This window comes from Quercus robur, chromosome 10 (assembly GCF_932294415.1).
Source record: "Quercus robur chromosome 10, dhQueRobu3.1, whole genome shotgun sequence".
Taxonomy (NCBI): Eukaryota; Viridiplantae; Streptophyta; class Magnoliopsida; order Fagales; family Fagaceae; genus Quercus; species Quercus robur.
The window spans coordinates 4,565,975-4,853,195 of NC_065543.1; the positions used below are offsets into that span (position 1 = coordinate 4,565,975).

General features: G+C 35.6%; 21 protein-coding genes, 7 long non-coding RNA genes and 1 pseudogene across 151 annotated transcripts in view; 17 read left to right on the forward strand and 12 right to left on the reverse strand.

The window, feature by feature from the left end:
- Nucleotides 1–18,576: 18,576 nt before the first annotated feature.
- LOC126703747 (uncharacterized) lies at nt 18,577–19,425 on the reverse strand. The gene has a single exon (XM_050402826.1). It carries the CDS (start codon nt 19,423–19,425, stop codon nt 18,577–18,579), a length of 849 nt encoding a protein of 282 aa, XP_050258783.1.
- Nucleotides 19,426–23,206: 3,781 nt separating this feature from the next.
- Nucleotides 23,207–27,008, forward strand: LOC126702574 (putative disease resistance protein RGA3). The gene has a single exon (XM_050401319.1). It carries the CDS (start codon nt 23,360–23,362, stop codon nt 25,937–25,939), a length of 2,580 nt encoding a protein of 859 aa, XP_050257276.1. The 5' UTR covers nt 23,207–23,359; the 3' UTR covers nt 25,940–27,008.
- Nucleotides 27,009–27,592: 584 nt separating this feature from the next.
- LOC126701439 (uncharacterized) lies at nt 27,593–37,931 on the forward strand. Of its 33 annotated transcripts, none has more exons than XR_007647326.1 (20): nt 27,593–27,935; nt 28,065–28,289; nt 28,456–28,597; nt 28,771–28,822; nt 29,380–29,441; nt 29,752–29,805; nt 29,908–30,157; nt 30,289–30,535; nt 30,704–30,778; nt 31,207–31,387; nt 32,033–32,432; nt 32,537–32,648; nt 32,737–32,831; nt 32,971–33,038; nt 34,163–34,415; nt 35,250–35,326; nt 35,429–35,525; nt 35,894–36,019; nt 36,601–36,895; nt 37,239–37,931. It is a non-coding gene; the product is annotated as an uncharacterized LOC126701439 (long non-coding RNA). The 33 variants fall into 33 exon arrangements; XR_007647323.1 differs by having other exon boundaries at nt 28,771–28,816; XR_007647338.1 differs by lacking the exons at nt 29,380–29,441; nt 29,752–29,805 and adding an exon at nt 34,984–35,113 and having other exon boundaries at nt 28,771–28,816; nt 29,847–30,157; nt 34,180–34,249; nt 34,347–34,415.
- A 4,538-nt stretch (nt 37,932–42,469) lies between these two features.
- LOC126703748 (uncharacterized) lies at nt 42,470–43,847 on the reverse strand. Its single transcript, XM_050402827.1, has 2 exons — nt 43,549–43,847; nt 42,470–43,334 (listed from the first exon to the last, which is right to left on the reverse strand). The coding sequence occupies exons 1-2, from the start codon at nt 43,845–43,847 to the stop codon at nt 42,470–42,472; spliced, it is 1,164 nt and encodes a 387-aa protein (XP_050258784.1).
- A 161-nt stretch (nt 43,848–44,008) lies between these two features.
- Nucleotides 44,009–45,304, reverse strand: LOC126703749 (uncharacterized). Its single transcript, XM_050402828.1, has one exon. The coding sequence runs from the start codon at nt 45,302–45,304 to the stop codon at nt 44,009–44,011; it is 1,296 nt and encodes a 431-aa protein (XP_050258785.1).
- Nucleotides 45,305–70,906: 25,602 nt separating this feature from the next.
- On the forward strand, nt 70,907–72,837 carry LOC126701440 (uncharacterized). The gene is made up of 3 exons (XR_007647352.1): nt 70,907–71,101; nt 71,776–71,837; nt 72,397–72,837. It is a non-coding gene; the product is annotated as an uncharacterized LOC126701440 (long non-coding RNA).
- A 6,991-nt stretch (nt 72,838–79,828) lies between these two features.
- LOC126701436 (uncharacterized) lies at nt 79,829–82,645 on the forward strand. Its single transcript, XM_050399526.1, has 2 exons — nt 79,829–80,067; nt 81,474–82,645. Exons 1-2 carry the CDS (start codon nt 80,061–80,063, stop codon nt 82,643–82,645), a joined length of 1,179 nt encoding a protein of 392 aa, XP_050255483.1. The 5' UTR covers nt 79,829–80,060.
- Nucleotides 82,646–82,649: 4 nt separating this feature from the next.
- On the forward strand, nt 82,650–84,442 carry LOC126701435 (uncharacterized). Its single transcript, XM_050399524.1, has 2 exons — nt 82,650–84,241; nt 84,340–84,442. The coding sequence occupies exon 1, from the start codon at nt 82,994–82,996 to the stop codon at nt 84,239–84,241; it is 1,248 nt and encodes a 415-aa protein (XP_050255481.1). The 5' UTR covers nt 82,650–82,993; the 3' UTR covers nt 84,340–84,442.
- A 1,971-nt stretch (nt 84,443–86,413) lies between these two features.
- LOC126703750 (endo-1,3;1,4-beta-D-glucanase-like) lies at nt 86,414–91,212 on the reverse strand. The gene is made up of 8 exons (XM_050402829.1): nt 91,150–91,212; nt 90,807–91,011; nt 90,652–90,673; nt 90,092–90,218; nt 89,640–89,730; nt 89,303–89,392; nt 88,754–88,854; nt 86,414–86,554 (listed from the first exon to the last, which is right to left on the reverse strand). The coding sequence occupies exons 1-8, from the start codon at nt 91,210–91,212 to the stop codon at nt 86,414–86,416; spliced, it is 840 nt and encodes a 279-aa protein (XP_050258786.1).
- Nucleotides 91,213–93,056: 1,844 nt separating this feature from the next.
- Nucleotides 93,057–94,505, reverse strand: LOC126703751 (26S proteasome non-ATPase regulatory subunit 4 homolog). The gene is made up of 5 exons (XM_050402830.1): nt 94,498–94,505; nt 94,345–94,409; nt 93,804–93,917; nt 93,508–93,718; nt 93,057–93,408 (listed from the first exon to the last, which is right to left on the reverse strand). Exons 1-5 carry the CDS (start codon nt 94,503–94,505, stop codon nt 93,072–93,074), a joined length of 735 nt encoding a protein of 244 aa, XP_050258787.1. The 3' UTR covers nt 93,057–93,071.
- A 260-nt stretch (nt 94,506–94,765) lies between these two features.
- LOC126703752 (serine/threonine-protein phosphatase 7 long form homolog) lies at nt 94,766–102,819 on the reverse strand. The gene is made up of 6 exons (XM_050402831.1): nt 102,709–102,819; nt 101,840–102,603; nt 96,453–96,543; nt 95,948–96,340; nt 94,945–95,735; nt 94,766–94,827 (listed from the first exon to the last, which is right to left on the reverse strand). Exons 1-6 carry the CDS (start codon nt 102,817–102,819, stop codon nt 94,824–94,826), a joined length of 2,154 nt encoding a protein of 717 aa, XP_050258788.1. The 3' UTR covers nt 94,766–94,823.
- Nucleotides 102,820–103,499: 680 nt separating this feature from the next.
- LOC126701445 (uncharacterized) lies at nt 103,500–104,860 on the forward strand. Its single transcript, XR_007647366.1, has 3 exons — nt 103,500–103,587; nt 103,686–103,736; nt 104,193–104,860. It is a non-coding gene; the product is annotated as an uncharacterized LOC126701445 (long non-coding RNA).
- A 12-nt stretch (nt 104,861–104,872) lies between these two features.
- Nucleotides 104,873–146,366, forward strand: LOC126703753 (putative disease resistance protein RGA3). Its single transcript, XM_050402832.1, has 2 exons — nt 104,873–104,960; nt 144,549–146,366. The coding sequence occupies exons 1-2, from the start codon at nt 104,904–104,906 to the stop codon at nt 146,364–146,366; spliced, it is 1,875 nt and encodes a 624-aa protein (XP_050258789.1). The 5' UTR covers nt 104,873–104,903.
- LOC126701443 (uncharacterized) lies at nt 111,291–113,476 on the forward strand. 2 transcript variants are annotated; one of them, XR_007647362.1, is made up of 3 exons: nt 111,291–112,247; nt 112,406–112,543; nt 113,444–113,476. It is a non-coding gene; the product is annotated as an uncharacterized LOC126701443 (long non-coding RNA). The 2 variants fall into 2 exon arrangements; XR_007647361.1 differs by lacking the exon at nt 113,444–113,476 and having other exon boundaries at nt 112,406–112,653.
- Nucleotides 115,179–120,399, forward strand: LOC126701442 (uncharacterized). Of its 3 annotated transcripts, XR_007647360.1 has the most exons (4): nt 115,181–117,574; nt 118,037–118,149; nt 118,252–118,462; nt 118,587–118,761. It is a non-coding gene; the product is annotated as an uncharacterized LOC126701442 (long non-coding RNA). The 3 variants fall into 3 exon arrangements; XR_007647359.1 differs by lacking the exon at nt 118,587–118,761 and adding an exon at nt 120,030–120,399 and having other exon boundaries at nt 115,179–117,574; nt 118,037–118,462; XR_007647358.1 differs by having other exon boundaries at nt 115,179–117,574; nt 118,037–118,462.
- Nucleotides 131,987–133,699, forward strand: LOC126701444 (uncharacterized). Of its 3 annotated transcripts, XR_007647363.1 has the most exons (4): nt 131,987–132,084; nt 132,228–132,435; nt 132,596–132,673; nt 133,616–133,698. It is a non-coding gene; the product is annotated as an uncharacterized LOC126701444 (long non-coding RNA). The 3 variants fall into 3 exon arrangements; XR_007647365.1 differs by lacking the exon at nt 132,596–132,673 and having other exon boundaries at nt 133,616–133,699; XR_007647364.1 differs by having other exon boundaries at nt 132,228–132,673.
- On the forward strand, nt 137,027–138,548 carry LOC126701441 (uncharacterized). Of its 5 annotated transcripts, none has more exons than XR_007647355.1 (5): nt 137,027–137,116; nt 137,337–137,400; nt 137,519–137,676; nt 138,018–138,103; nt 138,216–138,548. It is a non-coding gene; the product is annotated as an uncharacterized LOC126701441 (long non-coding RNA). The 5 variants fall into 5 exon arrangements; XR_007647356.1 differs by having other exon boundaries at nt 138,072–138,103; nt 138,216–138,547; XR_007647357.1 differs by having other exon boundaries at nt 137,519–137,671; nt 138,072–138,103; nt 138,216–138,547.
- A 421-nt stretch (nt 146,367–146,787) lies between the features above and the next one.
- Nucleotides 146,788–155,922, forward strand: LOC126701437 (probable disease resistance protein At1g58602). Of its 27 annotated transcripts, none has more exons than XM_050399541.1 (18): nt 146,788–148,043; nt 148,758–149,051; nt 149,195–149,399; nt 149,553–149,638; nt 150,620–150,870; nt 151,019–151,067; nt 151,539–151,844; nt 151,947–152,055; nt 152,195–152,256; nt 152,663–152,734; nt 152,844–152,974; nt 153,745–153,822; nt 153,926–154,020; nt 154,129–154,220; nt 154,725–154,828; nt 154,907–155,005; nt 155,118–155,226; nt 155,435–155,922. In XM_050399541.1, exon 1 carries the CDS (start codon nt 146,899–146,901, stop codon nt 148,030–148,032), a length of 1,134 nt encoding a protein of 377 aa, XP_050255498.1. In that variant the 5' UTR covers nt 146,788–146,898; the 3' UTR covers nt 148,033–148,043; nt 148,758–149,051; nt 149,195–149,399; nt 149,553–149,638; nt 150,620–150,870; nt 151,019–151,067; nt 151,539–151,844; nt 151,947–152,055; nt 152,195–152,256; nt 152,663–152,734; nt 152,844–152,974; nt 153,745–153,822; nt 153,926–154,020; nt 154,129–154,220; nt 154,725–154,828; nt 154,907–155,005; nt 155,118–155,226; nt 155,435–155,922. The 27 variants fall into 27 exon arrangements, with proteins under 27 accessions (XP_050255498.1, XP_050255500.1, XP_050255486.1 ...); XM_050399543.1 differs by lacking the exon at nt 151,947–152,055 and having other exon boundaries at nt 151,539–151,655; nt 151,757–151,844; XM_050399529.1 differs by adding an exon at nt 148,282–148,367 and having other exon boundaries at nt 151,539–152,256.
- A 4,655-nt stretch (nt 155,923–160,577) lies between these two features.
- Nucleotides 160,578–169,689, reverse strand: LOC126703161 (mitogen-activated protein kinase homolog D5-like). 5 transcript variants are annotated; one of them, XM_050402090.1, is made up of 3 exons: nt 169,243–169,689; nt 169,031–169,160; nt 160,578–160,702 (listed from the first exon to the last, which is right to left on the reverse strand). In XM_050402090.1, the coding sequence occupies exons 1-3, from the start codon at nt 169,512–169,514 to the stop codon at nt 160,664–160,666; spliced, it is 441 nt and encodes a 146-aa protein (XP_050258047.1). In that variant the 5' UTR covers nt 169,515–169,689; the 3' UTR covers nt 160,578–160,663. The 5 variants fall into 5 exon arrangements, with proteins under 5 accessions (XP_050258047.1, XP_050258050.1, XP_050258048.1 ...); XM_050402093.1 differs by having other exon boundaries at nt 160,582–160,773; nt 169,243–169,687; XM_050402091.1 differs by lacking the exon at nt 160,578–160,702 and adding an exon at nt 166,048–166,068 and having other exon boundaries at nt 169,243–169,687.
- Nucleotides 169,690–181,413: 11,724 nt separating this feature from the next.
- Nucleotides 181,414–195,776, forward strand: LOC126701976 (putative disease resistance protein RGA1). Of its 50 annotated transcripts, none has more exons than XM_050400497.1 (21): nt 181,414–185,145; nt 185,242–185,364; nt 185,749–186,081; nt 186,211–186,435; nt 186,602–186,743; nt 186,926–186,971; nt 187,902–188,308; nt 188,440–188,686; nt 188,855–188,929; nt 189,858–190,038; nt 190,210–190,805; nt 190,905–191,088; nt 191,193–191,304; nt 191,393–191,487; nt 191,628–191,897; nt 192,023–192,109; nt 192,207–192,275; nt 193,091–193,366; nt 193,729–193,854; nt 194,446–194,740; nt 195,111–195,776. In XM_050400497.1, the coding sequence occupies exon 1, from the start codon at nt 181,463–181,465 to the stop codon at nt 185,111–185,113; it is 3,651 nt and encodes a 1,216-aa protein (XP_050256454.1). In that variant the 5' UTR covers nt 181,414–181,462; the 3' UTR covers nt 185,114–185,145; nt 185,242–185,364; nt 185,749–186,081; nt 186,211–186,435; nt 186,602–186,743; nt 186,926–186,971; nt 187,902–188,308; nt 188,440–188,686; nt 188,855–188,929; nt 189,858–190,038; nt 190,210–190,805; nt 190,905–191,088; nt 191,193–191,304; nt 191,393–191,487; nt 191,628–191,897; nt 192,023–192,109; nt 192,207–192,275; nt 193,091–193,366; nt 193,729–193,854; nt 194,446–194,740; nt 195,111–195,776. The 50 variants fall into 50 exon arrangements, with proteins under 50 accessions (XP_050256454.1, XP_050256456.1, XP_050256445.1 ...); XM_050400499.1 differs by having other exon boundaries at nt 192,040–192,109; XM_050400488.1 differs by having other exon boundaries at nt 191,628–191,695; nt 191,795–191,897; nt 192,023–192,275.
- A 12,815-nt stretch (nt 195,777–208,591) lies between these two features.
- On the reverse strand, nt 208,592–212,266 carry LOC126702982 (disease resistance RPP13-like protein 4). Its single transcript, XM_050401864.1, has 2 exons — nt 212,025–212,266; nt 208,592–210,842 (listed from the first exon to the last, which is right to left on the reverse strand). The coding sequence occupies exon 2, from the start codon at nt 210,838–210,840 to the stop codon at nt 209,119–209,121; it is 1,722 nt and encodes a 573-aa protein (XP_050257821.1). The 5' UTR covers nt 210,841–210,842; nt 212,025–212,266; the 3' UTR covers nt 208,592–209,118.
- Nucleotides 212,267–214,170: 1,904 nt separating this feature from the next.
- Nucleotides 214,171–225,907, reverse strand: LOC126701636 (uncharacterized). 4 transcript variants are annotated; one of them, XM_050399920.1, is made up of 8 exons: nt 225,736–225,907; nt 223,377–223,446; nt 222,995–223,154; nt 221,921–222,002; nt 221,088–221,304; nt 219,186–219,250; nt 216,548–216,814; nt 214,171–214,732 (listed from the first exon to the last, which is right to left on the reverse strand). In XM_050399920.1, exons 1-7 carry the CDS (start codon nt 225,829–225,831, stop codon nt 216,560–216,562), a joined length of 945 nt encoding a protein of 314 aa, XP_050255877.1. In that variant the 5' UTR covers nt 225,832–225,907; the 3' UTR covers nt 214,171–214,732; nt 216,548–216,559. The 4 variants fall into 4 exon arrangements, with proteins under 4 accessions (XP_050255877.1, XP_050255876.1, XP_050255879.1 ...); XM_050399919.1 differs by lacking the exon at nt 214,171–214,732 and adding an exon at nt 214,943–215,214; XM_050399922.1 differs by lacking the exon at nt 214,171–214,732 and adding an exon at nt 214,943–215,214 and having other exon boundaries at nt 222,995–223,151; nt 225,736–225,851.
- Nucleotides 225,908–227,744: 1,837 nt separating this feature from the next.
- LOC126703003 (uncharacterized) lies at nt 227,745–228,795 on the reverse strand. The gene is made up of 2 exons (XM_050401889.1): nt 228,560–228,795; nt 227,745–228,121 (listed from the first exon to the last, which is right to left on the reverse strand). Exons 1-2 carry the CDS (start codon nt 228,712–228,714, stop codon nt 227,890–227,892), a joined length of 387 nt encoding a protein of 128 aa, XP_050257846.1. The 5' UTR covers nt 228,715–228,795; the 3' UTR covers nt 227,745–227,889.
- A 1,679-nt stretch (nt 228,796–230,474) lies between these two features.
- Nucleotides 230,475–233,505, reverse strand: LOC126701657 (60S ribosomal protein L5). Its single transcript, XM_050399952.1, has 9 exons — nt 233,344–233,505; nt 232,868–232,937; nt 232,666–232,757; nt 231,989–232,115; nt 231,813–231,892; nt 231,577–231,693; nt 231,331–231,468; nt 231,044–231,213; nt 230,475–230,791 (listed from the first exon to the last, which is right to left on the reverse strand). The coding sequence occupies exons 1-9, from the start codon at nt 233,344–233,346 to the stop codon at nt 230,686–230,688; spliced, it is 903 nt and encodes a 300-aa protein (XP_050255909.1). The 5' UTR covers nt 233,347–233,505; the 3' UTR covers nt 230,475–230,685.
- A 3,689-nt stretch (nt 233,506–237,194) lies between these two features.
- LOC126703755 (uncharacterized) lies at nt 237,195–248,007 on the forward strand. Its single transcript, XM_050402833.1, has 4 exons — nt 237,195–238,123; nt 244,614–245,377; nt 245,582–246,204; nt 247,993–248,007. Exons 1-4 carry the CDS (start codon nt 237,195–237,197, stop codon nt 248,005–248,007), a joined length of 2,331 nt encoding a protein of 776 aa, XP_050258790.1.
- A 168-nt stretch (nt 248,008–248,175) lies between these two features.
- LOC126703756 (uncharacterized) lies at nt 248,176–249,025 on the reverse strand. Its single transcript, XM_050402834.1, has 2 exons — nt 248,999–249,025; nt 248,176–248,907 (listed from the first exon to the last, which is right to left on the reverse strand). Exons 1-2 carry the CDS (start codon nt 249,023–249,025, stop codon nt 248,176–248,178), a joined length of 759 nt encoding a protein of 252 aa, XP_050258791.1.
- Nucleotides 249,026–266,380: 17,355 nt separating this feature from the next.
- On the forward strand, nt 266,381–272,440 carry LOC126703757 (2-oxoglutarate-dependent dioxygenase AOP3-like). The gene is made up of 3 exons (XM_050402836.1): nt 266,381–266,748; nt 267,384–267,705; nt 272,204–272,440. The coding sequence occupies exons 1-3, from the start codon at nt 266,381–266,383 to the stop codon at nt 272,438–272,440; spliced, it is 927 nt and encodes a 308-aa protein (XP_050258793.1).
- Nucleotides 272,441–280,840: 8,400 nt separating this feature from the next.
- Nucleotides 280,841–284,298, forward strand: LOC126703005 (probable 2-oxoglutarate-dependent dioxygenase AOP1; annotated as a pseudogene).
- Nucleotides 284,299–286,845: 2,547 nt separating this feature from the next.
- LOC126703758 (uncharacterized) overlaps nt 286,846–287,221 on the forward strand; it is a 2,200-nt gene continuing 1,824 nt past the window's right edge. The window contains exon 1 of the mRNA XM_050402837.1: nt 286,846–287,129. Within this exon, the coding sequence (XP_050258794.1) occupies nt 286,846–287,129 (284 nt within the window). The remainder of the gene's footprint in view (nt 287,130–287,221) is intronic.

Genomic DNA, 287,221 nt, shown 5'->3' on the forward strand with positions numbered 1-287,221 from the left:
TCCAAATGTCCTGCGCCACTACACAGTTCCATAGTGCATGGATTTCAATTTCCGGTTCTGTCTTGCAAACTTCACAACGGTTGTCTTCAATAATCCGCTTCCTCGATAGATTTACCCGTGTTGGCAGAATGTTGCGGCAAGCTCGCCAACCAAAACCTTTAATCTTGTTTGGCACCTTTAGTTTCCACAAAGTCTTCCATACCCCTCCTCCCACAACACCCCTGGAGCTTTCAGTCCAATCCAACCCCTACATACCTTTCGCGCCTCGCGATACCCCGACCTCACAGAGTACTCACCTGAATTTTCGCCAAGCCAGACCACACTATCAGAAATAAACCTGTAGCTCAGTGGTACACGCAATATGGCTTCAGCATCATCACCGATGAAAATTTTGCCAAATGAAATCTCAATCCCACCCCCTTGATTCCTAGACTATCAGTTCAGAAACCAACATTTCTTCATCAATGTTTGGTGCCGGATGGAGTACTCTGTTCGTAGGATGGTTGGGGATCCAAGCATCCTTAAGAACCCGTACGTGACCTCCATTACCCACCCTCCAGCATGACCCCCTTTGCAGAATGGGTTTGGCTGCCATGATGCTCTTTCACGTGTAGAAGCTATTAGGCGAATCAGTGGCCTCCAAAAAATGGCACCTTGGAAAATACCGAGCTTTCAAGCATTGAAAAAGCAGTGACTCCTGGCCTTGCATCAACCTTCAACCTTGTTTTGCAAGCATTGTTAAATTGAAATGATGTAAGTCCTTAAATCCCATCCCTCCTTCAAGTTTTGGTCTAGTCAGTTTGTCCCAGCTTAGCCAATGGATCTTCCTCTCATTCCCAACCTGTCCCTACCAAAACTGAGCACACATGGACTGAAGTTCCTCACATAACTTAATAGGCAACTGAAAAACACTCATTGTGTATGTTGGGATCGATTGTGCCACTACTTTGATTAGAATCTCCTTTCCTGCTCGTGATAAAATTTTCCCTTTCCACCCTTGTAGCTTTTTCCACACTCTATCTTTGAGGAAAGAAAAGGTATAGTATTTACTCCACCCCACCAAAGTTGGTAACCCCAAATAGGATTCAAACCTCTCTACCTCACTAACTCCAAGCATTCCTTTGATCAACTCCCTTTTTCTGTGGTGGAGTGTTGCTACTGAAATGGACTGAAGATTTCTCCATATTTATACATTGGCCTGAGGCTTCCGCATATAGTTTCAAAATCTCCAAGGCTTCTTGTGTTTCCTTTTTGGATGCTTGGCAGAATAATAATGAGTCATCTGCAAACAAGAGGTGTGAGATTTTCAGGGCTCTCCTGCAAATAGAGACACCATGGATATAAGCCTCCAACTCTGCTTTCTGCAAAAGAGATGTGAAACCTTCTGCACATAACAGAAATAGATAAGGAGACAAAGGATCTCCCTGCCAGAGTCCTCTAGTAGGAGTAATCATATCATATGGTTTGCCATTAATCAGAACAGAAAAAGAAGTTGAGGACACACAACTCATCACTCTGTCAACCCAACCTTTTGGGAAACCCAATTTTAGCATGATCTGCCTTAAAAAGCTCCATTTCACCCCGTCATAGGCTTTGCTGACATCCAACTTCAAAGCTAGTATCCCTGTTTTACCTTTTTTCTACCATGCATCATATGTAAGGCTTCATAGGCCATCAGCACATTATCTGTGATCAATCTCCCTGGAACAAAGGCACTTTGTGTTGGGGCAATAATATGAGGTAATATCTGTTTCAACCTGTTTGCCAAAACCTTTGCAATAATTTTGTAGATAACATTACAGAGACTAATAGGTCTAAAATCAGACATCTTCACAGGATTATTAATTTTTGGGATGAGTACAATATGGGTATAATTTAATGCAAGCAACATATGACCATTATTAAGAGACTCAAGGACAGCAGACACAACAGTATCACCAACAATATGCCAAAATTTTTGATAAAAAATGGCATTCACACCATCTGGTCCAGGCGCCCTTGTGTGTCCCATTTGGAATAAAGCTGATTTTATTTCTTCCGCATTAAACTCATTGGTCAAAGTTTGTTGCATATCAAGCGTCACCTTCTGTGGTACTGCTTCAAGGCATTCCTCAATTCTTGTACATGGGCTTGAGGAGAATATATTGTTAAAATACTGTACTGCAACACCTGCCACATCTTCCATATCCTCTACCCAACAACCCTGTGAGTCCATGATTCCTGGGATAAAATTTTTCTGCCTACGTTGGGATGCCTTTAGGTGGAAATTTTTTGAGTTTTTATCACCGTGATTGATCCAATTTACCCTTGATCTTTGGGCCTAATAAATTTCCTGTTTTCTAAACTAGTCATCCAATTCCTTGCTAGCTTGAAGAAAATCACTCATATTCTGTTGTGTTGGTGGAGCCCGGTTCAGAACCTCAATTCTTTTCTGCAAGTTTTTAATTTCTTCAGTACCTAGATGTGTTTTTGAGGCACCCCACACTAGCAACTTCGAAGCACAACCACTAATCTTCTTACTAGCTGTTTCTAAGGCTGAATTACATCCTTCACTATTAACCCAAGCTTCCTAAATCACCTTCTCACAATCATCCCAAAGCAGCCAAGCTTCTTCAAACTTAAAACCACGTCTTCCCTTATGGCTAAGTTTTAGAGGTACCTGGTCCTGAAGAATTAGAGGGAGGTGATCCGAAGTATGCGAGACAATATGGGTTACTGTAGTTTTAGGAAATTTAGTTCGCCACACCTGGTTCGTAACTGCTCTGTCTAATCGTTCCTTGGTGTTGGCAACCTCTGGTCGTCTATTGTTCCAAGTAAACGGATAGCCAATGAAGCCTAAATCCACCAAATTACACCACTCCAAAGCTGCATGGAACGCATCAAGTTGTCATGGTGGAGCTGGTCTACAACTGAGTTTTTCTGATGAGTTTAGCATCGCATTGAAGTCACCAATACACATCCAAGCACCATCAATGAGAGAAAAAATATGAGAGAGAAGAGCCTAGGATTTATATCGATCTTGCGTCTTTGGCCATCCGTAAAAACCGGTTAGTACCCACTGAAATCCATCACTCTCGGTCACCGTCACTGAAATTTGATTGTCTGAAAACTTAAACACATCTACTCCAATATCTTCCTTCCACAACAAAGCAAGTCCACCACCATGACCCGGTTTTTTAACAACAAAACAGTTCTTAAAGGGAAGTTCCTTGCACCAGTGATTTATACCTTCTCTGTCTAGTCTAGTTTCCATGAGGAAACAGATAGAGGGAGCTTGTTCCTTCACAATTTTGTGGAGGTTTTGAACTGTTCAAGGGTTCCTAAGCCCTTGGCAGTTCCAGCTGAGTATTTTCATTGCTCTCGGCAAGGGTGGTCTTCCACCCCCGCCGATGTAACCTCTGAAACACCATTGCTAAAAACTACTCTGGAATGTTTCTCAGATAACGCTGCATCTTCATCTATCCAATTCATGTCCAGGATGTCTTCCAACAATCTTTTTCCCAACATAGGCTTATTAGTGGATTTATTTAAGTCAGTTGGCCCATCCTCCATTCTATTGAGCCTTGTCCACTTGGCTAATTGTTTACTGGGCTTTATAGCAGCCAGGCCCACCTCCTTATTGACTTCCTTAAGCCCATTACTTTTATCTTCATTTAAATTTAAACCAACATCTCCACCTAGCACGAAGCTCGGCACGTTATTGTCCATGCAAGAAATCCCATGCGTAAAGCTCTCTGAGATATCCGCCTGAACTGTTGGGCCAATCCTGTCTATTACGTTCGTACCATAATGAGCTTGTTGCTTCTCACTTAGATCCAAAACCCTATCCGCCCTCTGCGCCGCTACGCCTGCCCCACTGCTACCCATATCATGGCTGTTCTCCTTATCCACTGAAGCATCCCAAGACGGACTAGTATTACTTCGGCAAGGTGGGGATCTATTTCTTCAACTTGCTACTTTCAGCCAGTCTCCGTACTGGTAGTCAATGGCAATAGACTTTTTTGTCACTTCAAAATGTGCTTGATAGTGTTTGATATCATGTCCTAGAACCCCACAAAAATTGCAGAACACTGGCAGCCTTTTATACTTATAGTCAACCCAATGGCGCTGCCCGTCCGAGCCCATTAGAAAACCACCTCTACGGAGGGGTTTAGATATAGGCAAAGCGACCCTAACTTGTAAGGATAGGTTCTGATCATCAGTTCGTTGCCGTCGTTCAACATCCTCAACTACTCCCATTTTGTTTCCAATCTCCATCGCCACCTTCGGAGCTATCATATCGAACAGCACACCTCATATCTGAATCCATAGTGATGCATGTTCCAATACTACATTTTCAGCACTCATACCTTTTTTCAACCGTGTAAGCAGCAAAAGTTGGTTATCAAAGCTCCACGGCCCTCCTCAAAAAATACGTTCAAGATCATATTCGGATTGAAACTTGAATTGGAAAAGGTTGGAGCCCACCTCCGATATCTGCAGCTTTTGATTTAGACCCCACGCTTTCCGTAGTGTGTTTTTTGCTCCTTTGCGATTATAAGGTTTACATATTAGGAATTTCCCTATCAGGCTTAAGACGCAGCCATCAATCTCCTCCGATCTGCCCTCATCTGAAACCTGGATTTCTTCTACTTCCTCGGACGTCAACTTTAGGTTCCCCATACTGTTAATAACATCTTCAGCCATAGTAACTATCTCCAAAAAAAAATTTCCAGCCTACAAAGAGTGATATCGCAACGGTTGTTGAGAAGAGAGTTAAGGAAAGAGGGAGAGGGTGGAAAAGGTAGGAAGGGTTAAGAAAAAAAAAAGAGAAAGCCCTAGGAGAACCCTAGGGAGATAGTACTCGTTTTCACGAGAGGGAGAGCTCCTACGAGGGAGAAAACAAATTCAATTTAAAAGTTAAGCGCTACCCCTTCTATCTTTTCATCTCTCCACTACTAACTATCTTAATATCACTTTTCCTCAATCCCTTTATCTTCCTTTATTTATGGCTTTTCTTATTCCCCCTCTTACTATAAATTTACAATTCTCAATTTCATTCTATACATAGTTTTCCCACACACATAAGGTTATTTTTCTCTCTCTCTCTCTCTCAAAAATTATTTTTTTCATTTTTTGGTGGATTTTTATTTTTATTTTTCTTACATCTCTACTTTAAGTTGATAAGTTTTTGTATTATTTGAAACTGTTTTTAAGTTGTTATCTTTTTTCTTCTCTTTGATTTCATAGATATTATCCTATTGCATTATATATAAAGATAGTATATAAGAATATAATGTTATTTTATTACATAACATAAAATGATTTGGATAATTTGGTATTTATAACAATTTTTTTATTTTTACTTTTTTTCTTCTAATATTAGTTTATATATATTTCTTATTATTCTCTCACATTCTCTCTTGAAACATGGTTATTTTCTCTCTCTCTCTCTCTCTCTCTCTCTCTCTCTCTCTCCATTTTTTTATTCTTTCTTACAATTCTTCTTTATATTGATGAATCATTGTAATTTTTAAAACTCTATTATGGGTTCATACGTTTTGGTGTTGTATTTTTTAGTTTCCCATTACAAGTAGCATATTTTTCTCTCTTATGGTTTTAGTTTGAGTTAATACTTGATTATTTTGAAAAGTATGGATTTGAATTTATATCAAAACACAATCTTGGCTATGCTAATAACAGATCGAAATTTAGTCCACTTCATCAACTTGATCTGAATCAGTCTATTTCAGTCCACTTTGGTCAATTGTGGTCCAATTTGGTCTACTTCAGATCACCTCAGTTCAATTAGGTCTATTCGGTTTACTTCGGTCAATTCAAGACCGTAGTGGATCGAGAATGACCAAATTGGACCGAAATGACAGAATAAGCCCAAAGTGGATTGAATATGATCGAATAAGACCAAAGTGGATAGAATGAACCGAATAAGACCGAAGAGGACCGAATTGAACATAATGGACCAAATAAGACTAAAGTGGATTGAATAGAACCCAATAAGACCAAATGGACTGATGTGGACTGAATAAGATGAAACGGACCAAAGTGGACCGAAATGTACTCATTGGACCAAATAGGACCAAAGTGGACTGAATAGAACCGAATTAGGCCAAATGGACCGAATGAGACCAAATAGACCGAGGAGGACCGAATTGAACACAATGGACCGAGAATAACGAAATTGAACCGAATGGACAGAAGTGGCCTGAATAAGAGAAAATGGACCGAAGAGGACTGAATTTAACATAATAGACCAAACAGGACTAAAGTGGAGGGAATAGGACCGAATAAGACTAAATGGACCGACGTGGACCGAATATGACCAAATGAACCGAATAGGACCATAGTGAACCGAAAACCCAAATTGGACCGAATGGAGCGAATAAGGCCGAATAAGACTGAAGTGGACCGAATTGAACATGATTGACCAAATAGGACCAAAGTGTATTGAATAAGACTGAATTAGACCAAATGTAAATAAATTTTTTTGATAACTTTTTATATTTTCCATAAAAGTATTATAAACTTTTTTTTATTATAAAATAGTCAATTAACAAATATCCTAAGAGCTTCAATTAAGTGGAACCATATAGATATTAAGTAACAAAAGGTCGTGGAACGACTTTTTTTTTGAATGGGTCGTGGAACGACTTGAGTATTCCTCAAACCCTTTGTACATAAGGTATGTTCCAATATAACACTATCCCCATCTACGTATAGGCTATTGGGCCATTAATTATTAAACAAATTAATTTATTAGATGATGACAATTAAGTTTTTGTAGGGTCTGATTAATGAGTGTCCTTAATGCATTTTTTAATATACCATTTAGAAATATTTTAATATAACTTTTAAGAGAAATATAAAAAATTTTAAAATAAATTAATTATTTTTTTCTTAATGCATCCATTAACTTTTTCCATAAATGTATTACTAAAAGATAGGTTGATATTGTAGAACTGTTCCTAACGACTCTCTACACTAGCTTAATGCTGAAATGCATGTGTAACTAATAAACTAATACATATATTAGGTCTCTTGAGCGAATATTAAGCATCGTTTTTTCGCAATTTGAAACATTTTTTTTCTTTCGGAAGACTGTGATTCAGTGAAACTATTATATTTGCATGCAAAATTCACATGCATATGGTGGCCAGTTTTTTCTGCAATAATATTGTTTTCTAATTAGCGTTGTCGGCTTATCTACCATGAGTATTGAATCTATCAAAACTCAAAATGTGAATGCACATTGAACCTAGCTAGGACGTCGGACCAATATTTAATGATGATTAACTAGCATAATCACATGGTTATGTCCCCGTTAATTAATTTCAATATCGATAAAAGAGACGGAGAGACCCCCAAGGCATGCATGTGTGCAAGTTGATGTGATTCTCTCTTCTATCAATGTATATATAATACGACATCACAATTTCTTCTATGATTTTGAAATACTTCCAATTTATTTCTGAAATATTAGATCACCAGTAATTTCAGTACGACTTTCTAATCTAGCTTCAACACTTCATTATACACATTATCATAATGATATAAAGTGTATTATAGTTATTTTTTGACTAACGTCTAAGAAAGCATGCCATATATCTATCAACTGTAATCTATTCTCTGTTCAAACTTTTAGCCACTGGACAATATTTGCAGTTAATGGTGATTATTACGCCTCTCTTTTATTTTAGGATAAAAAATTGTTATTGAATGCCAATCCCAAGTGTCAATTGCGCATTTGTGCTTGATGATTACAGATTTAGAGAGCGAGGATCCCCTTACACAATCATTCGCTCCCTTTTTATTCACTTCTTTCTGACTTAAATTTTTTTTTTTTTTATTGCGTTTCGGCATTCAGTCTACTTTGTCCTATTTAGTCCAATTCAGTCTACTTCAATCCAATTCGGTTTATTTTTGGTTTATTTGATCAAGGAGAAAATGGGCATTTGCCCATTTCGTCAAAACTTTTCAGCAATATGCCCCATATTTGAAACTAATTAGGGAAATGCCTCTGTTTTGAAACTCGATTTTTGGACAATCGAGTTATAGCAAACTAAAAAATTAAAAAAAAAAAAAGAAATTCTAGAACTCGAGTTCACTATAAAGTACTTGAGTTCCATGAACTCGAGTTCCAAAATTTTTTTTTCCCCTAAGTCCATGTTCGTTATAACTCGATATTCCAAAAATCGAGTTTCAAAACAGGGGCATTTCCCTAATTAGTTTCAGACATGGAACATTTTGCTGGAAAATTTGTGAGAAGGGGTAAAAACCCATTTTGGCCCTATTTCAATGTACTTGCTTAAGAATGGAAGAAAAAAAAAAAAAGTTTGGGTTGAGAGTATTATCAATTATTTGAGTAATACCAATCGTAATTATATAATAATTTTTATTATCATAATAATCTCCTTAAGAGAATGAGAATTTGAATAATAAATTTGAAACTTAAAAATTTTAGTTGTACCAAAAAAAAAAAATATGGGTTTAGCTTTCCTTCAGTACTTTTTTAATTGAAATCTAATTTTCTTTTAATGAGGAATTGCCACATCACGCACTAACTAAATAAAAGGTGGAGATTAAAACCTACTACCACTTGTTATTGTGTATTTAAAATAAAAGGAGATCTCCAGTTAAAAAAGTACTGGAGGTAAGTTAAACCCGAAATATATAACCTCCTCCTTAAGAGAATGAGAATTTGAATAATAAATTTGAAACATAAACTTTTAGTTGTACCAAAAGAAGTTAGGAAAATATAATATATAATAACAATCATAGTTAGAGATTTAGAGGAATATGGACCACTTCAAAAAAGAATAATATCAATAAAAAATACTAAAAAAATGATAAAATTATATATTTGTAAAGAATAAATTATATATTATATCATATCTCAAAATAATTATATATTCTCACACTTTCCTTGGATCTACGACTAGTTTATAATAATAGACAACATACTAAATGCAAACTAAGCAGGGATTACTGCAGCTTAAGCTGCTATGAACTTGAGGGACATGTACATCATTAATCAATAGAAGGATATAAGTAGTCACCATCTTAAAGTTTTCTTGCATTGGCAACTAAACGGAGATTCATAGTACCCAAATTTTGAAAATGAAAATAATGTGTTGGTTTTATGTAAACCATATAATTCAAATGGTCAAGTGGGTATTTGGTAATTATAGCGGTTGTTGAGCTCTAAGCGTGGGTTAACCATGGAAAATTCATAGATAGCTCTGGAGTATAATGAAATGGTGTTTCATCTTCTTACATTCATGGTGAATTTCATCATAAATTTAACAAGTCCCACTATGAATATGAGAGGAGGGAGCATCATTCATTGTGCTTCAAAAATATCTAAGAATTATTCATTATTATGTCTAACTTGTACATGAAATCCTCCTTATTTCTTTCTGGTACATTCAATTTTCCTTTTTAAGTCTTGCTTTAGCAATTGACATCATGGTGAGGAAAGGGGCTTGGGGGTAGAGTAAAGGCAAGCAGCTGAGGACAGAGTCGGAAATTTTGGTTTGGTGAGACGAATTACATATTGATACATGAATAAGGAGAAATTGTAAACACATACACATACATACTGTAAGGACTCAATTTGTGTCGATCCCAAACTCATATTGGGTTTGAACGCTAAAGGCCTAAACAATAAATTTGTAGAGCGTGGATATAAAAGAACTAGATTAACTTCAGAAGAAAAACGATTAAACTTAACGTTTCTAGATGGATTAATACAGATATTACGACCAATTTATTCTTGAAACAAGCTAAGTTCTTTATTTTGTAAGATTTTCTTCTAAGCATCAATTGTTTAGAAGTTCTGATCCTTTCTCTTAATGCATTCTTCCATGTTATATACTGCCCTCTTGGTGTCATCTTCACCACACACGTGTAGGTTGGATTCGGGGGATCCCTTCCTGTCCCATCCAACACCTCCTAGAACCTCCAACCAGCAGCTGTAAGGTTGCTTCATCACTGTTCAGGCATCACCTCCACATTAATGCGGCCAGAGAGTTGGTTGAGAGGTAATTAATGCGGAGGCAGCAGTTGTTAAAAATATTTGTTTATCTTTTCTTTCTTACCCTTGGCCCCATGTCCCACCTTTAGTGGAAATGTAGATTCGAAGTGTGTTTGTGACAATACGGCATTCAAGTCGTCCTTGGACACATATTGCCAAGAAGGATTTTGTCCTCGGATGTATATTGGGCCCATCTCATGTGATATCTACTCCTCTTTTCATTTGGTTCCTCTTATAACCTTATGTGGGCCTCCTCGGATGGTTTAACGTTCTCGGATGGGCCACAGGCCCAATTAACACAGTTTTAATAATTACTGATTAACTGGCCCCCACAATAGCCCCTCAAAATCTTACTTTTCGACTCCTCGGGAGAAAATATTGATTTTGATGTCACAAGCCCATACCCTTTTACGTTTTGGGCATGCTCTTGACGCTTCAGCGTCTCGAGCGCGGCAGCATTAAATTTTGGTGATGCCCCTATCCCCCACGTTCAACGGTAAGATGTAAATCGAATGGTGGAGGGTCTATCTCGTTTTGCGAGCGGGAAATTTCTCGCTCATGACTTCTGCACGACTATAAAGGAATTTTCAAATCAATTCTCTTTCTTACTTTCAGCGATCACACAATTCTAGAGCTTATACACTGAACCTGTCTTTCTCATTTTTCGTTGTTTTCCTGGGCATCTATAAATACTAAAATCTTGTCCGAGGACCCTCTTTTAAACCTGTAAGTCTTCTTAAAACCTTTTCAGCTTTCATCTTAAACTCGTTAATTTCTCTACGAAACCCTTTAGGAAAATGGGGAAAGAGGGTAAGTTTCGATGTCTAGTTGAGTCCGAGGAAGGTATGAGAAGTTTCCGCGCTAAGTATAGGATCCCCTCAACAGTGGGTATGAGGTACGTAGCCCAGAGGGAATGGGCCGGTGCTAGAAGAACAGGGGAAGTGGTTATTCCCATGATTGCCTTCATAAAAGGCAGGATGACCATCCCCATGGGTACTATTCCTAGGAACTACCTTAGGTTCTTTAGGTTATCCCCAACTCAGTGTGCCCCAAACATGTTTAGGGTCCTAGGAAGTATAGAAGCCTTGAATGAGAGAATGGACCTAAACCTGACCCATCATGACGTGAATTGGGTGTACAACCTCCACCATTTGAAGGGGCAGGGATATTATCTCAAGTCGAGGTAACCCGCGGTGAGGCTAATTTAGTGCCTTCCCACTTCAAACAAGAACTTAAAGGAGGATTTCCTTATCTTTTCTAGGGAATGGCATGATGGTCTGCCATGCCCTATGGAGGAAGGAGAACCAGGTGGGAATGTAAACATGGATTCATAACGTTCGGTTTATACATACATATTTTCCCTTTATTTTTTATTTTTTTTTGTCTTTAGTCTTAGTATTCTTATCCCTAATGACGCTTCATTTCAATTCAATGATTTTGCAGATAGAAGTTCTACCAAGCCCAAACTTAGTTTAGTCAACAAAGCAAGTTTGGACAGGGTATTGAAAGCCGAGATATACGTGAACGAAGCAGACGGCCAACTCCGGGTAGCCCATTTGATCCTCGGCTACACCCCCCTCTCATTTGCTTTCCAAGCACCGAAGTGTGTGATCAAAGTCTGCGATCCCCGGCTTCACCGTATTAGCGTTGTCTACCAGGGGTTCATCGTTCCAGAAGGTGTTCCACTTCCTAAGGACACCTCTCGCACTAAGCCCCTTTTTGTTGTTGCTATCTCAACAGGAGCCTCTTCATCCCAACTTTCCCTCAGGGAAGAGGAAGTAGAAGAGAAAGAGGAAGAAGAAGAAAAAGAGGAAGAAGAAAAAGAGGAAGAAGAAGAAGAAAGTCCAGAGGAAGTTGTAGAACTATCAGACTCCTCGGACGATTTTGAGATTTTCAATCAAACTATACACTCCGAGGAAGATCTTGACGAGATGGGAATACAAAGGAAGCCCCAAAAAAGTCTAATGGAGCTGATAAAGAATCAACCTAGGAAGAGTGCATCGGGAAAATCAACGCAATCCCAGATTCCTCCTTTTTCCACTAGGTCTCCTCCTCCTGCTTCTCATCAACCTCTCCAGACGGTTAGAGCTGATGCTGCCGAAACTGAAAAGGCGTAGGGAGCAGAAAGGGAAAGATGTGGTCGATACAGGAAATTCCCGTTTGACCCGCGAAAAAGATGCCCAACGAGCTGCCAAGTAGCAGAAGATTAGCCATACTCTTCAGCGAGGCTAGGAGAGGTCTGACACTCAACCTCCTGAGCCACAAGCCTGGTTGCCAGCACCCATGCACGGTGGGGAGCCTCTACGAGATGATGCATCTATTAGGGACTTCAATGGTGGCATTGGGTGCCATGTAGCCTCGGCTGTAGAGGAGACTTTGTTACTCCCAAAGGACATGACCGAAATAAAAAATGCAAGGAAGAATGAACTCATCCTTAACAATAAAAGATATTTGGGAATGGTATAGTGCTAACTCTTTTCTTTTTCCTTTTGCGATCATTACTAACTGATGTGTACTCTTTACTGACTATAGTGTTAATTTCTTCCTTTTAGGTTATCCAAAATACTTTTAGACTGGATGAGATGCTCAATAACTACTACAATCAATTAGAAGATGAAAGGAAAAGATGGGCGTTGGCTGTACAAACTTTAACAATATTTGAGCAAAACTTGGTGGACATTTTAAGAAAAAATTAATTGCTGAAGAGCAAGCTCGAAAAGCTCTGACTCGGCCTTGGAAGGCTTCTAAAAGCAAGCCGAGGACCAGAGAAAGCGCTTGCACGAGACAAATGAAGAATTGAAGGCTGCCCGGGAGCAAGTGGCAATCCTTAAAAAGCACTTAGAGGAAACCCAAAAATTAAGGGAGCAAGCTGAAAAATCCAGGGAGGAAGCCGAGAAGGCAAAGGTTGAGGCCGAACAGGCAACGAATGAGGCCGAACAGAAAGGTTACGACCTCGGGGTGGCTGAGATAGAGGAGATGCTAAGGGCAGAGGTGCCAATGGTGTGTCGTATTTACTACACCCAAACCTGGAATGAAGCCCTTAACCGAGCTGGGGTTGAGGCTTCATCCGAGTTAAGGAAAGTAGAGAATGTGTTCTATCCTACAGCAATCCGTGCCTTGGATCCTCCGTCCACTCAAGCCGAAGACACTCCCTCAACCACCAATCCTAATCAGGAGGTTTTGCCTCAAAATCTTCCTCCCCCTGGCCAACCAGAACCAGCTAAAGAGACTAATGCCCCTCAAGAAGTCTCCTTGGACAAGACTACAGCAACTTCTGAGGCAGAGGTAGCCTCTCAAGGCTTTCAACGGGATTTGGCTTCTACAGTCATGCCAGCTGGGGGAGTTACTAAGGACAAGGAGGGAGTCATTACCTCAAAGGCAGATAAATTAGCCAACCAAACTCCCAAGCTCCAAATTAAGTTGAAAAAATAGGCCTTATTTTACAATTTGATTAGGACTTTTGTAAGGATTTTCTGTCTATTTGCTTGTCGTTGTTGCCGTTTTATCTTATTTTTGTACTTGTTCGCTTTGTTTTCTTAGCTTGAATGGATTCATCTTGACTGTCTTTCGTTTGCAAGAGAAAAAATAACTTATACACATTAATAGTTGGCGGTTAAAATGGGTGATAAACATTAATACTATGAGATCTTAGGGAGACATTTTGGATATATATGCATTCCTTCTAATAAATTGAAACTTAAGGGAATGTTCAAAAGTTGGATAAAGTTGGGTCTAAAGTACTTCAGTTATACATTAGATGATGTTCATAGGCTTATTGGGGTTTATATCTTCAATAGATAATTAAAAACCCTGTGATCTTAGGACGATATTTGAGAATTTGTTATTTTGGAATGCATAAGCCCAAGTGGTATTAGCATTTTAATAGCGAGAGGCTGTATTAGTTTCTATGGAACCCACTTAGTGACCCAATAGATTTCACAGGGTTTTAATTTCCACTAAGCTTGTGGTCCGAGGACCTGACATAACTTAGTTTCTGTTTAATACTTCATAAGATGCCATAGGGTAATAATTTCCACTAAGCTTGTGGTCCGAGGACCTGACATAACTTAGTTTCTGTTTAATACTTCATAAGATGCCATAGGGTATTAATTTCCACTAAGCTCGTGGTCCGAGGACCTGACATAACTTAGTTTCTGTTTAATACTTCATAAGATGTCATAGGGTATTAATTTCCACTAAGCTTGTTATCCGAGGATCTGACATAACTTAGTTTCTGTTTAATACTTCATAAGATGTCATTAGATGTGGAAACACAAGATGCATGATCAGCATAAATTAAAAAAAACCCAAACTAAATTACTTTTATTAATAATAATACATCTTGAGATTGTTTACATTCTAAGGATAGAGTACAACTTTTTCATCTAGGTCTTCCAGATAATATGCTCCTATTCCGGCTACTGAAGTAATCTGATAAGGCCCTTCCTAATTTGGCCCCAATTTTCTCCAAGTTGGATTCTTGGTGGTTCCCAGAACTTTCCTCAGCACCAAATCTCCTACCGCTAACGGTCTTAGCTTTACATTAGTATCATTGCCTTGCTTGAGTTTATGCTGGTAGTAAGCCAATTGGACCATTGCATTCTCCCTTCGCTCTTCGATCAAGTCTAAACTTTTTCCCAACAGCCCATCGTTACTATCCGAAGAAAATGTACTAATCCTTAACGTTGGGAATCCAGTTTCCAGAGGGATGATGTCTTCGGCTCCATAGGTCATGGAAAAAGGAGTCTCTCCTGTTGATCGTCGATGCGTTGTTCGATAGGTCCAAAGAACATGTGGCAATTCCTCCACCCATTTTCATTTTGCATCATCCAATCTCTTCTTAAATCCATTGACTATTACTTTGTTAACAGCCTTAGCTTGCCCATTCCCTTGAGGATAGGCCGGAGTGGAATATCTATTATTTATACCTAAGTCTGAACAATATTGCCTGAAGGCCTTACTATCAAATTGAAGGCCGTGATCCAAGACAAGAGTGCGCGGAGTTCCAAATTGCGTAACAATATTCTTCCAGATAAACCTCTTAACATCTACGTCTTCAATGTTAGCCAAAGTTCAGCTTCGACCCATTTAGTAAAATAATATGTACTGACCAGCAGATACTTTTTGTTTCCTAAAACTTTAGGAAAAGGGCCGACAATATCTAGCCCCCATTGAGTAAAAGGCCAAGGGCTGGACAGAGGGTTAAGAATTCCTCCAGGCTGGTGGATGTTTGTAGCGAATCTCTAACACTGGTCACATTTTCTAACATACTCCTGCGTTTCCTTCTGCATATTTGGCCACCAATATCCTTGAGTAATGGCCCGGTGTGATAGGGACCTTCCCCCCGCATGACTTCTACAAATGCCTTCATGCAGCTCCTCTAGGAGTGACTTTGACATCTTGGGATGTATACAAAGTAAGTATGGCCTAGAAAAAGACCGTTTGTATAACTTTTTGTCCTCGGATAAACAAAACCGAGGAGCTTTCCTCCATATTTTCTCAGCTTCTATTTTCTTTTCGGGCAAGGTGTCACTTTCGAGGAATTTCAATATGGGATCCATCCAGTTCGGCGCTAGATTGACTCGATGAAACTGACGTACGTCCTTTCCTGATGGGGTGGGGGTATACAAATCTTTGACGATTATCACCCGAGGAAAACTCCGTGTTGAAGAGATGGCAAGGGTTGCCAGGGAATCGGCGTGGGTATTTTCACCTCGGGGGATATGTGACAAGTCAAAAGATTCAAATTTCGTTTGCATATGCCTAACTTGACTCAAATATCCTTGCATTCTTGGATCTCGGGCTTCCAGTTCTCCTTTCACTTGGCCGACTACCAATTTTGAATCCGAGAATAATTCTGCTACCTTTCCACCCATTTTCTGGACCATACTCATTCCCATCAACAAAGCTTCGTATTCTGCTTCATTGTTAGTAGTCAAGAATCCCAACCTCAAGGATTTCTCAATGATGATCTCTTCAGGGGATATCAAAACTAGCCCCAATCTTGCCCCCCGTTGGTTTGATGCTCCGTCCACATATACTCTCCAGGAGGAACCGCCTTGTGTGGAGATCAGACCAACCGGCTTTTCATCCATGTCACTTTGCTTCATGTTAGCTTCTTCTGGACACTCGACGAACTCAGCTACCAGATCGGCAAGGACTTGAACTTTCACAGCAGTGCGAGGCATATACTTAATGTCGAAAACACCTAGGATTGTGCCTCACTTAGCAATTCTCCTAGTATAATCTGCACTTCTAAGTATGGACTTGAGAGGTAGCTGAGTTAAAATAACCACAATATGGGCCTGAAAGTAATGTGGAAGTTTGCGTGTTGCATGGATCACCGCCAAGATGGCCTTTTCCAATGATAAGTATCTTACCTCAGCTTCATGAAAGGACTTACTTACGTAATAAACTGGTCTTTGGACGCTGCTGTCCTCTCGTATTAAGACAAAACTAACTGCATGAGGGGTAACTGCTAGATAAGCAAACATGACCTCATCCACCTCAGGACTAGACATGATAGGCGGCTTGGACAGGTATTCTTTCAACTGCTGAAATGCCACAGCACACTCCTCGGTCCATTCAAATCCTTTCCATTTATGCAGTAGAAGGAAAAAGGGATGGCACCTCTCGATCGACCTAGAGATAAATCGATTCAAAGCAGCAATCATTCCAGTCAGTTTCTGCACTTCTTTTGGGTTCCGAGGTGCTTGTAAATCGTTGATGGCCTTAATCTGATTTGGGTTTACCTCAATTCCTCTATGAGTCACCATGTACCCCAAGAACCTCCCGGAGCCTACACCAAAAGAACACTTTGAAGCATTCAGACATAGCTTATGCTTTCTCAGTATTCCAAAGATGTTCATAAGATCTTCCACATGCTCGGACACCACTTTCCTCTTCACTACCATATCATCGATATAGACTTCAATGTTTCTTCCTGGTTGTGGTTCGAACATTTTACTCATCATTCGTTGATAGGTAGATCCTGCATTTTTCAAACCAAAGGGCATCACTTTATAATGATAGTTTCCAATAGGGGTGACGAAAGTTGTCTTCTCTTGATCGTCCAATGTTAGCGGTATTTGGTGTTATCCTTGAAAGGCATCCAAAAAACTCATCCGAGGATGACCAACGGTTGCATCCACCAACTGGTCTATCTTTGGCATAGGAAAAGGATCCTTGGGACAAGCCTTATTAAGATCCGTGAAATCCACGCACACTCGCCACTTTCCTGTCTTCTTATTTACCACCACCGTATTGGCTAACCATTGAGGGTAAAAAACTTCTTTGATAGCCCTAGCCTGCTTGAGCTTGGCCACCTCACTTCTGACAGCTTTGGCATGCTCTTTTGATAGTCGCTGAGGTGGCTGTCTTTTCGGAATAATGGAAGGATTCACGTTGAGTCGATGACAAATGAAATTCGGATCTACACCTAGGGCTTCATATGGGCTCCATGCGAACACATCTACATTTTCTCTGAGGAATTCCAGCAATTGCTCCTTTTCTTGCAAAGGCAGCTTAGCCCCAACCTGGAAAAATCTTTCCGGATCATCAGCAACAATTACCCTCTCCAAATCTTCACACTTTACCTCGTCGGCTGGTCCATCTAAGGGTAATGCTGGGGGTTTTAATTGCTATAATCCATTATCGGCAGTAGCCAAGGTCTCTGCCTCTAGCCGATATTGTATAGTTGCTACAAGGCACTGCCGAGCTGCAACTTGGCTTCCTAATATTTCCAATACTTGGCCTCCAGATGGGTACTTCACCTTCTGATGTAGAGTAGATGAGACTGCTCCCAAGGTATGAAGCCAAGGTTTGCCCATAATGGCTGTGTATGGAGAGAAAATGTCTACAACAATGAAGTCCACCTCCATTACATCCATATCGATTTGCACAGGTAGTCTGATCTATCCCCTTGGAACGACCATCCTTCTCTCAAAACTTACCAGAGGGGAACTGTAGGCTGCCCAGTCCTCAGGCTTCAAACCTAACCCTTTATACAAATCTGGGTACATTATATCAACAACACTACCTTGATCAATCATCACCCTTTTTACATCGTACCCACCAATTCTCAAGGTGACCACCAGAGCATCATCATAGGGCTGTATGGTTCCAACCTTGTCCTCATCTGAAAAGCCCAAAATCAGGGGGATGTCCACCCTGGCTCTTTTTGACGCTTGGCAATGCTCCTCGGCCGGAGGTCGGAACATCGACAATACCCTGGAAGGACAAGATCCAGTCCTCCCCGGGGCGGCAAAAATAACGTTTATTGTGCCAAGGGGGAGTCTTAAAGAAGCGTCCCCACGCATCTCTGAGCCTGCCTGGCCTACCCTACCACTGAAATGATGCAAGAGTTGCTTCAATTTCCCCTCTCGGACCAGCTGCTCCAAATGGTCCCATAAATTCCTGCAATCTTCTGTCATATGCCCATGATCCTGATGATAGTGGCAATATAGGTTCGGGTTGTGTCTCTTAGGCTCTTCTGTCATCTTGTTTGGCCATTTAAAAAATGGCTCGTTCTTTATCTTCTCCAATACCTACTGCACTGACTCCCGAAACACTGCATTAACCAACTGGGTGTCAGCAGAACCCGATTGCCCAACGAAGTCTTTCCGAGGTCGATTACTATTGTAACAGCCCGACCTGAAATCTCTTCTCTCCTGAGGGATTACCTTAGTCTTTCCTTTTCCCTGAAGTTGGTCTTCTTCTACTCTTCTGTACTTGTCGATCCTGTCCATTAATTGGTGTACACTGGTAATAGGTTTACCAGTTAGAGATTTCCTTAAATCATGCTCGGCTGGAAGACCAGCCTTGAAAATACTTATAGCCATATCATCATGCTCTCCCTCTATTTCATTAAACATTTCCCAGTATCTATTTGAATAAGCTTTAAGAGTCTCGCCTTCTCGTATGGACATAGACAGCAAGGATCCCAAAGGCCGAGGAACCCTACTGCAGGTGATAAAGCAAGTGCCAAAAGCCCGGGTAAGCTTTTTGAAGGACTCAATAAAGTTGGCCCTTAAACCGTTAAACCATCTCATCGCCACCGGACCCAAACTTGATGAAAAGACCTTGCACATCAAGGCCTCATCCCTGGAGTAGATAGCCATCCTTTGGCTAAAATGGCTAACGTGTTCTATTGGGTTTGTCCGACCATCATATAGGGTGAATATAGGTTGGTGGAATCGCCGAGGAAGAATCGCATCTTCTATATTCCTTGTGAAGGGTGATTTGGAGACTTGGCTTAACGCTTTGTTCATGGCATTGTTCCCTAAGCCCCTGCTAGGCGGGCTTTTGCACCTATGTCGACAGCTGTCCTCCTCTTCATAGGAAAAAGTCTCACTAGGTGGAGTTCTGGATCTCCGCCTATAACTAGCTCCATCCATCTCCTCGGATGACGGTTCGGAGCTAGGCCGGGAACGTCCTGGCCTGGCGTGGCGCAACTCTCTTTTCAACTCGTCAATTTCACGTTGTAAGTCCCTGTCATTCTTTGCATGGGAAAGATGACTCTTCCCACGGGAGTGACTTTTGGTGGTATGAGTTGTGCGCACACTCCCCTCACGGCCTTCTCTCCGTTTGAGACTTCGGTGCGGATTACCATTCTAGGAGCCTCTTGACTCTACTTGGTGTAAGTTGGCATCTACTTGATGTGGTCCTACTGTGTAGTGATGTGGACCTGCTTCCTCTATCATGAACGTTGAACCAGATTTCTTTTAATCTAAATCAAGCTCTTCCCACAGACGGCGCCAATTGTAAGGACTCAATTTGTGTCGATCCCAAACTTGTATTGGGTTCGAACGCTAAAGGCCCAAACAATAAATTTGTAAAGCGTGGATATAAAAGAACTGGATTAACTTCAGAAGAAAAACAATTAAACTTAACGTTTCTAGATGGATTAATACAGATATTACGACTAATTTATTCTTGAAACAAGATAAGTTCTTTATTTCATAAGATTTTCTTCTAAGCATCAATTGTTTAGAAGTTTCGATCCTTTCTCTTAATGCATTCTTCCATGTTATATACTGCCCTCTTGGTGTCATCTTCACCACATACGTGTAGGTTGGATTCGGGGGATCCCTTCCTGTCCATCCAATACCTCCTGGAACCTCCAACCAACAGCTGTAAGGCTGCTTCATCATTATTCAGGTATCACCTCCACATTAATGCGGCTAGAGAGTTGGTTGAGAGGCAATTAATGCGGAGGCAGCAGTTGTTAAAGATATTTATTTATTTTTTCTTTCTTACCCTTGGCCCCATGTCCCACCTTTAGTGGTAATGTAGCTTCGAAGTGTGTTTGTGACAATACGGCGTTCGGGTCATCCTCGGACACATATTGCCAAGAAAGATTTTGTCATCGGACGAATATTGGACCCATTTCATGTGATATCTACTCCTCTTTTCATTTGGTTCCCCTTATAACCTTATGTGGGCATCCTCGGATGGTTTAACTTCCTCAGATAGGCCACAAGCCCAGTTAACACGGTTTTAATAATTATTGATTAATTGGTCCCCACACGTACATTTACTCAAATGTGTGTGTATATATATTGAAAAGAACTTGTCATCTTTATAAACTTTATTAAGTATACACAAATTCCCTACTTTGCCATTGATATAACAAAAAGAAAAGAAAAGAATCACCATCATTTTATTGTAAATTTGCAATCACTCCTAGAATTAAATCTCTTCTATTTAATGTTTTTTTATTGATATTTTTTATTTTAAAAAAAACATCTCTCTCTCTCTCTCTCTCTCTCTCTCTCTCTCTCTCTCTCTCTCTCTCTCTCTCTCTCTCTCTCTCTCTCTCTCTCTCTCTTTGAGTAGTGTACTATCATTCCCTATCATTAAATCTCCCCTATTTAGGGTTTCTTTTTTCATTTAATATTTTCAGTTTAAATCAAGCATTAACACAAACAATTGGAAACTTACCAACAACAACAACAACAAAAAGTTTAGTTCCAAATAATAATAAAATATTCAAGTGAAAATTTCTTTATGAGTAAAAGCACTATTTTTGGAGAAAGTTTAGTATTTTTAAATTTTAAAAATGGACTATTATTACCTGTTATTAACAACTATTTTTGGAGACCACTGATAATGTGCTCAACTCTTTTTTGGGTGGGTTAGCTTCTTTTTTTTTTTTTTTTTTTTATCTATTTTTTTTTGGGAGGGGGCTACTCTCAATTTTGGGGTCTAATATTAACACAAAAAAAACTATAAAAATATATACATTCGGAAACTTTTTAAAAATTTTGTTAGCTAAGGCAAAGTGTCCCTTTGCCCCGAGGAAGGGAACGACTCTTCATAAGGATATTGGGTCAAGAAATATTTTTAGAAATTTTTTATAGAAAAATAAAAATGTAAATAATTGTTTTGACAATTTTTTATATTTTTCATAAAAATGATACAAATTTTTTTCCTAAAATGATCAATTAACAAATACCCTAAGGGTATCCATTAACCGGACCCATATAGATATTACTAAGTAACAAAAGGTGGTGGAATGACTTGAGTATCCCTCAAACCCTTTGTACATAAGGTATGTTTCAATATAACACTATCTCCATCCATGTATAGGTTATTGGGCCATTAATTATTAAACAAATTAATCTATTAGATGATGACAATTAAGTTTTCGTAGGGTACAATTAATGATTGTCCTTAATGCATTTGTGAATATACCATTTTAGAAAATTTTAATATCACTTTTATGAGAAATATAAAAAATTATTAAAAAAATTAATTACTTTTTTCTTAGAGCATCCATTAACTTTTTTTTTTTTTTTTTCCCATAAATGTATTACTAAAATGTTGATATTGTAGAGCTGTTCCTAATGGCTCTCTACACTAGCTTAAGATTTTTTTTTTTTTGAGTGAGGAAACACTAGCTTAAGACTTCATTAGACACACTATCAAATTACATAAGGGAGATTGATGTTGATGCTGAAATGCATGTGTAATAAAATAATACATATATGAGGTCTCTTGAGCGAATATTAAGCATCGTTTTTTCGCAATTTGAAACCTTTTTTTTTCTTTCTAAATACTGTGATTCAGTGAAACTATTATATTTGCATGCACAATTCACATGCAAATGGTGGCCAACTTTTTCTGCAGTAACATTGTTTTTTAATTAACTTTGTATCTACCATGAGTGTTGGAGTCTATCAAAACTCAAAATGTGAACGCATGTTGGACCAATATTATAGTTAATCATCATTAAATATTGGTCCAACATGTATAGTTAATCATCATTAAATATTGGTCCAACATGTGATTGTGCTAGCTAGCACAATCACATGGTTAGTTAATCATCATTAAATGTTGGTCCAACATGTGATTGTGCTAGCTAGCACAATCACATGGTTATGTCCCCATTAATTTCAATTTGGATAAAAGAGACAGAGAAACCCCCAAGGCACGTGTGCAAGTTGATGTGATTCTCTCTTCTATCAATGTAATAATACGACATCACAATTTCTTTTACGATTTTGAAATACTTCCAATTTATTTCTGAAATATTCAATCACCAAACAAAACATTGCTGAGAGCCTGAGGTATCTCGCGTATCTTAAATTTCTTTTGCAAATTCATTGATAACTGATGAGAATGAGTCATGTATTATGATAGACTTTGCTTTACTGCATGGTATACATTGAGTAATTGAAGAAGATCTCAAAGAGTAATTTCATTATGACTCTCTAACTAACTTCAACACTTCATTACACACATTATCATAATGATATAAAGAAAGATTGAAGTAGATGGTGGCCAGCTATTTTAATTTTGTAGTATTATACTTTTTTTTTTTTGATAAGTATTGTAGTATTATACTTCAGTTCTCCTGACTGAGTGTTTTGTATCGATTCTCTCATAATGTGTATCTATATATAAAGAAGATAGGTGTTGACCGAAATTCACATGCAAGACTGCAAATGGGGGCGAGCTATTTCGATGTTATCAACTTCAACTGCTCTATTGTTTTAGTACATCGATGAACTATGCAAGACTGCAAATGGGGGCGAGCTATTTCGATGTTATCAACTTCAACTGCTCTATTGTTTTAGTACATCGATGAACTTTGTTGACTGACTACGTGTTTTGAATCTGACTAATATATATATGCATTGGCCCACGGACAAATATTTAAGTAATGATGGTTCGCTAGCTCTCTCACGTAATAGACGGTGCAAGTGGATGTTCCTCACTTCTATATAAATATTTTTGCTGTTAGTCTTTACTATCCTGTTTCCTCTATAGTTTCCAAATACTTCTTGCTTATTTCTGATTTTTACCTGAGTACGTACCAGAGAAAACATGGCTGAGGCTATTGTTACTGAAGTTGCTAAGGAAATACTAAGCAAGCTGATTCCACTTGTTACCGAGCAGATCGGCCTTGCTTGGGGTTTCAAGGAGGAGCTGACACGGCTTCGTCAGTCAGTGGAGATGATCCAAGATGTGCTGGCTGATGCAGAGAGAAAGCAAGTGACTGACCTGTCGGTGAGGCGCTGGCTGCAGAGACTTCAAGATGTTGCTTATGATGCTGATGATGTGATGGATGAGCTTGCGTATGAGATTCTCCGGCGAAAGGTAGAGATCCGAAATCAAATGAAAAGAAAGGTATGCTTCTTCTTTTCATTTTCAAACCCCTTTGCATTTCGTATCAAGATGGCCAACAAGGTTAAGAATATTAGCGAGTCGCTAAAAAAGATTAATGAAGACGCAAATGGATTTGGACTTACTAGAGCAAAATTAGTAAATGCAAGTCCTGAAATAATCCCAAACCGAGAGACAGACTCCTCTGTTGATCATTCAGAAATTGTAGGAAGGGAAGATCATGTCTTAGAAATAGTAGACTTGCTGCTTAGTGCAACCAATCAACAACTCTCAGTCATTCCTATTGTAGGAATGGCAGGTTTGGGAAAAACAACTTTAGCAAAATTAGTGTACAATCATGAGCTAGTAAAGAGACATTTTGATAAGAGAATATGGGTATGTATCTCTGATGATTTCAATGATAAAAGGATTTTGAGAGAGGCTTTAGAATCCCTTACCCATAACTCAAGTACATTAGAAAATAAGAATACAATATTAGAATGCCTTCAAAAGGAGTTGCAAGGCAAAAGATATCTTCTAATACTTGATGATGTATGGAATGAAGAACCTGTGAAATGGGATTCTTTAAGGAGTGGTTTATTAGGAATTAATCCGAATGCGGGAAATAGCATTATTTTAACAACCCGTAGTGATAAAGTGGCCAAAATCACGATGACACTTCCACAAAATAACTTGAAAAAACTATCAGAAGATGAATGCTGGTCCATAATTAAAAAAAAAGTAGCTCTTAATGAAAGAGTTCCACTAACTCGTGATTTAGAGGCTATTGGAAGGGATATTGCCAAAAAATGTGGAGGGGTCCCATTAGCTGCAAAAGTCCTAGGAGGGACAATGTCTCTTAAAAAGGAGAAAAGTGAATGGTTAGCAATTCAAAACAATGAAATTTGGAATTCGCTAAATGGTAGTAATGAAATGTTACCAATATTAAAATTAAGCTTTGATCATCTTTCACCACCATCTCTAAAACAATGTTTTGCATATTGTTCAATTTTCCCCAAAGATGATAGGATTAATAAGGAAGAATTAATTCAGCTTTGGATGGCTGAAGGGTTCCTTCAACCATCTCTAGGAGGTTGTCAAGTGATGGAGGATATTGGTAACAGGTGTTTTGATATCTTATTGGCAAATTCCTTATTCCAAGATGAGGAAAAGGATGAATATGATAATATTTTCATATGCAAGATGCATGATTTGGTACATGATCTTGCTCTCTCAGTATCAAAATCAGAGACCCTAATTTTAAATGAGGATTTGAGAGATGATATCAGCCTTGTACGACGTTTGGTGATCCAACCTAAAGACAAAACTATGCCAAGAATTCCATTTTTAAAAGATGGTGTTTGGAAATTGCGCGCATTTATTTCAGAAAATGCTGCAATTGGCAAAGCAATATTCAATTTTGAATGCTTGCGTGTTTTAAAATTATATGGAAACAGTATAAAAGAATTGCCAAGTTCAATTGGCCTATTAATACATTTGAGACTTCTCAGCATCTCAAGTACCTACATCAAAGTGTTACCAAAGGCCATCACCAAGCTCTACAATTTGCAAACTTTAAGAGTTGAAGGTTGTAATAATCTCAAAGAGCTTCCAGAAGATCTAAAAAATTTGATTAATTTGAGACATATTTATTTTAATGGTTATGAAATTGAGCGAACACCTAAAGGCTTAGGGCAGTTGACTTGTCTGCAAACTTTGCAATGTTTCGTTGTGGGTCAAGGCACAGGTTTTCAGATCGAAGAATTGGGAAGCTTGAATCAACTAAAAGGAGAATTAGACATTCGTAGGCTAGAGCATGTGAAAGATAAAGAAGCCTCCAAAAACGCCAAATTAGTAGAAAAGGCCAAAGTATACGAGTTGGGATTTTACTGGAGTGAGAATAGAGAAGGCAACCACAATAATGATGAAGAGGTGTTGGAAGGACTCCAACCTCACCGATATTTGAAGAGCTTAAAAATTGTTGGTTTTGGAGGGGAGAAATTCCCATCATGGATGTTGACAAGTCGTGATGCAAGGGATGGCTTTTTGCTATATGACAATTTGATTAATATCAAATTAATTGGTTGCAAGAAATGTGAGGTTCTTCCCACTCTCGGGCTTCTACCTTGTCTTAGGGATCTTTATATAAATGGTATGGATAATGTAAGATCTATAGGAACCGAGTTTTACGGCAACTATAATGATGGTGGTTACGACAAAATATTGTTCCCGTGTTTGAAAAGTCTTCAATTGCGGTGGATGCGAAATCTAGTTGAATGGACGGATGCCTTAAGAATTTGACCATTCAGTACTGTAAGCAACTGAAAAGTGCTCCATGTCATTTTCCTTCTCTTGAGAAATTAGAAATTTCCGAAACCAATAGCACGACATTTAAAAAAATTAGCAGCAAGCTTACCACACTAACGTCCCTCCAAATTAGGGCAATTTCAAAACTTGCTTCTTTGCCAGAGCAGTTATTGAAAAATAATTCGAGTCTTATGTCTTTGAGTATATTGAGATGTAATGATTTGGTATCCCTATCACCACATGGGGATGTATGGGGCTTCTACACTTCTCTTCGGTCACTGGAAATATTATTCTGTAAGAAATTGAGTTATTTGCCGGATGGACTGCACACCCTTCGTTCCCTTGAGAATTTCAACGTAAGATATTGTCATAATCTGAGGTCCTTTCCAAGTATAAAAGGTGTGGCGTTACTTCTTCGAACCCTAGCGATATCGTGCAGTGATGAAGTTCTACCAATTGGTCTTCAATCATGTATATCTCTATCGTCATTGGAGATAGATGAGTGTCCTAATCTGATATCAATTCCAAATCTACATGATTTGCATTCACTTTCCTCTTTAACAATTACATCTTGTAAAAGATTGATGGGTTAGACTGCCTCACCCGCTTGAAGTCTTTGAGTATTGGTGGGTTTTGTGAGGAGTTGGATGCTTTCCCTAGTCTCAGTTCCATCCAACACGCATCCCTTGAAACACTAACATTGTTTGGATGGGCTAAACTCAACTCTCTCCCAGAAGATATTCAACGATTTACTGCCCTAACAGAACTCTGGATACTTAATTTTGACCAGATGGAAGCTTTGCCTGAGTGGTTGGGCAACCTTTCTTCTGTTCGAAACTTGTTTCTTTGGGAATGCAAGAACCTGATGTATCTGCCAACAGCGGGAGCCATGCAACACCTCACCAAATTAAATATTTATAAATGCCCCAAATTAAAGGAAATATGTGTGAAGGGAAGCGGCGCAGAGTGGCTCAAAATTGCCCATATTCCAAATATCTATATCGACAGGGAACGGATTAAAGGGTAGTTGTGCATATTGGTCCAAGACAGATCAGAGTGGTAAGTTTTCTCATATTGAATTAATCAAACAGACAATTATCAAAGATTACGCATAGATTTTTTCTTTAATTTGATTTATTCCTTATTCTCTCACAGGGAAAAAAAGAAAGAAAAAGGAAAGTTCTCTTCAAGAGCTGCAAATGATCAAAATTCAAGGGCTGCTCACCAAATTAGAGAAGTTGAAGATGTATTTGGTCAAAGTAATACAAAAACAATGCGGTAAGTCCATCTCCTATTCTTCCACTTCTCTTTTATATACTCTATTTCACAAATTTAGGTTATTTGATGGTTGTTATCCAATTGGGGGCCAAGTTCAGGTGTTATTTCTTTTCCAACATAACAAAATGCTAGCGTAATTCTTTGTTTATAATTCGTAAATTCAAAAATTATTTGTTTCTAATACTTAAAATAAAAAAAATAAAAAATGAGTTTGTAAATTTTGGTAGCGTTGCATCTATTTTGTGTTCGTTTTCTGATATATGTAGTGTATATTGTTCATGGCAATGCATCCTTAGACTATATTTCAAAATATATAAGCCACTAGTGCTACGTAGCATTTCTTTGATGTAAGTGTTAATGGTAGCTTATGATTTGGCGGAGGATTCTTCGCCATTCTAGCCCCAGTTTTCAATCAGCCAAACTTTAACACCTAAGCACATTCTTAGTTGGAGGAGTCAAATTTTGAGGATCTTTATGCTGCAGATATGAGGCGTCAATGGTAGCTTTTGATTTGGCACAGGGTTAACTTTTTCTCTCTTCAAGATCTGAATTTTGGGTACAAGAATTCTGCTTTCAGGGAACAGAGGAAGTGGACCAATCCCTTACTAAAGAGATGCTCACTTTACGGTAAAAGCTGAATATTTCTTGTTGGTTGCTGTCAGAATGGTTGACGGTTGTTGAATTACTATCTGAGTGAAGTTCATCAAAATTAGTGAGTTCCCCCAAAATCTCATCTTCTTTTCCTCTGATATCACCTTTTTAATAAAATCTACCCCTCTTGTTTCTTTAATTCATCTACTGTTTACTGAATTTGTTTATATATTGACTGTAAAATTGGCAGAGTGGTTGGGAAACCTTTTCTCTCTTCAACATTTGGTACTTATTTGGATGCAAGTGGATGCCATGTATTGGCTCACCAATTTGCAACACCTATTCATTCATAACTGCCTCAAGTTAAATGATAGAAGTGCTGAGAGTATCAGCCAATTCTGGTCCAATGACAGGGAATGGATTAAAGAGGAAGCTGTTTGAAGTTAACACATATATAATTACAACAATGTGTGTGGTCAGTTATCTTAAACTTAATCCTCTTTTCTTCTCTGATACTCTGCTTTAAATCAACTAATTACATTCACAATTTCCCTAATGTCTTCCTTTCTTTATTTGCTTTCCTCTGATCTTTTTTAATCTATTTCTTATTTATTAATTAAATATATTGCCTTGATGTGCAGGCCAAATTCTATTATATTCAGTTGGAAGAACAATTAATTACTTTATGATTGAACAAAGCTGATGAATGTGCTCCCATACAATGCCTCACTGCATTATTACATCATCAAGAGGAAGTTTATGTGATATCAGGAAATGTTGGGGGTAAGTCCATCCAAAGCTGACTTTCTACTCTCTCCTCTCTAATACTAGAAATGTTTTTTTTCATATTAGAATAAAATAGAAAAATTTTATTCATAATTTTTTTTTCTTTTGCTTCCATAAAATATTTACTTTCTTCAAGTTTTTCACATAATTTGGGCATTATTTGTCTGTAGGAAGTCGTGGTAGTATTTCAACCTAGGTCCTCTAATGCGTGAACAGGTTTGGGTACTTCAACTGCCTGATTCTCTTTCTTGTGAAGGTTTTGTTGTTTTCTTTTTTCTTGCCCTTCCCCCAACATAATATAATGAATGAAAATGGATTATGTATTATGATAGTGCTTGCGTAAGTGTCAATGAGAAAGTTTTAATTCCCCCAAAATTATTGTTATTTTTCCAATATTATATTTTTTTTTGAGCTTTAGCCAATCATTAGATTTTTTTTATATACTTTTAACAACTTGATCAATAATTGCTCTCTTTTCTGAAAAAAGTTAGAATGCACCGAGCATAATAAACATAATTGAAGAATTTTGAAATACAATTAAGGATCGCTAATTACCAAGCTCCTATGTCATATTCAAAAATGAAAAATAGACACTTTACAGCAATACTAGTCATAATGTGCTCTTCTTGATGAAAGTGAAGGCAGCGAAAAGATGGAATATAATATTTCCTGCTGAACTAAGTCAGGGCAGTAAGGATAGGAACAATTCATGTTCTTCCTTTTCTCTTTTAGATTTCTCATTTTTCTGTCCCAGCATGTACTCACTTTCACATATTTAGGTTATTTGATGGTTGTTATCCAATTGGGGGCTGAAATGTATTTATCTGACACACAAGTTCAGGTATTTAAATTTCTACTTTTGTCCAAGGCATTATTTCTTTTCTAACATGTCAAAATGCAAGTGTGATTCTTTGTTTATAATACTTAAATTCAAAAATTATTTGTTTCTAATACTTCAAATTCAAAAATTTTAAAAAGTGAGTTTGTAAATCTTGGTAGCGTTGTATCTATATTGTGTGCATCTAGTTTGTAAATCTTGTTCATGGCAATGCATCCTTCCTTAGACAATATTTCAAAATATTTAAGCCACTAGAGTAGTACATAGTATTTCTTTGATATAAGAGCCAACCGTAGCTTCTGATTTGGCACAGGATTCTTCACCATTCTAAAGCCCTGATTTCAATCAGCCAAACTTTGACACCTAGGTGCATTCCTAGTTTGAGGCGTATATTTTTGAGCTGTGCAGATGAGCTCTCAATGGAAGCTTCTGATTTGGTGCATGATTAAATTTTTTCTCTCTCTTCAAGAGCTGAATTTTGGGTACAAGAATGCTACTTTTGGGCAGCAAAGGAAGAGATCTAATCCCTTACTAAAGAGATGCTCTCCGGTGTTATTCAGAGTGGTCGATAATTTTCCAGAAGTTATTACCATGTTATGCTCACTTTACAGTAAAAGCTGGATATTTTTTATTGGTTGCTGCCAGAATGGTTAATGATTGCTCCCGGTCTAATGGAGTGTTGATTTGAGTGTTATCTGGTTGAAGTTCATCAAAAATTGGTGAGTTCCCCCAAATCTCATTTTTGTTTCCTCTGATTTCACCCTTCTAACAACATCTATCCTTTGGTGGTTCTTTATTTCAACTATTATTTAGTAAATTTGTTGATATTATGGAATGTAAAATTTGCCAGAGTGGTTGGGCAACCTTTTCTCTCTTCAACACTTTGTACTTATTTGGACGCAAGAACCTTTTTTATCTGGCCTAAAGTGGATGCCATGTAACAGCACACCAAATTGCAACACCTATTCATTCATAACTGCCTCAAGATAAATGATAGAAGTGCTGAGAGTTATTGACCAATTCTGGTCCAATGACGAGGAATGAATTAAAGAGGAAGCTGTTTGAAGTTCACACATATATTATCACAACAATGTGTGGTCAGTTATCTCAAACTTAATCCTCTTCTCTTCTCTGATACTCTACTTCAAATCAACTAATTACATTCATAATTTCCCTAATGTCTTCCTTTCTTTGTTTGCTTTCCTCTGATCTTATTTTTAATCTATTTCTTATTATATGAATTAAATCATTGCCTTGATATGCAGTCGAAACTATATTATATTCAGTTGGAAGAACATTTAATTAATTTTATGGAGTTTAATAGAAGTTCGTCAAAGTTGGTAAGTTTTTCACATATCTTCTTGTTTATGAAGTATTAATTCATTCCAAATAATATACCATTCATTCCAAAGATCCCTTCTTCGCTATCATTTTTTCTACAACATTCTCTAACTTTTTTCGACCTCTTAGCATTTGAGATTTCAATATCATATAAAATTTCCTTATTCATGATGGGTTCAGATTTTAAGGAGCTTGAAGCTTTATACTCTTCCATATGTTAATTACAATAAACTAGACTAGTGATTTAGCTCAATAAAATAAACGCCAAATTATTGGATATTAATCTCAAGCCACATACATTTATAACAATAAACTAAGGAATCTTTTGTGCTTGGTTCATGTCCTATTGCAATGTTTTCATATGAGAAGGTTATTCAGAAAAATCATCATATATTATAATTGTTTTTTCTATTGCTGATGGCCCTAGGGGAAGATTCTATTAAGGAGCAGCATATAAGAATTATGTGATTGCACAAAGCTGATGCATGTGCACCCATGCAACGCCTCACCACATTATTACATCATCAAGAGGAAGGATGCGGTAAATGTAATGCCTTAGGTTTTCTAGTAGCATCTTGAAATTTATGTGATATCAGGAAAGGCTAGTGGTAAGTCCATCCAAAACTGACTTTCTACTCTCTCTCTTCTCTAATACTAGTATTTTTTTTTCATATTAGAATAAAATAGAGGATTTTTATTCATAAATTATTTGCTATTTCTTACATAACATTTTACTTTCTTCAAGTTTTTCACATAATTTGGGCATAATGTTTCTGTAGGAAGATGTGGTACTTTCAACTTAGGTCCTCTATTGTGCAAACAAGTTTGGGTACTTCAGCTGTCTAATTTTCTTTATTGCGAAGGTTTTGTTATTTTCTTTTTTCTTGCCCTTCCCCCAACATAATAGAAAGCATAAAAATGGGTTTTTATTTTATTTTTAAATTATTATAATAATGCTTGCATAAGTGTCATCAAGAAAGTTTTAATTCCCACAAAATTATTTTTATTTTCCCAATATTATATGTTCTTGAGCTTTAGCCAATCATTAGGTTTTCTAATATACTTTTTAATAACTTGATCAATAATTGCCCTCTTTTCTGAAAAAGTTAGAATGCATGGAGCATAATAAACATAATGCTAGAATTTTGAAATACAATTAAGGATCAGTAATTACCAAGCACCTATGTCATATTCAAAGATGAAAAATGACTCTTTACATCAATACTTTCCATAATGTGCTCTTCTTGATGAAGGCAAAGGCAGGAAAAAGATGGAATATGAGATTTCTTGCTGAACTTGGTCAGGGTAGTAAGGATAGGAACCATTCATTTTCTTCCCCTACTTATTATAAATTCCTTCAAAAGTTTATGGTGAGTAAATGTCATTTCATCCTTTTTATATTGATAATGATACCTATTTATATCATCAATTGGAGTCACTAAATGTTAATGATGTTGGAACCTTTCTAGAGTGGTGGGTGATGTAGAACAGAGCTCATTAGAATTCAGTGTGCGGAAAATTCAAGAAGTTGAAAAGTACTATTAGAAGTTGTTGGAGATCACGGTAAAATTGCGTGAAATTTGGTGACATGAAGGGAAATGGTGTTGGGAGTAAAACTCATAGCCTTTGGCCACGATCGAACATGCTTTTTGGGTAAATTCTTTCATAAAGCCCTTTGAATTTATGAATTCAAGGAACCCTATGTGGATTTGAGGTTCTCACGCAGGAGCTAACGTGTTTAATTTCTTTTTATTTAGAAAGTAACGTGTTTGTTTTCTTGTAACTTCTGCAACAATAGTGGGGCAGCTTCAAATCTTTTCAAGAAATGAAACCCAAGAACAAGAATGCACTACCTTCCAGTAAAGAAAGGTGCGATCCCTCTCAATTGAAACCTAAGTGGAAGATTTGGCACAGTGGTTGAGGATTTATTTTAACTTATAATCTTGCGAAGTTTTAGATTACAGACAAAAGATTGGTCATAATCCAGAAATCACAAAAGGCGGACTTACAAATTGATTCCAGTACTTTTTATTCCTAAACTCACTAGGAATTGTGAGTTCTCTTCTTCTCTTCTATTGTCTCTCTTCCAAAAAATTTTATTATTAATATATATTTTTTCCTATTCTCAACTTTGTATACTACTCACTGAAATTGTTAATCTTTTCAAATTCATTGTTTGTTTATATTTCAGTGGAAAATTGACTGCAATAGGGAGTGTTGATGACCTTGTTCGTGTTATATGGAATTTTTCATAATCATGTACACATTTCTTAATTTGCTCTTTTCCATGTTTTTCATTTTGAAACTTTTTTCTTTTCCATTTCTAATGACATACATGGATTTATTCTTGGATTACAGATTGTGAAATCTAAGTTTTCCCTATTACTTGAGATTCTCATATCCGGTCATTTTTTTTTTTTTTTTTTGATAGGTAAGAAAAAATATATTTAAAAAAACAGCTAGATGCAAAAAACACTAGCATGATTACAACAAAAAACAAAAACAAAAAAACAATAATTACAAAGAAAGAGAGCTAAGGAAAAGAGGAAGAGAGTCACTAGATATGAGTCCCCAAGCTCTAGCCCAGTCAAACAGGGAACTAGAAAAGAGAGCAAGCATTTGGTCCTCAAATCTATCCAAATCCTCAAACGTCCGCCGATTGCGTTCCTTCCAAATACACCACATCAAACACAACGGAACTAAGTTCCAAATGTAAGATGAATGCTTCCCCAACCAATTCCAACAACTAAAAGAAAGCCTGACACCGTACATGAGGGGACCCATGAAATGCCAAAAATCCGATAGACAAAACACCACAGTCGATAAGCTCTTCCACAATGTAACAACAAATGATCCACTGTCTCACCACAGCAACGACACATAATGCACCAGTCAAGAAAATCAAAGCCTCTAAGCCGTAAGTTATCACCCGTGAGGATCCTATCCCATGCTGCTGTCCAAACAAAGAAAGAGACACGCCGGGGAGCCTTAACCTTCCAAATACCTTTCCATGGAAAAACAATGGAAGAAGAGCCATGTAACTTATGATAAAATGAGCGGATAGTAAAATCCCCGTTTTTTGTCAACCTCCATCTCAACCGATCACCATCAGTCCCTGTAGGTAAATAGGCTGCCAAGAGTCAAAAGAAATCAACCCCACAATGGAAAGGTAATATTACCCTTCCACAATGGTAATATCCGGTCAATGGAAAACAAACCTTCCCAATTCCATGTTAGATTCTCTTCGGAGTTTCAAAAGTAAATGCCCTTAATACTAACCCAGCATTGGGGTGTTATCTGAGTTTGGTTGAATAATCTAGATCTATATAAGACAGAAAAATTAGTTGATGTATTCTTAGTGGAGCCTTTTAATTTTTGTAAAGGATGTCCAACATTTCAGGCTACACACAAATCAAACATTATGTGTGCCTAAGCTCAAGTTGCTGCCTCATCTACTTCAACAATCGCAAGTAAGATATTTTGAAATCAAAAAGAGTAAACAAGAGTGGGTGACTTTCCACTATAGTTGCAGAACCTTTATTTAGTTGATGAGATGTCTATAAACAGTTGCAAGAAGTTGAGATATCTACCAGCATGGGTGTGGTGCCTCACTAAATAACAGATGATGCCATGTTGGTAATCCTTCATTTCCCAAATAGAGGTTATGTACTTCAGCATAGATTGATCAAGATTGCCCATGTTCCAATTATCTAGACAAACTTTTGACTCCTATGCTAAGCTTAAAGAATCTAAAATCGGTATTTTTGCTCAAATGTCCTTAGGTTTAATATATTACTTTGAATGGACTAGCTTATGCACTTAATTTTTAATTTCCATAATTTTTGTTCAAAATTGTGTGCTCATATAGAGTAGCACATTTTTCTGCGTAGCATTCTTAGATCTTCAAATTTTCCATCCAACAACAAAAATCAAGTATTTTTGTTTGAACAATCAATTCTAAACTTCTTGAGATTATTTGTGTGTGTATTCTGGTCTACCAACAATGCATTGATTAGGGCTCTTTAGTTACTATTACATTGTCTTCACTGTTAAGCTTTCACTAACCAATTTTGGATTAAATAGGTCTCTATCATTATTCATATTTCAAGCTTCTCTAAAGTTAATTAGTGTTATGAATTCTTCTGAAGTTAGTTTTAAACATGTGAAATACTCAGAGACAAATTATTTATTCTATTTTAAATAGATTTGTAGATAAACTTAAAGTCCGGTTTGCTGTATAGTGTGCACTATAAGGAAGTATAACTTGAGATTCAAATCAAATTAAACAAGAAGGTTAACATCTTTTTTCTTTTGAGATCAAATTATAATGTTGGGTAAGCTGTTTTACTCATCATTGGATTACTTCATAATTGCAGTTACATTTATTCTCAAGCTAAGCTAATTTTATTTTCTTCAGTTTTTTTTTTTTTTTTTTTTTTTTTTTTTTCCCTAAAAGACTTTTGGTTTTAGGTTGGCTGGAACCATGACTTGAATGTACATGCAAGTGTCAATTGGGTATATTAGGTATCACTTCGACAATGAATCAAGTAAGGCCTATGCTTTTCCAGCATTTACACTTTTCACCAAGTTTGCTTCTATCTCCTATATATATAATAAAAAATAACTCCTTTTTCTCCTTGAATATACAGGATTCCTGACAATTTGTCCGCTGTTCAAATCCTATGTTTTGATTTCCTAACTTAAAGTCTCTGTTGTAGTGACTTCAGCAGTTTTCTAGATTATGAGGTACACATCAAGGATTACCCTTACATACTGATTATGATCATATATATATATATATATATATATCTTGTTTTTAATGTTCAAATTTTAGTACTAATCAATGGCATAAACTATGACATCCGGTCCTCAGACGTCTACAAGAAATTGAAGAACCCAATTAAGAAGAGAAACTTGAAACTCAAATTTGATGCATTTTTTTTTTTTTTTGGTATGAGATCAAGTTATGCACTAAGATATACGTCTAGTGCCTTGCCATCTTGCAAACTTGATTGATAGTTAAAATCATTTCACAGATAATCCTTGCTACAAATCTCTGTAGAGAGCATATAATAGTAAACTTCAATTAATGTATTTCCAAATTTCTGTTTCAGTCTTATCTTATTGTCAGTCTTGTTGTCTTAACTATGAGGCCAACCTGTTTGGGTGCTCCACTTCATATACCTGTATGGAGGGTAACAGCCTACAAATTGCAAACAAGGCAATGGACAGAAGTCTCTGTAAGCCAATTTTGTTTGTAATTATTCATTTAATACAATATGGCTTAAAATTTAATTTTACTCAAAAATAAGACTGAAAAGTTCTATCAATGTTCTACCAAAAAAAAAAACTTCTATCAATGAAATCTTCTATAACTAAAAATCTAAAATATCGTAGCTGTGCTTTTTATCCAATTTGAATTGTATTTCCTACACTAAAAGCCCCATTGTCAATGATAAGTTGAAACAAGATACAACACATTTTTCTTGCCATAGAATTATGATTATTTTGTGAGAATTTGCAAACTGATTTGAAAAAATTTAGGGAGGCATCACAAATTTAGAGAAAAAGTTAGAACATATAGGTATGAATGCTTAATCAATGGTTACATAAGTTAATTTTGCAGTCTACCCAAAAAAGAACCAGGGATAGTAGCTAATTGCTAATCAAGGTTGAACAAATTTGTGCCAAGTCAATACTTCCAGCTTTAAGCTTTATTATTACTCACTGTAATGCATTTTCTTGTGACGCATATAACCCACTGGAAAATGTAATTCTATTCTTTTTTTGATTGAATCACGTTGAATGTTTGTTTATGCAGGTCTGAAAAGTTGACAGTTCTTTACTTAAATGGGTAAATATGAAGTCTACTTCCAGAAGGGAATGGTTAAAAGCGCTGGATACTCACTCTTTAGTGCCATTCTAGTTTTCGATTCCCTGGGCTGGTATCTTGGAAAACATCAAAAGGTAATGCCAATTGCATCAGAATGTGAAGTGTGCTGTTCAGCGGAGACATCATTGCTGCCTGTATTTAAGACTCCAATCTTGATAATAGGTGACCTCATCTGCCGCAACAATAGAATGTCTTCTCTAAAAACTGACTTTATATACTGAAGGTATACCTTTTGTCATTTTTACTTACAGTCTTGTCATAGTTACTAATAAAAGAACTCCTAGTGAGTGTTATTTTAATGTCTTTTCTTTTGTCATTCAATTTAACATTGTCATTGTAGGATACAAAGAAATCTCTTTTGTGTGTTTTTGTGTACCTTGTGCTGCTATCTGTAAAATAATTTACTATATCTATAGAATAATTTAGCATGATTCCTCACCATTTTCACAATTAGGTGTTTTTATAAGGTCTAAACGGGTTGTTCAGCATTCCCTTTATATTCTTGAGTTTCCTTACAAACTATAGTTTTTCAATCTTTTGTTTAATACTTATGCTGCCATATGTAGGCATTGAAATTTATTTTCGACCTACAGCCAAAGCAAGGGAGATATGGCAAGCTACTATGATCCATATTGCCCAAGAAGGTGGCTGCTTTGTTCTATCTTCAAACCAATTCTGCAAAAAGAGGAGACTATCCGTTGTCAACAGAAACGTATGTCAATACAATAAGAAGTATTGCACGTAGTGTTATTTTATTGTCATCCAGTTGTGACCATTCTGGCTGAACCTAATTTCCAAGGGAGTCTCTCATCTGAAACAATCTTTTCCTCTCTTAATGTTCCAGAACTTGGAGGGTGTTTGAGCAAAGCTAGATTTTAGTGGAAAGAGGCATCAAGTGGGACCAAACTCAGTCAATCTGACTCTGAATATACCCAATCCAATTTCTTTTACAACTTCTGTGAAAGTGGAAGTTCTTGGTGAGCTACAATTATGACTTAGCTGTGTAAAAAGTTATTAAACAAATTTCTTCTAGCTTTCCTCTTGCCAAACAGCTAATCTAAGCTTTGTATATATCTTTTGTAATGTTTAGAGGTGTATAGAGGTTAGATAGTGTCCATGATTCGTCCAACACATTTTGAAGATTTCAAATATTTGCATAGATTTTCCTGTACAGTTCATGAATATGTTAGTCCTAGCATATTTGCAATTGCCGTGATGAACTTTCATATGTATACTAAATTATGTATCTTTTCCCCTTAGGTTTCTTTCAAAAATATTAGGTATCTGAAAGGGTAATTATGAATTCCAGGCTACAAATTTGCGAAAAAAATGTCTCTATTGTTGTAGTTAAGTCAGAGATATTGGTTCTTCCAGGTCCCTAGGTATTGTGGAGCTCTTACTTTCTTCCAGTATAATAACAATGCTCATTATTAAAACCTAGGCCTTTTCATCCAAAAGTGATAAAAGAATAATTCAAAGAAGTGAAATGTAGATGCGCATCAAGGTGGCCAAAAGAAAAATAAAAATTACTGCAAGAACATAATTCACCTAAGCATACTTGTCTATATTACTGTCATACAAGAAGTTTTTGTATGAGAGAAACTTCGCTTAATTAATAGTAAAACTTCAAAGAATTATAAACACAACTTATTCCTAATAACAGACATCATTCTAATGCAAACTGAGCAGTGACTTACGCAACTTGAGCTGCCATGAGGGATGTGGCAAGCATTCATCAATTTTCATGTTACTAATTAGTTGATTAAATTATTATTAATATTTTCCCCAAGAAAATTTATTTATTTTAATATCTAGGTAGAGAGAGAGAGAGAGAGAGAGAGAGAGAGAGAGGGCTCATGGGTTAACCAAAACTCATATTGATATATATATATATATATATATATAATAGAATTTCATCTTATGAATTCTACTCTATATTGATTTATTTGTATTATTAAATTAGGATACCAATTAGTTCATGATATAGTTGGGGTTTGAGTCTCAGATTTCTTATTCGATAAGAAAATATTTACTAGTTGAGTTAATTGGAACATACAACTATGTTGATTTTTCATAGAACTAAAAAATAGTGACTTGTTTAAATTTATATACTTTTAATTTGAATCAATATTTTAAATTACATTTTTTTCTGGCTGTTCTAGTTGGAATATTGTGTTCTAATATATAAACTGATACACTAAACTCTTATTTCATCTCGGTCCAAATTCTAGCCTATATTGGCAATTTCAACGAAATTCTGGCATTTTGGGCGGAATATGCATTTAAGCATTGTAATTGCTTTTGTGGCTTTTTTACTTAAAAAAAAAAAAAAAAAAAAAAACCCACTTTTCTGATTTTTGTAATCTTTTTTGGTAAGTTTAGTCATGTATGAGATTATTTTTTAATTTTAAAAACAATAATATGTATGAGATTTCATTAACTTTTAATATGTTTAATTATGTAAAAGAGTTTATGTACCTTAATTTGTTTTTTTTTTTAATATATCTTTTATGAAGTTGGCTAATTAGGATGACATTAATTATGAAATAATGAACTTTTTATGTATAATTATATTATAAAACAATATTTCACATTACTAGATTTTCTCTCAAAAAATGGAAAAAAAAGAAAAAGAAGAAAGAAGTCGCGTTTCACAGAGGATCTTTCATTTGCTGGGACAAATATATTGTTGTTATTATGTCATTATTGGAATTCCCAAATTTTCCATAATTCAATTTTTCTCTTTTCGTAGTCAAAGAAACAATTATCACATTGTATAGAACTTGGCACAAGATAAAAAGCAAAAGATAGGAATGAAATTGGGTTGGGTTGTAACTTGTACAACTCATTGCCTAGGCCAATTCTTTCTTCTCTTGTCGAAATTCTTAGTATGCCTCTTTTAGCTAGTTTGGTCCATGGTACAAGCTTATGCCTTAGGTCCATGAAGCAAGGCGATTGCAGACTCATTTTCATAAAGCTGGGCTCAATTGGTCCAAGTCTGGGCCGAATCACCTCTTGTTCATTTAGAATCAGGTTCCTCATACGGCTCACACTGTACACACCATATACCTGCAAATCCTTTTCTCTTCTATTATACCCTTTTTTTTTTTTGGCTGAGACTCTTTTATTATACTCTTAACATTCTTTTTTCTCCTCTCTTTTTCTCTCTCTCTTTTTTTTTTTTTTTCCCCTAGCATATTTTCACTTTCCTAGTTCACTTCAAAAAATTTAGGTTATTCGATGGTTGTTATCCAATTGGGGCCCTGGTGGGCAGAAATGTATTTATCTGCAAACAAGTTCAGGCATATAAATCTCTCTTTTTGCCCGGGACATTATTTTCTTTTCCAACATAACACAATCCAAGGGCAATTCCTTGCTTATAATATTTAAATTCAACAGTTATAATAAGAGTATGTATGCTTATTTCTTATGTATGGCGAAAACATAATAATACTCTTCTACGTGATTGTGATTCATATTAGAGTTGTGTTTCAACCAACAGTCAAGCTTGTTTCCTTTAAGAAAAAAACACAAAACAAAACAAAAAAACCAAAAACTATGGTTGACTTGATAGTTGCATTCGTGTTTGTTTAGAAATAGTTTATTTAACTGATTTTTTTTTTTTACTGAAAGTATAGTAGATAAAGCTAAAAGGTAGCAAAAATAGTATAGTAGGACTTATGAATAATACCAAAAAATGCAACGATACCTATGAATAGTAGCAAAAATAAATTGAATAGTAGCAAAAACTGATTTTTTAAGCCAATGCCAAACGCACACGAAAAGTGCAACGAGACCTATGAATAATACCAAAAAGTGTAATAGAACCCATGAATAGTAACAAAAAAAGTTAAATAGTAGCAAAAGTTGGTTTTTTAAGCCAATACCAAATGCACAGGAAGTATCAATTTCTAACGGTACTAGCTGTAGATCCATGAGATGCAACAAAAATTTTGACATAATAATAATAATAATAATAATTATTATTATTATTATTATTATTATTATTATTATTATTATTATTATGTTAAGTGAAAAATGGGATATGTAAATGAGACTTATAAGTGTCAATCTCAAACCCAACTCAAAATAATGTGAATATTATCCAATGGAGAATAATTGATATAGTGTAATATATATATTCTATAAGCTAGGCGGTCCATATTTTTTTATTTAAAAGTATTTTAAATTTTTTTAAAATTGATTTCAAGGAAACATAATGTATTATACAACTTATAATACAATAAGATGAGTATGCAAATAAAAAGCTGGAGAATGTATAATTTACCATTTTGGAGAGTTATTGAGCATTTTATAAAAGCTTTGTTTTCATTTTATAACATAAGAACTATTAAATGAAGTTTTCACAAATTTTTATTTTATTTTATAATCACTAAACTAAAATATAAGAATCAATTAATTATTAAAAAAATGTTTCTCCCCAAAATATGTTGTAGATCTTTTTTTTTTTTTTTTTTTTTTGGTAAACAGAGGAATAACATTAAAACTAAGAAACAGAGTTCACAGTACAAGGCCTGGAACAATACATCCCACTAGCATCTTCCTCAAGGAAGTTTACAATGTCCACAGGCGGACTTTGGAAAACAGTGAAATCTAATGATTGATTTGCTCCAAGCCCAGCCAGCTTGTCAGCACAAACATTCGCCTCACGATAGCAGTGCTTGAAGCAGATTCAGCGAAAACGATTGGCCAACGTCCTGTAATCATCCAGCAAGGGCGACACAATGTGATTTACATAGTCCGGATTAAGGAGAGCATCAAGAATAGCTTTAGCATCAACCTCTACTTCTAAAGAATCCAGATTTCTACAGCAGCAAAGAAGTAAACCATCCCGCAACCCCCACGGCTCAGTAATGAAACTATTTGCTGCACCAATCCTCCTAGAGAATCCCATGATCCACTGCCCATGCTCATCTCTAATGATGCCTCCACAGCCCGCCCTATCCACATCTGACCCTGCAGCACCATCAGTATTTAATTTAAACCGCCCAACCTGAGGCTTCTCCCATCTAACCTGCTTCATAACAATTCTGCTGGGATTAACACAAATAGAGGCACAAAAGGTGTACTCCAATGCTCTATTTGAAATCTCTGTTGCTATCCTTGGATTTTGGGCTTTTCCATTAAAAACCACCTGATTCCTGCTCTTCCATATAAGCCAGATTGCGAATAAAAAAGTTGTTCTCCAAGGGGAAAGACAAGACACACGACAGCTCCCCTTATTTCCATTAAGCTCAAGCCACTCATGCAACTCCTCTGTCCAAAACCTTCGATCAGCCCATCTCACTCCCAACTGGATCCACACGGGTTTAACACTCTTGCAGTCCCTTAACGCATGGATAATTGTTTTAGGAGACCTACCACATAGGGGGCAAAGACTATCTCCAAGCATGCCTCTTCTCACTAAACACTCCTTGAACCCTATGCTATTATGGTAACACTGCCAGACAAACGTTTTAATTCTTGGAAGAATATCCGTTTTCCAAATCCATTTCCCAGGAAACTCCTCATCATGCAGCTCACCCATGGCAATTTTATAGGCACTTCTAAGATCAAAATTACCTTGAGCCGAGGCTGCCCAAGCTAGTCTATCCCCACCCGTAGATGTGAGAGCACACGGGGTAGCTTGGATAATATATTTGATATGCTGCAGGACCTCATAGGAAAGACAGCCCCAATCCTAGATTCCATCCTTCACAATGTCCCTAATTTTAAGCTGCTAATCTTCCAGAGACAGAGGGCCTTGAATCATTTGGCGAATCGGACCTTCAGAAGTCTAATGGTCAAACCAAAACCTGAGATTACTATTGCGACCAACCACCCATTTGATACCCTTATTAAAGGTATCGGCCCCTTTCTTAACAGCTGACCAAACCCGTGAGCAAGGGAGGTTTCTCACATTTCTAGACTGGAGTCTTTGAGCATTACAATATTTAGCTCTCAACACCTGAGCCCAAGAAGACTCCCCCTCTGTGTGCAGCTGCCAATTCAGCTTTGCAAGTAAAGAAACATTCCTTCCCTTAGCAGTTTGCAACCCCAAACCTCCTTCGGATTTTGGTTTAGTGACTTTATGCCAACCTACCCAATGCATCTTTTTCACTGTATCAGTTGAACCCCAAAGAAAATTTCTATTCACTCGATCCACTCCTTGCAAGATTCGGTCCGGAAGATAAGAGCATTGCATAGCATAAGAAGGAATGGTTGAAGTTGAAGATTGGACTAAAACTGCTCTTCCAGCCAAGGACAACAGATTGGCCTTCCAGCCAACTAATTTCCCCTTTACCCTATCCAAAATAAAATTGAACTCTTGAGAAGAAGAATTAGGATGCTTAATAGGGATACCAAGATACTTCCCCAAATTCGAGGTAGACACAAAACCAAGAATGTCGCTTAACGATTCTCTAGAATCTTGATCTACGTTTGGAGAAAAATAAACCTTGGACTTAGAATCACTGATAGTTTGCCCCGACACCGCACAAAACTCATCCAATACATCTCTAATAATGGAGCAATTTGAGGAGTCCACTTTTACGAAAAGCACTAAATCATCCGCAAACATTAAGTGCGAAAAAGCCGGGCCACTTCTAGACACTTTCACCGGGCTCCATAACTTGTTATGACACTTCTCTTCAATGAGCTGGCTGAGAAAATCCACACAAAGAATAAAAATATACGGAGACAGAGGGTCGCCTTGTCTTATTCCCCGGGAAGGCAGAATCGGATCAAGGGGGCTGCCATTGAAAAGGATCGAAGTCGTGACTGACGACACAGCTCATAATAAGATCCACCAGGTTGGAAGGCAAGTTAATTCTGATCAGCATCCTTCTTATAAAGCTCCATTCCAGTTTATCGTACGCCTTTTCCAAATCTATCTTGATAGCCATATAGCCCACTTTCCCATTCTTCTTGCTGATGGTATGAATAAGTTCCTGGACTATTATGGCGTTGTCAATCCCTTTTCGACCGAGCACAAAGGCAGATTGCAGGGGAGAAATTAGATTTCCCAGATATGGCCTAAGTCTAGCCACTAAGATTTTAGTTACTATCTTGTAAGTCGTATTACATAAGCTAATCGGCCGATAATTCCCAAGAGTCTCCGGACCCTGGATTTTAGGAATAAGGACAATGTGGGTCTGATTAAGCTTTTCCGACATTTTCCTTTCCCTAAAATATTCTTCACTTCCTCCACCACAGATTGCCCAACTGAAGGCCAGAAATGTTGAAAAAATCCCGCATGAAGACCATCCGGTCCTGGGGCTTTAAAGGCCTTGAGAGACCAGAGGGCTGCTCTAATCTCATCTTCCGTCACCATACTTTATAAGCTCCCTTTTTCCTCCTCAGAAAGCTTGGCTTGCCACTGAGAAGAACCCGAATGTATTCTGCCTGAAGCGATTGAAGAGGAAGTATAGATGTCATTGAAGCCCTTCCTAATGAACTCCATAATCTCTGTTTCTGCACACAGCCACTCTCCTACCCCATTCTTGATGGCCAGAATTTGATTTCTCTTCCGTCTGACCAAGGTTGACATATGAAAGAATGTAGTGTTTCTATCACCTTGGACCATCCAGTTAATTCTCGATTTGAGAGCCCACAACTCTTGCTCTTGCCCTAGCACCACATCCAACTCCTTTAGGAGATTGTTCTCAAGGTCCAAAAGGGGGTTTGATGGCCTCACTGCTACTGCCCTTTGAATACCATTCAATCTAGCCATAATCTTCCTCTTCCTTGTAAAAATATTCCCAAAATGTAATTTATTCCAAGCCAAAGCTTCACGCTGGAAAGTATCAATAGCTTCAGTAAGACCTCGAATCCGCCCCCACACATTCTCCACCACCTTAGGGAAAGTTACATCAGAAAGCCAAAAACGTTGGAATTTAACAGGCCTAGTTCGGTTGGTCCAGATTGTAGGCTGCAACTCTAAGAGAACTGGACAATGATTCGAATGGCATCTAGTTAAGTGGGATACCCTTGCCTCCGGATAGAGAAGGCACCAACTTGGATTCACAAAAAACCTATCTATTCTCTCTTGGATTAAACCCTGAACTTCTCTTCGGTTTGTCCAAGTGAAACGGGGCCCATTGCATCCTAAATCTATCATGTTGCACCTGTCAAGGTACTCTTTCAGAATTAAGGATCTGTTCACACTAACAGGCCTCCCCCCAAAGTTGTCCTCACCAACAATAGGCTCATTAAAATCCCCAGCTAAAACCCAAGGTAGATTATGAAGCTCTACAACTCTGGTTAAATTATTCCATAACACTTGCCTTTCGGCATACCTAGGACTAGCATAAATTGCTGAAAGTAACCAGGAAAGATTAGAGTTCCGTACCTTCACAGTGGCATGGATTTCCTGCTTTGTGCTTGAAAGTGGCAAAATCTCCACCCTATCCGAGTCCCACAGCAACCAGAGCCCCCCGGCATATCCTATCGTGTTCGTATGAAACACACCATCAAAGGGAAGTCTATCAGTAATTTCCCGAGCCTGCTCACCACCGATTTTTGTTTCCATGACAATCATAACAGCAGGATTGTGGTTAATCACAAGCTCCCTTACATGCTTCTGAAATGAGGCCTTCAAGGCCCCTCTACAATTCCATGCTATAAGATTCATGATAAACACTAAAACCGGGATGGCAAACTTCAAGAGGAGGCAGCAACATCACCCCCTTCCTCAAATTGCATCCGATCATCCTGCTCGGCATGAATGTCACAAGGATCTGTCGCATTCCCCTCATCAAATTTTGAATGGGCATGAGAATATTGAACACCATGGCTGGTTGATTTATTGGAATCGAAGTTGTGATCACTCTGGTTCCCATGAAAAACGTCCACTCCTTCAAAATCTCGCTCAGCTTCACCTGCGACACCCACATGAAGAGGCGATCTCTCAACTGAGCCGGTTTTGCTAGTATCAACATGGCTTCTCTACTTCCCCTCCCCGTGCACAGACAACGCACCCTCCACACTTTCACTAAACTAAGGCTCTTTCGCCCCATAACCTGGACTAATCTTGTTCATCTCTCCCCCTCTAAACTGGTAGCCATTAACTGATCCGCCGCCGGACGCAATCTGCACATCGTGCATTGTAGTTGGCTTAGGCTCACCGTGGTTTGGAGAATCAGGGGAAATGTTAGAATGCGAGAAAGCCTTGGCGTTAGATTGATCTAGAATCTTGACACCGGTCTGAGGCACCCTAGCCCGCGCAAGGACCTTTTTGCCCTTAATGGAAGTACCGGATGCCAACTTAGAGTTTACTTGGCCTTCTTCTAACCCCGGATGAAAAGTATCAACTGGGCCTAAGCGAGATGGGCCTTGGGTTCCAAAAGGCTTCTCACTAGCCCCACCATGGATACCTTCTTTCCTAACATGGGCCATAGGAGTTTTTGGCAGAGAAAGCTTACGCTTCCCTTCACGCAACGAGTGCCGGTTTCCTGAATTTGTGGCACTACCTGTACCTGCCATAGGAGTAGGAGCATGCACTTCGTACTCCTTATGGCCTTGAGCATGAACCCGTCCAGTGTCAGACCCCTCCCCTCCACGACCTTTTGTCCCAGCTCTCTTGCGCGAGACCAAAAGCCACGGACCATAGTTGTCCTCTAGCGTCTCAGGAGTGGTCCCACTTGCCTGTTCAGGAATGTTAGGAGCATGAACATTGCATGGTTGCCCATCTCGGTCCATGTTGTCACCCTCTTCCTTATCCGCCTGATCTTTCCCAGCCCTAACGGTATACAGGCAACTCTCCCGTCGGTGACCCATCCTTCCACACGAGAAACACATCCTCTGAATGCCTTCGTAAGTAATTGCTTGTTCAAATCTCCCAATCAACACCGTATCAATGAGAGGCTTATCAACATCAACTTGCACACATAAACGTGCAAATCTATCTCTGGTTTTAGAAGCTGTATGCGTGTCCACTCTAAGCACATTCCCAATAGCTTTCCCAATATGATACAATGCCTCAGAATTGTAGAACTTAATGGGTAGCTCATTGAGTCTAACCCAAACCGCCACAAATGAGACGTTTGCTGAAGACGGTTTAAAATATGGCTCCCATAGCCTGATGGACAAAAAGTGCTCGCCTATGAACCACGGACCCTTTTTTAACATAGCTTCATAGTCTTCCTTCTAAGCGAATCTAATGAGGAAGAAATCATAGCCAAGACCAACACAATCCAGACGCCCCACTAGTCTCCAAAGACTATGGATTTTTGCATGTAAAAGGTTGAAACCTACAATTCTACCATAAACCTTCACAATCAAAGCCTTATACCAAGGAGACCTGATTTGTTGCTTGAACTCCTTTGTAAACTTCATCGCAGCCAACCCTTCCCGGAGTTGTTCCACTTCTCCATCCGACTCCGCATCGTCTTCCATGAGCACAGAAAAATTAAACGCTTACGTGTATGCACCCGGTATCTCACCCACCAGTTTATCCTTGAAGGTCGGCGGTGGGAAGGGTGGCCGGAAAGCATGGCCCAGCTCAGGTTGAGGCCGCCCCATTCCTTGTCCATCATCGAACCCCGCATGGTTCACATCTTTAGCTTTCTTATTGCTCCGAGCAAGCTCAACCTCCTCCTCACGGGAGAGAGGGGCCATCAGAGATGGTAACGTTCACACGAAAAAGGCTAGTATGGAGAGAAAAAATTTTCAAGATTCCGTACACACCAAATCCATATGAATATATGTTGTAGATCTTAGTCAATCAATAATAAAGCATAGCTTGGGGGGGGGGGGGCACTAGGGGAAATTTTTTTTTTTTTTTTTAAAGCAAACTAATTCATGGAACGACTGTTTATACATGTCAATATTGCCATTAATTGAACATATAATCTATGCTTTTGTGTAAAAGCTATACAAATTATCTATGCTCAACTGCACTACTCTCGTTCTCTAAAGATTCATATAGTAGCTTTGGAACTACCTCTTGTCTGATCTCTTCATGGTCCTAAACCTTTCATTTCAAATTATCAATGACATTATGTAAGTTAAAATATAGCAAGAAGACTATTAAGATCACTCACGCACAAAGCAATGAAAAAAAAATCTTTTGATTTAAAATTTTGTAAGTTCGCACAGTCATGTTTAGCAATAAAAATGTAATGCCAAAGTTTGTAAACTAAAAAAGAAAAGAACATTTCTTGTGAAAATATAAATAACAATTACGGACCACACAGACCAATGAGTTTTTCAAATCTCATAATAATAAATTTGGTCTATTGAGTTCCATTTTAGAATGAATACCAATAATATCTTAATAAGCATAGAGAAGAGTGAAGTGTTTTCCCTTAGTACTCAAGGTCACTCCATGATAGTGTAGATTTGAACACGTTGTTAGCAAGTTTAAGCATAGATTCCAGATATGATGCGGTTTCATGAGGAGGTAAAGAAGTCAACAAATCATCACATTGCCTTAGAATTAAAGCATGATATAGAACTATAACAGATTAAAGGAAAACATAAATTAATACACTTTGAAAATTCATTTTAGGTCTAAGGAGATTTACCTTTCATCAATATCACATTGGAGGTTAATCAACAAGAAGGCATGAACTTTGCTAATGAGATGCTGAATCAGAGTCCGATTTAGCCACTCCCCTACTGGTTTCAGATAAAGTAGACCTGTTCAAACATATCTAATAAGGTAGGAGGCATCTAAAAGAACTAACCACTATGCATCACTCTACATGTATATTGTGTCCAATGAGAAAATAAACAGAGAGGTCACTTTCAATTTACTCTAAACAAAAATTTACAACTTCTGGTGGACTTATTTTGCAACTAAAAAAAAAAAAAGAACTCCTCAGATTAGTGAGACTGTCTCAATCTCCTCTAGGAATGACCAGATTTACAAAGTGAAACAAATCACTACATAAACGATTCAATTACATGAGAACAAATCTATATGTTGAACTTTAAAATGAAATTTACCTTTTCTCCTCAGGTTTACATATATTTGTATGGCAATAACAACCAAATCTGCCTTCTGTTTATAGAACTCTACCAATCATTTTACAATCCAACAAAAAACTGTAATGAACAATTTTCTTTTTGGGGGGTAATCTACCAAAAACATTCCACAATTTCAAAGTTAAATATTGTCCCAAATAGGTAATATAAATTCCAATATATCTAATGCAACAAACAACGATTATCAGATGTATACACATATAAATTAAGGAGGAATATGATAATCAACACACCATTGGTTAGATTATACAAAATATATCAGAAACAGTGTCTAGAATCCATGGTAACTACAACATCATATTAAGAAAACATGTATAATGCAGGCAATGCAATATACATAAAAATAATTCATGTCCAAGAAACCCAAATCGGAACAAAAACATACATATGGATCTACACCAAAAATGGGAACTTTGTACAGGAATTTAGCATCAAAAAGACAGTCTTCATGAAATTTATACAACAACAATAAAAGCTCACAAACAAAAACAGACAGATAGATTGTGCACCCTGTCAAAAATTAAGTATCCAATGGTGACAAAAATAGTCAATAGCTTCTCTTATATATTGAAAAATAGTAGTGTAATACTTATAGTTGACTAACTTATCCACAAAAAAAGAAAAAGAAAAAAGGTAACTACAGTTCAAAAAAAAAAAAAAAAAGGCATGATGTAGAAATTGGGCCTTGGCTCAAGTGGTAGAGGGATGAGATATCAGGTATCATTTAGATAAAAATCTTGATTAACAAACATATGATGAGATGAGATGACTGCTATTTTCCTTGCAGCATCAGATTGAGTTCCAATCAATTACCTAGATTCGAAGCAAATACAAATTACAACATGCTTGAGATGTGAGAAATAAACTTGGAAATCTCTAAGATGGTTTGCTACCATATCTGGCACCCATGCAATCATGCACGCACACACACACATACTGATATAGACATCTGTTTATGAAGTATGTTCACATATGAAGTTTTAAACTTATCCATAGCAGGTTGAAAGAAGCAATAAAAGACATGTCAGAAGACACATGACATTATCAGCTTACTGCATCAAGAGAAACAACACATGAAATGCCACCATAAATTGGAAACTTTCTGTAGATCCAGCATCAAGGTAAAGAATAGCATCTTGAATCTGCTCTGATATCTAAAGACAAAGGTGAATAAAAAATTTTAGAATAGATCAACTAAATGTTGGACAGAGATAATCACATGTCAAGTCAATGCCATCACTAAATTTGAAGCAACTGCATTATCTAACTCTACTCAAGGCTTCTCAAAAGCAAATAAAAAGCAGAAACTTCAAGTAGAAAGACATTCAAATAAAGGCATGTTAAGAAAAAGAAAACTACTTTTCAGCTAGACAAAAGCTATGTCAATGATCAAGTGGATCTCATTACACTAGTGCTTATGCCATTAGTAATGTGCCCAGTAAGATATCAAAATTAGGCACATATATAGAGAGGGATGAAGGCATCATCACTCTAACCCCAACTTGGGCTAAAATCGCAGGGTGCTATACTCTGCTCTCTCTTGATCCCTACTCTAACCAAAAGACAAAAGGTAATATGGCATCATCATGTTTCAAAACCTCCACTGAATTACTTTCGGCCTTCCTATGAAATTGGTGGTGTATTCAACTTGAACCATAGAAAGTCATTTAGATGCCTTATAACTGGTCCCTGTCACAAAAGACCAAGCCTTGTAGCCTAGATGTCTCCTCTTCTTTCCAAAAAGAGAATAAAACATAGGGACACAAATAAGTAGAGTTATGCGGCTAGTCCAAAAGGCATGAAGAGAAGCAATCTAGTCTGCCCCAAAGCTGCTAACATGCGAGCAGAAGAGCCATAGCTCCCACCAAAACTTCAATTTCAGAATAGTAAGGCTATTTGCAGTCATTAACTAGTTAAAACTTAGACTTAATCAAAGCTTGTGACTAAGATAAGTATCAAGCTCAAAGCCAAGTCTCCCTCCACTATGTGAACCAAGCTCACTAAAAGAAGGGTGACTAACCAAGGGAAAAGTGTGAAGAGCAATGAATTGTAGGGAAAAAAGGATGATTCCACATCAATTTGGATCCATGCAAAGTTTGACAAGAGAGCTTGGAACACTTGTGAGACCAATGGATCCTTATTGATGTCATATGTAAAAGAAGGAACTCTTAAAGAACAAGAAAATAACTGCTAGTAACAAAATAACACAGCTTTGCTTTTACCTCCATAAAATCAACACACAAAAAAGGTTGTTACAAACCTTAATTTTAGAATATTTAAATATTGGTTTTCCTTTTAAGGAAGCCATTTTTAAGAAAGCTAAACAGCCAAGGATTGAATGCTTATGGGACACCATTTGTGAGTACAAATTTTATTTATCACACTAGTAAGGTAGTCTTGAAAAGTCTCTGACCCCACTTCCTTATAAAAATTTTTTTTAAAAAAGGTAAACCTTAATTATAGTAGTTTATGCATAATTTATGAGATTTCTTAATTGAATTCAAATGGGTTGTTTTGAATTTAAATTTTTTTTTTTTTAGTTTTAAATTTAATTATTATTGGGAAAAAAAAAACACTATTCTTATACTGTTGGCCCTTTTTTTTTTTAAAGCTTATATTGTTGGTCAATGCAACAATGTTTTTTAATTTAATTGAAATACTTAATGTAATAACCATCTAGGTACTGTATTTGTGTTTTAAGAAAATAATAATAATAATGATCAAAGCCATATTTGCAAATGGTTTCTTACTTAGAGCATCCACATTGGTGGAGCCATAAATTTAGTAATATGACTCCACAAAAAGTTACTTTATCTATTTTACCTTTTCATTTTATAAAACACCCAACATCAGTGATTTTATTTTAGTTTTCAACACAATAAAATAATATATTCACTACAAAGTAATGTGAACACTAAATAAAGCAATATATTTGTAAGGTGGTGGGTTGTGCTAGTGGTGTTAGGCTGCTTCCTGCTACACTAAGCCCAAGTTTTCTGGATAAGGGAGTCGGGACCGGTCCAACTTCAACTTAAGTTGGTCCGGCTTATACGCAAACTAGGCCAGGTCTGCCAGGAACGTGTTCACGGCAGACAAAACTGTTTCAGGCAAGTTGTGGCAGACATACATAATAACAATAAAATAAACAAAAAATATCTAGCCACTCAATGGGAAATGACCAAACAGCCCTTGAACTTAATTACAGCAACAATATTAATTGTTCTTGCAGAAGGGAAAGAACAGAACGGAAGATATTAAATATTAATACGCATGGGTTAGTCAGAATGTTAGGGAAATCAATCAAAATCCGATCCGCAGGAGCAAAGCCAAAGAGGAAAGAACGTTCCTTCTCAACGCAGTTAATCTCTCAGGAAAGAGTCTTGCCGTGGAGATTAGCTACCCTGGGGGAAACAGAACTGAGTGGTTTTTCTGCACAGATGCTCCTTAAGGTTTTCACAGAGAGCCGGATTTCATGAGGGAGAGAGGGAACCAATCTACCGGTGCATGCCTACCGCTCTAATTCTTACTTTTGTCTTTCTTTCTTGTGGTTTTCTTTCTTTCTTTTCCCACTCGTTTCTTTGCTATTTCTTTTTTTTTTTCTTTTTTAAGTTCCTATTTCTTAGTCAAAGTCCCCGTTGTTTCTCCCCCCCTTTCTGTTCACGGCAAAACCCTCTTTTTATAATGCTTGCTGTGACCAGATTTTACTGTTTTAGCCCTTAACTCCCTTTGTCTGGTTTAGGTGTACTGGCCGACCATCATTGTTTCGTCTGTATGTCACCCTTCCATCACCAGACAAGGAAGAGTATTTTGTTTGCTTGTCTGCTGTGGCACCCTTTCCTGCTACGATCTGGGTTCTTTCTCTCTCCTTATCCCTTATGGTATGCACCTAGTGGTTCCAACTCAGCTTGCCTCTTTTGGGTAGTAAGCCATCCCAGCAGGACACCTCCCTGAAAGAGCCTGAGTTAGAACCTTTAAAATAAATTTTTCCCCTCTCCCCACCACCAAACCATGCCCTCTAAATCTCTGACCCCCCAACTTCACCATGCTCTGTATTGGCTAGGTACAGGCTGGTGGTGCCTGGGCCTTGTGCATGCCTTCTTTCCATATGTGTCCAAAATCTGTCTGCTGTCCATTCGTCTGCCGTGGTCCGGAGGCTTGCCTACATTGCCTGCCGTCTGTTTTCTTTGACCTTTTATATGGTTGCTTCTTGATTTCCCGCTCCTCACAAGGGCTAGGCTTTATTTGATGATGGGCCTTATATTTCTTTGGCCCACCTCATTTCCTGCCATATTTGTTTTGTTATTCCTGCTGTAATGATTTAATCCTGCTGGGCCTCTTTAGGCCAGTTGTTTATTCTTTCTCCCAATGGCTTGGTATGGCCACTGGTTTCTTTTCTTACTTATGGGCTCCTGTGTCCCTTTTGTTTTTCTCTTGGGCTTCCTTTGTCCATTTGCTTTCTTTGGGCTTCCTTGGCCCTTTTGCTAATTCTGCATTCCCATGGGCTTTTACTAACTTCATTGAGTTTCCCTGACCCAATAACCTTATTCTCATCCTTGGGGCTCATAGGCCTGCCATAAACCCCTTACTTTCTTAGTTTGTATTACTTTGGGCCTACGGCGGCCCTTTCTTACTATTCTACATCATACACTGCCCATGGGATGCTATGTCTCTCTTTCCGGGCTTCTCTAAGCCCACTTGCCTCTTTAAGGCCCATTTGTTTATTTCTTGGGCCTGTGATCCATTATTCCTGCCACTTAGATTTGATGGTTTTACTGTCTGCTTTGCCAATTCTTTGTTACCCTTGTTATTGGGCTTTCTTTATTCCACCTGGATTCTCACAAATGGCCCTCAACATTTAGCCACCTGAACATATGAAACGTTCCTACGGTTCATTTGTGAATGAAAAGACGTTTCTGTTCTCTCTCTTTTCTTCTTTTTCTACTTTCTTCGTGGGCCTTTTTAAGCAGTGGACCCCTCCTCATATATATTATATTATTTTTTTTTCTTTCCTACCGCGAACAGGGTTGTCTCTTCGAATTTCCCAGTTTGGCAGTTATTCTCTAAGCATAGCCGCCGTTTCATTAATTTCATCCCATTCTGATGGCTGGCTCGTCGTCTTCCTTCGTGCCGTTATTAATGACTTGGGTATTTAAAGAGGAGTCCTTCTGCACATTAAATACAAACTCCTTCTTTTCCAAGAACACATTCTCTCCGTCTCTTGCTCTTCACTATCTTTTTTCTTTTCAAACACTCGTACCCATCTTCTCTGGCTAAGTCCTCTTACCATGTTGCCGGTGAAAAGCTAAGGCTCTTCCTGCCGTAAAGGGAAAGCAATCACTTCCGACTCTTCCGCCGTTCCTGATGTAGGTGAGGAGACAGAACACTCTGAGTCGGAGCAGTCTGTTGGGGAAGAGACACAGCGTGACCCCGACAGTGAATGCGCCCCACTGATCGATCTGTGGTACGAAGTCCACCCTCACTTCCTGAAGGTCTCTGGAGACTATACGCCGCCGCCCCCGGGTCGCGTGTGGCTCGCCCTTGCCCGGCGGAACCCCGATGTCTCTTGGGCTCCATTAGCATCCTCAATCCTTGATCTAGCCATTCGCCAAGGCATCTCACTTCCCGTGCCCATTCATTTCGAATTTGGGTCGGGTACTACCTTGCGTTGGAGAGAATAGGTAGATAATGAGTTATCTGATGCGGGTTTCATGGGGTTGTTGCAACGAGCCGACATCTTGAAAGCCATCGTCTTATCTTGCTGCCTGTCGAACTTCTGGGACCTCTACAACCTTCGACATTTGGTCCGATGGTGGTGTACCACCACCCACACCTTCTTTTTCTCGTGTGGTGAACTCACTGTTACCCTTGAAGACGTGGCCAATCAGTTACTTCTGTCTATTCTCGGTGATGCCGATCTTGCCACTCTAGAGTTTTCATTGGAAGAAGAGGCTATTGAGGCCGAACTGAGGAAGAGGATGGCCGGAAATGCCAAACTGTCATACTGGGTTAGTTCTTCTTCTAAGTTTTCTGTAGCTGTCCGCCGCGCGGTTTTTGTTGTGTTTTGGCTTTGTAAATTTGTTTTTGGGTCCCACCCCCACTACGCCATAAAGCCTTTGTACTTTCGTTTAGCCATCAAAATATCTGCTAGGGTGAGCCTACCGTTGGCCCCCATGTTCTTGGGGCATCTGTATGTCCAATTAGACATCCTGTATAGTGACGAGAGTTAGGTGGGATCCTGTCATATAGTTACCTCTTCCGTCCATTGTACCATACTGCAGCAGTTGTTATTTGAGCGTTGTGCTCAATACTTAGCAAAGTGTAGACCTGCTCGTTTTGCTAGAGATAAGTACCAAACATGTCCGAGGATAATTACTGACTTTTGCGATAGATTTGAGTCTGATTTTCCGCTTGCTTTCCGTTGGTCTGGCTTGAAGCCCAGTGGTTCTTCTATTGTTGAGTCTTTTGATGAAGGTATCGGTTTTTCTTGGAGGGCTTATAGAAATTTGGATGCAAATTATACATGCATAGATTCTACCATGGGTTCGTTTGTTGATACTGTTGGGACTACTACTCCCTTGGCTGGTTTTGATGAAACGGGGATCACTTATCTGGCGGCCACTAATGCTGGATGGCTACCTTATTTAGCCGACGAAGGCATCAAGTTCGTTCACTATCCTGTTAATCGAGTAAGAAGGTAGTTTGGGTTAGATCAGGATATCCCCGATGACATTTCCTTCCTTATGGAGTCTCCTACTTCGGTTTGCCATTTTCTATGGCATACTGCCTTTGAATTTTGGAGGCAGTATTTCAGTGCAGTTATAGTTCCTGGTTCACTAAGGGAGGGCCTCTGTACTCCTCCCATGCATGGTTATTGGTAAGCGGTGATGACTATATTCGAGGATGAGCAAGTGGGTAGTCGCGGCTTTTCTCTTATTCCCCCTGATGGGCTCAGTATGGTTATCTCGGTTAACCCTCGCTTACTTCTTCCTTCCAAATCTGCTTTGGCATATGCCAAAAGATAGAACCGGTCAACCATCTTCGAATGGGATGCAGAGAAAGAGGGATGGTACTGGCATGCTAGCGATTATCCTTCCGGTTGGGAGAAAAATGTCAAAGTAACAAACATTTCTATACCAAGGAAGAAAGCTCCTGCCAAGCTTAAATCTGCCGGCAAATCCAAGCCTGCCACCCCATTGCCACCTATAGGTGCTTCCCTGGCCAGCAGAACCCGAGACAGTAAAAGGAAGACAACCCCTCATCCCGTGTCTGCTGCTGAGCGGAGGTAAGTTATCTTTTTTTTTTTTTATAGAAAATACCTCTTAACTTTCTTGTGGCTAACCTTGTTAATTTTCTCTTCCTCCTTTCTTTTAGTCTAAGCATAAGGAGGACTCGTCAGTTACCCGCCCTATTCTGCTTGATGAGCCCGAATTTGAGGTATGTCTCTTTTCTTCACTTTTTTTTTCTTTGCACGTGCTCCCTTTGCTATATGTCTTTTGTTTGCCTCACATGGTTAATAGTTTCTTTGGTCTTCACATCAGTATTCATATTCCCCTTCTTCCTCTTTTTTTTTTAAGAGGAGCCCGAACCTCTCTCCGTATATCGCCTTACTGCCAAGGAGGTTTTCGCCTCTATGGGTGTACCCATGGAGGATTTTTTTGATGGGGCCGATGTGGTATTTGCAACACCCACTCCCTCTACTGCTGCACATAAGACTCCTGCCAAAACTCCCACCCCTTCCGCCGAGCCAGTACCCAGAAAAGAGGGTACTCATATCGAAGGGGTTGGTAAGACTACACCTCTGCCCGCCGAGACACCCATTCCTCTAGAGAGAGCCATTTCTCCTGCTTCCGTTCAGACTAAGACCGCTCCCTCTTTTCTGTGGCTTGTTATTTTCACCAGTGACCCCTTTGCAGTTATCTCCCAGGCTACAAAGGGCGGTGCTTCTCTTGTTGTTACTCCTTCCTCTATTCTCGGTTCCGCTACACGTGGTCCTGATACGGACTTATCTTCTGAGGGGTCCGATGACATTCTTGAGGATCCTGATGATGCGCTTATCCTGAAGAAGAGGATTTCTGATTCTGACGAAGAGGTGAGTGCTTCACCCGAGCCTGACTTTATGGGTATGTGTCTTTTCTTCTTTTCTGCTAAGTTCACTCCCCCCCTTTTTTATATGTACTTGCGCTTCATCTATACGCCTACTTCCATGCTTGCAGAGACTTTTGAGGGGCCAGGAGTCGCAACAGGCATAGGAATGCCTGCTCCTGCCATACCCATAGCGCCCGTTCCTGCCGCACCTTTAGCACCCTTTTCAGCCGTACCTACTGCACCTGCTTCTGCTGTACCCACAGTACTTGTTTCTGCTACACTCGCAACTCCTATTCTTGGTGGCCCCGGTAAGTTTCCTTTCCCCTTTATTTTTTTTTCCTTCATCATTTTTTTTGTAAATCTTTTCTTCCCAGACCATGGCTTCTCATTTTGCCTTGCGTTTTTCTTTATAGGTCCGCTCCCCATTGCCTCTTCTCAGTTCGAGGTGGGCAGCAGTTCTGCCGTCGTCCCAGACCCTGCGAATGATGCTACAATCTTCTTTGTCTGCTTTGACCAGCCAGAGATTAACGACCTTGGCCCGGCAGACTTCTAGGCTTCTGGTCCTCCTTACGTGGATTTTTATGGTTTCTGAGTTTCCGAGAATTGCGTTTCCCACTTGGTAATGATCTACAGCAGCCGTGGCAATTTTATGCAAGAATTCTGTCTTAGCCATTCTGCTGGAGAGCATTTCTTGAAAATGTTGGGATGTGTGTTGAACGACATTGAGCACAGCTTTGTGGATACTGTCTTTACAGAGAGGATCCTGCAGTGGAGGGCTGCGATTCAGGAGCTTATTAGCATGGATTTTGTTGTGGGGTTTGTTTTAGATTACCTCTGTGAGGTTGCCCGAGCCCTTTTTATGAGGAGAGTTCAGCTAGGCATTGATGTTATAGATGCCCGGATCGAGATTCTGAAGAAGGAGGTGGCAGACTTGGAGGGTCGTCGCGAGCGCCTTCTTTCTAACATTGGTGGGCCCAGTCGTTTTAAAGACCAGAATCTCATTTCCGGACTTCATTGATAATGATGCAGTTCCCTTCCTTTTTTGCTTTTCTTCTTTTATTATGTCGACCAGAACACTTATATGTTTTCTATAGCGTTTATTCGGCGTGTGTTTGCCACAGTTTGAGTTTGTAATTATGATGCTACACTTTGCTACTACTTTTACTGTTGCTATGACATGGTGCTAATATTTCGTGTTTTTTCATTACATATTCATGGAAACACGTTACAAATTTTTTTTTTCTGTGACATAATCACTTGAAGGAAAGAAAGAAAAAGAAGTAGAGGAAACATAAAAGCTTTTAGCAAGACAAAAGAAAAGGGACAACCACATAACTCTTTAGGCGTAATAACGTTTCAGCCACTTCCCGTTGATGGGATCCATTAAGTCTTTGCCATCCATTTGGGTTAGACGGTAATACCCACTTTGATGTGCTTCCCTTATCACAAGGGGTCCTTCCCACTTTGGTGCAAACTTAGATGGTCCTGCCAAGCCTCGCCTGACATAGTCTGCCACCTTTAGCACAAGTTGTCCTTCTGCGAACACTCTTTCCTTGGTCATCCTGCCATAGGCTTCAGTCATCTTTTGTCTATATCTACGGCTGTGTTCCTGGGCCTTTTCTCTCTTTTCATCAAGTCCTTCTAGATCTTCGCACCTTTCAGCCGCAAAGACTTCTCCCTCCTTTTCTTTTTCTTGCATCTGCATGACTCTCAGGGACGGTGTCATTATTTCTGCCGGGCTTACTATCTCAGTTCCGTATACTAAGGAAAAAGGTGAAAAGCCCATGGTTGACTTTGGCGATTTTTTATAAGCCTAAAGAGCGTCTGGCAGGTGTGTCATCCATCCTCCCGTATACTCTTGGCTCATTTTACTGATAATCTTTATGAGATTTTTGTTTGTTGCCTCTGCTTGCCCATTCCCTTGAGGGTAATAAGGTGATGATCGGTGGTGCTTGACTTGGTAGAACTTTAACATCTTTCTTATATCACTGTTGAAAAATGGTGTGCCATTGTCACTGATGATCCTGTGGGGCACCCCAAACCTTACAATTATATTTTCTTTGATGAAATTTGCCAGTGCTCCTTCTGTGGCCTTACGGAGTGGTATTGCCTCTACCCACTTAGTAAAATACTCTGTAGCCACTAATATCCATATGTACTCACATGATGGTGGGTTAATTGGTCTTACTAAGTCTAGCCCCCAAGTGTGGAAGGGCTATGGGGTGACCATGCTATGTAAATTTTGTGGATGGGTATGAATCAAGTTGGCTTGTACTTGAAAACTATGGCACCTTTTTACAAATTCTGCCGCATCTCTTTTCGTGGTAGGCCAGTAGTAGCCCATCTACAGCAAGCATTTGTAAAGCTTTTTCTTCCCCTGGTGTTCATCATATTCCCCCAAATGTACTTCTTTTATCATTTCTTTTGCTTCTTCAGGGCCCAAGCACCTCAAAGGGTCCCCATCATATCCCTTGTTGAAAAGGACCATGTTATGCAAGAAGTAACATGTTGCCAACCTCTTAAGCTTGTATCTTTCACTGTGCTTTTGTGGCAAAATGCCTTCTCTTAGGTACTGTATGAAAGGGCTTCTTCAGTCTTCGCTGACGAATATAGCATAACTTTCCTCCCTGTCTGCCGCAAGCTGGCAGGTTCCACATTGGGTTTAGACTTGATCTGCATCTTTATCCATACTTGGCCAATAGAAGCCTGCCCTCTGAAGTCTGTAGTAAAGGCTGACTTCTCCGCAGGACCCGTAAGTCTTGTCGTGTACTTCTTTCAATTTTCTCTGGGTTTCTTCCTGCCTCACGCATCTGGATAAGACCCCACCTGGCATCCTGCGGTACAACTCCTCTCTTACCAAGGCGTAGTCTTTTAGTATCTTTAATTCTGCTGCATCGTCTCCCTTTATCAAGACTTCCTTTATGGGGATCTGCCAATCTCCTTCGCCTTGTTCCTCCCAGAACTTTTCCTTCAACATCTCAAGGATGGATTCTTCCCTTTTACTGACTTCTATCCTGGTGCTATCCCTTTTGAAAATTATTTGCGACCCCAGTGTGGCTAATGCGTCTGCAAACCGGTTTTCGTTCCTTGGAGCATGCTTTATTTCGAAGGTTGAGAATTTTTCTTCCATCCTCTAGGCCATTGCTCTGTATGGGGCTAGGCTGGGCTCTTTTAGAGAAAAACTTCCCTTGGCCTGGCAGACAACCAGGTTCGAATCTTCCAATACTCTCAAATGTTTGACTCCCATTTCAAGAGCTGTAACTAGCCTGGTTAGGTAGGTTTCGTATTCCACCTTGTTGTTTGGATAGGGGAATTCCAGCTTGAATGATAGCGCTACTGCCTTATCTTCTTCATGATACAAAACTACTTCCACCCCTCCAGACTGGGTAGTAGAAGACCCATCAAACTTCATTACCCATTGTTCTCTGACCTCTTCCGCCACAGCCACTTCCCCCGGAACTCCATCTTCCAGTGGGAATTCTTCCTCTCCCGAAAATTGTGCCAATAGATTTGCTATAACTTGACTTTTCACCGCCTTAGGCGTCCCCATTCTCAAGTCGTATTGTGATAATTGTAGCAACCACTGGGATATTCTGCCGGAGAGGATCGGTTGTTGTAACAAAGCTTTAATGGCATGAGACTTAGTCATCAGCCATACTTCGTAGGCCAAGAAATAATGATACAACCTCTGCGAAGCGTATACAATGGTCAGGCATGCTCTCTCTGCCCTTAGGTAACGAGTTTCTGCATCTCTTAAGGCACGGCTAATGTAGTATACTGGCTGCTCGACACCACCTCCATCCTCCTGGGCAATTAGTGCACCGATGGCATACGAGTTGGTGGCCAAATAAAGTAGTAGTGGTCTTTTGTGGATAGGGGCCTGCACCGTGGGGAGGTTCGTCATTATCTGTTGTAGCCTCTTGAAGGCCATCTGCTGCGTTTCTCCCCACTCAAAACTTTGCCCCTTCTTAAGCAACTTGGTGAAAGCAGAAGTGATTGATGCTAACCCAGGAATGTATCTCTGGATATACGAGACTTTTCCCAAGAAACCTTTTAACTTTTTTACTGTGGTCGGAGGTCTCATAGTTGCTATGGCCGTGGTTTTGGCAGGATCCACATCTATCCCCCTACTGTGAACCAAGAAACCCAAGAACTTCCCGGAGGATACCCCAAGTGCGGACTTGAGGGGGTTCATTCTTAGCTTAAAGGCTCTGCATCTTTCGAATACCCTTTTTAACATATAGAAGTGTTCTTCTCTCTTCTTTGATTTAACCACTATATCATCCATGTAAGGTTGAATTTATTCAACCATCTAATTGGCTTTATTCCGTGCCAAATTTGCTTGTAATTCAGCATTTAGTTACCCTGTATTTAGGTGGGTTTGTTGTAAAGGTAGTGAGTGAGATAGAGTGAAGATTGCTCAAGAGTGTGCAAGAAAACAGAGAGTCGCGGCTGGGACTCGCGGGTGGACTCGCGGCTGCAAGCCGCCAGAAGCTGCACACGTGCCAAGCATGCTGGAAGATGAACAGTCATGCTAGCTGGAGCACTACAGGACAAAACAGGACAACTGGCCATACGGTTAACTCGCGACTGGATCTCGCGACTTGGTCAAGCCGCGAGGTCAAGCCGCGAGCCACCCCTGTTTTGCCAAAACCTGACGTTTCACATTCCTCTCACACTCCAGTATAAATACCCCTTTAACCCACGATTGAAAGAGAGCTTCCAGAGAGAATTTTGAGAGAGAAACCCTAAAGAAAAACCAGATTGCTTCACCCACAATCTATACCTTAGAGTCTCTTCAAATTCCCTACTCTCTTCCTCTCCATTGTCAAAACCTTGAGAGGGATTATACCAAACCTGGTTCTCACCATTATCATCTCTGTGAGACAGTCGTTTGGAGTTCTGGGAAGCAGTTAGGAAGGAACCAATCTTCATTGGTTGATGCTACGGTCTAGTAGCGGAATCCGGGAAGCTAGAAAAGAAAAAGGTTCGGCGCAACCTCGTTGGAGCAAGAAGCTTGGAGGGCTTAGGTGCACTGGGTAGATTAGGCTTGGAGGGTCTATTGCTGTCCTTGTATCCCAACTGTATTTTCTAGTGGATTGATTACCGCTTGGAGGGCGGCGGAGAGGTTTTTCGCCGAGGTCTTCGGTTTCCTCTTCGATAACACATCGGGTGTTATCTTTGTGTTTGCATCTTCCTTCCTCTCTATCTTTGCCTTTATTTTATCTGCTGTGGTTTTAATTTGTTATGGCTTAGATAGTTGTTTAACCAATTTCATATTCTAGCATGTGTTAAGTTTCCGCACATTTGTTGTTTGACATATTGCTTGAATTGGTTAAGTTGTATTTTGGGGGTCTAAACGTTCAAAGGTGTTTTGTACACGTTTTTGAACTTTCAATCCACATAGTCCTCCAGTTCTTGGTGCATCATGTCGTGAAATATGGCCGTCATTGCTCGTTGATAAGTCGCGCCTGCATTTTTTAACCTAAAGGGCATCATAGTGTAGTAGAAATTGCCCATAGGCATTCTGAAAGTAGTTTTCTCTACATCCTTTGGTGCCATTCTGATCTGATTGTATCTGCTGAAACCATCCATGAACGAAAACATGGCACTTCCTACCGTAGAATCTATTAGTAAATCCATGTTTGGCAATGGGAACTCGTCCTTTGGATAGGCTTTGTTGAGATTTCTGAAATCTACACAACATCTTATCTGGCCGTTCTTCTTCTTTACTGGTACTATGTTGGATAGCCAGCGAGGATGCTGATTAGGCCTGATGAATCCTATGGCCAGCAATTTCTGCACCTCTTTGACTATCTACCCTTCTATTTCTGTGTGAAATATCCTGGCAAGCTAGGCCACCAGCTTGGCCTTTAGGTCTACATTTAATGTATGAGCAACTAGCTCAGGATCCAGTCCTAGCATTTCACTATAGTCCCAAACGAAAACGTCTTTGAACTCTTTCAACAACAGTATCAGTTCTGACTTCTCTTTTTCTGTCAGGCTTGCACTAATTGAGATAGGTCTTGGTTCTTGTGAATCAGACCCTAGGTCAACTTCTTCCAATTCTTCTTCTGCCATAACCTATGCATCCCTTTCTGCCGCAACTTCCCCATCCTTTTCTTCTTCCTTTCCTAAACTTTCTTGAGCGACATAACACGCCAAACTCCCGTGTTGCCTTTCTTGAGTGGGGCCCGCTTGCGTCTCACTCGTAGGCCCCACACGCCTTCATAATTTATACACGATCCTGCCATTAAGGCCTCGGACCCTGATGCACTGGGGTGTGTCGTCTAACTCCACGGCAGGCGCTTCTTTTCTTTTCTTCTTTTGTGCCAGTAGCTCCCTTAGATAGGGTTCTGGGTCACCTTGGACATCTTCCCACCTAGGCAAGAAGGTACCTCATGGCTTTGAGACCGAGCTTTCCCCCGGATGGAGCCCATTGGTCGTAAAACATGGTTTCCACTAAGTGAGCTTCTGCTTGCTCAAATGGCAAGGGGTTTGCAGCTATACGTATCATCTTGCCATTCAATCTTCCTTTCACACATTGATGGTAGGTGGATGGGACCAGTCGGTGTTTGTGTAGCCAGGGCCTTCCCAAAAGCAGAAGTGATTGATGCTAACCTAAGAATGTATCTCTGGATATACGAGACTTTTCCCAAGAAACTTTTTAACTCTTTTACTGTGGTCGGAGGTCTCATAGTTGCTATGGCCGTGGTTTTGGCAGGATCCACATCTATCCCCCTGCTGTGAACCAAGAAACCCAAGAACTTCCCGGAGGACACCCCAAATGCGTACTTGAGGGGGTTCATTCTTAGCTTAAAGGCTTTGCATCTTTCGAATACCCTTTTTAACATATAGAAGTGTTCTTCTCTCTTCTTTGATTTAACCACTATATCATCCACATAGTCCTCCAGTTCTTGATGCATCATGTCGTGAAATATGGCCGTCATTGCTCGTTGATAAGTCACGCCTGCATTTTTTAGCCTGAAGGGCATCATAGTGTAGTAGAAATTGCCCATAGGCATTCTGAAAGTAGTTTTCTCTACATCCTTTGGTGCCATTCTGATTTGATTGTATCTGCTGAAACCATCCATGAACGAAAACATGGCACTTCCTGCCGCAGAATCTATTAGTAAATCCATGTTTGGCAATGGGAACTCGTCATTTGGATAGGCTTTGTTGATATTTCTGAAATCTACACAACATCTTATCTGGCCGTTCTTCTTCTTTACTGGTACTATGTTGGATAGCCAGCGAGGATGCTGATTAGGCCTGATGAATCCTGTGGCCAGCAATTTCTGCACCTCTTTGACTATCTACCCTTCTATTTCTGTGTGAAATATCCTGGCAAGTTGGGCCACTAGCTTGGCCTCTGGGTCTACATTTAATGTATGAGCAACTAGCTCAGGATCCAGTCCTAGCATTTCACTATAGTCCCAAACGAAAACGTCTTTGAACTCTTTCAACAACAGTATCAGTTCTGACTTCTCTTTTTCTGTCAGGCTTGCACTAATTGAGATAGGTCTTGGTTCTTGTGAATCAGACCCTAGGTCAACTTCTTCCAATTCTTCTTCTGCCATAACCTATGCATCCCTTTCTGCCGTAACTTCCCCATCCTTTTCTTCTTCATTTCCTAAACTTTCTTGAGCGACACAACACGCCAAACTCCCGTGTTGCCTTTCTTGGGTGGGGCCCGCTTGCATCTCACTCGTAGGCCCCACGCACCTTCATAATTTATACACGATCCTGCCATTAAGGCCTCGGACCCTGATGCACTGGGGTGTGTCGTCTGACTGCACGGTAGGCGCTTCTTTTCTTTTCTTCTTTTGCGCCAGTAGCTCCCTTAGATAGGGTTCTGGGTCACCTTGGACATCTTCCCACCTAAGCAAGAAGGTACCTTATGGCTTTGAGATCGAGCTTTCCCCCGGATGGAGCCCATTGGTCGTAAAACATGGTTTCCACTAAGTGAGCTTCTGCTTGCTCAAATGGCGAGGGGTTTGCAACTATACGTATCATCTTGCCATTCAATCTTCCTATCACACATTGATGGTAGGTGGATGGGACCAGTCAGTGTTTGTGTAGCCAGGGCCTTCCCAAAAGCACATGATAGGATACTTCCGTTCTGACCACATGGAAACGAGCTAAAGAAGCTATAGGACCTACTTTCAACCACAACTGAATGTGGCTTGCGGTGTACTCGCCTTTTCCGTCGAATCCCGTTCCTTCCATCGGGCATCCTTGGATCTTTCTTTCTGAAATTCCTGCTGTTTGCAAGGTGTTCAACGGAATGAGGTTTATGAAAGCACCTGTATCTACCAAGGCCCTCTTGATAGGGATTTGATTTATGGATGTTGCCAAATAGAGAGGCCTCCTGTGATCCGAGCGTCCCACCTCCATGTTCTTACTGCTAAACGTGATCTCTGTCAAATCCTGTAGGAAGGCTCTGTCTTCTAGCATTTCTACTGATAAGCACTCTACCCTTGCCCTAGAGGTGATACTTACCAAAGCCTCCGTGGCTATCTTTCTTTCCTTTGCTGTGAGTCCCAACTGGTCAAACAAATTTTTGAACTTGGCTCTCTGCTGTAGAGTGGTAATTGCCGCGACAGGTAGGGCCAAGTTCTCTTCCTCATCCGCTCCCGGGTCTGCGCATATTACCACTGCTGTTATACACTTTCCCTTGTGGTTCGGAATGGGTTTTTTTGGACTTCCTACTGGGTTAACTCCAATGTGCCTTCTTTAATCCTACAATACACCAACCTGTGAAGCGCCCAACATTCTACGGTGGGATGTTGTACATAGTTGTGCAAGCGGCAGAAGCGAGGATCTCTTCTTTCTTCCTCCGTGGGTTCTCTAGAAACCTGATTGGGTTTAAAGATCCTGCCCGCTATCCATTTGTCTAGCAGCACATCTAGCTCCTTAGGAGTACACGGTATGGGTGGGGGCGTATCATACTCCCTCCCTTCTGTTTTCCTTCTCCGCTCTTCAATGGACACTGCCATAGCCTGTGGGGCGTTTATTTTGTCTGAACTGGGTTTTACAGACTAGGCCGTCTTCCTGGCTTTCTGCAACAGCTGTGCAAACTAGGAAATTTCTAAATTTTTCAGGACAGCTCTGAATTCCCGAATCATGTTAGTCATGCACATTTCTACTAAGGTCCTTTCTTCACAATGGTCATAGCAGTCAAGTGCTATGTCCCTGAACCGCTTAATGTATTCCATCAAATCTTCGCCATTACTTTGCTTGGTCGCTTACAGGGTTGCGAGCGTTACTGTTTCCTCTCCGTGGAAGTACTTAGTGCAAAATACATCCACCATGTCATCCCAAGTTGGGATCGATCCTGGTTTTAAGCCGATGTACCAGGTGTATGCCCGGTCACACAATAACTTTGAAAATTCTTGCAGACATGGGTCTTTGTCTGCAGCGTAAGGGCCAAAGGTATCAATAAATTTGCTCACGTGCTCAACTACACTTCCCTTCCTGCCATCGTATTGTGCAAAGGCCCTTGGCTCATACCTCTCGGGGTATGATTTGCTGAGTACTTTTAGAGGGTAAGGAGGCCTTCGTGCGTAAAACCTCTCCTTTGGTGTTGTGGCTCTCTCTTGTTCCAAGAGAGCCACTACTTCAGCCATAGTAATGAAGCGCTGTTCAGCGTTTCGTGAGACACCTCCTGCTAGTGTCTTTTCTTCGTCTGCCGCATGCTCCGGATCATGCTAACTGCCTTTCTCCTTTGTCTTGTCTGCTTTTAGTTGACGGATCTCTTCCATCATTTGTTGCTACAAGTGCTGCAGTGATTGCAATACTTCAATAAAAGTACTAACATTGTTCGTGGGGACTCTTGGCTGCGGCTAAGGATCAGCCCCTGTTCTGTTGGCTCCTTCCGTTTGGTTAGGTTGTTGTTGGTGGGGCGTTGTTGGCCTGGATTCTGCTTGCGAGGGTACAACACTCATATTCCATGTTGTTTTGGACTTTGGTGGCATTGTTTGCGAGGGGCTCTATTTTTTTTTCCTTTTACTCCTATCTGTTTCTCAACTCCCCAGTAGAGTCGCCAATTGTAAGGTGGTGGGCTGTGCTAGTGGTGTTGGGCTGCTTTCTGCTGCACTAACCCCAAGTTTTCTGGATAAGGGAGTCGGAACCGATCCAACTTCAACTTAAGTTGGTCTGGCTTGTATGCAAACTAGGCTAGATCTGCCAGGAACGTGTTCACGACAAGCAAAACTATTTCAGGCAAGTTGTGGCAGACAGACATTATAATAATAAAATAAACAAAAAATATCTGGCCACTCAGTGGGAAATGACCAAACAGCCCTTGAACTCAATTACAGCAACAATATTAATTGTTTTTGCTAAAGGGAAAGAACAGAACAGAAGATATTAAATATTAATACGCATGGGTTAGTCAAAATGTTAGGGAAATCAACCAAAATCCGATCCGCAGGAGCAGAGCCAAAGAGGAAAGAATGTTCCTTCTCAACGCAGTTAATCTCTCAAGAAAGAGTCCTACTGTGGAGATTAGCTGCCCTGAGGGAAACGGACCTGAGTGGTTTTTCTACACAGATGCTCCTTGAGGTTTTCACAGAGAGTCGAATTTCATGAGGGAGAGAGGGAACCAATCTACTGGTGCATGCCTACTGTTCTAATTCTCACTTTTGTCTTTCTTTCTTGTGGTTTTCTTTCTTTCAATTTCCCACTCGTTTCTTTGCTATTTCTTTGTTTTTCTTTTTTAAGTTTCTATTTCTTAGTCAAAGTCCCCGTCATTTCTCCCCCCTTTCTGTTCACGGCAAGACCCTCTTTTTATAATGCCTACCGTGACTAAATTTTACTGTTTTAGCCCTTAACTCCCTTTGTCTGGTCTAGGTGTATTGGCCAACCATCACTGTTCCGTCTGTGTGTCACCCTCCCATCACCAGACAAGGAAGAGCATTTTGTTTGCTTGTCTGCCGTGGCACCCTTTCCTGCTACGGTTTGGGTTCTTTCTCTCTCCCTAACCCTCATTGTATGCACCTAGTGGTTCCAACTCGGCTTGCCTCTTTTGGGTAGTAAGCCATCCCAGTAAGACACCTCCCCGAAAGAGCCTAAGCCAGAACCTTCAAAATATATTTTTCCCCTCTCCCCACCACCAAACCATGTCCTCTGAATCTCTGACCCCCCGACCTCACCATGCTCTGTATTGGTTGGGTACAGGCTGGTGGTGCATGGGCCTTGCGCGTGCCTTCTTTCCATATGTGTCCAAAATCTGCCTGCTGCCCATTCGTCTGCCGTGGTCTGGAGGCTTGCCTGCATTGCCTGCCTTCCATTTTCTTTGACCTTTTATATGGTTGCTTCTTGATTTCCCACTCCTTACAAAGGCTGGGTTTTATTTGATGATGGGCCTTATATTTTTTTGGCCCACCTCATTTCCTGCCATATTTGTTCTATTATTCCTGCTGTAATGATTTAATCCTGCTGGGCCTCTTTAGGCCAGCCGTTTATTCTTTCTCCCAGTGGCTTGGTATGGCCACTGGTTTCTTTTCTTACTTATGGGTTCCTATATCCCTTTTATTTTTCTCTTGGGCTTCCTTGGCCCATTTGCTTTCTTTGAGCTTCCTTGGCCCTTTTGCTAATTCTGCATTCCCATGGGTTTTTACTAACTTCATTGGGCTTCCCTGGCCCAATAACCTTATTCTCATCCTTGGGGCTCATGGGCCTGCCATAAACCCCCTACTTTCTTAGTTTGCATTACTTTGGGCTTGCGGCGGCCCTTTCTCACTTTTCTACATCATACACTGCCCATGGGATGCTATTTCTCTCTTTCCAGGTTTCTCTAAGCCCACTTACCTCTTCAAGGCCCATTTGTTTATTTCTTAGGCCTGTGATCCATTATTCTTGCCGCTTGAGCCTGATGGTTTTGCTGTCTGCTTTGCCAATTCTTTGCTGCCCTTGTTATTGGGCTTTCCTTCTTTGCACTTGGATTCTCATAAATGGCCCTCAACAATATTTAATATAAAGTAGTGTGAACACACAATTAATAATACTTTTTTTTTTAACCTATGAGCTACAGTGCACAACTGCTTTTGGCTGTGCACTACAGCAGTGGAGCCAAATTATTTGGTTTTGGCTCCATCAATGTAGCCATAAATTTGATTTGGTGGTGCTAAAAAGGTGCTAAAAATAGCTGTAAGGACACAATTTATTTAATGAACCATGAATGACGTTGGGCTCGTATGCAAAGGGCCCCAACAATATGATTTGTAGAAAGTGGGCTTGAAAGGCATGACCTTGGGCACAGGTGGACGGTTTAATCGTGGCGTCTATGGAAGTTCTTATATGGGCGGGCCTGGCTTGACTAGCTAAGCCCTCCATTGGTACGGGTTGTAGGACTTCAGTCCTTGGACGCTGTCCAAGGAGCCTTATATCCTTCCCTTTCTCCCTTTTACCGGGGGAGGGAGTCCTTTTTTTTTTTTTTCTTCTGGGGGGTTTTTCCTTTTATACTAGTGTTTGTTTCCCCCTTTAGAGTCCACATGTAAGTTTCACTTTTCTGGGGTGCAGACCTGTCCTGTCAACCCATACCTAGAGTGGTTTGGGGTCGTTGGGAAAGTTAAAGGGTATGATTTAGAGTATGGACTTGTCAGATACAGGGTTTTGTATTATGATGTTGGCAGCTTTTTCCCTTGCCCCGCCCCTACACTCAGTTTGTCCCTTTCTTCAGGCATTTAGTGAGATGCCGAGCATGAGGTCGTCCTCGGCAATGGCTCTCCTTGGCTTGGGCCCTGGGCCCTAATGCAGAATGGGCCTGGCCCGCGAATTCTCTGCCCCCACAATAGCAATACAACTTTTTAGCACCACCAATACTAATGCTCAGAAAGTAGAATAGCCATATTATTGGAAAGAATTCTTCATCTTCATTAAAAAATTCAAAATTGATGACTATTAAAAGAGTCTTTAGAAAAAGTTTTATTATTTGATATGAACAATGATTATTCAACCAAATAAATTTCTCTAAAAAAAAAAACCTAAATAAATAAATTGTATGATCTCTATCAACTTAAAATTATCAATTATCAATACGGTATCATAATAGAATATTCTTTGAAAATTAGGATTTTTTTCCTTAAATAAACTTGTGTTATGTTTGTTTAACAGAAAGTGACTTTCCAAATAAAAAAAGGATTTTTTTTATTTTTTTATTGGGGGTAATGAAAGACTTCTTTTGGTTTGTTTTTTGAAAATTAATTGTTTTTATTGATGGCATAGTAGCCTATAAACAAAAAATTTCCACTTCCTGATTTTAAATATGAATTGACCATGTTAGTCAATATTGAAGAAGTAATCAGTGATCAGTGAAGGTACCATGCTAGTCAATGCTAGTCCACTTCCTGATTTTAAACATTAATCTACACTTCTCAACTAGGTCAACGCATTGATTGAGATAAAAGTGGTCAAAATTTGTAATAATTGAGAATTGATAAAAACATGACATATTAGACATTGAAAATTCATATCAAAACACAAAAAATTGATTGATGTCTTGGTCTGATGATAAAGAGTTATCATAAAAAATAAACCATAGGTTACAACTCTCTAAGAAAAACAATACATATCAATATAGTAATTCATTAGGACTCCTACAATATAAACACAAGTATGGAACGCCAATACAAAACTAACAAACATGCACAAAACATAGTAATTCAATACGACTCTTACAATATACACATAAGTATGGAATGCCAATACAAAGCTAACAAACATGCACAAAATATAGTAATTCAATACAACTCCTATAATATACACACAAGTATGGAACGTCAATACAAAACGAACAAACATGCACAAAAGTCAATTAATAAATGATATAACAAGATAATTCGGCATAAAACGATTTGGATGAATTAATTTCAACAAATTACAACCATAGTTTTTCTAGTGGAATTATGGTGTGTCTTTATGTTAAAACAACTTTCTCTCTCCCTTGTGTGTGTTTTTTTATAAAAAAAAAAAAAAAAAAACAAAAAAAAAAAATCAACAAATTACCATTAAAAAAATAGAAGAATTTTTAATGGCTTGATAAATACAATGGTAAATTATATATTTGACCCCTAATTTTTTTTGCTATGTATCAATTTTGCCCATGACTTTTTGATATTAGAATTCGTCAGCGCAGATTTTTATTCTCAATTTCCCCTAATTTTCATTTGCTCCTCGTTCTGTTACAAAAGGGGAGAAGAATTTAGAAAGTTCTCTGCAAGCATTGCAAATGATCGATATTCAAGACTCACCAAATTAGAGGAACTGCAGCTTTCTTGGTATCTCCTTTCCTGTCAATAAAAAATGGCCCAAGAAAAGATTGCCCATTTTCCGATAATACAGAAACAAAGTGGTAAGTTTATCTCCTACTCTTCCTCTTCTCTTATAGATTACTCTTTTTCTCTATTTTTTGAAACCCATATTCCAAAGGGTCTGCTATTTCTTTCCCAGTATATATCCATTTCCATAGTATAATTCACAAAATTTTCAGAAGATGGATGATCATGCTAGGGAGTAAATAATAGAAATTCAAGAATTAATAGTATTAAAATGGTTACCAAAATATAAGATACTTCCAGCAAGAACTAATCAATGCAACAATCATAGGAATGGTTCCCTATGACATACATGGATTTATTCCTGGATTGCAGATTGTGAAATCTAAGTTTTCTCTATTACTAAAGATTGTCATAACCAGTCAATGGAAAACAAAACCTTCCCATATCCTTGTCAGATTCTTTTCAGGGTTTCATAAGTAAATGCACTTAATACTGAATTGCGTACTCATTATTAGTTTTTGATTTTCAGTTACAAACCCTGCATTGTGGTGTTATCTGAATTTTCTATTATAATTTGGATCCATATAAGAAAGAAAAAAATAGTTGTTGTATTCTTAGTTGATGTTGCCTCATCTACTTCAACAATCCCCAGTAAGATATTTTCAAATCAAAAAGAGTAAACAAGAGTGGATGACTTTCCACTACAGTTGCAGAACCTTTATTTATTTGATGAAATATCTATAAACAGTTCCAAGAAGCTGAGATATCTACCAGCAAGGGTGTGGTGCCCCAACAGATGCTGCCATGCTGGTAATCCTTCATTTCCCAACTAGAGGTTATGTACTTCAGCATCGATAGGTCAAGATTGCCCATGTTCCAAGTATATAGATAAACTTTTGATTCCTATGCTAAGCTCAGAGAATCTAAAATTGGTATTTTTGCTCAAATGTCCTTATGTTTAAATATCACTTTGAATGGACTAGCTTATGCACTTAATTTTTAATCTCCATAATTCTTGTTCAAAATTGTGTGCTCATATACTGTAGCATATTTTTCTGCATAGCATACTTAGATCTTTGAATTTTCCATCCAACAACAAAAATCAAGTACTTTTGTTTGAAAAATCAATTCTAAACTTCTTGAGATTTGTCTATTTTGGTCTACCAACAATGCATTGATTAGGGCTCTTTAGTTACTACTACATTGTCCTCACTGTTAAGTTTTCACTAACCAATTTTGGATTAATTAGGGCTCTTTCATTAGTCATATTTAGGCTTCTCCAAAGTTTATTAATGTTATGAATTCATCTGAAATTAGTTTTAAACATGAGAAATACTCAGTGGCAAATTATTTATTCTATTTTAAACAGATTTGTAGATGACCTTAAAGTCCGGTTTGCTGTACAGTGTGCACTAGAAGGAAGTATAACTTGAGATTCAAATCAAATTAAATGAGAAGGTTAAAAACTTTTTTCTTTTGAGATCAAATTGTAATGTTGGGTAAGCTGTATTACTCATCATTGGATTACTTCATAATTGCAGTTACATTTATTCTCAAGCTAAGCTAATTTTACTGTCTTTAGTTTTCTTTCTTTATATTTTTTCCTAAAAGACTTCTGGTTGTAGGTCAGATGGAACCATAACTTGTTATGGTTTCCTAACTTAAAGTCTTTGTAGCAGTGACTTTAGATATTCTAGATTATGAGGTACACATCTAGGATTAGCCTTACATACTGATTATCATCATATATATCTTGTTTTGAATGTTCAAACTTTAGTACTAATCAATGGCATAAACTATGATATTCGGTCTTCAGACGTTTGCAAGAAATTGAAGAGCCCAATTAAGAAGAGCAACTTGAAACTCAAATTTGATGCATGTTTTTTCTCCGTGATCAAGTTATGCTCTAAGGATTACATTTGGTGACTTTCCATATTGCACACTTGATTGATTGTTAAAATCATTTCACAGATAATCACGGCTACAAATCTCCGCAAAGAGCATATAATAGTAAGCTTCAATTAATGGATTTTCAAATTTCTCTGACAGTCTTCTCTTATTGTCAGTCTTGTTGTCTTAACTAAGAGGCCAACCTGTTTGAGTGCACCACTTCATACCACCATATGGAGGGTAATAACCTACAAATTGCAGATAAGGCAATGGACATAAGTCTCTGTAAGCCAAATTTTGTTTGTAATTATTCAATGAATACAGTATGTGTATTACTTAGAAATATTTCTGAAACTTCTATCAATGAAATTGTCTATCACTAAAAATCTAAATTATCATAACTGGGCTTTTATCCAATTTGAATTGTATTTCCTACACTTAAAGCCTCATTGTCAGTGATAAGTTGAAATAAGATACGCAGTTTTCTTGCCATAGGATAATGATTATTTTGTGAGAATTTGCTAACTGATTTGAAAAAATTGAGGGAGGCATCACAAATTTAGGGAAAAAGTTATACCATACAGGCATGAATGTTAAATCTAAAATGCTTACATAAATTAATTTTGCAGTCTACCCAGAAAAGAATCAGGGATATTAGCTAATTGCTAATCAAGGTTGAACAAATTTGTGCCTAGTCAATACTGTCCAGCTTTAAGCTTTACTATCACTCACTATAGTGCTTCAACTTGTGACGCATATAACCCACTGGAAAATGTAATTCTATTCTTGTTGTAACTAAATTCATGTTGAATGTTTGTTTATGCAGGTTTGAAAAGTTGACAGATTTTTACTTAAATGGGTAAATTCGAAGTCCACTTCCAGATGGGAGTAGTTGAAAGAGTTGCATACTCTCTCTTTAGTGCCATTCTAATTTTCGATTCTGTGTGCTGGTATCAAGGAAAACATCAAAAGCTAATGCCAATTGCATCAGAATGTGTAGTGTGGTGGTCAGTAGAGAAATCATTGCTGCCTGTATATAAGACTCCAATGTTTGATAATAGGTGACCTCATCTGCTGTGACAATAGAATGTCTTCTCTAAGGACTGATGTTATATGCTGAAGGTATACCTTTTGTCATTTTTACTTATAGTCTCGTCATAGTTACTAATAAAAGAACTCCTAGTGAGTGTTATTTTAATGTCTTTTCTTTTGTCATTCAATTTAACCATTGTCATTGTAGATTACAAAGAAATCTTGTGTGTTTTTGTGCTGTTATCTGTAAAATAATTTGCTATATCTATAGAATAATTTATCATGATTCATGACCATTTTCACAATTAGGTGTTTTTGTAAGGTCTAAAGTGGGTTATTGTTCAGCATTCCCTTTATATCCAGTAGTTTCCTTACAAACCATTGTTCTTCAGTCTTTTGTTTAATTCTTATGCTGCCATATGTTGGCATTTAAATTTATTTTCAACCTACAGCCAAATCAAGGGAGATATGGCAAGCTACAATGATCCACGTTGCCCAAGAAGGTGGCTGTTTTGCTCTATCTACGAACCAATTCTGCAGAAAAGGAAGACTATCTGCTGTCAACAGAATGTATTTCTGGAGGTTCAAATGGTGATTCGTATGTCAATACAATCAGATGGGACCATTCTGGCTGGACCTAATTACTAAGGGAGTCCCTCATCTGAAGCAATCTTGTCCACTCTTACTGTTCCAGAACTTGGAGGGTGTTTTAGCAAAGCTAGATTTTTAGTGGAAATGGGCATCAAGTTGGACCAAACTCGGTCAATCTGACTCTTGAGTACACTTAATCCAATTTCTTTTACAATTGCTGCGAAAGCAGAAGTTCTTGATGAGCTGCAATCCATGATTCGTCCAACACATTTTGAAGAAATCAAATATTTGTATAGATTATTCTGTACAGTTCATGAATATGTTAGTCCTGGAATATTTGCAATTGCTGCGATGAACTTCTATATGTATACTAAAATGATGCTGTATCTTTCCCTCTTGGTACTTTTCTTTCAAAAACATTAGGTATCTTAAAGACTAAAGAGTACTTATGAATGCCAGGCTACAATTTTGCAAAAAAAAATGCATCTCTATTGTTGTAGTTACTTGAGTCTCAGATACTGGTTCTTACTTGGTTTCCTAGTCCCTAGATATTGTGGTGCTTTTACTTTTTTCCAGAATAATGACAATGCTCATTATATATAACCTAGGCCTTTTCATACAGAATTGATAAAGGCATAATTCAAAGAAGTCAAATGTAGATGCTCATCAAGGTGGCCAAAAATTGCTGCAAGCACATAATTCACTTACCTGTCTATGTCACTGTCATACAAGAAGTCTTTGTATAAGAGAAACTTCGCTTAATTTAATAGTAAAACTTCAAAGAATTATAAACACAAATGCAAAATAAAATTGGCATTTGACACACCTCATGAGGCATGGTTTTTAATGTTTGGTGTGCCAAATGCCGAAAGGCACACTTGATGCCAGTGCTTTAATAACAGACAACATTCTAAGGCAAACATAGCAGGGATAAACACAACTTGAGCTGCCATGAGGGAAATGATGCAAGCATTAATCAATTTTCTAGTTACTAATTAATTGATTAAATTATTAGTAATATTTTCCCCAAGAAATAATTATTTTTAATATTTAGGTGAAGAAAGAGAGACAGAGTTGGCCCATAGGTTAACTTGAACTTGCGTTAATTTTTTTTTTAATTCTTTTTTTAGATATGAAAGAATGAAGTCTATTTTACAAAAGATTTTACCAATTGAGTTAACTGAACCTAATATGATAACTTTTCATACAATTGAAAAATTGTGATTTGTTTGGGTGTACTGAAATGTAAATTAACTTGGAATATAGATATTACTAAAACTATAATCCATTTATAAATGGTGTCAATATTAATTTTTTTTTTGTCATTTCATACTCTATTTTAAGTTATTTAAACAAAAAACTGAAATCCAAAATCCTTCTCATTTTAATACCTCTATCTAGACAAGTCAATAAAAAAGTGCAATAATTCTTAATTAGAGTACAAATCCCATATTAATAGGAAAAGAGTGTGTGACATTGTTATGCATTGCTCAACAAAATGGGGTGGCTGAGAGAAAGCATAGACATATTATGAAAACAACTTTAACTCTTTTGTCTGAATCCAAAGTTCCTCTAAATCTCTGGCCTTATGCTTTTGCAACTTATAAGTTCCTCATAAACAGACTACCTACTATGTCTTTAAATTTTCATTCTCCTTGGGAACTTCTCTTTGGTCAATTTCCAAATTATTCTCAATAGTCGATAGGGAAAGAAGGATGCAATACTCTCTTATGACTCTATTTGATTGGTATCTAAATGAGTTTAGGGATTTTTTCTTTTAAAAGCATTTTTTAAGGGCTGCAAAATGGGCGTTACTCAACTTTTGTTGTTATTTCGGGCTGATTTTTCTAAATTTGATTGTTGTTATTTGGGTTTAAAACTTTAAATGTTTTATTTAAGGGACCAAAATCTCATAACATTTCCAAAAAAATACAATTTTGTCCTAAATAGTAATACCACTTTTAATTCATGTGAACTTATCTATTTTCTATATATAAAATGATGGTGAGTAAAAGTTACAGGATTTTTTTGGTTTGTTCAATTCCCACCATTTCACGAGCAAGCCTAATTTTTTTTTTTTTTTTTTTTAGGGGGTAATATCTAATATCGCTAGTTGAACTCGCTTTTTATTTTTCAATTTATTTTTATATACATATGAGCTAAGTTGAACACTTGAACTTGCTTTTTATTTTTTAATTTATTTTTATATACATACGAGCTGTTATCATGTTTGTGTGTGTATATATTATAATAATAATAATATTGACACAACAAATTGCCACAATATTTTCACAATTTTTGAGGTGTTAATTCCTTATAAATCAAAATAAAATAATAAAATATCACAATAGAATTAATCACAATTAAAAATAAAGGTATTGTGAAAAGAAAAGTGCTCATTCACAACATTTCACAACATTTTTCCCAATACTTTCACAACAAATCATAAATGGTTAGTTGTTATTAGTCTTAATTTAAACCTATAACTGAAATTACTTTTTTGTCCACTAATAACAACCTACACCTTATGATTTTGTTATAAAAGTGTTGTAAAAATGTTATGGATATTTCCTTGTGAAAATGTTATGACATCCAGTTGTTGTCATAATATTTTCATAATTGTTAAGGTGTCAATTCTTTACAAGTCAAAATAAAATAAAATAAAATAATAGAGGTATTATGAAATTGACATGGCATTCTATTGTGTTTCTAGAATATTTTTTTTTAGTCAATTTTGTTGAGTCAAAATTCATGGTTTCATGTATCATTTTCTTAGGTTGACTTTTTGTATTATTTTTTCTTTATGCACCATTTTAAGTATATCAAAAAAAAAAAAAAAAAAACACATAGCTTTACACAGACAAAAAAACCAAAATATAGGGTAAAAACACTTTTTATTGTTTATGTTTGGGGTAGTTCACAATTCCCCTTAAACTTTAAAATCAAGCACTTTCCCCGTTAGGTTGAGTTTGGATTGCACTAAAAAATGAAAGAGTCTGCGTTTGGCATTTTTTCTGTGGGTCCTTTGCACTGTTCATGGGACCCATAAGTATGGATTTCAACAAATGTTAAGTTAAAACTAGGTTCCACAATACTATTCATGTATTTAAAAATTATTTTGTTACAGTGTTTTTAACAATAAGTTTTTAATTTTTAGTAATAAGCGGTATCCAAACAGACCCTTGATATTTTGGAAAAGAGTAAGTATGTCATACTGTTATTCTCTCAGTTAAACCCTAATGAAAGATTATGATTCTTAAACTATTCTATTGTATAATGTCTAAAATACCCTTACTAAATTTTAATATCCAAAAAAATTTATTCATGTATTTTGAGTTTTAGGTGTAATAATACTTTAGAATGATGATATAAGGTGTTTTATTTGTCACATAGAATTTAAGATACATACATTCTGTTATCTTTTTTTTTCTTATCTAAAATGGGTGTTCATTAAAAACTAAGTAAGCTAAATATTGTACCTAAACTCATGTAAAATGAAAAAGAAGAAAGTATAAATGACAAAATTTTCATTATATATGGTTGAAGGTATTTGATGAAGAGATTCAATTGTAACATATGCCATTATTCATTGTGAAAAGTTAAATATTATGACAATATTTTAGTAAAATTCAGTTACTTATTGTTGGAAGATGACGACGTTCGTTATTATTCTTAGAAGTTGTAGCAAGTGGAAATTACATTTAGCAAATAAATATTAAGAAACTATTATAGTAAAATAGATATTCATATATTAAACAACAATCAAAATTCTTATATGAATAAGAAACAAACATTTCTTTATGTAAATAGTTTCATGCTTCTTTAAATAAAAATTCTGTCTTAATTATCTCACTCAAGAGGTAGGCACGTGCTGCCTAGTTAACCATATAAAAAGAGTGAAGAGACTTAGGAATAGTGTTTTTGGTTTAATCAAGTTTAGGTAATTGGAGTATAAATGAGTTTAGCAGTTAGTATGTTTCTTATAAAAAAAAAAAAAAAAAAAGTTTGGGTGGGTCTAAACGGTGCGTTTCATTTTCAACTTGAGAGAAACTCATAGACGCCCAAAGCACGAGCTAATGTGCAAAATAGTAGTGCAAAAGGATTGTATATAGTTAATTAGACAACGTTTGAAACAATAAAGGAAAATAGCATCTCGAGTTTTAGAAACTCGAGATCCTATTAGAACTTGAGTCCAAGAGACTAGGGAAAATACCACGTAGATCTCGAGTCTTTAAAACTCGAGTTTCATGCAAAAAAAATTTCATCTATAGTGGCGTTTTTAAGTCTTACAGTGACGTTTTAAATCCCTATAGCGGCGTTTTTCTGCAAAAAATTTTTGTAAGGTTAGGGAGTCCTATAGTGGCGTTTTTAAGCCCTATAGTAACGTTTTATAGACCTATAGCGGCGTTTTTATTCAATTTGTGGAACTCGAGTCTTTGTAACTCGATTTTCAGCTTTACCGTAATCCACATACAAATCGAGACTTAAAAACTCGATTTTTATCTTGGAACTCGGGTTTTAGACACTCAAGATGCTATTTTTCAATATTGTTTTGAAACTTAACAATTAACTAAATTTTTTAATATTTATTGTTATTTAGAAAAAAAATTCCCCAAAGCACAGTTTGAAATTTGAAAGAAGTGAGGGAGGGCGAAAATGGGTAATTACCCATAAGGATGAAACTATTCAGTTAGTTGGCCCGGTGTTGAAAGAATTTGGCAAACTAGCAACTCGAGCCTCAGAGGCTCGATTTAGGGCCCAAAATCGAGCCTCTGAGGCTCGGTTTACGTTGTTTGATGTGGCAAAAAATCCACGTGGCGTTTACATGAAACTCGAGTCTCAGAAACTCAAGTTCCACGTAGATGCCACGTGAAACTCGAGTCTCTGAGACTCGGTTTCACTTTAAGTAAACCGAGTCTCAGAGACTCGAGTTTCAATTAAAAAAGCGCCCATTTTAACTTTGAAACCGAGTCTCTGAGACTCGAGTTTTAAGGCAAACTAAACTCGAGTCTTAGAGACTCGAGTTTTAAAGGACTCTCATCTCTGCCTATCTGGTCATATCAAGCTGTCTTTGCTGTGCTCTGCTAGTCTATTAGCTGTGTGCTCTATGCTAGTCTATTACATTGTGCTCTGTGCTAGTCAACAACAACTTCAATTATTTGTCCGTTGCTTGTTAGCCTATTAGTCTATTTTGGTGCTTGTGCTAGTCAACAACAACAACAATCTTTGTTGCAGGTACACGTGAATATAATTTGTCTGTTTTGAGCCATATTCAAAAAATATGTTAAACCACAACTTCTCTCAGACTATGTTGAACCACAACTCTCAGACTAAACACAACTCTCACACCTTCAACAACTTGAATCACAAAGCCTCAACAACTCTCACACCTTCAGCAACTTCAATCACAGAACCTCTCTTAAGAACTGTCACAGAGACTGAAACTCTCATACATATTTAGCAGCAAAACATTGCTCCTCTCACTCTCATACAATCTCAGCAGTACATTTGCACATCATTATGTCAAGTAAGGGTCTCCTCACTCTCTAATTAGTTGTTTAGTGTATATAGCTGCTTTAACCATTATTGCTTGCATTGTTTTAGTGTATATGCCATTTCGTAATAAAATATTTGTTTGTATTAGGCAAATATATTTGTTTCCTAATAAGATATTTGTTTGTATTAAAATATGTATATTTGTTTCCTTATAAAAAATACGTATATATATTTATATTTATATTTATATTTATACAACTATATATATAAATACTTATATAAATATATTTATATAAATATATAAATATTTAATTATATAGTTTTATAAATAGGCTAAATATAAATATATTTATATAAATGTATTTATATAAATATTTAATTATATAGTTGTAGCTTTTGTTTAGCTGGGAATGTTTTGTGGTTTAAGGTTCTAGTTCTTTGAGATTAATAAGCTTTTTGAGGCTCTCTTAGTTGGATAGTACATGGTATTTGCTTTTTGTTATTTGGGCATAGGTATAAAGGTGTTTATGTATTTGTGGCTGCATACGTTTGGCTTAAAAAAAAAAATAAGTATATATATTTATATTTATATTTATATTTATATTTATATTTATATGTATATTTATACAACTATATAATTAAATATTTATATATACATATTTTTATTTATATATTTATAAAACTATATAATTAAATAATTAAATATTTATATAAATATATTTATATTTATACAACTATATATATAAATACTTATATAAATATATTTATATAAATATATAAATATTTAATTATATAGTTGTATAAATAGGCTAAATATAAATATATTTATATAAATGTATTTATATAAATATTTAATTATATAGTTGTATAAATAGGCTAAATATAAATATATTTATATAAATATTTAATTATATAGTTGTATAAATAGGCTAAATATACAAATATATTTATATTTATATATTAAATTAGATGATATGTCTAATTTGATTGATCATGATTATATTCACATTAGTGTTTTTTATTTCTTTTTTTGTCTGATGAACCCTGCTCTATGTTATTTCATCAATAGTAGTGTAATAGGGTATGGCATTAATTTAAAATTACTTGAATGATGTTGTTACATAATTGCACTCATTCATTTGCACATCCTCATGACTTTTGTTGTTTGGTTTGATATTTTTATTTATATTTTTGTTAGAGCTGAGTTTCAATTTTGTAAAGAGGGTGAGTTTTGTCTTCAGTTTTTTTATTTGTTTGAGTATGAAATTATAATGATTGAGTGTGTTTGTATGTGATGTGGGGTGAGTATATGCAATTGTTACACTTTTAGAAGTTGCGATTGTTGTACTTTGAGTAGATAGAAAAGGTTTTGTAATTGATGTTAAATCAAAGAGATCAAATATGTCACTAACATAAATTTACTTGGCTCTCTAATAGGTTCACAATCTTTGAAGAATATTGACATAAATGTATACTTCGGTGGACCCCTTTACAATCCTAAAGGGATTGACGGATTTCCATTTAGAGGGGAGGGTATTGAATGCTACTACATGATGTTACGTCGTAAGTTGAAGACGTTGACTGATTTGAAGAGGAAAATAATGGACGAATTGAAATTGAACCCTGCTTGGTATGACATCAAGATTATTTATCGTTACCCACAAGAAGTTCTTCATGAACGGATAAATTACGGGTATATGGCGATTAAAGAAGATAAACATGTAAAGATGATGTTTAATAGGATCCAGAAAATGTCCCAAGTAAATGCTGCTGAGTTGTATGTAAGTTTGGAGGCGAGTGTAGACAACAGTACTGAGGTGGTGCAAGAAACATCTACGGCTTTACAATTTACAACCCTAGATAATGGATGCACTACAATGGGAGGGTATGCAATGGGAGATTATACGCTCCCATCTCAAGATTATGTTGCAAATACTGGTGAAACCCTCTACTCTCAAGAGACACATTTAGAGGAGGAAGACGAAGACGAAGACGAAGACGAAGATCATGCTGCGAATGATAACATAAATAATGATGATATGGATCAGTACGAAGAGAGGATTGAGCAAGGTGACTTTGAGAACGATGTGGATGAGCATGAAGTCGTTCCTAATTTTGAAGAGGAAAATATGGAGTACCATGATGAAGGTGATGCAGATGATGATGATATTGGTGTCCAGCATGATACAGATACGACCGTTGGCTACAGAGCTCCTGCGGACTCATTCTACGCAAATACTTGGGAAGATATGGTTGATCCTTCACTTCTTCAGATACCATTTCTTTGTACTTGGCAAGATGGGATGCATTTTTGTAAAGGGTTGACTTTTGCAAATAAAGCTGCGGTGAAGCGTGCATTGATAATATACGCAGCAAAGGATAATAGAAATTTCTCCATCCAAAGGTCGAGCACAACTCAATTGTGCGCCGCATGCGTTGACGACAACTGCAAGTGGTACGTTGGGGCATACATGAAGTCTAAATTGAATGGTCTGTGGATGGTCACGTCTTATGTGGGTCCACACAGTTGTATACCCTTTGGGCTGCGAAGAGACGGTAGAATGATGGATTCTAATTTTGTTGCATCAGAAATTGTGGGAAGATTGTGAAAAAAGCACACTGCTACTATTGATGAGCTTTGGGAGATCATACGTACTAAGTATGATCATGAGCTTTCTTACTATAAAGTATGGGACGCAAAACAGAAGGCAATTGCTAAGATTTTTGGGGATTGGGAGGAGTCTTACCAAAGGTTGCGAAAGTTGTTGTTGGCATACTTGGATCAGGATTCGGGTACCCAGTATAGCTATCACACCATACCTAAGCCATTAGAAGGTACTACGTTACTGCGCTATGTATATTGGGCATTCGCTCCATGCATTGCTGCATTCCAGTATTGCAGGCCAGTGATCAGTATTGATGGAACTCATTTATATGGTAAATACAAAGGGGTATTGATGATTGCAATGGCAACGAATGCTAATCAAAAGGTTTTGCCTATCGCCTTTGCTGTTGTGGATAAGGAGTCAGGGGCTAGTTGGGGGTGGTTTTTAGAGTGTCTCAGGACTTCGATAGAGCGTGTTATTGAAAACAAGGACATTTGCATTATTTCTGACCGACATAAAGGTATCAAATGCGCCATTCGAGAGTGGCCTAGAGGGCAAGACGGAAGAGAACATGTATATCATCGATATTGCCTTCGACATGTTGCTAGCAACTTCAACACACACTTTGATAACCCGACTCTAAAGGCATTGGCCTTGAAAGCTGGATATGCGACTCATGATGCTAAATTTGTGTCCATAATGCAAACCATTAAAGAGGCCGAGATTAATTTACTGAGGGGTGTAGACCCTACTGATCGCCGGATTATACGTTATATGCCATACACATATCTAATGAGTGAGGATGTAGACAAATGGACCCAGTCACATGATGGTGGAAGACGTTACGGGGCAATGACAACCAATATCTCTGAGTGCTTTAATGGGGTTCTTAAAGGTGCCCGCGGTTTGCCCATTGCTGCAATGGTTGAGTTCACTTTTTTTAAACTTGTTGCATATTTCCACGATCGACATAAACAAATTACTTCTGATCTCTCTCGAGGTAAGGTGTGGAGTGATTATGCAATGGAGATCTATAACAAAAATGAGCAGAAAATTGCAGGACACACTCTGAGGAATTATAATCATGCAGAGGGTATATATCAAGTGGTTACCCCGTATAACGACCATAGAGCTGGAGGGGGAAATCACAGTCATGATGTGCGCATATTTGATAGAACATGTGGTTGTGGAAAGTGGCAAAACTTGAAGATCCCTTGTTCACATGCAATTAAAGTTCTTAAAGGTCTGCATCTCGATGCGCCTAGCTATATTGACCCATGTTACAGTCTGAACAACGCCATTCTCACATATTCACATAATTTTGTGGTGCCAAAGTCAGAGTCATTATGGACAGACGTTCGCGGACCACGGTGGGTGCCTGACCCACAATTGTTGCGGGCCAAAGGTCGTCCTACGATGTCAAGAATAAGGAATGAAATGGATGGGGTACGGCGAGAACGGGGAAGCCAGAGGGAAGATCCGGAGTTGAGGGAGATTCAACCGAGGCAACGATGTAGAGTGTGTCATCAAGAGGGGCATAACCGTAGATGCTGTCCCAATTCCCATGGGGCTTCGACAAGTGGTAGTGCTATGAACTAGGCAAGTGCCGTCACTGTTTTTATATAATATACTCAGAATGTCATTTGGTTTTTGTTCTTTGCATTTGGAAACTAATAACCGTATTTAATGTTTGTCAGGCAAGCGGAGACTTGATTTTCGTAAGTGACATTGTACGTGGGACTTGTCGTGATCTTCTGTATGGACAAGCTAGGTGATTATGTAGAGTATGTTGTATCAGTATGGACAACTGTGAGGTGAATATGTATAATATGTTATATCAGTATGGAGCTTCCGCTAGGCGAATATGTAGACTATGTTGTATTAACTTAGTTGTTATTTTGTTTATTGTTGTAAATTATGGATAATTGAACTATTTGCTATCCATTTTACTCGTTACATTAGTTGCGTGATGCAGCTTTTTCCTATAATACGAACAATGATATTACTTTGGCAAGTTGCCCTTCTAGTATTGAACTGCCATTGTGTGCTAAGACTTTTTATCCAACAATAATTTTATTGAATAGTTACTGTTTTAATCTGGTTGTAGAACTTTAATGTATGCTCCGTTCGCGTATCACAGCGTATGTAGTTGTTTGATGTGTTCTGGACCCTGGAAAATTTGCTGCAGGAGAGAAAATTAATTCTGGTCCATGCACCTGCGGTAAAAAAAAAAAAAAAATATCCCAGTGGAACTCGAGTATCTTATACTTGATTTCCATAAATAAAAATCGAGTCTCTAAGACTCGATTTCCATTTATGGAAACCGAGTATAAGATACTCGAGTTCTACTGGGAATTTTGCCTCCTTTTTAATTTTGCCCCAATTTGGTGACCTGCGGCCAAACACAAAAAAAAAAAAATATATCCCAGTGGAACTCGAGTATCTTATACTCGATTTCCATTAATAGAAATCGAGTCTCTAAGACTCGATTTCCATTTATGGAAACCGAGTATAAAATACTCGAGTTCTACTGGGAATTTTTTTTCCTTTTTAATTTTGCCCCAATTTTTTTGTGACCTGCGGCCAAACACACCAAAAAAAAAAAATTCCCAGTGGAACTCGAGTATCTTATACTCGGTTTCCATTAATAGAAATCGAGTCTCTAAGACTCGATTTCCATTTATGGAAACCGAGTGTAAAATACTCGAGTTCTACTGGGAATTTTCTTTCCTTTTTAATTTTGCCCCAATTTTTTTGTGACCTGCGGCCAAACACACCAAAAAAAAAAAAATTCCCAGTGGAACTCGAGTATCTTATACTCGGTTTCCATAAATGGAAATCGAGTCATAGAGACTCGATTTCTATTTATGGAAATCGAGTATAAGATACTCGATTTCTATAAGTAGAAACCGAGTCTTAGACTCGATTTCCATTTATGGTAACCCCATTTCTACTGCGATTTTTTTTTTTTCAATTTTTTGTTATTACCCCATTTGAGAACTAAATTCAGGTAATTTTTTACTAAACCGCCAACATCGAAGAGTAAACGTTGTAAATCCAAAAATATAACTGAAATGAACAAAATAAAATTATACAATCTGGTTTATTTGTTTTCAACTGCCAACATCTAAGTAACCCAACCCTGTAAATCCAAAAAAAAAGAAAAAGAAAAGAAAATCAACATCATGAGTCTTCACAATCCAACAATACACAAAAAGCACACATTCAGTATAATTTCATGAACATTGTAATGCACAAACTATAAGCAAGAAAATTGAGTGGACTATTAAAAGTTCAAACTTGTTCTTTTAATTTTATTTTGAATATAATTGAAGTTCTAACTCTAATTAGCTCATTTACAACCACTACATGGTAGGATTGATCCCTGAGTGCTATGTCTCATGCTACAGCTACACATGCCCAGAAAACTAAGCCACATGTGCTTGTCCACTAAGCACAGATTTTTAATTATCATTCTGGTCGTCTAACCAATAGATTGATAACAGATTGACAGTCATTGTCTACGGACATTCTTGTCAGATACTTGAAGTAAAACACATATTACATAAAAATGTATCACAATAAGAATATTTAACAAAATAAAATGAGATGCCAGTGGTATTTAAAAAACTTCAACAAAGTGTGGGCACCCCCATGTGGCTTTTATATCCATACAAAGAACAGAGCTGTTAGCTGTGTGTGAAGAACAAAGCCACGGATCAATTATATTCAGGGTGGTGGAGTGAAACAAAACATTAACATGGAGACACACTACTTCCATAGCTTCCGCAATGACATGTTTTTCTCGGTCTCCTTCTTCATTACCTTTGCCACTACCATCTCAAAATCTTCTTCTGTTACATCAACCCTCCTCTCCCTCAGAGCAAACATCCCAGATTCTGTGCACACAGCCTGCAGCAAACAAAATAAACGATAAAAGGAAGAAGGGATAATATGATTATGCACAGAGAAAACACACAATCTTTCACTTCTGAAGAGTTTAATAGCCCAGTGCAATAGGTCGTTATGGAATTAACAAGACAATACTTATCATTCTGTCCAAATCCATCGAAAAGAGTTGAGATTGTTTAAATTGAATAAAATACTGGCAATCTTTACAAGAATGAAGCCTATTTTGACATGCTTGCCAAATACTTACAATAAGAGATGAATCTGTTTAAATAGTTGAGGTCACAATAAAGAAAAGTACCAAAAACTAAACAATCCAATCTGCATAATGAAAACACACACGATACCTTTATTTTATTTGATGCTTCAAATCCATCCAGCTGGTTGAGAAGCTCCAGCATAGTCCGCTGCACTTCACTGTCACCATTGCCACTACCAGTTTAAATGCAGAAAGTAAAAGGGTACACGAGGCAAACCTCCTTTATCTCTTTAATTTGCTAGTCAAGACCGCCAATCATGTCATATGTGGAATCTGGAACCTTTTCAACTTTCATGAGGTTGACCAATGGATCAACTTTGCCTGGCAAGATTAAATGAAGCACATAACTGTCATTATGGAGAGCAACTCTTGTTGATGGAGTTATCTTGGTGATATCGATATTTTTATCAATGTCAACAACATATTTCCGTTCAATTCTAAGATTGTAAACAATATGAAACATTAGATGCACATGTATTCAAAAGGGTAGACGAGGCAAACCTCCTTTATCTCTTTAATTTGCTGGTCAAGACCGCCAATCATGTCATATGTGGAATCTGGAACCTTTTCAACTTTCATGAGGTTGACCCATCAACTTTGCTTGGCAAGATTAAATGAAGCACATAACTGTCATTATGGAGAGCAACTCTTGTTGATGGAGTTATCTTGGTGATATCGATATTTTTATCAATGTCAACCACTAATTACACTTCTTCAATTGTAAGATTGTAAACAATATGAAACATTAGATAAAAATGTATTCAAACTGTTTTCAAACCATCTCTTATTAACAATAAGGCACTCCTTCTGCATGTAATAGTCTATTCCCTTGCTAAAATATCATTACTTTTCAAAAACAAGTCTATAGTTAAAAAACAGCTGCAAATTTACAATTGAGTGCATTCATATAGGAATATTACTTACCTTAACTAAAACGTTATTCTTCCCCATTACGTTGACAAATAGTGTGTATATATATAACTTTAAATTGGCATCAATGTTAATATAAATGTGCTAATTTCGACTTTCAACATTTAAATGAAGTTAATTTTATTCTTAGAAATTGGTTTTAAAAGTGTATGAACAACACATTTGATACAACTAATAGTTGGGGAAATTGATTTGGAAGTCGAGGGACAAAATTGATACTATTAAATGGCTTGAACAATTTACGATGCTCTAAAAGTATAGGTTTAGGAACTACTTTTAAAAGCATTTGATAAAAAAAAAATTAACTAACTTTTTGTCCTTAAAAATGATTTGGTAACAAATAATCTAAGGGCATCTGTTAACAAGACCCAACTAAAACTAAAACTGTGACAAATTTATAAAAACCAATGAGACATTAATTTGGCCATTTTATTATTATTATTTTTTTTTTGGAGGGTGGCCATTTTATTAAAGTTACTAAAAAAATTCACACCTAATGATGACATTGGCTTGATTTTGCCACGGCTGAGTGATTAAATTGATACAAATAGTATTTCTAAAAAAAAATTTATTGATACAATTATACAAATAGTAGTTGAGTGTTAAATTAAATTTAGCCCAAATAGTTTGAAACCAAGTTAGTAATTTAACATTCCATTTATTTTATTTGTTTACAAATCTTTTTTTCTTTTTTTGGGTAAAGAATCTACAAATGTAGTTCAAAGTTTGCATCTGTCGTTGCCAATGGTTGCAAGTTTCAGAACAGCAACAACAACCATCTTTGATGCAACCACTATCACATACAAAATTTTAAGATTCATTCCAAGAAGGTTCGTGCTAGGCACCCCAACTTTCCTTCCTTTCACTGCCAATCTGCCGTCATTAAAAGAATGATGAAACATCAGTACTAGATTTCCTTCTTTTTTATATAAAGAAAAGAAGCTTTCATTATTAGAAAGGAAAAGGCATTAATTATAAGATTTCATAAGAAAATAAGGATTTGGTTTTCGTACCTCAGGTTTAGTAGCTAAGGCCTCTTCAAACTGTTTCAAGAGCGTGGGTGGAGAAAGATGGTCATTTTCAGCTCCTAGTACTGCAATAGGAACCTTAACCCCTGAAATGAATTCCAAATATTGATCAGTCAACAATGAGACAATCCATTATTTTTTTTCCCTTGCACTTGTACCAAAACAGAAGAAATTTAATGTAGAAAAACTCAAAAACACCATTGTTAAAGAAATGATTTCTGACAACCAGAATGTATTTTTTAAACAGAAAAGGCATTAAATAAGATTAAATCATTGCAAATCAGTATGCCAGTAGCAAAAAAAAAAAAAGAAAAAGAAATCCATTGACCCCAAGAGGAAGGGAGAAAAAGGTTTCCATTTATACAGTCAGATGGTTGTAATTACTGCCAACATTTAAATTGATAGAGAATTGATGAGAGCTAGAAATTTTTTCCTGAATGTGCTAAAGACATTTTTAATTTCTGAAATTGCAAACTAATAATATAATAAAACTAATATCAAGCTTTAGCAAATTTCAAGCACTAGAATCCATACCCTTGATATCATCTACAGTGACAAATGAAGGATGACATAGCACACCAGCTTGGATAAACTCAGCCTTTGCAAGTTCAACCACAACCTTGGCTGAGAAGAACACAAAAGTTCAAGTATCAGCATTTTTTTCAATCAATAAAATGCTATCTGACTTAAAATGTTAGAAATTTAGAATCCTTAATCAAACTTGTTTCAATAGAAAAATAAAGAAACTTCGTCAGGGGAGGGGGTTATAGTGAAACTATGAAGATACACAAAACCAATTCTTCCCTAACAAGAAATAACTTCTGCACTAGGGTGCTAGTTTGGGAACAAAGAATTAATGATAAAAACTCACCACCCCAGCAAAAGCCAGCAGCCCCAACTGCAGAAACACCTTTACTTTTTACAGCTTCAATTACTGGCTTTGCCTCCTCAAATCCCTTATCCTTTAGAAAGAATTATAGAGCTTCAGACACTATTAGTGCATGCTAAAAATCACATAGTAATTAGCTGAAAGCTGCAATATCAGGATCATCAATTTCAATCAAGGCCACAGAAGGTTTACACAGCTAGGTAGTTTAATAATTTATGAAGTAAGAACAATCTGTTACTTTCAGTAATAATGATAAAGAAGTTATGCAGCTAAATCCACACACATATTCAGACAGCCTAATATGTTGTGAAATACCAAACTCACAATCTCAAATGAAAAATGCAGCAATATTTTCAAGTTTCGCAAAAGGGTCCACCATGAGAAAATCAAAATTATAAACAACTTCCATGCAAGTATTAAAAGATAGAACCAACCGTTCCATGATCCTTCAACCAAACTTGTATAGGCCTATTAGCATCATCCGGCACATAGGGATCTCCATTAAAGAAGTCAGGAACTACCACAAAAAATCCAGCAGCTGCAACCTTGTCTGCAAGCTTCCTTTAAAAAGAAAAATTAAAAAAAAAAAGAAAAAAAAGAAAAAATTAGTTTTCAGAATGTTACAGATCTGCGTGTCTAAAATGTGTAGAGTACAACTCCAACTTTTAACAGCAAAATCTTTATTGCTGCACTTCTTATTCAAAATAACATGGCATAGCTTCAAATAGAGAATTACAATCATCTATGTACTCCACTTCCAAATTAGAGAAAAATGAAAGTATTTTAAAGTGCCTAATATTTGACTGAATTAAGTCAACTAAGTTTCACACTGATGGCTCAAAATTTTAAAGAAATATATGTGTCACCTAAACTAAAAAGTCATAATGTAAAAGGAGTTCACCAACACATAAACACTGTTATAACAACCTAATCTGACAGACAATGCAAAACCCATAAACTAAACAAAGAAAAGAGAGATGAAAATTAGCCATACCTCAGGTTTGGAGCCTCATATCCTGCAGGAAAACTCAAACATGTTAAGATGGAATCATGGAACATGATACTGGTAATGAATTAACATAACCTATTTTAGAGCACACCACAAAAGCAAGCAAAAAAAACTGAAGTGTCAAAGAAAAGTGTGGGCACCATAAACGTCAGAGATGAGAAGGATGGCAAGCTTGGAGTTGGGAGAGCCAGAGACATAGGTGCTGAGTCCACCAAGCTGTTCAACATGGCCAGCTCCTGCATTTCGGTTCAAGGTTGGTGGGCGAAAATGGGTAATTACCCATAAGGAAACGCTCTTCTTCAGTTTGTTGGCCCGGTCCAGAGAAATGTTCCTTCCCCTTGAGCTCTAAAAGATCGTAGCACCTGTCCATATAGACCTCAGTTTCATGTAATACAATGAATAAAGTCGAAAATCATACAAAGTGAAACCCAATAGAGGTAACTTTAATGCTAAAAAACTCTGCACAGTGACACAACAACTTACTGCAAGAGCCTTAGCTGAATCTCCTTCAGTTAAAATCAAGGTACATTTATTAGCCACCCACATTAAAAGCCTACAAAAATTTTGAAGCTACGGCTGTATAAATATAAATTGAGTTTGTTTTTCTGATAAAAATCTCGTTATGCTAATTCAAGGTTGCAATATTTGGGAAACAAGCATACCTTTTTAGTCAATTAAGGTTTCAAAACCTTCATTCAGATTAGCTCCAACATTAGTGCAGCTACTTGAACGTGAGAGGTAGGGTTCAAGGAAACTGATGAAAAGGCTGATGAGGTTCTAAAGTGGAATATTCTGGATTGCTGGACTCCACAAAATCATTACCGATGGTCTAAACCCAACATGTTTAACACTCAGATTCAGTCCATCGGTAGTGATTTTCTGGCGTCCAACAATCCAAAATATCCCACTTTAGAACCTCATCAGCCTTTTCATCAGTTTCCTTGGACCCTACCTCTCACGTTCAAGTAGCTGCACTAATATCCACTGCATGTGATTGAATCCCCACGTACAAAGAGTCATACAGTAGTCTGTGAGATATATACACCTCAGGAGACTCGTAGGACAAGGTCTAGGAACATGCTCCCTTGAAGAACTCCAACAGATAGAAGAACAGTTAGAGAGGAGCGTAAGCAGCATTAGAGCTAGAAAGGTTAATTATAAAATCCCTAACTTGGCTTTCATGATATTTTACTAAATGGTAGTTTAACATGCTTTATCTTGGTCTATACTTTCAGCCTCAGGTTTTCAAGGAACAAATTGAGCAACTAAAGGAAATGGTAAAGTTTTAAATTGATTGATATGTAGGCCCAACAAGGTGATTTCAAGTTGCGTAGAAAGAAGTTTCCCTGTTTTTTTTTTTTTTTTTTTTTTTTGAGTTCCTGGCACTGAAATATTGCAGCACCATAAGTTTTTTCTTAACAGAATTTTTCAGTTGTTGCTGACTAGTATATGTTCTATTTTCTAATTTTTCTTCAGGAAAAAGTCCTAGCAGCTGAAAATGCAAGGCTATGTGAGAAGGTGAACTTTTGCAATTATTATTACTAGTACTAGTATTCTTTTATTACCTTGAGATTCCTAACTTGGTGCGGGCATCCAGCAGGTATAAATACTGCTTCCCCAAGCCTTTGCACAAAGGTCCACGGTTCAACACCTACAAAAGTGAAGTAATTGTGTAAATAATCATGCAAGGGTATTTTCAAAATATTATTGCATTTTTATCATACTCACCAAATTCTTCCTTTAGCTTCCTTTTGTGCTTTTTTCAATCAATAAAAGGATTGGTCATGAATTGGGTGGACAACCTAAAAAAGCATTATCTATCAGAGACTGCACATGAGACATGGCTAATCAGAAGCTTAACTTGCTAATAAGTTACCTGTTGAGTGACAGGTGAACAATAGGTGTCCCTAAATTCGTTTGCATGCTTTCTAAGATATGCCTCTAATTGAGGAACATCTTCCCTCCGAAAAAGTCCCATAAAGCACTGCCTTCGACATGCATGTAGTCATAGCCCTTGTTGATGTATTGAAACTTCATTTTGCCACGGCTTGTAAGACTTTCCTTTCGAATTTCTTCACAGCAACTGAGACAGAGTTCATAAGAACATGTTGGGCAGCTTCGATGAAGGTCTACAATTGAAGTTGCACAATGATTGCTGCTCCAAGGCCAATAAAAAAAGCATTTAAAACAAACATTGCAATTAGCACCTCATAGAATTATAGAATTTCATAAAGAATAATAGTTTCTTACCAAAAGATACGCTCATCATTATAACAAATGGTTTGTTGTACTTCAATTTCAGAATATGATTTCCCTACCACAAATATTTTCCGTAAGCAATGTCTACAATTCAGAATATATGAAACATGAATGTGCTTTAATAAAAAGTGTATCAGCAGAACACATCATGAGCAGAAAATGGCACCAACCATTAAATCAGTTGTTTTATTGTCAGCTTCAGAAGTTCCAACACTTGCATGCTCAGTCATTGTTGCATCCTGTGTTCCAGATGGCTGTCCCTCTTCTTTTTCTTGTTTAGAAGTCTCCTCTGCAGCCTTTTTAGCAGCTGCTTCTTGCCTCGCCCTCTCTTCTTCCATTGAAACTCTCAGAGCAAGAGCCAGAAATTGATACAGGTTGGGATCCACACCAAACTCAAAACCAGTGACTCCACCAGCTGCAGCTGCAGCTGCTGCTGCTGCAAAACCACTTCCACCTTCCCCATCCCCAGTGAAGATGGGTGTACTACCATTGGATAAAGGAAATTTAGAGTTTAAATCATAAAAAATAAATTATAAAATCAAAACTTTAATCTATAAAATAGGGAACAAATTAAATCCCAACCTTATAAGTACATCAGAAAGAGCATTAGGGCCAGGTGGAACATGTACAATGTGGCTAGTGTCATTGTTGTTAACGGCAGCAAGAAGTGCATCCAGCTTCTCTGTCTTCGCATCATCTTCTTCACTGAAATTTACAATATCAAGTGGTACACTGTTCTTTTTTAACTTTCTTCCAATAGACTCCAATGTCTGGTTTCTCTTGTTTGATAGGACTGAAACCAGAAGATATGAAACGATGAAAATGTAAGAGCCAGAAAAAAAAAATGAAAAAACAGAATGAAGCATGACTGTAAACACCTTCCAGCAAATACAATAAATATTGTTGCTGTTTTTTATTTTGGCGATGCTTAAGGGCCAACTGCGCCACCTGAATGCCAGCAGCCAGGTCCATCTCGCCACCTATTTCTAGACCTACATTGAAAGAGAAAACAAGTCACTCTAACACAGTTTAGAATATGATTTTAGAAAGAAAGTAGAATTGGGTTGTCTCAACTTTTGATTTTCGAAGAGTCCTTATTAAATAAATAGTTAAAAACAAAAGGATAAAAGTTAAGACAAATAATAACAAAAACAGTAGTGGAGAGATGGTTATCGTTTAAAATTAAATTGTCCAAAGCCAATGAGCTCTAGCTCAACTAGCACCTCCTCCTCTTAATACAATTCATGTTTCATATAGGCCATTTTAATGGTTGGTCCCTCTTTCAAGTCTGAAGGTTAGAAAGGTTAAAAATCTAATCAGAGCAAGCATTTGAAGAAATTTACAGCAGTGAGATAAAAAATTTAAATAAAATCAAAGACAAAACCTTAATCATCCCACTTGAGTGCAAGCACACATTACAGTTGCAGTTTCTACGGCAAAATGGGCAAAGCATCGAAACTTCTTCTTCTTCTAAGTGGGGGTACCTATACACACACAAAGAGCAAGAATGATGAATTAAAACAGGGGGAAAAAAGAACATCTCAGCAGAAAAGTTGAATGTACAAGGAATACCATACCATTGCTTGATACACTGGATGCAATACATTTTCTTCTTACACTTAGTGCAAGGAACAACAAGTTCAATTTTTCTTCATACACTGATGGCATTTTAAGCGATCTTCTCCATTACCCTGTTTACGACAATAATTATGAATACTATGCAGTGAATGAAGAAAAAAACTAAAAGAACTAATTCCTTCAATGGAATTGGAATATGAAGATACATATAGGTCTACTATGAAAAAGGCATAGAGAAAAGAAGCTACATTCACATTTATTGGACTGCATCTCTCCTTGCTGGAATATCTACCTCCAGCTAATGTCCTTATTTGAGGCATTCACCTAGTTCCAATAATGTACGTTCAAACCATATTGAAAACAAAAATAATCTTATTGAAATGTGAAAAGAGAAATAATAATGGAATAAAGTGTGTTGTTTCACATTAAGCTTTCAGATACCTTTTTTGAATCTTACGCCGTCTCGTATAATGAGGAGGAGGTCTTGCATGTCCTTCGTCAGATGCCTCGGGCCCAACATTGTGTCCATGTTTGTGGCCCCCTGTCCCACACGGAGGTGCCTTTGATATGCGTTTAGGCCGACCTTCAGCCTCTGTAGGTAACCCAACCGCCTGCTCAGCCTGAACATGGGGTGGGTCAATGGCTGAAGAAGGGGTACTAAACGAACTATGGGAGGGTGGCTCCTGCTGCATGTCAGGTGGGGTACCCAGGTCAAAGGATGGAATGGGTGACAGCTGAAGAAATGACTGTGGGGTGGGTGGACAGACGTCAGAGCCAGAACAAGGAAGTGGGGTGGGTGGAGGGATGGTGGGGCAAGGAGATGGATGGGGGGTGGGTGAAGGGATGGTGGGCGTAGGGGCTGGATGTGGGCTAGGTGAAGGGATGGTGGGCGTAGGAGCTGAATGTGGGTTGGGTGAAGGGATGGTGACGGTAGGGGATGGATGTGGGGTGGATGAAGGGATGGTGGGGCTGGCGGATGCATGTGGGGTGGATGCAGAGGGATCGGGGGTACGGAGAAGCTGAGGGGTAGCAACAGGAGGACGAGATTGACATCCGGCCGGAGCTGTGCTCGTGCTTGGGCCGGTAGGCATAGATGGCTCCTCAATCGGGGCCTCAGGGATAGGAGGTTGGACACGTGTCATCGCCTGCACTGCCGTCAGTACCTCAGTAATGTCATTGTGGTCCTCCGTGCCCACTGGATGACGCCTCAACAAACGGACGTATCCTTCAATCTGCACATGAAAAGACCACACATATTAGACTTGCAATACGAAATCAACAATGCGAATTGATAATAAAATAAATGTTGGTTATGCTACTAGAAATTGCAAATTAAAGGGAGATGAAGTGCGAAGCAAAAAATGTAGTAACAAACATCATGCTCTCTAAACAGTGGTTTCATGGTAAGAAACACGGTAACTTGGGTTAGAAATAGAGAAGTTACCAGCAGAGTCACTACAGCACCAGGCCTATTGATGAACCTCCGAGTCACCCTTTTGAACCAGTCGTGGTACTCGTGCTCTGGAGGCATATCACCAAGCACTGCTTCACAACGCCGATAAAAGCGATTACCCCACTCAAGGATATGCACAGCATGTTTCTGCATCCAATTAACACCGATCTTCCCCCTCAAATCAATGCCATGAAGCACTCTGTCAGTGTTAACAGCTTCGGGAATTTCTTGGATCATCCCGAATTGACGAACAACACGATCCGGTGTATGTTTCTCTACTAGGTGGAAACATACAAGCGGCACCGTTGCCGTCCATACGGCCCTCCCTGCAACACACCACGGCGGGAGGTCGTCAAAATGAGCTTCATATGGCTGCCACACCACCTACAATAGCCAAAAAAAAGTACACAACACATTAGGGAACAATGTTTATATTTCAAAGTTCACAAAACCTATATGGATGTTCGTAAAAGCGTAAAATAAGGCATTTTCATACCTGGTCTGGCAACATGGAAGCTAGTTGCTCGCGATACCTGTCCCTGAAAATGTGGGCGGGCCTATTTTTCTTGTTTGGGACCCACAACCACCTACAATCAAGAAGAATGGATCAATAAGTACTGAGATGTTATTAAACTATAATGTAATCACATATATTAAATATGAATATAATACTAAAAGCTGAAACGTAGCAATTAATGTTAATTGGATGTTAAAACTAAGATATTAAACTAATTAATAATATCAATATCAATATAAAACTTATGAGTCTGTTAAAACTAAGATAATGTAATCACATATAACTACTGAGATAATCTGGGCAGATATTAAACTAATTAATAATATCACTGGAATAAGAAACGGCCCTTTTAAAAGACAAAGCACAAACCAGCTATATTGAGAGTCACAAAATTATAGTAGATTAACATAATCAACAACCAATAGCATCTCTTACAATCTAACCCATCTTAGCTTAGAATAGAAAAAAAGAGAGAGAGGTTATTATGCATTCTAGAACAGCCGCTAAAGACAGAGAAATCTCAGGGTCAGCGAGTTTTTTTGGTCCAGCATATAGAGAGAGAGAAATTTGAAGGACACTGCCACTGTCAGGCCAGCCTCCTGCACCGTAAGACTAAAAAATTTCAATGATGGGGGGTTATGCAACAATGAAATGGGCCACAATAGCTTTTATTGGTAAGCTAATATAATCTTGGAATCCTACAATATATGTTTCGTTGCTTGCTGCTGTGTCTATGGTGTTACTAAATGGGAGCTGATATGAATTTTTGGGTTTCTTTGAATGCAGATGAAAATTTGCATTGTTCTATATATGTTATTTTGATATTCTATATATTTGTTTTTATTGCATTCCACATGTTCAATGAAATCCCTTTTAGACTTAATTAGTGATGATTGGAGTCAATTTTTGCCGCCCTCATACCATGATAAATCTAAATGATTTATTCATTTATGAACAATGAATTTGAACTAAAAATTTCGAGGATGAAGTCTAGAAGATATCAACATGGTGGAAAAATGAATTATGAAACAAATGTGAGGCAATTGGTAGTATTACATAGCATTTACATATTTTTTTTTCATGGCTATGCAATTGATTGGGAGGCTCTTAAACACTACCCCATAGCCCCACTACGAAATACACATCTATATCCTGGAATCCATGGGCCCTAACTTTGATAATGACCCATGTAAAATTTGGATGACAAAGAAAAGAATTTGAGTGAATGCAATTATTGAAATTTAAACTTTAGCACAAAATTAGAGTAAAAGAATGCTATTAGTCTTATTTTATTGATTCCTTCTTGATGAGAAGCAAATGTAGAAGCCACCGAAACAGTTTCATTCTTGGTCTACACCATTGAGAGATCAGCAAAATCTTAAGCAACTTGGAGTCAACAAGCCTACAGCTCTTGCTTTTATGCTCTTTGCTTTCATGTGTAAGTTTCAAGTTCTGCTTTTTTTGCTATCTAGGTTTTTTTAGTAGATTTGGTTTAGCTTTAGCTTAATTGCTTGTTTGGTTTTATTTGTATAATTGTTTAGGTATGTGTTAATGAAGATTTTTTATTTTATTTTATTCTTTATAAGTTATTGAGTTTATCAAATCTGAAAAAACACAGAGCTTAGGAAAACAAAAAGAGAAAGCTATTTATTCAAAAAAATTCTCTTAGTATTGGGTGTTCGCATTTGGACCCACAATAAGTATATTAGCCAGTCAGTTGACCAAATGGCCAAATCACTAACACACTAGCACTAGACTAGGTGTAGAATAGCAATCTGTGAATAATGCTACAACATAGCAACAAAGAACCACAATGATCGACTAGCAGTGTGGTTTTAGAATCAATTCCCGTCTTATGAACTAATAAATGTCTTATGGACTTGCATATTATTGCTGTCATGAATTTTTATGTTACCAAATGTGGTCTAAATTTGCTGAATTTTATGATTAGTTACAATTGTTTTCTTATTAGCTTGCTATACTTTTTGCACAAATTCTTTTATTTATGGATATGCTTATTTACCTATGTTGATTTCAAGGGAGGGTGGCACTGACAAATTGTTACTTTCTAATTGGAAGAGTTAAGAGTTCCAATATGGTCAGTATATTTTGTTTTAGTATGTCTAATCTTTTTAGAATATTTGAAAATGAACCAAATGCTAAAATCTTAAATTGGGTTTCATGACTTAGTTTTGGGTATTTTGGTTGGGTTTTAGTTTTTTGGGTTAGATTTGTATTTTGGTTTGGGTTTCTATATCAAAGCCAGAATTTTTTCCTTTCCTTCGATTTGAATATGACTAAGATTTTTGACTTAGTTTTGGGTATTTTGGTTCAGTTTTAGGTTTTTGGGATAGATTTTTGTTTTGGGTTTTTGGGTTTCTGTATCAAAGCTTTGTCTTTTTAGTTTATATTCTCTATTTGTCTTTTAACGTCGTGAATGATTTCAGGAATATAGCACTAACGTAGAAGATTAACCTCAAGTCGAACAGTGGACCTATCAAGGTAAAAAAGAACCTTTGTTTGGGTTTTTTAATGCTATAGTTAATTATTTATTTATTTTTTTTAAGAATTCTGTAAGAAACTTTTATTGAAAAAAACACATAAGCTCCGGCACCTTCAAGAAAGAATAGCAACAAAAGCCTCCAAAACAAATGTATTTACAAAAACTTAACAATACTACTAACCCATCTAACAAATTATGTGCCTAGAATTTGGTGATAATTTGTTAATCCAGTTACAGATTTTAATAAATACAAATTGATCCCTCCAATCTCGGATTGAAGCCTGATACATAATCTCTTCATGCTATAAAATAAGCTGTCGTGTATCACCTGCGATTTTTTTATTTATTTATTTTTATACTGTTTGTTCAATAATGTGTATGTGTTTTTCTTTCTACTATGCATTTTAAATTTTATACTTATGTGGGAAAGGGTCAAAAAGAAAGAAAGAAAAATTTAGGAATAGGGAGGACATGGTATGTGTAGAGTGTCTCAGGTGAATTTGGAGAACTATGTTGAATCATTCATACATTAAGAAGTTTCTTCCTGCCTAAAATTTTATTTTAAAAAAAAAAAAATTATGAAATTGATGTAGAAATAATAGTCTATCTGAAGTGAAGGAAATGTCTATAGTTAGTGAAAAGAAGGAATTTTAGCACCAATCATGTTCTCTAATGTATAAGTCTAACTAATTGATGTAATTTGTTCAAAATGAGATTTTAGATGCAATTCCTCCAGCATGTATGTGCTTCAACTTTGGACAGATTTTGTAAAAATTTCTAAAGAACTATTTGAATTACAACTTATCAAAAAAATAAAACTGCTTGAATTACAAGAATTATGTGCTTTTAATTATTAATAAAAATTTGATTGACACTATAGTGCTTATGACCATTACACACTTGAAACTTCCACGGTGGAAATTTGGTGGCTGGGATTGTAAGATGCATTCTTAGAATTCGGACTACAAAAGATGCAAAGTGTAACTTGGAAGGGGAAAAAATATGTATTTATTTATTTTTTCCAATTTTGTTTAGGTTCTTTTGTTCTTTTATGGCTTTTAGAGATTTAATTTAGATGCTGTTTGTGTATTAAAAGTTGCAATTATTAACTATGTTCGATGCATTTTTATCTATTTAAGAATAGAACATCAATCTTAGGCATCTACCTTCCAATTTGGATTTTCCTAGCAGAGGTGTAAGTGATTCTGTTGCTTAGTGCTAAGTGTTAGCTATAAAAGATCTTATACTACTTTTAAGTACATCCGAATTCCTTTGAACTATCAGCTATGCTTTCTCTTATCAATTAGTTACTCTATCAAAGTCATTTAGATTCAAACCATCAAATTTAGAGAATTTAAGGTGGTTTTTTTTTTTTTTTTTTTTTTTTCCATAAAGGTTTGATTTTGGTTTTTCCACATTTAAATTTTTCTTCTTAAAGTGTTTCTACTAATAGAAATTAAAATATTGTTTCTTTGTATCTATATGTTGGAATTTTACCTTTTAATATTATTGAATATGCTCTCCTTAGTTTTCGTGATTGTTATAGATCAATAGAAATAGTTTGAATGGATCATGAATATAGGTTCACTTCTACTATTGAAAGAATTTTTTGGAACATGGGGCTCAAAAGGTTGTATTAGTTTCTATCTTTTCAAAGGTTATGTTTAAATAGGTCTTCATTATGCTATTTCCTCGAGTAGGACAACAATCACCTTTTACCACACCAAAGAATCCAGTTTGTTCTTATTGTGTATACCTTTGGAGTTGGCATGTTCAAGATGGACTACATTTGTGGGGGTTCATATGTGCTATAAGTTTTTGCAGGTGAATGGTGATGTTTCAATTCATCTGAGTGAAATAGAGCTGGCACTTCAGTGCATCATGGCTAGAATATGGCTAATCTAACTAAATTGTTTTTTGGTTAAAGAGATCTTAGACTTAATTTTCTGCTATTGGGGAATTTTGAACTTTTGGCATTGTTATTGAACCTGACTCTATATTACACAATTGTCATTTTTGTTTTTTTGAAGTGATTGACATTAACAAGCCTTTATTAAAAATATTAACTATTGTACATCATGCTGAGTGCCTTAAATATTGTTAGAAGCTTTTGGAACTTCAGAAAAAGATGGGAACATGTTTATAGGCTTTAATATTTTCACCCAATATACGGTCAAGAGTGTAAAAAGTATACTTACAAGTAGAACAAATGATGGATGTACTGCATTACCCAAATGAATTTCAATGAATTTTATTGTATTGTTATGTTAAATTGATGGTATTTTAAATATGTTAAATGTTCCCACACGTTGTGCGGGTTAAATGCTAGTTTTAATAATACCAGCCACTTCCTATGTCAATTTTTATACTAGAACCACTCCCCCCTCCCCCCACCCCCCCCCAAAAAAAAAAAACAAAAAAAAAAGGAAAAAAGAGCACAATAGAAAGAAGATTCTTATACAAGCAGAATATGCCAGAAAGTACAGAGATTTTGTTATCCTCAAAAATTGGAGAAAAAACAACTAGATGATAAGAAGCAAAGGACTAAGTTGGCCCTAATAAAAAGTTGTAATTTAGCAATTGAGTAAATGAAAAGGCAAAGTCTGTCATAGACTTTGAAGATAGAAAAGGTCTGAGGTGATGTAAATATTTGTTTGGTTTGACAGTCCCTTCACTCTCTCTATGAGTGTTACTGATTACAATAAAGCCTTTATAAATAACCTAAAGAGACTAGGACTTCAAATAGCAAATAAAAATACTCAAGAAGAAGTTAGAACCAAATAGAAAAAGAACTCAAAACATAATATAAGACTCGTGCTTTGGTGAAGACAGTATGTTATAGCAGTATGAGGTAGAGACTTACTTCAGGGATAGTGGACCACGTACTGGAGGACCGTAAGCACCCACTGGCGGGCCTCGCTCAACTGTCGGGCACAAATAGGGGAACCTGGCCCATGCCCAGTACTGGAGCAACAGCAAGCACCCACCAATCTGACTGGTGTCCTCGCTTGCCCTGCATAGCTCTCGATACAACCATGCAAGGCAAGCACTTCCCCAACTGTACCTCCGTGGGTTGTGAAGGTCTTCCAACTGCTGCACCCACATTAGATGCACCCTATCGCCGGATTTGTCCATGAATATTGTGTCCCCCAATAGCGCTAGGATGTAGCATCGTGCGTACTTATGCAGCTGATCCTCTTCAGCATCAGGCGGCAATGGGTTAGCAACTTCCTCCAAAAGGCGGTTGATGAGAATCCTCTGCCCATCAAGTTGCTTATGGTTGTTTTGAGTTACAGGTCGAAAGCCAAGGAAGTCCCGGCACACATCCACCCAAGTTTTTTGTGTGCTCCCTGTTATAGCCTCACCATCAACAAGAAGCCCGAGAAGAACCTCCACATCCTGCAATGTGATGGTCACCTCACCATGTGGCATGTGAAACGTGTGAGTCTCGGGCCGCCATCGCTCCACTAAGGCCGTTATGAGGCCATTGTCAATCTCTCTACCCGGGACCCACAGGAGTCCCTCCAAACCAACTGTGGTGATGATGTTCCTCACTCGGTCGTCCACCATTGGAGGTTGCTTGGAGAACTCTGAACTACGACTACGGCAGGTAATGGACCTTGGATCCTGCACATAACATCTCGTTATGGATTAATATAGTATATGCAAATACGTGTACATTGTATGGATTAAATGCATGTGCACAAGTAAATATTTAGTTGAGTGTTTTACCCGCCCATTCCAAATAGCTTCGGACTGATGCGTCGCCTGCTGTGACAACATCGAGTCGTCAATGGGTCCAGGCTGTGTATAGTCAATGCGTCCAGCATTTGCAGCAGCCATACTGAAGAAGAATGATAAGCAGTTAGTTTCAAAATTGAACACACAATATGCTTAAATATATAGGTATGAGTTAGAGCAGCCATAATGAAATGACGACTATGGTTGCTTGTTCATAATTGCAGAATCATAGCAAATTTCTTAGAACTTTGAAGGGAGGACTTGACCGGGAATTAGCTTACTAAACCGGTATTTTGGTAGTTATTTATTTAATTTTTTTTTTTTGGGTATGAAAGTTTCCAACATATATCTACTAAATGCTTTTCATGAGAATGATTAAACCAAAATACTCCTCACATGTTTGTGTGTATACTGGCTTTAAAGTAAAAGAAAGAACAAGAGAATGAGCCTAATCTGTTCATACATGCACTAATTCAAAGATAGTTTGAATTGAATTTTTGTCTGTCAATAGAATATAAAATCATAAATTACAAATTAAGTTTTAACTATTTCAAGTATCTTGCTTTATATGATAGTCGATATTTACACTATTTATGCTGTAGGTAACCTAGGTTGATTTCAGTGGATTTAACTATAGCATATTGCTTTGCTTTGATTTGTATCTCACAGTCATATGATTGTGGACCATTGGGTAATCTTAATTTGTTAAGAATCAAATATGTTAATATATGGGAGGCTTTTTAGTGCTAAATACTAACTATGAGCACCATGTTTGGGATTACAGTGCCAGCACTTAGGGGAAAGGACTACGGCAAGACTAAAATGCGTTATTCGGACTACACAGAGACAGAAGCAGGTCTTCAGTATAAGGTTGCCAGATGAAAAATACATAAGGCCTCCAAAAATGTTTTTAAGTGCACAAGCATCATAATTATCTGTTCTAACAACAAATATATATGAGAATGCAGGACTTGCGAGTAGGAAATGGCCCCATACCAAAGATGGGAGAGACTGTAGTGGTAAGCCACTAATTTTTCATATGCATTTTTTCATAATGTTAAGTTAGCCAAGACTTGGAGCCTAATCTCATTCATTTAAAGAGAAATTTTAGACTGCATTAGTTCCATATCCCCAATTATATGTAAAACTATGCATGGAGTCATCTGTCTTAAGTCTGATAGAGTTGATACATGAACATTTGAGAAAATGGTGAGCTGAATTTAGTACAATATAAGCCATGCAACATTGAAGTTCAATTTATAGCAAGTGGAGTACACAGTTTATTTTTTTTATTTTTCTGGATATTTAGTTAATTAAGTAATCAGTACAACAACAAAACTAATGGTAAAACAAGAATATTTTACCTCTATTACAAATTCAGTACAGAAACCAAAATAAAAAAATAAATAAATAAAAAACGAACTGATTACATTTTTGCATAAGGGACTCACCTTTTTTTCTTCTTTTTCTTTCAGATGGTGGAGACTGAGTTACAGCAGAGGGCGAGTGAGAGAGTAGAGAGGGTGACGTGCGACAGTGGGTCGGTGAGCGAGAGAGTGAGAGGGTGACTGAGCGGTGAGGCTGAGAGGGTTGGGGCCGGCGTCGGCGACGGTGACGGTGACGGTGACGCTGAGAGAGTGAGAGAAGGAGAGGGTGAGTGAGAGTGGGTCGGAGACTGAGAGAGGGGTTTGAGAGAGACAGAGGTCAGACCGGTGAGGCTGAGAGGGTCAGTGGGTGAGTGGGTCGGCGTCGGCGACGGTGACGCTGAGAGAGTGAGAGCAGGAGAGGGTGAGTGAGAGAAGGAGAGGGTGAGTGAGAGTGGGTCGGAGACAGAGAGGGGTTTGACTGATGAGGGAGAGTGAGAATGGAGAGAGCGTTAAATTCAAAAAATGCCTATTAGAAATCGAGTGCCTGAGACTCGATTTCCATATCTAGTCCACGTGGAAATCGAGTCTTAGACACTCGATTTCCACGTGTACTCCAACGTCTTTTTTGCCATGTCAAAGCACGTAAACCGAGCCTCAAAGGCTCGATTTAGAGGGCCAAAATCGAGCCTCTGAGGCTCGAGTTGCTAGTTTCCCAATTTCTTTCAAAACCCAGCCAACTAACTGAATAGTTACGTTTTTATGGGTAATTACCCATTTTCGCCGTGAGGGAGGCTTGCAGAGAGAGGGAGAGGAGACCAGATGAGAAGATTTTCTGTGCATAGCAGAGGCCAGAGATTCAGAGGAACTCTAATTCAGGTGATTTATCTGTTACTGTTAGAATTATGATTTGGGTTTTGAGATTTTGATTTGCCATATTTTTTCTGTGGAAAATCATATAATATTAGGCTTTTAATTGAGAGGAATAAATTTCTTCCTTAATCAACAAAAGCACACTCTTTTCTTCGGGGTCAGGGAAAAATTACATGATTTCAATGGGTCTACTCCAAGAAAGCATTGAAAGGTTATGCTGACTTGTGCCACTCATTAGTACATCTACACTGTCACAAGTGTTAAAAAAGTCTTTTTGATGCCTAGACAAGTGATAATGGAGATGCATTCTGTAAAGTTAGTTTCTATATGAAAATGGGTATAAGTTCTTTTAGTCATCCATATAATGGTTTGTTTATTCATGATGTTTCAGCATCAAATAACTCAACTTTTGACATGCTAAAGCAGAAGTATTGCTTTATGCCTTCTATATACAAGTTTTCTCCTTTTTCTCTCGGAGTTAATCTTCTATTGAAGATGTTTTACTAAAGACTGGATGTGTATGCCAGGTATTATGGCTGGTGATTAGTGCTAATGATTCAAATGTTTGAATTTAATATCAGGGAATTATTTTGTTTACATTTTACTAGGCATACTTATGTTGTTGAGTCTGTTGAAGAAAGAGACAGTAAACCTTCATGAAAAATATACAAGAATTAATTTGGTCTTTAGTGCTGAAGGTGGCCTCTGAAGCCATGTACCAGATCATAGTATAAATGACACTATTTCTTTCACCTAATGCTTTTTAATGAGAGGTAGACCTGAAGTTTATGCTCTCCTATGGGGCAAGGCAGAAGTTTTAAGGTCTTAGCCACCTAAAGAGATGATATAGATAGCTTTCATTTGTACAATAAGAAGTTCTTTAAATAGTCTTTGTTAATGAATGCTTTTGGTAAGTTGCTTCTTTGAATATTACTGCTTACCTTGTTAGGGGTGAATGCTGATCACCCAACAACTGGTTTTAGTGGGTATGGTCAGTTGCTTGTAGGTTTTACTTGCTAGAGGTGAGTCCAAAGGGCTCTTCTTTAGAAAGGTTTCCTACATTATCAAAAATAAAAATTTGCTTCTTTGAATACTGTGACAACCTCATTTCGGTCGATTGTTGATTCTGGATATACAGGAATTCTAGGGTTGACATAAATAAATTGTATTTAGCTACTAATGAATTTGTCAATGGCTTCTAGGATATAGTGTAACTGTAGCATATATTGAATTTTGTTAATGGCTTCCAGCTGGTTAAGTGATTAGATGTGAAGCATGTTTCTAGTGGTTCCACCTTAAAGGGTGCAACTCTCAGTGCAAGTGACAATCATTTTAGAGTGAGACGTATCACAGCAGCAATTTAGAAAGTGTGATTATGGAATGCATTTTGAAGGTGTGTTCATCTAATTACATGCATTTTAGTTTCATTAGCGGGGTTTCTGCTGTTGAATGAGTTGTAAACTATGAAAATAAGGGTTAAGAGAGAAGTAGAAGGAAGAGAAAAATTACCCTATTAACTTGCTAATATAAAAAATAACTAGAACTCTTAACACACACACACACATATATATAATGTTGCATAATGTTGATTGAATTATGAAATGCTTGTGCATAAAAAAGCCACTAGGTGAGTAGTGCCATAGGTGCAATATTTCGCGGTGTATACCACTTATAAGACCAAGCTAGTATGTCTACCCATTAACTAATGGCGATAGAGGCATATGCATCTTCCCAAAGAATAAGACCAAGTCTCATATTGGGTAGTGCGTACGATGATGGTTTGCTGATTCTTCATTAGCCTTTAAGTAACAAATTGATTTGGTGTCCAGTGTAATATGCCTTCTAGATATTAGGTTTTAGTCAAGCCTTATCTACCAGTGCATGTAATCCAAAGAATTTTACTCTCATTTGCACTGGAGACATCCAAAAACATTATAGAAAGATTCTTGATGTTGACCGGTAAGAATCGACTATGTTGCAATTGTATCATGAGGGCATCCATGTGACCTCAAGCATTTGAATTTAAATAACTTGATGATATAATGACACATTGACACCCAATAAAGAAGTCTACACTTTCTTCTTACCCAGATGGGTTATTTGTGTCGATTAATATGGATGATTGATCCCTATTACTAGATATTTTGTCTTTTCCTTTTCTCTATTTGAAAGTTCAAAAACGTGTACAAAAACACTTTTGAACGTTTAGACCCCCAAAAAACAACTTAACCAACACAAGCAATATGTCAAACAACTAGTGTGCGGAAACTTAACATATGCTATAATATGAAATTGGTTAAACAACTATCTAAGCCATAACAAAATAAAACCACAGCAGATAAAATAAAGGCAAAGATAGAGAGGAAGGAAGATGCAAACACAAAGATAACACCCGATGTGTTATCGAAGAGGAAACCGAAGTCCTCGGCGAAAAACCTCTCTGCCGCCCTCCAAGCGGTAATCAATCCACTAGAAAATACAGTTGGGATACAAGGACAGCAATAGACCCTCCAAGCCTAATCTACCCAGTGCACCTAAGCCCTCCAAGCTTCTTGCTCCAACGAGGTTGCGCCGAACCTTTTTCTTTTCTAGCTTCCCGGATTCCGCTACTAAACCATAGCATCCGCCATCTTTGGCATCTTCCAATGCTTCCCAAAACTCCAAGAACACTCAACACTCTGAATGGGTGTGGGTAGTGTTTGGATAGAAATCTCCTCTCAATAGATATGACAATGAGAGAGGGAATGAGAAGAGACTACAAAGGTTTCTCTCTAAGAATGAGTAGCTCTCTCTAATTGGGTGGGTGTTTTGAAGAAACCTCTCTTAGGGTTTTTCTTTCTGAATAGCCACCCATATCTTGTGGGAATGAGGGGTATTTATACTGGTGTGAGAATGGAATACGAAGAGTCAGTTTTTCCAAAAACAGGGCTGGCTGGCGACTTGACCTCGCGACTTGACTGAGTCGCGAGTTCAAGTCGCGAGCTAACTTAATGGCCAGTCTGGATTTTTGTCGTGTAGTGCTCCAGGTGGCGTGACTGTTCAGCTCCCCTGCATGCTCTGCACGTGAGCAACTTTTGGCGGCTTGCAAGTCGCGAGCCACCCGCGAGTCCTAGCCGCGAGACTCTGCTTCACTGCACTGTCTTGAGCAATTCTTCACACTCTCTCACACACTACCCTTACATGATTCCCACCTAAATACAAGGTTTCTAAGTGCTATATTACAAGCAAATTTGTCATGGAATAAAGCCAACACATGGTTGATTAAATTCAACCTTACACTATTTGTGATTCAGTTGGTGATGTATTTATTGCTTATTGTGAGTTCTTTGTTCGAAGGGTATGTTTGGACAGCATGGTAATGGCCCAGTTTGGGGGGCTACTTCTCTACGCACAATGTAGTGGTGTTGAGCTGTTCAGGTTTAAGCTTAAGTCTTTATTTTTGAGATCATTGTGTGAGTGGATTCTTGCATTTGGCTACTTCTCCATGCACAAAATAGTGGTGTTGAGCTGTTCGGGCTTAAGCTTAAGTTTTTATTTTTGAGATCCTTGTCTGAGTGGATTCTTGCATTTGGCTGCATGAATTTTTCATTTCTTCTAGATTATATAGACCAGCGTATTGTGTAGGTGTTCTGTAGGTAAGCCTTTTTATACATCATGTATACCTTTTGTCTTTCCTTTTTTTCTCTTATCAATTTCGTTGTAGCTCCCCCTCTCCCCAACATGCCAAAAAAAAAAAAAGAAAGAAAGAGAAATTGAAGTTATGAGACGGTGCTTGCTTGTGTTAGTCCATTATGGACAAGAGGTGTTATGAAGAAAGATCTTCAGAAAACTACCAATCAAAGAAAAAAAAAGAATTTCAGAAAACTACACGAGACTTTCTCAGTCCATTATGAAGAAGAGTTTTGCGCAGAAAGATCTTCTGAAAACTATTACCTTTTAGGTGTAAATAAAACTTTATTAAAAAAAATGAAAAAGTACTGATAACATTGCTCCCCTGGTACACAGGCAGTGTACTAAGGGAAACAAAAAGCTAATCAAAACTACATAAATCTAAAAAATCCAAAAGGAAAGGAATAGAGAGACCACTCATAGTAGTCATCCATTGAACTCAAGGATAGCAAAAAGAATCATTTCAACTTAAGGATGTGACTTTCCTCTCCCTTGAGAGTTTGATGGTTCCATTCTCCAAATAGTGCACTACCCAGCATAATAGCCCCCCTCCCAAAAAAATTTCTGTTTGATGCCAACCAACATCCCTATTCCAACAAGCTAGCAACTCCACTACTTGTTTATGCATAAACCAAGAAACACCAGCCGTGCAAACCTTAAGTGTCCATAGACTATAATCATAAGAACAATGGAGAAGGAGGTGATCCACTGATTCCAACTATTCTTACGCAGCATCAACACAAATATTCCTCTTCCTCAAGTTATCCAGTGTGAGGATCTTCCGCTAGTGGCTGTCCAAGTGAAAAGAGCTACCTTAGAAGGAGCTTTCACCCTCCAAATACTTTTCCAAGGGAAAGAAGAACTTCCTCTAGCCGTTAGAACTTTATAATATGACTTAACTTCAAAAGAACCATTCCTGGCAGGCAACCACACCATTCTATCTTCCCCATTCTGGCCAATATTAGTGGAGTATAGAAGAGAAAAGAAAGATTGTAAGCTCTCCAATTCCTAATCTTGAATCGATCTTGTAAAAAGCACATTGCAATGGAGATCCCCATTTTGTCTACACAAATGATCTGCCACAAATGCATCTACTACTGCTTGAGAGAATAAATTTTTTTCTCAACATGAGTTATTTATTGGTCTACTACTGTTATGTAAATTTGTCGCTTGAGTGTACCTCTTTGTAATTCTCTATAATATTTTCTGTCTCATTGACTTAGGACAACGGGAAACAAAGTCAAATGATGTCTGAAACTCTGTTCAGCTTGTATTTTGAGGAATTAGGGTTAGGTTTTGGTGGGAAAAAGGCTGCAAAATTGCAAGGAATATAGGGTTTCTAATGGCGAAAAAGAATAGTAGGTCTTGAGGATGAAACCAGGCTGAAAGCCTGAGGGCTGGGTTGCTTTTACAGGGATGTGAGCAGTAACCCTTGAATGGTAATTGGGCTGTTTTTTGGGTTATTTGGAACTATTTGATGGATTAGTGGTTTAGGATTTTGAAGTTTTTGATTTTAGGATTTTAAAGGTGATAAATCAATGTGTGTTTGCTAGGTTTAAATTTGATGGAAATGGAAGGACAAAAATGTAAACTTCTAGACATTACATCTAGAATTTCCTTGGCATCACAACTTGGAAAAGGTTGTATAACACAAACTTTAAACAAAGCTTCATAGCTACTGAAAATTTATGAAACTTCCTCATGAATAGAAAGTATTACATATATATAAATAGATGACTAATACCTAATTCTAGTGCAACTTGTACTTCTTGACTCCTAATAAGAGTTGGACTCCATGGGCTTTCATTTGTGAGCCCAAACTAAATAATTAAACTCAAATAAAACCAAAATAAGAGCCAATGGACTATTGGAACAGCACTTCCTACAAACCAGAAAATTAAAAAATTACATTTGACACTGAAAAATAAATACAAGTATAAGAAATATGCCTGGAACTGTGTAATGCCCAAAAACATAATAAAATTTCTACTGTTACTCAGAAAACCAATACCAGTTAGCCATGCATTCTTCTAATGTTATAAGGATAAAATGGCTTTCTTAGCAGTAAGTATTAAGATCTTTTTGAAGATCTGCAGTTTTGGTTTTCTGTGCATTGTGGATATCTTCAGCTACATGTTGTTTTGTTGTTTAGAGCTTCAACATTGTATTATATTATTCATTCTCTGTTTTGGTTGCCAAAGCACTGTTTTTTTATTACCATTCTATGTTTTGGCTTTTGCATATTATAAGGTACAAACTTTTGCTTTTGGCTTCTTATGTAGTCATTTTTGGATGTTAATAATGACGAAGACAGCTTGGAGCATGATGGAGACGGGCGGTGGCCCTTCCATAGTTTTTTTGAGCAACTCATCCTTGATATTTTTGATCCAGGCAAGCGATTTTTTCCCCCTTCTACCATTTTGTTTTTGATAGTTTGGGAGGTTCGCCATGGTAGTGTCATGGCCTTGAGGGAAATTTTTACTCAACAAGGTGCTTCTACTGGGGTGTTTATGCCCAAGAAAGCACGGACGCGGCTGGGAGGGTGCCGCACTCGAGTCCGACGTGGGACGCGGCGTCCGATGTGGTTGCCCACGCGTTGGTGCTGCGTCTGAGTTTTTTTCTTTTTTTTTATTTTTTTTTTTTATTATTTTTTTATTCTCGGATTTGAGCCGACTCGGCTCGATTCGCGCTGAATTGGCTTCGATTCGCGCCGAACCGGGCTGATTTGGCCAGAATCGGGCCGTATTGGCCATATTGGGTCGTATCGGCCGGCGACCGATACGGCCGAAACAGGCTGGAAACGGCCAAAATCTGCCTTGAAACTCGCCGGAACAGCCGAAATTCTGACCTCAGAGGCATAGTAATGTGTTTCTTTCCTTCTTCTTTGTTTGTTTTGTGAATCAAGGCATAGTAATGTGTTTTTTAAGAATATTTTAATAGTAAAAATATATAGAAAATATAAATAAAAATATTTTTAATGATTTTTTAATTGCCGAGTCCCGCCGCACCCGCACCCTACTTTTTCAAAAATTGCCGAATCCTGCACCCGCACCTGAGTCCCGAAATGCTCCCGTGCTTCATAGTTTATGCCTGACTTGAGCTGGGATGGTGCAGTTTTTGTTGAAGTAGAAGATAAAGGTATATCAAATACAATGAAGAGAGAGAGAGAGAGATTGATTGATTGATTGATTTGAATATGCAAGTTTCATCAGATGGGATTCAGCCAAATCTGAGGAGGCCTACGTTTGAAGATGTGTCATCCTCAACACAATGGCGAATATTGTCTCTTACAGTGAGGTTGGTAATTTTGATGTCTGCATGGAGGTTGATCATGGGTGGAATTTGCCTTCTGGGCTGGATAATGGCCAGTTGAATGTTACTTTTGTTAAGGCTGAGCCAGAATCTTTTCTTGATGGTGCATGATATTCGTGTAAAGATGCTGCTGATACTGCAAGGATGAAGGGTTACGCTGAGGATAAGGTTTCCATTGGAAAAGCAGATCTGCTGAAAAATATTCCTGAAAATTGTGAGCTGATGAACTTCGTTAAAGTAGCTAGGAATTTGTGGCTAAAAAACTGTGAATTTCTTCAAGAATGTGCAATTCATCTATTGTGTCTTTGACCGGTACAGTATGATATATTTATATTTATATATGAACTGTATACTTGAGTGATTCGGTTTCCTCTTAATCTATTCGGAATAGTAGACTATATATATTTCTGATCTGTGTTTGTGTATTCATATATCAGTAAATTCAATTATTTTATTTTATTTTATTGCAGATTTGGTGATTATGTATCAGATCAGGTTGTTGCTCCTGTTCGGGAGACCTGTGCACAAGCAGTAGGTGCCTTGTTTAAGTACATGCATCCCACATTAGTTCATGAAAGCTTAAATATATTGTGAAAAATGAAATGCAGGTAACTGTGACCTAAGGATATGCCTTTTGTGCTAAATAATATCATTAAAGTTGGTACGTTTTCAAATATTATCTTCTAACTAATAAAGTATTTATTCAATCCAAAAAAAATACTATTCATGCCATTGACCCCCTCTTCCCTATCATTTTTCCTTTCCTACAATGTTTACTAACTTGTTACATTGCAAAAGAAAAAGAAAATTTGTCAATTCAATATATATTCGTGATTTTTGAATGATTAGTGTTGGTGGTAGTCTATCATCAACTAGGGTAAGAACTCATCAAATCTAATATTGCTCAAACTTTTACAACTGAGACCATATTGTAATGATGCAATTTAATAACTGTGAAGATAACTAATTTTGGCAAGTTATCACCAACCTCCTCTTTTTCCTTTCTAAAATCGTTGATGAGTTTACTCTCTCTAACGAATCTAGCAACATCAGGTGTTCTTTATTTAGCTATTCAATCATAGAGAACACAGGGTGTATACATTAAGCGTTTTGATGCGGGAGACGCAAGAAGATTTTTATTTTGTATTATTTATGTTTGCAAGTCAATTGTATTTTTTTGTTTTAGGTCCTAGTAGTTTATTAGGCAATTAATATTTTAATTTGGAAGCAAGGTTATTTTCGTAATAAGGCAATTAGGGTTTTCTAGCCAATTAGAACTAGGGTTTAGTAATCCTTTTTAAGCAACCTATTGTACTTCTTGAGGAGATAGTTGATATTTTGATGAATAAAAACAATAGCCATTTGGTCCTTCTTTCGTCTGGTGCTGACTCTAGGTCAGTCCTTAGGTGTTGACTCCTAGGGTTTATTTGTTTCATTGAAATAGTGTGGTTGTCCTACGTCAATTCTGGTATTAGAGCAAACACCGATTTGTTGAAGCATCATTGCAGGAAAGAACCAGATAATATCACCCAAAAAAAAAAAAAAAAAATTCATTGCTATGTTTCTCATCCCATCAAACCACAATACCCACACAAAAGCCAACCACCATAAAGGAAACCAGATCCAGAAAACCCATAACCCACTCCACTAGAACAGTACCACAAGAATTCGTTAATACCGATCTCACCCCGTCATTCCAAAGCCGCTGCCCACAAGGGCCACAACCATCACAAGCTGTTGGAAGGGCCAACCACCACAACCACAACACCATCGGAAGCCTTAGCCTCGCACGTCGCTGATTCTATTGCAACGCCAAACCTGCATCTATCCAATCTCATGAGGTAACCCACTGGCTTGTCTAAATTCCCCTATTTCCCTTCTTTAGCCATTTACGTAAACAAGCTTTTATATATATATATATATATATATATATATAAAACCCTAGTGCATTTGTCTCTCAAAATTGTACCTGACCCATTAGCCACTCAAACACAATTTTACCCGGCCTAAATAAAGAACCCAACACAACCCATTATAAATTTAGCTTAATCCAGTAGGCCAGCACCCAATATAAAAAAAAAAAAGTCGTCCTATTGCAAAACTCATAGCCCGATCCTTTTAACAAGCCCTAAGCCCAACTTATACAACACCAGTTTTCCTTTAAAAGTAGGAGACCCGGACCTATGTTGCACGGACATGGACACGGACACGACACGACACGGACACGGACATGGACACGGACACGGGGATACGGCAATTTTTGAAAAATAAGGACACAACATGGTGGGGACACGACGTTTAAATAATTAATTAATTTTTATATTTAGGCATATTTTTTAATATTTTTAGACAAAATATATTTATGTTTAGAATTTAAATTATGTAAGAACTACAAATAAGTAAACTAACATCCAAAGTACTACAATAATACACAAAATCTTCAAGCACTTTCAGTATTCATTTTAGTAAAATCACCTACAATATTTAACTTTAATAAATAAATAAAACTATAGCAGGACACACAAAAACAAATTGATAAGTTATAACTAATATTAAAAAAAATATATATATATATATATATATATATAAAAAGGGACAGAGGGCACACAGGCCACAACAGCAGTTAAAAAAAAAAAAAAAAAAACACAAAACAAAAACAAAACGCGTTATAATAAGTAACAGTACATTCAAGTTAATATCGGAAAGAAAGAAAGAAGAAAAAAAAAAACAGAGAGAACAGAGAAGAGATCGGTCCGCGCCGAGAGAGAGAGATCGAAAGGGACAGATGACAGAGGGCACGACGTCGACGTCGGAGCTCGCCGATCGGCCCGATCTAACTCCAGCTAGGGATAGAGGGCAGCGGCAGCGATAGAGGGAGGGTGGGTTGAGAAGAACTTGAGATGTGGTTTCAACTTTCAGTCTAAGAGACTCTAAACTTGCTATATTATTTTAGGGTTAACACAAAATCAATGGTATTGGTAAGTTCACTAGTCAAAATCTGTGATTTTTTTTTCACTGCTGGCGTGTCGGAACCGCGTCGGCGCCGTGTCGGAGCCGTGTTGGAGAAGCAAAAAAAAAAAAAAAAAAAAAAAAGGGACACCGCCGGACACCGGAATCTGGCGCGTCGTCCCCGTTTCGGTGTCCGACACGTGTCGGACGCGGACACGACGCCAAAAATGGCGTGTCCGTGCAACCTAGACTCGGACCCCACAAAAAAAAAAAAAAAAAAAAAAAGACTTCCTTTCATAGTGAACTTGAAAAGCAGCTTAAGGAGGCTAGGAATAGACTCCTTAACCCTCCTTCCCCCATTGATGACCTCCTTACTCTTCTTGATGAAGTTGAAAATTTGTTAGCATACGTGGAGCAAGTACCATCCAAATCAATGCGAGATGCGCTTTTTCCCTTAGTAAAGGCTCTGATCAATAATAAACTTTTGAGACATGCTGAAATGGATGTGAAGGTATCAGTTGTATCTTCCATTATTGAGATTACAAGAATAACAGCACCAGATGCCCCATATAAGGATGAGCAAATGAAGGAAATATTTCAATTGATTGTGGCAGCATGTGAAAATATGTCTCATGTGTCTACTCGCTCTTATAAGAAGGTGACTTCAATTCTTGATACCATTGCAAAGGTCAAGTTATGCTTGGTGATGTTGGATCTTGAGTGTGATGCATTGGTTGTTGAGATGTTTCAAAGTTTCTTGAAGATGATTTGGTTCAACCATCCACCTGCTGTACTTTCAGCCATGGAAACAATTATGAGTCTGGTCATAAATGAAAGTGAAGACATTTCCTTGGATCTTCTTAGTTCACTTTTTGCTATTGTAAGAAAGGCAAATCAGAATTTTTCACCTATTTCATGGACATTGGGGGAGCAAATAATCACTAGGATTAATGCCCAGCTAGAATAGATAATGACACCCACTCAAAAACTACCCAGCAAGCTTGAGGGTGCACATGATGTGAAAGTTGAAGTTGTTGAACGTGCTTCTGATCAACCCTCCACAGTCCTTGAAGATCTACATCTTGGTGAAGTCGAAGAGGTTAAAACCACAATGCTTCCTATGGTTCATAAGGTTCAAGACGAGATTATACTGATTCCATACATTGATTTTGTTATTCCAAATGAGTTTGATATGGTGGAATTCAAGGTTTTTCTTTTCCCTGAGCTCCCTAAGGTGATTCCAGACTTGAAGCAAGTGTTACTTGTCAGCATCCTAATCCTTCAATGCTTTAAAACTCGAGGTTGAGTTTTCTCCAATCGGAGGAGAATGATGCGGGAGACACAAGAAGATTTTTATTTAGTATTATTTATATTTGCAAGTCATTTGTATTTTTTATGTTTTAGGTCCTAGTAGTTTATTAGGTTATTAATATTTTAATTTGGAAGTAAGGTTATTTTCGTAATAAGGCAATTAGGGTTTTCTAACCAATTAGAACTAGGGTTTAGTAATCCTTTATAAGCAACTTATTGTACTCCTTGAGGAGATAGTTGATATTTTGATGAATGAAAACAATGGCCGTTTGGTCATTTTTTGGTCTGGTGCTGACTCAAGATCCACCCTAGGTGCTGACTCCTAGTGGTTTCCTCACTTGGTGTTAACTCCAAGCAAGACCTAAGTGCTGACTCCTAGATCATATCCCTTTATTTTATTGTTATTTCAGTTTTGTTTTGATTGTCCTGCGTCATGTTTCCATATAGAAACTTTAAACTTTAAACTTTAAAGTCGAGCTCATTAAATTAGGCATTTTAGATTTTCTGATAGTATAGAAGTTCCTTACACTCATAAGAGGTTTAGGATTTCTTCAGGTTAAAGAGGGAACTTATTATTCTTTTGCTTGATCGTAGAGTGATACTTATGATGGAATTTTTCTATACATGCTTTTTCCCATTTTCTGAATGCTTGGGTAGGTCTGTTTTTCATTATGGGTTCAAATTTTGAAGAACTTGAGTCTTTATACTTTGTACTCAACATACATGAATAATGACAAACTAAGGAATCTTTTGTGCTTGGTTCGTATACTTCTGCTTAGTTTTCATATGAGATGGTTTTTCAAAATAATCATTATATATTATAATGCTTTGTACATAGTCAGGAAAGATTCCTTTAGCATTTGTGAAACTATAATTGTTTTTATCTTACTGACGGCATTAATATTCCCCCCTAGAAGACAACGGAAAATTCTATTTAGGAGTTGCATACAGCAATTTTGATTGGGCATAGCTGATGCATGTGCTCCCACATTATGGGAGCTATTAGATATTTTATTGTCCAAGATTGTGATCACTCAATGGAAGAATGTGCCAAAGGTAACTCCCCAGGTTTCCATTATTGTCATCTAAAACAGATAGACTGTTATGTCATCCATTTAGTAGCATCTTGAAGTTCATGTGATATCAGAAAAAGCTGGTGGTAATTTCATCCAAAACTGACTTTCTACTCTCTCTTCCCTAATACTAGTATTTTTTTCCTTTTTAGAGTAAAATATCAAAATTTTATTAATAAAGTATATGATATTCCTTCCTTAATATATTCACCTTTCTTCAAGTTTTTCATAAAATTTGGGCATGATGTTGTCTATAGGAAAACTTGGTACTTGTATTTCAACTGCGGTCCACTAATGCATGAACAAGTTTAGGTCCTTCAGCTCTCTAACTCTCGTTCTTGTAAAGGTTTTGGTTTTTTTATTTTTATTTTTTTATTGCCCTTCCCCCAGCATAATATAATGCATGAAAGATAATTTTTTCTTTTATTAAAAAAAAAAAATCCATTATAACTCACACAAAATTATTGATATTTTCCCAATATTACTTGAGCTTTAGCCAATAAAGAGTTTTTCCTCTATAATTTTAATAATTGTCCTAATAATTGCTCTCTTTTCTTGAAATCTAGCTTTTAATTTTAGTTCAAAATTCTAGCATTATGTTTATTTTATGGCCAGTGCTTTCTAAGAAGTTCAGAAAAGTATATCTATAGGAAAACGGAAATTAAGGATAACAAATTACCAAGCACCTATGTCTTATTCTAAAATGAAAAAAAAATAGACTTTTACATCAATACTAGCCATAATGTGCTCTCCTTGATGAAATCCAAGGCAGGGAAATAAGGAATAGGAAATATTCTGCTGAACTCAGTCAGGGCGGTGTAAGGACAGGAACAATTTTCTTCCCCTACTTTTGACAAATACCAGAACCTGCAAATTATGAGGTGAGTTTGTAAGTTTAATGTCATTTCATATTTTTTAAATTGATACTTATGTATATCCCCAGTTAAATTCATTTAATATTGATGATGTTAAAGCCTTTCCAGAGTTGTGAGGCAGATCTGTTTCACTACTATCCAGCAAAGATAGATGTGCAATCCCTCTCTAGAAAAAGCTACGTGGAAGATTTGTCAGTGGTTGAGGATTTATTTTAACTTGTACACTTGTAAAACCTTAGATTACAGCCAAAGCTGGATATTGTTGCTGTTCACTTTGAAAAGGAGGTAGAAATAGTTGAGTGGCCCAGAGATAAAATTTGTGAGTTCTCTCTTCTTCTCTTCTATCGTTTATTATTGCTCTTTCCTTTTTCTTTTTTCAATCTTGTATACTATTTACTAAATTTGTTTTTCTTTCTCAAATTTGTCTGCTCTTTATGTTTCAGTGGCAAATCAACAGCAATAGGTAGTTTTGATGATCTTGTACATGCTATATGGAGTTCTTCAGGATGATGTATCCATTTCTTAATTTAATCTTTTACATGTTCATTTTGGAACTTCTTTTTTCCCCATTTTCTAATCAAAAGGATCTATTCTCGGGTTTCATTTTAAAATCTAAAGCTGAGACTGGATTACATTTTGTAAAATCTTACTATGTTTTCTCAGGGTTGCAAAAGTAAATCTGCCTAATACTGAAACGCATACTCATTATTAGTTTTCAGTTACATACTTTGCATTGTGGTGTTATCTGACTTTGGTACTGTAATCTGGATCCATAAAAGAAAGAAAAATTATACGTTGTATTGTTAAAGGAGCTTGTTTCCCTCTCTCTCTCTCTCTCTCTCTCTCTCTTTTCTGTTTTTCTTTTTTGTTTAAAGGGTGTCAGACATTTTAGGTTGCACACAAATCAAACATTATGTGGGTGGTGGCCTAAGCTCAAGTTGCTGCCTCATCTATCCCAACAAGCGTAAGTAACATATTTTGAAATCAAAGAGTTAACAAGAGTGGATGACTTTCCACTATATTTGGAGAACCTTTCATTTATTTGATAACCTGTCTCTAAATAGTTGCAAGAAGCTGAGATATCTACCAGCAGGGGTAAGGGTCTGGTGCCTCACTAAATGACAGATGATGGTATTCCTTTATTTTTCAACTAGAGGACATGTTTTTCAGCTAGATAGTTCAAGATTGCCCATGTTCCAAATATCTTGATAAACACTTGGTTCTTATTCTAAGCTCAAAAGATCTAAAATTGATATTTTTTCTCAAATGTCCTTTTGTTTAACATTTCACTTTGAGATAGACTAGCTTATGCACTTATGTTTTAATAATATACTTAAAATTTTCTTTTAAAAAAAAACGTGTGCTCATATAGTGCAACATATTTTCCTGAATAGCATACTTAGATCTTCAAATTCCTCCCTACAGCAGAAATCTGATATATTCTTTTGGACAATCAATTCTTAAGTTCTTGAGATTATTTGTGTGATGTGTGTTTATTCTGTTCTACCAACAATTGTTTAATCTGGTCTACTAACAATGTATACATTGCTTAGGGATCTTTAGTTACTATTGTATTGTCTTCATTGGTAAGGGCTCTTCATCTATTCAAATTTTGAAACTTCACCAACGTTTGTTAATGTTCTGAATTCATATGAAGTTAGTTCTGAACTTGAGTGAAAATCTTTGACAAATTGTTTATTCTATTTTGATTATATTTGTAGACGAACTTAATATTCGGTTTACTGTACAGTGTACACTATATGGAAGTACAACTTGATACTCATGATTGGATTCCTTCAAGATTGTTGTGATTCTCAAGTTACATTAATTTTATTGTTTTGAGTTTTCTTTCTTATTATTTTTTCCTCAAAAATTTCTGGTTGTAGGTCAACTGAAACCGTAATTTGAATGTATCTGCAATTGTTGATTGGGTATATTAGGTATCACCATCGACAAAGCATCAAGTAAGGCCAAGGCTTTCCTAGCATTTACACTTCATGCCATGGCTGCTTCCATTTCCCATCTATATAATGAGAAATAGTTCTATTCTTTCTTGAATGTACAGAATTAATGACAATTCATTCACTTTTCAAATCTTATGTTGTGGCTTCCTACTTAAAGTCTCCATAGCAGTGACTTCAACACTTTTCTAGATTATGAGGTATGCATTTGTGATTAGCCTTACATATTGGTTATCATTGTATGCATCTTTATTTGAATGCTCAAACTTCAGAAATAAAAACAGACATAAAATTTAAAATTCTGTCTTTAGACTTGTGCAAGAAATTGGAGAGGCCAATAAGAGACTTGAATTTGATGCATTTTTTTTTTTTCCTGAGATCAAGTTATGGATTTCAGTGAGAAATTTTTCTATTTTTAAGTTTTCTTTCTATTTTTTTATTTTTATTTTATTTTTATCCTAGATAATTTTCTGATAATCAAGTGGAATAATATTGGATAGGCAGTGACTTCATCATATTCTGATGCCTTATCTGTTTTATTTTATTTTAATCTCTGGTACATTAGCAATAGGCATCATGGTGAAGAAAGGGGCTTCTAAAAGCAAATAAGATCAAATAGGGTAAAAGCTATTGCACACAAACTAATTCACACAGTTTTGGGGCACACAATTGAAAATCATGACTTGCACAAGTTCTGTAGTTTGGACATGCATGCAAGACTGTGAGTTAGTTTGTGTGCAATAAACACTACTCTTACAAATAAGCATTAAACGTAGTGGCATGAATGATGAAGGCATCAAGACTCAAACGTAGACAAGTGGATGTGAAATACCTCAAAAGAGGATAAAGGGCAAAGTGTTGATTGAACAATGGCAAAAGTGGTCAAGCGTGAAGGTGAAGGTGAAAATTATTCAAGCGTTAGGTGAAGTCGGGTTTTATTTATTTATTATTTTTTTTTTTTGGGTCTATCCTGGCTACATGATTGAGTTTGGTTTGAACTTAATAGATTAAGGTCAAGATTGGATCAAATTAAAACTACCTGTATTAAAAGGAGTCACTAGTACTTCTAGCTTAGATCAATCCATGAGTTTCCCTCTTAATCATTAAGATAAATTGATGGATTAATCAATAATATAAAATGGATAAAAGATCAAAATATAATTCCAATTTTTTGGAAGAAGACGAGATAGATTATTGCAGAAAGTGCCCCATGCAGAGTGTATACTATCAAGATACAACGACATAAAGGAGTAATTTCTTGGAAGATGACAAGAGATAGAGTAGAAAGTGCCACATGAGGAAGACTACTACATGTTTATTGACCAAAGCCAGTCAAGTTGACCCCGGATATACCCAATCCAACGGTAGATGTTCTTGATGACATAACTACGAAAAGTATTGAGCTATGGAATTAGCTTATTATAGGCTTTGTATATCACTTTTGTGATGGTTAGAGATGTACGTTGGTTTGATATAGAAGTTGCGTGCATTGGTTTAAAATGTCAGTTTTTTTTTTTTTACTATTTAGTTTATTTTTGCTATTATTCAGTTTATTTTTGCTACTATTTAAGGGTTTTATTGCATTTTTTTGATATTATTCATGAGTTTCACTGTATTTTTTTAGCTACTTTTTAACTTTATCTACAGTAATTTTAGCAAAATATTTTCAATTTCAACTAAATAAGTTGTTTTCAAACTATAGTAGTCACAATTCGTCAAACACGTTTGAAGAAATCAAACATTATGAATATGTTAGTCCTAGAATATTTTCAATTACTGTGATAAACTTTCCGTATGTATACTAAAATGATGCTGTATTTTTAAAAATATAAAATATTTTAAATAACATATTTACACTAATAAAAAAATTTATATTAAGTTTTTTTTTTTTTTTTTTTTTTTTTTTTTTTTTTTTTTTTTCAGAAGAAGATAAAGTGCAAAGTGTTGATTGAGCAATGGCAAAAGTGGTCAAAAGTTCCAATAATGCAAGGCTGAAAATTATTCAAGCGTGAAGGTGAAGTTGGGTTTGAATTTTTATTTATTTTGCCTGTCTTCTAGCTTAGATCAATCCATGAGTTTTTCTCTCTTAAACATATAAATTAATCAATTAATCAATATAAAAATAGACTACAGATCAAAATATTATTATTCCAAGTAGTGGCATCTAAAAGGAGTATGCGAGGAAGGGGGTGTTTGGTACCACAACTTAAACAACAATTTTCAGTTTTTAAATAACATTTACACGTATTTTCACACACTTTTTTACCCACACGTATTTCCAAAAAATACAAACAACGTTACTAGAACAATATTATCAAACGGGCCCGCAATTTCTTGGAAGATGAGATGACAATATATAAAGACGAAAGTGCCCCATGCATAGTGTGAGTGTGACTGTGTGAGTCTACTATCAACCAACAATGGAATCGGTTGTAATAATTGAGGATAAATGAAGACTCAGTTGGGTTGAATTAGGTTACAGTTTTGTATTCTTCACTTAATACATTGTGGGGTGTAAGTCTAAGGCAACTTCTTCAAATAAAGTTGAAGATTTATTTAACTTTTGGTTTTTATTATTATTTAAAATCTATTTTTTAATATAAAATAACAAATTAAAACAAATTTATTGTATTACTCAATGACTATAGAACTAAAATAAAAACTATTTCTTGAGTGAAGCAAAAAATTACAAAAAAAGAACTAAAATAAAAACTATTTCTTGAGTGAAGCAAAAAATTACAAAAAAATTATGATTAAAAATTTTAATAAAATTCTACATTTGAATCTCTAAATAAAATTTGAGTATAAATTTATTTACTAGTGGGAAATTAATGAGTTTTTTTAGTATTTGTGTGTGGAAGATTAAATGAGTTCTTTCAATCTAAAACTAAGAAAAACAAATTTAGACGTCCAATGAAAAAGGTTTTCTTTAACTAGTTTTTTTTTTTTTTTTTTTTTAAACTATCTTTTATTTATTTGTGAATTATAAGACTTAATTAATACTTCTAGTGGTACAAAGATATCAATATTGGTAAAAATTTAGAGACCTTTTTTCTTTGGGGCCTTACAAGGTTGCCTATTTGCCTCACCAATTGAGCCTAGTTTTGTGATGCATTATTTTCTGCATGGTAGAAATCCCATTAACATGCATTTTATTTTATTTTTACATAAATATATTTTTTCAAAATTAGAATAGTATTTTTGACTTAGATTTTTAATATTTGTATATATCACATATAATATCTTGTATTATATGATACATGAATAGTCAACAACTTATAAAGATTTTAAATATATAAGTATTTTTTTTACAAATTTGGGGTTAATTCAATTAATAATTTCTTCTGCAATCACTTATGCAATATAATTATATATATTTGACTAAATATGTATTTACAATATTTACAATCAAATAGGTCACACTAAAAAGTTTGGTTTTAGTTTTAGTCTCATGAACCCTATAGATAAAATCTGATAATAATAAAAGGATATAGATGAAACAATCAAATGAAACAATTAAAGAGAAAGAAGGCAAACATAATGATCCCCCACACAATATATATATATATATATATATATACACACTGTATTAGTATGAACTGTCTAATTCATAAGCATGTAATTACATTATTTTGCTTTGGGCAAAGCAAAATAAAGAAAAATAAAGTAATTACATGCTTATGGATTAGACTGTACATACTAATACAGTCAATACAAGAGAATTGCATGCGAACTATGATGTACCTAAAAAGAAGCTAGCGTAAAAAGCATTGATTGACCTAAACACAAATGTGGTCAATATTTGTAATAATTGAGGTTAAAAGTTATTGAAGCGTGAATGTGAACATGAGAAGAAAGGACCTACTCTGCATATTTTGAATGACCTGCCTAGTATAAAATTGAGCTTTTTGTAAATAGATTGATAGTGATTGTTTCTAATTAATATTATTATGAGCTTTGTTTAACCAAAAAAGAAATAAAGACATGATTGGATCGACAGATTCAGATCGAGATTGGGTTTGGATCAAAAGTATCTAAGGGTGCATTTAGATACTGCTTATTTTAAACAATAAAAAAATAATTTCTGGTTACTGTTCACTTTTTAAATTACTATTTATTTGCCTTAATGTACTGTTCATGGGACATGAACAGTGTAAGAGGCGCTGGTCCCAAAAAAAAAAAAAAAAAAAAAAAAGTGCAAAATGCAAAACGCAAAACGTGGACGCTGAATCCAAACATATACTAAATCTAAATTTAAAGAAGTCACTTTTTTTTTTTTTAGATCTATGAAAAATCAAAATAAAAATTTGGATTAACCTATATGCTATATTAACCTATATGAACCCTCTGTTTTTTACCTAAATATTAAAAATACTTTAATCAACTAACTAGTAACATGACAATTGAAAAAACATGAAACACTAGACAATACATATCAATAGATTCAATTCTGAATTTTTTTGTTGGAAATACTAGAATGTACCTATCAAATTAAACTAAAACGTTCTTACTAAAAAATTTATTTAAAAAATTGAGAAAATGATCTAAAGTACATACAAAAATTGCCTACAAACTTTTAATGAGTATAGGGAAAAATTGTATTTTGACCCCTCAGTTCAATTGATCAAACCTGCACCTAACTTGTTTGCGTCGGATTGGGTTTTGGGTTTGATCCATTTTCCACGTATTAGAAATTCCATTACTTTTTTTTTTGAGGTTCACGTTGACCAGTTCAAGTCCAATTTTGAACTGATAAAGAGCACTTGCATTTTGAGTGCTTGTATAATAAGAAAAAGTATTATATTTTATTTAATTAAGGTTAATATTCATCCACGTCAAGATGTATAAAATTGTATAAAAATACACTAGTATTTTTTTTATTACATATATCGAAGGTGAAAGAAGAAAATAGATAATAATTGATAGGTTTGAAGAAAAATAAATAATTAAATAATTAATATTTTAATAATATATAATGTAAAATAGATAGTTTATATAAAAATATGTAAAAAAAAAAAAAAAGTTGTTATGTTAAAATAATTTTTTTTTTAAAAAGACTTTATGTGAATGCTCTTAAATGTCTACCTTCTCACCCGTGAAAAGCTCCACTTTTAACTGAAACAGACAAAACACCAAAGCCTTCCAGATCTCCTTCCATTGGCAATTCCCAACCTCTTTCATAGATCATCAAGTGCATTAGTTCTCAAAGACGAAATTCAAGTTTTCACATTCTCAAGTAAGACTCTGTTCTGGAAATTATATATTCTTCGTTTTATTTATGTCTTCATCAATACTATTATGACTATTACTATCAATTTTTATGCTTTATAACTCAAACCTAAACCTAATACCTCCACCTTGTACAGAAAGAAAGTTTTTTTTTTTTCTTCCCCTTTGTATAGGAACAAAATTGTTGTTCTCAAAGCTGTAATCTAAGAACTAAATCATCTTTCCAACAGATCATTTTTTGCTAATTCCCCTACAATTGTTGTGGTAATGAAAGTCTAAATGCCCACTTGATCATCTTAATATAATTAATGATGGACAAAGTTGACCCCAAACTTAGTTGTAGCCTAAACCTCCAACTTTGATTTAAAGAATTAACATGAGTACAAGACTATATATTTTAAAAATCTAAAGGTTAGATTGCATGTTCTTTATGTTCTTAACATACATGTAAAATTTCATGTCAATTAAATTTTATTTATTATTCGATCTATAAACTTATTTTTTATGCATAATTTCACATTATAAAAAATTGAAATTTAAATATTTGATTGATGACATAAATATTGATTTTTTATCTTTTAAAAATTTTGCAAACATGGAGGATATAGGAAGAGAATATAATCCAACGGTGAATTTGTCAAAATTTATATACAATCAAAAGATGTTGAGTAGAGTTGTAACCTTACACTACATTAAAATTCATTGTCTTCATCAAAATAATTAAAATAAAATAAAATCTTTGCCAAACTTTGTCCATTGGTAATTAGATACTTCTAATATTTACACACTTTACAATTACGTATCATTAGAAAACGATATTTATTCACATATATATTATTACACAATTCTTGATTATTACACCTTAGCCAAATGGTCTCTTAATTGTAAAGTCATCGGTTCTTTTGTGTTGGGTAGTTGTCCTTCCTGTTTTGATGATGTTATTAGGAAGGAAGCTTGTTGTATTGTGTATTTGTTTGTTTATTAAAGTCTTGATTCATTAAAAAAATGTCATTTGCGCAAGCTGATGTTTCACTCTGATCTATTGATAATAGTTTATGAATAATTTTAGACTTATATTTGAGTTATCATCAGCGCACGATGGCAAGGGAAATTGTGAGCTCCATGACTGACGGAATTGTGAGCTCAATGACTGGGGAAATTGTAAGTAAGTTGATTTCATATGCTACTAAGCTGATCAGCAGTGCTCGGGGTTGCGAGGACGAGCTAAGAGGGATTCGTCAATCATTAACCATGATTCGAGCTGTTCTGACTGATGCTGAGAGAAGGCAAGTGAGAGATGAGTCTGTGAAGCTTTGGCTCCAGATGCTTGAAGATGTTGCTTATGAAGCTGACGATGTGCTGGACGAGTTTGCATACGAGAGTCTCCGGCAAAAGATAGAAGGTGGAAACCAAAGGAAGAGAAAGGTACGTGATATTTGTTCAACCTCCAATCCCTGTTTATTCCGCCTCCCAATGGCAGACAAAATTAAGGCTATTCAGGAATCACTGGTAAGAGTAGAGGACTTGGCAAATAAGTATGGCTTTGCTAAATTATTGTTAGTGGAATCAGTAGATACTAACAATGAAATTATCCCAAACTGAGAGACAAACTCCTTTCTTAATCATTCAGAAGTTATAGGAAGGCAAAATGATGTTTTGGAAATAGTGAACTTGCTAACTAGTACAACCAATCAACAACTCTTAGTCCTTCCTATAGTTGGAATGGCGGGTTTGGGAAAGACAACTTTCGCAAAACTTGTGTACAATCATGAGCTAGTAAAGAAACATTTTGATAAAACAATATGGGTATGTGTCTCTAACGATTTCAATGAAAAAAGGATTTTAAGAGAGATTCTAGAATCACTTACCAATAAGTCAAGTCAATTACAAAGTGAGAATGCCATACTTCAAAACCTTCAAAAAGAGTTGCAAGGAAAAGATACCTTCTCATTCTTGATGATGTCTGGAATGAAGATCATATGATATGGGATAAATTAAGTGGTTGTTTGTTAGGAATTAATTCTAATATTGGAAACAATATCATTGTAACAACTCGTAGTGACAATGTTGCAAGAATCATGGAGACAATTCCCTCATATCACTTAGAAAAACTACTTGAAGATGAATGTTGGTCTATAATTAAGAAAATGGTATCTTCAATTCCGTTAACTCCAGATTTGGAGACAATCGGATATGATATTGCCAAAAAGTGTGGAGGGGTCCCATTAGCTGCAAAAGTCCTAGGAGGGACAATGGCTCATAAAAATGAAAAAAAGTGAATGGTTAGCAATTCAAAGCAATGAAATTTGGAATTTTCCAGGCGTTAGCAACAAGATGTTACCAATATTAAAATTGAGCTTTGATCATCTGCAATCACCATCTCTTAAAAAATGCTTTGCATATTGTTCAATTTTTCCGAAAGATTATGAGATTAAAAAGGAAGAGTTAATTCAGTTTTGGATGGCTGAAGGGTTCCTTCAACCATCTCAAGGAAGTTGTGTGGTAATGGAGGATATTGGTAACATGTATTTTGATATTTTGTTGGCAAATTCCTTATTTCAAGCTGAGAAAAAGGATGAGTTTGATAATATTATCAGTTGCAAGATGCATGATTTGGTACATGATCTTGCACTCTCAGTTTCAAAATCTGAGACCTTATTTTTGAATAAGGATTTGGAGGGTGACATCAGTCACATACGATATTTATTCATCGAATTTGATGGTAAAATTGTACCAAGAATTCCATCTTCAAAAGATGATGTTAGGAGATTGCGCACATTTGTTTCTAAAAATGTTGTGCTTGGCAACACATTATTAAATTTTAATTGCTTACGTGTTCTAAAATTAAATGGAGACTCTATAAAAGAATTGCCAAGTTCAGTTGGCCTTTTAATACATTTGAGGCTTCTCAGCGTCGCAAGTTTATCCATCAGAGCATTACCAAAGTCCATCACCAAACTCTACAATTTGCAAACTTTAAGAATCGAAGGTTGCCCATATGTCAGAGAGCCTCTTGAAGGTCTAAAACAATTGATAAACTTAAGGCATATTTATATCCCTTCTGGCTTTAATGAAAATCTTAAGGATATAGGGCAATTGACGTGTCTACAAGGCGAAAATGGCCAACTGGCCTTAAAATCGTAACTATCTAGTTAGTAGGTGTTGTTTAGAAACATATTTTGTTTATAGCATCTCGAGTTTTAAAGAGTCGATTTTGTTTTTCAAAATCGAGTCTTTAAGGCTCGATTTGTAGCTCGGACCAACTCTGATGTGGCAGAGGTGCCACATGGCATTTACATGGAAATCGAGTCTCTAAGACTCGATTTCTAAGCCCTATATATATCACTCAGACCAAACCAAACACCAGAGAAAAACCCAGAAAAAAGAAAAGAAAACCAGAAACAGAGAGGGAGAGAAGATCGAGATCGGAGACCCAGGCGCGCGCGGCATGACCAGAAACTGACCAGCGACCCAGGCGGCCTGGGGCTCGCGCCGGCCAGCGTCGAGCGCGGCCAGGGGCTAGCGCTAGCCCCAGGCCGCGCGCGACGCTGGCCGGCGCGAGCCCCAGGACGCGCCGGTGAGGTTCTCTGTTTCTCTCCCTCTGATCTGATCTGACTGTGTGTTTCTCTTTCTTTCCCTCTGATCTGATCTGATTTGCGTAGTGACTTGGAGTTTTTTTTAAAAAATTTTGGGTTTGAAATCGAGTCTTAGAGACTCGATTTCCAGGTGGACATCCATGTGGACAAAGTGCCATATCAGAACCGGTCTAAACATACAAATCGAGCCTCAAAGAGTCAATTTTGAAGCCCAAAATCGACTCTTTAAGACTCGAGATGCTATAAACAAAATATGTTTCTAAACAGCACCTACTAACTAGATAGTTATGATTTTAAGGCCAGTTGGCCATTTTCGCCTGTCTACAAACATTGCGATGTTTTATTGTGGGTCAAGATGCAGGTCATCGGATTGAGGAATTGGGATGCTTAAATCAACTTAGAGGAAAATTAAACCTCTGGAATCTAGAGCATGTGAGAGATAAAGAAGAAGCCCGAAGAGCAAATTTAGGAGAAAAGGCCAAAATATGCATGTTGCGATTTCACTGGGCCATATGGAAAAGAGAAGGCAACTACGAGAATGATGAAGAGGTGTTGGAAGGTCTCGAGCCTCATCAATGTTTGAAGAGCTTAACAATTGATGGCTTTGGAGGAAAGAAATTCCCATCATGGATGTTGACAAGCCTTGATGCTTGGGATGGAATTTTGCAATTAGGCAATTTAATTGAGATTGAATTTAGGAATTGCAAAAAATGTGAGGTTCTTCCCACTCTTGGGCTTCTACCCCATCTTAGGGTTCTTACAATAGAAGGTATGGATGGTGTAAGACATATTGGAACTGAGTTTTACAGTAAAAATAAGAATGGAAGTGATGGCACTACGTTTTTCCCAGCTTTGAGAAAACTTAATTTGAGCGAAATGCCCAATCTAGTGGAATGGACGGATGTGATGGAGCCAGCAACAACAACAGGCCTAATGGTGTTTCCTTGCCTTGAGGAGTTGACCATTGAAGGTTGTAGCCAACTGACAAGTGCTCCATGTCATTTTTCGAGTCTTAAGAAATTAGACATTAGTGACATGCTTAGCACGACATTTGAAAACATTATTAGCAAGCTTACCACACTCACGTCCCTAGAGGTTTGTAATATTTCAGAACTTGCTTGTCTGCCAGAGAAGTTATTGCAAAACAATGCGAGTCTTATGTCTCTGATGATATCGGGATGGGCCGATTTGGAGTCCATCGTGTCACATGAGGATGTATGGGCCTCCTGCACCTCTCTTCGATCGCTTAAAATGGAACGCTGTTGGAAATTACAAATACAAGGTGTCCCATCCCATCTTCAACGCTTGGAGATATCTGGGTGTGTTATTCTACCTACTGGGCTACAATCATGCACGTCTCTTACCCTACTAACGATTCAGTTTTGTGATAAATTAAAATCAACTCCAAATCTAGGACAGTTACATTCTCTTACCCAATTAAAAATTAGGTATTGTGATAATCTGATATCAATACCTGGTTTAAGAGGATTGCCTTCTCTTATCGAATTACAAATTTGGTATTGTCCTAAATTGACGAGTCTCCCAGAGGGGTTAGAATCTCTCACCCGCTTGTAGACTTTGGTGATTGGCGAGTTTTGTAAGGAGCTGGATGATTTCCCGAGTCTCGTTTTTATCGAACACTTGCACGCATCACTGCAACATTTAGACTTGAAAGGGTGGCCTAAACTTAAGTCTATACCGGACAATATTCAAGTCTTGACTGCCCATAAAAGTCTCTACATATCTGACTTTGATGGCATGGAAACTTTGCCTGAGTGGTTGACCAAGCTTTCTTCTCTTCAAACTCTGCGCATCTTCAGTTGCTCCAAGTTAAAGGAAAGTTGTGCAATTGGTGGAAAAGAGCGGTACAAAATTGCCCATATTCCAAATATCATGATCTGGATATAAGTTTCTGAAGCAGTTTGAACAAGCGGTATGTGTAGTCAAATCCACTTATCATACTCTCATTTAAATCAATATTATATTCTTAATTGCCTCTGATTCTTTTCTCTCTTTAAGTTTCCGCCAAATTCTTTTGTTTTTTTTTTAAATGTTTTGGCAATTTCTGATTAGATCAGTTAAAGTATCCTGAATTGCATATTCTATTCTCTTCTATCATTGGATTTAATATTCGGTAGTATTTTTATAAAATTATTTTGGCATGATTAGGGGTGCATTTGGATACCGTTTATTTTGCTAAAAACTGAAAACTGGAAACAATTAAAAAATAATAATTTCCGGTTACTGTTCACACTAAAAAATACTATTCATTTGTCTATTTGCACTGTTCATGTCTTAGGAACAGTGCATGGTGCATTGGTCCAAAAAAAAAAAAAAAAAGCTGAAACGCAAAACGCGTGGTCGTGGACGTGATCCAAACAGTACCTAGATTACTGTTGGACTAGCACTCAATTGGACAAACCTTCATAAAATCTGAACATTGGGATGGATACAATTTACAATTTAGGCATGGAGGTATCTAACTTGCCAACCAAATTTGTTTTCTCCTCTGGTTTTGCTATTAAAATTTATAACGTACTCCCACTACTATTTTGTAATTTTATTTAACCATTCAATTATTGGTGGATTAAAAATTTTAAAAGCTTATCTCTCTTAATCTCTTTAAGAGATAAGCTCTTAAATTTATTTATATAATTTTTTTATGACCTCATAAACTGTAGAACTTTGTAAAGTCAAAAGCAATACTTGCATTTGAAGTTTTCTTTGTATAAAATTTTCTCATGTTTTTCTTGTTTTTTGTTTTTGATGGCTTGAGTGGATCTTTTTTAATGGATTTAGCATTTGTGAATTAAAACTAATTATTTTCTGTTACTAATGACCCTAACATTCTGCTCTAGTAGAAACGGATGGTTTCATACAAGACCTGCATACTGTACTTAAATGGATCATGGGTTAACATTTTCTCTCCTCAAGAGGTCCAATTCCCTTACTAAAGAGATGTCTCTGGTGTTAGCCAAGAGGAAGGTTTCTTAAATTGGTCAAGAATTTCTTAGGAGTTATTGCCAATGTAATGCTCACTTTAAAGCAAAAGCTAGATATTGCTTATTATGGTTGCTGCCAGAGTGGCTAACAATTGCACACAGTAGTGGGGGTGTCAATTTGATTCCTATCTGATTGGAGTTCATTAAAATTTTGTGAGTTCCCCCAAATCTCATCTTCTATTCTTCTTATTTCTTTATTTCATCTACTGTTTTCTGAAATTGTTGATATTATGGAATGTACAATTTGCTAGAGTCGTTGGACTAACTTTTCTCTCTTCAACATTTGGTACTTATAGGATGCAAGGACCTTACTTATCTCCCTGAAGTGGATTTCATGCGTTTGATCCCCAAATTGCTATATGCCTATCCATTCATAACTGTCTTAAAGTTAAATAAATAGATGTGTTGAGGGCGACGACACATCCTGGTCCAAAGATGGGGAATGGTTTAAAAAGAGGAATCTGTTTTGAAGTTCACATATATATTATCGCAACAGTATGTGTGGTACGTTTTCTTAAACTTAATCCTCATCTCTTCTCTAATGCTTTACCATAAATCAACCGATTCTATTCATAATTGCCCTACTTTCTTCCTATCTCAGTTTAGTTTCCCCCAATCTTTTTCTTTGTTAATGAACTATATTGTCTTGATGTGCATGTGCTAGTGACAACATATATATTGTATTTAGCTGGAAGAACAATTTGAATAATTCAATAGAGTTTAATAGAAGTTTTTAAAGTTGGTAAGGTTTTCTTCTCTTCTCATTTATGAAGTATTGTATGAATCCAACAAATATACTATTCATGCCAAAGATCCCCTCTTCCCTATCACTTTTCCTACAACATATACAAACCTGTTGCATAGAAAAATGAAAAGAAAATTTTGTCAATCCAAAATATTCTATGAATTTCTTTTGACATGATTAGTGTTGGTAGTATTTTATTAGTACAACTGGAGCAAGTACTTAAGAAATTTAATATTGCTTATATCCCAACAATTGGGACCACCATATTGTAATAATACAATACAATTTATGCTTGAAGGTAACTAAACTTGGCAAATCATCACTGCCCTCATCTTTTTCCTTTGTTTTTTCTTTCTAAATTGTTGACATGTTTCGTCTCTCTTATGAATCTAGCAACATCTTGTGTTCTTTATTTAGCCATTCAATCATTGAAAACCAAGGGGCATATACATTAAGCTTTTGCATTTGAAAACTTCAAAAGCTAGCTAATTAAATTGAGCACTAGAGATTGTAAGTTCATATACGCAAAACAAAGTAAAGGATTTATTCAAATTATAGAGGGAATTATTGTTCTTTTTCTTGATTATAGACTTTCTCAGTTTTCCAAGTGGGCCCTCTCAGGATGGGTTCAACTTTTGAAGAACTTGAGGTTCTATTCTCCTTCAAACACTGGAAGCTTGACTAGTGTGTGAGCTCAATTGAATAAATTTTTCAAGTTTTTGGATATTGATCCCTGGCCACATACATTAACAACAATAAATTGAGGAATCCTTTGTGCTTGTTTCATGTGCTACAACTATGTTTTCATATCAAATGGTTATTAAGAATAATCACTACATATTATAATCCTTTGTGTATATAGTTGGGTAACAATCCTTTTTCATTTGTGGAATTTAAATTGTTTAATCTATTACTGATGGCCCTAGTATCCCATTGTAGATGAAATGGGAAGATTCTACTTAGGAACAGCATATAGCAATTGTGATTCCTCATAGCTGATGTATGTGCTCCCATACAATGCCCGCTCCCATACAATGCCAAACCACATTATGGAAGCTATTAGACATTTGATTGTCCAAGATTTTCATCATTAAAAGGAAGGATGTACCGAAGGTAATGCCCCAGGTTTTCCAAGATTGTCATCTAAAGCAGATAGACTGTTATGTCACCCACCTAGAAGCATTTTGAAGCTTATGTGATATCAGAAAAAGCTGGTGGTAAGTCCATCCAAAACTGACTTTCTGCTCTATCTCTTCTCTAGTACTAGTATGTTTTTTTTTTTTTTTTTTTTCATATAAGAATAAAATACCAAATTTTTATTCATAAAGTATTTGTTATTTCTTTCCTAAAATATTCACTTTCTTCAAGTTTTTCTCATAATTTGGGCATAATGTGTCTGTAGGAAGACTTGATTCTTGAATTTCAACTGAGGTCCACTAATGCATGAACAGGTTTGTGTACTTCAGTGTTTGACTCTCTTGGGAAGGTTTTGTTAATTTCTTTTTTCTTGCCCTTCCCCCAACATAATATAATGCATGAAAAATGGATTCTTTTTTCTTTTAAAAAAAATATATTATAATAATGCTTGCATAAGTGTCATGGATAAAGTTTTAATTCACACAAAATTATTGATATTTTCCCAATATTATATTGTTCTTGAGATTTAGCCAATTTTCAGATTTTCTTTTGTACTTTTAACAATTGACCCAATAATTGCTCTCTTTTCTTGAAATCTAGCTTTTCAATTGTAGTTCAAAGTTCTAGGATTATATTTATTATGGTTAGGGCATTATAAGTTCAGAAAAATATATATAGCTAAAGGGAAAAGGAAAATTGAGGATCACTAATTACCAAGCACCTATGTCATATTCAAAAATGAAAAATAGACACTTTATATCAATACTAGCCATAATGTGCTCTTCTTGACGAAATTCAAGGCAGGGAAAAGAAGGAATATGATATTTCCTTCTGAACCCAGTCAGGGCGGTAAGGATAGGAAAATATTTGAATTCTTTCCCTACTTATTACAAATTCCAAGACCTGCAAAATTTTGGGGTGAGTTTGTAAGTTTAGATATAATTTCATCTTTATTTTGTTGATACTATTTATATCCTCAGATTGTGTCATTAATATTGATCGTGTTAGGGTGGGGCAGTAAAGATGGAGTGCAATCCCTCTCTTTGGAAATCTAAGTGGAAGATTTGACACAGTAGTTGAAGTTTTATTTTAACTTATAGACTTGTGAAGCCTTAGATTATAGTCGAAACTGTATATTTTTAATGTTCACTTTGAAAAGGAGAGACTAGTTATAGTGGACCAAAGATAAAAGATTATTCACTTTGAATCACAATAGATGGACTTTTAAATTGATTTCATTGCTTCTTTGTTTTTTGCTAAAATTTGTATACTATTTACTAAATTTGTTGTTCTCTTTCAAATTCATTGTTGCTTTATATTTCAGTGGAAAATTGACAGCAATGGGGAGCTTGATGATGTGTGCATGTTATATGGAGTTCTTTAAGGTAATGTAATTTGCTCTTTTCCACGTTTTTCATTTTGGAACTTTTTTTTTTCTTTACCATTTTCTAATCACCGACATGGATCTATATATTGGGTAGTGTTTCAAAATCTAAAGTTGAGACTCTATGCTATTTAACACTTCTGAGACTGGATTACACATTGCAAAATCTAAGTTTTCTCTATTACTGAAGATTCTCATATGCTGTCAAATGGGGAAGTAAATGCGCTAAATTGCATACTCATTATGATTTTCTAGTTACATACTCTGTTTTGGGGTGTTATCTGACTTTGGTAACGTAATCTGGATCCATAGAAGAATGAAAAATTATTTGTTGAATTGTTGGAGGAACTTGCTTCTTTTTTTTTTCTTCTTATTTTTGTTTAAAGGTTGTCTGACATTTCATGTTGCACACAAATCAAACATTATGTGGGTGGTGACCTATGCTCAAGTTGCTGCCTTATCTTTTTCAACAAGTGTAAGTAACATATTTAAAAATCAAAGAGTTGACAAGAGAGACTGGATGCCTTTCCACTATAGTTGGAGAACCTTTCATTTATTTGATGAGCTGTCTTTAAACAGATGCAACCAGCAAGAAGGGGGTGGTACCTTGCTAACTGGCAGATGCTGGAAATACTCCATTTCCCAATTAGAGTTCTTGTACTTCAGCATAGATAATTTAAGATTGTAAATATCTAGATAAACTTTTGATTCCTAATCTAAGCTCAAAAGAATCTAAAATTAGTATTTTTTTTTTCTCAAATGTCCTTTTGTTTAATATTTCACTTTGAAATAGAAAGGCTAATGCACTTATTTTTTCATAGTTTTCTTAGAATTTTTGTTTGTTTATATGGTTCAACATATTTTTCTGCATAGCATACTTTAGATCTTCAAATTTCCTCCCTACAACAGAAATCAAGTATTTTCATTTGAAAAGTCAATTCATAACTTCTTGAGATTGTGTGTGTGTGTTATGTGTTTATTTTGGGCTACCAGCAATGTATTGATTGGGACTCTTTAGTTTCTATTATATTGTCTTCATTTGTTAAGTTTTGACTTAGCAATTTTGGATTAATTAAGGCTATTTAGTTATTCAAATTTCAGACTTCACCAAAGTTTGTTGATACTCTGAATTTATATGAAGTTATTATTGAACTTGAGAAATAATCAATGAAAAAGTATTTATTCTATTTTAATTAGATTTGTAAATGAACTTAAAGTCTGGTTTACTGTGCAGTGTACAATAGAAGGAAGTTCGACTTGAAATTCAAAACAAATTGAGCAAGTGGGTTAGCCTATTTTTTCTTTTGAGATCAAATTATAATGGTCAGTAAGTTGTATTACTTATGATTGAATTGCTTCAAGTGATTCTCAACCTACATTAAATTTATTGTCTTGAGTTTTCTTTCTTCTTATTTTTTCCTCAAAAATTTCTGGTTGCAGATCAACTGGAACCATAACTTGTGTATGTATCTGCAATTGTTGATTGGGTATATTTAGTATCACCAGCAACAATGCATCAAGTATGGCCTAGGCTTTCCTTTGGTTTACACTTTATGCCATAGTTGCTTCCATTTCCTATCTATATAATCAGAAATAGCTCTTTTCTTTCTTGAATATAGTCGGTTTCTGACAATTTGTCCCCTTTTCAAATTTTATGTTATGGCTCCCTAACTTAAAGTTGTCGTAGTAGTGACTTCAACACTTTTATAGATTCTGAGGTATGCATCTATGATTAACCTTACATACTGTTATTATCATATATATCTTTATTTGAATATTCAATCTATTGAAATAGTCAATTACAGAGACTGTGAAATTCTGTCTTTAGCTTGTGCAAGAAATTGAAGAGTCCAATAAGGAAGAACAACTTGAAACTCGAATTTGATGCATTTTTGCCTGAGATCAAGTTATGGATTTTGGTAAGCCATATAACTATTCTTGAGTTTTCTGTCTTTTGTTTTTTATTTACTTTTATCCCTGAGACTTTTCAGAGAATCATTTCGAATAATATTCGATAGGAAATGACATCAGCACTTTTATATACAACATCTGTGATTTGTCTACTTACATATTGATGATCAGCTTGAATGTTCAATCTTGAGATATAATCAATGACAAACTATAAAATTTTGTTTTTAGACTTTTGGCAGAAGATAAAGTTCCCAATAAAGAGGAGAATGTTGAAATTTGAATATGGGTTTTGGTAAGCCATTCTATAATTTCTGAGTTTTCTTTCTTTTCTTTTTTTTTTGGTTTTTTTTCCCTAAAAATTTTCTAATGATCATTAATTGGCCTTAAGAATGATGACTGTCTTTCTCCAGCTTACTGCCCAAACATAGAATGGATAGCTAATGTATTGCACTTGTTGAACAAGATTCTATGGTTGGTCCACAATCCTTGGATACTGAAGGAATCCATGGTCTCATCTCGTAGTTCCTACTAGTTGGCACCAGAATGCTGACAACCAACAATATGTAATGTGAGGCTTAGCTTTTACGCCATTTCCTATCTATATACTCCCTCCGTCCCACTTTGTTTGTCCTGTTTGAAAAGTCAAACATTTTAAGGGAACATCATTTATTATCTTGTCTGCCTTATAAAAATGTATAAGTTTACAAAACTACCCTTAAATAAATTTATCAGCTTTTTTTAAAAAGAGTTATTCTTAATGAGGCTTAGGGGTATAATAGGAACATTAGTAAACTAATAACTTTTATTTTTAGAAACAGGACAATAATTTGGGACATCCCAAAATAGAATAGAGGACAAACAAAGTGGGACGGAGGGAGTACTAAGCAATGGATCCTTTTTACTAAACAGAATTCGTATTTATTCATCCACCTATTGAATCTTATGTTGTTATCATGGCTTCAGCCAGTGACTTCAACATTTTACTGTACATTGAGGTATACATATGGAGATCAACCATCTTATACGCATTGATTTCATTTCACAAATAATATCTTTTACATCTCTACCAAAGCATTGAATAATACTAACTTCAATTAATGTTTGCAGTCTTCTCTTTTCATCAGCCTAGCTGTCCTACTTAAGAGGCCAACTTGTTTGCTGTCATACAAATGTTTGGAGGATATTTCCCTACAGTTAGTAGTTAAAGTAATGGACGTATTTCTATTTAAGTTGACTTATATTTGTTATTAATTAGTAACATATGGTTTAGACATTAATTGTATTACTAACAAATATGGCTTTAAATTTCTAACAACTAAGTCAATTAAGTTGACTTATATTTTACCCGTAACTAGCCAAAGATGCAATAGTTGAGAACATCTTTTCCCTGATCACATTTTTGTTTGGATAAGCAAGAAAAATAGAGGGAATAAGAGATTCAAATTAGTGACATTTGTTTCATGTGGCGTAATTATTATTCTTTAGGTTACAAAATAGTGTGAATTTCAATCTCTATATGGCACTTCCACTATAATAAGAACGGCATCACCCAAAGAATTAATTTGAGAGTATAGTTACTATAGTATGTGATTTACTGATATTAAAAAATTAGAACAATAATCAGAAAAAAAAAAAATGAATTGAAGATGTGAGTTTAATTTGGTTTCAATTAAATTGTTGTTATGAGGGTCATGTCCATTCTTTGTCTTTTTTATAATTAATTGATCTTTTAATATTCATAGTATAATTTTTAGGATACTTCTCCTTTAAGAAAAAATGTGCTTAAACTTTTTTTTTTCTCAATTTTTTTTGAACTATAGTAATTTTTAATATTCAATTAAAAATAATTGTACAATGATTTTGGATCACAATTTAAGTATAATAACCTAATGTACAATGCTATATTATTATTTTTTTAAGGACTATATTTTAATTTTAGTTTTACTCAAAAAAATGTTATGAAAGTGTTATGAAAATATTGTCTTTGTAGCACTTCTCTTGAAATTAAGCTTTATAATCTTCTGTCGTTCTTTAAAACAATATTTTGGATATTGTCAAAGAGTCTCGCCCAAGTCCAACCAAGTCGGAGATCAACCTGAAAACTCAGTTCCAAGGTAAGGTATAATGCTACCTAGGTTGTTTAATTTTCATATAGATTTATGTCATGAAAAAAGAATAACTAGTTCTACTTTGGATGACAAAGGGATTCCCTTAAGCATCTTAAGGAACTGATCAATGATTAAGGATATTGGTATTAATTTTTTTTAAGAGAATTATAAAAATTTTATTCGTAAGATGAAACCAATACATCATGAGAAATAGCTTGCTCTATAAAACTTGGATGCTCCTCCATCCATGTTACATGGTTTGAGATGTCTCTTGCGTCAACATGGAACCCTAACCAAAAAAATCCAATATCAATAATAAAAATGTCACGTATACTCACTAACTGTCGGAAACATAAATTAAACAAAATCCTTAGCACACTGAAAGATGCTCTCACACTAACGCATAAGCCCAAACTTTGTTTTTTGTCCCTCACACACGCCTAATGCAACAATATCAAACACTTCACTTTGCTTATTAAGTCCCTCACACACACCAAATGCTACAACATCAAACCCTTGTAGTGCTGCTGCCTATATCTAATGAGTCCACTTACGAACACAACCATTTCTATACTTAATTTCACAACTTATTGAGTTGTGCAATTGTTAGTGACTTATGTAAAGTGATGGATTGTACAAGGCAAAAAATGTATGTCTACCACTCATAATCACATAAGTTAGCAAATTATAAAATTGGACATATGATTGGCTATATCCCTACAATTATTATTATTATATAATACTTTTGATACTTTTTGTGAGAATCAATACTTTTGGTACTTAATACTTTTGGTGAAACTAAGAATAACTTAATGGACAATGAATATGAAATAATAAGTCCACATAGGCAGACTCCATTCCCTTAGCACATGAGGGTGGATCTCTATATGGGACTCATGATTTGGGCTCGCTCTTCACGTGATTCACGTGAAGTAGGGGTTAGCCTGTTGAGTGCCAATAATTTCTTGAGATGATGGCAAGAGAAAGCAATAAGCCAATAAGTGCTATTTATGTGCACATTGTTTGGCCAACTATTTTAAAGGAGGGACAAAAAATTAATTTTAAGCAAATAAGATGAGTTAGAAACAAGCTTAGTTAAACGCACAAGCATCAAGAGCCAATGTAGAAAATTTCATGTGAATTATCCAAAAAGAATATAAAATGTAAAGTGTTTATTAAACAAAGTGAGGCTTCCATCTTTTCAAGCTGTAAATGAACTAAGCCGTTCATAAACAGTTTGGACTTGACTCGATAAAAAGCTTGTTTATATTTGTTTGTTTATAAACAAGCCAAGCTTAAGCTTTAGTTTTAGGCTTGTTTAATAAATGAGCCGAGCCCAAGTAAAAAATATTGTTCATGAACAAGCTTATTATGAACACCAAGGCTCGATACAAAAGTAACAAAGCAAGTTGAGCTTAGGCTTATTTATGAGTTTGGTAATAAAATTGATATGAGCTTGACAAGTAAACTCATATCCTTCTAAGACTTTAATTAATTATAAGTTGAGACCACTCATCCAAACCAAATAGGCTAAATAATAAACTTGATATAGGCTTGATAATATACTTGTGTTGGATCTCAAGTTAAAAAACATGATATTGAGCTTGAGTTTGAGCTTGATATTGAGCTCGAGCTTGGCTTGACCAATGAATCAAGCCAAGCGAAGCTAAACTCAAGATTCTATAGTTTATAATAAGCTCAAGCTTGAACATTATTTGTAGGCTCGTATCAAGCTCAAGCCAAGCTTGAACATTCTACTTTTGATGTCGAGCCGAACTTGAACATTCACTACTCAACAAATCTTGGCTCATTTACAGCTCTTGTGCACACAAGACAAGATTGGCAAGTATCTATATTGATCTAAGCAGCTTTTAATTAATCCAAGTAGTTTTAATTTGATCCAATATTGACCTTAATCTATGAAGGTCAGACCCAACTTCACCTTCACGCTTGAATACTTTTATCCTACCGGACATGCAGTCTTTTCCTGTATCCTATTCTAATGTTTGTCGTTTGGGTTGCTAGCTAATATGGCAGCTCACTCCCTAACTAAGTGATTTCTAACTTGTAATTTTTTTTGGTCCTTTTTGATTAGGGTAGCTGCTTCTGTAATTAGGAAGGAAAGGCTAAGCTAGCCTTTGATTGTTTTTTGTTTCTCTGTTCAATAAAATTTCCTTTCCATCCAAAAAAAAAAAAGTTTTTTTCTCTTAAACTTTAAGATAAATTAATGGATTAATCGATTAATATATAAAAATAGATTAAAAAAAGATCAAATATAATTCTAAATAATGGCATCCAGCTGGAGGAGTCTGCTAAAGGACAAAATACAGTGTACTATCAAGAGACAAAGAAATAGAGGAGCAATTTATTCGAAGATGACAACTGACAAGAGATAGAATAGAGCAGAAAGTGCCCCCATGCACGTTGGCAGAAATTTTTGGTTCCACCGGGAGGACCACTGATGTGGTCCTCCCTGCTCCTGCCAACCAATTAATAAGTGCCATGTGGCCATTTTTCTGATTCAGGTCCACATCAGCAGCAACCCATGCTCTCGCACGCTTCCACGTTCACCAATCTCATCAGCCTCCTCGCCTCTGCGAAAGACATCGCACTCTTTTTATCTTCATCTTTATCATTATTGTTGCCGTTGCTGTCGCTGTTGTAGTAGCCACGGCTTGAATTTCAATTTCATACGAAAAGGGATGGGGATTTCTTCTCTAGAGAATTGGGGAAATAGGGCTAGAGGAAGAGAGAAAGAAAGAGGCGTGTTTGATTTTGGCTTTCCGCCTGGGTAAGTTTTGTTTTTGTTTTAACCTTGGTTTGGTTTTGTTAACCAGAGTTAAAAGACTTGGGTTGCTGCTGATGTGGACCTGAATCAGAAAAATGGCCACATGGCACTTATTAATTGGTTGGCAGGAGCAGGGAGGACCACATCAGTGGTCCTCCCGGTGGAACCAAAAATTTCTCCCCATGCACGGTGTACTATCAAGTGACAACGAAATAAAGGAGCAATTTCTTGGAAGATGAACAAGAGATAGAGCCAAAAGTGTCACATGTAGAGATGCATGTGAAGTAACAAGGAAGACTGTTACATGTTGATGGACCAAAGCCTATCAAGTTGTTTACTCCGGATAAAATTGCGTTTTATGGAATTAACTTCTCCTAGTCATACAGCTTATTAGGCTCATAATATCACTTTTGTGATGTTTAGTCTTGTTTGGTATAGCATTTTAAAAACATATTTTTAGTTTTTAAATAATATTATACGTATTTTCATACAATTTTTTACCCACACATATTTTAGAAAAATATAAACAACATTATTCAAATTTCTCTACCAAACAGCCCTTAGAGTTTGAGTCCAGTAATATTTTCAATTACTGCAATGAACTTTCATATGTATACTAAAATGATGCTGTATTTTTTTCTCCAACTTTTTTGGATTTTGGCCTTTTTGCGTTTCATTCAATTATATTATGTTTTTCCCTTTCTTTAACGGGTATGTGCTTATGAATGTCAGGCTACAATATTTCCAAATAAAAAAAAGATACAAATGCATCTCTATTGTTGCACACAGAGATACTAATTTCTTAATTGGTTTCCTAGATATTGGAGTGCTCTTACTTTTTTTTCGCAGCAAAAATAGCCAAATACCACGTTGCTTAGAACTTGATTTTGTGAAACTCAAGTACTAAAGCATCGTACTTTGCTACATATTTTCAAAATAGTGTTAATTTGACATAAATTTTACCAAAATGTAATATTTGGCTATTTTTGACGCAAAAAAAAGTAAGAGCACTCCAATAGTACTCAAACTATTGGAGTACTCGAGTACTCAAACAATGGTATTTTAAGCTCGAGTACCACGTTTTAGTACTCGAGTTTCACAAAATCGAGTTTTAAATAGGTGAGTCACTTGAAATAAGAGCAAACGTTTTAAAGGTACTCGAGCTTAAAAAACTCGAGTACCTTGTTTTTCTTTTTTAAGGTACTCAAATATTGTAATTAGCTTCCCCGATTTTCCTTTTCTTTGGTTTTTTTGCAGCACAGGATTTAACAAAGGGTATGCATTTGTTAACTTCACTAACCCACAAGCAGTGTGGGAGTTTTACATTGCCACTGACGAGCAGGGTTGGAATCATTTTAATTCACACAAGAAGCGTCGGATAGCCCTAGCTAGAATCCAGATATAGACCTAATTATTATTAGTGTAAAAACTCAAAACTTTTTTAGTGTACCCCCACACTACCATCATTATCTTATGGTGGGAAAATGTACCGGCATGGAATTGTACTGAGAGATGCTTGGGACTATCCAAATCTAGCTCTGTTGGATTTGGTGGCTCTGATTTGACAAAGTTCTATCTAAGCTTGTCATTTCTCATTATGGGTTAATTAGTTAACTAGTTTTTTACTTTAAAAAAGTTGAACTCTCTGGTTCTTTTTCTTCTATTTCAGCCAAGTGTTGTAACTTCTAGTTAGTACTTAGGTAACTGTGCTACTATGGTGTAAGCAAGGAAAGGAAGGGGGTGGAACTTGGCACCTGCACCTAAAAGACCATGAAAGGACTGGTGATGGGATCCACCCTCTCCAGATGGATGGTTGTGATCATCTAGTGAACTGGCCAATTCCCATCCTCTTCTTTTTTTTACCATTTTCCTTATTTTGTAATCTCAAATTCCAAAATTGTAATCTCTTATTACAAAAGATCAACAAGTGCATTGATTCTCAAAGAAGAAATTCAAGTTTTCTCATTGCCAAGTAAGACTCTGTTCTGGAAATAATTTCTGCTTCATCTTGTTATGTTTTCATCAATATTGTTATGACTATGACTATCAATTTCTGCTTCATAACTCAAACCTGATCCTCCACCTTGTAAAGAAGGAAAAGTGTTTTTCTATTATTTACTTTTTTACCCCTGTATGGGAACAAAATTGTCGTTCTCAAAGGTGTAATCTAAGAACTAAATCATCTTTATACATGCATGCAACAGATCATTTTTTGCTATTCCACTACAGTTGTTGTACTTGTGGTAATGAAAGCACGCAATGCTCATTTGATCATTTACAAACTAGATACTTCTAACCAATTATGTTTACAAACTTTACAATTACTTTTCATTAGAAAATGAAGACAATTTATTAAAAAAAAAAAAAAAGAAAGAAAAAGAGAAAGAAGAAGAAAACGATGGCTGTTAAGTCTTTAACGCATCACAAGCACAATTCTTCTATAGTTTCACTCTTCCATCAATAATAGTTGTTAGTTTTTTGACGCATCACCAGTTCTTCTATAGTTTATGAATGGTTTTCAATTTATTTTTGACTTATCATCAGAGCACGATGGCAGAGGAAATCGTAAGCAGGGTGATTTCATTTGCTACTGAGCTGATCGGCAATGCTCGGAGCTGCAAGGAGGAGCTGAGAGGGCTTGGTGAATCATTAACCATGATTCGAGCTGTTTTGACTGATGCCGAGAGAAGACAAGTGAGAGATGAGTCTGTGAAGCTTTGGCTCCAAAAGCTTGAAGATGTTGCTTATGAAGCTGACGATGTGCTGGACGAGTTTATGTACGAGAATCTCCGGCAAAAGATAGAGGTCGAAAACGAACGGAAGAGAAAGGTAAACTTCATCGACCCATTTATTTTCAGTCTCTCCATGGCGAAAAAAATTAAGGCTGTTCAGGAAAAACTAGCAAAAGTAAATGGGTTGGCAAATGGGTTTGGACTTGCTAGAATATTGTCAGTAGATTCAAATGTTGAGATTGTTCCAACTAGAGAGACAGACTCCTTTCTTGATCATTCAGAAGTTGTAGGAAGGAAAAGTCAAGTTTCAAAAATAGTGAGCTTGCTGACTAGTGCAACCAATCAACAACTCTCCGTCATTCCTATAGTCGGCATGGCTGGTTTGGGAAAGACAACTTTTGCAAAACTAGTGTACAATCATGAGCTAGTAAAAAAACATTTTGATAAGACAATGTGGGTATGTGTCTCTGATGATTTTAATGACAAAAATATTTTAAGAGGGATTCTTGAATCCCTTACTAATAACTCAAGTCTTTCAGTAAGTAAGAATACGGTACTTCAAAACCTTCAAAAAGAGTTGCAGGGGAAAAAATATCTTCTAATTCTTGATGATGTATGGAATGAAGTTCTACTAAAATGGGATACATTAAGGGATTGCTTGTTAGGAATTATGTCAAATACTGGAAACAGTATTATTGTTACAACCCGTAGTGACAAGGTGGCAGAAATCATGGAAACACATCCCCGGCATCACTTAGAAAGACTACCTGAGGCAGAATGCTGGTCCATAATCAAGAAAAAAGTATCTTCAATTCCATTAACTCCAGATTTGGAGGCTATCGGATATGATATTGCCAAAAAATGTGGAGGGGTCCCATTAGCAGCAAAAGTCCTAGGAGGGACAATGGCTCGTAAAAAAGTAAAAAATGAATGGTTAGCAATTCAAAACAATGAAATTTGGAATTACCCACATGTTAGCCATGAAATGTTACCAATATTAAAATTGAGCTTTGATCATCTGCAATCACCATCTCTTAAAAAATGCTTTGCATATTGTTCAATTTTTCCTAAAGATTACATGATTGCAAAGGAAGAGTTAATTCAGTTTTGGATGGCTGAAGGGTTCCTTCAACCATCTCAAGGAAGTTGTGTGGTAATGGAGGATATTGGTAACATGTATTTTGACATCTTGTTGGCAAATTCCTTATTTCAAGATGAGAAAAAGGATGAGTTTGATAATATTATCATTTGCAAGATGCATGATTTGGTACATGATCTTGCACTCTCAGTTTCAAAATCTGAGACCTTATTTTTGAATAAGGATTTGGAGGGTGACATCAGTCACACAAGATATTTATTTGTCAAATCTGATGGTAAAATTATACCAAGAATTCCATCTTCAAAAGACGATGTTAGGAAATTGCGCACATTTGTTTCTAAAAATGTTGTGCTTGGCAACACGTTATTAAATTTTAATTGCTTACGTGTTCTAAAATTAAATGGAAACTCTATAAAAGAATTGCCAAGTTCAGTTGGCCTTTTAATACATTTGAGGCTTCTCAGCGTCGCAAGTTTATCCATCAAGCATTACCAAAGTCCATCACCAAACTCTACAATTTGCAAACTTTAAGAATCGAAGGTTGCCGAAATGTCAGAGAGCCTCCTGAAGATCTAAAACAGTTGATAAACTTAAGGCATATTTATATCCCTTATGGCTTTTATGAAAAACTTAAGGATATAGGGCAATTGACGTGTCTACAAACATTGCCATGTTTTATTGTGGGTCAAGATGCAGGTCATCGGATCGAGGAATTGGGATGCTTAAATCAACTTAGAGGAAAATTAAACCTCTGGAATCTAGGGCATGTGAGAGATAGAGAAGAAGCCCGAAGAGCAAATTTAGAAGAAAAGGCCAAAATATACAAGTTGAGATTTTACTGTACGAGACGGGGATCGGAAAGAGAAAGCAACCACGAGAATGATGAAGAGGTGTTGGAAGGTCTCAAGCCTCACCGACATTTGAAGAGCTTAGCAATTGATGGCTTTGGATGTCTCTGCTATTTGGCAATTTGATTGAGATCGAATTTGGCAATTGCAGAAAATGTGAGGTTCTTCCCACTCTTGGGCTTCTACCCCATCTTAGGGTTCTTACAATAAAAGGTATGGATGGTGTAAGACGTATAGGAACTGAGGTTTACAGTAACTATAATAATGGAAGTGATGGCACTATATTGTTCCCAGCTTTGAGAAAACTTGATTTGAGTAGAATGCTCAATCTAGAGGAATGGACGGATGTGATGGAGCCAGCAACAACAACAGGCCTAATGGTGTTTCCTTGCCTTGAGGAGTTGAGCATTCAATTTTGTAACCAACTGAAAAGTGCTCCATGTTTTTTTTCGAGTCTTAAGAAATTACTCATTAGGGACATGTGTAGCACTACATTTGAAAACATTATCAGCAAGCTTACCACACTCACGTCCCTCGAGGTTTGGAATATTTCAGGACTTGCTTGTCTGCCAGAGAAGTTATTGCAAAAAAATGCGAGTCTCATGTCTCTGACGGTAGCGGGATGGGCCGATTTGGTGTCCATCGTGTCACATGAGGATGTATGGGCCTTCTGCACCTCTCTTCGATCGCTTAAAATAAAAGTCTGTTGGAAATTACAAATACAAGGTGTCCCATCCCATCTTCAACGCTTGGAGATATCTGGGTGTGTTACTCTACCTACCGGGCTACAATCATGCACGTCTCTTACCCTGCTAGAGATTCAGCGTTGTGATAAATTGAAATCAATTCCAAATCTAGGACAATTGCGTTCTCTTACTCAATTAAAAATTAGGTATTGCGATAATCTGATATCAATACCTGATTTAAGAGGATTGCATTCTCTTATCGAATTACGAATTTGTCATTGTCCTAAATTGACGAGTCTCCCAGAGGGTTTAGAATCTCTCACCCGCTTGAAGACTTTGGCGATTGGCAAGTTTTGTGAGGAGCTGGATGATTTCCCGAGTCTCGTTTCTATCGAACACTTGCACGCATCCCTGCAACATTTAGAATTGAGAGGGTGGCCTAAACTTAAGTCCATACCGGACAATATTCAAGTCTTGACTGCCCTTGAAAGTCTCTTCATATCTCACTTTGAAGGCATGGAAACTTTGCCTGAGTGGTTGACCAAGCTTTCTTCTCTTCAAATTCTGGAAATCTTTCGTTGCTCCAAGTTAAAGGAAAGTTGTGCAATTGGTGGAAAAGAGCGGTACAGAATTGCCCATATTCCAGATATCAGAATCTATTAAGCGAACAAGCGGTATGTGTAGTCAAATCCACTTATCATACTCTCATTTAAATCAATATTATATTCTTAATTGCCTCCAATTCTTTTCTCTCTTTAAGTTTCAGCCAAATTCTTTTGTTTTTTTTTTATAATTTTTTTGGCAATTTCTGATTAGATCAGTTAAAGTATCCTGGATTGCATATTCTATTCTCTTCTATCATTGAATTTAACATTCGGTAGTATTTCTATAAAATTATTTTGGCATGATTAGATTACTGTTGGACTGGCACTCAATTGGACAAACCTTCATAATATCTGAACATTGGGATGGATACAATTTACAATTTAGGCGTGGAGGTATCTAACTTGCCAACCAAACTTATTTTTTCCTCTGGTTTTGCTATTAAAATTTATAACGTACTCCCACTACTATTTTGTAATTTTATTTAACTATTCAATTATTCTTGGATTTAAAATTTTAAGAGCTTATCTCTCTTAATCTCTTTAAGAGATAAGCTCTTAAATTTATTTATATAATTTTTTTTAAGACCGTATAAACGGTAGAACTTTGTAAAGTCAAAAGCAATACTTGCATTTGAAGTTTTCTTTGTATAAAATTTTCCCATGTTTTTTTTTTTGTTTTTTGTTTTTGATGGCTTGAGTGGATCTTATTTTATGGATTTAGCATTTCTGTATTAAAACTAATTATTTTTTGTTACTAATGGCCCTAACATTCTGCTCTAGTAGAAACAGATGGTTTCATACAAGACCTGCATACTGTACTTAAGTGGATCATGGGTTAAAATTCTCTCTCCTCCGGAGGTCCAATTCCCTTAAAGAGATGTTCTCTGGTGTTAGCCAAGTGGAAGGTTTCTTAAACTGGTCAAGAATTTCTTAGAAGTTATTGCCAACGTGATGCTCACTTTACAGCAAAAGCTAGATATTGCTTATTGTGGTTGCTGCCAGAGTGGCTAACAATTGCACACGGTCTAGTGGGGGTGTCAATTTGATTCCTATCTGATTGGAGTTCATTAAAATTTTGTGAGTTCCCCCAAATCTCATCTTCTATTCTTCTTATTTCTTTATTTCATCTACTGTTTTCTGAAATTGTTGACATTATGGAATGTACAATTTGCTAGAGTCGTTGGACTAACTTTTCTGTCTTCAACATTTGGTACTTATAGGATGCAAGGACCTTACTTATCTCCCTAAAGTGGATTTCATGCGTTTGATCACCAAATTGCTATGCCTATCCATTCATAACTTTCTCAAAGTTAAATAAATAGATGTGTTGAGGGCGACGACACATCCTGGTCCAAAGATGGGGAATGGTTTAAAAAGAGGAATTTGTTTGAAGTTCACATATATATTATTACAACAGTATATGTGGTATGTTTTCTTAAACTTAATCCTCATCTCTTCTCTGATGCTTTACCTTAAATCAACTGATTCTATTCATAATTGCCCTACTTTCTTCCTATCTCAGTTTAGTTTCCTCCAATCTTTTTCTTTGTTAATGAACTATATTGTCTTGATGTGTAGGTGCTATTGACAACATATATATTGTATTCAGCTGGAAGAACAATTTGACTAATTCAATGGAGTTTAGTAGAAGTTCTTTAAAGTTGGTAAGATTTTCTTCTCTTCTCATTTATGAAGTATTATATGAATCCAACAAATATACTATTCATGCCAAAGATCCCTTCTTCCCTATCACTTTTCCTACAACATATACAAACCTGTTGCATAGAAAAAGGAAAAGAAAATTTTGTCAATCCAATATATTCTATGAATTTCTTTTGACATGATTAGTGTTGGTAGCATTTTATTAGTACAACTGGAGCAAGAACTTAAGAAATTTAATATTACTTATATTCCAACAATTGGGACCACCATATTGTAAGAATACAATACAATTTATGCTTGAAGGTAACTAAACTCGGCAAATCATCACCGTCCTCATCTTTTTCCTTTGTTTTTTCTATCTAAATTGTTGACATGTTTCGTCTCTCTTATGAATCTAGCAACATCTTGTGTTCTTTATTTAGCCATTCAATCATTGAAAATCAATGGACATATACATTAAGCTTTTGCATTTGGAAACTTCAAAAGCTAGCTGATTAAATTGAGCATTAGAGATTGTAAGTTCATATAAAAGCTCCTTGTGCGCAAAACAAAGTGAAGGATTTCTTCAAATTAAAGGGGGAATTATTATTCCTTTTCTTTATTATAGACTTTCTCGGTTTTTCCAAGTTATTGAATGCTTAAGTGGGTCTCTTATTCAGGATGGGTTCAAATTTTGAAGAACTTGAGGAGTTTTGCTCTTTCATACTCTGGAAACTATACTAGCGAGTGAGCTCAATAGAAAAAATTCTTCAAGTTTTTGGTTTTGGATATTAAACTCTGGCTACATACATTAATAACAATAAACTAAGGAATCTTTTGTGCTTGTTTCATGTGCTACAACTATGTTTTCATATGAGATGGTTATTTAGAATAATCATTACATATTATAATCCTTTGTGCACATAGTTGGGTAACGTTCCTTTTGCATTTGTGGAATTATAATTGTTTTTTCTATTACTGATGGCCCTAGTATCCCATTGTAGAAGAGAAGGGAAGATTCTACTTAGGAGCAGCATATGACAATCATGATTCACTAAAGCTGATGCATGTGCTCCCTCACCACATTATGCAATCTATTAGATATTTTATTGTCCAAGATTTTCATCATTAAAAGGAAGGATGAGTTGAAGGTAATGCCCCAGGTTTTCCAAGATTGTCATCTAAAACAGATTGACTGTTATGTCATCCACCTAGTAGCATCTTGAAGCTTATGTGATATCAGAAAAAGCTGGTGGTGAATCCATCCATAACTGACTCTTCACTCTGTCTTTCATATAAGAATGAAATATCAAAATTTCATTAATAAATTATTTGTTTTTTCTTCCATAATATATTCACTTTCTTCAAGCTTTTCTCATAATTTAGGCATAATGTGCCTGTAGGAAGACTTGGTTCTTGAATTTCAACCAACGTCCGCTAATGCGTGAACAGGTTTGTTTACTTAAGCTGTCTAACTCTCTTGGAAAGATTTTGTTAATTTCTTTTTTATTGCCCTTCCCCCAACATAATATAATGCATGAAAAATGGATTTTTTTTTTCTTTTAAAAAAAAATTTAATAAATGCTTGCATAAGTGTCATGGATAAAGTTTAAATTTACACAAAATGATTCATATTTTCCCAATATTATATTGTTCTTGAGCTTTAGCCAATTATCAGATTTGCTTTCGTACTTTTAACAATTGGCCTAGTAATTACTCTCTTTTCTTGAAATCTAGCTTTTCAATTATAGTTCAAAGTTCTAGCATTATATTTATTACCGATTGTGCATTCTATGTTCAGAAAAGTATACATAGCAAAGGGAAAAGGGAAATTAAGGATCACCTATGTCATAATCAAAAATGAAAAATAGACACTTTATATCAATTCTAGCCATAATGTGCTCTTTTTTGATGAAATCCAAGCCAGTGAAAAGAAGGAATAAGATATTTCCTGCTAAACTCAGTCATGGCGGTAAGGATAGGAACAATTAGATTTCTTCCCCTACTTATTACAAATTCCAGGACCTACAAAATTTTGAGGTGAGTTTGTAAGTTTAGATGTAATTTTATCTTTATTATATTGATACCCATTTATATCATCAGTTTGAGTCATTAATATTGATTGTGTTGGGGTGGAGAAGCTTTGTATCTCTTCGAGAAATGAATTCCAGGGACAAGAATGCCCCTACCTTCCAGTAAAGATGGAGTGCAATCCCTCTCTTTGGACATGTAATTAAGTGGAAGGTTCGACACAGTAGTTGAAGGTTTATTTTAACTTATACACTTGTGAAGCCCTAGCTTACAGTCAAAACTGCTGTTCACTTTGAAAAGGAGAGAGAAGTAGTCAGAGTGGACCAGGGATAAAAGATTGTTCACTTTGAATCACAATAGATGGACTTTTAAATTGATTTCATTGCTTCTTTGTTATTCACTAAAATTTGTGAGTTTTTTTCTTCTCTTCTATTATCTCTCTTCCAAAAAATTTTATTATCACTGTTTCCTTTTTTTATTGTCAATTTTGTGTACTATATACTAAATTTTTGGTTCCCTTTCAAATTCATTGTTGCTTTATATTTCAGTGGCAAATTGACAACAGTGGGGAGTTTGATGACTTTGTGCGAGTTATATGGAATTCTTCAAGGTAATGTAATTTGCTCTTTTCCATGTTTTTCATTTTGGAACTGTTTTTTTCTATTCCATTTTCTAATCATAGACATGGATCTATTATTGGTAGCATTTCAAAATCTAAAGCTCAGACTCTATGCTATTTCACACTTTAGAGCATTAGCATCCGCTATTTTTCAAAATCTAAGTTTTCTCTATTACTAAAGATTCTCATATTCTGTCAAATGGGGAAAAGAGAATGCGTTGAATTGCATACTCATTATGATTTTTCAGTTACGTACTCTGTATTGTGGTGTTATCTGACTTTGGTAACATAATCTGGATCCATAGAAGATTGAAAAATTATTTGTTGAATTATTGGAGGAACTTGCACAATTTTTTTTTTTTTTTTCTTTTTGTTCAAAGGTTGTCTGACATTTCAGGTTGCCCACAAGTCAAACATTATGTGGGTGGTGACCAATGCTCAAGTTGCTGGCTCATCTTTTTGAACAAGCGTAACAAGCGTAAGTAACATATTTGAAAATCAAAGAATTGGCAAGAGTGGATGCCTTTCCACTATAGTTGGGGAACCTTTCATTTATTTGATGAGCTGTCTTTAAACAGATGCAACTTGCAAGAAGCTGAGATTTCTATCGACAGGGGGAAGGATGTGGTACCTTGCTAACTAGTAGATGCTGGAAATACTTAATTTCCCAATTAGAGTTCTTGTACTTCAGCATAGATAATTTAAGATTGTAAGTATCTAGATAAAATTTTGAGTTTTGATCTCTAATCTAAGCTCTAAAGAATCTAAAATTGGTATTTTGTTTTCTCAAATGTCCTTTTTTTTTTTTTTTTAATATTTCACTTTGAAATAGAATATCTTATGCACTTATTTTTTAATAGTTTCTTTAGAATTTTTGTTTTCTCATATAGTGCAACATATTTTGCTGCATAGCATACTTAGATCTTCAAATTTCCTCCCTACAACAAAAATCAAGTATTTTCATTTGAAAAATCAATTCATAACTTCTTGAGATTGTGTGTGTGTGTTGTGTGTTTATTCTGGGCTACCAACAATGTATTGATTGGGGCTCTTTAGTTTCTATTATATTGTCTTCATTTGTTAAGTTTTGACTTGTCAATTTTGGATTAAGTAGGGCTCTCCAGTTATTCAAATTTCAGACTTCACCAAAGTTTGTTGATGGTCAGAATTTATATGAAGTTTGTTTTGAACTTGAGAAATAATCAATGAAAAATTATTTATTCTATTTTAATTAGACTTGTAGATGAACTTTCTGGTTTACTGTGCAGTACAATATAAGGAAGTACAACTTGAAATCCAAAACAAATTGAATGAGAGGGTTAGCTTATTTTTTCTTTTGAGATCAAATTATAATGTTTAGTAAGTTGTATTACTTATGATTGAATTGCTTCAAGATTTCCGTGATTCTCAACCTACAATAATTTTATTGTCTTGAGTTTTCTTTCTTTTTATTTTTTTCTCAAAAATTTATGGTTGCAGGTCAACTGGAATCATAACTTGTATGTATCTACAATTGTTGATTGGGTATATTCAGTATCACCATCGACAATGCATCAAGTAAGGCCTAGGCTTTCCTATGGTTTACACTTTATGCCATGGTTGCTTCCATTTCCTATCTTTATAATCAGAAAAAGCTCTTTTCTTTCTTGAATTTATTCAGATTCTGACAATTCATCCCCTTTTCAAATCTTCTGTTATGACTCCCTAACTTAAAGTTGCTGTAGCAGTGACTTCAACACTTTTCAAGATTCTGAGGTAGGCATCTGTGATTAGCCTTTCATACTGTTATCATCATATATATCTTTATTTGAATATTCAATCTTTAGAAATAATCAATGATAGACTATGAAATTCTATCTTTAGATTTGTGTAAGAAATTGAAGAGCCCAATTAGGAAGAACAAATTGAAACTCGAATTTGATGCATTTTTTCCTGAGATCAAGTTATGGATTTTGGTAAGCAATATTACTATTCTCACGTTTTCTTTCTTTTGTTTTTTATTTAATTTTATTCCTGAGAATTTTCAGATAATCATTTAGAATAATATTGGATAGGCAATGACTTCAGCACTTTTATATATTACATCTGTGATTAGTCTACTTAAATACTTATGATCAATTGATCATCATATATATCTCGATTTGAATGTTCAATCTTGAGATATAATCAATTACAAACTAAGAAATTTTTTTGTTAGACTTTTGGCAGAAGATAAAGTTCCCAATAAAGAGGAGAAAGTTGAAATTTGAATGTGATTCACTTTTTGTCAAAGATTAAGTTATGGGTTTTCCTAAGCCATTTTACCATTCCTGAGTTTTTTTTTTTTTTTTTTTTTTGGTTTTTTAAACCTGAAAATTTTCTAATAATCATTAATTGGCCTTAAGAATGATGATTGTATTTTCCAGGCCTTATTGCCCAAACATAGAATGGATAGCTAATGTGTTCCACTTGTTGAACAGGATTCTATGGTCAGTCCACAATCCATGGATGCTGAAGGAATCCATGGTGTGATCTCGTAGTTCCTACAAGTTGGCACTAGGTTGTTGACAACCAACAATATAATGTGAGGCTTAGCTTTTACACCATAGTTACTTCCATTTCCTATCTATATACTAAGCAGTGGATCTTTTTTACTGAACAGAATTCGTAATAGTTCATCCACCTATCGAATCTTATGTTGTTATCATGGCCTCATAGGGCCCTTTGTTCCAGTGACTTCAACATTTTACTGTACATTGAGGTATACATATGGAGATTGGCCATCTTATACACATTGATTTCATTTCACAAATAAGATCTTCTACATCTCTACCAAAGCATTGAATAATACTAACTTCAATTAATCTTTGCAGTCTTCTCTTTTCATCAGCCTTGTTGTCCTAACTTAAGAGGCCAACTTGTTTGGGTGCCCCAGTTCATACAAATGTTCAAGATGATATTTCCATAAAGTTAGTAGATAAGGTAATGGACGTATATCGCTGTAACTTGACTTACATTTGTTGTTATTCAATTAGTAACATAAGGTTTAGACATTAACCGTATTACTAACAAATACGGCTTTAAATTTCTAACAATTAAGTCAGTTATGACTAAAACTGAAATGTGTTAGTTCGAACTGCCACTATGTTGATAGATTCTGACGACTTTTGCATTCCTTCATCTTCTAAAGGGAAAAAGAGCGAGATGCACAACAGTGGTTGAACTAGAAGGCATTCTTACATTGTTTGACTCTCCTGAGTAGCTCCATAAATGCATGACCATGCTGGCTTCTTTGAATTGAACTTCTGATAAATTGGTGAGTTTTTATTCTTGTGAACGAGTTGGACCAATTCTGACATTGGTTTTACAAAGCGCTAACCAAAAATAGAATACACAGGTTCTACTCAGTGTTACACAGGCCATCAAACAATATAGCCATTCCAAACATGTTCTGCTGTCTCACTTTCAGCTTTGACATCATCAACCATCGTTGAAACTTGCTCTAAACTAGAGCTTGTCCTTAGCAAGAAAGAACTGGAGTTCTCAAGATTACATGCCAAGTATATGGATCATGATCAAAAGCTTTTACAGTGCTTCTCCCTTTTATTAATATTGAGAAATTTGTCCTCAGATGATCTTAGTTTTCATAGTAGGTCATTGTACGTAAATAACGTTTATCAGGCATATTTTGTTTTGTACTTGTAATAATTTTCAAGTTGTTATTCATTTTCAAATTGTGTTTCTTGTTAGACTATAAAAGGGCCAATTAACTCTTTGGCCACCATGATTAGAGTCATTAGACTAATAAAAGGGTTACAGATGGATTTGCAGTTCATTCCAATATTCAAAATACCTTAGCTGTTACAATGTTAAGACTTATAAGACACATTTGATGGGGCATCCTCTCCCTATTTTTGGGCAATGCCCAACACAAAATCATAATGCAAAATCTCCTAGCAACATTTGGAAAAATCAAGTTATCTAAGAGAACTTTGATTCATGTGGCATTGTGATGTACCCTAATCTCACTTTTGAAATTTTGGGAGATCCAAATGTTACCTAAACAACAGAATCTCACCAAAAATTTTCAGACATTTCCCTTCAAACGCCAAGAATTAGGATTGAACCTAACATCCATTCTCCACTTTTGACACCAAGCTTGTATCCCATTTAGAGGGAATTTTAAGCATATATGAATATGGCAATTCAAAATGACATGAGATATTATCATAGAGAGACGCACTTGAACAATATACCGACATTGAAATTAAAAATTAAAAAAAAAAAAAAAAAAATTGCCATCACAAAGTTAAAATGTAATGCCAATTAGAGATGTTACTTGTTCCGTTCTTAGTTGTCCTGAACCTTATCAGTCACATCTTGAATGCAGCGGGCCAATTAATTCCATAAAATTTCTTATAATGATAAAGAAACTTGTTTTTCAGAAACCCCTTCAAACCTGTGGGGAAGAAACTTATTTATTGAAAGTTTGAAACTCCAGTAAATGGGGCATCTAATTATTACACCAAGGCAAACTACAAAGGTGCGTACACACAAATTAAGTATCATAGCTTTAAAGTTATCAGTATTGTCATTAGGTTACAAATTTTCCATATTTTACTCTTGTCTAGCCAATGATACAGTACTTGTGAACATCTTTTCTTGAGTCACTTAATGGAAGAAACTTCAATGTTAATGACGCCTATAATGCAACAAAAATTACACACAGAAACAATTGTGACAAACTAGTGTGCACATTTTTTTTCTTTGGATAAGCAAGAAGAATAGGGAGAATAAAAGATTCAAATTTGTGACATTTACTTCATGCGGCGTAATTATTATTCTTTAGGTTACAAAATAGTGCGAGTTTCAATCTCTAATATGGCTCTTCCACGATAACTAGAATGGCATCCCCCAAAGAATTAATTTGGGAGTATAGTACAAGATATACTGATATTAAAAAATTAGAATAATAATCAGAAAAAATAAAAAACGAATTGAAGATGTGAGTTTAATTTGATTAATTAAATTGTTGTTTATGAGGTCCATGTCCACTCTTCGACTTTTTACAATTAATATCTTTTAATATTCATAGTATAAGTTTTTAGGATGCTACCAATGTATGTACTTAGAAGTTAGAACATTCTCCTCAAAAAATGATAAAAAGATTTTTCAAATTTTTTTTTATAATAGTAATTTTAATCAATTAAAAATAATTGTACAATGATTTTGGATCAGAATTAAAGTATACAGGAATTGTTGTATACTCTCTCCTGCCCTTTATGAGGGAAAAAAATCAATACAAAGTCCAAAAATTCATAAACTAGAGTAGAGAGTCAACACTCATCTAATGGCATCCAACAAAATGAAGTACTGACAAAACCAGAATCTATTCTCCCAACTAAGCAAGTTCTTGCCTCTCAAGCGTTCTCTTTTTTTGTTTTTTGCTTCAAATGTTCAATATGAGTTTGGTTTTCTTCTTCAACATTGAAGCATATCAGACAATGTTCTCAACATTGCCCATCCCACTCCAAACACCACAATGTTCTATAGTAAAACTTGAATGTATAAATAGCATTTGCTATCAATAACAGGGATACTTATGCTGCTTCTTCCCCATCTTCAATTTCTGCGATAAACAATTATCAATTAAATAATTTCAAGTTAACAACTCTTGAACTAAAGAGTACAACTGACATATGTAGCCATTCTTTATATAAAAGAAGACATAGGTAGCCATATCATCAAACAAGTTGAGGGGTTTAAGCAAATAAAGGTTATGAGATTATTGACAAAGAAAAAATATTTGCTTGTAAGCTATATGAACTTAAGAGTGCTTCCCAAGATCAGCTTATGTAAATGCAGGTAACACAAATGAAGGATATGCATATTATGTGCAGACCTTCAAATTTTCCTTTACTGAAACCAAAAAAAAAAATATATATATATATATATATATTTTGATTTGAATAATCAATTCCCATATTTTCTTTAGATTGATTATACATATAGAATTCTGGTCTACCAACAATGTAGTCATTTGGGCTCCTATTAAATTGTCTTTAATATTTGGTGTTGACTTTCAATTTTATAAGGGTCTTTATTTACTAGCTCAAATTTCTAAGGTAATTTCACAGTTTCATGTTCCCCATTATATGGAATTTTATGAGAGAAAAAAAAAACGTTGACTATATGACTATGGATCTTTTTTTTTTTTCTTTAGAGAAAAGACTATGATTTTTTTTTTTTTGAGGAAATAGTAATACTTATTAAAACACACAAACACGAAAGCAATAATATATAGAGTTTTTTAAACAGGCTTATATTAAGACTATGAATCTTAATATGATTTGTTAGTGTTATGAATATATTTGAAGTTTAGTTCCAAACCTGAGAAATAATTACTTACATAAATTATATATTTTGCCATCATTAGAGTTGTAAATGAAATTAGTCCGGTCTAGCACTTCGTGAACTTCTAGAACTTTAAAGAAGAAGAAAAAAGCTTTGAAAGTCATGTTTGTTAATGATGTCTTACTGAGAAAGAGTAGAATAGTCTTGAAAATATTGAGACTCCACTAACTTATATAATTTTTTTTAAAGAAAAAATTACTTATAGTAAGTAAATTAGGTTTCCCAAATGAATTGATTCTCAAAAAATAGTTTCTAGTAGAATTCAAACATTTGGTTGTTTCAAAAATATTATTGGAAAAGATAACACTATTCTTATCTTAGTGGTTAAATGCACCTCCTTAAAAATAAAAATTCTGAATAACCTATGTACAAGTTACAACACTATATCAATTTTTTATTATTATTATTTTTTTAAGAAGGATTATATTTTAGTTTTAGTTTTATCCAAAAAAAAGAAAAAGAAAATAAAATTGAAGGCATGTTTGATTTAATTACAAGTTTGCCACCACTTGTAATTAGAGGAGAATTTTTTTTTTTTTTGGAAGATGGCACCCGATATCAATGAAATTTCATCGAGCACCGTGTAAAATTTGGTCCTGCTTAATTACAAGACCTCCTAGTGTTATTTTTTATGTCTTCTTTTTTGTCATTTGGTTTAATTATTGTCATTGTAGAATACAAAGAAATGTCTTTTGCATGTTTATGTATACCTTGTGCTGTAATCTGTAAAATATTTTATCACCATTCACCAAGGTCTAAACTGGGTTATTGTTCAGCATTCCCTTCTTTATATCTTGAGGTTCCATACAAACTATAGTTCTTGTCTTTTGCTTAATCCTTGTGCTGCCATATGTAGGCATTGAAATATATTTTCGTACCTACGGCTGAAGCAAGAGAAATATGGCAAGCTTCAATAATTCATTAAGTGATCCAGTAATTAATGTAATTGATAGATTTTTTACTATATAAAATGAGAATTGATTTCTCATGTTCACTTGTGTGTGTGTTTGTTTCTCAAAAAAAACAAAAACAAAAACAAAAACAAAAACAAAAAAACAAAAACATTTACATTTTCGGTAAATGCATGTGAATATGAGAAATTCAGACTTTTTTTTTTTTTTGAGAGAGAGGAGAAATTCAGACTTTGGTGCCAGTTGTGTAATACTTGATTTTTTATATTTGTATATCACATATAATATCATATATTTTATCGATTTACAATAATTACAATCAAATTGACCACACTAACAAGTTTTGTTTTAGTTTTGGTCATATAACCCTATAGATAAAGTCTTTATCCATATAATAATAGAAGGATATAGATGAGACAATCAAATGAAACAATTAAAGAGAAAAAAGTCCATAAATAAAAAAATTAAAGAGAAAGAAGACAAACACAATGATCCCCACACAAAAAAAAATGTTGATATATTTTTTAGTTGTTCGACAAGATTAGGCCTAATCTCTTAAATTTACACTGGCCCAAAATAAAGTTACATGCTTATGGATTAGACCTTTAGACTACACATACCATTAGAGTCAATACAAAACTTACCATATAGTATAGACACATGTATCCAACGATACATGATCATCCCAACTACACCAATACAAAACTAACAACCATGCACAAAAAGACATCTCAACTAATAGATGATATATCACAATATAATACAACTTGCAACTATTTAGATCAAATAATTTAAACAAGTTACCATAACAAATGAGAAGTTTTTTTTTTTTTTTGGAGAAACCAGTCGGTAAGAAGACTGGGCTTTTATTCAGGAAAACAAAACCTCAATGAATGTCAAAAGCTACAAGAGGAACAATGTCATCAGGAAGGGAAACAGTCCAAACCCGAGACTCTCTAGAGAACTTGGCTTTTTTGGCTAGAGCATCTGCTACAACGTTGCAGTGCCTAAAATATTTAGATAAAAAAATTACCAACGAATTTGTATCCAAGAGGAGTCTGGCAAAGGAGCAATTTCTTGGAAGATGGCAAGAGCTAGTGCAGAAAGTGCTGGATACATATTGTACTATAATGCTATATCAATTCAAGACCTCAGTAGTCAGTACACACTAATCTTATTATTTAAAAAGGCAAAAAAGGAATCACTGAAAAATGACAAACAGAAAAACAACGGTTTGCTTAATTTACAATATATCAGCGTATTTACAAATCTGCAAGTGATTGAATAAATCAAATATGTTCTTGATAACGCTGGAATGCATATATTTGCACACTATCTATGTACCTTGTTTTTTCATTGTATTTTCTCATTTATTTTTCAATGGAGTTATTTACTTGTCAAAGTTTTTTTTTTTTTTTTAAATTCTGAATCTGTTTCGGCTTAACTGTGCTTTCTATTATCAAAACACTGGAAGAGATCAAGAAAATACAAAAGACTGAACTTTTTAGCAAAATCGACACTTATTTCGGATTTATACCGGAAAAGGCGATATTAACACAAATAAGCATTTTCACTTTCAAAAACTTATCCTAAATAAACATAATTTCAATGCATTACTAAATTCCTCATTTAACAACTTAAATTAAATAGACAACACAACAAAACGCATTTAAGTACACTATTATTCCTAATTCATTGTTTCTTTTTTTTTAAGCAATCAAATTTCAATTAAAAACGAAATAATTACTAATTACTAAACCAATTAAGCAATAAATCGAAACAATTTGTCAATTCTCATTCACCATTACCATTAATTAAATACACTTCATAACACACTATTTTACCTAATTAGCTGTTTTTTTTAGAGTTTTAGCTAAGTAATCAATAATCAATAATCATGATCAAAAGCTTTTACAGTGTTTCTCCCTTTTATTAATATTGAGAAATTTTTCCTAAGATGATTTAGTTTTCATAGAAGTTCATTGTATATAAATAACGTTTATCAGGAACACTTTGTTTTGTACTTGTAATCGTTTTCAAATTGTGTTTCCTGTTAGACTATAAAAGGGCCAATTAACTCTTTGGCCACCATGATTAGACTAATGAAAGGGTTACAGATGGATTTGCAGTTCATTTCAATATTGAAAATACCTTAGCTGTTACAATGTTAAGCCATATAAGACACATTTGATGGGGCATCCTCTTCCTATTTTTGGGCAATGCCCAACACAAAATCATAATGCAAAATCTCCTAACAACATTTGGAAAAATCAAGTTATCTAAGAGAGCTTTGATTCATGTGGCATTGTGATTTACCCTAATCTCAGTTTTGAAATTTTGGGAGATCCAAATGTTATTTAAACAACAGAATATCACCAAAATTTTTCAGACATTTCTCTTCGAATGCCAAAAATTAGGATTGAACCTAACATCCATTCTCCACTTTTTGAAACCAAGCTTGTATTCCATTTAGAGGGAATTTTAAGCATATATGAATATGGCAATTCAAAAGAATATGAGATATTATAATAGAGAGATGCACTTGAACAATTTACCAACATTAAAATTTTAAATTAAAAAAAAAAATTACCATCACAAGTTAAAAAGTAATGCCAATTAGAGATGTTAATTGTTAAATTTTTAGTTGTCCTGAACCTTATCATGCCCCTATAAGACCAGTCACATCTTGAATGCAGCAGGTCAAATAACTCCACGGAATTTCTTATAATGAGAAAGAGACTTGTCTTTTAGAAACCCCTGCAAACCGGTGGAAAAGAAACTTATTTATTGAAACCCCAGCAAATGGTGCATCAAATTATTACAGCAAAGCAAATTACAAAAGTGCACACACACAAATTAAGTGTCATAGCTTTATAGATATCAGTATTGTCATTGGGTTACCAATTTTCCACATTTTGCCCATTACTAGCCAAAGATGTAATAGTTGTGAACATCTTTCCTAAATCACTTTATGTAATGCAACAAAAATTTCACAGAGAAACAATTGTGACAAAATAGTGTGCACTTGAGAAATAATCAGTGAAATATATATTTTGCCATAATTAGAGTTGTCAATGAACTTAAAGTCGGTTCCAGCACTCTGTGGACTTCTGGAACTTTAAAGGAGAAAAAAAAAAAAATCGAAGCTATGTTTGTGAATAATGTCTTATTGAGAAAAAGTAGAATAGTCTTGAGCTAACTTATATAATTTCCTTTAAAAAAGTAAAAATTACTTATAAGTAAATTAAGTTTCCCAATTGAATTAATTCTCAAAAAATTGTTTCTAGTAGATTTCAATCATTTGGTTGTTTTTATTTTAATTATTATTGGAAAAGATAACACTATTTTTATCTTATTGGTTAAATTCACCTCCTAAAAAATATATTGAATAACCTATGTACAAGTTACAACACTATAGTTTCTCCACAAAAAAAAAAAAAAAAAAGGTTACTACACTATATCTTTTTTTTTTTTTTTTTTCAAGAAGGAATATAATTTAGTTTTAGTTTTATCCAAAAAATAGAAAATAAAATTGAAGGCATGTTTGATTTAATTAAAAGTCTGCCACCACTTGTAATTAGAAGGAGAATTTTTTCTAAGACGGTACTCAATATCAATGAAATGTTTCTCGAGGATAGTGTAAATTTTGGTCCTCCTTAATTACAAGTTTGCCACCGCATGTAAATTTGGTCCAGCTTCTTCTTCTTCAGGAAAATGGGTATGTCTGTTTCTGCTAAATCAATGCAGAAAGAGTGCCTTTGATGCTGCCATTGGCAAGCTCTTTTTTTTTTTTTCCCTACTTCTCTTCTCTACTTTTGCATCTGCTTTTTCTTCTTTTGTTTAGGAAATGGTTCTGTTGTTACTTGTTAGTAATCAACTACATTTTATCAACATCTCAAACTCTAACATTTCTTCCAATCTCTGTGCACTTGTTTATTCTATTTAATGTTTATCTAATGCATAAATTTCTCTTGTTGAATATTTGACTGCTGAAAAGTTACTGCAAAAATGCATTGTTATTGTAAATTGTAGAGTTTGAGACACTTGACTTGTATGCCTATTGACATGTCAAATTAAAGTTTTCTATATGAGATGTATGTTCATTGTTAAGGAATAGTAATATATATAGATAAAATGTTCAAAAATTAAAGTTTTCTCCGCTACTTTTTAATTGGTAAATTGTCATTTATTGGGGAAGCTATCACAGAAGAATAATGGTTTTACTTTTGTTGATTCTTTTTTACAAGTCTTTTGTTTAATTTTTTTATTACTTAAATGTTAATGTTGGTCACATGGGGATATATTGCTGATGATTCAGACAATGATGTTGGTGGGTACATAGAAGATATAAATGATGGCATTGTTTTGAGTATTGGCTATGTACCAGGATTAAAAGTTGAGGCTATCTCACTTCTACAAACAGTGAAGGTGACAAATTTGGCACTAAACCATGAATGCTGATTTTTTCTCTACAGGGGTTTTAATGTGAAAATATTGATATTATGTTAAAATAATAAATTTATCTTGAAATGCCCATCTTAAATGATGTGTCAGGGTGCTCAAAATAATGAAGGATTCGACCTTCATTTTTCAGAGAAAATTGGCAAATTGAGCAAGTATATCTGTTTTGATTAGATTAAGATCTGTGAACTCTTTACAACTTTTTGTCATTTATTAATTTTTAACATCAAGTGGCAATGATTGACAAGTTTTTGAAGTATATTATGGATTACAAAGCCTCTGTTTGGTGTTGTACACCTGCAGTTGGGATTATAATGTTTGGAGCAAGTTCATCCTTCTACGTCTTTAGAACAGTTCGCTCTTGGTTGCGTTGCTAACTTGTGATGTAGATGATGTTATAGGAAGGAACTGTGGAATTGAAATCCGTTACTGATGTGTTGGGTGAGTATTGATTTGCCTATTCAATATTCATATATGCATATATTCTCAAGTATTAGACTTTCTTTTTGAGAGAAAAGAAAATTAATCTTTGTTTGGTGTTAGGCAATGGATGGCTTCCTTTGGTCTTTGAAAGATTTTTATTAGGGTAAAATACTATTTTGGTCGCTAAATTTTATTAAAAATTTGTTTTTCATCCTTAAACTTTAAGAAGTTCATTTTTCATCCTTGAACTATTGAAAAGTTCATCTTTCATTCATAAACTATTGAAAATATTTTATTTATGTCCTTAAACTTTACTAAATATTTGTTTTTCATCCCTATACTATTAAAAAAAAGTTATTTTTTCATCCCTATTTTTGTCTCTAAACTATTGAAAAAACTTTTTACAAAGTTTAGGGATTAAAAAAGAACTTTTTAAAGTTTAGGGACAAAAAAAACTTTTAGTATTTTACCAAGAAAAACTAGCGAGTCATGCTTGGTTGACGACAACTCATGTATTGCAAATTATGACATGCCAAGGAAAACTGTCGTGGGTGAAGAGAGAGGCTGCTTTCTATACAGGAGTAGGAATGAAACTAGAATTGTCTGGGGGAGTACAAAATACTTATCAGATTCTGGACCTCTAAGGATAGAAACAAGTCTAGTGGTACTTATTTTTGTGTTTATTTATGCAGTACCCTTTGTTTTCGTATGTGTCCAATATGAATTCGTATAACGTTTGCTAACATTCACACCTTTTATATTATTAGCGAAAAAGATAGAACATACAGGTATGAATGCTAAACCTAAATTGCTTTCATAAACTAATTTCGCAGTCTACCCAGAAAAGAATCAAGGATAGTTGCTATTTTCTAATCAAGGTTGAACAAATTTGTGCCTAGTTAATACTTCCAGCTTTAAGCTTTACTATTACTCACTGTATTACTTTTTCTTGTAACCCATAAAATCCACTGGAAAATGTAGTTCTATTCTGGTTGTGACTAAATTTATGTTGAATGTTTTTTAATGCAGGTTCTAAATTTGACAGATTTGCTAAAATCTCGGGTAGAGTAGTTGAAATAGTTGGAAACCCACTCTTTAGTAGCATTCTGTTTTTCAATTCCCTGGGCTGGTACCTGGAAAACATCAAAAGCTATTGCAATTGCATCAGAATGTGAAGTGTGGTGGTCAGTGTCTCCATTATTGCTGCTTATATATAGTACCCTAATATTTTAAATAGGTGACCTCATCTGCAGCAACAATAGAAAGTCTTCTCCAAGAACTGAATTATATACTGAAGGTATACCTTTTGTCATGGTTACTTGGAAAAGACCTCCTAGTGTTATGTTATGTCTTCTTTTTTGTCATTTGGATTAACCATTGTCATTGTAGAATACAAAGAAATGTCTTTAGCATGTTTATGTATACCTTTTGCTGTTATCTGTAAAATATTTTATCACCATTTTCACAATCGGGTGTTTCTCTAAGGTCTAAACTGGGTTATTGTTCAGCATTCCCTTCTTTATATCTAGGAGGTTCCATACAAACTATAGTTCTTGTCTTTTGCTTAATCCTTGTGCTGCCATACGTAGGCTTGAAATACATTTCATACCTACAGCTGAAGCAAGAGAAATATGGCAAGCTTCAGTATTTTATTAAGCAACCTAGTAATGAATGTTATTGATAGATTTTTGACTATATACAAAATGAATGTTAGAATTGATTTTTATTATAATTGACAATGTATCAATTTGTACATATGTACCAAAATTTGTAATGTCTTTTTGAATCGACCCAAAGCTCCGCTTCATGGGGGGTCTGGGGCAATGCCGTTGGGGAAAATTTTTAGACCCATGTTTAGCCCATTGTGAATTCTCTGTGCATGAGTGAAATACCATTGTTTTTTAGTTTAGGGTTTGGTGTGTTTTTTTTGAAGAGAAAAAATTGTACAACATCGTGTATTTTTCACCGTAAATAGTGAAATAACTATAACTCTATGAACTTGGGCAAACTGCTGAACCACATAACATAAATAATGTCTTGTATGATTGTTTTTCTTTGACGCATATTTTTCTCTATTTTTGCATCTCATAGATTTCTCTACAATATCATTCAAATGGTGATATATCCATAAATACAATCTTATGCACTGCTGGCAGTGTTACTATATCACCTTCTAGCCAGGACCATTCTGCTAATCTTGGTAAGAATTTGTACTTGCATGACTGTTAACAATATGGAACTAGCCAAAACTGAAGAGTAAAGGCATTTTTTTATGGAAGGTTGATTGACCAAAGTTGTCTGTCAAATCTGGAAAAAAAAAAAAAAAAAAATTCTTGTTCACTCCAAATCTTGGATTGAATGTTAGAGCAAAGCTAGACTTTAGAGAAATTGGGCATCGAGTGTAACCAAACTCTGTCAAGTTGACTCCGGATATACCCAACCTAATGGTAGAAGTTCTTGATGAGCCGTAATGGTGAATTAGCTAGGTAAAAAATTGAGTTATGGGATTAACTTCTCCTGGTCATACAACTTATTAGGCTTGTATGTCACTTTTGTGATGTTTAGAGATGTACAATGGCTAGATAATAGCCACGATTCGTCCAACACATTCGAAGCAATCAAATGTTCTATATAGATTAGCTTCTACATTTTATGAATATGTTAATCTTGGAATATTTTCAATTGCTTTGGTGAACTTTCCTATGTATACTAGAATGATGCTGTATTTTTTTCCCTAACTTATTTGGATTTTGGCCTTTTTGCGTTGATTGAGATAAAAGTGGTCAATACTTGAGGTGAAAATTATTCCAAGTGTAATTTCTCATGTTCACACGTGTTTTACATTTTCGGTAAATGCATGTGAATATGAGAAGTTCAGACTTTTTTTTTTTTTTTTTTGAGAGAGAGAAGATATTCAGACCTTTTTTTTTTTTTTTTGTGACCCATTATTTTCTAAATGGTAGAAATCCCATTAACATGCCTTTCTTGTTCTTCATAAATAAAGATTTTCAAAATTATAATCATATTGTGACTTGATTTTTTATATTTGTATATCACCTAGAATATCATGTATTTTATCGATTTACAATCAAATTGGCCACACTAACAAGTTTTGTTTTAGTTCTGGTCATATAACCCTATGTATAGAGTCTTAATCCATATAATAATAGAAGGATATAGATGAGTCAATCAAACGAAACCATTAAAGAGAAAAAAGTCCATAAATAAAAATTAAAAATTAAAGAGAAAGAAGACAAACATAATTGCATAATGATCCCCACAAAAAACAAAGAAACAAAATGTTGATATATTTTTTAGTTGTTGGACAAGATTAGGCCTAATCTCTGAAATTTACACTGGCCCAAAATAAAGTTACATGCTTATGGATTAGACGTTTAGACTATACATACTAATAGAGTCAATACAAAACTTACCATATAGTATATAGACACATGTATCCAACGATACATGATCATCCCAACTACACCAATACAAAACTAGCAACCATGCACAAAAAGACATCTCAACTAATAGATGATATATCACAACATAACACAACTTGCAACTATTTAGATCAAATAATTAAAAACAAGTTGCCATAACAAATAAGAAGTTGATCTAAAATATTTAAATAAAAAAATTACCAACGAATTTGTATCCAAGAGGAGTCTGGCAAAGGAGCAATTTCTTGGAAGATGGCAAGAGTTAGTGCAGAAAGTGCTGGATACATATTGTACTATAATGCTATATCAATTCAAGACCTCAGTAGTCAGTACACACTAATCTTATTATTTGAAAAGGCAAGAAAGGAATCACTGAAAAATGACAAACAGAAAAACAACGGTTTGCTTAATTTACAATATATCAGCGTATTTACAAATCTGAAAGTGGTAGAATAAATCAAATATGTTCTTGATAACGCTGGAATACATATTTAGCACATTATCTGTGTACCTTGTTTTTTCATTGAAGTTATTTACTTGTCAAAGATTTAAAAAATAAATAAATAAATAAATAAAAATAAAAAATTCTGAATCAGTTTCCGCTTAATTGTGCTTTCTATTATCATTCATTTCATAAAACACCGGAAGAGATCAAGAAAATACAAAAGACTGAACTTTTTAGCAAAATCGACACTTATTTCGGATTTATACCGAAAAAGGCTATATTAACATAATTTCAATGCATTACTAAATTCCTCATTTAAGAACTTGAATTAAATAGGCAACACAACAAAACACATTTAAGTACACTATTATTCCTAATTCATTGTTTCTTTTTTCCCCCAGTTTTTGCTAAGTGACATAAAGCAATCAAATTTCTATTAAAAACGAAATAATGTACTAATTACTAAACCAATTAAGCAATAAATCGAAACAATTTGTCAATTCTCTCATTCACCGTTACCATTAATTAAATACACTTCATAACACACTAATATACCTAATTAGCTTCTTCTTTTTTTTTTTTTTTTCTTTTTTTTTTTTTTTCAGTTTTAGCGAAGTAATCAATAACCACTAAACCAAATTAAGCATTAAATCGAAGAAGAATTAAGAGAGAGAGAGAAAGAGTTTTACATTTTCATGATCCATATGACGAAGCAGCTTGATCTCACGTAGAGTTCTCTTCGCATCGATCTTGTTATCGAACGCATTCGCAATCTTCTTCAACGCCACGTGCTCATTCGTCTCCGAATTCAAGGCCGAGCTGAACCAAAAATTCTCCGATTCAGAAAACAAAAAAAAAACGAAATTGAAGAAATCCAACAAAGAGATAGAGAAATAGAGACCAAACGATGCCGTAAGCGCCTTTGCCGATCGGCAGAATGGGAGGCTTATACTTGGCGGTGACTTCGAAGATGTTACCGAAGATATTGTACTGAATAAACCTCCCTCCGTGACTCAACGTCGCCGATATGTTCTCCGTCGTCGTCGTCGCCGTCGCCGACATCGGCATCATCGAGTTCTGAGACTCCGGCTGAGCCTCCGTCATCACGGCCTCTCCTCCGCCAGGATGAGTTGGCACACCACCGCCACCGTCCACTGCTCCTCCGCCGTCCATTTTTTCTGATCTGATTGATTATGATAATGATTGTCGTTTTTCTCTCTCTCTCTCTCTTTCAAAAGCTCTTCTTTCTTTCTACTCGTAAATTTGTTGTAAAGTAGGAGTAGCAAAAAAATAAAAACAAAACCAATATAAAGTATAAAAGAAAATGAAATGAAATGATTGTTGTTATTGTTGTTGTGTTTGTGTTTGTGTGTGAGTGAATGTATGGTATGTTTTCTCCTTTTTGGGTTGGTTAATTTTGTTGATATATGAGAGCGAATGCAATGTGTGACGTGTATTTTTTGTTTTTTTGGGATTTTTTAGTAAAATACCCAAAAAAAAAAAACTAATTTAATCTAACTAATATATTGTATTTAATCAAATTCTGTTTTTACAACAACTGTGAGTTTGCTTTTGTTTTTGTTGGTTTCTGATTGATTCAATTTAATTCTGTTTCCAATGTTCAAAACAACAATTATTTTTGTTGTTTTCATAATAAAAAAAAGGGGTTTGGAGATGTGAAAGTGTACGTGTGTAACTCAAAAAATAATTTTTTGAAAATGAAAAACTGAAATTCTTTTGATAATAGAAAATTCAATAACTTTTTTTTTCTTTAGAAAATTACAATTTACTTTTATTTTAGATAAAGTGTTTCTCCAAATCAAGTTGGAGGAACCTTCTTTAATCCATTACTTAGTGATTTATAAGATCATGTATGTGAATTAAAGCACATGCTTAATTTTAAATAATTTAAGACAAGTCATAATAATAAATGAGTAATTATAATTGATTATTAAAAGAATTAATTGTAATTAATGAAGTATTAAAGACCCATTGGCTCAACTCCAAGAGAAGGATGTACTTTTTAGTGCATGGAATAAAAATTCAATGACTAATTAGGTATTTTAATTGACAAATTAATTATTTGTTTAATCTAAAGGTTAATATGAACATAAAATGACTCAAGAGGGATGATAAACTTGTAATTAGTTGATGACTAACTTAAAATTAGTGCATATACAAAAATGTGCAATTAAAAATAACCACAATTATATTTATAATGTTTCTATATAATAAGTAAGGAACTAAACACATTTATAGTATTATATAGAATTATAATAAATTTAAATTTAGCCCAAGTTTATATTTTTATAATTTTAGATGCATGAATTTGCATGTAAATGTAATTGACAATATATCTAGAAAGACACTTGATATGAAATTGGAGTACATTTAAAATCTAACATCAGTATATTGTATAATTAAATAAATGTAAACACAATTCTCAAAAAAAAAAAAAAAAAAAAAAAAAAAAACACTTAGACACATTATTAGAGGAGTAATGCTATAGCCACAAACTATTTTATAGCACTTTTACAAACTATTAATGTGACTAGTTTTTTATTGGTTTTCATTTAGGTCTACCATTAATATCACTTTTTCATTTACCAATAACTACTCACCATACATCAGCAGTTTGTAAAACATTTGTATCTCTAACATTACTCTTATTAAAGTACAATTAGAATCTTAATTTGGATTATTAATTGAGTTTCCATTTTAATATACTAATAAGTTTAGTAATACAACTTACTCTCACATATTCTATTGATAGATTATGAGTGGTGGAAATAAAAATAGTGTTAGTGGTATGTTCATGTGAAAATAATTGTCTACCACTTACAAATTACCACCTTAATAATTTGTGAAAAAAATTGTGTTCTAGATAGAGTTATAATATATTATAGGTTAAAATGTAAACTGCATCCTCTAAGTTTAACTGAAATTCATTTCAGTCATCTTACTTTACTTTTATTCAATTGAGTACTCTAAGTTTCAAATTTATTCAATTAGGATATTATGTTGAATTTGTTAAAAAATTTTCCTTAAAAAATTATTTTTACATGAAAAAAAAAAAAAAAAAAGTTATAGATTTTTATGTAAGAATTTTTTTAAAAAAATATATTATTTATTAGTTAATTGCATATTTAACAATTTTTTTTTTTTATAAAATTGGACAAAAACCTGAATTAAATAACTTTGAAATTTAGAGAATTTAATTAAATAAGTGTAAAGTTAAAGGACTAAAATAAATTTTAGTCAAATTTAGAGGATCCATTTTGCATTTTAGGCTATATATTATATATGATTAGAAAATTCATTCAACTATTTAGGATCCTAAATATTAAGAATGAATTAAGATTGAATTCCTCTTGTTAATTTAATTAAATTAATGACGATTATAAAGTCTAGCAAAATTATAAGGTATGGGAAGTCGGTCAGCATTCCAAGAAATGATTCAAATGATAAAGAAGATACGGTGATAAAAATGGGTTAATAAATGCAGGGTATGTCCTTTAGAACTTTCTGTGTTGTAAGGTGAAACATTTGTTGATACATTGTCAAAGGTTAGGTGAAAATAATCAATGTAAATTGTCACGTACATCGGTACATGTCAAGGCCTAGGTTTTATTTTACGTTATTTTTATTGTCTCATGAGGAAATTTGGAAAGTACTATTAAGTGAAGAACTTTCCTGTGGTACTTCAAATGGAAACGTGTTTGTGACTTCCCTTCTTGTATAATATATTAAATTTCCCACAAAAACAAAGTTCGTAACATGAATTCTATCCCAATTCTTTTTTTAAAAAAAAAAAAAAAACACAGAAACCAAAGGAGCCAAATGTCCTTTAAAATTTTCTTATTAGAAGGAAAATATGGTTAATTTGCACACATACCAAATCGTTGAATAAGAGATATGAAATTCTATTTTTTCTTACACCAAACATTAATTGGTGTCTTGGTTTAATGGTAAAAGATAAATGAGTAATCATTAGAAGTAGATGTCATAAATTGAAACTCTACATCTAAAATAAAAAATTAAAAAAATCAACAGTTAAAAAAATATTGTGAGATTGGGTTTTGCTTAAAAACTAGCTTTAAGTTTTTTGTAACATATTTAAAGCCGAACATGCAAGAGTCTGCATGTTTAATTCCAATTTATTTACTTGAGAAGCATCTTGTTGCATTTGGTCATTCTGACATTATCTCATCTTGCGATTACTCCCAATATGAGATTGGCAGTGATATTGTGTCTGTTGTTGTTCTGTCATTTTCTTATTCGTGTATGTATTGAATGGACAGAATGCATAAAGAGTGAAAGAAATTATATGTTTTTTTTTTTTTTTAAATGTTTTTAGAATGTAAATAGGGCTTAAAGCCAAGTAATTTTTTTTAGATTATATCTAGAAACGAAGTTATGTAATTTTGCTTTTTATATTCTAATAAGATGTGAATTTTTGAACCACCGAGCAGTGTGGTTTAGTAGTCTTTGGGAGATGTACAAGATACGCTGAGCTATGATCACACTTAGATAGGATTACCACGTTGGTCACCTTCTACCCATTTTTTGTTCATTAAAAAACAAAAAGACGTGAATTTTTTATAATCCAATTAATAAAGGAATGTATTAATTTTCTTATTTTTCCCATTTTATTAAAATAAGTGGCCACCTTATCTAAAACAATTTAGGGGAACAAACATCATTAGTCGAATCAAATCTTCATTTTTGAGAGACAATTAAGGGTTGAACCCATGATCGATGTCCATGAAGTATAATCAATGCCACCTCAAAATTAGCACTCTTGTTCTACATGAAGTTATCTGATCATATGAAATTCTTCCTTGACACTTACTAGGTTTGCTTCTATTTTGGAAGCATGCTTGCTCTGTATTATTTTTCCTTTACATTTAATAGATTTGCTTCTATTTGCATGCTTGCTTACAATGTATTGGAATCTTGTCCCTTTTATTTGTTTGTTTGTTTTGTTTTTTGGAACATCCATCTTACAAGTGTCTATTGTCATTCTAAAGGAATTATTTCACTCCATTGTCATCTTTTTGGACCCAATTATGAGTGTTAGTATTGTTGGTAGAGGAGAGAAACTACATACTTAAGCTTGGGGGCCATGGCTCCCCCAAACTTTTCAAGAATTAGAATTTCACCCTTAAATTTATCTAACATTTTCAACAACAAAAAATAAATGATTGGGCCCAGCCAAACTCTTCATATTTTTCATATGAACTTTTTAAATTGGTTAGATTTTTATATTTATTATTACTTTGACCAGCTCATTCTTAAAATTTTAGTTCCGCCTTGATAGATATAATTTATGTTGCTACCCATTACCAAGGACCGGTATGCTTACTCCCATCTTCCCGTCCCTTTGGGAATGTTGAATTTTTTTTTTTTTTTTGAGAGGGGGAATGTTGAATTTTGAACTATAGATATAATCAATGTTGAATTTTGAACTATAGATATGCCTATGCTACTAAGCTGTTTTGTAACATTTTGTACATGTAATATGCTGGCATCTTATCCTGAGCTCCTAAATATGAATTGAGGAAGTTGCTGTCAACAAAATACATGCTCCATAGTTCAAATTTTCTCTATAGTAGTCAAAGAAACAATTATCAGATTGTATTGAACTTAGCACATGATAAAAAATTAAAAAGCAAAGATAGGAATGAAAACTGGGTTGGATTGTAACTTGTACAACTCATTGCTAAGACCAATTCTTTCTTCTCTTTCTTTTTCTTTTTCTTTTTTTTTTTTTTTTTTTTTTTTTTTTTTTTTTTTTTTTTGAGAAAAATTCTTTCTACTCTTGTCGAAATTCTTAGTCTGGCCTGTTATTTAGTTTGGTCCATGGTACATGCTTGTATGCCTTATAGGTCCATGAGGAGAGGCGATTGCAGCCTCATCTGCATAAAGCTGGGCCCAATCACCCCTTGTTCATTTAGAATAAGGCTCCTCTTATGGCACACACTGTGTACTCATAATACAGCCAGCAGACTAGTAGTAATATTATTACTGTATTATTTTTTAAACCATCAGTTTCATTTCATTTTCACTTAAATCAAATGGCTTAAAGTATTTTTTATTGTTTTCCAGGTGTGGTGGATTTTAATAAGGGTGTTGTAACTTAGATTGGAATTTAGACCTTCTGGAGTTGAGGGGGTTAAATAAATAATTTCTATTTGTTTATGATCATGCCATTTCGGCATTCAATATGAGAAAGTAATTAGCAATTGTATGGTGTACATTGTTACTTTATTTATTTATTTATTTATTGATTATTATTATTTTAAAAGAAGATTTCGAATGACTCTATTAATTATCATTAATGTATATGGTTTTCCTTTGCAGCTCATTATTTTCATAAATTTCTAAGCTTTCTTCAATTGGGCTGAAACATTATTATTTTTTTGAGAAAAAGATGCTGGTAAATAGCAACGACATTATCTAAATTTGGTGTAACAAACTCCATCCAAACAAATAAAGGAAAAGAAAACTTTACTCTTTAGGCTAAGCAATAAAGCAATGAGCAAATTGCATTACCTTACTTAATAGAATGAGAGAAGAAAAAAAAAAAAAAAAACTCTTGCTGACAAAAGATAAAATGTCTTTAGTTAAGTGCCAAAGGAAGACAGGGATGTATCTCCTTTTTGTAAAGCCTTGATGACAATCTCAGAGTCCCCTTCAAAACTGGACTGACTCAAACCAATTTCCTGAACAAACTGCTGTACTGCATGCGTACTCATTTTTCTTGTTAGTTCCTTATAAATGCCTGATTTTTTATTTTTTTTTTCAAAAGAAGTGTATTATAGTTATTTTTTGACTGACTAAGAAAGCATTTCATATATCTATCAACTGTAATCTATTCTCTATTCGAACTTTTAGCTACCGGACAATATTTGCAGCTAATGGTGATTATTATACCTCTCTTTTATTTTAGGATAAAAATTTGTAATTGAATGCCAATCCCAAGTGTCAATTGCGCATTTGTGGTTGATGATTACAGATTTGGAGTGCGAGGATCCCCCTCACACAATCAATGCCTCCCTTCTTCTTTTTTTAACTTTTTTCCGACTCAAAAAAAATTTATTGCTTTTCGGAATTCGGTCCATTTCGGTTCACTTTGACCTATTCAGTTTAGTTCGGTCTACTTCAGTCCAATTCAGTTTATTTGGTCTACTTCAGTCCAATTAGGTCCATTTGTTCTAATTTGATCCATTTCAATGTAATTACTTAAGAATGAGAAAAGAAAAGTTTGTGTTGAGAGTATTATCAATTATTTGAGTAATACCAATTATAATTATATGATAATTTTTTATTCTCATAATAACCTCCTTAAGAGAATGAGAATTTAAAAAATAAATTTGAAACTTAAAAATTTTAGTTGTACCAAAAGAAATTAGAAAAATATAACCTCCTTAAGAGAATGAGAATTTGAATAATAATTTTGAAACTTAAAAATTTTAGTCGTACCAAAAGAAATTAGGAAAATATAATATATAATAACAATTGTTATCCCTCTAAATATAATATATAATAACAATAGTTATCCTCTACGACTAGTCTTAAAATAATTATATGTTCTCACACTTTGCATGGGTCTACGACTAGTTTATATATTTCTAAAAGTTGAAGCGTAGCATTTATTATTACTACGCTCTTGTTGAGCTACATTAATGGCCACATTATACACCCATTTCTAACATTCTCTCTAATCTTCTTTTTTAACTTTTTTTTTTCTCTTATTAATTTCCCAACTTAATGTCACTAACTTTCCTACCTCTTTTATCTTTTCATCTCCCCACTACTATCTATCTTAATATCACTTTTCCATCCCTTTATCTTTCTTTATTTTTGGCTTTTCTTATTCCCCCTCTTACTAGAAATTTACAATTCTCAATTTCATTTTATACATAGTTTTCCCACAGACATGAGGTTATTTCTCTCTCTCTCTCTCTCTCTCTCTCTCTCTCTCTTTTTCATTTTTCGGTGGATTTTTTTATTATTTTTCTTACATCTCTACTTTAAGTTGATAAGTTTTTGTATTATTTGAAATTGTTTTTAAGTTGTTATCTTTTTTCTTCTCTTTGATTTCATAGATATTATCATATTGCATTATACATGAAGATAGTATATAAGAATATAATGTTATTTTATTACATAACATAAAATGATTTGGATAATTTGGTATTTATAACAATTTTTTTTTATACTTTTTTTCTTCTAATATTAGTTTCCATAAATTTCTTATTATTCTCTCACATTCTCTCTTGAAACATGGTTATTTTCTCTCTCTCTCTCTCTCTTCATTTTTTTTTTATTCTTTCTTACAACTCTTCTTTATATTGATGAATCATTGTAATTTTTAAAACTCTATTTTGGGTTCATATGTTTTGGTGTTGTATTTTTTAGTTTCCTACTACAAGTAGCATATTTTTCTCTCTTATAGTTTTAGTTTGAGTTAATATTTGATTATTTTGAAAGTAAGGATTTGAATTTATATCATAACACAATCTTGGATATGCTAATAACAGATCGACATTCAGTCAACTTCATCAACTCGATTTGAATCAGTATACTTCAGTCCACTTTGGTCAATTGTGGTCCAATTTGGTCTACTTCAGTCCACCTCAGTTCAATTAGGTCCATTCGGTCTACTTCGGTCAATTCAAGACTGTAGTGGACTTAGAATGACCAAATTGGACTGAATTGATAGAATGAGCCCAAAGTGGATTGAATATGACCAAATAAGACGAAAGTGGACAGAATGGACCGAATAAGACCGAAGAGGATCAAATTAAACATAATGAACCAACCAAAGTGGATTGAATAGAACCCAATAAGACCAAATGGACTGATTGGACCGAATAGGACTGAATGGACTAAATAAGACCGTAGTGGACCAATAATCAAAGTGGACCGAATAAGACCAAATGGACCTAAGTGGACTGAAATGAACACATGGGACCAGATATTACCAAAGTGGACTGAATAGATCCGAATAAGACCAAATTGACCGACTAAGATCAAATGGACTGAAGTGGATCGAATAAGACCAAATAGACTGAGGAGGACCGAATTAAACAAAATGGACTGAGAATAACCAAATTGGACTGAATCGACCGAAGTGTACTGAATAAGAAAAAATGGACCGACTAAAACATAATGAACCAAACAGGACCAAAGTAGACTGAATAGGACTGAATAAGATGAATAGGACCATAGTGGACCGAGAATAACCAAATTGGACCGAATACCGCGAATAAGACCGAAGTGGACTGAATTGAGCATAATTGACCAAATAGGACCAAAGTGGACTGAATAGGACCGAATTGGACCAAAAGTAAATAATTTTTTTTTGATAACTTTTTATATTTTCCATAAAAGTATTATAAACTTTTTATTTTTATTTTTTATAAAATAGTCAATTGAAAAAATATCCTAAGAGCTTCCATTAAGTGGACCCATATAGATATTAAGTAACAAAAGGTCGTGGAACGACTTGAGTATTCCTCAAACCCTTTGTACATAAGGTATGTTCCAATATAACACATCTCCATCTATGTAGAGGCTATTGGGCCATTAATTATTAAACAAATTAATTTAGTAGATAGGGGTGTCAATTTGGGTTAACGTGTCGGTTTCATGTTGTGTTGAGGTAGGGGTATTCGTCTAAATGACTCAACCTAAACCCGACCCATTTAATAATTGTATCATGATCCTTCAACCCTAACCCAACCTGTTAATGAGGCAGGTTGACTTGACCCAACCCCACTTGACACGCTTAATAAACAGGTTGTGTTGGGTTGATACAAATGTGACATAACCCATTTAAACTTTCTAAATATTAAATATAATATCTATCTAGAAATAATTTTTTTTTACATCCCAAAAGTAGTGTAGACACTTCAAGTCTTCAACCCACATTCAAAATAATATAGTTTAACAAACATATAACATTCATCTAGAAATAAGTTTTTTACAAAAATATAAGAAGGTTTAGAGATTTAGGGTTTGTAGGGCTTAGGATCTAGGGTTTGTAAAATTTCAATTTTCAGTTATATCCCTTGTAAGTTTTTGTAATTACTTACTTTTCTTTTTAATTTTAAAATATAGGTTAGATATAAAAGGTATTTGACAAATTTAAAATAAATGAATATTTATTTGTTATACAAGTTAAACGGGTTGTGTTAAAAGGGTCATTTCGGGTTGCAAATGTGTCTATTGCGGGTTACACGAGTTGATCTGCTTATGACCTGTTTTTTATCATGTTGCTTTCGGATCGACCAATTTATGATCCAAACCCGCTAAGGGCCAACCCTAACCCGCAAAAACCTCTATCGGGTTCATGTCGTGTTCGTAGGTTGGGTCGAACATTGACACCCCTACTATAAGATGATGACAATTAAGTTTTCGTAGGGTCTGATTAATGAGTGTCTTTAATGCATTTGTTAATATATCATTTTAGAAAAAATTTAAAATCACTTTTATGAAAAATATAAAAAATTATTAAAAAATTAACTATTTTTTTCTCTTAATGCATCCGTCAACTTTTTCCATAAATATATTACTAAAAGCTAGGTTGATATTGTAGAACTGTTCCTAACGACTCTCTACACTAGCTTACGACTTCATTACACACAATGGCAAATTACATAAGGAAGATTGATCTTGATGCTGAAATGCATTTGTAACTAATAAACTAATACATATATGATATATTAGGTCTCTTGAGTGAATATTAAGCATCGTTTTTTTGCAATTTGAAACATTTTTTTTTTCTTTCTGAAGACTGTGATTCAGTGAAACTATTATATTTGCATGCAAAATTCACATGCATATGGTGGCTAGTTTTTCCTGCAGTAATATTGTTTTCTAATTAACTTTGTCGGCTTATCTACCATGAGTATTGAGTCTATCAAAACTCAAAATGTGAATGCACATTGAACCTAGCTAGGACGTCGGACAAATATTTAATGATGATTAACTCGCATAATCACTTGGTTATGTCCCCCATTACTTAATTTCAGTATTGATAAAAGAGACGGAGAGACCCCCAAGGCATGCATGTGTGCAAGTTGATGTGATTCTCTCTTCTATTTTTGGAGACCACTGATTATGTGCTCAACTCTTTTTTGTGTGGGTTAGCTCCTTTTTTCTTTTTTATCTATTGTTCTTTTGGAAGGGGGCTACTCTATTTTGGGGTCTAATATTAACACAAAAAAAAACTATAAAATATATACATTCGTAAACTTTTTAAAAATTTTGGTGGCCAAGGCAAAGTGTCCCTTTGCCCAGAGGAAGGGAACGACTCTTCGTAAGAACATTGGGTCAAAAAATATTTTTTAAAATTTTTTATAGAAAAATAAAAAATGTAAATATAATTTTTTTAACAACTTTTTATATTTTTCATAAAAGTAGTACAAATTTTTTTTTTTTCAAAAATGATTAATTAATGAATACCCTAAGGGTATTTATTAACCAAACCCATATAAATATTACTAAGTAACAAAAGGTGTTGGAACGACTTAAGCATCCCTTAAACCCTTTGTACATAAGGTATGTTTCAATATAACACTATCTCCATCCGTGTATAGGTTACTGGGCCATAATTATTAAACAAATTAATCTATTAGGTGATGACAATTAAGTTTTCGTAGGGTCCGATTAATGAGTGTCTTTAATGCATTTGTTAATATATAATTTTAGAAAATTTTAATATTACTTTTATGAGAAATATAAAAAAATTAATTACTTTTTTTCTTAGGGCATTTGTTAACTTTTTTTTTTTTTTTTTTCATAAATGTATTACTAAAATGTTGATATTGTAGAGCTGTTCCTAACGGCTCTCTACACTAGCTTAAGACTTTTTTTTTTTTTTTTTGGTGAGGAAACACTAGCTTAAGACTTCATTAGACACAATAGCAAATTACATAAGGAAGATTGATGTTGTTGCTGAAATGCATGTGTAATAAAATAATACATATATTAGGTCTCTTGAGCGAATATTAAGCATCGTTTTCTCGCAATTTGAATTTGAAGCCATTTTTTTTCTTTCTATATACTGTGATTCCGTGAAACTATTATATTTGCATGCACAATTCACATGCAAATGGTGGCCAACTTTTTCTACAGTATTATTGTTTTTTAATTAACTTTGTCGGCTTAGCTACCATGAGTATTGAGTCTATCAAAACTCAAATGTGTTGGACCTAGGATGGACCAATATTTAATGATGATTAACAAGCACAATCACATGGTTATGTCCCCATTAATTTCAATTTGGATAAAAGAGACAGAGTAGAGAGACCCCCAAGGCACGTGTGCAAGTTGATGTGATTCTCTCTTCTATCAATGGAAGAATACGACATCACAATTTATTCTATGATTTTGAAATACTTCCAATTTATTTCTGAAATATTCAATCACCAAACAAAACAGTGCTGAGAGGCGAGAGCCTGAGGTATCTCGCGTATCTTAAATTTCTTTTGCAAATTCATTGATAGCTGATGATAATGAGTCATATATGTCCATGATAGACTTAGCTTTACTGCATGGTACACATTGAAGAAAATCTGAGAGTAATTTTATTACGACTCTCTATACACTAGCTTCAACACTACATTTCATACATTATCATAATAATGATATAAAGAAAGATTGAAGTAGATGGTGGCCAGCTATTTTAATTTTGTATTATACTTTAGTTCTCTTGACTGAGTGTTTTGTATCGATTCTCTCATAATGTGAATCTATATATAAAGAAGATAGATGTTGACCGAAATTCACATGCAAGACTGCAAACGGGGGCGAGCTATTTCGATATTATAAACTTCAACTGCTCTATTGTTTTAGTACATCAATAACTTTGTTGACTGACTACATGATAAGTTTTGAATCTGACTAATATATAAATGCATTGGCCCACGGATAAATATTAAATTAATGATGGTGCACTAGCTCTCTCACGCAATAGGCGGTGCAAGTGGATGCTCCTCACTTCTTTATCAGTATTTTTGCTGTTAGTCTTTACTCTCCTGTTTCCTCTATAGTTTCCAAATACTTCTTGCTTATTTCTGATTTTTACCTGAGTACGTACCAGAGAAAACATGGCTGAGGCTATCGTTACTGATGTTGCTAAGGAAATACTAAGCAAGGTGATTCCACTTATTACCGAGCAGATCAGCCTTGCTTGGGGTTTCAAGGAGGAGCTGACACGGCTTCGTCAGTCAGTGGAGATAATCCAAGATGTGCTGACTGATGCAGAGAGAAAGCAAGTGACTGACCTGTCGGTGAGGCGCTGGCTGCAGAGACTTCAAGATGTTGCTTATGATGCTGATGATGTGATGGATGAGCTTGCGTATGAGATTCTCCGGCGAAAGGTAGAGATCCGAAATCAAATGAAAAGAAAGGTATGCTTCTTCTTTTCATTTTCAAATCCCGTTACATTTCGTATCAAGATGGCCAACAAGGTTAAGAATATTAGCGAGTCGCTAAAAAAGATTAATGAAGACGCAAATGGATTTGGACTCACTAGAGCAAAATTAGTAAATGCAAATCCTGAGATAATCCCAAACCGAGAGACAGACTCCTCTGTTGATCATTCAGAAATTGTAGGAAGGGAAGATCATGTCTTAGAAATAGTAGACTTGCTGCTTAGTGCAACCAATCAACAACTCTCAGTCATTCCTATTGTAGGAATGGCAGGTTTGGGAAAAACAACTTTAGCAAAATTAGTGTATAATCATGAGCTAGTAAAGAGACATTTTGATAAGACAATATGGGTATGTATCTCTGATGATTTCAATGATAAAAGGATTTTGAGAGAGGCTTTAGAATCCCTTACCCATAACTCAAGTACATTAGAAAATAAGAATACAATATTAGAATGCCTTCAAAAGGAGTTGCAAGGCAAAAGATATCTTCTAATACTTGATGATGTATGGAATGAAGAACCTGTGAAATGGGATTCTTTAAGGAGTTGTCTATTAGGAATTAATCCGAATGCGGGAAACAGCATTATTTTAACAACCCGTAGTGATAAAGTGGCCAAAATCACAATGACACTTCCACAAAATAACTTGAAAAAACTATCAGAAGATGAATGCTGGTCCATAATTAAAAAAAAAGTAGCTCTTAATGAAATAGTTCCACTAACTCGTGATTTAGAGGCTATTGGAAGGGATATTGCCAAAAAATGTGGAGGGGTTCCATTAGCTGCAAAAGTCCTAGGAGGGACGATGTCTCTTAAAAAGGAGAAAAGTGAATGGTTAGCAATTCAAAACAATGAAATTTGGAATTCGCTAAACGGTAGCAATGAAATGTTACCAATATTAAAATTAAGCTTTGATCATCTTTCACCACCATCTCTTAAACAATGTTTTGCATATTGTTCAATTTTCCCTAAAGATGATAGGATTAATAAGGAAGAATTAATTCAGCTTTGGATGGCTGAAGGGTTCCTTCAACCATCTCTAGGAGGTTGTCAAGTGATGGAGGATATTGGTAACAGGTGTTTTGATATCTTATTGGCAAATTCCTTATTCCAAGATGAGGAAAAGGATGAATATGATAATATTTTCATATGCAAGATGCATGATTTGGTACATGATCTTGCTCTCTCAGTATCAAAATCAGAGACCCTAATTTTAAATGAGGATTTGAGAGATGATATCAGCCTTATACGACGTTTGGTGATCCAACCTAAAGGCAAAACTATACCAAGAATTCCAATTTTAAAAGATGGTGTCTGGAAATTGCGTACATTTATTTCAGAAAATGCTGCACTTGACAACACAATATTCAATTTTGAATGCTTGCGTGTTTTAAAATTATATGGAGACAGTATAAAACAATTGCCAAGTTCAGTTGGCCTATTAATACATTTAAGACTTCTCAGCATCTCAAGTACCTCCATCGAAGCGTTGCCAAAGGCCATCACCAAGCTCTACAATTTGCAAACTTTAAGAGTTGAAGGTTGTTATAATCTCAAAGAGCTTCCAGAAAATCTTAAAAATTTGATTAATTTGAGACATATTTATTTTTATGGTCAAACACTTAAAGGCTTAGGGCAGTTGACTTGTCTGCAAACTTTGCAATGTTTCGTTGTGGGTCAAGGCACGGGTTTTCAGATCGAAGAATTGGGATGCTTAAATCAACTAAAAGGAAAATTAGACATTCGTAGGCTAGAGCATGTGAAAGATAAAGAAGCCTCCAAAAACGCCAAATTAGTAGAAAAGGCCAAAGTATACGAGTTGGGATTTTACTGGAGTGAGAATAGAGAAGGCAACCGCAATAATGATGAAGAGGTGTTGGAAGGACTCCAACCTCACCGATATTTGAAGAGCTTAACAATTGATGGTTTTGGAGGGGAGAAATTCCCATCATGGATGTTGACAAGTCATGATGCAAGGGATGGCTTTTTGCTATATGACAATTTGATTAATATCACATTAATTGATTGCAAGAAATGTGAGGTTCTTCCCACTCTCGGGCTTCTACCTTGTCTTAGGGATCTTTATATAAGTGGGATGGATAATGTAAGATCTATAGGAACCGAGTTTTACGGCAACTATAATGATGGTGGTTACGACAAAATATTGTTCCCGTGTTTGAAAAGTCTTCAATTGTGGTGCATGCCAAATCTAGTTGAATGGACGGATGCGATGGAGCCAACAACAACGGGGACGGTGTTTCCTTGCCTTAAGAATTTGACCATTCGTTTCTGTGAGCAACTGAAAAGTGCTCCATGTCATTTTCCTTCTCTTGAGAAATTAAGTATTTCCGAAACCAATAGCACGACATTTGAAAAAATTAGCAGCAAGCTTACCACACTAACGTCTCTCCATATTGAGGGAATTTCAGAACTTGCTTCTTTGCCAGAGCAGTTATTGAAAAATAATTCGAGTCTTATGTCTTTGAGTATATTGAGATGTGATGATTTGGTATCCCTATCACCACATGGAGATGTATGGGGCTTCTACACTTCTCTTCGGTCACTGCAAATATCAAACTGTAAGAAATTGAGTTATTTGCCGGATGGACTGCACACCCTTCGCTCCCTTGAGAATTTCGAGGTAAGAAATTGTCCTAATCTGAGGTCCTTTCCAAGTATAAAAGGTGTGGCGTTACTTCTTCGAACCCTAGCGATATCGTGTAGTGATGAAGTTCTACCAATTGGTCTTCAATCATGTATATCTCTATCGTCATTGGAGATAGATGAGTGTCCTAATCTGATATCAATTCCAAATCTACAGGATTTGCATTCACTTTCCTCTTTAACAATTAGATCTTGTAAAAGATTGATGGGTTTGCCAGATGGGTTAGACTACCTCACCCGCTTGAAGTATTTGAGTATTGGTGGGTTTTGTGAGGAGTCGGATGCTTTCCCTAGTCTCAGTTCCATCCAACACGCATCCCTTGAAACACTAACATTGTTTGGATGGGCTAAACTCAACTCTCTCCCAGAAGATATTCAACGATTTACTGCCCTAACACAACTCTGGATAGTTACTTTTGACCAGATGGAAGCTTTGCCCGAGTGGTTGGGCAACCTTTCTTCTGTTCGAGAGTTGTATCTTTTGAATTGCATGAACCTGATGTATCTGCCAACAGCGGAAGCGATGCAACACCTCACCGAATTAAATATTTATGATTGCCTCAAATTAAAGGAAAGATGTGTGAAGGGAAGCGGCGCAGAGTGGCTCAAAATTGCCCATATTCCAAATATCTATCTCCAAGGGGAACGGATTAAAGGGTAGTTGTGCATATTGGTCCAAGACAGATCAGAGTGGTAAGTTTTCTCATATTGAATTAATCAAACAGAAAATTATCAAAGATTACGCATATATTTTTTCTTTAATTTGATTTATTCCTTATTCCCTCACAGGGAAAAAAAGAAAGAAAAAGGAAAGTTCTCTTCAAGAGCTGCAAATGATCAAAATTCAAGGGCCGCTCACCAAATTAGAGAAGTTGAAGATGTTTTTGGTCAAAGTAATACAAAAACAATGTGGTAAGTCCATCTCCTATTCTTCCACTTCTCTTTTATATACTCTATTTCACAAATTTAGGTTATTTGATGGTTGTTATCCAATTGGGGGCTAAGTTCAGGTGTTATTTCTTTTCCAACATAACAAAATGCTAGCGTAATTCTTTGTTTATAATTCTTAAATTCAAAAATTATTTGTTTCTAATACTTAAAATAAAAAAAAAAAAGTAAAAAATGAGTTTGTAAATTTTGGTAGCGTTGCATCTATTTTGTGTTCGTTTTCTGATATATGTAGTGTATATTGTTCATGGCAATGCATCCTTAGACTATATTTCAAAATATATAAGCCACTAGTGCTACTTAGCATTTCTTTGATGTAAGTGTTAATGGTAGCTTATGATTTGGCAGAGGATTCTTCGCCATTCTAGCCCCAGTTTTCAATCAGCCAAACTTTAACACCTAAGCACATTCTTAGTTGGAGGAGTCATATTTTGAGGATCTTTATGCTGCAGATATGAGGCGTCAATGGTAGCTTTTGATTTGGCACATGGTTAACTTTTTCTCTCTTCAAGATCTGAATTTTGGGTACAAGAATTTTGCTTTCAGGGAACAGAGGAAGTGGACCAATCCCTTACTAAAGAGATGCTCACTTTACGGTAAAAGCTGAATATTTCTTGTTGGTTGCTGTCAGAATGGTTGACGGTTGTTGAATTACTATCTGAGTGAAGTTCATCAAAATTAGTGAGTTCCCCCAAAATCTCATCTTCTTTTCCTCTGATATCACCTTTTTAATAAAATCTACCCCTCTTGTTTCTTTAATTCATCTACTGTTAACTGAATTTGTTTATATATTGACTGTAAAATTGGCAGAGTGGTTGGGAAACCTTTTCTCTCTTCAACATTTGGTACTTATTTGGATGCAAGTGGATGCCATGTATTGGCTCACCAATTTGCAACACCTATTCATTCATAACTGCCTCAAGTTAAATGATAGAAGTGCTGAGAGTATCAGCCAATTATGGTCCAATGACAGGGAATGGATTAAAGAGGAAGCTGTTTGAAGTTAACACATATATTATTACAACAATGTGTGTGGTCAGTTATCTTAAACTTAATCCTCTTTTCTTCTCTGATACTCTGCTTTAAATCAACTAATTACATTCACAATTTCCCTAATGTCTTCCTTTCTTTATTTGCTTTCCTCTGATCTTTTTTAATCTATTTCTTATTTATTAATTAAATATATTGCCTTGATGTGCAGGCCAAATTCTATTATATTCAGTTGGAAGAACAATTAATTAATTTATGATTGAACAAAGCTGATGAATGTGCTCCCATACAATGCCTCACTGCATTATTACATCATCAAGAGGAAGTTTATGTGATATCAGGAAATGTTGGTGGTAAGTCCATCCAAAACTGACTTTCTACTCTCTCCTCTCTAATACTAGAAATGTTTTTTTTTTTTTTTTTTCATATTAGAATAAAATAGAAAAATTTTATTCATAATTTTTTTTCTTTTGCTTCCATAAAATACTTACTTTCTTCAAGTTTTTCACATAATTTGGGCATTATTTGCCTGTAGGAAGACGTGGTAGTATTTCAACCTAGGTCCTCTAATGCGTGAACAGGTTTGGGTACTTCAACTGCCTAATTCTCTTTCTTGTGAAAGTTTTGTTGTTTTCTTTTTTCTTGCCCTTCCCCCAACATAATATAATGAATGAAAATGGATTATGTATTATGATAGTGCTTGCGTAAGTGTCATTGAGAAAGTTTTAATTCCCCCAAAATTATTGTTATTTTTCCAATATTATATTTTCTTGAGCTTTAGCCAATCATTAGATTTTTTTTATATACTTTTAACAACTTGATCAATAATTGCTCTCTTTTCTGAAGAAGTTAGAATGCGCTGAGCATAATAAACATAATGCAAGAATTTTGAAATACAATTAAGGATCGCTAATTACCAAGCACCTATGTCATATTCAAAAATAAAAAATAGACACTTTACAGCACTACTAGTCATAATGTGCTCTTCTTGATGAAAGTGAAGGCAGCGAAAAGATGGTATATAATATTTCCTGCTGAACTAAGTCAGGGCAGTAAGGATAGGAACAATTCATGTTCTTCCTTTTCTCTTTTAGATTTCTCATTTTTCTGTCCCAGCATGTACTCACTTTCACATATTTAGGTCATTTGATGGTTGTTATCCAATTGGGGGCTGAAATGTATTTATCTGACATACAAGTTCAGGTATTTAAATTTCTACTTTTGTCCAAGGCATTATTTCTTTTCCAACATGTCAAAATGCAAGCGTGATTCTTTGTTTATAATACTTAAATTCAAAAATTATTTGTTTCTAATACTTCAAATTCAAAAATTTTAAAAAGTGAGTTTGTAAATCTTGGTAGCGTTGTATCTATATTGTGTGCATCTAGTTTGTAAATCTTGTTCATGGCAATGCATCCTTCCTTAGACAATATTTCAAAATATTTAAGCCACTAGTAGTACATAGTATTTCTTTGATATAAGAGCCAACCGTAGCTTCTGATTTGGCACAGGATTCTTCACCATTCTAAAGCCCTGATTTCAATCAGCCAAACTTTGACACCTAGGTGCATTCTTAGTTTGAGGCATCATATTTTTGAGCTGTGCAGATGAGCTCTCAATGGAAGCTTCTGATTTGGTGCATGATTAAATTTTTTCTCTCTCTTCAAGAGCTGAATTTTGGGTACAAGAATGCTACTTTTGGGCAGCAAAGGAAGAGATCTAATCCCTTACTAAAGAGATGCTCTCCGATGTTATTCAGAGTTGTCGATAATTTGCCAGAAGTTATTACCATGTTATGCTCACTTTACAGTAAAAGCTGGATATTTTTTATTGGTTGCTGCCAGAATGGTTAATGATTGCTCCCGGTCTAATGGAGTGTTGATTTGAGTGTTGTCTGGTTGAAGTTCATCAAAAATTGGTGAGTTCCCCCAAATCTCATTTTCGTTTCCTCTGATTTCACCCTTCTAACAACATCTATCCTTTGGTGGTTCTTTATTTCAACTATTATTTAGTAAATTTGTTGATATCATGGAATGTAAAATTTGCCAGAGTGGTTGGGCAACCTTTTCTCTCTTCAACACTTTGTACTTATTTGGACGCAAGAACCTTTTTTATCTGGCCTAAAGTGGATGCCATGTAACAGCTCACCAAATTGCAACACGTATTCATTCATAACTGCCTCAAGATAAATGATAGAAGTGCTGAGAGTTATTGACCAATTCTGGTCCAATGACGAGGAATGAATTAAAGAGGAAGCTCTTTGAAGTTCACACATATATTATCACAACAATGTGTGGTCAGTTATCTCAAACTTAATCCTCTTCTCTTCTCTGATACTCTACTTCAAATCAACTAATTACATTCATAATTTCCCTAATGTCTTCCTTTCTTTGTTTGCTTTCCTCTGATCTTATTTTTAATCTATTTCTTATTATATGAATTAAATCATTGCCTTGATATGCAGTCCAAACTATATTATATTCAGTTGGAAGAACATTTAATTAATTTTATGGAGTTTAATAGAAGTTCGTCAAAGTTGGTAAGTTTTTCACATATCTTCTTGTTTATGAAGTATTAATTCATTCCAAATAATATACCATTCATTCCAAAGATCCCTTCTTCGCTATCATTTTTTCTACAACATTCTCTAACTTTTTATTTAGAAAAAGATGAAGAAAAAATTTTCCCAGTATTCTTATGAAATTATTTTGGCATTACTATTGGTTGTATTCTATTAGTCAACTGGGCCAAGAACACATGAAATCTCATTTTGTTCATATCCCAACAATTGAGACCACCATTTTGTAATAATAAAATTTAGACTTGAAGGTAACTAAACTTAGTAAATCATCTCCAACCTCATTTTTTTTCTTAGTTTTTTCTAACTAAAATTGTTGACATGTTTTGTCTCTCTTATGAATTTAGCAAAATTTTGTGTTCTTTATTCAGCCATTTAATCGTTGACAACCAAGGGTGTGTATGTATTAAGCTTTTCCCTATAGAAAATTTAAAATCTAGCTAATTAAATTGAGCATTTGAGATTAAAACAAAAAAAAAAAGTCGTACTCAATGCACAAAACTCCCACTTTTTGTAATTCCCAAACTTGAACTCACGACTTATCGTTTTGGAGAAAGGCACTTGCCATCCCACCAAGACTCGACCTCTTAGCATTTGAGATTTCAATATCATATAAAAGTTCCTTATTCATGATGGGTTCAGATTTTGAGGAGCTTGAAGCTTTATACTCTTCCATATGTTAATTACAATAAACTAGACTAGTGATTTAGCTCAATAAAATAAATGCCAAATTTTTGGATATTAATCTCAAGCCACATACATTAATAACAATAAACTAAGGAATCTTTTGTGCTTGTTTCATGTCCTATCGCAATGTTTTCATATGAGAAGGTTATTCAGAAAAATCATCATATATTATAATTGTTTGTTCTATTGCTGATGGCCCTAGGGGAAGATTCTATTAAGGAGCAGCATATAAGAATTATGTGATTGCACAAAGCTGATGCATGTGCACCCATGCAACGCCTCACCACATTATTACATCATCAAGAGGAAGGATGCGGTAAATGTAATGCCTCAGGTTTTCTAGTAGCATCTTGAAATTTATGTGATATCAGGAAAGGCTAGTGGTAAGTCCATCCAAAACTGACTTTCTACTCTCTCTCTTCTCTAATACTAGTATATTTTTTTCATATTAGAATAAAATAGAGGATTTTTATTCATAAATTATTTGCTATTTCTTACATAACATTTTACTTTCTTCAAGCTTTTCACATAATTTGGGCATAATGTTTCTGTAGGAAGATGTGGTACTTTCAACTTAGGTCCTCTATTGTGCAAACAGGTTTGGGTACATCAGCTGTCTAATTTTCTTTATTGCGAAGGTTTTGTTATTTTGTTTTTTCTTGCCCTTCCCCCAACATAATAGAAAGCATAAAAATGGGTTTTTATTTTATTTTATTTTTAAATTATTATAATAATGCTTGCATAAGTGTCATCAAGAAAGTTTTAATTCCCACAAAATTATTTTTATTTTCCCAATATTATATGTTCTTGAGCTTTAGCCAATCACTAGGTTTTCTAATATACTTTTTAATAACTTGATCAATAATTGCCCTCTTTTCTGAAAAAGTTAGAATGCATTGAGCATAATAAACATAATGCTAGAATTTTGAAATACAATTAAGGATCAGTAATTACCAAGCACCTATGTCATATTCAAAAATGAAAAATGACTCTTTACATCAATACTTTCCATAATGTGCTCTTCTTGTTGAAGGCAAAGGCAGGAAAAAGATGGAATATGAGATTTCCTGCTGAACTTGGTCAGGGCAGTAAGGATAGGAACCATTCATTTTCTTCCCCTACTTATTATAAATTCCTTCAAAAGTTTATGGTGAGTAAATGTCATTTCATCCTTTTTATATTGATAATGATACCTATTTATATCATCAATTGGAGTCACTAAATGTTAATGATGTTGGAACCTTTCTAGAGTGGTGGGTGATGTAGAACAGAGCTCATTAGAATTCAGTGTGCGGGAAATTCAAGAAGTAGAAAAGTACTATTAGAAGTCGTTGGAGATCACAGCAAAATTGCGTGAAATTTGGTGACATGAAGGGAAATGGTGTTGGGAGTAAAACTCATAGCCTTTGGCCACGATCGAACATGCTTTTTGGGTAAATTCTTTCATAAAGCCCTTTGAATTTATGAATTCAAGGAACCCTATTTGGATTTGAGGTTATCATGCAGGAGCTAACGTGTTTAATTTCTTTTTATTCAGAAAGTAACGTGTTTGTTTTCTTCTAACTTCTGCAACAATAGTGGGGCAGCTTCAAATCTTTTCAAGAAATGAAACCCAAGAACAAGAATGCACTACCTTCCAGTAAAGAAAGGTGCGATCCCTCTCAATTGAAACCTAAGTGGAAGATTTGGCACAGTGGTTGAGGATTTATTTTAACTTATAATCTTGCGAAGTTTTAGATTACAGACAAAAGATTGGTCATAATACAGAAATCACAAAAGGCGGACTTACAAATTGATTCCAGTACTTTTTATTCCTAAACTCACTAAGAATTGTGAGTTCTCTTCTTCTCTTCTATTGTCTCTCTTCCAAAAAATTTTATTATTAATATATATTTTTTTCCTATTCTCAACTTTGTATACTACTCACTAAAATTGTTAATCTTTTCAAATTCATTGTTTGTTTATATTTCAGTGGAAAATTGACTGCAATAGGGAGTGTTGATGACCTTGTTCATGTTATATGGAATTTTTCAGAATCATGTACACATTTCTTAATTTGCTCTTTTCCATGTTTTTCATTTTGAAACTTTTTTCTTTTCCATTTCTAACGACATACATGGATTTATTCTTGGATTACAGATTGTGAAATCTAAGTTTTCCCTATTACTTAAGATTCTCATATCCGGTCAATGGAAAACAAACCTTCCCAATTCCTTGTTAGATTCTCTTCGGAGTTTCAAAAGTAAATGCCCTTAATACTAACCCTGCATTGGGGTGTTATCTGAGTTTGGTTGAATAATCTAGATCTATATAAGACAGAAAAATTAGTTGATGTATTCTTAGTGGAGCCTTTTAATTTTTGTAAAGGATGTCCGACATTTCAGGCTACACACAAATCAAACATTATGTGTGCCTAAGCTCAAGTTGCTGCCTCATCTACTTCAACAATCGCAAGTAAGATATTTTGAAATCAAAAAGAGTAAACAAGAGTGGATGACTTTCCACTATAGTTGCAGAACCTTTATTTAGTTGATGAGATGTCTATAAACAGTTGCAAGAAGTTGAGATATCTACCAGCATGGGTGTGGTGCCTCACTAAATAACAGATGATGCCATGCTGGTAATCCTTCATTTTCCAAATAGAGGTTATGTACTTCAGCATAGATTGATCAAGATTGCCCATGTTCCAATTATCTAGACAAACTTTTGACTCCTATGCTAAGCTTAAAGAATCTAAAATCGGTATTTTTGCTCAAATGTCCTTAGGTTTAATATATTACTTTGAATGGACTAGCTTATGCACTTAATTTTTAATTTCCATAATTTTTGTTCAAAATTGTGTGCTCATATAGAGTAGCACATTTTTCTGCATAGCATTCTTAGATCTTCAAATTTTCCATCCAACAACAAAAATCAAGTATTTTTGTTTGAACAATCAATTCTAAACTTCTTGAGATTATTTGTGTGTGTATTCTGGTCTACCAACAATGCATTGATTAGGGCTCTTTAGTTACTATTACATTGTCTTCACTGTTAAGCTTTCACTAACCAATTTTGGATTAAATAGGTCTCTATAATTATTCATATTTCAAGCTTCTCTAAAGTTAATTAATGTTATGAATTCATCTGAAGTTAGTTTTAAACATGTGAAATACTCAGAGACAAATTATTTATTCTATTTTAAATAGATTTGAAGATAAACTTAAAGTCCAGTTTGCTGTACAATGTGCACTATAAGGAAGTATAACTTGAGATTCAAATCAAATTAAACGAGAAGGTTAACATCTTTTTTCTTTTGAGATCAAATTATAATGTTGGGTAAGCTGTTTTACTCATCATTGGATTACTTCATAATTGCAGTTACATTTATTCTCAAGCTAAGCTAATTTTATTTTCTTCAATTTTTTTTTTTTCCTAAAAGACTTCTGGTTTTAGGTTAGCTGGAACCATGACTTGAATGTACCTGCCAGTGTCAATTGGGTATATTAGGTATCACTTTGACAATGAATCAAGTAAGGCCTAGGCTTTTCCAGCATTTACACTTTTCACCAAGTTTGCTTCTATCTCCTATATATATAATCAGAAATAACTCCTTTTTCTCCTCGAATATACCGGATTCCTGACAATTTGTCCACTGTTCAAATCCTATGTTTTGGTTTCCTAACTTAAAGTCTCTGTTGCAGTGACTTCAGCAGTTTTCTAGATTATGAGGTACACATCAAGGATTACCCTTACATACTGATTATGATCATATATATATATATATATATATATCTTGTTTTGAATGTTCAAATTTTAGTACTAATCAATGGCATAAACTATGATATCCGGTCCTCAGACATCTACAAGAAATTGAAGAACCCAATTAAGAAGAGAAACTTGAAACTCAAATTTGATGCATTTTTTTTTTGTTTGAGATCAAGTTATGCACTAAGATATACGTCTAGTGCCTTGCCATCTTGCATACTTGATTGATAGTTAAAATCATTTCACAGATGATCCCTGCTACAAATCTCTGTAGAGAGCATATAATAGTAAGCTTCAATTAATGTATTTCCAAATTTTTGTTTCAGTCTTCTCTTATTGTCAGTCTTGTTGTCTTAACTACGAGGCCAACCTGTTTGGGTGCTCCACTTCATATCCCTGTATGGAAGGTAACAGCCTACAGATTGCAGACAAGGCAATGGGCAGAAGTCTCTGTAAGCCGAATTTTGTTTGTAATTATTCATTTAATACAATATGGCTTAAAATTTAATTTTACTCAGAAATAAGACTGAAAAGTTCTATCAATGTTCTACCAAAAAAAAAAAAAAAAAAACTTCTATCAATGAAATCTTCTATAACTAAAAATCTAAAATATCGTAGCTGTGCTTTTTATCCTATATGAATTGTATTTCCTACACTAAAAGCCCCATTGTCAATGATAAGTTGAAACAAGATACAACACAGTTTTCTTGCCATAGAATTATGATTATTTTGTGAGAATTTGCAAACTGATTTGAAAAAAATTTAGGGAGGCATCACAAATTTAGGGAAAAAGTTAGAACATTCAGGTATGAATGCTTAATCAATGGTTACATAAGTTAATTTTGCAGTCTACCCAAAAAAGAACCAGGGATAGTAGCTAATTGCTAATCAAGGTTGAACCAATTTGTGCCTAGTCGATACTTCCAGCTTTAAGCTTTATTATTACTCACTGTAATGCATTTTCTTGTGACGCATATAACCCACTGGAAAATGTAATTCTATTCTTTTTTTGACTGAATCACGTTGAATGTTTGTTTATGCAGGTCTGAAAAGTTGACGGTTCTTTACATAAATGGGTAAATATGAAGTCTACTTCCAGAAGGGAATAGTTAAAAGCGCTGGATACTCACTCTTTAGTGCCATTCTAGTTTTCGATTCCCTGGGCTGGTATCTTGGAAAACATCAAAAGGTAATGCCAATTGCATCAGAATGTGAAGTGTGTTGTTCAGCGGAGACATCATTGCTGCCTGTATTTAAGACTCCAATCTTGATAATAGGTGACCTCATCTGCCGCAACAATAGAATATCTTCTCTAAGAACTGACTTTATATACTGAAGGTATACCTTTTGTCATTTTTACTTATAGTCTTGTCATAGTTACTAATAAAAGAACTCCTAGTGAGTGTTATTTTAATGTCTTTTCTTTTGTCATTCAATTTAACATTGTCATTGTAGGATACAAAGAAATCTCTTTTGTGTGTTTTTGTGTACCTTGTGCTGCTATCTGTAAAATAATTTACTATATCTATAGAATAATTTAGCATGATTCCTCACCATTTTCACAATTAGGTGTTTTTATAAGGTCTAAACAGGTTGTTCAGCATTCCCTTTATATTCTTGAGTTTCCTTACAAACTATAGTTTTTCAGTCTTTTGTTTAATACTTATGCTGCCATATGTAGGCATTGAAATTTATTTTTGACCTACAGCCAAAGCAAGGGAGATATGGCAAGCTACTATGATCCATATTGCCCAAGAAGGTGGCTGCTTTGTTCTATCTTCAAACCAATTCTGCAAAAAGGGGAGACTATCCGTTGTCAACAGAAACGTATGTCAATACAATAAGAAGTATTGCACGTAGTGTTATTTTATTGTCATCCAGTTGTGACCATTCTGGCTGAACCTAATTTCCAAGGGAGTCTCTCATCTGAAACAATCTTTTCCTCTCTTAATGTTCCAGAACTTGGAGGGTGTTTGAGCAAAGCTAGATTTTAGTGGAAATAGGCATCAAGTGGGACCAAACTCAGTCAATCTGACTCTGAATATACCCAATCCAATTTCTTTTACAACTTCTGTGAAAGTGGAAGTTCTTGATGAGCTACAATTATGACTTAGCTGTGTAAAAAGTTATTAAATAAATTTCTTCTAGCGGTCCTCTTGCCAAATAGCTAATCTAGGCTTTGTATATATCTTTTGTAATGTTTAGAGGTGTATAGAGGTTAGATAGTGTCCATGATTCGTCCAACACATTTTGAAGATTTCAAATATTTGCATAGATTTTCCTGTACAGTTCATGAATATGTTAGTCCTGGCATATTTGCAATTGCCGTGATAAACTTTCGTATGTATACTAAATTATGTATCTTTTCCCCTTAGGTTTCTTTCAAAAATATTAGGCATCTGAAAGGGTAATTATGAATGCCAGGCTACAAATTTGCGAAAAAATATGTCTCTATTGTTGTAGTTAAGTCAGAGATATTGGTTCTTCCAGGTCCCTAGGTATTGTGGTGCTCTTACTTTCTTCCAGTATAATAACAATGCTCATTATTAAAACCTAGGCCTTTTCATCCAAAAGTGAATAAAGAATAATTCAAAGAAGTGAAATGTAGATGCGCATCAAGGTGGCCAAAAGAAAAATAAAAATTACTGCAAGAACATAATTCACCTAAGCATACTTGTCTATATTACTGTCATACAAGAAGTTTTTGTATGAGAGAAACTTCGCTTAATTAATAGTAAAACTTCAAAGAATTATAAACACAACTTATTCCTAATAACAGACATCATTCTAATGCAAACTAAGCAGTGACTTACGCAACTTGTGCTGCCATGAGGGATGTGGCAAGCATTCATCAATTTTCATGTTACTAATTAGTTGATTAAATTATTATTAATATTTTCCCCAAGAAAATTTATTTATTTAATATCTAGGTAGAGAGAGAGAGAGAGGGCTCATGGGTTAACCAAAACTCATATTGATATATATATATATATATATATAATAGTGTAAGGACACGATTTGCGTTAAACCACAGTTGGGTTGGGTTCGCACGTAAATGGACCCATACAATATCATTTGTAGAGAGTGGGATCGAAAGGCTCAGTCATGTTTACTCGGCTATGGTTTTGTAAAGTTGTTCATGTATGACTTAGAGGTGTTCACCCCTTTTGGTCCTTTTTTTTCTGGAAGGTCCCCTCTTTAGGTTGCATATTTTCCTTTTATATTGGCCTGCCTTCAATTTCCTTCGTCCACGTGTAGGGTCAACATTTCCAAGACTGATACTTGTCCCATCAGTCCCAGACCTAAGTCGTTGAGAGTTGTTCATAAAGTTAATGGGTAAGGCTCTGCTAGGCGCAGAGATATGCATGGGGAAGGTGGCAGAGGAAGCTTTTCTTAGATATTTTGGATTTCCCTTCAAGCACGTCCTTTTACCTTTCTGCCCTTATTCTCGGGTCAGCCGAGGACTGCACTGTCCTCGGCTGCTTCTCCGGGCCAATTTGGGTCACACTATTCTTGAACTCTGGCCATGACCCTTTTTCGGCTTAGACCTTTGGGCCCTTCATCAGCGAATAGGCCTGGCCCGTCAATTGTTGGTCCCCACAATAGCCCCTCAAAACCCTGCTATCCAACTCCTCGGTTGGAAAGGTGGGTTTTGATAATACCGAGACTTTATCGCGGCTCATTAAGTTCGGCCCTTGATCAACGTCGGCGACTTTTCACCTCCCCAAGGAATGCGCCGGTTTACGAGATATTTCCCTTGACTTACGCGTGATGCGTTTATTCCGTTTGGTTAGTCGTAGTGCGCTTTTAATGTCTTCCTTTTACGAGGCCTCTTGAATCTAGCGGTTACGGATAGCTTGGAGAAACGAAACGGTTTTGCATTTACTAGCAGATTTCTTAGAGGATCGGAGCGTGTCACGTACCCTCGTCTTTTTCCCCTATATAAAGAAAGAAGACAAGAAGGTGATTCTCTCATATACGAATCCCTTAGACTCTTCTCAGAATCCACTTCTTCCATCTGGTTATTCCTCATTCGATAACACGTCCCCCATAGTGATCAACCATGAATGAATCCCTCCTTTCCCAGAAACACCATACCTTAACGAAACTTGAGATGGCTCGGTCGGGGCAAGGGTGGTGGAGACTCAAGGTTTGTCTCCCCATTCTTTTAGCCAAAATCCGGAGCAGGGACTCGTCATACCCCATTTCTGGTGTGACTGAGTCGAAAACCTCCCTTGTCATCTCCATCCGCTCTCTCATGAGCATACCTAATATGGCTCCCCTTCTCCCTCTTTTGCTCCTTTTACTTTCTTTTCATTGCTTCCCTCTTCTTCTCCTCCTTCCCGCTCATGTCCTCCATCTTCTTTTTCCCTTGCTTTTTTCAGCAACAAGAGCTTGCTGAAGTGCTTCCATGTGTTCCAATTCTTCTTCCTTGTCCTTCATTATTTTTGTATAAGGTTCTTCTCCTGATATGAGCAGTACTGAGGCAGAGATTTCAGAGAGACTTTGAAGGCGAATTCAGAAGACACTTGGTGGTTTACTTATTTATGTTACGGTTGTTGTTACTGTTTTAGCAGTTTATTTTTTGTATAGGCTTGTTTAAGCCCTTCCTTGTATGTTGTAACAATTTTTCATATTAATAAAAGTGATTGTTACTCTATTTCGTATGTCTTGTTTATATACTTTAACAAATGTGAATGCGCTGCTCGGCATAATAGTATAGCATTTCAATTAATAATAAATAAGGCCACAGTAATCGTTGATAAAAAGATGCCACGATGACTTTTAACAAAATTATTATTCAACGTAGCAATCCGAGGACGTGTTACCCACCGGAGGAATGGCCTCTTTAGGTTGACGATCATTAGGTTGTTCTGCCATCTCCATGATACGCGAGCCTTAACCTTTTCCAGTATTTAAGCCGAGAAGTTTCTTCATTTGGGCAATTGATTTCCCAAGCAACCTGAGTCCGAGAACTTTGCAAAACCTGGGTTCTGTTCAGGACTTATGCGTTTTATCTTATGTACTTGATTTTCCTTTTAGTTTGAGTCCGAGGATCATGCAAGCCTTAGGTTCTGTCCAAGACCAATGTCTGCACTAGTACTTGGTTTTCCCTTTTAGCCTGAGTCCGAGGACCATGCAAGCTTTAGGTTCTATCCAAGACCAATGTCTGCATCAGTACTTGGTTTCCCCTATCTTTGAGTATTTCCCGAGGTGCCCAACAGTGATTGTCCTCGGCCATGGCCGCTGCTCGGCGTCGGTCAAAGTACCTGGGCCCTTACACAAAGCGGCCCCGGGGCCACGAATCCACCTAGCCCATGAATTAAGAGATATTTCTGCAACTTCTGGCCACGTGGTACCCTTTGATGTCACGATGACCGAAGTGCGCCTTTACGAGGCTCTTTAATCTTGTGGTTGCAGTTGATGTTGGAAGTTGAGCCAGGACTGTTTTGTCTATAGCGTTTCTCGGGACGCCACATGAGTTGACTGCCATCACCTTGTCTTTTCCAATAAATGGGAAGCAGAGAAAGTTGCTTTATATACGCACAAATCCTTCAGATTTTCTCCCACACCACAGCTTCCATATCCGGAGTTCTCCCTTCTTGGCATAACATGTTGAAAGTGAGGGTTGGGAAGAAAGAAATGTCTCCGCTGCAGAAGCGCCGTGTCTTCATGAGGCTTATAACAGTAAGGTATGGGCACAGGAAGCATAAGTTTAGGAGAGTATTCCATCTCCACCGAGGGAGAATGGCGTCTCCCCCTCTTTTAGCCAAAATCCGAAGCAGGCTCTGTTCATGCCAGCACTTTGGTATGGCATAAGAAGGGTTTTCCTCCATCAGCGCCTCTGCTTTGCGGCAGGTGTATATTTAGAGAAAGCCCCATCATCTTCAACTCCCTGCACCTTTTCTTCAACGGTGTCAGGTTCAAGTTGGGTCTTTTTGGCTGCCTGAGTTATGGGCATGTAAGGGTGCGGGGGAAGAATAAGGTCTCGGAGCTGTAGCCAACCTTTCCTCCGACATACCTCCTCGGCTTTCTCCAGCTTTCTTGTACTTTCTTTTCTTGCTTATGTAGTAAGCTTGGACATGGGCTGATTCCAGCTTTTCATTTGTACACTGTACTATTTCTTTATCGTAATAAAAATGGAAATTGATTCACATGTTTTAAACGTTGATCTAATGGGCAACACAACTCTGTGAACGAATGTGCTCTATGTATGTGTTGCTTTAAGAATATTTGTGATAAAGCTACTTTGAAGCATAATCTAATCAAATCTCATCTCCCATCACTATCAGGCGTTATACCGATAATTTGTAATAAATCAAAGTTACGAAACTAACCGGGATATCAGTTGGACATTCTGTGATAAGCGCGTGAATATCGTCCAAGGCTGATGATTTATAAACAATCTATCCGAGCAGTCGACTGGGAGTTAGGGAGCTCCGATGGCGCTTTTGTGTACTTGGTTTCCCCATAGGCTTGGGTCCGAGGACCATGCAAGGCCTTGGTTCTGCCCAAAACTTGTATGCTTCTTTTTAAGTAGTTGGTTTCCCCAGAGGCTTGGGTCCGAGGACCATGCAAGGCCTTGGTTCTGTCCAAAACTTGTATGCTTCTTTTTAAGTAGTTGGTTTCCCCAGAGGCTTGGGTCCGAGGACCATGCAAGGCCTTGGTTCTGTCCAAAACTTGTATGCTTCTTTTTAAGTAGTTGGTTTCCCCAGAGGCTTGGGTCCGAGGACCATGCAAGGCCTTGGTTCTGTCCAAAACTTGTATTCTCTTTTTATTTGCTTGTCTTCTGAAGGTTTAGCTCCTCGAATAAGGTGGGGGAGCTGGCCTGGTGTTTGAAGCCCCTAGGCTTGTCCATGTCGTTGACACCGTGGAACGTAGCCCTTAGTAGGAGCTTATGTTGGAATATCAACAACATGTCGCCGGTGATATAGGCACCTTCATAGCCCCTTGTTCGACAGAAGCTCAACTTCGCCACCGCTCGAGCTAACATGCAAGCCTCCCCACAGACGGCGCCAATTGTAAGGACACGATTTGCGTTAAACCACAGTTGGGTTGGGTTCGCACGTAAATGGACCCATACAATATCATTTGTAGAGAGTGGGATCGAAAGGCTCAGTCATGTTTACTCGGCTATGGTTTTGTAAAGTTGTTCATGCATGACTTAGAGGTGTTCACCCCTTTTGGTCCTTTTTTTTCTGGAAGGTCCCCTCTTTAGGTTGCATATTTTCCTTTTATATTGGCCTGCCTTCAATTTCCTTCGTCCACGTGTAGGGTCAACATTTCCAAGACTGATACTTGTCCCATCAGTCCTAGACCTAAGTCGTTGAGAGTTGTTCATAAAGTTAATGGGTAAGGCTCTGCTAGGCGCAGAGATATGCATGGGGAAGGTGGCAGAGGAAGCTTTTCTTAGATATTTTGGATTTCCCTTCAAGCACGTCCTTTTACCTTTCTGCCCTTATTCTCGGGTCAGCCGAGGACTGCACTGTCCTCGGCTGCTTCTCCGGGCCAATTTGGGTCACACTATTCTTGAACTCTGGCCATGACCCTTTTTCGGCTTAGACCTTTGGGCCCTTCATCAGCGAATGGGCCTGGCCCGTCAATTGTTGGTCCCCACAAATAGAATTTCATCTTATGGATTCTACTCTATATTAATTTATTTGTATTATTAAATTAGGATACCAATTAGTTCATGATATAGTCGGGGTTTGAGTCTCACATTTCTTATTCGATAAGAAAATATTTACTAGTTGAGTTAATTGGAACCTACAACTATGTTGATTTTTCATAGAACTAAAAAATAGTGACTTGTTTAAATTTATGTACTTTTAATTTGAATCAATATTTTAAATTACATTTTGTTCTGGCTGTTCTAGTTGGAATATTGTGTTCTAGTACATAAACTGATACACTAAACTCTTATTTCATCTCGGTCCAAATTCTGGCCTATATTGGCCATTTCAACGAAATTCTGGCATTTTGGGTGGAATATGCATTTAAGAATTGTAATTGCTTTTGTAGCTTTTTTACTTTTTTTTTTTTTTTAAAAAAAAAACCCACTTTTCTGATTTTTTATTATCTTTTTTGGTAAGTTTAGTCATGTATGAGATTATTTTTTAATTTTAAAAACAATCATATGTATGAGATTTCATTAACATTTAATATGTTTAATTATGTAAAAGAGTTTATGTACCTTAATTTGTTTTTTTTAATATATCTTTTATGAAGTTGGCTAATTAGGATGACATTAATTATGAAATAATGAACTTTTTATGTATAATTATATTATAAAACAATATTTCACATTACTAGATTTTCTCTCAAAAAATGAAAAAAAAAAAAAAAAAGAAAAAAAAAAAGAAGAAGAAAGAAGTCGCGTTTCACAGAGGATCTTTCATCTGCTGGGACAAATATATTGTTGTTATTATGTCATTATTGGAATTCCCAAATTTTCCATAATTCAATTTTTCTCTATTAGTAGTCAAAGAAACAATTATCACGTTGTATAGAACTTGGCACAAGGTAAAAAGCAAAAGATAGGAATGAAATTGGGTTGGGTTGTAACTTGTACAACTCATTGCCTAGGCCTATTCTTTCTTCTCTTGTCAAAATTCTTAGTATGCCTTTTGGATAGTTTGGTCCATGGTACATGCTTATGCCTTAGGTCCATGAAGCAAGGCGATTGCAGCCTCATTTTCATAAAGCTGGGCTCAATTGGTCCAAGTCTGGGCCGAATCACCTCTTGCTCATTTAGAATCAGGTTCCTCATATGGCTCACACTGTACACACCACATACCTGCAAATCATTTTCTCTTCTATTATACTCTTTTTTTTTTTTTTTTTTTTGGCCGAGACTCTTCTATTATACTCTAACATTCTTTTTTCTCCTCTCTTTTTTTTTTTTTTCCTAGCATATTTTCACTTTCCTAGTTGACTTCAAACAAATTTAGGTTATTCGATGGTTGTTATCCAATTGGGGCCCTGGGGGGTAGAAATGTATTTATCTGCAAACAAGTTCAGGTATATAAATCTCTCTTTTTGCCCAGGACATTATTTTCTTTTCCAACATAACACAATCCAAGGGCAATTCTTTGCTTCTAATATTTAAATTCAACAGTTTTAATAAGAGTATGTATGCTTATTTCTTATGTATGGCGAAAACATAATAATACTCTTCTACGTGATTGTGATTCATATTAGAGTTGTGTTTCAACCAATAGTCAAGCTTGTTTCCTTTAAGAAAAAAACAAAAAACAAAACAAAAAACCAAAAACTATGGTTGACTTGATAGTTGCATTAGTGTTTGTTTGGAAATAGTTTATTTAACTGAAACTGAATTTTAGATAAAACTAAAAGATAGCAAAACTAGTACAATAGAATTTATGAATAATACCAAAAAGTACAACGGGACCTATGAATAATAGCAAAAATAAATTGAATTGTAGCAAAAGTTGATTTTTTAAGCCAATGCTAAACGCACACGAAAAGTGCATAAGACCTATGAATAGTACAAAAAAGTACAATGAGACCCATAAATAGTAACAAAAAAAGCTAAATAGTAGCAAAAGTTGGCTTTTTGAGTCAATGCCAAATGCACACGAAGTATCAATTTCTAATAGTACTAGCTGTAGACCCATGAGATGCGACAAAAATTTTGACATAATAATAATAATAATTATTATTATTATTTTGTTAAGTGAAAAATGGGATATGTAGATGAGACTTATAAGTGTCAATCTCAAACCCAACTCAAAATAATGTGATTATTATCCAATGGAGAATAATTGATATAGTGTACTATATATTCTATAAGTTAGGCAGTCCATATTTTTTTATTTTAAATTATTTTAAATTTTTTAAAATTGATTTCAAGGAAACATAATGTATTGTACAACTTATAATACAGTAAGATGAGTATGCAAATAAAAAGCTGGAGAATGTATAATTTACCATTTTGGAGAGTTATTGAGCATTTTATAAAAGCTTTGTTTTCATTTTATAACATAAGAACTATTAAATGAAGTTTTCACAAATTTTTATTTTATTTTATAATCACTAAACTAAAATATAAGAATCAATTATTACAAAAATGTTTCTCCCCAAAATATGTTGTAGATCTTAGTCAATCAATAATAAAGCATAGTTTTTTTTTTTTTGGGGAGGGGGGGGGGGGGGGAGGCTAGGGGAAATTTTTTTTTAAAAAGCAAACTAATTCATGGCACGACTGTTTGTACATGTCAATATTGCCATTAAATGAACATATAATCTATGCTTTTGTGTAAAAGCTTTACAAATTATCTATGCTCAACTTGTTCTCTAAAGATTCATGTAGTAGCTTTGGAACTGCCTCTTGTTTGATCTCTTCATGGTCCTGAACCTTTCATTTCAAATTATCAATGACATTATGTAAGTTAATATATAGCAAGAAGACTATTAAGATCACTCACGCACGATGCAAGAAAAAAAAATCTTTTGATTTAAAATTTCATAAGTTCGCACAGTCATGTTTAGCAATAAAAATGTAATGCCAAAGTTTGTAAACTAAAAAAGAAAAGAACATTTCTTGTGAAAATATAAATAACAATTACGGACCACACAAACCAATGAGTTTTTCAAATCTCATAATAATAAATTTGGTCTATTGAGTTCCATTTTAGAATGAATACCAATAATATCTTAATAAGCATAGAGAAGAGTAGTGAAGTGTTTTCCCTTAGTACTCAAGGTCACTCCATGATAGTGTAGATTTGAACACGTTGTTAGCAAGTTTAAGCATAGATTCCAAATATGATGCGGTTTCATGAGGAGGTAAAGAAGTCAACAAATCATCACATTGCATTAGAATTAAAGCATGATATAGAACTATAACAGATTAAAGGAAAACATAAATTAATACATTTTGAAAATTCATTTTAGGTCTAATGAGATTTACCTTTCATCAATATCACATTGGAGGTTAATCAACAACAAGGCATGAACTTTGCTAATGAGATGCTGAATCAAAGTCCGATTTAGCCACTCCCCTACTGGTTTCAGATAAAGTAGACCTGTTCAAACATATCTAATAAGGTAGGAGGCATCTAAAAGAACTAATCACTATGCATCACTCTACATATATATTGTGTCCAATCAGAAAATAAACAGAGAGGTCACTTTCAATTTACTCTAAACAAAAATTTACAACTTCTGGTGGACTTATTTTGCAATTAAAAAATAAAAATGAACTCCTCAGATTAGTGAGACTGTCTCAATCTCCTCTGGGAATAACCAGATTTACAAAGTGAAACAAATCTCTACATAAACGATTAATTACATGAGAACAAATCTATATGTTGAACTTTAAAATGAAATTTACCTTTTCTCCTCAGGGTTACATATATTTGTATGGCAATAACAAGCAAATCTGTCTTTTGTTTATAGAACTCTACCAATCATTTTACAATCCAATAAAAAACTGTTATGAACAATTTTTTTTTTTTGGGGGGGGGGGGGGTGTTAATCTACCAAAAACATTCCACAATTTCAAGGTTAAATATTGTCCCAAATAGGTAATATAAATTCCAATATATCTAATACAATAAACAACGGTTATCAGATGTATACACATATAAAATAAGGAGGAATACGATAACCAACACACCATTGGTTAGATTATACAAAATATACCAGAAACAGTGTCTAGAATCCATGGTAACTACAACATCATATTAAGAATCCATGCATAAGGCAGGCAATGCAATATGCATAAAAAAAATTCATGTCCAAGAAACCCAAATCGGAACAGAAACATACATATGGATCTACAGTAAAAGCTCACAAACAAACACAGAGATAGATTGTGGGTCAAAAATTAAATATCAAGAAACACAAAGTTACATCTAGAGTAAAGTCTTAGTAATGCGTCCAATGGTGACAACAATAAATTCTCTTATATATTGAAAAATAGTAGTGTAATACTTATAGTTGACTAACTTATCCAAAAAAAATAAAAGGTAACTACAGTTCACACACACAAAAAAAAAAAGGCAAGGTGTAGCAATTGGGCCTTGGCTCAAGTGGTAGAGGGATGAGTTCTAAGTTCTAATGCAACCAAACTGAAGCTTATCCTTGGAGCAAAGAAGGCTATACAATAAAAACAACAGTTCAATAAAATCCATTAAAACATAGACATTATAGCGTAGGAGTAAATTGAAAGAGAAATAAAATAACCAGACACAAACAACATTTGATATTGTCAATATTTTAAAGAAAAAAAAAAAAAAAACAGTTGAATTCGTAATTTATTGCTGACATTGCTCAAGGCTTCTGCCACACTCCATATGAATCGCATGGGTAGGAAGTGAGATTACCGCATTCGAATCTCTCCAAGAAAATCAAGTTTGGGAATGATTTATGCAGTGCTTCCCAATCCATATTAAATTTATCAAAGTACTTCAGACGTAAAATCTTAACCGTCCACTCATCATTTCCCTTCTGCGTCTGAACTAAAACTTTCAAGTTCTCCTCCTCTGATGTAAAGTTTTTTTAGGCTCTTCAGCTTTCTGTGTATCAACCAATTCGGTGATAATCTGTGAGGCAAGCACTGAAGTTTGAGTTTCTCCATTTTTGTTGGAAGTTCCAGTGTCTCAGGATCTCTCGTTTTCGGTAGACTGAGGATGCGTTTGCTTAGTCTTCTAGTTGGTCTTGATGCTCCAGCGTTTGCCCTTTATTATCTGAGTTCACGGTGCCCGCTGGTTTTGACACAGAATTTTCTTGCTTCATACCTCCATGCTATTCCTAGCTTCCGAAGCAGTTTCCCAATCCTTTCCACGAACGAAGAAGTACCTCGACTTCCAGTCATGAAAAGAGGAAGCTCGGAGTTTGGACTAGGCACTAAGGAATCACCCTAGGTGCCAACTCCTAAAGACAAGATTCCGCCAAGTGCTTAGGTTTGGAGAGTTAGTCGCATTATCATCATGCTACCCAGAGGGGAGAGATTAGGTCATTTTCTTGTTAAATAAACTTGAACTTGTTTGTGATCTATTTGATTATCTTTTTTTTTTTTTTCATATATAGTAAAATCATGAGTAAAATTGTTTACCCCTCACAAATCTACTAATTTTGATATGAATGAACTGTTTATATTATCAATAAATTATAAATAATAATTTAATATCATATGAGTCTATTAATGAACCCACACAATCCAATTTTAAATATATTGACAAGTATACATTTAAAATATACTATTATATATATAGTTGAATTAAGCCTAATACTTCATGAGCTTGTTCACAAATAAATTATTATATTTGAGCTTAACTCGTTTAATAGTCAAGCCTAAAATTAGGCTTGAGTTCAGCTTGTTTGCTAAAAAATTAAACAAAAACAAATCTTTTCTCGAGATATTCAAAAACAACTTGGCTCATTTACAATCCTACCAGTGGGAATTGTTCCCTTCTTGTTGTGGCTATAGTCTTTTTCCTTTGGTTTTGTTTGTAACTTTGTATTTCTCATGCCATAAATGAGACCAAAATGCTTCTATTTATAGGTAAAGATTTTCAGGAAACTTGGTTCCAATATTTATGGATTTGATGACACTTGTGGTGGGTGACGGTGAGGATAGAAAAAAAATTAGAAGGAAGAGAGGGATGGGTACGACAGCTTGGTATGAGAGAGAGTGTAGAGAGGGTCTGTGAAGGAGAGTTGTATGGAGGAGAGAGAAAAATGATAAAAAATGAATAGAATAAAAACTTAAATGAAATTAGATATAGAGTATCGAGTATGATATAAATGTATTTACAAATGAGTTAGGAAAAATAACAAAGCATGTTTTTTTAGACCATACCAAATTTGAGTGAAATTGCATTGAGCTTGATGCTAAGAGCATTCACAATGGGCTTGGTATGTGGCAAATGTAAGGAAAATTTAGCATGTGAGGCCCAAATAGCTCAACAGCTGGACATGGAAACATGTAAAAATGCAAATTTTTTTGCCTAGTGCTACAGTATCGTCCTAGAGCAATTACATTAGGTGGTGTAAACTTGTGCAAAATAGAAAAATGTAGTCTTTTTACACATTTTGGCTCAAAAAACACCCACATCAGTTGGGGTAAAATTGTGCATTTATGCACAATTGCTACAGTAACCGTGCATATATGCACGGCTACTGTAGCATTTGCATATCATATTTTAGTATTTTTTTTCTCTCTCACCCTCTCTTCTTCTCTCTATCCCCTCTGACTCTCACCTCTTTGTTTTCTCAATCAGATCAAAATAGTGAAATACACTCTCAGCTCTCTCTTTCTCTCATCTCATTCTTCTAGCTTCCACGATTGCTGATCGCCACCGATCTCTCGCCGCCGATCAACATCAAACCACACGCCGCCTAATCAAATCGTCGCTGATCACTCTTCCCTCACTCTCCGTTTTTCTCATTTGATCGAGATCAAACCATTGCCGCTGATCAACTCACTGATCAAGATCAAACCATTAATGCTGCACGAAGCCTGATCAAATCGTCGCCGGTCAACTCACTAATTTCTCGTTGTTTGATCAGTGGGTTTCGAGTTGGGTGGGTTTTTGATCTTGGGTTGGTTTGATCTTAAGTGGTTCGCCGATCGGGTAGTGATGATGATGGTGGTTGTGATGGGTTGACGGAGAAGAGGAAGGAAAAAGATTCTCAAAAAAAAAAAAAAAAAAAAAAAAAAAAAAAAAAAAAAGAAGGAAGGAGAAGACAGAGAGGCGGAGATAGAGATAAGGATTGTGTGAAGAAGAAGGGGGTGTATTCAGAGGAAAAAGCATGGTTAGGTGGGACATAATAAAAAAATTGAGGGAAAATATTATTTTAATAAAAAAGTGTGTATAATAGATAAATTGATGTGGGTGTTTTGTAAAAGTGACAGTGTAAAATAAAAAAAAGTAGGTTTTTTGTGTAAAATAAACATAATCTTTTGCACCGACTAATGTAATTGCACTTATAGCTCACTCAAAAATCAAAATGAAAATGAGTAGAAATTAGTGTTGCTCCTCACCCAATATCTGGGACAGTAGTTGGCAACTTTTCTTCACACCTGACAAGATTAGGTTGAGTGCCAGGCTTTTTGAAAACCCAGCCCAGATCCATGCTCAGGCCTAATTGTCACACGGTTCAAAGTTCTTATACAACCAAACTGAATAGCTTATTCTTGGAGTAAAGAAGGCTATGCAATAATAACAACAACAGTTCAATAAAATCCATTAGAACATAAGACATTATTGCGTAGGAAAAAATTGAAAGAGAACTAACCAGACACAAACAACATTTGATATTGTCAATATTTTAAAGAGAGAGAGGAAAAAAAAAACAGTTGAATTCGTAATTTATTGCTGACATTGCTCAAGGCTTCCGCCACACTCCATCTGCATTGCATTGGCCATAAGCAAGACAACGGCATTTGAATTTCTCCAAGAAAATCAATTTTGGGAATGATTTACGCAGTGCTTCCCAGTCCATATTAAATTCATCTAAGTACTTCAAATGTAAAATCTCAACCGTCCACTCTGCATTTCCCATCTGAACTAAATTTTCGAGTTCTCCTCCTCTGATGTAAAGTTTTTTTAGGCTCTTAAGCTTTTCGGGTATCAGCCAATTTGGTGATGCTCTGTGAGGCAAGCACTGAAGTTTGAGTTTCTCCAGTTTTGTTGGAAGCTCCAGTGTCACAGGATCTCTCGTTTTCTGTAGACTGAGGATGCTGTTTAGTCCTCTAGTTGGTCTTGCTGCTCCACTGTCTGCCCTCTATTATCTGAGTTCACAGCGCCCACTGATTTTGGCACAGCATTTTCTTGCTTCATACCCCATGCTATTCCTAGCTTCCGAAGCGCCTCCAACTTGCTTAGAGTGCGTAGCTCTTCTTCTGTGGGGAAATCCCTGCTGCTTGTATTGATGCTCAAATTGCTCAGCCTCTCCAATCCTATCAAATCTTCAAGAGTACATGATCTTCCTCCACTTTTCAAATTACCAATTAGAAACCCCTTAAGGACTTCAAGTTTTGAGAGATGCGCTAGCCCCTTGGGTATGCCATCTAGTAAGTAACATTCTGAAATATCCAAGCGTGTCAGCTGCTTGAGCAAGTCTATCCCATCTGGAAGTTCCTCCAGATTGTGACAAGCTTTGAGATCTAAGATCCTCAAATTTGTTAGCTTGCATACAGATTTGGGAAGCTCATTAATTCTAGATATTCCTTGTAGGCTTAAAAGCCTCAAATATTTCATATTCATCAACCCTTTTAAGAAGTCAATGCTTTCTACTTCAATGTGATGCTCGCCTGAGCTTTGCCACCTTCCCAAATAAAGAACATTGACATTTTTCATCTTTGAAAACCAGTCCACAATGTTGTAATTATTCTCCTTTAGTAATGACTCAAGTCTCCAATCAGGAAAAGGCTCATTAAAATTGAATAGAGTTTGCAGCTTTTCTGGATCAAAGTTACGACTACTTGATAATATCTGCTCCGAAGATCCATCTTCAGCCTTCAATAAAAATAAACTGCTACATAGAGAAGAATTTGCGGTTGGATTCCCATTAAAATCATAATCAAATAACCCAGCATCCTGGGCAAGCATAATAACCACACAGCGCACTCGAGGCTGCATCTTAAACCTGTCTGCAACCAGTTTGGGCCTTTGCTTAACAGGCTCAATAAAGCCCTTCGCCATAAGTTCCATAAGAATCTCATCAGCAACTTCTTCAGTAGCAGGAGAATCCACTAAACGCTCTCCGACCCACCAATCTATCAAAAGCCTCCTCTTTACAACCTCATTCTCCGGAACCACAGCAAAGCACAACAAGCAGTGCTTCAACTTAGTATTAAGCTCTTCAAAAGCTTCCTGCAATTCAGTGAAAACTGAGCTACGTAGAAACTTACGATTCATGTGTAAGATAGGCAATTTTTCATCAACCACACTATTGGACTGTTTCTTCCATGTATATCGACGAACATCAGAACTTGTAGAAGCCATGTCGCTTGGCAATGATGGAATGTGGAACCTCAACTTCATGACATGATTCTCCAGTGCGCTAAGCATGGCTCGAACTTGTTTGGTTGTGAAGGAACCACTAGTAGTTTGCTCAAGTTTATTGATGATGTCATTGACGTCGTGTTCAAAGTTCTTGATTGGTTTTTTAACAAGTTGTTGGAGATGGCGGAAATCGTCTCTGATTTGATTGAGATCTTGTAACTTTTCAGGTTCATTGCACGTAAAAGCATAGTCATTGTTCGGGGCATGACTGTTTCTGTTGTTGAAATTGCTGCTGTCACTACTGCTGCTAGCTCCATTGTTATTGCCGCTACATTTGGGGATAGAGTGCTTGACTTTAGACACATGACTAAGCAAGGTGACATAGGCATCGGTAATGTTCTCAATGGCTGAGGTTTCGTCAGGATTGATTTTAGAAAAGAGTTCCTCATATGAAGACATGGCTAAGTGAACAAAGTGAAATGGAAAGATGTAAAAAGTGAGAGGAGAGCCTAGACACAATAAAATCATAGGAGTCAATATAAGCATCATATAGATATACACAATTGCAGTAGCACGGGTCAAACACATGTTGAATATATTAGTTTATGGACAAAGTTTAGCTACAAACTTGGTTATAGCCTAAAACGCTCCCACTAAAAAACTTAAAATGACTATATATTTTAAAAATCTAACCGTTGGATTGCATGTTTTTCATGTTTTTAACATACATGTCAAATTCCATGACAATCGAATGTTATTTACTATTTGATTCATAAGCTTATTTTTTTATGCATAATTTTAAATTACAAAAACTTGAAATTTAAACATTTGATTGATTACATAGTTATTGATTTTTAATCTTCTAAAAATTTTGCAAGCATGAAAGATATAAAAAGAAAATGTAATTTAATGGTAAATTTGTCAAAATTCGAGTACAATAAAAGAATATTAAATGGAGTTGGAGCCTCAGGTCAAGAGGCATTATAGCTCCTATACCCTAATAGAGTCATTGTAACTAGACAAAATGCTAGCCTTGTAGTCCAGCGGGCCAAACAACGTAATTCTCTTGTATTCTCTCTTCAGCTACTCTCTACAATAGGAGTCCCTTTGGAAACAACTTAGTTATATGAAACTAAAAATTTTTTGCTGAAAAATTGTAAATAAAACTAAAAGTTAACTGGAATAGTAGAGTGAAACTGATAAATAATACCAAAAAATGCAATGAGACGTAACAAAAATAAGGAAAATTAAAAATTAAAAAAAAAAAAAAACTGTCCTTTTTCGGCAATGCGAAACGCAACCCTTGTTTCTTTTATTTCAACAACACATTAACTTCGATTGAAAGCAAATGAAATCTCAATCCATCAACTTAGAAACATATACCCGCAAAAAAATCACAGTCTTGGTCTATGAAAATAAAACCCCACGAATTTAGGAAAAAAACAAAACAAAACAAAACAAAACAAACAAACAAAGGACTTCTAGATAAGCAACGTACGATTTCGACTCTATCATGTAATTTCATAAATTAAAAAAAAAAAAAAAAAACATAGCGTGAAAATAAGAATTTCCGTACTGCCTTGGTTCTCACTTTTCATTGTTTTCAAACACAATTTGTTATCAAAAAGATAAATAAAAATTACCGAGGAGTGAGGAAGGTCTCTGCTCTGAATATCTCTCCAACGGCGTGGATTGGAATATATACGCTTATTTGTCACCTCCCACTTTACCACACAATCACCACGTTATCACAACAGCGACTAAACTTTTCTCATCCATTTCTACCAACCAGCTCTACCACTTCACTCTAGGTCAATTCAAGTCAATGGACACTTTCTTTTTTTTTTGATAAACAAGTCAATGGACACTTGGACAGAGCAGAGCACTGCACTAAACAAAACATTACGGGGTGTTTTGGTTGTTTTATTTAAACAACAGTTTTTGTTGCTTAAATAACACCACACTTATTTTCACAATATTTTTTCACTAACACGTATTTTTACCATATTTAAATAATGTTGCTAGAACAACATTATTAAACGGACCTTAATTCAATAGTTATACTCATAACAATAAAAGAAGCGGAATTGAATAGTTTATTATTATACATTTGTTAGAGCACCGGTATCCCTGATCCCTATTCATAATAGAAGAAGAACACATTTTAGCCGATCAAATAATAATTCACTTTAAAACCTTTTTCCCCCTTTGAAAATATATAGTTGTTATAATAATTGTGTAAATTTATACAGGTTCTATTAATTTTGTATTTAGCTTTTTTATTCTTTCTTTCGATATCATAATGATGAAAAAAGAGAGTGAATGATAATTATTGTATGTAAATAAAAAAAAATTATAAAAATTAAGAAAAAATTACATTTTAATGAAATATAATGTAAAATAGATAATCTGATGTGAAATTTTTTTTTTAAAACGAGTCTATAAAATAGGAAAATAAATTCTTATACTAAAATAGACAACAAAATTTGTATGAACTAATGTGAATGCTCTAAGCTATAAAGGTTCATGTAGCTACACATAATATATATATATATATATATATATTAATTATGTATAAAAATAAAATGCTTAACTTTTGATTTTACTTTCTCCTATTGTGCCATGTAGACAGTTTTTTTTTTTTTTTCCTTCTTTTTGTTTTTTATGTTTTTACTAACGTTTAAAACTTATCTCTTGACCTCTAAAAAAAAAAAAAAAAAAAACTTATCTCTTAATACAATTATACTATTTTGTTTTAGCAAAAAATATTTTCTAGAAAACGTTTATTTTCTAGTGTTTAGTTGGATAGAAAATGCAAATAAACAGAAAGCAATGAATTCGGTAGCCAACGAAAGACAAGCACAATACAACAAAAACCATTTTCCGCTTTTAATGAGCAAAAAATGTTAATATCATTTACTCATCAAATCACCGCAAATAAACTTCATACCACATGTTTTCTAGCATAATATCAAGGTCACAAACAATGCAATTTAATTTTCCAACAAGGAAAAATAAATAAATAAACGTTTTTAAGAAGATGATTCATTTTTAAAAAACATTTTGTCGCGTCCATCAATTTACTGATCCTTCAGTCTCATCCATCCCTTTCCTAGTTTCGGCTTTCCCATTAAGATATGGCTCAATATATTATCGGGTACTAATAATTACTCTATGGCTGGACCCTTGAGCTGTCATAACTTAGAATTCAAAATGAAGGTAAATAGGTGAGTTCTAGTTAGCTGAATTAATAGTCTCTGATGGTTGAATAAGAGATCTGAGATTCAATCCTCGCCTATACTAAAAACCATTTGATGTCTTTGTTTGATAATAAAAAACTATCATCAGAAGCGCACACAATAGATTGGAAGTCTCTCTAAAAAAAAAAATTTATAGTAAATGGCTGCATATCCACTTTCATTTCTCTCTCATTTCATGACTACTATCTGTTTGTTTCGCTGTAAAATATTTTTTAGAATTCATTCAATTTATATTCCGTTCGGTGAAAAAATGTTTGTTTTTTTCTTTTTGGAAAAACGTTTTCTATATTTTCTATGGTTTAGTATGACAGATAAATTGAATAAACAAAAAAAGTTACAAAATTAAGAATAGAGGAAACTTACAAATTACAATGTTGTTAAATTAGTAAGATGTCCAAGTTCCTTTGGAAGCTCCCTTGATAATTCATTAACCCCAGCATTTGATAAAAATACTATTATTTTCTCAATTTTTTTTCTAATAATAGTAATTGCAATTAATTAAAAATAATTGTACTACAATTTTGGATCATAGTTTAAGCATACGGGTACGCACTCTCCTACCATTATGAGGGGGAAAAAAATCAATACAAAGAATATAAAAATTTACAAACTAGAGGGTCCACAAAATAGGAAAATTATTAGGTACTTTCGGAGTATCATAAATGCGTACTCCCTCCTCTCACATAAATGGTGGGTCCCACCATGAATTTAATTAGTGGGACCCACCATTCATATGAGAGAATGGAGCATGCATTTATGGTATTCCCGGGGTACATAATAATTTCCCCACAAAATAAAATATTGACAAAACCAGAATTTATTCTCTCATCCGAGAAAGTTCTTGCCTCTCAAGCGTTCTTTTCCTCCAAATATTCCACATAATGCACGAAGGAGCCACATTCCACCCCTTATTCCAATATGAGTTTAGTTTTCTTCTTCAACATTGAAGCATATCAGTATGATACAATGTTCTCAGCATCGCCCATCCCACTCCAAACATCACAATGTTCTATAGTAGAACTTGAATGTATAAATAGCACTTGCTATCAATAACAGGGATACTTTTGTTGCTTCTTCCACATCTTCAACTTCTGCATTAAAAAATTATGAGTAAACTACGTATTTGGTCCCTATCTTTTATAGCAGATTTTAATTTAGTCTATAATCTTTCAATTGTGTCAAGTAGGTCCTTAACCTTTCAATGTCGTGTTAATTTAGTCCTTACCATTATCTATTGGATGGAAAGTCTGACGTGTCAAACAGTATAAAAAAAAAATTGCCACATCATCTGCCACTTGGACTAACATGTCAACAATTTTAATTTTATTTTATTTTATAAAATGTCAGCATAATTTAAAAAAAAAAAAAAAAAAACAAACAAACAAACAACAACAACAACAACAATTTCTTCACGTGTCTTTAAGGTCCCAGCTTTTATGATTGCACCATCTTCTCTAATGATGAGGTAGGAACCTGCAAAATTACCTTGCCGCAGTGACGAAGAGAGGATCCCAAACCACAGATTCATCAAGGGGTAACCTAGAAACTACTAGTTCTCCAATAACCCTCTGCCCTGCAATTTAAAGACGAGTTCTTTATCTTATCTTCCTTAAACAATAAATCATATAGAAAAAAGAAATCTGGAGATTAGCATTCATGAGTTCTAGAACTGAAGGCCAACAACCTGAAGATGGCCACTTAAACCAAATCAATCAGCTAGGATAGGGGAAAATAAAAGTCTTGGGATCTTAATCACCCACGTACATATATATTGGGTGTTTGAGTGCGTGTATATATCAGTGTGTGTCTAGTTCATAACCTTTAGAGCCATATGAAAAGCATTGTTAAACTTATGGTCACATCCTATGAAAATCATTTTTCATGTCTTAGATTAATATTTTGTTAAGGAAGATTGCAAAGAATGTTCCCCCAAAATAAGTGAAATCCCAATTTCAAGTGTAAAGATGCAACTTTTACTTTTAAATAAAATGATTCTGCATAATTGTAGATTAATGCTGCCATCAAATAAACTTTATCAAATCAAACAGAAATTTATAAGATTGGAGAATTAAAGACCATTTCTCCGAGCTGTAGCTATTTCTTCCATAGCATCAATGCTCATTACATTACACGAACTGTCGTCAAATCATCAAGGAGAATTTCTCCAATGATATTCATGGAATAAATTTTAAGGAAACAAACATGATAAATAAAACAGATCAACTGCTTTATTCATTAGTCTGACCACAGCATATGAAGAAATCACAGACAAGGGAAAAAGCCCAGTGTGTCCATGTCCATGGGTGTGTGACCGTCCCTGTTTAATGAAAGGAAAGAGAAGGAATTTTGGATTTTAGAGAGAGTGTTTTATATGGGTTTGTGACTGTCCCTGTTTAATGAAATAAGCAAAATTCTGAATCAAACTAAAAAGATTTGATTTGGGTTTTCTAAAAAAAACTTACTGTGTTCTCTAAAAAAAAATGATACATTAGTCCAAGTTGCAGTTGATGTGGCAATTTTTTTTTTTTTTTTTCTATATTTAGACCGTTTGACACATCAAACTTTTCCATCCAAGAGATAACGGCAGGGACTAAATTGACACGGCATTGAAAAGTTAGGGACCAAATTGACACAATTGAAAAGTTAGGGACTAAATTGAAATATAATGTAAAGGATAAGGACCAAATATGTAATTTACCCAAAAATTATCAATTAAATAATTTCAAGTTAACCACTTGAACTAATGAGTACAACTGACATATGTAGCCCTATTTTATCAAAAAAAGACATGTAACCATATCATCAAACAAGTTGAGGGGTTTAAGCAAATAAAGGTTATGAGACTATTGACAAGAAAAAATAATTTGCCTGTAAGCTATAATGCTATATGAACTTAGAGTGCTTACCAAGATCAGCTTCTACCATGTAAATGCAGGTAACACATATGAAGGATATGCATCATATTTGGATGCAAGAGCTTGCACAGAAGATACGTCTGCAGCTTCTCCAAAACCAACAAGTCCAAGTTCGTTTGCATGGATCCCACCAGTGATAAAAGCTGACTGGATTCCAGCAGCATTTGCACCCTTGATGTCATGATGGAGAGAGTCACCCACAGCAATAGAATCAGAAACATCCACATCAGCCATGGCCATAGCTGCTTCGTAGATTATCTGAAACAGTTGTCAAATGGTATAAAACTAGACTCTGGGAAGCATACAGGAAGGATGTATATCTAGTTGAAATAAATACAATGAAGCGAACAAGGGTTGTATCACAAACACTATAGTCAAGAGAAAGATAGAGAGATCATGTCCCATCTTTCAGAGTGACAGTTTCTCAGCTTGAAGATCAAACATCTATACATATCACAACCAAATAATTGATAAAGCATGTAGGATTATTAGAAGAAATAGAAATACCAGAACAAGATTCATATATATATATATATATATATATGTATGTATGTATGTATGTACATATATATATATATATATATATATATATAAGAATAGCTTATTGATAAGAGAATACTTCATGATCCTGGGTGCACCATAGTGCTCACCATGTGGCTGACACCGTACCATAGTGATGAGTTTAGGGCCATAACAAGTTTCGAAGAATTATTTGATATGTGCTGTGTAAGAATGCTTATATGGATATGATTTTCAACCAGTGTTTTGATGAGAAGTTTCAAAAGATGATTTGGCAAAGTGTGTGAAAATTTCTTCAGATATAGGCGGATAGTAGAAAGTAAAAACTGTTCCATTGACCTTTTATATTATGAGACACATAGCTGATTGTTTGTTATAATAGTTGTAATTCATAAATCAACTTATATGTGTCAAAATAATTATAAATTTCGTTAAAAAAAAAATATCTATGAACAATATGATCTAACTTGAAATTTTGAAAATTTCTTGCTTAGTTATTTAAAGAGTATGTAATGCTAACACATTAAACTAGTTGCTAAACCATGCATGCACAGAAAATTTTATTGAAAATAATTATGAATCATATGTATATAAATCTATATATATATATATATATCAATCAATAATATATCAATCAATAAGATGCCAAATCAGAGAATTTGTGAAAATATGCAATGTAATTAAATTAAAATTTGTTTAGATAAGAGTAAATGTAATTTAATTAGAATTTGTTTAGTGTTGGGTTGTTTTATTATAATTAAATAGTGACTTTTAATTGTTTTAACTAACAACAACAACAAGCCTTAATCCCAAATTTTTGGGATTAGTTGTTGAGGAGATTAGTTAGGGTCAGGTACATGTATTCTTTTTCTCCATATTCTATCTAAAGTCATATTTTCTGTTACTTCCTTAATTGATAAGTCCTTTTTAATTACTTTTACTAATGTTATTTTGGGTCATCCTCTACCTTTTTCAATTCCCTCAACTTGGATTACTCACTCTTTTTTACTAGTGCATTAATCGCTCTCATTTGAACATGACCAAACTATCTCAAGCGACCCTCTCATCTTTTCATCGATAGGAGCTACCTCTATCTTTAAGCGGATTTCCTCATTTCAAATCTTGTGTACATTCATTTATCCATCTTATCATTCTCATTTCAGCTACACTCATTTTATGAATATGTTGTTTCTTAACAACCCATCATTTAGTACCATAGAGCATAACTAGTCATATAGCAATCTTATAAAATTTTCCCTTTAAGCTCTTATGTTATGATTCACATCCTCTTCAATCTCTCCACCTCTATGAATTACTTATCCAAGATATCAAAAGCTCTCACTCTTTAGTATCTCTGGGCCATCAAGTTTTACCATCCATTACTTTTACTACACTTACATTCCATGTACTCTGTTTTATTCCTACTAATTGAAAGCCTTTAGATTCTAGAGTGTCTCTCCAAATTTCCAACTTGGCATTAACTCCACTACTAATTTCATTCACTAAAACTATATCGTCTGCAAAAAAAAACATAAACCAAGGGACCTCTTGAATCGTAGTGAGCTCATCTAATTTAGACATGGAAAAAAAATCAAATTAACATATACACATACACAATATATTAAAAATACATATTTAGAGATATATCAATAAATAAAAATCCAAATCAAGAAAATTTGTAGAAAATATGCAACTTTACTAATTTTTAAAAAGTTTCAAAAAGACCTAACGCAATTTAATCAAAATTTGTTTAGTGTTTAGTTGTTTTATTCAAATAAAAGAGTTCTAATTGGTTTTAACGAACATGTAACAAAAATTGAAATTAAACAAGATAAATTAAAAGCTTATTTGGCAACAGAAGAAAGAGTCAACCAATAAGTCAAAAACTTCATTTTATTTATATTGTATAGATTATATCATAAGCAAAGGATGAGACAAGGAACTACACATTGCAAGCTCAGTTATCAACAGCACCTGTTTATACTTGCATGCTACCTAGAACAAGGGTGTCACTGTCTGGGTGCATATGAGCACACAACGTGATAAAGTACATGATGCTTTCTTTTTATTGGTAAATGATGATGACAAAGAAAATATGTGATGAGATCACCTTATCAGGCTTCCCCATCCATTTCACTTCACCACCAAGCTTTTCATATTTGGCCGCCAGTGTACCTATTAATATTAAATCACCAAACGGTAAACCCAATAGATCTGAAAGCTATAAGACAAATAAATTACAAAAAAATTGATTTACCAAAAAGGAAGACAAAAATATCATAGAAATTCAATATTTGGTTCAACTGAGTAGAATTTAGTAGTAATAGACCGTGTGACCTAAATCAACCTTTTTTTTTTTTTTTTGATAGGTGTGACCCAAGTCAACCTTTAATAGTAATTCAAAAAATTTACAAAAGACTTGATTCTGATGCAACTAAATAAATTTCACAAAGAGCTAAACTGCTGGACTAAATATGGAATTCTAAGAAGCACTAAGAGCAATAAGCACTATAAGTTGTCGAGAGACATTAAAGTTCACTGAACATAGATTTTATAAAAGTCCAAATCAGCTAGTGCAGACCAAAGCAGGCCGTGAATGCTTCAAAGAAACTCCATTTGCGAACAAAATGCTTCAAAGAGTTTTGGGGGGCTATGGTTCCAACAGAAAGTGTGATGGAGGAAAAGTATGGCCTGATGCCTATCATCAGACCTTTATTGAAGCATTGTGTAGGTAAAGGTAAGACCATTTTCCACTGGCTGGTTAACTCGCATCTGGGCCTTTGTGCCTAATATATAGTCATAGGGTCACATATGATGCTGGAGGCGGCTTGAATGCAAATGTAGCTGGTGCCATATAAAATGAAAAACTGGGTTTGGTTGCATGCATAACTTACCAATCAAAAAAAAAAACCTGGGTACAGCCACAAGTTAGATCAGTTGAGCTAGTTGGGAAAAAAAAAGTCAGCTACACACAGTCAGTTCATTAATGAAGATTGTGTTTCTAGGCTGCATATAAGATAGGAACACAACTGCAGAAACCTGGGAAACTATTAGGCAAAAGCTACTTCTTGTTGACCAGTGGAACATTGTTTGATTTCCAAAAGCTATTCCAAAGTTTGCTTTTAAAAGCTGCTTCACTGTTAAGAACAGGTTACTAACAAGGGACAGATTAGCCTAATGGGGTTACTCTGGAGATATGTTATGCTTGTTTTGCAGAAATAAATACTGAATGTAGAGAGAATCTATATCTTGATTGCTCCTTTTGTTGGAGATTGTGGCTAGCAGTACTTGTGAAATGCTTGATCAACAGGCAAGCTCAAATCTGGGAAGAAGAATTTAAGTGGGTAATGAGTAAATTGAAAGGAATTAGTTTGTCATTTTGATGAAATTGGCCAATGCATTAGAGGTGAGAACAGTTATATAAATGAGCAATAAGGGCGTTCAAGAAACTGAAGAATGATCCTTGTGGACAATTTACACAAGAAAGCTTCAATAAAAATTATCCTGATTATGACTCCGTAAAAGAAACTAAATCAATTATTTTAAGGCATTAAGCAATGTAATTCAAAAGGTTTCAATGAAAAGGTAATGGTTAGTACGCTTGGAGTATAATGTGGGCTACACTTGCTTTTATTAATGCTTCAACTCAACACTTCTGTTGTATTCTTTCCAAAGTTCACTCCCCCCAAAAGAATTAGTATGCAACTCTAAATGAGGCATCCACCGCAATAAAATAAGAGACCATCAGTTGGACCTAAGATGTAGAACTTTCCCCTTTTCTATTTGCAAGATTTAAATCTAAGACCTACTCCAGCCCTACTCGACTAATTACAAAAGATTGTAGCTATAATACATGTGGCCAACCCTAACTAAACTGTCCAGGGTCCATAATCAACCCTATAAAATTTGGGACTAAGTTTTGGCTGTTGTTATTGTGGCTGTAATGTATTTAATTATTACATTGTAGATACTGTACCCAAAAGAGTCAAAAGACTAAATTAAACATTTTTACCAGGCATTACACGCATAGCTCTCGCCTCAACAGTCACAAAATCGGGATTAGCCACCACCATTGGAATTCTTTTAGCAGCACAATGCTCCAATGTTTTCTCAAGGCCCTCAAGTTTCGTGGGAATTGCAGTACCAGAAGGAGTCCCCATGGCTTCAGTGCCATGCACCAAAACAAATTCAGCTTCTCCAACATCCTCTACAACTTGTAAGTCTAGGCCCTACAACAAGAGTTCGGATGCCAGATCATTTTATCAAATGTTCCTCAGCAAACTTCAAGAGAAATTCTCATGAATAATTAGTATGATTGCTAAGCACAGTGATTCTTCATGCAAATCTCTTTCCCAGGTTTTGTTTATCACCCAAATGAACCTCATAAAAAAACGTGGCTCAGTGAAATGACAAAAGTAAGAAGAGAATAGGTGACAATAAGATTTTATGATGAGTTTTACCAATTCCATAACCTTCTACTTAATGCCTAAGTTTAGTTGGACACTGCCTGAGAATGAGAGAAAAGAGATCATCTTGAGTAATCAGCCTGCTTTATTCAGACTTTTAAACAGGAATCTAGTAATACCCAGTTCCAAGAGACCATAGATTTCTTTTATGTGAGTAGTAAAAGATTTATAACCTTATAAATCATAGATCGTTCTCAACAAACTGCCTCTCTGCAAAGAGTTTACTCAACAAAACCAGTGATTCAAGAATAGTGAGTTTTGATAGCGTGTCGGTCATGTTAATAACATAAATCAAAAGGATGGAAAGAGAAGAAGGGTTCCAATAAAAGCAAAGGAACAAAAAAACATATGGATATAAACAACTGCGCATAGAGCATACCTCAAGAGATATAGCACCCCGGTCACTCCATGTCATATGGATGCAAGATCTTCCAAGAGAAGCAAACCAAGAATCATCTCTCCTATTTAAAGAAAATTCCATGAAACAATAAGCCATAATAACTCCAGTATACATTACTTACAAAAAGGCATAATACAACATAATGTGGATAAGTAAACAAGTAGACCAAGAAGATACAATCATGTACATAGAAGACCATCAAATGCACGAACAAGAAGCGTTTTGATTTAAGTTGAAGATATTGCAAGAAAATAAAGGATTGAGGCCGAGAAAAATAGACATACTGCAGTTACTCAAATTAGAGTTGCACATGATCTAATACAAACAAATTCAATTCAATTCTGTCCCATGTAGACTAAGAAATCTTATATTCACCAGATCAATTATTTATCTCCAGTCATCAACAACAACTAGCTGAGGGAAACTCATTCATTTACAAAGAATGTTATTTGTCCAACAAAGCTGCATAGATTTTAAAAATGTTGTAAGGCTCTAATGACTCCTTGCATCACTTAAGTGTCTATGCAAGCACCTGGCTCACCTTTGACAGCTCGAAATAGACACAATTTAATATAGGTATCATGTTTAACCTTATTAAAGAAAGCATCATAACCACATATAAACTATTCATGCCTGAAGCCTCTAGTTAATATAAATGCTAATGGAAAAATGAAGAAATAACAAAACCTGTACAATATATTTGAAAAACATAATTACATGAATGTTTGCAAATATTTATAAACTATGGATGAAACAAAAATCAAGCCAAATCATAACATAAATAAGTTTCTACAAATGTTACAGATGCATATCATCCCCTTCTTTGCCATGTGTCCGGATACCAAACATCACAATCTTAATAGGAACTAAGTATAACATATTGTTGAGCTCAAAAAAGGATACAAGTTAAATGGAGTTTATCCATATTACTTGAGCAACAGCAAAGAGTTGATTGGACTGATCAGTTCATCATGAAAACAGCAAAGAAAATGGAATGAAACTCGAAAGCATCAGTGATTAGGGCCACTAGTCATAGAAGATATGGTGGTTAACCTTTGCAAGTATTGATGTGTTAATTCTCCACTGGTAATGGCTCCTACAAAGAGAGAGGGATCAAAACCAAGGCTCTTCATCTTTTCCATAGTGGTTGATGCACGTCTTGAGGAGTTACTTATAATCACCATCTTGCTTCCAGTCATTGCTAACTTTTCTACTATCAGACAAAACAAACATAAACTATATCACATCAGAAACAATTATGGTCTCAACTACAAACAGCAGACCCAAATCCAAATAGAGGAGATGAAAACATTGCCAAGAGCCTCATAGATCAACTGATTAGCATCTCATGGTTTTCCAACAAAGACATCTAAGGTTCAAATCCCCCCACCCCCAACTATCAAACAAAAATAAAGAGAGAGAGATGAAAACATACAAGTTAAAATTGCACCAGGATAAGGTTTTTTGCCATCGTGAAGTACTCCAAATTGATCTAAGAACCATGCCTGCACACATATTACCAAAATGCTAAAAGCATCTTATATTTGTATATTTAACATGAACACATAGTCACATACATATGAATATATCACAATACACAATCCTAAATATACACACATACAAATATGCTTGTTTATGTGTACGTACCAACATGGATGATCATTGGAGGAGGAATAGCTAAGAATAGTAACTCTGACAATTCTCAAAAGAAGTCAGTTCCCCAGGAAAGGAGGGAAGGATTATCAATTGTAACTTTGCAGGATTATGTGGATGTTGCTCTAAGAAGTAGCAAGATTGGTTGTGATTGTAGGGAAAGCTCTTATGACCCGGGATCATGTGTTGGATAAATTGTTATTTGAGTTGTGTTAATTGAATTATTTGAATTTTGGCTAAGTTATCTATGTGCTCGTCTTTAGGAATAGTGATAGGTATTATCAGCTTGTTTTCAAATGTAATTGTTATCATCAGCTTGTAACTCCTCTTGTATTTAAGAGGTAAGATGAATAATAAAATCAAGCAGAATTAAACCCAAAAAAGGTCTAACTTTCTCTCACCTTTAGAAGATTGGCCATCTCAAACTGAATACACTAAATTTATTTTCTAGTTCACATCAGAAGCAAGTGGTTACTAATGACGGCACTAAAAGGGGCTTCAGTAAGAGAACTACCTCTTGCTCTAGACCCATTGTTGAAATGAGTGCACTGGTATGGAACATCAGGGTTCTAAATGACCTGTGAAGCAGAAAAGGAGGTGAAATGTACTGTTGGTAGGAGTTTGTCTTTAGACTTTTAGAAACAAAGGTAAAACTAGTTAAAACCCTCAAAATAAAGAAAGCTATCGTTTTTTTTTTTTTTGGGGGGGTGGGGGGGGGGGATAAGTAATGAAAATTTTATTCAAAGTCCAAAAAAGGAGCCACCCAAGTATGCAGGAAGTATACAGCAAGGGACCAAAAAAATCAAATACACAAATTACAAGCATCAATCAAATCATAAACCAAAAAAATAGAATGACTTCCTATGATAGACATCCAATCCGATAGTGTTTTAAAGAAAAAAAGTTTTAAGTTAGCTACTATCCTTTCAAAGTCCTCAAAGAATGCTATTATTCCTGGTTGAATTTTCCATTTCTGCTATGGCTTGGATGATTTGGATAGGATCTGGTTGTGTTGGAGCACTCACTTGGTACGGGTCAAGGTCATCTATCAAAATGATAAACTATTGCATTGAGAGGTTTATGTTTAGGCTTGCAAATGGTGGTTTGGCACATTTGTTTAGGCTAGTAATCATGATTTGGTAAGAAGAACTATCTAGAAGGATATGGAGCATATCAAAACCTGGTTGGGGATAGACTATGAAGCACAGACACTTCATTTAGGGTGCCATACCTATGTTGGACATGGGGCACGCCTGGGAAACTTTTGCATGTGTGTCCCAACCATGTCCTTTAAAAAATAAAAATTGCGGGACATGGGAACAAGAGGAATCGAATTCCCTTTCGTCTTTCACAAAACAAAGAGAGCATTCATGCTCAAACAGTAATAGTGCATTTGAAAATGAATAAATATTCTTATTCTAGGTTTGTATTCTTTTTTCTTTCTTTTTTTTTTTTTTTTGGTTTTTGAAATGGTTAGAAATCCCCTATTCACTACTCAAACCCTTCCCCTCCCCCTTAATCCCTAGTACTAGTTTGTATTCTAATTTCTAAACAAGTAAAAATCCTTTTATAGTCATGAACTCACTTTATTATCCATTATTTTTCTTAAAACGATATATATTAAACATTATATGACAAACAAATGCTTAAAAATATATAAAAAATATAAATAAAAATATATTTAATAAACGTGCCCCACCATAACCATGTCCTATTTTTTCAAAAAATACCATGTCGTTGTGTCATACCTGTACCCATATCCATGTCCGTGCTTCCTAGGGGACAGATCATGGCTTCTAATTGAGGATTTTAATGTTGTTAAGAGCCCCTATGGGAAAAATCAGTAGGGAGAAAGCCTAAATCATTTCAAAAAAGAGTAAAGCTTTCATTTCCAAGAAATTGGACACAGTTTTAGACAACACTGCTTGATTTGAAAACAATAATCAAGCAAAGTGGAATTCATAATGCCTAGAACATCTAATCATAGTCCTAATAGCTTTATAAACTAAGCTTGGCTTCACCCAATACACAGTCAAATGCTTTTTTTTTTTTCTTAACAACTTTGTATGTTGTAAATTTGTAGAATGCAAAAAATTGTGTAATTTGTGTTTTCAAATAATATTGGGTTTGGTTTGGGTTACCTTGAAACGACGCGTTTCGGCGAGGTGTTGAAGGCCGGTGAAGGTCTGAAAGATCTGAGCCTCTTCGGACGGAACAGAGCATCTGGCTGCCATCATTCTTTCTTCTTCTTCTTTTCTCAGTCTCTGTATCTACTGTTTATCTACTCTTAAATAAGAGACAAGCCATTGAGAAAAATGTTCACTATTCTATATTATATTACATTGAGTGAATCTAATTTTTTTTTATTTTAAATACAAATCGGTTTTTGGTCGGAATTAAATTTAAAGTGAATAAGATATTAAAAATACTAAAGAAATTATACAAATTTTTTAAAATTTTAAATCTTTTTTAAAAGAAAAATATTTTAAAATTGACTTACAAAATATTTGCAAATTCATCTTTACAGTACATACTGTATTTTATTCATCCTACTTTAATAATATAATATAATAAATAAATATTAATTTTTTTTATAAGTAATGCATCGGTTTATATGACTTTTTTTAAAGGTTCGGTTTATAAGATATATGAAATAAAATTTATAATATTTTTAACTTTATTCTAAATATATTTTAATTATAAATGTGTTGATTTGAAAATTGAATTATTTAAATATAAGCTATCAAACTATTGATAATATAAATAATTCATTTCTTAATAAAAAGTAGGGTAATTGCACTTTCCTTCAATTTTTTTAGTTATGGAATAATTGTAATGTCCATCTGAATTTCAAAACTAAACAATTTCAAAGCCATACCTACTAATCTTAATAAGTACATATAATCTACTAAATCTGGTGTCATTAGGATTTATATCAAATTTAAATAAAAATCGATTTTTTGGGGGGGAAAAAATACATGACTAAAATTATGGCATCCCAAAGACTGAATTTTTAGTTGCCAATCCTAGTAAGCAAGCTCAGAAAGTTCATTCTCCTTTTCATAATAATAAAATGGTAAACTTCATAACTCTTAACGCTAGTTCCATCCTGTCCAGGCAACAAAAACTGAGGATTGAGAAGAATACCTATAGTTAAGAAGGAAATTCTTTTATCTTGTGTATAAAATATAATTTGCTGGCTATAAATTACAATAAGAAAAGTAGATTCGAATTCTAGACGTCGATGCCTATTGAGCAATAAATCTCTTGACTATGGACATTCTTGTTGGACAATATAAGGACATTATTATCAAGGGTTTCTTTTTCTACTTCTTACTTTTAGTTGGGCTTGGATACTTGAATTTGAATTTGAATTTGAAATGCCTTAATTTCAAATCCATAAATATTTAAATATGTCACTTGGATTTCTAAAATTCTATGGGATTAAAAATTATTTCAAATTCAAGGATTTTAAGGTGAATTGTCAAATCCAAATCTTTGACTCTTTGTAAACTATTCAAATAATGTATTTGGATTTTAATCACTCAAATCCAAATCCAAATCCAAATTCATGTGCCTAAATCCTACCATCCAAACACACCACTACGATCTATAGGTCCAATCTAATTTGCTAGTATCTATCCATTGCTTGGTCCAGACTCGTTCATCAATTTTTAGGGTAATTTCTATTACACACAATGTGTAACACGCACACAAACACAACACACTGTGTATGTAACATTGTAACAACCATTGCCCTTTCTTTTAATTCTCGGGCTATGGGCAATGGTCCATATGAACCAAGCTAATCCCTCCTTTTTTTTCGATAGTGGTAATGGAAAGTGAATCACTTTCTTCATAGTAAAAAAAAAAAAAAAATATTCCTTCTTTTGACATTACTTTTCAGTTTTCATTACCTATTTCTAATTTTTACTATAATCTTGCCACCATGCATTTCTTAGGACAGAAAACTATAAATAAATAAATAATTCATATTTACATAACCCTCAAGTCAAACACACATTTTCTCTACCAAATAGGCTCTAATTATATTTATCCAAAAAAAAAAAAAAAAATTATGCAAGGTACTAATAGCTTTCCCAAAAAGGAAAAATCTGGGAGTTCTGTGGTTTGTACTTTGTACCTCACATAGCAAAATGAATGAGATTCTCTTTAATAATACTTGTTAAATACATTATTCCCTCCTCCCCTCAAAAGAGAATATAACAACTTGTAGATTGTTCTGAAGAAATACATTGAAAATTTTCAAAGTGATACAGCTTAACTAAGCTGAATCACTCAGTTGGTTCCTTAATTGGCTTCCCTCTCTCTCTTAGCTTGGCTGTCTCTTCTTTCATAGCTTCCTTCCTTTTTCTGCTGGCTAGAACTTTTGCCTGGACACCACTCACATTGGGGTCTTTCTTCTCCTCCGGAGGTGGCGGCGGAGCCCTTCTGGCTGCTGCATTTGCACTCTGATCACCAACATTCAAGCTCAACATTGCACCAGCTAAACCCAAGGTCACAGTCCTACAACATGAACGTATCACATATATGTTACATGTATATTATATATATATATATATCTCCTAATTAAAGAGCTACATTTATATGGTATATTGCCTTATATGATTCCATATTTCTTTGTAATAGAAAATTTTGGTTGATTTAAGCTACATTGCCTTTATTTATTTGTAAAACTAGTTTCAATTCATTGTTGCTTTCTCTTTTTCATTTCATAAGCAATTAAGATTATAATTCATGGATTTGACTAATATCAAACACCATGCATTTTAATATGGCAAACTATTTTTGTCAATGTTTAATTCTTGAATTTTGTAAACTCGCCACCAAATAAGTTCCGACCTTGAAAAAAAAAGACTACGTACATAGTCATATGTACATTTTAACATATATACATACACATGTACGGTAAAAATCAAATTTAGTAGAATGAACACCACATACCTTCTATGGACAAGTTTATCATGTAGGTCATCATTGCAACCTTGATGGCAAGCCCAGACTCTTTGGAACCCTAGAGATTGAGAATGAGTCTTCCTCTCTAGTCTTGTTGAGATGGGTGTTGGAGGACATGGTACTGGGGATATTGAATGGCCCATGACTCACCTCTCTGAGTTAAATTCAAAACCAGAAGGCACTATCTTTTCAAGTCAATTGTGCTGATGTGGGAAAAATTCTAGGAAGTAGATAGTGTTTGGAGCTTAAGATGTTAATGAGAATGGAAGTCCATTGGCTGGTAGCAGATAAGGTTCCAAACTTGTGGACCCTTTCATATCTTTTTAGTCTCTCTTTATTTGTATGATCGTTAACCAACCAACCAAATTGACTGCATCATATTGTTTCAAAATGTTTTTTTTTTTTTTTTTCGAGTATTTAACTATTTCTTTGAATATATGTAGACTTCCCGTCCCACACACACTGGGTTAATATATAAATGAATCTCTTAAAGGTAGCTCTAGAATGTTGACAAAAGCTTTTAAACCCATGATCTCAATATTTCAAAATGTTTACTGCTATATGTATTGGTCTTTGGCTCTAGCGGCAGCAATAGAGTTAATCACGTAAAAAAATAAAGTATTTTGGTTATCCTGCAGCCTTGCCATTTGAAAAAGGATTTATTTTTATTACCACAGATAAAATAATTAAGTGTTGTTCTTTTCCGTACAGTTCTGTAATTTGCAAAGTTGACTGTGTACAGGAAACAATACTACAAACACAACACAATTTATAACAAATTTCAAAACTATTCACAAAACATATTCTTATTAGTTCGTTACTTTTACATTAAACCACCCCTAATTAGTTGATAGTAACTTTAAACCACCCCTAATTAGTTGATAGTAACTTTCACATTAAACTATTATTAACTTTCACATCACACCTTTTTTTCTTTTAAACACGTTAAACTATTATTGATATATTTTTTTTTTAAACACATTAAACTATTATTGATATCAGTTTTATCATCCACCACGGTATCACTTTTATATCATCCACCACGGTAGCATTAACAACGTTTCTACGAATATTACTCTCTACTGCTTTCACTTTGCATCGTTACTTTACATAAATCATACAACAGGGTAGCATTAACATTGTCTCTACAAATATTACCCTCTACTGCTTTTACTTTGCACCATTACTTTACATAAGCGTTTTAGGGAAACACTCTTCGTTTTCTTTTTGCTGAATACTGCTTTGCTTCAATCATCTCCATAATCATTCACATTTCGCACAACAAAATTCTGCTTTAGGCCTAATTAAAACGCGCTGAAAATAAAAGAACGAGGGGCCTCACCAAAGCAGGCAATTCAAAGATTGAAAATAAACAGGCCTCACCGATTACCAATTAACAAACACTAAACTTTAGTTAATACTGAAATGTTGTCAGAAATTAAGCAACAAATAGCAAATGTCTTAAAAACTAATTTGAAAAGAAACTCTCATTTTACATGTGCCCTTATTTCGTTCAAATTGGATAAATATTATTACTGTTTGATAAAAAAAAAACTTATTTTTCATACACAATTTTAAATCACAAAATTTAAAATTTTAACATTTGGTCCTTTCAAAAAAAAAAATTAACATTTGGTTACTTCCATTGCATTTTATCTTCTTAAAATTTTGTAAGAATAAAGAACATAAAAACATTCAATCCGAAAGTTAGATTTTCAAATTTTATGCTCAATATAAAGATATTCGTCGAGTTTGAAAGATTTTTTTCCCAACTAGTTTAAGGAGACACTTTGTTCCTAACCAATTATTTGCAAAGGCATCCCTATAGCACTCAATTCAAGGGAAAAGAGAAGAAACTAGGATTAACAACGCAGGAAATTCATAATATGAAAGATAAGCAGTATTAAATAGTATGACAAAGTCAAAACTTTGATATAATTGATGCAAAACTAACATTCATATCTAGTTAAACATCTAGATGATGAAAGACAACCTGCAAAAATGACAAATTTAACAAAAAGAAAAACACAGCTAGGTTCTCAGTTTCGTTGACAAAAAAACAAAATGTATCATGGATAATCAACAAATATAAAGCACTGAATCCAACACTACTTTCACTCATCATCCTCATCATCATCATCAGCTACGGAGTTAAAAGCATTCAATCTCTCAATCAATTTGGCCTTCCTTTCCTCGTATGAGAGCTTCTTCAAGTTGAACCTGTTAAGGAACACATAGGAATTGTCAAAACTTATCTCTGATTAAGACACCACACAAAAATAATAAGAAATCATTTTTCCTGGTATTGATCAAGATGGGGCTTAACAAAACATATTCAATTAAAATAGAAAATATTTAAAGGTATTCATTTGAGATTGATCAGAAGAGTACAATAAACTTGTTACATAATATATGAATATAAACACAGTAACACAACAAAAACATCACAAATAAATTAACAATTATCCTCACCTCTTGTGTTCCTTTGGAGGCTGTTTCTCAGACTTCTTAGGTGTGGGATCTGCACGGATGGCAGCATGAACCTTCTTGTACATCTCTTCAATGCTATCAGCCTCAACTCCCTTCTTGATGTATTCACTGAAGTGAGATTGGTATTTCTCAGGTTCATCTTCCATCAAAGTCTGGAACAAATTTAACATAACAATAAAAATTTAAATCATATTACAATATATTATAAGAAAGGCAATGAACAAAACAATTGAACAAGCTATGAGAGATCACAAAATCTGAATTCATACCCTCATATATCCAGCAACATGGCCCCCAAAGATGTATTTGCGGTGAACTTCAGCATCAAGATGCTTACCATCACCCTTTCCAAAACCAGCAAACCTCTTCTCACTGTGGGGGATATCCAGACCACCATCAAGAGCACCCTGTAATCATTTAGGATTAACCAGATCATGCAACAATAAATAAGTCATTATGACATATAGTAAACAAAGGGGGTTACAAAAATACAAAGCTCTGATTTAAAGATATACCTTGAGGGCACCAAAAACACGGTTTCCAGTTGTTGTCTTGATAAGACCAACATCTAGGAGAGCACGGAATGGCCTCCTGGTGTCTGCGGGCTCAACTGAGTAATCCTCCCCAGTAGCCTAAAGGAAAACAAATATGGACACATACTTACATAAAGGCTATCGGAACAAAGCAGTGAAAAGGATAACACTTAATATGTAAGACAGGAGCAGAAAATGATACGCATATGTGAGAGTACCTCCACATTGCCTTCGTATTCAACATCCATCTCAAGTGTTTTCAAGACACGGCGAGCCAACAGGAGTCCAGTACAGTAAGCTGAATGCATTACCACAGTTACAACTCAAATTAACACACGCAAGAAAAGTTGAAAAGAAAAAAGAAAGAGCTTTCAAAGAGCCATGACTGAATTACCAGCAGCATAGTTTGTAAGGCCAACTTCAAGTCCATATCGTGGCAGCTCATGGGAGTAAGCTGCAGCAAGAACCAAATCACCAGCAATGCTAGCAGAGATGATTTGTGCAGTTATATCTTTGTTGGTCTAATACCAAGGTTAAGATTCAACCATACAACAGATACAAACATAATCCCCAGATACAATACAAGAAAACCCCTTTCAAATGTAACTCAACAAGAAAATACATATTAGCCAGGATTATAAACATACCAACGCTAAGAATATACAACAGAAAAAGACGACATAATCCCATAACATTAAACATAAAATACAGAAAACCCCCTATCAAATGTAACTCAAAAAGAAAAACACATCAACCAGTATTACCAACAATCAAATACTAATAACCAACAAACCCTAGTATAAATGCTCTAAACATTGACAAAAATCGCAAACCAATTAATTTATCATACCAACTGTTATGATCATGGGTGTGTTTCAACAATGAATTCACCATAGAATAAGTGACCCATAATTGCAATTATTATTATTTTTAATTCAGGTCTTATAAAAAGAAGACAACTAAAAAAACACAAGCTTCAACAAAATGTAAACCAAACAAAAATCAACAAATCAAGAAAAAAAAACAGACATAACAATAAAATTATAAATATTTAACTATTTAAAAGGATACAAAACGAACAACAAAACGATACTTCGGGGTGTTGTACTTGTTCTTGTCCTGGTTAATCAACCGAGTCCTGGCACGGTAGTCGGTCTTACCCTCTGTAAAACATTCAAAGACTCATACTTTCAGATTGAAACATTACACAGTACCCCAAAAGAGAATGAACTCTGAATCATCAAACCCAATACAATACAATAAATTACAATACCTCTTCTTCTCTTGAACTTAACCTGAAACCTCTTGAAGTAGGCCTTGGTTTTCTGAGCTTTCACAAAAGCCTAAAATGAACAAACAAAATTTCAAAAACACCCATTTAGAAATAACCCCATATTCCGAGAAAGCAAGCAAAACCCATATCAGAAAACAGCAGATCATATTGTAGAGCCTAAGATTCCCGACCATTTTCCCAGCAACCAAAAAAAACCCATATCATAAATTGTACTATCAAACTAACCCCAACATTCATAGAATGAAAAGAAAAACCAAAGACAACATGGAACTAAACCCTTTTACAAAACCCATATCAGAAAAACAGGGGATTCGATCATAGAGTGTAAGATTCTAGAACATTTTCCCAGCTACCAAACAAAACCTATATCACAAGTTGTACTAACAAACCAACATAACATGAACAAACATATAAACTATATGAATGATAACCCTTTTACAGTTTGAGAAACTCACCATTGCTGGATCTGAGACTCAGAGGAAGAGAACGAGAGACAGCGAGAGTGAGATAAACGGCTCTGCGTTTGTGAGAGACGGAGTGTTATAAAAGAGCGAGAAATATAAACCCTAGAGAGAGTTTGGATCAACGGATGAGATTAATTTGGATGGAACTAACGGTGGAGATTTGTTTCGCGCTAGGGTTTTGTGGTTTTAATGGACGCGGTGGCATTTTGGTCATTTTGAAAGAGTGGAGTGGAAGGGGTTTTGTGATTTGCAGTGGTCGAGCTCACGTGACTTTGAGGAAATGAATACTATTTTTTTTAATTTAATTAAACAATTTCAGAAATTAAAGAAATATTTTAACATTACTACTAAATTTGAATAATATGATAGATGGTAAATGTAGGGGTAAAATTCCCAAGTCAACAATGGGCCTTGGGCCCCGTACGGAGTCCAGTCATAACCAAGGGGGAAAAAGGGGACCAAAATACTTCCAACCCAACCCTGTTGAGCCCAACTTACTTAAAAGACGTCCGAGGAGGAATGTCTCCTCGGACGTACCAAATACAGGTTCAATGTGCGCCCTATCCATAGTGAAGAATCATCCCAAACAAATGAGGGTAATAGGATGAGCCTCACAAAGCAGGAAGAATGAAGAAAATGTAAGACGTTAAGGGGAAAACCACAACTGCCACATTAAATGCAAGGGAACTACTTTTCCAGCCGCATTAATGTGGAGAAGACAGGCGAACAGTGTTACATTGGCCAATGCAACTCACAGAAAGATAGAGTGGATGTCCGATAGGACAAGTATTCAAGTGAAGGTCCAAATGGTTAACAAATGTAAGGCTCTTATTAATTTAAGGAAGTTATATAAGAGAAGGAAATCCCCATGAAGTGGGGATCGGAGAAAAGAGGGAAGAAAAAGGAGATAGAGGAAGAGAGGAATGCTATAGTCTTTAATCAGAACCAGAGGTGCACCCATACGTCTCCTCGGACCGAGTATCCTGTGGACATAAAGAAGATATTCTTACGTTCAAACTGCTGCATGGCATACCATTAATTAATGTTCACTTCGTCAAGCCCTAGTTCTATAACCCGCTTTCTACAAATTCATTGTCTAGGGTTCTTTGGGCCAGAATCACTCACTTGCTGGGCCTAAACCCCAAAAATCAACCCTACAATTGGCACCGTCTGTGGGGAGAACTTGTGTCTCGACAAGTGAGACTGTTAAGAAATGGAAGGATCAGGTCCGCGCCAAACCGGACACGCAGAATCTCCAACAAGAGAAAGACCAAGACAAGCAGCGAGAGGGCAGTGTGAACACCTCCCACACGAGTAAGAGTCGCTCGAAAAGGAAAGGTCATGCATCCCCTAAGCGAAATGATCGAAAGGCTTTACAACAAGAAATTGACGACTTGAAGGAGAAGCTGCGCCGAGCGCAGCGAAAACGTCCTCCACCCGGCTCGAACACTAGCAGTGATGAGGATAATGAATACAGGCGGAGATCAAGAACCCTTCCAAGCAAAACTTTTTCCTATGAGGAAGAGCGATCTTGCAAACGTGGCCGCAAAAGCCCATCTTACCAAGGCCTGGCCAACGATGCCATGAGCAAGGCCCTAGATCGCATCTTCCAATCGCCTTTCACGCGTAGAATAGAGGGGGCTGAGCTTCCTCGGCGTTTCCATCAACCAACATTTGCCATATACAATGGTCGGACTGACCCAGTAGAGCATGTAAGCCAATTTAACCAGAGGATGACTGTCCATTCCAAAGACGAGGCGTTGATGTTTAAGGTGTTTCCGTCTAACCTGGAACCTATGGCGATGAGATGGTTTGATGGCCTTAAGCCAAATTTCATAAATTCCTTTAAGCAACTGACACAGGCTTTTGGTTCTCACTTCATTACAAGCAGCAGAGTCCCTCAGCCCCTAGATTCCCTCCTATCCTTGTCCATGCGAGAAGGAGAAACACTGAAGGCCTATTCAGACAGGTACTAGGAAATGTATAATGAGATCGAGGGAAATTACGACGATGTCGCCATTAGTACATTCAAGAGGGGTCTGCCGACGGAGCATGTCTTAAGGAAATCACTGATTGGGAAACCGGTCACTAGCGTGTGCCAACTCATGGATAGGATCGACAAGTACAAAAGGGTCGAGGAGGACCAGCAGATGGGGAAGAGTAAAGCGAAGGTTGTCCCTCAAGAGAGGAGGGACTTCAGGTCGGACCGCTTTAACAGTAATAACAGACCGAGAAGAGACTACGCGGAACAGTCCGGATCCACTAGGGCACAGGCAGTCCATGCTGTATTCCGAGAACCATTACACAAGATCCTAGAGAAGGTGAAGTGCGAACCATTCTTTCAATGTCCGAGCAGGATGGCAGGTGACCCCTCAAAACGTAACCAAAATCTGTATTACTCGTACCACCAAGAGCCGAGTCACCTCACCGATGATTGTAGGAATCTGAAAAACCACTTGGACTGGCTAGTCTGAAAGGGGAAGTTGAGACATCTAGTACATCACCCTGTGGGATGGCAGGAACAATCAAACATTGAAACCAGGCAAAGCGCATTGAGGCCGCCCATTGGCACAATAAATGTCATCCTCGCCGCACCTAGAAGGACCGGATCTAATCCTCTCAGAGTAATGTCAGTGGACAGGCTCCCACCTGAAGCCGATGGCGGGGAACCTAAAAGGGCCAGAGCGAATCCCACGCCCTTAATTGGATTCTCGGATGAGGACAAACTGGGAACCCTTCAACCCCACGACGACGCCCTAGTCGTCACGCTCAGAATTGGGGGTTATGACGTGAAGAGGGTGTTAGTTGACCAAGGCAGCGCCGTGGAAGTAATGTATCCCGACTTGTATAAAGGATTGAACCTGAAGCCAGAGGACCTGTCGGCATACGACTCCCCTTTGGTCAGTTTTGAAGGAAAAACAGTCACCCTGAAAGGCATGATCAGGCTGCTTGTACAAACAGACTCAGACGTGGTGGAAGTGAACTTCATTGTGGTAGATGCGTACTCCCCCTACACAGCTATCGTGGCCCGACCATGGCTTCATGCACTAGGGGCTGTGCCATCAACCTTACACCAAAAAGTGAAGTATCCGTTAGGGGGTTAAGTCAAAGAAATAATAGGGAACCAAGCGATGGCCAGGCAATGCATGGTGTCTGCAATCTCACGACGACCAAATAGTGAACCTTCCACCTCAGCCGAGAACGGCTTATAGCAATTAATGACCCCGATCCTAGCTCTGGATGATGAAGGACCAGCCATGGAGGTGAGCTGTGAGGATCTAGAGAAAGTACTCGTCGGATCAGACCCCGAGAGGTTTTTTCAGGTCGGCTCAGAATTACCGCCCCCAAAGAAGTCAACACTAATTGATTTTCTCAGACAGAATGTGGACGTATTCGCCTGGGACACCTACGAGGCCCCTAGGGTTGACCCAGATTTCATCTGTCATCATCTTAACGTTAACCCGGCTGTAACACCTAAGAAACAGCCTCCTCGGTGACTGTCGAAAGAACATACAGACGCTGTGAGAGAGGAGGTTGCAAAATTGAAGAAAGCGGGGGCTATCAAAGAGGTATTCTACCCCGAATGGTTAGCTAACACAGTCGTGGTAAAAAAGAAGAACGGGAAATGGCGGGTCTGCGTAGATTTCATGGACCTAAACAAGGCCTGCCCGAAGGATCCCTTCCCCATGCCACGGATAGACCGATTGGTAAATTCGACCGTCGGACACCCCTGAATGAGTTTTTTGGACGCCTTCCAGGGCTATTATCAGATACCCCTAGCCGCTGAGGACCAAGAAAAAACTGCTTTTGTCACCCCCGTTGGAAATTATCATTATAAGGTGATGCCCTTTGGCTTAAAGAATGCCAGGTCGACCTACCAAAGGATGATAACCAAGATGTTTGAACAGCAGATAGGAAAGAGCATAGAAGTTTATATAGATGACATGGTGGTGGTAAAAAGCAAATTGGTGGCCGACCACGTTAGAGACCTCGGCGACATCTTTCGAATTCTGAGAAAGTACAAGCTGCGACTTAACGCGTCCAAGTGTTCATTTGGGGTGGGATCCGGGAAATTCTTAGGTTACATGGTGACCCACCGAGGCATCGAAGTTAACCCTGACCAAATTAGAGCTATACACAGCCTACAGCCACCTCGAAATCCCAAAGAGGTCCAAAAGCTCACCGGCATGATCGCCACTTTAAACCGTTTCATTTCCCGCTCAGCGGACAAATACAGACCTTTCTTCCTCCTATTAAACAAGTGGAAGGGCTTCGAGTGGACCGAGGAGTGTGCTTTAGCTTTCCAACAGCTTAAGGAGTACCTCGCCCGACCACCAATTATGTCCAGTCCTGAGGCCGACGAGGTGCTATTCGCCTACATTGCTGTGGCCTCTCATGCAGTGAGCTTAGTGCTAATCCGAGAAGACAATGGCACGCAACGGCCCGTCTACTACGTAAGCAAATCGCTGCACGAAGCAGAAACACGTTACCTCCCCCTCAAAAAGGTCGTTTTGGCAATCGTACAAGCCACGCGAAAGCTTCCCCATTATTTCCAAGCACACATTGTAGTTGTGCTAACCCAGCTTTCGCTGAGATCCGTTCTTCGAAGTGTCAACTACACCGGCAGAATTGCAAAATGGGGGACGATTCTGGGCGCCTTCGACATTAGATATATGCCCCACACTGCTGTGAAGGGTCAGGTCCTCGCAGATCTTGTAGCCGAATTTGCGGAGCCCACACTAGAAGGAGAACGAAATGAAAGTTCAAAAACGTGTATAAAAACACTTTTGAACGTTTAGACCCCCAAAAACCAACTTAACCAACCCTAGCAATATGTCAAACAACTAGTGTGCGGAAACTTAACATATGCTATAATATGGAATTGATTAAACAACTATCTAAGCCACAACAAAATAAACCACAGCAGATAATGTAAAGGCAGAGATAGAGAGGAAGGAAGATGCAAACACAGAGATAACACCAGATATGTTATCGAAGAGGAAACCGAAGACCTCGGCGAAAAACCTCTCCGCCGCCCTCCAAGCGGTAATCAATCCACTAGAAAATACAGTTGGGATACAAGGACAGCAATAGACCCTCCAAGCCTAATCTACCCAATGCACCTAAGCCCTCCAAGCTTCTTGCTCCAACGAGGTTGCGCCGAACCTTTTTCTTTTCTAGCTTTTCGGATTCCGCTACTACACCGTAGCATCAACCAATGAATATTGGCTCCTTCCTAACTGCTTCCCAGAACTCCAAACGACTGTCTCACAGAGATGATAATGGTGAGAACCAGGTTTGGTATAAAGCCTCTCAAGGATTTGACAATGGAGAGGAAGAGAGTGAGGGATTTTGATGAGACTCTAAGGTAGAGATTGTGGGTGAAACAATCTGGTTTTTCTTTAGGGTTTCTCTCTCAAAATTCTCTCTGGAAGCTCTCTTTCAATCGTGGGTTAAAAGGGTATTTATACTGAAGTGGAGTGGTATGCGAAACGTCAGGTTTTTCCAAAACAGGGGTGGCTCGCGGCTTGACTAAGTCGCGAGTTCCAGTCGCGAGTTAACCGTATGGCCAGTTGTCCTGTTTTGTCCTGTAGTGCTCCAGCTAGCATGACTGTTCATCTTCCAGCTAGCATGACTGTTCATCTTCCAGCATGCTTGGCACGTGTGCAGATTCTGGCGGGTTGAAGCCGCGAGTCCAGCCGCGAGTCCCAGCCGCGACACTCTGTTTTCTTGCACACTCTTGAGCAATCTTCACACTATCTCACTCACTATCCTTACAACAATCCCACCTAAATACAGGGTTACTAAATGCTGAATTACAAGCAAATTTGGCACGGAATAAAGCCAATTAGATGGTTGAATAAATTCAACCTTACAATCTCCCCCTTTGGCTATTCCGTGACAAAACCCTAAAACAGACTCTAGACTTAACATGTGAGTTGGGAACAGTTGATCAAAACTCACTCACACCTAATTCTAGAAGCTGTGAAGCACTTGAATCATATGAACATAAACTCCTGAAACACAACAATACACCATGATCATTGTAAGCAGAAAATTATTAATGCATATGAAACAGGCAAAAAGAGATCAAGCATAAGATGGAGTTAATGAACAAACCATGGCTTGATCAACCAAGTGAACACCACAAAGTAGTGCTCACAGTGTTCATTCACACTTGGAATGAACACAAAGACATACAAGTTAACAAGCACAAGGCAAGACACTTGTATGCTCAACACTCAACCAATGCATAGCACACATGGCATATGCATCTAGGAACAATCCTACAAGGGCACAAGAGTGACAGTACATAAACCACAATGCAGAACATTTAGATTTAAAGTACTGATTTCAAACATAGCATAAAGGCTGCACTTAAGCATGGTACATACCACAAGGCCTACAAACTATGCATAAAGCAATAACCCTAAAAGCTTACATAAGCATATGGGTACAAACACATTATATTGAATAAAAATTTAAACAATATAAACTAAAAGTGCATAAAGTTTCTCCCCTTCAAAGTGATTAAAGTTTCTCCCCTTCAAAGTGATGAGAAGCTGTGATGCACTTGGAACATATTTATGCTTGTACCCTGAAACACTTGCACAAACCACATTAGACCCTCAAGGTAAAGCAAGTAATAAATGACAAGTATAGAAATGACTACAATGATCACATAGCAAAGCAAATGATCATCTGAACATGCATTCAATGAAGTATAATAACATAGGGATATATGCATGTCCAAAGCACAAACATGATGCAATGAGAACACCAAAGCATAACACAAAGCACCATAAAGCCAACAAGAAAACAAACAGAACAAGGTTTTTTAGTTAACACAATATCTTCTCCCCCTTGGTATATGCATCTCCCCTATGGAATATCTCTCCCCCCACAAATGTGCATGAGAAAAAGAATTTCTCCCCCTAAGGATGTGCACAAGAGTCATATAGAAAAGACAAAATACTCCAAAACATTCTCTAGAGTATACTCTCCCCCTTTTTGTCAGGAATAGACAAAGGGTCAAGAAGAAACGAGGGCAAGAGATGAAGGTATGAACAATGCTAATGATGCATGAGGGGTGCAAGATGAATGAGAAAATGAAGCTCAAACCTAAGACAAAGTAACATGCTACAAAGCATAAGGTAGACATGACAAGCTAGGATGAAACAGCAAGGTCAAGACCAATGCATGACAAGGATAGCAAAGGTGTGTGCAAGAGGTGGCTAAGTGCAATGCATGAAAAATGCACATGTGGGGTAAAGTGTGTTAAAATACACAACCAAAGAACCAAACATGTTCCTAATGAGGAAACATGAGAAACCCCAAATTTTGGTACTCATCAGAGTCCAAACAAGCGAGAAAATGTCTAAGAGGCATTTTATCAAACACCTAGCATGCACACTATAAACAAAAATGTGAAACAATGCATGAACATCATGAAAACCACCCTTAATACATGTTCTTACTGCCACAAGGGGCCAACATCCAATGCATATCAACAAAAGAAACCAATCCCATGAAGAAAATTGACAAAAAATAAGTTTTCCCAACCCCTATGATGAAAATCCCAACCAAGAGCACAAAACTCTCCAAAACATAATCTAAGGATCAAAATCAATGAAAAGAGTTTATAATTACCTTAGAGATGTTAATGGATTGAAAAACCATTCAAATTGGTTGGGTTTTGATGTAAAAATATTGAAAGAGGGGTTTTAGAGAGGATGGGAGAGGTTTAAAACAAGTTTCCCACGAAAAAGCTCTTTAAAAAGCTGATTCTGGGCGACTCGCGACTGGCGAGTCGCGAGCCAAGTCGCGAGTGAGCCGCGAAACCTCTCTGTCTGAACTCGCGGCTTAGACTCGCGGCTTGCAAGCCGCCAAACCGACCAGCCAAAACTGGCAGCTTGCTGGCAGCTCACGCGACCAGCCAAAATGAGTGGCCAAAAAATCTGACACTAGTTTTTCAAACCAGAACATGTTTAAACATTGAAAAACAAAGTAAGCACTAAACATAAACACAAAAAGTGATAAAAATCACTTCCAAAAACATATAAAATGATCAAAAATATTTTTGGATTGAACCATATATGATAGAGCACACACACATCACATTTAGACAAGTACAATCTAACAAATGAATGAGACATTCATTGAACATTAGGCATGTGTGTTGTGTGTGTGTATCAAATGTGGAATAGTCCTTAGTCTAGAGTGAAGCTTCAATGATCAATTCAATCAAGTCATACACAACTAGTGCTAAGTCAAGTGGTCTATCTCAATTATAGAAATGAACATATATGACCTCCCACAAGAAAATTATTACACAAGATTGAAGCTTTTCATTTGGCTTCTTACAATTTCTATCATTTGATCATTTTGAATCAATACAACTCATTTTGAGCAATACATCTCATTTTTGAGATTGATGCCTGAAATTTTTGATATTTCAATTTGAAGAACAAGCCTTTGGCTTTTTGGGCATCATACATTTTCATATAAGTCGCTTTCCCTTTTTCCTAGTCGAATACTAGTATGTGCGACGGCTTTTGCAGCTCATTATCTCTTTTCATTTTGAGATTTACATTTATTGAGCTCTTTAAGCAATAAAGATAAAAGAGTGGGAAGAGATATAAGCACAAGTCTACGCATGTATTAAAACCAACATGACTATTGACAAATCATTCATGACAAGCTTGAAGATTGATTTACAACAATCACACAAAGATGTCAAGATTTTTCCCACAAAGATATAAGTGCAAAAATAACAAGCTAAGCTCGAAAATGCACAAAGCCATTTGTACAAAGGTACAAGGCCAAACTCACATGTGATATGTGCTCAAACATATACGATCAAACTTTTTGAATTTTTTACTTTTTATGTGGTTTTGGATTTTTACTCACACAAAAATAGAAACATAAAAGTAAGATAAAAAATGAAACAATGCATACAAATAAATGCAAGATGCACAAAATGCATGAAGATATGACATTTAATGCATGAAGGGTCCTACAAAGATCGAAAGAATTAGATCAAGGACCAAAAGAGTAAAAGCTCAACCATAGGAACCCTTCCTCATCCAAACAGAACGATTGTTTGGAATGAGTGTCTCAAGAGAAGCGAGACGAGGGTTGGAAGAATGAGAACCGGAGATGCACATAGTCAAGGAGTTAAGAGCATTAAACATTTTCTTTAACAACATGCTATTTTCACTCAAATCCAGTTTACTCTTTTTAGCACAACTTCCAAAATGCTCAAGTTTCTCTTTTCTTTTGATTCTCTTAAGAGCTTGAAACTTAGAGCAATGAGGTCTTAGATGACCAAAGGCACCACAATGGTGACAAACAATGTGTTTAGGTCCACTAGGCTTTTTGGGAATGGATCTAGCAACATGGTTTTGTTCCCTCTTCAACTTATGACATTGAGGTCTTATATGACCAATCACACCACAATGGTGGCAAGTTGGAACAAACTTAGATCCATCCAAAGCCTTAGGTTGAGACCTAAACGAAGGTTTTGACTTAACAGCCTTTCTCTCCACCTTTTGATTTCTTTTATGTGGAGGAATGTACACCGATTTGTCCTTTAAGGTAGAACACACACTAGGCACAAAATCGGGTACCACAACATGATTGCAACAAATATTATCATCCTTTTTAACAATAGGCTCAGCAATCAAACACTTGGCATGCATCTTAAGAGATTCATTTTCACATTTAAGATCATCAACAAGTTTGTTAGACAAAACAAGTTTAGCATCCAAGTCCATATTCAAACATTCAAACTCTTTCAGCTTTTCAAGAGAAATTTCAGCAAGTTTTTTATATTTCTCAACCAATTTGTTGGATTCATTGAGCTTAGCAATCAAATCATCCTTTTCACAAAATAACTTGCTCAAATTCTTTTGAAACTTCTTAGCATTTTTCTTGAAGATTTTGTCAACAACACCCATAGATTCAAATAACATGTCATCACACTTATGAGGATTAACACTCATAGAGGCATTCTCACAAACACGTGGCATGTTACATTCATCACCAACTAAATCATGCAAAGAGTCATACAAAGCACAATCCATGGCAAATAAACACAAGGGGTCAAGGATCACACTTAGGTATTTAAACCACAACAAGTGTACCCGCTCTGATACCAAATGAAAGTTCAAAAACGTGTATAAAAACACTTTTGAACGTTTAGACCCCCAAAAACCAACTTAACCAACCCTAGCAATATGTCAAACAACTAGTGTGCGGAAACTTAACATATGCTATAATATGGAATTGATTAAACAACTATCTAAGCCACAACAAAATAAACCACAGCAGATAATGTAAAGGCAGAGATAGAGAGGAAGGAAGATGCAAACACAGAGATAACACCAGATATGTTATCGAAGAGGAAACCGAAGACCTCGGCGAAAAACCTCTCCGCCGCCCTCCAAGCGGTAATCAATCCACTAGAAAATACAGTTGGGATACAAGGACAACAATAGACCCTCCAAGCCTAATCTACCCAATGCACCTAAGCCCTCCAAGCTTCTTGCTCCAACGAGGTTGCGCCGAACCTTTTTCTTTTCTAGCTTTTCGGATTCCGCTACTACACCGTAGCATCAACCAATGAATATTGGCTCCTTCCTAACTGCTTCCCAGAACTCCAAACGACTGTCTCACAGAGATGATAATGGTGAGAACCAGGTTTGGTATAAAGCCTCTCAAGGATTTGACAATGGAGAGGAAGAGAGTGAGGGATTTTGATGAGACTCTAAGGTAGAGATTGTGGGTGAAACAATCTGGTTTTTCTTTAGGGTTTCTCTCTCAAAATTCTCTCTGGAAGCTCTCTTTCAATCGTGGGTTAAAAGGGTATTTATACTGAAGTGGAGTGGTATGCGAAACGTCAGGTTTTTCCAAAACAGGGGTGGCTCGCGGCTTGACTAAGTCGCGAGTTCCAGTCGCGAGTTAACCGTATGGCCAGTTGTCCTGTTTTGTCCTGTAGTGCTCCAGCTAGCATGACTGTTCATCTTCCAGCATGCTTGGCACGTGTGCAGATTCTGGCGGGTTGAAGCCGCGAGTCCAGCCGCGAGTCCCAGCCGCGACACTCTGTTTTCTTGCACACTCTTGAGCAATCTTCACACTATCTCACTCACTACCCTTACAACAATCCCACCTAAATACAGGGTTACTAAATGCTGAATTACAAGCAAATTTGGCACGGAATAAAGCCAATTAGATGGTTGAATAAATTCAACCTTACAAAGGTCACCAAGCCCTAACGGGAAACTGATCGGTACAATCTCTCAGCATGAACCGAATTGGTGGAAAGCACACATCGATGGCACAGCCAACCAGAGGGGCTTAGGCGTGGGGCTCGTTCTGGTCTCCCCCGAAGGGATCACCATCGAAAAGTCGTTGAGACTTGGTTTCTCGGCCACGAATAACGAAGCGGAGTATGAGGCACTGTTGGAAAGAATGTCAATGATACAGAAGCTAGGTGGAAAATTCGCAAACATGTTCTCGGATTCAAGACTTGTCGTGGGACAAGTAAATGGGGAGTTGGAGGCGAAGGATGAAAGAATGCAAGAGTACTTAGTCCAAGTTAAACGCTTGCAGACCCATTTTCGTCACTTCAATCTGTCGCATGTGTCAAGAAGCGGGAACACCCATGCTGATTCTCTTGCAACACTAGCCACCTCCTCGGCTCAGCCACTTCCCCGGGTTATTCTCGTAGAAGATCTCTACCGCCCAACGACGACGAGGGCCAACAAAATACGGGTCCACAACGTCAGGGCTGGGCCTAGTTGGATGGACCCTCTAGTGCTGTTCTTAAAGCACGATACTTTACCGGACGATAAGAACGAGGCCAATAAGATTAGAAGGAAGGCCTCTCGATTCTGGTTGTCCGAGGACTCCAAACTGTACAGGCGCTCATTCTCAGGGCTATACTTGCTGTGTGTGCACCCAGAGGCCACTGAACTCATCCTGGAGGAATTACACGAAGGAATTTGTGGAAGTCACACGGGGGGTAGGTCCCAATCCCATAGGGCTATAACGCACTGGTGGCCGAGCATGCAGAAAGAGGCGCAAGAATATGTGAAGAAGTGCGACCAGTGTCTAAGGTTCGCTCCGAATATACACCAGCTTGGCGGAAACCTTAACCCGCTGTCCAGCCCTTGGCCATTCGCACAGTGGGGCCTAGACATCCTAGGACCATTCCCCAAAGCGGCAGGGAACAAGAGATTTATTCTCGTCGGCACAGATTATTTCACGAAATGGGTTGAAGCTGAGGCGCTGGCAAATATTAGGGACGTTGATGCCAAGAAATTTATTTGGAAAAATATCGTCACTAGATTCGGGATCCCTCACACACTGATCTCGGACAATGGCCTCCAGTTTGACAGTAAAGCTTTCAGAAGGTACTGTAGTGAGTTGGGAATTACCAACAGATACTCCACATCAGCTTACCCGCAGGGTAATGGGCAGGCGGAGGTCATCAACAAAACTATAGTGAATGGGATGAAAAAAAGGTTAGACAACGTGAAAGGGAGGTGGGTTGAAGAGTTGGCCCATGTCTTGTGGACATACCACACCACACCTCGCAGGTCCACAGGGGAAACCCCATTTTCAATGACCTATGGAGTCGAGACTATCATTCCACTGGAGGTAAATTTCCCAACACAAAGGACCACTGCATTCTGCCCCAGTGCCAACAACGGACTTCTGGAAAAAAGCTTGGACCTCATTGAGGAAAGAAGGGAAAGTACAATGGTCCAGCTTGCCCACTATCAGCAAAAACTCAAGCAAGGTTACGATGCCAAGGTGAAGCTGAGGCCCTTGGCGCCTGGGGATCTGGTACTGAGGAAGGTCCTTGGCACTGCGAGAAACCCTGCGTGGGGGAAACTCAGACCAAATTGGAAAGGCCCATATGGTATCACCTCTATAGCCGGCATAGGAGCCTACTTTTTGGAAGACTTGGATGAACATGTAGTGCCACGCCCTTGGAATGTAAATAACCTGAAAAGGTACTGTTATTAATGAAAGACATAATTCTTGGCGCCACATTACTGTACAATTACTTGGACTAAGTGTTAAACAAAACTCAAGTCTTGCCTGGCTCCTCAGACCACAGACTTGGGGGAAATTAACCTCGAAGCTATTTTTCACAAAGTGTTAAACAGAACCCAAGTACTGCCTGGCTCCTCGGAACACAGGCTTGGGGGAAATTAACTATTCTATCATTTTTGCTAAGTGTTAAACAGAACCCAAGTACTGCCTGACTCCTCGGACCACAGGCTTGGGGGAAATTAACAAATTTGTTCATTTTCGCTAAGTGTTAAATAGAACCCAAGTACTGCCTGACTCCTCGGACCACAGACTTGGGGGAAATTAACCTCGAAGCCATTTTTCACCAAGTGTTAAACAGAACCCAAGTACTGCCTGGCTCCTCGAACCACAAGCTTGGGGGAAATTAACTATTCTATCATTTTCGCTAAGTGTTAAACAGAACCCAAGTACTGCCTGGCTCCTCAGACCATAAGCTTGAGGGAAATTAACAAATTTGTTTATTTTCGCTAAGTGTTAAACAGAACTCAAGTACTGCCTGGCTCCTCAGACCACAGACTTGGGGGAAATTAACCTTGAAGCCATTTTTCACCAAGTGTTAAACAGAACCCAAGTACTGTCTGGCTCTTCGAACCACAAGCTTGGGGGAAATTAACTATTCTATCATTTTCGCTAAGTGTTAAACAGAACCCAAGTACTGCCTGGCTCCTCAGACCACAGACTTGGGGAAAATTAACCTCAAAGCCATTTTTCACTTGTTTATTTTCGCTAAGTGTTAAACAGAACTCAAGTACTGCCTGGCTCCTCAGACCACAGACTTGGGGGAAATTAACCTTGAAGCCATTTTTCACCAAGTGTTAAACAGAACCCAAGTACTGTCTGGCTCTTCGAACCACAAGCTTGGGGGAAATTAACTATTCTATCATTTTCGCTAAGTGTTAAACAGAACCCAAGTACTGCCTGGCTCCTCAGACCACAGACTTGGGGAAAATTAACCTCAAAGCCATTTTTCACCAAGTGTTAAACAGAACCCAAGTACTGCCTGACTCCTCGGACTACAGGCTTGGGGGAAATTAACAATTCATTCATTTTCGCTAAGTGTTAAATAGAACCCAAGTACTACCTGGCTCCTCGGACCACAGACTTGGGGGAAATTAACCTCGAAGCCATTTTTCACCAAGTGTTAAACAGAACCCAAGTACTACCTGGCTCCTCAGACCACAGGTTTGGGGGAAATTAACTATTCTATTAGCTTCGCTAAGTGTTAAACAGAACCCAAGTACTGCCTGGCTCCTCAGACTACAGGCTTGGAGGAAATTAACCTTGAAGCCATTTTCATTAAGTGTTAAATAGAACTCAAGTACTGCCTGACTCCTTGGACTACAAGCTTGGGGGAAATTAACAATTCGTTCATTTTCGCTAAGTATTAGATAGAATCCAAGTCCTGCCTGGTCCCTCAGAACATAGGCTTTAAGGAAGTTAACCTGGAAGCAGTTTTACCTAATCATTGACTATCATTTTTTACTCATTAGTTATCATTTTTTACACACTCACTCATTCATGCTTGGTTCTTAACAGTTAGTGGCAGAATAGATATTCACTTATGATGAAAGCAGAAAAGGTATCAGTGCAACAAAATTTGAAAGAAAATGACACCATTCATTGAAATCCAAACGCGTTCTTTCACATACATTAACGATACCAAATGTAAAGATTAAAGAAAACAGCTACAGATAAAGTCCTACACTACTTTCCTAAATCCTAACCCTGAGTAGGCTCAGGTTGAACATCTCCTGCCTGAGGTCTCGTAACAGCCTCCTTGGCTTGCGCGACAACATCCCTGATTGAGAGACTATCCTCAGGAGATTTATCCTTCGCGGCCAGCTGTGTCCCCTCAGCTTCGGGCATCTGGGAGTCCGAGGTTGTGTCCTTCGTAGGAAGAGGGTCCTCAGGAGCAGCCGAATTCGGAATCTCCCGAATATCTTTCGGAAAAAAGATATTCTCAGCTTTCAGAAGATCAGAGTCCGCTGGAACTGCCGCTCGATCCAAGGCTACACCCCAAGACATGGTGATGTAATCCCTACATACGGCGGCCACCTCCTCGGTCAGCCTAACCTCTATGTCCCTGACTCTGCGGTCATATGAGGTCTCCACTGCTTTCTCGGCCGCCTCCCTGGCCACGCGGGCCTCCTCCTTGACCTTTGCAAGCTCGGCCCTGAGATCTGAGATCGCCTGCTTCTTTGTCGCGAGTTTTTCCTCGGACTGGCGGAGCTGTTGGCGCAAATCCTCAGCCTGCTTTGTGGCGTTTTTAAGGCCGGCCTCCGCGCTCGCGCGACCCTTCTGTGCCTCTTTCACTTCACTGCTTAGGCGATCCTTTTCCTGTCTGAGGGTATCGGTAGCCTTCTCGGCAGCAAGGCGGGACTGAGCCTCATTGTGCAAGTCCTCGTGAGCCTTCTTGGCCCATTCCTTAGCAACAAAGATTTGTTGGGTGACCTGCGCTAGAAAAGTAGAGGCCTAATTAAAAGAAAATGACGAATAAATAAATACGTAATGAGAGGACTAGATAGGAGAAGTCTTCACTTACCATAACCATGTCCCTCTTCAGCGACATGAAAAGGTCTGGTTACCGAGTAGCTCGGAGACCCTCCATATCGCGAGGCAAAAGGAAGGGCTGTTGCAGGGCCTCGGCTAGAAATGACGCCTGCCCTCGTTGGGACTCCCATAGAGTCGCGTCCCAGGAAATCGGGGCGTCGTCTAACTCGAGCCGCGGCGACCATGTCCACTGTTCCCTCCGAATAGCCGCCTCGTCTCGGCTATCAACGAACCTGGTCCTCTTCTCCTTAGGCTCTTTAGGCTCTTTGCCTTTCTTCTGGTACTTGGTCTTTTCATGGCCAACCTCACCCTTCTCCAGTTCTTCCACAGGCCTTTTTTGCCTCAAATTAGGCATAAGCTGTAGTGCCGCATCCGATGAGGGAGGAAGAGGAGGAGGAGTCTTGGAGGTAGGCTTTTCCTTTGGGGCATCTTTGGAGGTTGCCCCTTGTTTCTGTTGGAAAGAAGGCCCCTGAGACCAGACCTTGGTTTCAGATCCATTCCTTCTTCCTCAATCTCTTGGCTGGTATCTACTTGTGCGATTACCAAACCAAGATTGGGGGCTGCCGAGGCTCAGTCTAAGTCTGAATCAGAGTCCGAGAGCTCTACTGGCCTGGCCGACACCTCTCCCTCCTCGGCGAAGTGGAACTAGTCTATCTGATCCTCCAAGGACGAATGCGAGGAACCAACTTCTTCCCCTAGGACAATTGCTACGAGAGGAGCACGTTGAGCAGGCAGCTGAACGAGAGGTAAATCTCTCGAAGCAAGAAATCCTGGTATGGAGATGTCAATGCGTGCTAACCTTGGATTACCGACCCTGATAGCTTGACCAGCGTCCACTAAAGATCGCGAGAAGGGCACGTAGTCCAAAATCAGAGGAGCGGCCCGCAGTTGCCCGTCCTCGCTCACGAAAATCTCAGATCTTAGAAGAAAATTGAGTGTTGGGACGTTGACCAAGCTTAGCCGAGGAGACGTTCGCTCCTTGTCTGCGAAGCCCAAAGAAAGAGTTACGTTAGTCCGAGGAGGCAAATAAACAAAATCAAAACTGAAAAAGGAAAAGAGAGCTCAAAACTAAGGTCCCCTCCAGGGGATCTAATTCTACAATGCCCCACCTAGTGTTCTTGCCCTGACCGGATAGTGAATACTGTCGTGCCAAGGTCCGAAGACGATCAAAAGGTTGTCCTTCAAGCCTTTGTTGGACTTGGGAAGGCAGGATATCAACCTCACCTCGTCGGACCTGGACTTTAGGTAATATGAGTCGCCGAGGCTATGGCATTCATATAGATGAACCACGTCATGCCACGAAAGGCTGAGGTTCATCTGATCGTTCAAGGCATCTATGCACCCCAGGATCCGGAACATGTTCGCAGCGCACTGGTGGGGGGCCAACCTATGACCACGCAAATAATCCCTAGTTATCCTCCCCATTAGGATCGTCATTCCTCCTTCAACGAAGGCTATCATTGGAATGGTGACCTGCCCCGTCTTTCTCTTGATCAAAATTTCCTCCAAAGGGCAGTACTCTAGACCTACTTCTGGTGGAATATGGTACTTCGCCCTGAAGCCTTCCATACCGGCTAGAGAGTCTACCATTTTCTTAAGCTTACCCATCCCCCTAATCCTAGGCAACACGAAGACGATTTACTTAAGGAAGAACGCCGGGAAAGGCAACGGAAAAGAAATGTGCACTTACGGGTGAGGAACTTGCTGGGAATCTTCAAGGGAATGACTGCGAAGGCTTGAACACTTTGGAAGGGAAGGTACTGGAGTGCTCTGGGTGCTTGAGTGCTTGTCCAAAAAAATGGGGAGTAAATGCCTTTAAAAATCTTATATATCCAGGAGAAGCTAGATAGACATACTCCCGCCTAGAGAAATGGAAATAATATCAACCGTTGATCTGGCACCCAACCGTCGGATTGAAAGGGTATAAAACCACTAAACGCAATAATTAGCACCTCATGGGTCATTAAACGCCTTCACCATTAATGAGGCACGTGGGAAGCACATCTTCGCACGGGTGAAGTAGGAATCCGCAATAAATGATCCTATGAATGTCAAAATCCCGCCTTTCCTCCTCGGACAAGAGAGGAGCCGGAATTTTGAGGGGTTATTGTAGGGGTAAAATTCCCAAGTCAACAATGGGCCTTGGGCCCCGTACGGAGTCTAGCCATGACCAAGGGGGAAAAAGGGACCAAAATACTTCCAGCCAACCCTGTTGAGCCCAACTTACTTAAAAGACGTCCAAGGAGGAATGTCTCCTCGGACGTACCAAATACAGGTTCAATGTGCGCCCTATCCATAGTGAAGAATCATCCCAAACAAATGAGGGTAATAGGATGAGCCTCACAAAGCAGGAAGAAGGAAGAAAATGTAAGACGTCTAAGGGGAAACCACAACTGCCGCATTAAATGCAAGAGAGCTACTTTTCTAGCCGCATTAATGTGGAGAAGACAGGCGAACAGTGTTACATTGGCCAATGCAACTCACAGAAAGATAGAGTGGATGTCCGATGGGACAAGCACTCAAGTGAAGGTCCAGATGGTTAACAAGTGTAAGGCTCTTATTAATTTAAGGAGGCTATATAAGAGAAGGAAATCCCCATGAAGTGGGGATTGGAGAAAAGAGGGAAGAAAAAGGAGATAGAGGAAGAGAGGAATGCTATAGTCTTTAATCAGAACCAGAGGTGCACCCATACGTCTCCTCGGACCGAGTATCCTGTGGACATAAAGGAGATATTCTTATGTTCAAACTGCTGCATGGCATACCATTAATTAACGTTCATTTCGTCAAGCCCTAGTTCTATAACCCGCTCTCTACAAATTCATTGTCTAGGGTTCTTTGGGCTAGAATCACTCACTTGCTGGGTCTGAGCCCCAAAAACCAACCCTACAGTAAAAATTAAAGAATTTTTTTAAAAACTAATGACAAATAAACATCATATATTTCAAGTTTTCACAATAAAATCAAATATTATAATAAATTATAAACAAATTAAAATATTATTTCAAGAAGTTTAAATTCCTTTTTGTATTTTAACTTATTTGATAATATTATAATTTTTATTCCAATAAAATTTTTCTTACAAGATGATTCGTGTAACTTTAAATCATTTTTTTTATTAGAATATTTAGTTATAATTTATAATAAAATAAATGATACTTGGGAATTAATAAAGTCACAATCATAGTCATCATGACTATGGTAGCAAGGTTAGACTTAGAATTGCATCAATTAGATATCAAGATGGCATTTCTTAGCAATAAATATGGGGAATAAAATTTATATGGAAAGTACAATTTAGAGGATTAGAGGACATCAAAAGTCTTATAGTTTAACTAGCATGTCATGGTATTTATAATAGAGATATTCAAGGTTCAAATAAAACAAATCTCTCCTCCTAGCTATTGAATTTAATATATATATATATATATATATATTGAAAACAAATAATACAATTAAGTTATTGTTGGATCTAAGACATGAGTCTAAATTAAATATCAAAGGCATTAGTTTGGTGACTTTCATATTAGGAATAAGAATCCCTACTAAATTTGATATACCTAGATTAGGATAGATAATTGGAGAAGGTGCTTAACATATTCAACATGTAGAATTAAAAAGATTTGAGCACATTTGTCTACAAGGTGTAAACCTAAGCAAAATGATGTATCCTCGTGATGAAAATTAAAAAGTGTCCTTTTTGACCTAGCAATAGGTACCTTATCTTCACAACAAAGCCAATTTTGAGTCTTGATAATTGTTACTAAGTTACTTTAACATCATAGTGTTCGGTGCTTGAGACATTTTTTTACACCTTCTTACCCTATAAACAAAGAGATACACATGCCTTTGAATTAATAACCATCTTTCAACTAACCTATAGTATCACATATCCCTTGGGACCAATAAAGAGGAATACATAAACATTTACATGTTGTCCATGACAGCATTTTTCACCTAGATAGGCTTTGACTCACGTTCCATGGACAAACCTTATGGAATAATCCTAAGGTTTTCGGTGCATTGGTTTCTCGCAAGTGTTTATATAACTCAAGCCAATGTTCTCATTCCTACTTCATTCACCACTAATCACATGGATGCTTACCTCTAAGATTAAGTACTCCTCAAGGCACATAAAGCATTGAGTTAAGCATCCACATTGGTGGAGCCATCATTTTAGCTATTTGGCTCCACCAAAAACTATTTTATCTATTTTACATTTTCACTTTGCAAAACACTCAATATCAGTGGATTAGTTTTAGCTTTCAACACAATAAAATAACATAATCAACACATTAAAATAATATATCTACTATAATAAACAATTCATTTATTTATTATTTATTTATCTATTCTTCTCTATCTCTCTTTTTCCCTCTTTTCAATCCACAACCAATCCTCACATCAAATCGGAAAACACTGCCCACAACAGCCACAGACACACCCACAGCTCTTGAAGTAACCTTGTAAACAAAATACCCCTGAAAATTTCATCAATTGCACGAAAATGTCCACAGATCGGAAAACACAAGCCCACTACCACAAACATAAACAGAAGCCCATTGCCCATGGCGATGGCTGATTGAACAGAGAGCTTTGGTGAGAATGATGGATGAATCAATGAGTGGGTTGGTGATGGTGTGTGGGTCGGTGATGATGAATCTGGTTGGCAGTGAGAAGGATGATGAATTGGTGAGGATGATGGATGAACGGATTGGGCTTCGAAGATGGGTGATGGCGCGTGGGTCGGCGATGGATGAATGGTGCGTGAGCTTCGGCGATAGTGTGTGAACTTCGATGGCGACGGTGAGGAGGATGATGAACCGGCAAAGGTGAGAGTCTGACGAGGATGAGAGAGAGGTGAAAGTTTGATCTGTTTGAGAAAGGGAAGGTGTGAAACGGCAGAGGAAAAAAGAAATAGAAAAAAAAAATAAAGAAAGAAATAATAATAATTTTAACGTGACAAGGGTTAAAATTTTTTTTTTGAGTTTGGCTGCTACAGTGCACAAACATTTATGACTGTGCATTATAGCTAAGTAGGTAAAAATTTTACGATAGCACTGGGTGTTCAACGCTTTGCTGTTGAACTTTTGAGGTGGAACATAACTATGGTAGGAAACATTCCAAAGAAAATCCAGGAAAAAAGACAAAAGTTAAATTCCCTTACCATCCATGACAGTGATGGAACTAATGGTGCAGAAATTAATTTGCTGAGAAAGGAAATCAATGACCTCCTTGATAGTGAGGAAATAATGTGGCACCAACATTCCAAAGTTCACTGGTTTCGTGAAGGAGATCGAAACACCAAATTTTTCCATGCCCATGCATCGGACAGACGTAAGAAGAACACAATCCTGGGTCTTTGGAACAATGATGGTAAATGGTGTGAAGACACAGATAGCATAGCAGCTACAGCAGTCTCCTACTTCCAAAACATTTACACTACCACCTCTCCCACCAATATCAGTGATGTTACAAGTGTAATCCCTACCCAAGTTACAGAGGAGATGAATACAAACCTCTCTCGCATTTTCACTAAAGATGAAGTAGTTAAAGCTCTGCAACAGATTCACCCAACCAAAGCACCTGGACCTGATGGTATGTCTGCTATTTTCTATCATAAATATTGGAACATTGTGGGTCCTAATGTTATAAACATGGTGCTAAATGTTCTAATTCCAATCTGTCTATGTCTGAAATTAATAAAACTAATATATCTCTCATTCCAAAAACTAACCACCCCACTAAGATTATAGAATTCCAGCCTATTAGCCTCTATAACATAGCTTACAAGCTCATTTCAAAAGTACTTGCCAATCGCTTCAAAGCTATTCTCCCTAATATCATTACTGAAAATCAAAGTGCATTCACTTTTGATCTCTTGATTACATATAATGTCTTGGTTGCTTTTGAGCTCATGCACTACCTGAATCACAAGAAGGAAGGGTTGGACAGCTACATCTCAATAAAACTTGATATGAGCAAAGTTTTTGACAGAGTCAAATGGGCTTTTATTGAAGGGGTTATGGAGAAAATGGGATTCAACCATAGATGGATTAATTTGATTATACAGTGCATCTCTTCTGTTTCGTACTCAGTTCTTATTAATGGGGAAGCTCATGGCACCATTACTCCTACTAAGGGTCTCCGCCAAGGCGATCCTCTGTCCCCTTACTTATTCTTGATATGTGCAGAAGGTTTCTCTGCCCTCATTCATGAAGCTGCTCAAAACCAGCTGCTTAATGGTATTTCAATTTGCAGGGGCTGCCCAATAATTACCCACCTTTTCTTTACTGATGACAGCCTCTTATTTTGCAAAGTAAATGCTCAGGAATGTAAGAAACTCATTGACATCCTTGAGTGCTACGAAACGGCCTCTGGGCATAAAATCAACACTGACAAATCATCGGTGTTCTTCAGCCGCAACACCCCCCAAGAAACCAAGGAGGGGATCTTGAGCATTCTGGGACCAATGCAAGACTCACGGCCAAAAAAATACCTGGGCCTCCCCTTAGTCATTGGGAAGTCAAAAACAGAAATATTTGCTGAAATTAAGGAGAAAGTGGGGAAGAAGTTGGCTAGTTGGAAGGAGAAACTTCTATTTGGCTAGAAGTAGAGAAATTCTCATTAAAGCGGTAGCCCAAGTCGTTCCTACTTACACCATGAGCTGCTTCCAACTACCTAAGAGTCTCTGTGACGATCTTGAAGGGATGATGCGAAATTTCTGGTGGGGTCAAAGAAAGTAGGAATCAAGAATAGCTTAGGTGAGTTAGAAACAGATGTGTAAATCAAAGCTCAAAAGGGGTATGGGCTTTTGCAATTTCCAAGCTTTCAACCTTGCTATGCTTGCAAAACAAGGTTGGAGAATTCTCCAAAATCAAAATTCGCTTGTTGCCCTGGTATACAAAGCTAGATACTTTCCTTTTAAGATGTGCTCAACTCAAAGAAGGATAGCAACCCTTCTTATGCTTGGAGAAGCATTCACAACAGCTTGGAGGTAATAAGGAAGGGTACTAGATGGAGGGTAGGAAATGGCCGAAGAATTCATATATGGGAAGATAAATGGCTCCCCACTCCGACTACTTATAAGGTGATTTCTCCTTCTAAAGACTTTGGTGATTTCCCAATGGTCTTGTCTCTCATCGATGAGGACACAAAATGGTGGAAAGCAAATACTATCAAGGCTCTTTTCCTCCCTTTTGAAGCAAATTCAATACTAAAAATCCCTTTGTGCTACAATCTGCTGGCTGATGAGCTAATATGGGTGGGAAATAAAAGGGGTTCCTTCACGGTTAAAAGTGCTTACTACATTGCTGCTAAGATTGTTGACTCTAGTGAGGAGGGAGAAAGCTCAATCATGGATGCTAGATCCCAACTTTGGAAAAAGATGTGGCAGCTAAAGATTCCAGCAAAAGTTCATATTTTCGCTTGGCGGACATGCATGAATGCCCTTCCCACAATGCAAAATTTGAAGCTTAGAGGTGTGAATACTGCTTGCTTTTTCCCTCTTTGTGACAAAGTCCCTGAAACCCTCTCTCATGCCTTACTTCATTATGAGCATGCAAAACAAAACTGGGCTTGTTGGCAAAACTACCCCATGGACTTATCATTGGAATCTCAGGATATTCTAGGCATTGCCCTCAACTTGCTAGATAAAGGTACTACCCATGACTTAGAACTATTCTTTATTGTTGCTTGGACTGTTTGGTGGAACCGTAACCAAGCTACTCATGATGACATGGGCTCTCCTCCAATTCAAACTTGGGAAATAGCAAATAGAACTTTGCTAGACTATATAGGTGCCAACTCTATTTCCCTCCCATCATAGCCCCCATCTATCTCTTCTTGGAAAGCCCCCCCTCATGGCTTTTTCAAAATAAATGTTGATGGGGCTACTTCAAGTGATGGTAGAAAATCTAGCATTGGGGTGATTATTAGAGACAGCCATGGTTCTACCTTAGTAGCCATATGTATGCTCTTACCTATGCCCTATTCAGCAGAGGTAACTGAAGTCCTTGCATTACAACAAGGAGTCCGGCTTGCTATAGAAATGAACCTATCTTAAACCATCTTTGAATCTAATGCCCTCTCCCTTGTCCAAGCTATAAACTCTGGAGAGGCTAGAGGCGAATTAGGTCATATTCTTCAAGAAATTAGAAACTCCAAGATTTCTTTCAGCTCTTGTTCTTTTTAGCACCTGAAAAGCGAGGGCAATAGGGTAGCCAACAAATTGGCTAAAGCAGCTAGATCTTCTGGGCTTTCTTAAATTTGGAAAGGAGTCTCTCCTCCTTTAGTGCAAGATTTTTTTGATATCTGATTTGTCTTGTAATTTTGCTCTCTAGTTGTTTTTCTCTCTATTGTACTCCAATTTCAGTTGGAATCTATCTTTTCCGTGTTTTCACTAAAAAAAAAAAAAAAAAAAAGAAAGGTAAAAATTTTACCTATACCACCACCAATGTTGCACCTTTTTTTTATATAATGGTGCTTGCTAAAAATAGCAATTTAGCTTTTTAGTACCACCAATACTAATACTCTTATACTTTGAATTTTGTGATCTATATATATGATACACTTAAATCTTTTTTTATTTTATTTTTTATATAAGAAATATAAATGACAAGAAATCAACTGTTGAGGGCCATTTGTGAGAATCCAGATGGAAAGAAAGAAAGCCTAATAACCAGGGCAACAAAGCAGATAGCAAAACCATTAGGCCTAAGCGGCAGGAATAATGGATCACAGGCCCAAGAAATAAACAAATGGGTCTTGAGGAGGCAAGTGGGCTTGAAGAAGCCTGGAAAGAGAGAAGTAGCATCCCATAGGCAGTGTATGAGGTAGAAAAGTGAGAAAGGGCTACCGCAGGCCCAAAGTAATGCAAACTAAGAAAGTAAGGGGTTTATGGCAGGCCCATAAACCCCAAGGATGAGAATAAGGTTATTGGGTCGGGGAAGTCCAATGAAGTTAGTAAAAAGCCCATGGGAATGCAGATTTAGCAAAAAAGCCGAGGAAGCCCCAAAGAAAGCAAACAGGCCAAGGATGCCTAAGGGAAAGCCAAAAGGGACATAGGAGTCTATAAATAAAAGCAAACCAGTGACCATGCCAAGTCACTGGGAGAAGGAATAAACGGCTAGCCTAAAAGAGGCCCAACAGGATTAAGTCATTACAGTAGAAATGATAGAACGATATTGCAAGAAATGAGGGAAACCAAGGAATGGGCCAAAGAAATGTAAGGCCCATCATCAAATAAAGCCCAACTCCTGAGGGGAGCAAAAAGCAGCCCACATTAGAGGTCAAAGAACATGGACGGCGAGCCTCCAGGCCACGGCAGATGAACAGGCAGCAGGCAAGTTTTGGACACATATGGAATGAAGGCACACGCAAGGCCCAGGCACCACCAGCTTATACTTAGCCAATACAAAGCATGGTGAGGTTGGGGGGGTCAGAGATTCAGAGGGCATGGTTTGGTGGTGGGGAGAGGGGAAAAATCTATTTTGAAGGTTCCGGTTCAAGCTTTTTCGGGGAGGTGTCTTGCTAGGATGGCTTACTACCTAAAAGAGGCAAGCTGAGTTGGAACCATTAGGTGTATGCCATGAGGGATAGGGAGAGAGAAACAACCCAGATCGTAGCAGGAAAGAGTGCCACGGCAAACTAGCAAACAAAATACTCTTCCTTGTCTGGCGATGAGAGGGCGATACACAGACGGAACAGTGATGGTCGGCCAGTACACCCAGACCAGACAAAGGAAGTTAAGGGCTAAAACAGTAAAATCTGGTCACGGCAGACACTATAAAAGGAAGGTCTTGTCGTGAACAGAAGGGGGAGAAACAACAGAAACTTGGACTAAGAAATAGAGAACTTAAAAGAAATAGCAAAGAAAACGAGTGAGAAGAAAGAAAGGAATAGAGAGAATTAGAACGGTGGGCATGCACCAGTAGATTGGTTCCTTCTCTCCCTCATGAAATTCGGCCCTCTGTGAAAATCTCGAGAGTATCTACGCAGAAAAACCACTCAGACCCGTTTCCCTCAGGACGGTTAATCTCCACGGCAGGACTCTCTCCTGAGAGATTGACCGCATTGAGAAGAAACGCTCTTCCCTTTGTGGCTCTGCTCCTGCGGATTGGATTTTTGATCGATTTTCCCTAATATTCTGACTAACCCATGCGAATTAACATTTGATGTCCTTTGTTATGCTTTTTCTCTTCCGTAAAAAAGAAAACAATTAGTATTGCTGTTGTTATTGATTTTAGGGGCTATTTGGTGAATTCCTCATTAAGTGGCTAGATATTTTTTGTTTATTTTATTATTATTATGTCTGTCTGCCACGATTTGTCTGAAACAGTTTCGCCTACCGTGAACACGTCCTTGGCAGACTTGGCCTAGTTTGCGCACAAGCCGGACCAACTTAAGCTGAAACTAGGCCGGTCTCAACTCTCTTATCCAGAAAACTTGGGCTTAGTGCAGCAGGAGGCAGCCCAACACCACTAGCACAACCCACCCCCTTACACCAACAAGCAAGAATGTGTGATTCTCTAATGGTCTATGTACAAGGGTGGCCCCTAAAATTTTGAAAATTTTTTAATATATATATATATATATATATATAATTATTTTAATATTTTCAAATTTTAGTTTACAAAAATAAGAGTTACCCCTCCCAAAATTTGAATTAGTCCAATGATATTTTTTAAAAAATAATTGGTCTAGTAGTTATAGAGATATAACTTTATTTTTTGTAATTATATTTTTATTGCAAAATGTGCTTTTATAGCTATTAAATATTTGATAATTTTTGGCACCAAATATGTTTGAATCTATTTTTTTAACCTGTTATGTGGTGATTAATAAATCATTGACTCATTAGAAAAAATCTTGTTACTAAAACTACACATAAAATGTCTCTTTAGTTGCCACATAATGGGTTAGAGCAAGATAGCTTTAAATATGTTTTTAGTCTAACTTATTTCTCCAAGTTTTGGATCATTCATATTTTTTAAGATTTCATTAGTTCAATTGAAATATGTTTTACTTACTTTAGTATATAATTTGATAATTTGTATTGAAAATAATTTTTTTTAAGAATTTCATTATGAAAATGGTAAAAATGAATTTTATTTTATGAAAGATTGCCATTAAACATAATTTTGATTGAAAATACTAAACTCTTTTTTTTTTTTTTTTTTTTTTTTTTTTTTTTTTATAAAAATTTGGTTGGATGTGTATATATATAACTTATCAAATAAAAAAGTGTGTATATAATAAAAAAAGTGTGTTTGTATATATATATATGTGTGTGTATGTGTGTGTGTGTGGGGAGGGGGGTTGTTTTGATAAATATATTAATGTCGCAACTTAGTCTCCCTAAACAAAAATTCCTAGCTCTGCCCCTACTAATAGAATTATAGTTTGTTTGTTTTGTTTTTTTTTTTTGTTAAGAAAGAAATAGATTTGTGTTGCAAGTATATAATGGAGTACATGGTCCTTAACAAGACAGTAAGTACATAACTAACATTGATGCAGTAAGTAATGTGGCTTATAGCATATAATAATTTGATTTAAGGTAGACCTGAAAACCAATCAAATGTGTAACTTAAAAGCAAGTCCACTATATTATTATATAAAAGGCTAATATAATGCTAATAGTTTTAGGGTGCAAGCACATTGATCTATCATTATATCATATATGATGGAAAAGATTGAGTTAAAATGTCAAAATTGTTACCTTGATCGATATTGCGACCAATCGTATTACCAATGAGACTTGTAAATACTTGGGTGACTGCTGGACGATTATCGCATGGTCAGAAGGATCCAAGGACAATTAGACAAACTCATCTATGCAACTTCTAACTTAGAGACACGATTGATAAAGGCAAAAGAACACTAACGAGGGACGAATGTCAAAGTTTACATGCCTCGTGATGAAATTGAGACTATTGAGTGATATCAATATTTAATTGGTGTAAAGACATAGATAAGGTTGTTAAGGAAAGCCTTCATGAATGGGCCTTATGCACTTTTTTTTTTCTTTTCTTTCCTTTTTTTTGGATAAGTAATACAACTTCGTATTATATGGTTTTTATATTTTCTTCGTATCTTTTTATTTTTTTTGATAATTTGAAAGTGCTTGACAAAATTAAAAGTGCAAGTTGACACAAGGAATGGCATGTATGATACTTGTTAAATAGCTAAACCATTTATACAGATGAAAAAAAAAAATATCGTTCATTGGTTTTTTGAAATAAACGACAGAACCTTTATTGACAAAAGTCAACAAAGTGATATGAGAAGAATGATGCAATCAAAAAGTGATAAAATTTTGTGCACGACAAGTCAAAGACACTATTTGACACCAATTAGTGTGTCATAAAAATAAATGAGAGTTTGCATATAATCTTATGACAAATCTATTATTAGAATACATTTTTTTTTATATCGTTTATACTTACAAAGTTTTCAGAAAATCAAAGATCAATAACTATGTTATCAATTAAATATTTAAATTTTTGTAGTATAAAAAATAAGTTTATGGATCGAATAATACATAACATCTAATTAGCACAAAAATTGACATGCTTGTTATTAAGAACATAAAGAACATGTAATTTATTATTTAAATTTTCATATTATATAGCCAAGTTAATTTGTTAGTGGGAGTTGTAGCATTAGCTACAACCAAGTTTGTAGCCAAAATTTGTTCATGATCTTATATAGTACCGATAATTAATGTTTTTTTTTTGTTTTTTTGTTTTTTTTGAGAAACAAACACACACACACAAGGGAGAGGAAAATGAGTTCTAACACAAAGGTACACTACAACTCTACTCAAAAGCCATGGTAACTATAGCAAATCACTTATATAGTGTTACCAAGTGAAAGATGTAAGTTTACATTTTATATATCTCTTGTCACAAAATGAGCAACTACAAACTTTTTATTTTTATTATGTGTTTCTAAGTTTTAAGGGTTATTTGAGCGGCTACTTTTTTCTGTAACAAATTTCATTTTTTTTTTTTTTTTTTTGCTTTAATTTGTGGTTTAGATATCTCTATGTCATAGAATTTATCTTATAGTATTTACAAAATTGAAACTTGAATTTTATAGTTTCTACTTGTTGGTGATTTACTTTGTTTACTTCAATTTATAGAGGGATGAAGACAAACATAGGGAGTTTTGAGGGGAGTATTAAGGACGTAGAGGAGATGCTTGAGTTTTACAGAGAGAAAGACCTTAATTCCATGATTGAAGTTTTCAATATAAATTTTGTTAACAAAACCTTCAAAAGGATGGAGAAAATGTAGTAGTGAAAACAATACAACTAAAAAAAATCAAAGAATGCATTATAAGAAGCTGAGGTAGTATTTTCTTAAAGATTGATTTGAATGTTTATGGTATGAATTCTTAAATTAGAACGGAATGTTATCTTACCCAAACAACATATTGAAATGAAATTGTAAATGATGTCCAATATGGTTGTTCAGTTCAATATTTGTACATTTTGAGAAGAAAATAGTTTTTAAAAATAAAATTATTTGTACAATCTTGCGTATGCCTTCTATATTTCAGGCTTTGTAATGTTTCAGGCTTTGTTATATGTTTTTCTTACAAGGTATGCCTAGGTTCCTATGATGCTGTATTGATTAAAGGTTGGGAAGATTAGGTTAAGAAGCATGATTTAGAAAATGATCACTCTAAGTTACCAAAGAAACAAGTTGCTTATTTTCTCTATGCCTATTATGGTTATAAGTAAATTATCTCTACTTTCGATACTCATAAAACACATGCAAACACATATACCTTAATTTTGAGTTATATATTAATTATACCATGTTATTGATTTTTTTAATAGTGATTTGCAAGCAGAGTATTATTTTTATTTTGTGCATGTGTTATGATATTTATGAGTAATGCTACAAACTGCTGATGTGGCTTTAACATTTTCCAAATAATTATTGGTAAGCATAAATGTGATATTAGTAATGGACCTATATTAGAACTAGTAAGAATTTGCCACATCAATAGTTTATAAAGATATTTTAAATTAGTTTGTATCTGTAGATATATATATATATATATATTTTTGGTGAGAGAGGTTAGAAACTTATATTGACTACCAATGAGTCTATTACAAAAACTGCTAGCCTCATCAAAGGCTAGCAAACTGACCACCACAGGCGGTGGTTCAACAAAAACAACAAAAGAGGAAACAACACTTGATCCTAATCTAGCTAATGCATCTGCACATTGATTGACTTCCCGATATACATGCTGTATCCATTTGTTAGGGATTGCTCTGTACAGGCTCCTGCAATCAGACAGTAAAGGCTCCATTAATAGATTAGCATTATCACTAGATATCATATGAACTACACTTAATGCATCCAGTTCAACAATCAAGTTATTAAGCCCCAGGTCCTTAGCAATGATGAGGCCATTTTTAAGTGCCCATAATTCCGCAATAAAGCTGTTAATAGTTCCCAGAGCTTGATTGTAGCCTTTGATCCAGTAGTCGGAGTGGTCCTTAGCATTACTCAATATTTATTATTTGGAATCTAATACTCTACTTTTTTAATATATCAATTTGAAAATTAAATTGAGGAAAAATATAGTTTGGAGTACAAGCATAAGTGGTGCAAAGATTTATTTTGTTGGGTTTAGCAATATTAGACTAAGGGGGATAATAGATGATGCAAGAGTTGAATGGTAGATAAGACACACACTCGTGTACAAAAAATGTTTGGATTATTATTATTATTTTTTTTTGAGAAAATAAATAGTCTAGTTTTTTTTTGGGTGATCTTTTACGCTCTAATATTATTGATAGTTGTTTATTATTATTATTGTTGTTGTTATTATTATTATTATTATTATAAACTATAATGTTTTAGGCAATTGCTAATTTCGTATTTTTTATATCAATATTGTTGAATATTGAAAAGAAAATGATGAAATGATTATTCTAAAAAATACATTTTGATAATTTGACTTTGAAATATTGGAGGCGATATAATTATATTCTAATGTATATAATGTTTATGTTTGTAATTATATTGATATCCCTTTCTGAATTATAAAAAGAAAAGAAAAAATTCCGATCCTTTATGAGTGGTGTTTCTTGCAATTTTATATATATTTTTTGTTCTAATTCAAAAAATTAAATCTTTATACTATTTTTGTTTTCAGTTGTAATGAATAACGGATATTTAAAAAGTTTTTACAATATAAATGTAAAAAAAAAAAGTTTTTACAATATTGAAATAATTAAACAAATATTCTATTAACAATATAATGCTACAGCCACAAACTAACATCACATTTATGTTTATCAATGATTATTTGAAAATTATTAAAATCACATCAGTAGTTTATAAAAATATTGTAAAATAGTTTATATCTATAGCATTACTCATTAAACAAATATTTTGTTAACAATTGAGAAAAGCTCAGGTCACTGACTACTGATAGGAGGAAAATTATTGTGTACTCCTAGAGTATCATAAATGCATATTCCCTCATCTCATGTGAATGGTGGGTCCCACTAATTAAATTCATGGTGGGACCTATAATTTATATTAGAAGAGGGAGTACGCATTTATGGTACTCCGGAAGTACCAAATAATTTTTCCTGATGGGATGCATATGCACATTTATAAATAAGGGAGCTAAAAATGTGCAAATGTGCCCTATATAGTGAGTCTAAATCTTCTTTCTTACTTTTAATGCTCTACTATGTACTCAACAAATAAAAACATGCCACATGTCCATCTATTTTATTTTTCTCTAAATTTATGCATTATATTATTTCAATTTTCTAAAATAAATAAATAAATAACTCATCATATTTAGGTAATTGAAATTAATAATAGAAGGCATAAATTTAGGGAAAAATAAAATAGATGGACATATGACATGTTTTTATTTGTGGAGTATATAGTGGAGCAAGAAGAGTGTGATAGAAGATTTGGACGAGTCCAGATCTTCTGTCTCACTATCTCTATCTCACTCTATACTCAATAAATAAAAACTTGACACATGTACTTCTATTCTATTAATTTCTAATTTTCAGCATTTGTTATTTTAGTTACCTTAATGAATTGAAAATTAGAAAAGACACAATAGCCAACACATCCCCACCATCGGCACCACCACCATCTTTCTCCGAGCCACATTCCCCACAACAACCATCGCCAACCCCATTAGCAAATGCAGATGCGGTCAATGCTGCCAGACACAACCATCCACTGTTGCCATTACTGGGTATTGGTACTTGTTATCATTGGCGGATGCCATCATCTAAGATATTAAAACTTTTTTTTCACAGATCTGAAGAAGATAAGGTAGCAGTAGGCACCCATCATAGATTTGAAGAAGAAACTTGTTTCTTAGAATATGATGTCAATATTTTTTGCTCCAATGTTTTTTCCGTTGGTAGTGGATGGTATACAAACTATTGGTTAAGAACGGCTAAAGACTTAGGAAAGAAAGAATAAAGAAACAAGAGAACAAAGGAAGAAAAATGTTGCTGGTGACCTGTTGCTGGTGATAAGTGGCATCGGAGAATGATGGTAGTGGTGCTGGTGGTGGGGATGTGTTGGCTGTTGGGTCTTTTTTTAATTTTCAATTAATTAAGGTAAATGAAATAACAAAGGCTGAAAATTAGCAATTAGTAAAATAGATGTAAATGTGTCAAGTTCTTATTTGCGGAGTATAGAGTGAGATAGAGAGAATGAGACAGAAGATTTGGACTCGATTTGGACTCCTCTAATTGGCATCCATGAATACTAATTTATTATGTTTCATTTTTATTTATCTATAGAATCTAGCATAAAATCATGAGATTCCAAAAATTAAGAGTTTGTACTTTGTACTGTTGAAGGGGTCAGAAAATTCGATGGAAGAAAAAAAAGAAGAAAATAAAAAGGAGATAATTTCATCAGCCTCTTTTTCAATATTTAATTCATATAAGAAAATTCAAAGAATAATCTAAGGCAAGGATTCGATTGTTTAAGAAGCTACTTTAAAGATCACATTTCTTTTACAATATTGGAAAATTCGGATTTGAAATAGATTGGCATAAGATTAACTCTGCTGAAAATTAGCCAGTCAGAGCAATTAATTTGATCTCATGCCATTTATGAAAATGGTTTCACATATATAGTTATGATATATTTAGAAATCCTATAAAAAGATATGATTTTGGTACAAAAGAGAAAAAAATCATGAAAATCTTTTATCATTAAATGCATTTTCTTTGAGAGCACTGTTGTTAAATTTTCCTAGCATCTCCATCTAGAGGCTTGAGCATCAAAAGAAATATATGGTGTTTTGGGAGTAGAACTATTTTCTCTCACAAAAAAAGCAGTGGAGGAGAAACAAAATCATGGGTAGACAAGCACTGTCCAAAATTCCAGTCATAGATTTCTCAAGTGAGGACTTGAAGCCTGGCACAAGTTCTTGGCTCTCGACACGCAAAGCTGTTTGCCATGCACTAGGAGAACAAGGTTGTTTTGTTGCAGAAGTTGGCAACAAGATTTCTTTGGAGCTCCATGACAAAATCTTTGGTACAATAGGAGAGTTGTTTGAGCTCCCCACAGAAACCAAGGTGCAAAACACACATGACAAGCCTTACCGTGGCTACATCAGTGTTGGTTCAGCCCACGAAAGCATGGGGATTGATAATGCAACGTGCCTAGAAGAAAGCCAGAAGTTCACAAATCTCATGTGGCCTAATGGGAATGATAATTTCTGGTATTGCTTGATCTTCTTTTTTCCATTATATATAAATGTATCATTTATCTAATGCAGTTAAATTTACATTTTATGAGAGGAAATAGTATCAATATTTTGTTTGGAGGAAGAGTTTTGAAGTGGAATCTTAAATTTATAATTGAGGAATTCTCAATGTTAATTCCCCTTGTCTGGGTTAACAAGAGAATTAAGTAAAAATTTCCATTGAAATTTTGACTTTTGACTTTTTAGAATATTTTCAAGCGTCCAAAATTACAAATTCTAAGTTCGGATGAGAAATCTTCTCCAAAAATAAAAAGTTCAAATGAGGAAGATCTCATTAACAAAAGAAAAGGTGTAATAAAAAAAAAAAAGATTATAAAATTTTATTAAAGAAAGATTAAGGCTGAAAAAGAAGACACTTATTTTCTATTAAATATTTCCCTCCCTTAAAAAACCCAAACACTATTGAGTTTATTTTTTATATACCAACAAGGCAACAACTAAAAATTAAACATTAATCTCAAAATTTTGGGATCAGTTATGAATCTTAACAAATTAGTTGGGATCAGTGAAAATGTATTCAACTATGCTTAATATGATCATTTGTGCGACTCTTGTTTGATCCATCTTAATTTTGGTTCTCTCTTAAATAGTGAAGGAGCTAATTTGTACGCAAAGATAATGGCAGAACTTGATCAAACGGTGACAAGAATGGTGTTTGAAAACTATGGTGTTGAGAAATACTATGACTCAAACATTGCATCAACTGGGTATGTTATCCGATTTGGAAAATACAACGAATATCAGAATTATGATCCTAAGAAGGGTTTTCCTACACACACGGACAAGTCCTTCACCAGCATAGTGCAGCAGCACCGTGTTAATGCTTTTGAGGTACAGACCAGGGACGGTGAGTGGATTGGCTTAGATCCTACACCTTCATCCTTTTTGTACATGGTTGGTGATGCATTTCAGGTATGTCACTGCTTCTATTTTACAAAAATATATGTTTGTTTTTGTTTTGTTTTAATTATTTAATTTAATTTAATGTGAGACAGTGATGAGATTAAAAATAGAAGTGCAAGTCTTCATAGTGAAAAAAAGATCATTATTAAGTTATTATGCACGATGTGAAATAGAAGTAAAAGTTTTCATAGTGAAAAAAGATCGTTATTTGTAAGTTATTATGCACGTCTAGTCTTTATGTAACGTAAGAGTGAGACTTACCCTTATATGATAAGAAAGTATAATGTCTTGAGTGCACGGGTCATTTAACGAGATCTATGGTTAAAGTGCTAGAGTTTTTATTTAAATTTGTGTTTTATTCAAAATTTTTTTTATCCATTATATTAATTTATCTCACATAAGAAAAGGACTCACCCTTATGTATTGGAGAGTGTAATACATCAGGTACACTAAATCATTTTACTATATCTAAGATTTAAACATCAGTTGGTAAAGTTAGTGATAGTGGAATAAGAAATTTTTGGTTCAATCTTCGCCTACACTAAAAACTGATTGGTGTCTTAGTCTAATGATAAAGAGCTATCATCAAAAACGGATGTCATAGATTGAATCTCTATCTCAAAAAAAAGAGTTAAACTGTTAGGGTTTTTGGTTCAAATTTGTGTTTCATTCAATATATGTTCTTTTTATTAACTTCTCAAACACAATTAATTGCAAAAAAAAAAAAAAAAAAAACTTGTATAAAATTCTCCATTAAGTTGGCTCAATTAAAACCCAATAGAGAAAAAAGAAAAAAAAAAAAAAATCTAAAATACTCTTGCTGTACTATAAAGAATAAACTACAAATCTGAAGTTCTGAATTGAAACTCAAGAAAATCTCTCTTAATTTCCCTTTACAAAATTTTCTTCTATTTTAAAGTGATGAGTGCATATGATATATATTTTACTGTACGGACCACAAATGGGGTGTCTATGGGCTGGATGGTCCAACGGTCCAGCCCAACCAAGCATAAATTTCGGGCATAGACCCAGAATTTTTTTTTTGGGAGGAACGGCATAGACCTAGATTTTGCCCTGTATATTTGGGCTGGCCCAATTTTGTTGATAGTGTTAGATTTTGGGTTGGACTGGAACTCAAATATTGACCAGGCCTAGTTTGAGCTTATATACTTTGTTTTTCAGCAAAACTGCGTAATTATTATTTTATTTTATTTTTTGAAAAGAACGGTGGGATTATTTGATTCTTAAATAAAATGTGATTTAAGATATTAGTTTAGGAATCCTTAACAATATCAATTTTTTTTTTTTTTTTTGAGAACCTTAATAATATGATGATGATATATAGATTAGAACTTGTTTTTAAGGTTTATATATATATTTTGGATAATTTGATTGTTTACAATAGAAGATAAAGATTTGAACCTGGATATCTTTATTGAAAACACCAAAATGTATCAATTGAGTTAGGAGACTATTGGTTTATATGTAAAGTTATAAACATAGTATTGCATTATTTTTGTTGGTTGAAATAGGTTATTAAAAAAAAAAAATTATTTTAGCCCATGGGTTGGGCTATGTAATGGTGGTAGCTCTCTCCTTAAACCCTCCGAAGCCTAGACCCAAGCTGGAGAGGTGTTTCATGGGACTGGGCTTTAATTGAAACATTTCAAAAATCAATCTTGAATACTTTTCCTTCAATTTGTCTATATGTTTATAGTAATCTGTTTGATATCCGCTTATTTTATTGAAATTGAATTTTTTTTACTAAAAATATTATAGATAAAAGTAAAAATTAGCTGAAATAGTATAATGAGACTCATAAATAGTATAAAAAAGTACAGTAAGATTTATAAATAATAGTAAAAATAGACTGAATAGTAAAATAAGTTGGCAAAATTAATCATATTAAACGGACATATAAATTTATAAATTTATAGGCATTTGTTAAAGCAAACACCAAAAGAAATACTCAGCTGCTACTATAAGTACAAATTTGCAGCTACAGATGCACCCGATCATTATCAATAAGAGTTCCTACCTCTTGTATATGTTACTAGCTAGACCAACAACATCCCAGGTTTGTTACATTTCTTTTATTGCTAGTTAACACCTTCAATTATCTATATTCTATAATCTATAAACTATAATCAACATAAAAGTAGAAGTGTTGAATTTAATTTTGCAAAACTCTTGTTGTGCTACCTTATCAACCACATCATCAATCCCTTTTTTTTTGGGTGGCAATATTAACTATACCGAAATATTAATACCTTCAATTGATATTACAATTTACAATTTTTTTTCTTCTAAAAAGACACTTTACGAGTTAGCATAAGTCACAATAATACCAATTGATATCACAGCTATTCAGTTATTAACTTGACAAATCCAAGTATGCCAATAATATTTCAACAAATCCAAGCATAAGCCGTATAAAGTCACAACAATGCCAATAATATTTCAACAATTTGGTTACTAACTTTACAAATCCAAGCATAAGCCACATAAACAACAATAGTGCCGTTATTTTTCATATGATATTTTAATGAAATGCCTTTTAAATTCCCTTATAAAAATCTTGGAGCTACCACCATAATTTAGCTTAAACTCTCTCTCTCTTTATTTTTTTTTTTTGGGTATAAAAACACTAACATAACCGCTTCTACAATATTTAAGACTTTCCATGAAATATAATTCTTATTGACAAAAATAGAAAAGACTTACCATTGCAAAATTGCAGCTTTCCTTTCTTTTCTATTTTTTTTAGAAGAAAATGTAGCTTTCCTTTAGTAAGATAGAGACATGCTTCCCATGATAAAAGATTGAAAAGAAATTGTCGTTTTTTTTTTTATAGGAAATTGTCGTTATATACTTGGTATGTTTAATACTACAATATTTAAGTTTTTTTTTTTTGTTTTTGTTTTGTTTCATGTGATAAATAAACATCATTGTATTTCAATATGCAATGAACAATTATTCTAGAATCGTTATCTAACAAACTAACCTTGTAAAAGTTCTCTATTATGTTTGAGCTTGACACAATACTTAGCTATATGTATTTCAATTTGCTTTCAATAGTCTCTCTCTATTTCTTATATTTTGTTTCTCCTCTGGTAAGGTTATTAGTTCTACTTTTTTTTTTCTTCGCTAATGGTTCTTTTGTTAATGAGTTGCTGTATAATTTGCTATGTTAATGATATAGTGCTACTACCATACTAAAATTGATAGTACGTTTGTAATACTATATTGTCAACATAGAAAATTTGCAGAGACAATTAAATAAATATTAACAAAAAGAGTCATTAGTAAAGGAAAAAAGAGTAGAAATAATAAAAAATGCACCAAAGAGAACAAATATAAGAAATAGAGAGAGTGTTGTCAGCAAATTGAAATACATAGTCAGCAAGTCTTTAATATCATAGAAGTGGTTTTGTTAATGCTTTTATACAAAAAGAGAGTTTAAATTAAATTATGGTGGTTTTGTCAATTGTGGCTTATGCTTGGATTTGTATGGCAATTGGCTGACGTGGTTTGTGCTTGGATTTGTAAAGTCAGTAACCGGATAGTTGTAACATCAACTAGCATAATTGTGCCTTATGCAGATTTGTAAAGTTAGCAGCCAAATAGGTGTAAAAACAAACTGAAATTATTGTGGCTTATGCTTGGATTTGAGAGAAGATAATAATATATATATATATATATTTTTTTTTTTTTTAATATTGCCAAAAAATAAAAGAGAGGAAATTAAGATCGATAGGAAAAAAGGTTGATGACGTGGTTGATTAGCTAGCGCAATAGGAGTTTGCAAAATTAAATACAATAATTCTATTATTATATATAGTATAAAATATAGATGGATATCATGATTTGATTTAAGTTTTTGTTAGTATTTAGCTGTTTTTGATTATTATATAAAGTATAGAATATAGATGGGTATGATTTTATTTAAGTTTTTGTTAGTAATATTTAGTTGTTTTTGAAAGTAGGTATTTGAGTTTCAAACAATATTTGGATATATACATACATATATATATATATATATATATATATTTCAATGTGCGTACCAACTCTTTGACTGATTGCCTAATACAAAACAATAACATTTATAGACTACATTAATTAAAATTATTGCTCAGAAAAAAATAAAAATAAAGGAAGAGCTTGTGTTTTTCATGTCCAGTGGAATTAGACACTAGACAAAAAAAAAATTATATATCATATCCTAATATCCTATTACAAATTAAAATATGTTCTCACGTATCGAGTGAGTTTGCAACTAATTTAATTTCAACTACCATATATAATCATCATTAACATTTTTTTTTTTATACAAGATAGAAATTTTACTTTAGCCTTAATTAAGTGTATATGTGTGTGAAATTTCGTCTTAGATACTTGAAATCTAGCCCTTACTCTCCTCACCCCACAAATACTTATACCTGTGGAGTGACCATTGCGTGGTGGTCATCATTAACATTTTAAGGATTGTATAATTTGCTCGGTGTAGGCATGGAGCAATGACAGGTTACGGCCTTGCAAGCATAGAGTCATGATGAATGGAAACAAGACAATACATTTGCTTGGGCTCTTTACATTCAACGAAGGGACAATACAAGTACCGGAAGAGCTGGTTGATGATGAACACCCTTTACAGTATGAACCATTTGATCACATTGATTATGTTAGATCAGAAGAAGGTCAGGGAGCTGAGAATCCTATCAAAGTTTATTGTGGTGTTAATTGACATCTTTTGCCCCAAAGAATTTTATTGTTTTCCATGTCTGATATGCACAGTTTGAAACAATTGACAAATGGATATTCCTAATCTATTATACAATGAATAACAAATAGTGGCGACTCCAGGAAATTTTTTCAGGATGTTCCTCAACAAGCATAAATTACACAATCTAATAAAAAGAAAATTTTATATATTGACAACAACAACAATAAAAAAAACACCCAAATTATTAATTGTTATATTAATTTGTTTGTCTTTTATAAATAATAATTTGTTATATTATTGTTTCATTAATTATAAAATTATTAATTGTTATTTAGCCTAACATAATTTAATTTATTTGTCTTTTATAATGTATTGGTTAATTATTAATTGTCTTTTATAATTGTTAATTTATTTAGCTTAACACTAAAAGAGCCAGGCATTACACATCCCATGCGCAGCACAATAATTAAACTAGTGTAATGTGCAGCACATTACACTGCTTTAATTATTGTTTACCCAGCCCCATGAGCCCATCTACCCCCTTCCCACTCAATAGACAAGTACAAGCCTCATGCCTGATGCCCCAATCACAATAGTCAGCTGCCAATCAGAAAATTTCACAATCACAAATCGCAATACACTTATACACTTTACACTAAAAGACAATCAATATCTCACCAATACCAACACCAACACACAGTGATGACTGACCAACACCAACAGATAAGAATAAGATAAAGCCAAATTTAAAAAGTCAAAAAACAGGCAAACAACCAAATATCAATAAAGCTAAAGAGTAAAGGCCAGCCAATCACAGACTAGTTCAAAAGAGAGAGAGAGAGTTAAAGAATAAAGACACTATCAGTGGCATTTTTCATTTTAGATTCAGATAAAGAGAGAGAGAGAGGGTGAGAGACTGAGAGAGAAAGAGAGAGTCAGAGAGAAAAAGAGAGAGAAATACCTTGAGGGAGGGAGCACCAAGCATCGAGCACCGGAGCAGAGTGATCTGCAATCTGCGATGAGGGGCGAGCGACAACGACGACAAGCGAGCTGTGAGCGACGTGACCATGGGTTTGGTTTGCTCTGTATTGGGTTTGGTTTTGGTTTGGGTTTGCTCTATATTGGGTTTTTTTTTTTTTTTTTTTTTTGATAAACACCTCTGTATTGGAGTTTGTTTTGTTTTTGCTCTGTATAGACTGACTGTATTGGGGTTTGGTTTTCTCTACCAGCGACGTGACCGTGGGTTTGATTTCTGATTCTCTGTAATGGTTTTTTTTTTTTTTTTTTTTTTTTTGAGAATCCGTGGGTTTGCTACAATGCTACCTCTGTAATCTGTTGGGCTCGCCGTGGGCTTGGCTTTGTTATTTTATTTATTTTTTCAGATTTTAGTTCAAAATTTTTTTTTGGGCTTTTTTTTTTTGGGCTTTTTTTTTTTTTGCTTGAAAGTAGAACATATAATTTTTTTTTTTTTTTTTTAATTTGAGGGTGTTCCTAATTTTGTGATTGAGAGTGTTTCTAATACAGATTAAATATATATATTTTTTAAATTTTTTTCAGGTCAGGGTGTTCCCAAGAATACCCTGACCTATATGTGGCGTCGCCACTGATAACAAATTATGTTCATTTCATGGGTTGGCTTTCTTCCAAGTTATAGGAAGTCCGTTATTTACCTGGAATAAACCATGCCATGAAATATGTTATACGGGAACTTGATGGTTACATGTATTTTATTTCAAAGCTCTTGGGCCATTTACTTTAAGTAACCCTCTGATTGTTGGTGTGCTAGACCATAGTCATTTATTTGAAAGCTAGCTACTTCACAAATAAAAGTCATGTCTCATGATAATTTGTTAAAAAAACTCTCTTGTCGTAATCCACTGACCTCCAATGTTGGAAGCTATTCATCTCTCTCTCTCTCTCTTACAAAACATTTGCTCTCATGATGATCCCAAGTCTATTTGTTTGATGATAAATAATAAGAAATATAAAAAATTCGAGTGGCTGAAGCTGAAACAACTACTTTTGAAGTAACAGAAAGAAAAACAATAACTAGAGCGGACATCTATTGGATTAGGATTTTCATTTGTTAATTTGTCTTTACAAGATGTGTTCAACTAAAAACATTTGGTGATTCCCATCATGTCATTATCAAGGACTAATAGACATCTTATGATTAAAAAAAGAAAAAGAAAAAAAAGAAAGAGTACAAATATTCTCAAGGCATCAAGTTAAGTTAGGTTGATTCAGGTTTGATATTGAAACTTATTTCAAATGGTTACAACAAGTATGAGAATTTGAGCCATGAATATCTCCGTTGGAAAAATCAAAATGTGCCAGTTGAAATATAAGACCACTAACAATATATTTTTGTATTTTAGGACTTGGTTTTTGTAGAGTTAGAACATGAGGCCAAATTGTGTAAATTGAAACAATTTATTGAATACTGAAATTAAGTAGTTGAATTAAAGTCCAATTTTTATTATGCCTAAAAATGTCCTAACCTAATGTTGGTTTGAAAAATTCTCAATTTGAGGAATTCAAGTTGGGTTGAAAAGTACCACAAACGTAATCCAAATTGACCCATTATTTTAAGTTAAAATAAAATATATAGGAGTGTGCGACATGCAAACATGTATATATATATATAAAAGATTTTAAATTATAGTATTTCAAATTATATATGGTTATATGGAAAAAAAAAAAATTGTGCATTTCGTTTATCATACATGTAGTTGGGTACCTAGATCTTTATCATATAGCAAATAATAGCTAGTCGATATTCTATGTCTTTTAGTTGTTGCACCTGTCTAAGCTAGACAATAGGCCTATATCAACCCCAATCTGTCCAAACTATTACGGATTTGTTAAGGGTTCTAAATAATAAATTGAATCTGCATTGAAATTTGATGGTTTTTTTTTTTTTTTTTTTTAGACTACCTTTATAGTTTCTGGTGGCTGATTAACTTAAGATTTAGAGTATTGAAAGAGTTAATTTGGAGTTTGGTACTGTTAAAGAATTAATGTTTACATAAATGTGCAGCTGGATTTCTGAATTTTAATTTGCTAGGCTTACATCAAATTGGCTATTTTGGGCCAATAAGAGGTTGTAGGTTTAGTACGGAGAAGAGAATAGGTAGATTGTGATGCTATAGGTTAGGGTAATGAGTAAATGATAAGTTTTAAATTTTAATAGTGAATTAAATGCCAAGGTTGCTGCAAATACAAATGATTTGTATTAATACATGAGTGTTTTTTTTTTTTTTTTTTTTTGAGATAAGAGATAGAACTTTATTGAAAATAACCAAACAATTTACAAGTAAAAAGTATACCCTGTTCAGCCACAGCCAAAACAGGGAACAGACTACCAATTAACATCAAAAACAAAAAAAAACCCAGTCAAGCCGAAAGTTTTTTGTTTGTTTGTTTGTTTGTTTTTTTTATTATTATTTTTTTTACATGAGTGTTATTTGTAGGCCAATCTGCTCAATTTGGATAACCATGAAGAATATGATATTAGTGAACATAAAAAATTATGTTCTGCACCGTACAGAAGTTGAAGGTTTAATTGTAATATATATATATTTTTTTCTTCTTTGAGGAAAAGTTTAATTGTACTCGGTACATAAGGATTCATTAAAAATTTGAATATAATGTTGAAGGTGTTATAATATATAAAATTGAAGGTGAAGAATATGATATAGAAGTTGAAGGTCTTATTTGAATTTTTTTTTTTTTTTTTTGGGTTTAGTGTTATAATTTTCCATTTATTTCAATTTGAGACGTTTTTCTCTTCTATCCAATTAAATTACATGCATAGTAATTTTTATTTTGGACATAGAAAATACGTTCATTAAAATTAAAAAAGAAAGGCATTACAAACAAATGTGAAGAGAAAACAATTCAATCACCAACCTAAATAAATAAATAAATAATTCATTAAAAAGAAAAAAAAAGGATTACATTAAAAATCACATTTTTTTAAATAATTCAAAAATAAAGAAGAAGAGATTTGAAAAAAGAAAAAGAAAAAAAAAAGTGAGATTAGAATTTAGAAGAAAGGAAACCTGTGTCGTTATATTTCATATATAATTTTTATTTTGTAAATCTAATTTATAAGTAGATAAAGTAATTTGGAAATCAATAGGAGAGTGACCCTATTTTTTAGGCAACATTTTAGTGGGAGTTAGAGTTGCATTTTTACTGGATTGTTCTTTAATTTTGTCTCAATTTAAACATAGGAGTGTAGGGGCATTTTTGAACTAAAAAAATGAGGAGAAAACCCTTTAAATAGTAGTATAGATGATGTATTGAGAATAAAGATTCCATTAAATTTGAATCTAAGTTCAACGTGCTATTTGCTGGGTGTTATGTGAAGCTAAAGGTTTGAAGGTGAAGAATATGATATAGATTTTTTTTTTTTTTTTTTTGAGAAGAATATGATATAGAAGTTAGAGGTGTTGTCTGAATTTAATAATCATCTGGTTTAAAAAAAAAAAAAATAATCATTTGTTATTTGTATGTTAATCAATCTGCTCTGTTGGACAACCATTGATAATATGATGTAATGAGAATAAAGATCCAACCATTAAAGAAAAATTATGCTTCTGGGTTCTGGCCCCCTCAAAATTCTCCGCAAACCTTTCTCCAAAAAAAAAAAAAAAAAAAAAAAAAAAAAAAAAAAAAAAAAAAAAAAATTCTTGGCAAAATTTTTGCACCCATGTATTTATTAATTACTATTAATTTTTTTTTAAGAAACTCTAAAATTACATTTTACATTCATTTTTAATAAGGTTATAATCCTATAAGTGATAACTGTATCATTAGCTTAAAATAATTGGACATTCATAAATTTTGATAAACACATTCTTATTTGAACAATTTTTACAAAGAAAATAAAAGTGAAAAAAAAAAGTTGTATTTTTTGCTCCTTCCTTATTTAAAATTTTTTTCTAGCTTACTTTGGAGTTGACAATGGGATGGTCTCTTCTATTACAGCATCACCCAGCTTGAATCCTCTCTCCCTCTCCAACGTCCAAACTCCATAGTCTAGCAAACTAAGGAACCAAGACTCCAGAGTCCAGACCGCTTAGTGTCCGTTTGGGAACCCCTTATCTAGTTTTTGGTTGAAAATTTTTTGTTAAAAGTATACTAAAGTATACTTGTATCTCAAAAGAATTTACAAAAAATGAGAAAAAATTGAAAATAGTAAAGTTTTTAAAAATTGTACATAAAACCTAAAAGCTAAAAATTAAAAGTTAAAACTGATGCCAAATAGGCTCTTCGAGTCTGTTTTGACTTTAATTTTTTTCCTCTCTCTCTCCAAAGTACATACCACAAGTTTTTATTTTTTGTTATTTTTTTATCACTAATTTGAGATTACAATTGCTCCAAGTCCTACACGTGGTGGGTTACTTCCAGTCTTCTAAAGCAAAGTTATATTCCGGCCCAGTCCATACTTCAATTTGGGATTACAGTTTGCTACAAGTCCTACACCTAGGATCACGAAGTGTGACTTTTCTTCCCTTTGTTATTGGTCATTAAATTAATTAATCTATCATATAACATATAAATATAATCAACTATTGACTTTATTTTGTTTGTTTAATTTCATAATTTTTTATTAATTCCAATTTAAATTTTACAAGTTTATCTAATAATATTACACATTTGTTAACTATTGATGCAGTTAGGGATGTCATAAGGCAAGCTCCAAAAACTAAACATTAAAATCATATGTTCATGCATAGATGTGTTCATTTTTGAGAGCTAACCTCATGACACTTTTGAATTTATCAACAATTCTTAAATGTGTAATATTATTAGACAAACGCGTAAATCTCAAATTGAAATAAATTGAAAATTATAACGTTGAACACAAGAAAGAAAAAAGAAAAAAAAAGAGAGTTGTACTTGGGCAACACCCATTTAATGCAACAAATGCCCTTAGGGCATTGGTTAACAATCCATTTTAAGAAAATTTTGACACCATTTTTATGGGAAACTAGACTCATCACACGCGCTTCGCATGTGCGATGAGGCTTTTTTTTAGCAGAAAAAAAAAAAAAAAACTCTGTGTTTTTATTTTATATTTATATACTTTTTATTTTGAAAATCTAATTTATAAGTGGATAAAACAATTTGGAAATTAATAGCAAGTGGTCCTATTTTTTAGGTAATGTTTTAGTGGGAGTTAGAGTTGCATTTTTAATGAATTGTCCATTAGTTTTGTCTCTACTTAAACATAGGGGTGTAAGGGTATTTTTGAACTAAAAAATGAGGAATCCAAACAAGGGAAGCCCCTTAAATAATAGTATAGATAAAAAAAGCTATCAAAACATTAATTGTTTTTTTTTCTTTTTCTATAAAAGGTTTATAGATTATTAATCAATACTTTAAGGGTATTCGTTAGTATTTCCCTTTCATAAAATATACCTTTTAAGTGATGTGGTCTTCTATGAAAGTAGTCTCACTGTATTGAAAATCCCAATAGCATTTATGAAAATTTTGTTTTAGCTGTTTTGATTTTCTCTATTGAATATGAAAAATAAGAAGCGAGATGCTTAAGATTTATATAACATAATGGAATGAAGTTTTGTATTAAGAATTTATAATGCATTGACTATCGTGCACTGAAAATCTACAATGAATTTAAGTTTGCTAAATGCACATGAAGAATATTTTTCTATTCAAAATAAAAGAGAAAGTAGAAGAAGAAGAAGAAGAAAAAGAAGCAAAAAGAGAATACAGAGTCAAAGTGAATTTGCTGGGTTTGATTACCACTCCATGTTCTGAGAAATATTTACCATTCAAAAAGAGGAAAAAACAGAGTGTTTATCCAAAGAAATGTCCTTGAGAAACGGTATATGTATAGAACCTTTCACGAGATAGTGCCTTTTCAACTCTTAAAATGGAATCTATTTTAAATATAAATGCCTTGGTTCCTTACTTTGACAGGGTACAAATATCTAAATTTAACATTTTAGATACTTTTTTAGCCTATTGCCAACACGGGGAGGTTTGAAGTTGTGGGGTTTAATTTAACTTACTTATCCCTGTTAGTTGAAAACCTGTAACTTAGTAGAATGAGGATATTTGGTCCAATTTTTTTTTTTTTTTTTTGAGAGAGTGTTTCAACCTATGAAGTCTGCTTTTGATGTTTTCTTTATCATTAGACTAAGACATCAATCGGTTTTTTGTGTAGGCGGAGAATGAACCTTAGATATCTTATTCAATCATTACAGACTTTTACCAATTAAGTTAATCGGAACCCACTAGGACATAAAAAACTTTAGAGTCCACATTTCGGAAGTTGCCTAAATAATAATATGAAAACTTGTAACTTAGCGGATTGAGATATTTTGGGACATCCAAAACTTAGAGTCTAAAGCTGGGAAGCCAGTTAAATAATAGTAGGTATATATAAAGATTATTAAAATTGATAAATATTTTCCTTTGATAATCATATATATATATATTATATCATATAAATAATACAACATAATAGTTAACTCAACAATTAAGTTAATAGTTGTTTATATTGAAAGGAAAATTGTTGAGAACTTCACTTCTGATTGATACTTGATGATACTTTCTTAAAGAGAGTATGTTACCGTCTTGAATAAAGATGTGAAAGGAGGGAGTACGCATTTATGGTATTCCGGAAGTACACAAAATTTCCCTTTTTAGTACACTTATGGGTCTATTAAAATACTGCTTATTAAAAAAAGAAAAGAAAATATTATGTCCAAACACATATACCAAACCCATTTATAGTTTTTTTAAAGGCAAATTTGGAGTTGTGGATCGGAGGGTGAAAAGGATTTTTCTCATCTAATTTGGTTTAATGGAAAATTTTGCAAATGGGTTTAAGATCTTTACAAAACCCAATTGCTCATCTGCCTAGGCGCAAGTTCTGCCTTTACAGTAGAAACAAAAAGTGGGCAACATCAATGTCAAATGCATTTTCAAAGTGTTGCCTTACCTATTCAGCCCATCATAGCTTTACACGAGCTCCAGCCTCACAAGAGTTCCAAAATATTAGTCTAAAAGTCTCACATAAATTTACCGCAGGCATGCATGAATGACACAAAGTTAGGCAAAGTTTATAGAAAAAAGACTTAAGTTAGGCAAAATTACATTATATGCCGACATCATCTCTTTTATTTTCCCTCAATCTCAAATAGTAAGGTTTAAGTCTAATACAATTTTTATTATATTTATATGGACTGTAAATGCACGAGTCAATTTTTAAGCACATAACAAAAATGTAATCAAGAAATTGCGCATTGTCAAGCTCTTCTCAAGAAAAAAAAAAAAAAAAAAACTTTGCCTATCTATAAATAACACGACATATCAATGCATTCCACACAATTTTGCTTTCTCACCCCTCAAGCTTCCTAGTTGAACTGAAAATTAAGAACCATGGCTATCCAAACACAGGCTAAGATTCCAGTTTTTGATTTCTCCAACTTGGACTTGAAGTCTGGTACAAGCCCTTCATGTTCATCGTTCTCAGCTTGCAAAGATGTTTGCAATGCACTTGAAAAGTATGGTTGTTTTGTGGTGGACAAGGATGCACGGACGCGGCTCTCAGGCCGGCGCACCCGCGTCCGACGCGGCGGGACGCGGCGACGCGGGAGGGACGCCGCAGACCGCGCGTCCGTCCCGCGTCGTGTCGCGTCGCGCCACGTGGCGGATCCGACTCGGGCCGACGCGGCCGAAATCGGCGCCGACGCGGCCGAAATCGGGCCGAATCGGTTCGTATCGGCCGTATCGGCCGTATCGGCCGTATCGGCCATATCGGCCGGCGACCGATACGGCCGATACGGCCGAAACAGGCCGGAATCGGCCGAAACATGCCGGAATCGGCCGAAACAGGCCGTGAAAATCGCCGGAGAGGCTGAAATTCTGGCCTCAGATGCGTTTCTTGCCTTATTCTTTCTTTGTTTTGTGAATCAAGTATATTAATGTGTTTTTTAAGAATATTTTAATAGTAAAAATATATAGAAAATATAAATAAAAATATTTTTAATAATTTTTTAATCGCCGAGTCCCGCCGCACCCGCACCCTACTTTTTCAAAAATTGCCGAGTCCCGCACCCGAACCCGAGTCTCGAAACGCACCCGTGCTTCATAGGTGGTGGAACTTGGCAAAAACACTCTTTCAGAGCTTCACAACACAATGTTTACCTCAATAGGAGAGTTGTTTGAGTTCCCCACAGAAACCAAACTGAAAGTCACTTATGACAGGCCTTTCCATGGCTATTCCTCTTTTCCTCCTTTCGAGCGCATGATGATTGATAATGCAACCTCCAAAGATGTAACTCAAAAGTTGACCAATATCTTCTTGCCAAATGGGAATGATAATTACTGGTGATAATCTAATCTTATCTTCTTCATTGCTTTTTTTTTAATTGTTTTTTTGAAAATATTCTAAGGTTGACAGAATAATGAATAAAACTTAGGTACAATTTTTAAATTCTGTAACTTTGATTTTTTGATTAGTACTTAAGTTTATACATTTTATCTTCTCTAATAGCTTTTACTTTTTGTTTTCTATGTACTATATATGTTAACACTTTGTTGTGTTTTTCTCTTTATTAGTGAGAGTGCTAATTCCTATGTGAAGCTAACAGCGGCATTAGATAAAATGGTGACGAGAATGGTATTTGAAAACTATTGTGTGAAGAAGTACTATGACTCTCGCATGGAATCAACTACGTACTCATAGTTTGGTCCTTTTGAAGTACACTGAACCTGAGAAGACTGGAACCAATCAAGGCATTACAAGCCACACGGACAAGCACTTTACTACCATAATTCACCAAAATCGTGTGAAGGGTTCGAAGATAAAAACAAAGGATGGTGAATGAATTGGTTTTGATTACACCCCTTCATCCTTTTTATTCTTGGCATCTGATGCACTCCAGGCGAGTAATAACTAATACCATATGTCAAAAGCAGATTAATGGTTATTATTCATACAAAACTTCTTTAGATATTCCTATTCCTAATCTCTTTTTTACTTAAAAATTTGAATATATATATATATATATATATATATATATTAATAGCCAAAGCTTATAAAAAATTCAATTAGATTTTAATTGGATTCTCAATTTTGTACCACGTGTCTCATTTAATTTTTAATTTTATGTTAAGTGAATAAAAATCGAAGAGTCCAAATTTAATTAGATTCTAAATTAGATTTCAATTGAAGTTCAATTTTTCGCCATGTATCCATTTATTTATTTATTTTTAACTTTTGTGATAAGTGAATTATTGGGTGAAAAAATAAAAGAGTCTAAATCCAATTAAATTATAAATTATATATATATATATATATATATAAAATGAGAAATCATTACATATTTTAGAAATGTATGTTTTAAAAAAGTGTAAGCTAATATTATGTATAATTTAAATCTCTTCTAGAAAAATGTATAATTGTGATTATTTTTAATTGTACCCGTGCATATGCACGGTGTTACACTGGTTACAATAATTGAGAAGATAAATTTGAATTATACTATTGAGCCACAAAATACTTGACCCTCTCTCTGATATTATAATGTGCCGACTGTAGAATATTTTATGTCCTAGTTAATAGTACTGAGAGTAATATTTAAAATTTGTTATGTTAGATTCAATAACGAATATGTCATGATAGAATAAAATAAGTTATTTTTAGATTAAAATGGGTATGATTAGTTTATTGATAAACTATAAAAAGTTGGTAATTATTTTTATCTAGTTAGAAATCAATCTTATAAAAATTCATGTGTATGATAAATAAAAATTAGTCATGATTTTCAAAATTGCAAATTGTTTTTGTTTAAGGTAAAATTACAAATTTTAAAATTTTTACAATCAATGTATACATTGATTGTTAGGGGTGGAAGGATTTGAATACTAAATATCTTCATTGGAAATACCAAAAAAATGTCAATTGAGTTGCAAGACTTTTGACTAAAATTGAAAATTGTTGATTAGTGTTCATTTATAAACAACTTATTTAGCTAAAATTGAAATTTTTTGCTAAATATACTGTAAATAAAAGTAAAAGTTAGCTGAATAGTACAGTGGAACCCATGAATAGTACTAAAAAGTGCAGTAAAACCCATGAATAGTAGTAAAAATAAGCTGAAGTTGCAAATAAGCTGAAATTTTCAGCTTGTACCAAATGGAGTCTAATCTAGAGTTCTATGTTTTCCTTACAGTAAACCTTACTTATTTTTATTCATTCAAATGAAAATAGAAAAGTAATTAATTAGAAGCAAATAGTTCAGTTACTTAATTCGTTACATGCATAAGCACTAAGCAAAAGCTCCTAACATAATACATGCATGTTAGGATGTAAAGAAAGTATGATTCAATTTTGCTATAAAACTATGTGAAATTTGGAAGTAGCTAATTAATTAAATATTTTTGGTTTTAGTGGAGTGATCAATTAGAAGTATTTTCAGAATCCGTAAAATTCTGAAACAAATTCTGTTAATTTATTCTTCTAAAAAAAAAAAAAAGAAGCTTCGGTTAGCTTTCCAAAATTCTACTTTTCCAAATATTTAATTTACATTACGCTTTACAAGATCGTATCCAATGAAATTGACTGATGCATGTTTTGCTTGACCAAGGTATGGAGCAATGATAGGATAAAAGTTTGCATCCATCGAGTTATGTTGACTGAAAATTCTGAGACGAGATACTCGCTTGGGTTGGTTTCATACAACAATAAGACGATATTTGTGCCAGCAGAATTTGTTGATGAACAACACCCTTTACAATACTAGCCATTAAATCTTAATGATTATGCCCATGCACACATTGCATCAATTGCTCAACGAAAAGAAGTTCCTATCGCTGCCTATTGTGGTGTTTGAAGTCGAATGTACTCTCAGTCCAAATAAACTAGTCTCTTGCTAGTTTATTTCAAATTTCAATGCAGTGTGTGGTCACTTTATATATAGTGACTTGCTTTCTTCTAGAATAAGGTTACGTCTTTATTTGAAATTTTAAAAGATGGAATAAGTTACTTTCCGTTTAACTATTTTCAGAGTTTTTCCTTCGCCCATATCTAAGGCAAAGCAATGCTATAGCATATGTCTTAGTTAGGAGAGTAAGACTTTCTTTCTCTTTATTAATTAACTTTGGTCCATCCATATGCATGGTTTCACTTTTAAGTGGACTCAATTTGTTGCAAAATTATGCATTTCAAGATGCTCGACAACATAAATAGGATGAAATACACTTCAAAGTCTGAACACTAATATGACTCGTAGCAAGCTTGTGTTTGGATAAAGACATGGTTTATTAAACAAAATCTTAAAGAATGTGGAGTTTGCATTCTTCACATTTAAAAATCTCATCAATCACAAACTCCGTTGTTTCAATGAGAAGTACATAGAAAATATAAAACGACGGGAATTGTCAATTTTTTGTTATTTGGATATAACCAGAACTTGCAAAAATCCTTGTATATATAATGTTGTTGTTAACTAAAAAAATTTAATGGCACAGATTATTGACAATATGACTAGACTTGAAGCAAAATAACCCATTAAAAATAAACCACACCTGTAAAATTATTCCAACAACATTATTTTCTAGTAATTAATAGTGTTGGAGTATTTTAATATTATTTAATTAAAATGAATAAATATGATAATATAAATATAATGATATGAGAGTTAATAAGAAAGATAAAGAGTTGAATAATGTGTCCACTTTTAGTGAGAATCTATAAGAAGGTAGACGACGTTAGCAAATTTTAAAAGAAAAGTGGAGAACATTGGCCACTTTTGGATAGAAGCTATGAGAAAGTGGATAACGATGTTCACCTTTAAGAGAAAAAGTGAACAATGATGTTCACTCTTAACACTGTGTTGATTTCCTTAATGGTGTAACGGATAGCCATTGGACAATCATTATGCTGGTAATTGTTCCCGTGCAATTATTGGTTCATAACTGTTCTGTGGACATTTATCCGTACTTTAATGAGTGGTGGTCTGCTTCGTCCATGAAGGTGACGCATGTTGGCGGAATCTTGTTCCCAACTCTTGTCACGAACATGGCTAATGTCGTCTTTCATCTAGATGACCTTTATGTTGATATTCGTCAATTATATTAATGCTAATATTTAACACGTGATAATTAAATTCACGTAATCATCAAGTTCTTGATTTCAAAAGACATTTATTTATGAGCAATATAATATCCCGTACATAATTTTATTCATACATATATTCTTATTGAAAGCCCTTTAAAAGTTCAAATGAAAAATATCAACAGACACTTGTGATTAGAAAATATGAACAGACACTTCTGTGAGCAAGATTAGAATTAAAAAGAAAAGACATGCAAAAGAACTGGTAAGGAAACCAATTATGTCATGATTAAAATCATCAAGTTCTTGATATCGCAAATATTTATTTGAGTAATATTTGATAATTCCTTGATTATCAGTGGGTTGATAAGACTTGAACGTTGATCTTCGGGCTATCTCCTGTAATACCAAAGACACAGAATCAGAGGGGACCGGTGAGGACCGGCCAAAAATCCTCCGATGATCAAGTTAGTTACTTTGAACTCTCTGTAACGAAGAAGTATTCTCTTAAAAGTAAGAAAATGTCTGAATACCCTTACCCTTCATCGAAGAAGCCTTATATAGTGTGTGTGTGGAACGGTTATCTGTTTGATAACCGTTCCCAGTGTCAAGGAGTCCGGAGAATTGGGAGTAACCGCTGTGGAAGTTACCTAGGTCGGACCAATGAACTCGTCCATCCATAGTGAGGATGGACGAGACCTTCATGAGGAGCTCGTCCACTTTTAGTCCATCCATAGTAAGGACGGACGAGACCTCCAGGATGATCTCGTCCACTTTTAGTGAAAGACGGACGAGATCATCTTGGAAGGCTTGTCGTTCATAAATAACGAGTAGATCTCGAGGTATTAAGCTCGTCCATATACGGACGAGGTTCGCTGGTACGCTTGCAATTTTCTCCGCCTATTGTTGCTTCTGTCGTTGGACGAGACATATGGACGAGTTATGGACTTGGGATTATTTGACTCCATCAGTTGCCCCCTCGTCCATGTGAGTCGTCCAAAGGGTTGAACGTTCTTGGACACAATTGGTTAATAATTACTGTACCACGTGTCCTTTTCTTATTAGAGACTGATTCCGTCGATTTATTTTTCCGAGGTAGATGCCACGTGTTGCTTCTGTATTGGTTGGGTCGTTTCGATTACCCAGGTCAGCATCCTATAAATAGTGGAATGCCTCCCTTGACCCTCCTCATTCTAGAAATTTTCTTCCTTGACATCCATCGTCTAGAGCCTTGTCTAGGAGTTCTCTGCGTCTAGAGTCTTCTTCCGTCTAGAGCCAGGTACTCTTCTTTTTCTCGTCTTTAGGTTTAAGTTTCTTGTTAGGGATGTCTGTTACTTCCTCGTCTACTGATAGCCTTAATAAGGTTATAGACGAGTATTGTGATGATACTAGTGATAGGTCCAGCTCTAGCAGTGCTAGTGATGAGAGTGGAGGAAGCACGGACGAGAACTACTCTTCTGGGGCCCCTGGGCTCCCTATTGAAGTCGTCCAAGAACAGCTTAGGAGAGCTTCTGGCTCTCAAGCTGGTTCTCCGTCCAATCCTACGGACGAGGTAGAGACCGTCTTTAGTTGCGCTGTAGGCGTCCATTCTAAGACGGACGACCAAAGGTTAGGTAGCCTTAGGTCCTGGTATCAAATCCCAGACGAGTTTAACCCTAGGCTACCCGTTCGTGGAGAGTGGTGTTGTGAACCCCGTTTTG

Coding starts and splice junctions, on each gene's coding strand:
- LOC126703747 (XM_050402826.1), bottom strand. CDS start 19,425: ATGGATGGAGCTAGTTATAGGCGGAGATCCAGAACTCCACCTAGTGAG.
- LOC126702574 (XM_050401319.1), top strand. CDS start 23,360: ATGGCTGAGGCTATTGTTACTGAAGTTGCTAAGGAAATACTAAGCAAG.
- LOC126703748 (XM_050402827.1), bottom strand. CDS start 43,847: ATGTCGGAAAAGCTTAATCAGACCCACATTGTCCTTATTCCTAAAATC. Junction 43,335..43,548: donor AAGATAGATTTGGAAAAGGC/GTACGATAAACT, acceptor GGATTTTCTCAG/CCAGCTCATTGAAGAGAAGT.
- LOC126703749 (XM_050402828.1), bottom strand. CDS start 45,304: ATGAATCTTATAGCATGGAATTGTAGAGGGGCCTTGAAGGCCTCATTT.
- LOC126701435 (XM_050399524.1), top strand. CDS start 82,994: ATGATTGCAATGGCAACGAATGCTAATCAAAAGGTTTTGCCTATCGCC.
- LOC126703750 (XM_050402829.1), bottom strand. CDS start 91,212: ATGTGGGTGGCTAATAAATGTACCTTGATTTTAACTGAAGGAGATTCA. Junction 90,219..90,651: donor TATGAGGCTCCAAACCTGAG/GTATGGCTAATT, acceptor TTCTTTTTAAAG/GAAGCTTGCAGACAAGGTTG. Junction 89,731..90,091: donor GGTTGAAGGATCATGGAACG/GTTGGTTCTATC, acceptor TTCTTTCTAAAG/GATAAGGGATTTGAGGAGGC.
- LOC126703751 (XM_050402830.1), bottom strand. Junction 93,918..94,344: donor TTGCCGTAGAAACTGCAACT/GTAATGTGTGCT, acceptor CTTTCAATGTAG/GTCTAGAAATAGGTGGCGAG. Junction 93,409..93,507: donor CTTTCTGATGTACTTATAAG/GTTGGGATTTAA, acceptor ATCCAATGGTAG/TACACCCATCTTCACTGGGG.
- LOC126703752 (XM_050402831.1), bottom strand. CDS start 102,819: ATGGCTGCTGCAAATGCTGGACGCATTGACTATACACAGCCTGGACCC. Junction 96,341..96,452: donor CTTCCATGTTGCCAGACCAG/GTATGAAAATGC, acceptor TGGCTATTGTAG/GTGGTGTGGCAGCCATATGA. Junction 95,736..95,947: donor GTGCTGTAGTGACTCTGCTG/GTAACTTCTCTA, acceptor TTTCATGTGCAG/ATTGAAGGATACGTCCGTTT.
- LOC126703753 (XM_050402832.1), top strand. CDS start 104,904: ATGAGAAGATTTTCTGTGCATAGCAGAGGCCAGAGATTCAGAGGAACT. Junction 104,961..144,548: donor TCAGAGGAACTCTAATTCAG/GTGATTTATCTG, acceptor ACTTATCATCAG/AGCACGATGGCAGAGGAAAT.
- LOC126701437 (XM_050399529.1), top strand. CDS start 146,899: ATGGATGGTGTAAGACGTATAGGAACTGAGGTTTACAGTAACTATAAT.
- LOC126703161 (XM_050402090.1), bottom strand. CDS start 169,514: ATGGACGGCGGAGGAGCAGTGGACGGTGGCGGTGGTGTGCCAACTCAT. Junction 169,161..169,242: donor GGCGCTTACGGCATCGTTTG/GTCTCTATTTCT, acceptor TTTTTGGTTCAG/CTCGGCCTTGAATTCGGAGA. Junction 160,703..169,030: donor GTCATATGGATCATGAAAAT/GTAAAACTCTTT, acceptor GAATTGATATAG/CATTATAGTACAATATGTAT.
- LOC126701976 (XM_050400476.1), top strand. CDS start 181,463: ATGGCTGAGGCTATCGTTACTGATGTTGCTAAGGAAATACTAAGCAAG.
- LOC126702982 (XM_050401864.1), bottom strand. CDS start 210,840: ATGTCTTCATATGAGGAACTCTTTTCTAAAATCAATCCTGACGAAACC.
- LOC126701636 (XM_050399920.1), bottom strand. CDS start 225,831: ATGATGGCAGCCAGATGCTCTGTTCCGTCCGAAGAGGCTCAGATCTTT. Junction 223,155..223,376: donor TCCTGGTGCAATTTTAACTT/GTATGTTTTCAT, acceptor TTTGTCTGATAG/TAGAAAAGTTAGCAATGACT. Junction 221,305..221,920: donor GGGGTGCTATATCTCTTGAG/GTATGCTCTATG, acceptor CTCTTGTTGTAG/GGCCTAGACTTACAAGTTGT.
- LOC126703003 (XM_050401889.1), bottom strand. CDS start 228,714: ATGGGCCATTCAATATCCCCAGTACCATGTCCTCCAACACCCATCTCA. Junction 228,122..228,559: donor GATAAACTTGTCCATAGAAG/GTATGTGGTGTT, acceptor TTCATGTTGTAG/GACTGTGACCTTGGGTTTAG.
- LOC126701657 (XM_050399952.1), bottom strand. Junction 232,758..232,867: donor TAAGTTCAAGAGAAGAAGAG/GTATTGTAATTT, acceptor AATGTTTTACAG/AGGGTAAGACCGACTACCGT. Junction 230,792..231,043: donor CCTCCAAAGGAACACAAGAG/GTGAGGATAATT, acceptor GTTCCTTAACAG/GTTCAACTTGAAGAAGCTCT.
- LOC126703755 (XM_050402833.1), top strand. CDS start 237,195: ATGCCCTTTGGCTTAAAGAATGCCAGGTCGACCTACCAAAGGATGATA. Junction 238,124..244,613: donor CGAAATGAAAGTTCAAAAAC/GTGTATAAAAAC, acceptor AACCTTACAAAG/GTCACCAAGCCCTAACGGGA. Junction 245,378..245,581: donor TTGTGGAAGTCACACGGGGG/GTAGGTCCCAAT, acceptor CCAAAGCGGCAG/GGAACAAGAGATTTATTCTC.
- LOC126703756 (XM_050402834.1), bottom strand. CDS start 249,025: ATGTCGCTGAAGAGGGACATGGTTATG. Junction 248,908..248,998: donor TGAAGAGGGACATGGTTATG/GTAAGTGAAGAC, acceptor TTTCTAGCGCAG/GTCACCCAACAAATCTTTGT.
- LOC126703757 (XM_050402836.1), top strand. CDS start 266,381: ATGGGTAGACAAGCACTGTCCAAAATTCCAGTCATAGATTTCTCAAGT. Junction 266,749..267,383: donor AATGGGAATGATAATTTCTG/GTATTGCTTGAT, acceptor TCTCTTAAATAG/TGAAGGAGCTAATTTGTACG. Junction 267,706..272,203: donor TGGTTGGTGATGCATTTCAG/GTATGTCACTGC, acceptor TGCTCGGTGTAG/GCATGGAGCAATGACAGGTT.